Source organism: Leptosomus discolor, chromosome 5 (assembly GCF_034619465.1).
Source record: "Leptosomus discolor isolate bLepDis1 chromosome 5, bLepDis1.hap2, whole genome shotgun sequence".
Taxonomy (NCBI): Eukaryota; Metazoa; Chordata; class Aves; order Leptosomiformes; family Leptosomidae; genus Leptosomus; species Leptosomus discolor.
The window spans coordinates 81,295,609-81,583,966 of NC_141395.1; the positions used below are offsets into that span (position 1 = coordinate 81,295,609).

A 288,358-nucleotide genomic window follows, 5' to 3' on the forward strand; every position below is an offset into this window, starting at 1 on the left:
TACAGCATCCACAGCACTGTTATCCAGAGCATCCTGCTGTCGTTTGCACAGATTTTTTTTTCTTTCGGGTATTCGACATATACTTTTCTCCCTCTTACTTTTTTCACTCCAGCAGATACGTGCATGGCACCCATTTATAGCCCGTTCCAATTTTGCCTGCCGCAGGGGCAAAACTTTTTTCAAAACCTCCAAAAAAATTTAGTAAACTCCCTTATGTGTGTTTATGTAGCCTTTCATCAAAGACTATAGAAAGAGGCCATGTGGTCTTGTGGCTAGATCAAAGCTAGAAAGCTCCTGAGATCTAATCTGGGCCGAGCCAATGACTCACTGGGTGGTTTTGGCAAGTCACATGATCTCAGTTTGCTTAAGTCTAACCAGCTGAAAAAAAGCAGGCGAGAAATACATGCTGAATCCAATCTGAGCTTTCCAGCACAGATGTATTTACAGGAAAGAATCTAAACTGATATACCACACATGCAGGCTAGAGTTAATACTCCGTAACAAAGAAGCCAGGCGTTCAGTGATGCATATTGACTCTGGACCTGCGGCCCTTTCTTTGCATTCGCAGTTCTCAAACAACCTCAACATCTGCAGGATTCCCTGAACAAAAGGTGGTATATACATGCATGGATCCTTGGGATCCTGCGCTGCAGTCATGCTTTTCACTCTATTCTTTAACCCACCTCCAATAGCGGGTATCTTATATTGTCTACTTCCCTGGCAAAGGAGTGTGTTCTTTCTTTTTTCCACTATTTTATTACCATTTTACCAGAGCCTCTCAGGACACAGCGTGTGAGCGCACAGGCAATTACCTTCATGCTTGCATGCAACAGCTTTTTTGCTTTGCACAGGCCTGCAGCCCGCAACACTGCTCCCAGACGACCTCTGAGTGGGAAAAGCCCAGCTTAGCAGCTGCCTGATCCCAATCTGCAGTTAGTATTTATCCAACAATTCCTCTTGGAGAGATTCTCCACTGGCAAATAATTTCCCTCACGTGTTTCCCCCTTGCACCTGTTTTGAGACTGAGAACATTAGGAAGGCAATCCTGATCCTAATCTATATTGTAATCCTTTCAGCCAAGCATGGGATGGAATGAGCAACCTGTTTGCCTGACAGTCGTAATATCTGGAGGACGATTGCATGCCTGGAGTCATGCTGCTGTGCAGCGATAGCGTCGAGTCACTGGCGGGGTGGCGGGGGGGAAAGTAAAAGGCTAAGAGTAAAAAGTTCGTACACGAATCTGAGATTTTCACTGTTACTGAAACCCTTCTGCTCTCTGCTCATGCTCGCAAGCCCAACGAGTGAGTCAAAGGGCACTTCTTGGCTTTCAGCGGGCTGGGTGCAACCTTGGAGTCATCCAAACACGTGCTTCATCACCCCCTTTTCTACCCTCCCCGAGCTAAACAAGCATGGAGGCTGAGCTGCAGCCACTCATTGAGGCAAGGGGCAGCGGGAGCAAAGTGACCAGTGGCCTGGCATCACCCACACAGTTACAAAACACAAGCTGGCAGCCCAGGCAACCCTGGCATCACCTGCAAAATTCCCACCCTGAGTTGCTGTGGTCCCAGATCTCCCCTCCACATCCATGTTCTTCCTCCCCCTGCCACCACAGCTCCCAGTCTCATCCTCATCCTCCCCTGTGCTCCCTGGCAGCCCAGGGCCCAGTGCCATGGGGGGAAAGTGGCTTCATGGGCCAGAAGTTGCCCAGGCCTATGTTAAACGCACAGCCGATGACCCTGCCTGGTGGCCGCTGCAAGGGAGAAGCCACATTCTGACTCGAAGCACCAGTGGCTTCCTGAGCATCCCTCTTTCCACCACACACACCAACACAACGCAACATTTCCAGTGCCAAAACATCTCAGAGAGCTGCGGCAGGGTGTCCTTATACATCTTAAAACTCTGTGGGCTAGTTTTACTGCCAAAAATCACCATTTTTCTCTTATTTTCAAGGTCCTTTGCAAGTGAAGCCACAGCTGAAGAGCCCAGAGGGATGTCTCATAGCTGGAAGCGTTCAAAAACTGGAGCCAACTTTTGAAGGTGTTTTGAGGAGCAAAAAGAAATTCAGACTCTCAGTCTGAATCCCAAAAGCTGTTTGGAAGCACTAAGGAACTACCCAGATTCATCTGCAGTAGAAGGGAAGGGAGTTTCAATCAAAACTAAGCAAAGCACTTAAACACATATTAAAACCCACTCCTAGTTAACACCCTGCAACCAGCCATCCTGCCGATTTCACTCTAAACCCAAAAAGAAATTATGCATAAATTTGCCCCAGGGGAAATAAAACCAGTTTTCACTAAAAATACGTTTAATTTTGCCTAGCGGGCACAACAGGGCTGTGAGTGACTTCTCCATGCGGGGCTGGTCCTTCCCATTGCAGCAGCTGCCTCTGCAGCCAGACACTTGTCCCTGGCAGCTGCTGCCCAGGTCAGATCCGGAGCTGAGGGACTGCCCAGTGCACGGTTAGAAATCAGCATCTGAAGAGGAACAAAACGTCAGCGGGCTCCAATGGTGTTGGCATCCCTTGTGCTCTACTAAATATCCTAACAAGTAGTGGCATAGTAAACTCCAAGATGCAGTGGAGCAATTAAAACAACAAAGTCTTTAAGGCTGAAATGATGTCTTTTGTTGTGGGTGGAAGGCGAGCGGAAAAAAAAGAGCTTTATATCTGCATGAGCTCTTTGAAAAAGATTCCTGACAACCATCTGGGAAGCGGTACCCTTTCCCTGCGTGGAAACAAGAAGGGACAGAGAAGGTGTGAGTCCCCAAGGTAAAGCTCACCCATCTGCAAGGGTGGAAACACATCCTGCTTCTTCCCATCTTCCTATCCCAGCCCTCAGTCCCTCCCAGAGCCTCTCCAATAAACCTTCCATGCTGGGAGTCATCGGATCTGAGCAATGAGCAGTCCTTGCATTTTGCACGTGGCTGAATTTCACTCCAATGAGTAAAAAAAAAAAAAAAAAACCCAATGGTTGAATTTGGTAAAAGGAACTACCGCGCCTGTGTGTCAAATATGGGAAGAGTCACAACTTCTTCCCCAAGCTCGTGCAGGTCTGCCCTGTATGGAGAGCCCAGAACAGCGCTTTACTTTGCACAAACTGCTGATGCCAACAAATACCATAATAGTGGAAGTAACTTGAACAAAACACTGCTGGCTAGCACAGCACTTCTGAATCCCAGCCGCTTTTTTTTTTTTTAAAAAAAAAAAAAAAAAAAGCTGTTTTGAAAGTTAATTGTTGAGCCTCACACAGAAAAAAAAAAATGGAATTGGGCAACTATTTATGCCAAGGTTAAATTGGGTCAAATCCTGAAATCCTGACTTCAGGCCAGACTCTACAGTTCCCATTGATTTACACAGGAATGTTGCACACACTGGAGAATTTCTCCCTGGGTTGCTCCTCAGGCTCCGCTGGGTGAACACTGAGTTAGGATCTCTAGGTTTGACCCAGCACGCAGCAAGCGAGACAGCAATGCAGTAGCCTGCTGGGCAGGCCAAGCCTGACTTCGCTCCAGACTACAGCAGTTGCATTATAATTTATGATAGAGGAAAACTCCTGAGTATACCCTGAATATAGTTGCATTAGAGTTCATGGCGCAGCAAAACCCTTATGCGCCGGCTGGGGATTTTCTGCATGGGGAATCTGTGGGACCAGATACCCCATGCACAGAAACTGGCTCACCCCTGCAGAAGACACGGTGGGGCTGCCAGGGTTTAATTGCAGCTCTGCTTTCTCAGAGGCGTCTGGTTTGTGTGAAGCCTGTCTAACTTGCATCAATGGGGTAGGACCCACAAGGGCTCACAGCAGACAACTCGGTGACATGCTGGTCATTCCCACCCCTGGTTGTCCTTGCCTCTAACTCCCTGGCATTTTTTGGATACTCGCTAGCAAAGGAGGAGCAATGGGGATACGAGATGGCTCCATTGGTATCATGCTGTGTGTCCTTATCACCAGGAGCATCCTCAGCTGGCCCATAAAGGAAAACTCCAGCTCCCTTAGGCTGCCCAGCACAGCAAGCAGATAGGTGATGAGAAGCTGTTCTTGTGTGTTTTCAGAGCATGCATTTTCTATACACACACAGAGTGATTTATTTCTCCTTACTTTGAACTGCTGCAGCAGCCTGGATCATGGCTGTATCATTATCCGCATACTTTTTTTGTTTTGGTTGATTGCTTCCCAGCTTAACTCCTCCCTATTAGGTCTTTAACTGAAGAATTTCTCCCTTTGCTTTTGAGGGCTATATGCATCCTTCGCTGGCTGCAAACATACCTAAGGAAAGTGCATTATCCAGCTCACTGGTGTATTTTCCTGTTGGGTGCTTTATGTGATGGTCACTGGAAGAATCCCAGTGCTGAACTGTACTTTGTCTATGTTTGGCATGTGGTGAGACTAAATAATCCTGTCTGTTACAAAGTCACTCCTGCTAGTTGTTTCCAAATGAATCAATAACCCTTTTAAAGCCACAGCTGCAAGACCGTGATCCATCTACCGCTGGCTTTTGAACTGCCTACAGTCATACCCGGCATTTGTTACTCTATGCAAGTCATCCCATTGACTCCAAGGAGCACTGGGGATGTTCAGGGCTTTGCGTTTAAGTGCCAAACCATGGACACGCTTCCACTCACCCGGTGCTGGGAGTCCATCGCAGCTGGAGTGCTTTCCAAAGTGATTCATCCTGACCTTTGCTTGAGACATGCGACAGCTTCCTAGCAAAGATGAACCAGGTTTCTGGAAGAATCACTCTAAGACCGCAGCGGAAATTTTCCAGAAATAATTAAATGCAATCATTTGCAGGGCTCAAAAGATCGGGACACCTGTTTCTTGGCAAGGCGGCCGGGTGGGGGTGGGTGGGGGGGATGGCTGGCCCGTCGCCCGGGTGGCCCAAGCGAGATTAGCACCTGGGTAAAGAGCAGCTGACGGGTGCTGAAGATAGCAAGACCGAGGTCAAGCCGATGGGAAGAAGAGAGGTAAAGACTGCATTGCTTTTCCAGAGGCCTCTGCTCAGCAGCGAATCATAGAATGTTTTGGGATGGAAGGGACCCTAAAGATCATCTGGTTCAGCCCCCTGCCATGGGCAGGGACATCTTCCACTAGACTGTGTTGCTCCAAGCCCCATCCAACCTGGCCTTGAACACTCCCAGGGAGGGGGCAGCCACAGGTTCCCTGGGCAACCTGTTCCACTGGTTCCTCCCCACCTTTCCTGCAGGCCCCCTTTAAGTACTGGAAGGCCACTATAAGGTTTCCGCGGAGCCTTCTCTTGTCCAGGCTGAACAACCCCAACTCTCTCAGACTGTCCTCATAGGAAAGGTGCTCCAGCCCTCTGATCGTATTTGTGGCCCTCCTCTGGACACACTCCAACAGCTCCGTGCCTTTCTTATGCCGGGGCCCCAGAGCTGAAAGCAGTACTCTGGGTGGGGTCTTACAAAAGCAGAGTAGAGGGGGATGGATGTGGATTTGCTCAGCCTTGCTTTGCCTTCTCACTACGGGAGACGGGCAGCGGCTTCGGATGTGTGTGCTGGGAGCGTCCAGCAAGTCCTTCAGCTCTAAGGTGCACAGATGCCTACAGGCAGGCTCTGAGCTGCCTCTGCAAACCCATTCCATAGCACTTGCATCGAACCTCTGACAACATGGTGGGAGACCTGGTTAGCTCCAGACCCCCTTCCCCCCGCGCTGCAGGTGCAGGCGTTTCACCGAGGGAGGCTGTCAGCAGCAATAAGCAATCATCTCCTCCATCAGCACACAGCCCGAGCTCCCCGCGCCGCTCTGCCTGCCGCTGGGTGAGGCCTCTTCCTCCCGGGCTCTGACTCATGCCCACATGCGTGAGGAGGATGTGCATCATGGGCCAGCCCCGGGTCACCGGCTCGGCCCCCGGCACCCTGCGGGAGCAGCTCTGCCTGCGTCCAGCAGCCAAAGCCCTGCCAGCGACCCCGAGCCATACCCAGCGCCGGGGACTGAAGCTAGATGCCACTCCAGCACCTTCCCTCCAGCACAGAACAACGTCCCAGAATGGACCATCTCCCGGCCATGGCTATTAAAGGCGGTGCTGTCTCCAGCAAGCACGTCTTGCCCAACAAGCCTGCAGGCAGGGGGGTCCCTCATGGCTGGAGTCCAGGTTCCATCCCGACGTGTTGAAAGCACTCTCCCTGCAAAACCACCCTTGCCCCACGCTGGAGAGAGATTTTTTTTAGGGCTTTCGCTGCAGTTGGCACATGCACATGAAGCGCCTGGGCCACAGTACGGCACAAAAAGGTGCTCCCCCTCCAGCCGAACCACAAATCCTGCTTTTCCCCACGCGCTTGGAGAAAAAGAAGAAGAGGAGATTGAGAAAAATGTTACCAAGTCAGGAAATCATTCTGGAGGAGGAGGAGGAGGAGGAGTAGTTCCTCTAACCTCATGCATGGGGAAAGAAAACTATTTGCTGACTTTGACTTATTTTTTAATTTATTGTTTTGCCAGCTGCTCAGATAAAAGGACAAAGCTCTGCCTGCTATAATGAGGAAGCCAGTCAAGCATGCCTTTGCAGCATGGAGCATCTGGCCGGGACACCGGTGAAGAGCAGGGATAGTCCAAAGAGTTCACAGGACACATCCTTTCAAATCCCTCTGTGCAACAGTGAGGACCGGACAATTGCTCGTTCATCCTGACATGAAAGTTTAATATCTCCTGGAGATCATTAACTTCAACAGACAGAGCTCTTACATATTAAGGATCACAAGACCTACGATAAAAACTCCCATGAGTTCGCTGATTAAGCCATTCTGTCCACTGGGCTCAAGTCCTCATTGCCCTGGCGTACCACGGCCACCTCCAAAGGCTGCTGCCCTGCACAGAGCATGGCTGCTCTGTGTCGCCTCCGGTCGCCACGGGGAGCAAGGGCAGCACAAAGTTCCTCCAAAACTGGGCCAGTTGGTCCTCTCCAGTTGTTCCAGTCATATTGTTGTGTTTTGGAGCAAATCCCCTTTCCAAGCACAGTAATTTAACGGAACAGCACCAAGCTCTGCTCTGGAATTCACTGCTGCAAGATTTCAAGACCCCGAAGTACAGACAGGGTCAAAGGCAGCCAAGCAACTGTTTGACAGGAAGGTCCTCAGAGGATGGTTAAACATCAAGGTGGACATCAATGGGCCATGGTGTCATAGAATCACAGAATGGTTTGGGTTGGAAAGGACCTTAAAGACCATCCAGTTCCAACCTCCGGCCATGGGCAGGGACACCTCCCACCAGACCAGGTTGCTCCCAGCCCCATCCAGCCTGGCCTTGAGCCCTGCCAGGGAGGGGGCAGCCACAGCTGCTCTGGGCAGCCTGTGCCAGGGTCTCACTACCCTCACAGTAAAGAACTTCTTCCTAATAATCTAATCTAAATCTACGCTCTTTGAGTTTGAAACCATTAGCCCTTGTCCTGTCACCACACTCCCTGATAGTTGCTCCCCACCTTTCCTGTAGGCCCCCTCTAAGTACTGTGTCCCTGTGCCGCGGTGGGGACATCGCAGGGGGAGCCTGACAGGCGCCTGCCCGGCCCCCATGCACATCTGTAGGCGTCTGCTGGTGCTTCTCCTGGGGCCGGGTGGACCTGTTGGCCCAACAGCATCCTGCCTTCCTCCAGCTCCAGGCAGCTTGGGCACAAGCGTGAGGGTGGGAAGGAGCAGGGCTCGCCACCTTGCCTGTCAGCCAGCGGTCTACCCTTTCGCCTGGGGTTGGAGGGCCACTGCCTCCCGGCTTTGCAACGAAAGCTGCTGGCCGACCTTTGTGAGCCTTGTTCTGTCGCCTTTACTCGCTGGAGGAAGCACTTACACCAGCCATCCCACTGCCCCTTCGCAAAGTCATTGTCACTGGGCATGACAGCCTTTTGCCCCAAGTTATGTTGATACTTTGCCCCCGGTTGCCAGCATGGCAAAGAAAACTCGCAGTATTTGAACCTCAGCGAGACTACGAATCTGACAAGTCGAGACTTGACCGGGATGTTATCACAAGGCCCAACAATGGCTTTACACTCAATTACATTTATGGTTTCTGTGATTCATCTAAATGTTTATGGCTTTGTCACTACCTGGAAGTTAAGAAAAGAAAAGAAAAAAAAAAACCAAAACTAAAAGGAAAAAAAAAAAGCCCAGTAATGAACGATTTGCTGGTGCAAGATGCTGGGTGACACAGGAGAAACTGAGCAACTACCTTAGGTGATGGGGAAGAGTCATTTTCTGTGGTGACCCGAGCTATATTTGATTTCTTAGGCAATGTCAGCTTTTGCATGCTACATTCTTTGGCTAATCGCCAGCGTGATGTGTAATACTTTAGCCACACTGTTGTTACTTAATCCTTTCCTAATCTGCAATTTGCGCAAGAGGGGTAAAATCTAAGCAAAGCCACTGAAAACATCTCCACTAATAATTTATCAAACTCGACTTTTGTTGTTGGCAGGAGAGGGCAGTCGGTGGAGGTGAATGTTTTCCCACAACAGCACCGTGTGGTAAACACGGGGCAGCTGATTCATGCCGCACTTATTTTCTGTCATCCACCCTTCATGTCACCCTGATATTTCTTCGAACGATAAGCCTGCGTGTGTGCTCACAACACACCGCCGAGGTCCCAGTTTCATCCCTTTCTGCAAATTACACATTAATTAACCATTAATAACAGTGGGAGTTGCATGCAGAAATCCACACCCGCTGTGATGAGACCGTGCCCCGGGTGAGCAAGTGCCTTATTAATCACCTGCCTTTCAGCGCCAGAGCTGCCTCCGCAGCCCTGCGAGACCAACGTCCCTTGAGAGGAAAGCGCACGGGCGCTCGCCAGCCCTAAGCCTGCCGTAAAGAAAAGCGTTACCTCTCGCTTTATGAATTTTATTTATTTTGGTCCTCTGGGCAGTGCTTGCTGTTGTTAGAAACATGATTGCTTCACACAGTTATGTTAATGTTTGCATTTGACAGAATGTAATTGATACTTCTGCTGCTCCGGCTTCAAAGCCAAATTAGGAAATGAAGTGCTGCACATTAGCTTGTTTAGCTGGTTAAATACTGTAAATAAATACATACAGGGCAATGAAACTAATGAGTTTTCTTGAAGGCATTTTCTAAATAGCTGGCTTCATAAAAAAAAAAAAAAAAAAAAAAAAAAAAGTTCCTGCTGTGAACTCATATCCTGAAGGATTTGCCGGTTTGCTGCAACAAAAAAATTGATCCTGACTGAAATCTGAACTCTGGATTTCACTGGGAGAACAAGATTTTGCAAGTTATGGAGGAATCATCGTAAGAACTGTTGCAAATTTCACGGTACTTTTACCAACAATAGTTCTGAGAGATGTTGCATTTTACAAAGCCATTTTTCGCAAGGGATTAATTCAGACCGTGGTTACATGTCAAGCTATTCTTCTCATTGCTCGCTAGGAAAACATTGTATTTCTAAGAAGCATTTGCATAGGATGTTTCTTTGTGCTGCTAAATCTGCGCAGTGCCATAATGCTAAACGTTGGGATTTTTCCCTGACAGAATGCAAAAGCATGAAAAAAGTGGGAAAAAAATCTGCTTTTGTACAAAGAGATAATCCAAATAGATGTGCTTGACAGAACGCGCTTAGCGCTGATTAAATAAAATGTGTTTTTCAAGTTGTCTCTCAGGCCTACCCTCGGTGCATTAAAGCAGAGCTGGAGAAGAGCATTGCACCAGCCAAGTGCAATCAATCTTCATCTTGCGTAGCTGTACAAAAAATTGTTCTTTTCCCTCTGCCATAAATAATGCATTGATGCAGAAGTGCCTTTGACTGACTTGAAGGTGTTCTCCTAAAATCAGAGTGCTTTTTAGCATAGGTAGAACTGAACCTCTACCAATCCTTCTTAATTAGCTGCAAATAACCTCAGCAGTATCACCTGCTTGGCAAAGAGATGTTGACCTTAAAGCTGAGCCTGCTGAGCTGGCTGTTTTACCTGGCGCTTTAAGAGGAAGCCGGGTTATAAATTCTGCTGTGCTACTTCAAAAGAAAATTATTGAACTGACGCCTAAAACGCAGCCGAGTTGATAAAAATACATATTTAGGATGTAAGATCTATCCTGACTGGGAGGTGGTTTGAGGCCAGTTTAGGATGGAACCCAGCACGTTGTGAAAAAAAACTCAACTTTTTATGTTTTCAGCAGCAAACAGGGGAGGACCGAAGGCTCCCAGCTCTTTTCAGAGAGGCCAGAAATATCTTGCAACTTCGAGACGAAAACGGTGACCAGGTCTGAGAAATACGTGAGAGTTTCATACAGTCCTCATCCGAAAGGACCATTTAAAAATAGACAAATTATGACTCTCTCAAAAAGAAATGTATGCATTGCATAAATCAAAGTTCTCACACCCACCATCACAGTTTAATCACTTAATATGCTGGTTCTTTCAACACGCTCTGAAACTTTGTATACAATAATACAAACGATGGGGTTACGAAGCAATAGCAATTTATTCTGCTGTACAAACGGATGTTGCATTATAATCCCTAAAGCAACACAGAGGCTGTTTGCAGATGTTACTACAATTTGGCATTTATTTTAATTGCTCTGCAGCGTAGCTCGTGTGAAATAAAGCCATGGGATGACCTACACATTCACCTACTAAGAGTGACTTAACTGCAAGGGGAAAGAAAAAAGTGTTTTGAAAGTTTTCAAGGTTTCACCGAAACACGAACCTCCTGCAGTTGTTTTAAAAGGATGCATCAGGGCTTCTGTCCAAGCCCAAAAGCACGGTAGGGCAGCGGGTAATTCAATCAGCCAGGCTCTGCAGCGCATGTATTTTTACAAGGCTTGTGATAATAACATCAGTAAAGTAACTTGAGATATTTCGGTGTCTGACATTCACTCAGCAAGTGCTGAGAAAATTTGTGCCTACTGCACAGACTGCGGGTTTCTCAGAGTGGGAGTCAAGGTGCCTAATTAAAGTCAGTGCACTTTGCCTCATCACTGACCGGGTCCCTAGTCCCTCCTTTTCCCTTTGCACTCCCCTTCTAACAGAAAAACCCTTGTTGAAGTTGCTCCTGCTCAAAGAGCTGCCTGGAAGCAGTTGCTCTGGTGAACAGATTTCAAGCAAAAGGACAAAGTTAAACATGAGGCAAAGTATAAATAAAAATCAAGACTCTCTTCCTCCTCCTCTCTACTTGCAAGCGATGATCTCACCGCTCGGGGTGGATTACAAGGGTGGCTTGATCTCTTTCAGGAAAGCACATTCTCTAACCTTGATACTGCTGCTATTTATACTCCTCTCTTCTTGCCACAAAGGAAAGCAGCTCTAATCATCTTTCCCTTCGTTTTTAACGGGAGCACTGGGTGGCCTCCGAGCTGCCTGCTGGCAGCGGGCTCAAGCTCCTGCCCACGGCTCCCCGTCAAAGCCAACGCTCTCCACCCCTGCCTCTGCTTCTGGCTGCTCCCCTCTAGCCACCTGAGATCTGATTTTCCACTGGCAGGGCGACAGCCGCGCGGTGCCGTAGCGTTTTCTGCTCACGGGGCGCAGATGGAAGTGAGGGCACGTGCTGAAAGGCAAGAAGGTTTCTGAAGTTCAGAGGCAGAGCTGTAACTCCTCTCACCCTTGTTTGCCAGATGAGCAGGATACCCCGTTTCAGATAGCTCTGGGGACACCTCAGGCCCTTTCCACCCCCTGCCCCCCCGGCATCTCCACAGGGACTCCCCCCAGGCAGAGCTGGGGGAGTCAGGGCTCAGACCCTGGCACCTCAAGCACAACGGGGCAGGTACAGGGATGGCAAACGAGCTGATCCTCTCCTCCGCCAAACCCCATTTTTCTCGGATTAAACTGAACTTGCTCAAGCTGCGCTCCCCTCAAGAGACCATAAGAAATGGGGACAAAAATTATGAAACCAAGTTTATTAAAACTTTCTACAAGTCAGACTTTATCATCCAGGTTTCCACATACATATACATATTTACAAGATGGACATAGTGTTTTTAGCTTTTCTGGCAGAGTTTTCTACCAATATATACAAATGTACTGTTTTTCATAGAAGGGTTAAACTGTATCACAGATACAAATGTCAAGCAATCATGAGAGGTTTAGTGCAACGGAGAGCTGTAGCGCCCTGCTCTTAATGCTCATGATTCTGTCAAGTTAGTATTGCCAACAATAATTCACATTAAATTGCTCTTCGACACCTCTTATTAGGACAAGTACAACAAAACAAGAAAACAAAACCCCAAACAGTAAGGTATGTACAAAGTACACAGTCCATGAGGTATACATGGTATTCTTGCAAGGTGTGGTGGGACTGCAGCTTGCTGGGGGTTAACCCTTAAAATGACTTCACTCGAACTGTGCCGTGTGGGGGCACACGTCACCCACCCCACAGCCATTCCAGAAGCCCCCGCTCTCGCCCAAGGCGAACGGACATCTCTTTGCATAAGCCACTGGACACAAATGTGAAACGAAGCAGAAATTTTAGGCAGGACTAAGCTTTACTTACCCCCAACCCAGGAAGCTAATGATTTAGATATATTCATTATCCACGCACATTGGAAAGACTATGAATAATCATGCAAAAAAAAAATGTTAAAGAAAAACAAAAAACCATAGCCAGAGGCAAACAACATACCTGAATAATCAACTAAGGGCGTATGGAGATTTTACTCTTAAGACTAACTTTCTGGGGGACTGGAGGGGGAAAGAGGAGAGGGGACGTGATGTTTTTAAGAGTTGAACCTGTAGGAAAACACAGCCGTGTTTACATGTACTGTACAAGATACCCCTTATCGTTTTCCAAGGGAAGGTGCCCCAGCCGATAGTGTTACGGTTTGGTAAACGGATATGTTTTGGCACTCAGAGCTAACGAGACCTGCTACTTGACAAGCTCGCTGAGGGCATAAAGTTATGTAGGCTATGCCATGGTAATGTGAGGCTTAAGTCTATTTAAAATGCTTTCCCAGTCAGCAAATGGAATTGGAGGGGATCCGGCTTGGAGATCCACTGGTTTCTGCTTCGGAAAGAGCCACAGCAGTGATTTGTCTTACAGGTGGATCTAGGAGCTTCATGCCTCCGAAAGCAAGCTCAGCTGGAGCAGCAGCCGTGAGCAGGCAGCTGGCTGGCAGGCGCAGACCTCCTTCCCTCATTAAAGTGCGCTTACAGTCAGGAAGCTACTTACGAGCCGGCCAACGTAGCATGCCGCGTCGATTCCCCTCTTTACCCGTTTCTGTCAGATTTGCTCCGTTAGAGGTGCGCCTCATGCCCCCAGCTCCCTGCGCATTGCGGCCAGGGCTCCACAGCCCCGTGGGCACCGCGGGAAAGCAGACAGAGCTTCCTTTCTGTCTCACGCCTCGCCGGCCGTAAGATTCCGCAGCCAAGACGTGGCCGGTTACACCGGCGGAGGACGTGGGAGGCAGAAGAAAAGCCAGGTGGCCTTCACAAAGCTGCTCGGGTCCTCCAGGGCTGGTGGGACAGACCTCCCAGCAGAGCAAGAGGATGAAATTCTGAGTACACTCAGGGAGCGGAGATCTGCAGGTTGGCATTTATTTTGAACAAGGTCACTTTTCTGACCATACTGGCACTTTAAGATGCTGTCGAGTTTGCAAACGTGGAAAAATGAAACGCTACGAGGATGCCGGATGTGAGAACCGCCAAGAGTTTTTGGGGTTAGCAGAAGAAGGAACTAATATCATCACTGTCTCCGTGGTATTCTGGAACAATTTGATCCGAAGTTCCCGTCTCCTGGTCTGTATATCCAGGCTCCAAGACTGCCTCGAACCAAGGATGAAGCAAGATCTCCGGAGCAGTGAGTCTTTCCGAGGGTTCCCGCCGCAGGAGGCTGCGGATGAGGCATCGGGCTTTGGGGGAGACGTGGTCAGGAATGCAGAACTGTCCACGTCGGATTTTGGAAAACAGAGTGCTAGGGTCCGAGTCATGGAAGGGATAGCGTCCCACCAGCAGGGTATAGAGCATCACTCCCAAACTCCACACGTCGGCTGATTTTCCAGAGTAAGTCCCTGTCGTGTTTAGGATCTCAGGGCTGACATACGCCGGGCAGCCGTGCTTGTCTGAGAGCGCATCGTCTTCGCCTTTGATGATGTGTGTGTCTTCCAGGCTCTCCAGCCGCAGCTGAGTCCTAGGGAGAGCACGAGAGGAACCCGCAGGTTAGAAAGAGCAATGCCCAGGCACAGGCGAGCCCGGCGAGCCCCCCCCCCGCCCCCGCAATCCCCACTCCCCTTCTCCTGTCGGCATAAAGAAAACAAGAGGAAACCCTTTTTCATTTGCAGCGGAGAAGTTGCCTGGACTCCTGGAGCCGTGTAATGGAAGCACAGCTACGTGCATCGGGGAGGCGTTCGGCGACACCTGCCTATTTACTGGGGGCTCTAACAACCCAGGGGGCTCTCGTGGAACACCAGCAAGTCACCTTCTCTGCGTGCAGGCTGCTCGGCAGTGGCAGGGGGTTAATCGGCTACAGGGCATCCTACACGCCGCTATTTGCGGCTCAGGCTTTGAGCAGACAGCGTCCAGCCGGGCGATTCTGCAAACCGCAAAGTCCCGCTCCCTTCTGCGCTCGTGGGAACCATCGGCTCTCCTGAGTTTTGCACTTTATGTTTCACTTTTATTTTGTAATTCTTAGTCTTTTCGCCTTTCTAGAGGGTACGGCTGCACCCACCACCTCCCCGGTGGAGACGGATCCCCCCCGGCCTCCCGTCTCGGGGGGGAAAGGGGAGCCTCGCACCAGCAAGGCAGCCATCAGCTCGCCCGGGAAGGGCTCTGCGCCGCCTTGCCGCCCGCTGGGGTGTAGATGCGTTGGCTGCAGCCTGTCCTCGGCGTGACCTCGCCAAATACCCATTGGTTCTGCAAACGGAAAATATGACTCAACGAGAACCGTGGGCCCGGGATTGGCTGTGGGAGCCCTGAAACTGCACCTGTGCCGGGGAGCCCGAGTCTGCCTGCCATTGCTTAACCCTCTTCTTGCCAAATGGGATGCACATGACACTCGCCTGTGCAACGCATTATTTCCAAATGAGCGAGACTGTGTGCAATGTAACATTTCAACAAATGTTTCATCTTCTCATGGGCGGGAAAAGCTGCAATAGTTTCCTTCAAAGGAATTACTTTCTTTGCATGTCAACATATGGTTGTTTCTGTTTAAGGGGGGCAGTGCCGGTTAATTTTCTGATCACATTTACAAACGATATCCCGAAGAAGCATTAGCCCCGTTAAAAACAAAAAACAACAACAAAAAAAACAAAACCAAAAACAACAAAAAAGCATTTTCTTCTGCTTCAGTAATACCACTTCCAGTTTCATCAGATTAAACACAACTCCATTACAGCTTTTACTTATTTTTTTTAGCTTTCCACAGGATAAGCAGCTATTCAGAGTCAGTTTTGCTGATTAAAAATGTATTTCTGGCTCTACCACGTGCAGTGAGGCACTACAAAAGCAGCAAACACGCCAGGGAAATACTGAATTATTTCCCTAATCTAAATTTAACAACTAGATTCCGGGTCTCCTCGCTATAAACCTAGGCTTTAGGCTCAGTTTTACCAAAGTGCTTTTCTCTAGTGCAGATTCCCAAAGCAGTATTTAACCATGTCCCACCTTCCCTCCTGTGCATGCCCGCACCCACGGGCGCCGGGGGCACCGCCACCGGTAGTGGAGGAGGGATAAAAGCCTCAAAGGACACAGCTGGTCTTTTGTTAGCAGCCTAACCCCGCTCGGCAGGGGATTTCAGTGGGGAGACCCCTCCTGAGCACCCCTCTCCCGACCCCAGCGCTGTCACAGGGCAGCTGTCCTGGGCACAAGGAGGGACCAGAGCTCTGGCCCCTCACACCTCCTGCTCCCCCAGCCGGGCCGTTCCCCCTCCCCAGCACAATGCCTCGGCATCTCTCCTCTCCTTCTCTCTGCCTTTTGTTCATTCCGCGCTGAACGAGCGGCACAGATGACATCTTCTGGCACTAACGAGCATCCAAACTATCGCCCCTTCCTCTACCAGCACATTTCACTGAACTGCTGCTGAATGAGAGGAAGCTCCCGGCGAGCTTCCTCCCCTTTCATCAGTCGAGATCTAACTAAGAGTAAGTGCGTACCGGTTAGATCCGTGACCTACTACACACACGTGATGGGACCTACTCGGATCGCCCGCAGCTGACACGGCCATTTCCACTCCCCGGGACGCTTTCTGCGTCTCTGGATGCGGCATTCCTCCCTCCCCACTCACCCCAGGGCTGGCTGGTGACAACCGCTTACCTTTCTTCATTAGAGAAAACAAATTTCCTGAGCTTGAGGTCACCAAGTACGATGGCCGACTGGTGGCAGTGAGCTACAGCGGAGACGATCTGCTTGAACAGCCGGGCAGCCTCCTCTTCCCTCAGCCTCTTGCAGCTCCTCACGTAGGAGTGCATGTCCCCAAAGTCCTTTTCAAAGAACACATAGGCCTTGGTGTCCCCAAGGATGACTTCGACAACCCCGGTGATGTTTCTGTGTGATGGCAGCTGAATGTAAGGGCGGATCTTGTCCTGGTAGTGTTTGAGGGGGAACACCTGTAAAGAGGAAATTAAACCAAAATTCATTCTCAAGGGCGCTGAAAGCAGCCGCTCGCGTAGCGACTCTCCCCAAACAATGACGAGGGAGCTGGAGGGGAGCCAGCGCTCGGCAGGAACGCCGTTCAAAGCGGTTACCGAGACCCTTCCTGTTCATTTTACACCAAAAGGGGAGGGAAAAGGGGGGGGAAAAAAAAAAAAGAAAAAAAAAAGAAAATAAAGCAAACCGCTGTCCCCAAAGCCTTTTGGGGGAGGCACTCCGAGGTCACCCGGAGTTCCTTCCAGCTCCCTCCCAGCGCCTGCAAATCCCCACGGGCGGCGTTTCTCACCGGGAGGATGTTTTGCCAGGCTCTCCCCGCTCCCGCGGCACCGGGAGGCTTCCCCCCCCCCTCCCGCCGCCCCTCCAACGCTGCCCCCCGCTCCGCGCCCGCGGCGCCGGGCGCTCACCTTGCAGCGCAGCTCCCGGCCGGAGCTGACGCTCAGCGCCCTCGACACCTGCTCCCGCTCGGCCAGCGGCAGCAGCAGGTAGGAGGCGATCAGGCTGGGACCCGCCGCTCCCCCGGCGGCGGCGGCGGCGGCGGCGGCGGCGGCGGGAGAAGCGGGGGAACAGGGCGACCCGGGAGCGCTGAGGCAATCCGGGGGTCCGCAGTCGGCGAGGCGGGGGCACTTGGCGGCCGGCGCTTCTTCGGCGGGGCCGTCGTGGAGGGGCGGGAGCCGCTTGGCCGGGGCGCTGCGGCAGCGGGCGGCCGGCAGGAGGGACGCGGGGCGGCTCATGGAGAGGAGCGGGCGCGGAGCTAGAGGCGGGCGGTGGGGGCTTGGCGCATCCCTTCGCTCTCCCCGCCGAAACCTCGGGCCGTGTCCACCATCTGCTGCCGACTCCGCGCTAAAGTAGTTGGAGGCTTTTAAAAAAAAAAAAAAAAAAAAAAAAAAAAAAAAAAAATTAAAAAAAAAAAAAATTAGCGAGTCTCCTCCTCCTGGCCCTGACGCACGGGGAAATGGGAGGAGGGAGGCTCGGACACGCCTGGGTTGCTCCACCCGCTGCTCTCCGCGCCCCCGGGCCCAGCGGGACGCGCAGCCAGGCGGGGCGGCGGGTCCCCCGCCGCCCCGCCTGGCTGCGCGTCCCGCTGGGCCCGGGGGCGCGGCGGGGATCCCCCCCCCACCCCCCCCGCCGTGGTCCGGAGCGAGGACATTTCACGTCCGACTCCGGTTCCTGAGGATGGCAGCGCTCGGGGCTCACCCCTCGCTTTTGGGGTTCGCTCCTGGCGAGCCCAGCGCGCCCGCAAAACCCTCCAGCCTCCACCGCCCGCCCGTAAGCACGAAGGCGAAGAGGGTTTTCTAGCAAAGCGAAGAAGCGATAACGCAAAGTCAGCGGGGACAAAGGACGAGCGCCTCTTCTGCCAAGGCAGCCCTGGAAACGGCAGGAGCGGGTTTATCCACGAGCGGGTGTCAGAAATTCCAGCCGCCGCCGTGGTGCTTTGGAGACGGCGCCGTGCGATGTGTAAACCCCCCCCCCCAAAAAAAAAAAAAAGAAGTTAAGCCAGGCTAATTGTGGAAGGAAGCTGCATTCCCAGGAGCTTCTCCTTGACACATTTGGCCACCGCTTTCCCCCAGTTCTTGCTTTTCACTAATCACTAATTAACCACCGTTCGGCCCAAGGTTTGCATCACGAAGCTGTTGTGCGTTAACCACCGCTTGTTCATGAGCACAGGCTTAACGTGCACCGTCAGAAACACTTCACTTTGGGTGTTTCGTACGTTAAAACCATCTGCTCTCCGAAAAAGGAATAGCACCGAGAGCAAGCAGCTGAAGTGACCTGTGAGGAGCAGAGAGTCGAGCTCAGCAGCCACCATCGGGCTCAGAAGTGTCGGTTTAAAGGAAGAGTAAATAGATTTGCAGCCAGGACTGTTAGTAAACAGAAGACAAATGAGAGAAAACCAGGCAACAAGTCATCCCTGGAAAAAAAAAAAATGCAGACAGCTGTAGTTTTGACAAGAGTGTTTCAGAAGGAAACTCTCCAGCTTTTCTGTTTACATATATGCAAATTTTCTGTAATTCAGTGCTGAGGCTTCCCTAATAACACAGGGAGCCTGCATTTTGTTATTCTGTAGGAGCAGTTCCCATCCCGTTTTGGTTTCCCGAACCTATGTCTGTGTAAGCAGCAGAGAGGGCCCAGGATGCCCCCCTGCCCCGAGCGCTGAAGCCCGTGGTGCCACGCATGCAGGTATTTGCTCAGATTCCTGATAGATAACTGCACAGCAAACCCGTGCATGCCTTCAGCTACTTCTAGTGTATTTTAAGAAACACATGAAACTCTTGTGCAGGATGACTCATAGCATAGCAGTCCCATTAATGCATTTAAACATAAAACGCATATGCCATAAAGGGATATCCCAGGGCCTGCATTTTCCTTTTTTTTTTTTTTTCCCTCAGAAATACAATTCCATTAATGTCTGCAGATTGTTTCTGAGCGATTCACCACAACGCTCAAAGCACGCTGTTTTATTTCGTTCCTCTCATAGGTAAAACACGCGTTGAGTATCCATCAGACCTTTGTTTTACTTTACCCTTCCTGGAAGTTTTATGAGTGGGACGCGCTGCTGGGTGAATTTAGCTGGTAGGATGCTGCATGTGTGGGCTGCTTCCTACATCTGAGGTGGTGCAAGGTATGTGGGGGTGTCAGTGCTTTTGGGGGCAGGGGAAGGGTGTAGACACATCAAAATAGCAATGGACCTACATAAACCTACTCACGGGCATTATTAGCGTATAACAGCATCCCCTGTAGCGCTCTCAGACTGAGATGCGGCGTGAGCAGGAGTGAAGGTGTCAGTGTAAAACCCAAGTGCTGCACCTGGGGTAAGTACGTGCCCTCAAAGATCCCCCTCTCTCAGCTCCTGTGCCAGCTCGCTGTCCCTGTGGAGCAGAAGGGCCGTACTGAGGATCCACTTGCATACGTTGTTGGAAGACGTATTCTGCACCTTCCCAGCCTCCCACCCATTTAAAGCCTCTCAGAATCCACCTAAAGCTGGGCCTATGCCACCAGGACCAGCAGAGGTGCTCGGTTCAGGCTACTGGCAGCCAAATGGGGGATGGCACCCACTGGTCCTTAAGAAGGGCAAAAAGCCCCCCTCGTCATCCTGTCCCCCCAAAAAACTATCGTCTGGGGCGTGAGAGGGGAGCAGAGCAGAGGTACACCCAGCATTGCACCCCAGAGTCCTGCCACAGGCTCCTGGTGTCTGGGCAGCCTCTTCTCACAGGGACTCCCCAGATTTCACGCTCTGTGGGGGTGTCCCTGCTAACTGGAGCAGAAACTGGGCATGCCGTCCCCCAGGGCCAGCAGAAAGATAACCTCTGGGCAACTCATCCCAGAAGTGCGGGTGGGTGCCCTCTCCCAGCTGACTGCATAGACCAAACTTCAGTTGTCTACATGTGGCTGAGATGAACCCAAGCTTAAATCTCCCAGGGGTCAGGTCTTTGCAAAACGGGGGCAGTTCCTGACAGCAGGAAAACTTCATTGCTCATTGCTTTTTTAAAATGCCTGGCATGCTTTCAGGTAACCAAACCATTAATGTCATCGATAAACATATAGTAGCAATTCTTAACCAAATTAACAGTGCTCACTACCCTATTCTCAAGTCTTACGTTTTGGGTATGGATCATAAGAAAAATCCACACCCTGACTCCTCTCCATCCCCACCAGATTCATTCCAACACTCAGAGCACTGAAGTGATTCCCACTTTGGGTTTTCATTTTTTTTCTGATTTTGGCTGATCCCCAAAATGCTGAAAAAGAGGGATGCCAAGGGTTGTGTCTGATGAGCTGCATAGCACGGTGCTTCTCAGAGGATTCAAACTTGTCCTCCTTACCCATCCCCACCAGTGCTTGCATGCAAGCCTGGTTTGGTTATGAACCAGTGCTGAGAACAGGAGGAACTCCAGGGAGAGGTTTGTGAAGAACGGAAGAACTGTTGCAGCATTTCAGTGTTAGAAGATTTTTGCAGAATATGGGACTACCACACTTGCCATAGCGGTCTCCTGTTCATTGCAGGTCACACCACGGGCTTTTAAGCATCCAGGCATACTCCTGCATCAGTGTCCTCCTGAAATCAAAAGCCATTGCGGGTCTTCATTCTATTCCCTGCACAAGCCTTCATCAAAGATTTTTTGGGGGCTACCTGCTCAGCGTGCACGAGGTGAGTACTAGCATGGCAATTCTCAGCTGTGCCTGCGGTGAATGTGAGTCTGAATGGCTTTACGGCCCTTCCAAATGAACCAAGGCTCTGCAACGCATCTCCGGTGGACAGCACTGTGAATCACTGTGGAGCACAGATCAGTGCAGAGTTACCTAACTTCGGGATAAAACATTGACTCTGTGGATGAGTCTTGCTACCCAAGCGCCAGAAAAATGAACCACTGTGAGCCAGCAAACTACAAGGAACTAAACACCCAGACCTGGATGCTCCAACAGGGGCCTGGTACCAGTGGGGTGGGGCAGGGATGGCCTTTAGGAGTACAGATCAGTAGTCTTTGTGCTTGGCAAAGGACAACAGTGTGCAACAGGCACCTTCCAAATGCTAAGGAAGTCTGAGGAGCTCCCGGTCAAAGCACATTACAAAATCATGACCAGATCCTGCCTTGGAAAAGGACGGTCAGAGCAAACAGGAGTGCTCGCTGTCTCCTCTCTTCCTGGAGTCCCAGCTGCTAGGTGAGGAGCTGGGGCTGGAGCAGAAACCAGATCCTGTGGGACGTGTACCACAGATCTGGCACGTCCCAGCAGACAGAAGGGTCTTGCCCAGCACAGATTTGCCAGAGCTATGGCAAGCTGAATGTTGCTCTTCGTGTGTTTTTTCTCTTTCTTAAAACAGACAAGCAGCACTGTCGCATCTGCTAGATGAAGATTTAAGAATCCAGAATTTCTGGTGGTCAGGCACCGACATTCCCTTTTCCTGGCATAATTATGTTATTTAAGTGGATTTTTGTTACATAGTATTCAAGCATCTACCTGTCTCGCCCTCAGCCAGTGCCTACACTCACCTGACCAGCTGCTTTTCCTTAGATGCTCACAAAATTATCTCCTCTGCTCCAGTTCTCTGACCCTTTATCTTTGTAACTAGAACAGCCAGAGGCAATGAGAATTGTGTAACCATCTCCCCGCTTCCCAAGTGCTTGGGACAGGACTGGTAACTTTGATCATACGTCTCACGGGATGCACAAAGTAAATCTCTACTAGATTAGGGCACTTATAAATAAACTGTCTGCTTGCTACGGGAAGAAATTAAAACCATTATCTGAGTTATTGGATGAGAGAGGCGTGACACACAGATACTTCAGCTAATATTAAACTATCAGAAAAATGATGAAAAATAAATATCTTTATTTTACAAGTTATCTCAAACCATGTAATGAAACTTAAAACTACTGCTAGATTGAAAGCCAGCAATTTAAACCCAGCAGGTCATCCATAATCTACTAGTGCACAGAATCAGCCTGCACAGACAGGGCTCAAAAAATAGTTGTGTGGCCAGGTGATAAAGGACTTAAAAGTAAAGTTTTTTTATAGCAGGAATGGCATCTGTGATAAACCCACAACCATCCTTACCCAGGGTAGAACTCAGTGGCAGATTCACTGTTAAGATATAAAACACATGATGAGCACGTAGTGACATCAAAAGAAGTGCAATGTAATGGTGTTCAGATGTCTCTGAAGCTGCTCTGAGAGTTGCTGTTGCTAGGAACTCTAAATAATTCCCTTTTGATAAGCCAGTTGTTATCAAACCCAAGGAGTCTCATGAGCAGCACCTCCTGACTTTGTTCCTTTGCGGACTGAAGAGCATGAAGGCTTCTTCTGTTGCTTGAAAGACGTGTGAAGGTTCAGGTTTTAAACCTCAAATCCTGTTTTTACTGCAGAAGTTGATTGCACAAGCAGACAGTGAATGAGTGTCTCTCCGTTTCCCTTGCGGTCAGAGAAGATCCTATTCATACTGAGTTTACAAGCAAACACTTCCTTTGGTAAGCTTCCCAAGCAATTCAATTGTGCGCGTGCTTTCAAGCTCTGTCTTCAGCTGGACTAACATCAGAATGAGCGGGAGGCGGGCTCTCTCCTCAGCCCACCGCAGCGTTTTCTGCAGCGTTTTGAAATGGTGAAGCACACTGTGTTTTCGGAACGTTGCTGCGGTTCTGTCAAGTCGCTGAAATTACTCGTTAGCATCAAGAGGCTGAGCACATACACGGGTATCTACTGTACGATGTACACGCATCCCAGAATTTTACTTGCTTAACCATCAGCCTAATGTTTTTACTCCTTATAGTTACTGGCTGGCAGCCTAGAATCCGCTGGCACCTACACATAGGATTCTCCTCTGAGCACTGCTGTGACCACGTCGTGTGTTTGAAAAAATACGTATTAACAGTAAGTAATTTATGAGCAGAAAATAAATCAGTGTTTATGGAAGATGTGGAATTTGCAGCCAGTACTAGTCTGTACTTGTACCGAGGAGCCATCAGCTTAAGGCTTTGGCTGTAGCAAGAGAAAGTCCTTGGGATATTCTCACACTTTTCAGTCCAGGAAGCCCCTTCCCTAGGTGTATCGTCACTGTGTAACAGAGCACTACCCATAATGGAAATGTTCGGTTGATGGACTACACAGTACCTCAGGATCCGTACATGGAGGTTTTTAGGGGAAGTGGGGACTAACATTCACTGGAAACAGCAGTGGAAGTCAATCAAGTCGCACAGTGAATTCTAAGCTAGTTTCAGCCACAATGCTAGAGCTATTCTTGAGAAAAACGTCACCAGGTGCTCGTAACCACAGGTAAGTAAGACCTTTGTCATCGGCCACTCATGAGGAAACACGAGTATGTCCAGGAGGACATTGTCTAAAATAAGGCGGTGTGTTGGCCTTGGCTGTTGAGTCACCAGTATCACTTCCTTCAGCCCCTGCTTCTGCTCTGGGTATTTCTCAAGGGAGCACTGACTTAGCCTAGTCTTTCTGACTCTTCTGGAATGAATAAGATCACAGCTCTGGAGCAGTGACGATGAATATGGCCTTGATTCAGAGGAATGTGTGCTCCTTTTAGCACAAGTGTGCTAAATCTTCCATGAGATGCCTGCCTGATTAGTTTTTACCTTTACACGTCATGGCTCCACTGATTTGAAAAATTCAGAGTCTCTAGTTGTAAAATGGAGAATTCTGCTTCACAGGGAGAGTCTGTTCAAGTGAGAGAGCTGCGTTAATGGCTCGTGCCTCGGGGGTACCACCGAAAGCTGGTGCATATGGATCTCTCTTGCCTTTTCTTAATTTTAATATTTGATTAGACATTTCTTTAATCACTCAAAATACTACGTGGAACTTTTGTTCTCTGGCAGAGACAGATTCTCACCAGGTTTCAGTGGCAGACCCTTCTCAGCTACATTGAGGTCTGCTGCATTTGTAAAGCTCGCCCTATGGAACAGAAAAAAAACCCACCTCACCTCTGAGTTTCTTTCCTTAAATATTGTTGCAAAATTTCTGACGTCAAACAATGAGACACAAATTACCCTGTGAACTGTTAACATATGCCTGTTTACATATGATATCTTATAGCCAAAACAGATTAAGATTTGAAGGTCTAACTGCTGTTGAGTTTCCACTTCTGTGAATCATACAGATCAGCTTACTTATCACAGACACTTATTTTTATTCTTTAACTCTTTCAAGCTACTTCTCTCCAGAGCAGAGTTTACGGGGCACATGGCACACATGGGAACAGAGAGGTCACAACTGCGTAACGAACCCCAGACTTGGCAAATGAAAGAGCAAAGAGCTGCCAGTAACTACAGCCGCCCCGGTGCATCGGTAGCGATTTGTAACTTCCACCAGGTCCGTTGACAGGCTCAGAAGCCTTCCCCAGTTGCCAAGGCTAGTCTGTCCTTCCACCCAGTAAGGTGCCAGCTGCGATGCATGCTGATGACCAAGCCTGTAATCTTTCAATTTCAGAAGGAAAATTACTTGTAAGAACCACCAACAAAAGAGAACCAGCCATGAAAAATCAACAGGATGGCTCCAATTCCAGGTTCAGGGAAAAAAAAAAAAATTTCACTCATTGTACCAGGATTCCTTGGATGTTATGATACAGTTTAAATTCAGAAATGCCAAACATTTTGGGGAGACTTCATTGATTTCAGTAAATGCAGGCAGTTTTCTCTAGCAGTTGAATCTATGTGGTGCATCACTGATTTCGATGGGACTCACGTACTCTTGTCAGCAATCCTGACCTAAGTGCATGAGTATTTGTCTTTTTCTGGATAATATGGCTGTGGTTGTACTTGAAAAGAGGTGTCTCTGATGAGAAAATAAATAAACTTACCTCTGTTTAAATGCACGTGCCTCTTCACCTCGTATGTGATTGTTATTAAAGCTAAGCAGGTAAGTGCTGCCAAAAATCACTCCCTTTCAGCTGAAGACTGAGGAGGATTTCAGAATTTAGGCTGCACCTGCACTTGCTGTTCAGGCTGTCCGATTCACTGCTGCTGCCTGGCTCAGGCTAGCAGAGGAGAGAAGGAAGATCATGTATTTTGAGGCAGGAGTGTGAACATTCAAAAATACCTTTCCACTTAGAGTGGCAGTACGTGAGTGCCTGCCTATTTGTTCTCTTCATTTCAAGTGTTGCTTCAGATTTGTTTGTTTTTTTCTCCCAGCTGCATCATCTTGGGCAGGCAGTTCACACTGTGACCTGTGGATTAGCTAACACAGAGGCAGACTGGGTGCAGCTTCCACTAGGGCCACCAGCACTGCTATGGGTCAAGCCTCTCTCTTCAACGTACGACAACAAGGTGTAACCAAGGCAGCAATCTCCCTTACAGCATTACTCACTGGAACATGAGGGTAATGACCATATCAGGAACTGCAGCTACCTAAGGCTATACTGGTACAAACACCACGGGTAGCAAACCAAACCTGCTGCCACCAGTTTGTCGGTAGGAATTAACCTGAGTATAATTTAGCAGTTATAGTGTTATTGGAAGACACACTCAAGCATCCAGGCACCCACAAGAGCTAAATTTGAGGTGTGACGCTGCGGACATGTAAAATGTAGGTACATCTTTGCATCTGAAAACTTGGGAGCCTGATTACCACTTGGGCTTGAATTAGATCCATGAGGACAACGTTAATGCACCTCTGTCAGAAACTGCAGGGACTGTTTAAGCAATGCAAGTTTCTGTTTCTGAGTGTCCTGCCTGTAAATGGTGCTGGAGTAAATTTAACCATAAACTTAAACAAAAAACTATGAACAGTTTAGGACACACACAGCCCCTGTTTGGGTTTTTTTTTTGACAAATGCTATAGTTAGCATGCTCCCTTGTGGTACTTAACTGAGAATCAGTGACCCACCTGAAAAACTACAGGTCTGAGACCTGAGATGTGTGAAAAGGGACTTGATTTTTACACGTAAGAATACAAACAAGCACGTACTGCTAAACGGCCCCCCAGTCTCTTTCAGCTGGGCTTCCACAGACAGAGGCACTCATGGTCACTGCTGACTTTTGAGAAGATGCACCTTTGGGGTTAGACCACATTATGAAAATTACCCCACTCATTCCCATGATGTGTTTCGAACACAAAAGCTCAGTGAGAATAATAACAGTTCAGTTCCCTTTTTTTAGCTATGAAATAGCTTGCAGATTAATATTCTTCAATTACAAAATAACAATTTCAGTTTGAAGAGGTTTGCACTCTTAAGTGCAATTGGAGTTAATAATGGTCTACGAAAGGGAAGTTGTTTCCAAGCAGTAACCCAGAGTGAAAAGCTTGGCATATAGGAGCTTTAGCTGCATTTTACGCTAAATGTGAGATTGTAAATTCAGAAAAATGACCTAGGAAAATACCGCCTAACCCGCTAAAGATCCCAAAACTCAAAGAAACCTGTATTTTCTGCTTCACATATGCAAAGAGATAATTGCCCTCTGACCACGGAGGCAGCTCCTTTTATCTACGGCTATTTCCAATACCTACATGTAGTGTCTTATCTGCTAGATGTGTTCAGATCAGTTCAGGTAATGAGAACAGAGTGTCACAAAGTTTAAATTCTTTTTTGGATCTGTGCCCAAATGCATAGATATCTGAAGCCTATATAAAATGAGATTAACTGCTTTTCAATTCAAGGCATACAGTTACAATATATTTGTATAACCTACAAATTAGTTATTGGAATACATTTGTAAATAATTGTAGTCTTCTAACCTACAGTATTAAGGACTTCCAAACGAAAAAGCCTGAAATAAAAGCTTCTGAATCTAAGAAGAAAAGCCTCAGTTAGGGCAGAGTGTTCAAAAATTGTAAGAACAAGGCCAAGCCCCTCAAAGCTGAGTGGCAATTCTGTGCGTCCACACACAAGGTACAGATGTGCAGCACTTCGGACAAATCAAGCTCTATTAGGGTTTCCTGAGGTTTGTGTTAAAACATGGATGTGCCCTCAAGCAGGGTAAATCCTTGGTTGGAGTGCCCTACTCCAAGTATTCCCATCAGTTACAGAGACAGTGACAGAACTATCCGCAATCTGGAGCAAAGGCACTCTCTATTACATGCCAGCAGAATCTGCATCTCTGATATGCTGAAAAAATTAGCACACCGACAAGGAAGGTTAAATGCTGCAAGACATGTTTTATTTATCAAATGTAAGCTTTTAGACTTTCAGGAAGGTTAAAAAAAAGAACAAGTTAAACTGGAATTCCTCATATTTAAAAAATGCTTTCAGTTACAGCTGAGACCTTCAACTTTGCCTATAAATGAAACACTTTAAATAACAATCAGTTACACAACCTACTTACAATCAGCAGCTTATCTCACAAGACCTCTCACAACAAATTTTCTTTGTGGCAGCATCGTATCCAGCTGACTTCTCCAGTGTTGACCAGCTTTGTTTTTTCTGACTGTCAATCGCTCTTTTAAGTGCTTCATCTGGCACAAGATCTGATCCTTTTACATCAGCGTGGCTACAGCCAATTTTAGGGCATCTGTTAAGAAGAAAAGAGAGACTCCATTAAATCAGAAGAATTGTATTTGTCAGATATAGGCTTTTCATGACATCTGCTAGTTTATTGTATTTATCTGGGATTCCCTGTCTCTGTCAGTTCCTCGTTACCTCTTCTCCGCTTCACCAGTTCTCTGTGGGGAAAAACAAACCCATTTATCTAAACCAGTGGCAATCAACAGCTGAAGGAGGGAACACAGCGACAGACGAAGCCTCTCACCTGTAGATCACTCTCCTGCTTCACGTACACAAGCTGCCTGCATCACTCATCACACTAGCATTGCATGGACATCCTTCTGTGTTGCCTTCTCTCTTTGCAGTCCTCTACAAACTGCAAGTAACTACCTCTTCCCTTATCCTGTGGGATGTGTACCACAGATCTGGCACGTCCCAGCAGACAGAAGGGTCTTGCCCAGCACAGATTTGCCTTAATCTGCAGTGGAAAAGTAGAATCTTCACCGATAAATAGGGAAATTAATTTCTAGGGAAATAGATAAAAGAGAATGAGGCTTCCAAAGGCTGACTGGTGAACCGATGAACTATCTAGTTGGTGTAAAAATTTGCCTGGCCTTTTATGAACTGAGGAAGCACAGACAGGAGAGATGGGGTCAAATTAACAGCCTCTAAATGATAATCAAATACAAAATGTCTTACAACTACTTGAAACAGCCAGATGAAGACAGCAGGCCGAAAGATATTCAGGGACCAAAGGTAATTTTCCTTTGGCAGTGTCCCAAACATGCACAGATGGTACTGGTAGTCAGAAATAACACTTTTCCTGAATTTTTCCTCTGTTAGGAGTAACTTTTGTCTGAGACGCTGAACTTACACTCAGTACTCATAGCTTTTACTCCGGATTTGTCCACAGCTTACTGTGTTTGTCATGGACAAGTCACTTAATTGCTCAGTGCCTCAGTTTTCCCATTTATCACCTTATTAGAGCAACAGCTTGCCAGATTAATGAATAACAAGTGCTCAGACATTTCCTGTAAGCATAAAGTGTTAGTATGTCCTTCCAGGCAGCGGAAAATAGTGAGCAAACCAAGACACGTAAGAGTTGCCTGAAGGAGTCTATGGCGAGTCTACCAGCACAAAGCCGGTGGCGGCGCGTACGTCAGGTGAGGAGCTGACATTCAGCCGGAGCACCGCCAAGTGCACCGAAGGGATCCCGTGGATTCACACTGGAAAGCATGTGTGAGGAAACAGTCGCTTCTGTAACCCCAGAGTGAGCAACAGCTTCGATTTCACCGTCGGGACAGGGAGGTTCCCCCTAACCACGACTCTGCTCTATCACGACACCTGCTTCCACCTGAATATTGCTGGCAGCAGCGCAGTCAGGTAGCAACATCACGACGACGGGGTACTCAAATGGGGAACTTGTTGCACCAACTGGCCTGTTTTCCCACCACAGCAGACTATGTTTTTTTCAAAACTAACTGCATTTTCACGAGAAAGGTTAAAATTACAGCAGGTCAGTGAGACTGGGCAGACAAAACCAAGCAGTCTCTCTTAATTTAGTCACAGAGAAGCAGAGTTATTGCTGTGCTTCTGCCTTTCTAGCATACTGGAACAACTACTGTAAAAGTGGTAAGGTGACAAGCTAAAAGCTCAGAATTCAAAACTTCCAGGATTCAGGCTGCACAAATAACTTCAGTTTGAGTATAAGGTAACTTTTAAAGCTAAATGTTGTACAAATTACATGATTTTTTTTTTTTACTCTATATTTTCTTTAAGTCTTTAATTTCTTAAAAGGTAAAATAAAAATTCAATCATGGGACCCTATTAGCTTTTCAGCAGTGCTGACACTTCTGATTCACCTTAACAGTCTCTACTCCCATGACATTTTCCTGACGGATTTAACAACACACAGAATTATTTAGATAGGAACACCCCAAATTCGGTTCCGTATTGCAGAAGGTATTTTTGTTGTGGTTTTGGGCTGTTAAGCACATGCTTCATAGCCTGTCCCTATCCTCCAGCACACTCACTTTCTTCTTTCCAACTCGTGAGCTATTTCCCAACTCCCGTTCATTTTCCCAGCCAAGTTTCTGTCCATCCATGTCGTGGGTTTTGTTATTCCCAGTACATTGCACCCACTCCACTTTTTCTGCCTAGACTTCATAACACAGGCAAGGTACTTCTGTCTGGCTTTTCAGGCTGTCTTGACACTAAGGTACTGGCTGGACACCCCAACTGATGCTTGATTTCATGGCACTGCCTTCCTGCAGCCAGGAAGGAGCATGGAATAGTAAGTCCCACTCCACCTTTTTATCCCCATGGCAGAGTATGTGGAGTCTAACAGAAATGCTGGAGCAACAGACAGAGGAAGTAAGCTGCCCGCGGCATTATCTTTGGAGAAATCAGGTTGCTAGTCTCTGACAGACCTTGCTGAGCACGTGCAAGCTGCACATTTATTAAAAAGTCCACAACTGGTACGTTTCCATGAGTTCACCAACCCCAAAGCATGAGGCTCTAACGTATAAGGTGTAAAACCCATGTGAAATTAATGATGAAATAGGTCCTCTAAACTTGCTCTAAAAAGTGTTTGAGCCCCTTTTCTGCTCTCTTTTTTTTTTTTTTTTTTTTAAATCAAAATCATCCTAATTTTGAAACTTACCAGGGAGAATTTCAGGTTTAGAAATTCACTTGTTACATCTTGTCATTCAAAAAAATATGTCCTGTGTGGAAAGTGGCAGGCTGCTTTGATGATATACAGTAAGAATTATTTAATTGCATCGTAGTAGGAACTGTATAATCCCGTCTGATCATTCTTAAACTCTACTACCTAAAACGTTATGCTTTAGTATTTCTCACATTAACACTCATTTAAGCGTTTTAGTATTTCTCAGTTTTATTGGAATATAACTGCAAAAGAGGGTGCACAGAGGAGATGTTTATTTTTTTTTTTTTTCATTAACTTCAGGGCTTGCTAAATAAGCAGTGGGAACAAAATAAACAACTAAATTTTAGGAAGCTGAAGCTTCTCTTTATTGTTCACAGCTCTATGAAATCTCTTTGTTTCTGTTGTGCAAGTACACGAGAGGCTGTAACTTCCCCACGCACTTCCTGAACATTTCTTTACACATTGTTTTCATTAAAAAGAAAAGCTCCTTCACGTGTACAGTACTAATGAGGAGACTGTGACTTGGGCAGACACTGAGCTATTACTTCCTGCAGCCTTGCCAATCCAAATACATTTCCTAGAACAAGTGGAGTAAAATTCCACTTACACAGCAAAGCAAATAGCTTTTCCACACATCCTTGTTACCTTACCGGACTTTCTTCTTTTGCTGCTTTCGAGTCTGGATAATTTTTAGAATGGCGTCTTCTTCATAACTATGTCCACAGACCTTGTTTCGAACTGGCCTCTTCATTTCCACCTGTAATCAATAAGGTTTGATTTCAAGGAACCGATAATGCCCATGAAAATGCTTCTCACGAGATTTTGCGTAGAACAGCAGGACGCGCGTTTGCCATTCGTACAGGGCGTTCCACTCAAATTGCAGGGTCAGGTCCTGAGCGGCAAATCGCATTCCCACTTAGGTGGGGTTTTTCCCCAAGCAATGTTGCTCTTCTCTGATAATGCATGTAATTTATACTGCCTGATTTTTAACATGCATTGCAGATTCGCAATAAACAAGCCGATGAAGAATATGAAATAACTAATTCCCAATCCATTATAGCAGCAGTGATAGCATACCTGTGTAATGGGACAAATAAAGTTCATCTGACTCTGAGTCACAGCTATATCTTCATCGATTTGTTCAATGGCCTCATTACCATCTGAATGCTGACAAACTATAATGGGAAACAAAACAATTCTCATTTAATATTTAATAATGATACCCAATACTTAAAATAAGCAAATAAACCCCAGCATTTGCAAAGGATTCTCTCACAGTGATATCTGAGATGCCACAACATATTTCTGTACCGTTCCCTGAACAAGATACTGCAAAAAATACTGTACTACAGCCTCTGTTAGAAAATGTGGATTTTTAAACGGTAACCACTTGTGTGTGTGTCTAGTTATAGCCAACACTAGAAAGGAGGGCTAGGAAGGAAAGCAAGCTGCCTGAATATACGCAAAGCCTTTGCTATTCTCTGTTCAAGTTCACCAAAACCCAGCCGCATGCAGATGAGTCCCCAAAATGTAACAAGGTGGAGCTTTTTCAGATTTGGCAGTCCTACTCTCAAGATCAGTTTGTGTTTGAATGTCATAGATGGGCTTGCTACAGAGCCTGTATACACAATATACACTTTAAAAGGAATTTGCACTATTTATCATAATGCATAATTTGTAAAGTGATGCTGCTGTATTTTCACAAGACTATAATCAGTGAAAAACAAAAGCCAAGAAAGTGTTACTTGAGACGGACAACAGAAATTTTATTGAAGTAACCTTAAGGAGGAGAGGCAGAATGAAATACTGAAACCTCCCAGAAAACACCTGATGGGCCAATGCCATGGAATGAGGGGCAGACAAACAAGACAAACAAATCCACCTGGAGGCAGAGAAGATGCAGGTCCCCACCTTCACCAGAAGAAGAAGGCAAGGTGTAAGCAACTCTGCGTACCCAGGGGCATGCCAGCCCAGGGTTCCATGCAGAAATTAATTAGCCAGAGTCAAAAGCTGAGACACAGGAGCAGCTAAGGAGGATATATCTTGCTAAGTATAACCTTCATAAATCTATATGTGTTGTTTTGTCATTTCCTAACTTTGCTCTGTTACTGTGAATCTAGGCTTCTAGTTGAATGCACTTGTTTATCTTTAAATCTTATCTGGTAATAACATCAAACACCTGCCATAACTTCCCATTCCTTTGGGGTAGTTCTGCAATGTTTTGCAGCAGTGCCCTGGGGTGTAGTCCTCAAGGTGTCCCAAGCTGAACAGCACCTTTATCTCTCCAGCTGCACAAGCCAGTTTGCAATGTAGCAACACAGGGTTCGGAGAGGATTAAACCCTTCAACGGTCTGTGTCGGCTTTGACTGCCAAGGGGACAGTGAGAAACACAAGTGAACACGGAGGGTTTAGGGCTGGTTCATGATTTGCCTTCTGCAAAGTCTCAGCCTTGGTTCCCTTTGCTGCTATCGCCCGCTATCAGCCCATCTTCGCATCTTTGCATCCCTGGCATTCAGTCTTCCACATCTGTTAAGGACCAGTGTTTCCTCACTTATGGTCAGTCCTGCATGCCTGTATAATACCATCACCTTCCGGATGATAACAGCAGACATCACTCCTGGAGCAATCCCGGTCTCTCACACCCAGTCCAGACTAAGCACCCTGCCATGTGAGCCAGCACCTCTCTGGCTGAGGCACTCTTGGCATCGGCAGCCATCACTCCACCACAGCACCTCTCGGTATGCTGGGTTTATTTGCATATTTTTCCTTCCTCCTTAACAGAGCTTGCCCTTCTCTCCATTCCAATACACCAAGAGTTTTCCAAGCATTCAGGAATGTTTCTGTCCCAGGTACTCCTGCAAATATTTATGCAATACTCAGGCGAGCACCAAGGGTATTTCTGTTTCTGTTACTAAGGCCTCATTCAATCAATGGGGTGTGGATGTAGGGGAAAAGGGAGCTCAAACGTCCAATGTCAATAATAATTTTAAGGCTTTCATCTCCAAGAATATTAACTTACTTTTACCCGACAGTGACCCCCTAACAAAATTAAACACTTGCAAACCAGAAGGAAAAAGTGGGCACAATTAACTGCAAATACTGAAATGGCAATGGTAGACGTCAGAAAAAGACTTGCATCAGTTACCAGTTTTCAGAAGAGAAAACCTGTCACATATTATTCTTAGATCCTTCACATATAAGGTTTACTTGATCACAAACACATAGTATTTTAAAGAAAATACAACTTTTGGCGGATAAAAGTGGCAGGTTTTTTAATGAAGCTTTTGAAATGCAAAGCAACGGGTGAAATCCCACTGAGACAGCAAGGCTAAAGAATATTGCAAACATTGGTCCATGCCAGCTTTTGCAGGGGCTGCTTTATTAAATACCATACTGATTTTTTTTCCTATGAGCAATGCCAACAAAGAACAAGAGCTTCAGAATTTCCTTAAATTCATGTGTCTGCGAATTTTGACATACTGCAGCTCTAATCTTTCTTGCTGAAAACATCTGGAAACTCGTATTTTTCTATGTTGTACTTTGTTTCAACTCAAGAACTTGGCATGTAGTTCCAGTGTACCAGCACATCCCGTTGGTCAACGAAGTTAGAATGCAGCACTACTAGCAAGATCTAGGACAGATGATTGTTTATGAAGGATGACTTTTTTGTGTGTCAATATGTAGATGCCAAGGAAGGTGGGTTTTAAAAGTTTTAAAACGTGGGGCTTGTGCCTCTGGTTTTCCTCTTAAAGCTCAGGACTCCAAGTCAGGCATGTAAGTGGCCTCTTCTGGGAGAGTGTTCACCTTGCGCAGCACCTTCTGACTGCTGAGGGGTCACCACTTCACCCATCGCTTCTGTGCGTGCTCACTTAGGTACCGACACAAGAATTGAGGAGACTATGTTGAAGCATCCAAGTTTGAAGGTTATCTGAGCTAAATCACAGGCTGGGTTTACCTCTTTCTTGTACTGGCTTTGGAGGTGATTTAGATGCCTCGTGCTTGTTTCATGGCTGAAATTCCACGAGTTGAGACCCACTCCTTGTAGGTGGGATATATTAGTCTTCCTGGATTCAAACAGTCCTCTTGCTGCAAGCTCATCTTAAACACTTCAGGTTGCACTTCATTGGCAATGATTTTATATACAGTCTACCAGAGTGGGGCCCTGGTTTCAAGAGGTTATCACAGCACAAATGAATAATTATTTAAAATATTTCCTTTTCACAAGCAGCTACTAGTTTTAATAATAAATATGCAAGACTGGGATGATGCAAGTGATACCTCAAACATGTCAATAGCAGATTAGCATAAATCAGATAAACCACCCACAGATTTGTTGTTATTGCTTGATGTTCTAGATTACAGGAGGAGAGCATAAAATAACTTTTTTCAATTACAGTAAATTTTGCAGAGTTACGCAAGACACACGTACATCCCAAACTGGTCAGTAAGATGCTCTGAACCGTAGATCTATACCTGAAAACTCATATTGGAAGACGTTTTAATTAAGGTCAAGGGGATTTTTTACCAAATGAAACGTATAAAAGCTTTGAGGATCTAACTTGCAAGTCTGACTACTCTACAGAAAGAAGAAGTAACACCACCGGGTCATCCAGATTTCAGCTAAGTCAGGTTACATTTTTGTAAAGTTAAGTTTTCCTCGCAAATTAAAACCAGATGCAGAAAACACTAGGTCATTGTTCCTGAAATTCAGATGTTGCCTTAAGTAACAGAAGTACATACATCTATTTTGGTAGTCTGAGAGATTACATTTTAAGAGCCTTAAGAGTTTCTAGTTTTCCATTCCAGCCAATTGAAACCTGTTATGAGTATTAGTAACACATTTTCTATCTGGCTATCTCAGCAGTGATGTTTACAGCTAATTAGTGCCCACTGCTGCAATAAAACTACATTCTCATAAAGGTATCTATTTTTGGTAACACGCCATAATGAATTTTGCAACTGCCAACTGATTTTTACTTATTCAATTTTAATTAAAAGCTGGTAGTACTTTAAATCTCTATCACTTTCATCTCTTGATAAAAATGTGACTAATACGCCTTAGCTCAGTTTTTACCTACTCTGCCGAGAGAGACTGAAAACTTTTAAGCTAACTTTTACAAATAAGAAAACCATAATGAGGAGACATTAACTGCTGTATTGTGAATTATCTTAAGCATGGATAGCATAAATATCAAAAATGCATTAGAGGAAAGATCCTCTCCGTTGTCACTGTCACTTCTACGACAGACAGACTGCTCGCTGCTTCCAGTGCCAACAACATCCTCTACCCAATTTCTGTTTCTCTAACCTGGCCCTGAGTGAGCACATGTTGCAATGCAAACTTAATTGATTTCTTTCCTTTTGTGTTGCACCGTTCTGCCTTCTCACCTGCTACCAGCCAGACACTACTCCCGGAAATCAAAGGGCAACGTTAAGCATGCAGGACTGAGTCTTTGTAAGCCTCAGCCACTAGACAGACAAGGTCTTGGCTCCCAAGAGGGTCTATTGTACTGCTGACTCTATAGAAATAACAGCAACTCATCCAGGCTGGGAAAAATCCTATCTCTGAGAGCTCCAAGAAAAACATGAGGGCAAGTCAAATGCCGAGTGTTCCTGCCAGCAGGACACAGAAAATAATGAATGGTGGGGGAGGTGAAAGGCATCATCGCATCCAAGAGTCGTATTCTGAGAGTCAGAAGGAATCTGGGACACTGCTACCATGGGGTGAGGAAGGTCCAAGGACAAGTCTAAAGGAGGGAAGGAGCCCAAACGCTGCTTTCCATGAAACACACTCCTGAGACCACCATGGGCAATGCTTAAGAGTGGGTCAGCATGCCCATTAGCGCTCTCAATTTGGGTTAAGACTTCAGATGCAGAGAAGCAGACCAGAACAGCTGTCCAGTGTCCTGCCCCTGGGACAGATCCGCAATAACGCTGTAGGAGGAGCGAAAGAAGAAGGGAAGCACAGAGTAATACCTTCCTGGCAAACTCTCCCAGTCTCTAGCAATTTGTGGCCAAGGACTTCCTGAGTCAGAGGTAATATCTTTGTACTTAATAAGCCCTGGAGTTTTCCTCCAATGAATTTGTCTAAACTTGGAGAGGGGAATTTGGGCCTGGACTTTTCAGCTCGATTGGAGACAGTTATCTTTGCTAGAAAGGTTAGCAACAGTTTAATTTTCCTTGAAACTTACCGCAGAGGCTGCAGGTTACACTTTAATTTGATTTTTAAGAGGGAAAATAAGGTGTGCAAGCTACAGCTGCAGTCAAACAGTTCAAAGGCTTTCTGCTTTTGCCAGAGGCATGCGATAGTTCAATTTGCCAACCAAGCCAAACTAGGCTTTGCATTAAAGTACATTACAATTTGATTACTTGCTGGTGTTGCAATACATAAGCTGATCTAAGGAAGGTGGCCTCTAACGTGTTGCTCCAGATTGCAATTGCAAAGTTACTTGCTCCTGCCCAGGCCAAGCAATTTGCTGGTAATTTACTGACAAGTCCCTTGTATGTGCCCTATTTTACACATACTTGTGTAAGAAGTAGATAGACGTGCATTTGATCAGTCCAAAATAAAATGACAATCCTGTAAACATAAGCTATTCTGATTTTCCTGTAGCGTGAATGAAAGACAAATTAGATGAGCAATTTAGCAAATTGTTAGTTCCTTTACACAATAAGAGCGGGGAAGGAAAGGACAGTATCCTGCACTAAGCAACAAGACTCTAAAACCTCCTTTAATGCTATCAAATTCACAGCACTCACAAATTTTACAGTATTTTGTCCCACTAAGCTACAGGCCTTTTAAAATACACTATTCCAAATGGAAATACTATTCCCATTTTATCCTTTCACAACAGGGTAGAGCTGGTTGATGCCAGTTTTCCAGAGTGACCTTAAAATGAAGAGAGACTATGATTTGATGGAAATGTTATGGGACACTTGTTACAGAAATGTAAGTGAAGGAGACAGAAAGAAACTTGAAGCTAGATACAATTTGCTGTTTAATGTATTAGTAAATAAAATGCGACTACAAATTCCACCTAGAAAAAAAAAACAAAAACAAACTCCAGAGGTGTCCTGTGAAACCTTCAACTCATGCACTATTCAAAGTGAGAAGTAAGACATTATCTTTGCCTTTATATTCTGGGAAATTCAGACTGTTGTGCAGTGGGACTGTGTCCCCAGAAATGTGAACAGAAAGGATATCTTTGATTATAAACCACGCAACTCAAACAGTCTGGTAGGCAAACACAGAGAGGCGGCTTTCTTGCTCCCTCTGTTATTGCAAACAAACATGAGAGGTCCACACTTCAAAGTCCGTGGATGACATTTCAAACTGCAGTTTCCTCATCACAGGAGTCTGGACTCGATCTGAAGAAGCTCCTGGGGGAGATGAAGATTACCTAAAAAGATGTCATGAAGGCTCATCACTAAACTCAGAGGAGCCACTATTTCTGGAAAATCTAAGGAGGCCATATTCTTCCATCTTAACTATCATCACCCACAATGGCTTGTAAACTTAATAAGCAAGTTAAACACCAAAGGCTTGCTGAAAATAAACCGAACTGATAAGCAGACTACCGAAATGACCAGGAAACTGTAGGTCTATATGAAAGCGTGCCAGGTGTGTGACAATGAAAGCAAAAGTGTTAGGGATGCCACAGTATGAGCAAAGCAAGAAAAAAACTGGAATATCTTACAAGGAAAAAAATGTATCAGACACTAGCTATTAAATTGCAAATATATGTAAAGAACGTTTTTATTACTCAGGTTTTCTCCTGCTTTTCAGAAGAAAAAAGGCTGAACAATCACTGCTTCGTAGAGTATACTGTGTAAAGGCAATTTCCATGCTTAGAGAGCATCATTTCACGTATCAGAGATTAAAAGAACACCATGCACATGTAAAAAATGAAGAAATTCACTCCAGACACACGAAATAAAAAGTTGCAAAAGATGCAACCAGAAAAAAAAAAGAAAAGGCCTACCATTTCATTAGACGATGAACCACTTTCCATTACTAACATTGTGGTCAGAATCTGGAATGTCACTGATGCAATGCTAACCATCAAATGACATGAACATGCAGGGCTTGCCTACACAGGGAAGCTGTTGCAAAATAAGCGAGGGTGTGAATGCAGAATGCATTAGCTCCTTGGCATTAACTCACTGTGTGGCCGCTCTTATTCTGAACTAGGAGTGCCTTTTGGCTGTTTAGCCTAAGCCACTTCCACGGTGGACCTGAGAAAGGCACAGTTAACGCTGGACAGGAGTGGTGAGAGAAAAGCCGTCAGCATCGAGAGCAGTTTGGAGCCATGTCCATTTCTGCATGAGTCCTTAGCAGTCCTTGGATGGTCTGTTCTGTAAATTTAATTCAAATTTTCTCAGAGCAATCCATGCCAAGTATTCTCTACATATCAACTCACAAGCAGAAACCATGTCTACGGCATCTCTGAACAAAAAGTAACACCACGTATCTTGTAACCTGTATGGTCGGAGGTCGCTTTGCCCATCTCGGCATGTCAGCTGTGCATTCTTGTAGTCACTCACTTCTGAAAAGCTGAACTGCTGACAGATTTTCAGGTGAAACAAGCTTCTGCTAGAAAATGCTCCTGGACAGAACTGTTCCAGGGTAACAGCAGGACAAAACAGAAAACAAAAAGAGCAGGCAAGAGGCAAGCACACCAGGTAGTGTAGCTTCCTAGCAGCCCATCCAACAGGATGCTATGGAACCAGTGAGCAGAAAAGCCCCTAGCTAGCCCAAATGATCACACCCCTGGACCATTATCATTCTGATTATCATTTCAGTCTGTCTCTTCACTTTCCCTCACAAGACTTCTTGACAAAGAATCCACTGTATTTCTTTGCTAAACAGCTCTGTTGAAAAACACCTTTAAAAAGTCACCGAAATAATGCCCCCAGCCCTAGTGTGAGGAGAGTGGTGAGTACAGACGCATGTAGTTCGTCACGTGTTGGGGAACAGGTAGGAATATTTATGAGGTACACGGTGAGAGGGCATGAAGCTATAATCCCTGAACATTAACCTGTTGATTTTGTGACTGGCGAGGATGGCACCGACTCAGGAGCTGTCTGAAACTGCAGAGAGAGCACAGGAAAGAGCAATCTCTAACCTTTGGGCATCAGCAGGTTTCTAGTACAGGCAACCAGCTCCGCTGCCCCTTTCACCCAAAGGAAGCTGGAGGGACAGATCTCCCTCCCTTTACCGGGAAAAGGCAGAGGTACCATATTGCTTTTGAACAAAGACTTGAGTACAAATAAGCAAAAGTGAAACTGAAATGGTGGGGACAAAATACTCTTTTCTCCGCCCCCTAAAGCCCAATGTTGAAACGCTTGAAAGAAACTTTTAGGTGAGATATTTTATTTCAAAATTAATATTAATGAAGAGAGCAACATTTGCAATTCTGTTCTTAGTGATGCTTTTCAATCCTTCAGAATGCTTTCTGAAACTCTACTTCAAAAATGAATTTACTTCACTCAGAAACACGTAACATCAAGTGACTACAATTCAAGGTGCAGTGGAGCACTAGATGTACCAACCTAACTTACTGGAGTTATATTGTTAAGACGTATAAAGAGAGAAGTTGTGTTCGTTTCCCAAGCTTTTTCTATAGAAATTAATTTCTTCTGTATTTTACACACAAACTTTACCACTCCGCAGTTATTCTGAATTCTGCAGCTTTGCACTGCCCGGAATGCCTCTGCTGAAATGGCCTCTGGGATGGTCAAGAATACTCAGCTGCCTGCCACGTCCTGCTCATTACTCCAGCACCATCTCGGAACTCGTCCCTGCTGCGGTCACTGCTCCGGGCACCGGCTGGGTACCCGCCCGGGGCTGCATCTCCCGCGCTGCTCCTGCCTTCGGTCACCAGCCCATGGCCCCAACAACCTCCTCAGAAGAGGGATTTTCCTAATGCAATGAATCATTTTGGGAAGTGATAACACCCAATTCCTTGTTCTCTTGAACACAAAGCACTATAAAAAAGGTCAGTTTTACTACCATGACCGTTCCACTAGTGGAAACCTGAGGCACAGAGCAGGAATACGTCCAAAGCCACTCTCCCAATTGGTGTGTTAGACCGTTGTCTCTCCCATTAGACCACACTGCCTTCCCCCAAGTAACTAAGGCTACAAACAGTTTCCAAACACATTCTTAGTGAATGCATCAGTTACACGCTAAAAGCAGAAAATACAGTACAGAAACCAGTATGTTCTAGTTATTGCACAATATCTGGTGGCTTATTCTGACAAAACTAACACTTGCACTGTTAACACACGATACGCTGATAACACACTGATAACACACGATCATTTTCTGGTAAGTCATACGTATAAAATGATGCTTCTTTGCTAAACTACACGAGAAAAGGAAAAAAATTCAACATTTAATATCATGTTGAAACAAGTAAAGAAATAAAACTCACAGGTTTTTTTTTAAAGAGGAACATACAGATCTTCCATTGCTCAATCGTAAAACTGCAAGGTTTTCATTTAGGTTAAGGCACAGTGACATATTGCACACGTGAGTACCAAGACATGCTGTATAAACTGTGCTGTGCACACAGAGCAGATCCTCACTATAATAATCCTCAGTAAGCTGCTCCCTAAAAGAAATAAAAAATATTGCTAATCCCAATTTATACAGCATCCTCCAAAACAATGTCACGGGGGGCTTGTGCAGCGAAACATAACACTATCACCAGTTCGGAACAGCTGAACGGCTATTTTTCTCAACCTGTCCTGTGATGTAAGATTAGGCTTCTTGAATGGCAGGCAGTAGAAAAAATCTAATGCTAAAGCCCTGAGCTATAAATACTCATGGATTGTAACTGCAGCAGCCTAGTAGCTTCTGATGGCAGTTAGTAGTTAATTTTAAATCTGATCGATATTTGAAATCTCTTTCTGCAGCTTCTCATTTGCCAGGAGTGTAACTGGCAGAGTGCATCTTCATTAATGCTACAGGCATCAGAAAATCATTACCATTCCATAGGTGTAATTTACAGAGCAACACATGCATTTCAGACCTCACCTTGATGTTTTTGCATGGCGCAGGTAACAGACAATCTGGAAACAATTGTGCTTTATGGCAAATGTGCTGGGAAGACTGTGAGGGGCTTAACTAAGGTCAAGCATGAGGCAAAGTCTTTTAAACCCTCAAGGTCTCTCTATGTCTACACTCTCCTCCCCAGATCAGGTTTAATAGGTTAGTGAAGTGGGACAGAGAAAGGACTTGAACACCCTCAGCACAGATGCACACAGCAGCAGAAACAGGAACGACTAAGCAGGACAAGCAGAGCATGGGAAGCTAACGCTGAACTGACGGGACAGCCGTTGTAGTATCACTTGGGCTTCACAATAAGGATAACAAGCATATAGCTAAATCACATGGCATTCTGCACCGTCTTCATCTTTCTAGCAAAGCAGTTAATGTTACACTCGCTATTTCAATCTCATAGTTATTACCAGGATGCGATAACATTATAGTTGTCCTCTTTAGAACTATTAACTTCCCTTGCACTCTTTGGCTGGCACTTCGGCTCCTGCAGAAACACATACAATCCCTACACGTATGCTGAGAAAGAGCAAGATTTTATGTCTCAAAATAAACAGCTTCATGTAAGTGAAACACTCAAACTGCGCTAATTAAGGAAGGAAAACAAAACTGAATACGACAGAGCTACACGAAGGAATCACCATTTCAAAACAACGAAGATAAGGCACAGCCTGTTTTATCAATGCTCCTTTCAAAGCAGAAAACAAGCACAGCCCTGCAGCCCGGAATTTCAGTTAGGTCAGTGCTACTGAGACACTCTGGTTTGTACAGGTAATTAAGATTCCTCCTTTTCTACACATTTGGCTACAGCCACTAAAAATATGTGGGAATTGGGTTCGATGACTGGAAGGAATGGAAAACCTTTAAGGACAGACTCAATATATAAAGGGGGATCAGAAGAAAGATAGAGAAAGACTTTTTACCAGGGCCTGCAGGTGACAGGACAAGGGGAAATGGTTTTAAACCGAAAGAGGGTAGGTTTAGATTCGGTGTGGGGAAGATATTCCTTACTATGAGGGTGGTGAGACACTGGAACAGAGAAGCTGTGGATGCCCCATCCCTGGAAGTGTTGGACAGGGCTTCAAGCAACCTGATCGAGGGTAAGATGTCCCTGCCCGTGGCAGGGGGGTTGGACTAGGTGATCTGTAAAGGTCCCTTGAACCCACACCATTCTATAATATTTCCCTGATTCCAAGCTTTTATTTGCAGGTATCAGCACTGGCAGTTACAGTTCTTTGGGATCAAATACGACCTTGATATGGTGTGCATGCCAACAGCAGAACTTGTAAAACATTTTAGGAAATTATTTGTTAGATTAAGAAGCTGAAAAGCACTTTTACTAAAGACCATAAAGGGTCTATATCCTTTAAAAAATGCAACAATAGAAAAACATAAAGGAAAACGTATAAAATACCAAAAGGGCTCTTCAGAGGGCACATACTTGAATAACAAATAATTCTACCCAGGGAGTACAGGGGAATCTGGAAAACAGCAGCAAGCTGCACACCGATTTTGTAAACATAGGAAATGATCGCTCCAAAACTTTCAGCTGCTTGAGGTGCTGTCCACTCACCTATGACAAACCTAACAGGGAAGAGTCACTGTGTTAGTGACACCCACAGGTATGTGGAAAGGGCAGTCGTTTAGCAGTAAGCAGAGTTCCTTGGGAAGTGACAGTCTTTGCAATCATGCATTCCTGGGTTACTACATTTGGCCTCTGGCTTGTGTAGCACAGAGCTTGAAACCAGGAGCTCGATTATCACTGACAATGCTGATCTGGAATTTCAGGAATGGGTTGTAGTGGGTCCCGGGAAGCAAACAGCATTTATGAAGCGAAGAAGCACTCTATACCTTTGCCAACAGAGAATGTTATGCTGCTCCAAGATGTTGCAAGAGCATGCAAGCAGTGTGGGAAAAGTTCAAACAGAGCTGGTGCAGTAGGAACTCAAAACGGCACCACGTTATTTATCGTGGAGGGAAGGAAGGTGCATGGAATTCCACACCGCTCAGCGCCTGAGAATATTCTTCAGCAAATTATTAAACAATTCGACTGTAAGCAACTAAAGGATAACAAGGGAGTAAGATACGTTTCTCGCCAGATCAAATCATGCCAAACTGATCTAACCTGCTGCTCTAACAGATTAACTGTCCCCACTAGCCGAGAGAAGTCAGCTAACATATATATGCCGATTTTAAATACAGCTTTTGATGTTCTCCAGATGACATTCTCTCAAGCAAACTAAAGACAATAGCATAGATCTTCACCCAGATCCAAGAAACAACACAACAATTAAGCTTTCTTCTGATTACAGTCTCTTTTTTTCTAAAACAGATCACTGGTGTAACAATCATTACAGTAATGCCTAAAAACCATAACAGAGATCAAACAAGATTGTACAAGACACTATACACATTCATGAAAAGACAATTTCTGGCATTGCAGAGCTACAGTCTAAACAATCAGGACATACAAGGAAAATATCTTACCAGCACCGTCAGAGATGGGAAACTGAGGCAGAAAAAGATTAAGAGACCGATTTTCAAATGAGCTCAGCACATTTGTTGCTGAGCTCGCCTGAAATTCTGGCCATAATCAACATCATGGAAATCACTAGATATTGAGCTCCTTTGAAAATCAAACTTCAATATGAAAATTTGGCCCAGAGGTCTTTTGAAAATCTACATCAAGAGGCTTACCCAAGGTCACCCAGGAAGTTGGTGGCAGGGCTGGGAACTGAACTTACATCTTCTGACTCCCACTCTGGTGCATAACTAATGTCTCTCTGCGTTGTGTTTTAATTAGCTCTGGGGAGATCTCAAACCAGAGAATGCTTTTGAAAGGAAAGAAAAGAAAACCCTCGCAAGCGCGTTTGGTTTCCTTTCAGAAGCACCAGCACAATCGCTACTAGCGACTCACGAGCAGTAGGGGTTTCTAGCTTCTTCAGCAAAACTTCTTCTGTTTTCCTTGGAGAAGATAAATTGTTTGTTGTTTACTTCTCATACAGAAAAGGATTCCTTGGAGAACTGTTCATTTTTTCATCTAATAATATTTTTTTTGACTTGCACTATGCCTCTGACCCATACAAATATTTTTCCAGTGACAAATGAGGACAGAAAAAGGAAGCCTGAAGAGTGCAAAGGCTCCTAAGAATTAGTAGACAACCTCTGAGGCAAGGAGTGGAGACTTACACTATTGCTTATTATTACTACATTTTTCCCTAGGTAGAGAGAGTTGTTTGAAGTGGTTTCCTTGCTAATGCAGTGGCAGAGCAAACTATTTACTTTGCATGTATATGTGGTTGCTTCAGTACCTCTCTTGCTGTTCCTGTGGAACACCTAAGATGCACGGTTTTCAGCTGTCCACAAGTTCTTTCTGGTACATCTAGATTCTCCATATTTTCCCTGACTTCAGTGGCATCCATAGGTCTCTAAGCACCTTCCCTGACAAGTCTTTGTTGCAGCCATCTCAAGAACAACATAGAAAATCATAACAAAGGTGGAAAACAAGCCAAAGCGAGAGTAGGTGTCTGTAGCAGCTTCTTTTAGCTCAACGCACTTTGCTAAAACCTAGATGTGGTATTATTTTGTCAAAGGAAGAATAATAAGTTGGTATTTCTATTCATATTTTTGCTATCAAAAGTTTTAGTCCACTTTCCCGTAAAAGACTATGCAGGTTGATATGTCAGGAGAGCTCTTCAAAAGGAGGAACAGGTCATTTCCTTGGCTCTCTGACCCTGATATGCTGTCTGTGATCACAGGGGACTTCTGAATTCGTTTTGTTGTACACTGGGAATCTCACTGATAAAAGCTGATGATAATTTTGCCCAGTTTTCCTCAGACAGAAAGCTGCTTGGTGGATAGAAATGGAAATTTTGGCTCCTGCTGACGGCTGGAGATTTCATAAAAGAGGAGCTGCTGGGTTCATTATTCCCAGATTTCTGTTGAAAGCAGAAAAATGGCTTTACTTTCCTCTTTCCAACTTTCAGTCTTCTTGTACCTCTTTAGGGCTATTTTCAAATATGCTGCCTACTTTGGGTATGTTTCTCTTGGGCTCAGAAGAGTATCTTACTTCTCTCTCAAAAAGCACCTCCCACTTTTCTTCTTCATAATTTTCACTGCTACAAGTTTAGGTGTCCAGCTGCAAAGCTGTGTAAGTTTTAAACCAACTTCATCTAGAAAAGCCAAGAAACACTTCACTAAAGACAAAACATACTAGGTATGTGAAACAAACAGATGGTGGAGTGAGAAAGATAGTGTACAAGCAGCGTGTTTGCTTCTACAGATTAGCTGGGCATACAGTTTCTACTTATAGAGCATTTTTAGTTTCTTTTAATCAGTAAAAAGATATTATTAGCTTTAGTTTAGCACTGGTTAAGGGGTTGTTAGTGTTTCTACAACGGAAGACACTAAAGGGGGGCTTGAGGGAAGGCAAATCTATTTTACAGGGCTCCCTTCCTTCTGAAGAGTGTTTCTCATGGAAGGGACGGCACAAGAAAAAGCAAAGGGTAACTTAGGGGAAAATAAGCGAAGCTGCCAATCAAGGTGGGCGGCACTGCCCAAGCAGAGGGGAAGCGGGTGACCCCACCAAGGCGCAGACTGTGCAGCTGAGTGCCGCAGCAGTCTGAAGGTCCTCACGGGGAAAGCCTGCTCCTGCAAGAGTCCTATCTGTCAGGTTCTTTTATTCCATCTTATCTGTCTCTTGTTTCACTCCACACCCTCCTTTTCTTGTACGGCTCTCTCATTGTCTTGTCTAACTTATCTTGGATCACAAGCATTCTGAGGCAGGGAATGCATCTTTATATAGTAAAGAGGCAGTGCTTTTATGGCACTATACACATCATTAGCAATAATTCATTTGCTATATAAAGTGAAACTTCTCAAATAAGCATTAAAACTCAGTTGTCTAGAAAAGGAGATCTCTTCAACAAATGAAAAACATGACTGAAAATCTTGGGGTTAACCTTAAAGCGTATGCTTAAAAGAGACCATGACCACTGTTAAACACGCAGGTTGCACATGCCCTGGAATGCTGATTGAGCAGGCTTACGTGGGATCATCCAAAACTTTTGCAAGCTGATGAATCTGAATAATTAAGCTCTCCCTCATTACAGGTCTCCAAAGCACATTAATCAGGTCTCCACAAGAGTAAAGTTCACTCCGGAGACAAGACTACATCCTTGACTAACTGGGTGTTTTAATCAGCTGGATTTGGTAAACTGAGGCTGCATTTGAGGTATCAGTCTTGACCATATGCAATATGCTGCCATATAGGTTATGCATTTTGCTGTCTGCACACTGACTCCCTAATAGATCTTACAATGTACATTATTTTACTCCACCTCTGTTCATTTTTGACAAGTGTGAAGTTCTAAGGCCTTATGAAATACTTTCTCCTCTTCCAATAAAATCACAAATGGAGTGGGGTTTGTTTTGATTTGGTTTTTTTATAACTAAGGAATTCGACTCTATATTATGATCCTGACCACAAAATGAGCTCCACAAGGGCAGTACCAGCAGTTTTGTTAATTATATTGAACAGTCATCTCATCCCCAAGCTCACCGAAGGGTGGAAATCTCTCTTTACGTATGTTGCTGTCATGGTTAACATCCTGAGAAGAATTTTGTCTAGTCTGTTGCTCACACAAAATTTAGAATTTAAGTCACACTTAGACAAAGCATATCCATGCATGAAAAGTCAAATACAACTACAAACACCAAATAATACAAAAATACTTTTGAAGATGCAGGGGAAATTTTATTTGGAAGAACATAATTAGAATCCTGCTCACACTGATCAAAAACCCTGAAAAAGGTACAGAAATCAGGCAGCGCTAACATACTAAAACTGGTCTAAACCAGTAGCATTAGCACCACCCCACTGCACTCTTGCTTTAATCCTGCAAACTTGTCTGGCACAGGTAGCCACAGGCATCTTTCTAATAGGCAACATCATACTGATCTAGTTATTGGATGCTTGAACATTTAAAGTGGGTTGAGCATTGTAATATTGTAAAAATAACTTTCTAAGTGAAATCTTAGTTAGCAGTCCAACATCACGCGTATATTTTCAAAAGGAATTACCTATCTTGAGATAACGCACAGCTCTAATGACATATGTAAATCTTTTTGAGATAGAGCATTTAACCAGTATTAGCAACTTATACTCAAATAAGATTTGAAATGACGAAAATTTTCTTATCAGAAGCCAACATCAGATTTAACCCATTGAGCAATACTTGGGATCAGTAGACAGCATAGATGGGTGGAAATGCAGTTATTAACATCTGAGAAATTAGGAAACCTTATAATCAAAACATTATTTTACAAATTGATTTAAATACAGAAGAAGAATATGTTCAGGCAGGTCTTCTATTTCAGACATTTTAATTCCTTTTGAAACTTAAAAAAAGGAAGGAGCAAAAGAAGATGACAGACATGTCAATGGCTGAATGGGTGGGTGGGTCTTCCTGTGAAATGAATCATACTTTTCATTCAGTTTTATGAAAGTCTTGCTTCAAGCATGCCTATAATTACTATTTGTTGCAATGGCACACCAGTCTGCCATGCTGTAGAGTTTACCAGGATTTGCTGCTTTTTTGAGAGTGCGAATCTCTTTTGGGGACACAAATTGCAACGTGGGTCCCTTCCTCAGCATGCACATGTGGGCTGGGAGAGCTGATAAAGAAATTTTGGTTCAGCATGGTCAGGAAGGTTCTTTGTTGTAATAGTCCGAATTTCTAATTGAAGATATATTCATCAGTACAGGCTGAGATAACTAACCAAATCTTGTGGCTGAAGTTAGCTTTGCCTCAGAAGTTGTTACTACAAGGACACAGAAAGCAACCCAGATTACAGCCTGTCTTTGTCAGTCTTGATGTTTTATATAACTTTCTATTAATGCCTTGCTTGGGTACCTGCTATGTAAAATGAAAAGTGATTCTTTTACAAGTGATTCCGCCAAAGGTGCCCAGCCACTGGGCCGAGAGAGCACCAAGTTAGGTGCTGAAGAGACTTATATAGTGCTTCAAGAAAGTCAGCTAACTCGCAAAGGGAGCTGCAACTGCCATCGACCTTGAAACTACTAAAGATATCACAGAGCACATGCTGATGACTGCTCATATTCGGGACTTTGGTGCTTTATTCTGCAAAAGCCTCCTACCACCAGAGCTTTAGAGTTCTAAGGCTCGTCTGGAGTTTAAAGCTCTTTCTTTCAAAACAATAGGACACAATATTGTTTCTTTCAAAATATGTCAGGAAGAGAAAGCAGTAGCACCACCTCCTTTCAATAACTAAGATGACAGAAAAAAAGGTTCAGTTATTCTTGGGTAGCTTGCAGCCCTACTAAGGAAAAAGTAGGGGGTCACTCTGATGTCTTCTGCTGAAGCTGGACCACTGTGCAGAAGGAGCAATGGGTGGAAAACAAGAGCAAAAAATCCAGAGCATGATTTTGCAGTTCCAAGAATAGGGCATTCAGCTGGGAGGGACAAAGTGCTGAGCTTCTCCCGTAGCTCCCTAGGTTATTTCTAGTATCTACTCACATGCTGCCTAATGTAAAATGCAGTCCTCAGTCCCTGGAGAGCAATATCAGTGCCAACACGTAGATGCACGACATGCCCCAACCGCTAAAAAGCAAAAATGTTACCTTTTACTTTGTCTCCTCTTGCCAGCCCTGTTCTTCTTGAGAACAGGAAGAGAGGGGTCAGGGTCTACACTCAAATAAACAAATGCAGTGTCTCAGTTCAGGCTTTTGGATTGCTCACTGGAGACATGGAAGTGTCTCTCACAGGAACAGTATATGGCACAACATACTAGCTGCATCCCTGAACAAGGTACCCGTGTCTAAAGGACAGGCACTGTTTCATCTCCATGTAGCAGTCCAGATCACTTAGGTGTTCTAAGTATTTTGCAGCTTGAACAAGTTACATGTTGTAAATCCTATCCTTAAAGGTCTGTTATCATTCATTTATAGAACATGCAGTCACCTAACTCAGTATTAGGCACTCTCTTACATGACTTGGTCTTCTGATGCTTTTAAGAAACATATATCTAAATCTACAAATGTCTCTGCAATCACTTTCTTTTCAGTCCGAATCCTTCTGGATCTAAATGCTTAATGGTCTTCATGGAGTCTATGGCATATCTCTCTTAGCACAGACTGGTGTATTCCATAGCAATCTCACTCGAAGTGCAGATTTTGTGTGCTCATTACAATGAAAAAAAAGAACGAGGGAAAAATAATAACACAAAAAGCTTATAATCCAAAACTACACTTGCTTAGAAACTAATTGTGGAAAATATTGAACAGCTGAGCTACAGTGAACATTTTTAATCACATTGACAGATTCATTCAATTATCCTTTTTTCCTTTCTGCAACTACAAATACTGCAACATGCTTCTTAAAAAAGATTTTTCCCTTTTTCAGATTATCTGTGTTTTATAAATTCAAAATAGATAAGCCATTCGATGTAAAACTTTAATCACTGTCTCCTTTTAGGCTGCTTTGTTACTATACAAACAATGGCAGGTCCTTTAGAGATAGCCTGAAAAAAGACCCCAAACCTTTCACAGACCATATTTACAGAACCCTGCTAATTTAACATTTCTGTATCATAGAAACAATTTCTATCTTTTATTTTGTCACTACACTGTTATCGGTGAGTGACCTCAACCACTCACAAAGCTTCAGCTACTATCTGCAGTTCATACATGTCTCTCTCCTCTTCTAACCTCCCTCTTTTCATTTGGTCCTGTATCGCAACCCATCTCTCACCCTTTCACATACCTCAACACTGAGATCAACATAGAAAGGCCTGAAATACAATTTTTAGGCCAGAATCTACTGTTCAGACAGATATGCACAGCAGCCTAGGAAATGAGGAATAAGCAAGTAAAAAAATATTTAAGCTCTCTAGAGTCCAATACCAAACACAAATCAGAGAAATTCTTCACATTGTCTGCCAGATCTTGAAGAGGGCCACTAACGATACCAAGGGGCTGTTCTGGAGCCCGGCGACAGCAGGAAGACGGGGGTGCCTTTCCAGGGGTGGCCCCTTCTAAGACAGTGACAGAAGCATCTGTTATGTCCCTTAGAACTGGGAGTCCAGTGAGCGAATACTAGTTTTACACCACTGGAGAGAGAGCACCCCTCACATTTCCTCTCAAACCCCTACGCTTCTTCCACTACCTGCCTCTAGTCAAGCCTACCTCAGCGTTGTCTGCGATAACTTATTCTTCCCTGGGTACATTAGCCTGGGCTGGGGTAAAAATCCTGTTATCACTATTTGCACTACGCAGTTTAACAAACTGCTTCTGCCCCTTTTGTGATCACAGCACAGACGTGCACACTTTGACAAAGCCAACATCGGTCTCTTTCAACTTCTTCTCTCAACTGGTGACAAAACTAACAGGAAAGGGAAACAAAGATGAGAGATACTATTCAACAAGCAAATAAGGAACATAAACTCATTTGAGTCAGATGACAAAATGTATAAATAGAAAACCTGTAAGAAAAAGAAAAGCATCTGTATAAACAGAAAACCTATAGAAGAAAGACCAACACTTTGAAATCTAACATATTATTTGCAAACTGATCTTTAGGCACCTGAACAAAAATGTCCTGATTCTCGAGGTGCTCATTATGCGTAATTCCTTTCACGTGGGCCTCAGTGTTTCTAAGAAATCAGGACACCTACTCACATGGCTAAACCCTGGGTCAGTTTATGCCAGTAAATGCCATAACAGCGAATAGGTATCTCTTCTAAGAAACAGTATTGCTAGTTACCTCATACGCTGAATGAAACCTTATGTTAAAACTGGCCTTCAGATTAGAACATTAGATATCTACAAGCTCAAAAGTATCTATCCATACATTATTTTCCTGCCTTCATGCAAAATGTTCCAACAAATGTAATTCTTTATCCACATACAAATGCAATTATTTACACAGCCTCCTTCTGCAGACTTGTGTTACTAAGAAAGAAACAAAATCTTAAAAAAAGTAAACACTTACAGTTACCTAAGTATTTTTGCAGTGCAAGAGCGGATTAACAGAAAATACTGATCTCAGAGGGCTCAAGATCATCCCTAAAGTCCAAGAGAAAACTGCAAAGAAAGTTAAGTATTCCTGCCACATTTCTAAAAGCACAGTTACAAATGTTTGAACTTCTTCCTAGCTTTTAAATACTTCTGTTCTCAACACAAATTAGCATTATTTGCTCTTAATGATTTTTACTTGGAGGATCTGCTCTTTGCATCCTGCCAATTGTTTCCGGCAAAGCTCAGCAAGGCCACAGAGCAAGCTTTCTTTGCTATTTGTGGAGGCCTGCCAGAAGAGGCCAAACAGGAGTTAAGACTTGATTTAAACAAGTCTCAGTTTCCATACAGCTCCCTGATTAGCTCCTTTGGCTGGTTACCACCATAAATTGTATCAGAGAATTCTGCTCTGGGGTGGGCAAAGTGAGAGAACTGGAGGGGGGAAGGTTAACTATGTAGTTTACTTGGTAGATATATGAAGAAGGATTTTAAGTGCAGGAGTAAAAGTGAATTAATCTGTCCTGCTCAGATTGTAAAAGGTCACTTTTCTACAATTCCAGCAAATACAAAGACCCTCTAAACTCTCTGCCCTTCTAAAACTATACAAGTAATACAGGACTTCGTAATGATTCCTGGATCTCCCTTAGACCAGAATAATTTTCAAGAACAATGCTTCATCTGAATTCAGTAAACCTCACACTATCACTGCAAATTAGCTACCTTGCTTTCCAAATTATGTTTTCAAAATTTCATACCTTTCATCACTTGCAATGCTTCCCAGCAGACTCACAATGTGAACTTACTAACAGAAATTACGGGCAGAATGACAGCAATTTTCAGCAACTATAATACTGCTAAATGGTAAGAGTTCAGACAGAAATTTTCTAAGTCAGCTGCCTGACTCTGGCTAATATATATGTTTTGATACCAAATCCAGCAAACACGGTACAAGTCTGTTCTGAGATTAAGTTAGGCCAAAACACACAGTAAGAATTACAAAGATTAGCAAAATTGTGTTGTAAATGATGATTTCAAGAATCCCCACCATCAGATATTTGGCAATGAAAGGGACACCGTCATGTCATGGATTTGACACTTGGTATCCCCACCCAAAACTGAGCATGTTAAAAATTAGGGGGGGGAAATAAATAAATAATTGTTTATATGTTACTAGATTTCCTCACAAGCAGGAGCTGAGACGTAGAAGGTTCCACTTTAAAGATTATTAAAGAAATTATGTTTCTGCAGGACTAAGGAATGATGTTTCTACACACTGAAAACCGGAGAAGAGTCAGCAGTAGGATCGGTGATCCCTTCTAGGGATCCCTGCTGGAACCAATTTTATTCAACATTTTCACTAACAACCCAGAGAAATGAGAAGGTGGTGAAGTCTCCACGCGTGAGGATGCTATTAAATTCTTTCAGGTAGTCAAGTGCTGCCCTGATAATGAGGAACTACATTAAGACGTTACAGAAGTAAGTGGCCGAAAAGGTGACAGAAGAGCTTCAAGGCAGACAAATGTAAGGAGATTAATCTAGGGAAAACAATCTAAACCATGCATGCACAGTGCTGAACCCAGACCTTGCAGTTACAAATCAGGAAAGAGATCTTGGACTTGCCACTACCCGTGCTGAAGCAGCTCAATGCACAGGACAAGTCAAGGAAGCCAAGAGGCTGCTGGGCATCCCCAGGAAGGGCATTAGGAACACAACACCGAGCGCCTTCCTGGCTCTACATACAACGCTGGGGCACCCGCATTTAGGGTACTATGGGCTGGTTTTTGCAACTCAAGGACAAAGTGGAGTTACAAAAGGTACAGGAAAGGGCAACTAGAATGAACGAGGGACAGGCTCTCTTTTGGAGAGACTAAAAATACTGAAACTCTTCTGTAGCCTAGAATCTGAGTCTGCAGAGACCCTAAGTGAGTGAAAACAGGAAACCAGGAATAGGAGAAGGAAGGGGAAGGGAGGCAGATTAGAATACCAACTAAGATAAGTGGCAGGAATGCAACAGGTGGGTGAATTGGACAAGAATCAGGATGGTAAGATAAAAAATACAGTAGCAGTTGCGTTGAAGAAGGGATGGGAGTGACCGGCACAAGCAGGGGCTGGGCTGAAGAATGTCAGGAAAATCTGGAAAGGGCAGCAGGGAGAAATACCTAAGGCTGCAATAGGAGAGTTTCTACAAATACAACATTTTTTTCCTTATGTCTGAAACTACACTTGAAATTCCAGAACCTCAAAACTGGGAAAATCTCTCACTAGCGGCTGGTCAGAAAACAGAACCATAAACTGTTGCTCCTGCTGGTATTTCTCAGCCCTAGTGACAGGGCACACCATATATCCAGAAGTTCCAAATCAGCTGTTAACATGTAGGCTCTATACAATTTTATCTTCTCAATCTTTTCTGGATGGTTCCATGTGATTTAAATCACCCACAGTAGCACATAGAAAGGGAATTTCTTTGACAATTCTTGATCCCCCACTCAGCGGGTTTGGGGGTATCTTCTCAAGAAGTGAGGATAAGCCAGCTGCACCATTCTTCTTTATTGCTTAGAACGGAATACAATTATTCAAACATTTCTGGCACTTATTTTCATCCCCCATGTGAAAACAAGTCAGATTTGTTAAGTTTTCATTCCGAGTAGGAATAAAAATTTGGATTTTTTTTCTCAACCAATTCTAACCCTAAGATATCTGACATGAGATCAAAACCAACACAAACACACCCCCCCCCCCGACCAAAACCAAATTAAAAATAATGCCCATTCTTGTATTTCCTAAGTTTAAGTGCTAAAATTTTCATCTTGCAAGTCTTCTAAGAGTTTTGCAGTGTTCTGGCATGACAATACATATGAAGTGGGGTAGTGGGCTAGCAGAAGGTTGGTAGGTGGAAAAGAAGGGAGGAGTAAGGCATAACAATGAGACATATTTCTGAAGTTTTATAAGGCTGTTTCTGTGACATTTCAATGAATCATTTTCCAACATCAATAAAACTTACAAAATACTCAAGCCTGTTTATAAGCTGTTGCAATAATGGATAATAAACCAACAAGGGATTCCTTACATCCCTAAGAGGGAGTTGTCTAACTCCACATATGCTACTCAGTATACTGTCTTCATGGAAATACAATAGCTTTTGTTCCATTTTAAAAAAATCAAACATTAAGACTTAAAAAACCCAAACCCTCTTTTTGAAAGTATCTCCTTTTTCCAGTTGAAATACTGGTACCATTTGTGGTAAGCTCCCCTTAACCTCTGTAGAATAGTGGGAAGCTCTGTATAATTCTGATAAGATCAGTTTTACAAAAGGGTATGTCTAAACACTGCTTACATGAAAGATTTCAGTTTACAGGAAAGAAAGGGAAATCCCCGCTGAAGGAATTACACAAGATGTACCAATTACAAGGTAGAACGTTATGACATAAGGATATGTTTTTATTTTGGTTTCTGATGACCATATGAACCGTAAAGACAAGACTTCAACAGGTTGCACTCTGCACATGTAACTGGTGTCAGAGGGCAAAAGACTCACTACAGTCATCTTACATGGACAGATATTTTAGCATTGGTCTGGAAAGAAATGCGTACTGAAAAAGAGAAAAACCACTTGTAAATATAAAATACAAAACACCAGGCATAACGTTAGAGAATCGATCACTTTTTTTCTCATCCGAAAAACAGAAAAGAGATTTAGTCTGGTGAAAACTGTGACAAATGTAGTTCTACAAGACGCTTGTGCACTCTTTAATAAAAAATATTCCTAAATAGAAAATAACACTTTTACTATAACATATATGGCTGAGAATTTTACTGAAAGCAAAATCAAAAAAGCATGGAAATTAAAAATGCTGAGCTATGTAAAGATACTTGTGGGCTATGCATTTAGTTTTTACCCTTTTGACCTCATGTCTCAGTAAATAAACGTCTTTATTCATGACATTATCAAACCAAAAATCTTCTAACTTGACTAGCCAGATCCAAATATAATTCCATTCATATTTATTCATATCTATAGTTTTGACTTGAATAATAAAATATTTCATAAGAGCAAGTGTGATTAAGTACTTCCACCTTGAAGTGCTGGAATTGTGCAATAGTCTTCTGAAACATTTTGCTAGAATACTCCTTGACACTGCTTGTGTCTTGTCCTTCATTTTAAAAACATGCAATTAAAAAAGTATTCATATAAATCTTCTTCCAGTCTTAAGTGTCACTGTATGTTCATTTAGAAAGATATTATCCACCCCAAGTAGCCAACATAAACTACTTTCTGTACATATTTCTTCCCAAATTATGACTCATTATACTGCCTATCTTTATATTTTATGTTACACATTCATAAGTCTTGGAATCCAAAGAAGAGAGGAGGAGATACCGTATCAAGAAGATTTTTTAACAGGGTAACTGTCTAAAGTACTTCATTTCTTTGTTAGCAGTACTTCCACATATCATAAAACTCTCAGGCAGCAAGAGAAATCTATTCTGTTGCTACAAAGAGAACTACAAACTCAATTAACAACTTCTTCCTGTGATTTTAATGAACACTTATCTAAAATTCAGTGATGTAAAACATCAAATAAATCTTAATAATAACTGCACTGTATTCACTACATGAGAGCCCTCCAGTCCTCTGTTCCCATTACTGTCCAAGTATTTCACAATCATTTTGAATAGACAAATGGGAAGAGCTGTCTAACTTTGACAAGGCTCTCATCTCCTGCAAGGCTAGCCTAAGACCTGCTTAATAGATTTGATGTTCTAAATGCCTTAGACGTAACTTCACGCATCAGTTGTTTCACAACTGTTCTCTCAGGTTTGGTTTTGGTTTGGCTTTTTCATGTTAAAAGCTTCCATGTAAGCTTATATTTCTTTTTAAGTCAGTAATTTAAATTTTAGCCTTATTTTCTGCCTTATTTTAGCTTATTCTGCTTATTTTAGCCTTATTTCACATTTCTTATTTATCTTTTCAGGAAAAAAAAAATTTGGGGTTGTTCGTTGCTCTTCCTGTAATGTGTATTTTTTGTCTCTCTCTTTCCTGCACTAAGATTAAAAAAAAAAAAAAAAAAGGCACAAAAACATTAGACTACTTTAACACGATGAAAAAAGGAACTCACTAATGTTACCATTTTATTTGCAGAATCTAAATTTGGGAGATTAGTACTTTTCCACAAATTCTCCAGGAAGTTACGAAAGAGAGAAAGCTAAAGAACCTCTAATACACATAATTTATGGTTTTACTTTTAAAAACCAAGTGCATTTGGCCTTCGAACTTGAAGCTAAATGAATTTTTTATATTTGTTTCACAAATTTTGAATTGGTTTACTTGCATCTTCTGGAGGATCACAGTGGAGAACATCAAGAATTACACATCCACTTTTAAAAAATGTTTTAAAACCATCACTCTTTCCTGAAGATAAGCTGTCCCATGCATTACAGAACAGTCCTTTAATTATACAGCTTCATACTTTAAAAAAATGATACATGAGGTCTGTGTCATTGACAGCACAAGATAGCTGCAGAGCAATAAATAGATCAGTCTTTAACATTTCATTCTATCACCATGACTCAGTGTGTGGTTCAATGTCTCGTTCACCAGAGCCATCAAAACCAGGATTACAGAAAGATCCATTTCCTCCGAGGCTTTTCCACGCCATCGGGCTGCGCTCCTGACGCTGCACTGACTGGGGGGGCGGGGGGGGTGACCTTCAGAAAATCACTTTCCCTTCCAGTGTCTGAATTTCCTCATTTGAGATGCCTTTGCTGGTAAAACACATGAAGACCTCCTCATTAAAAACAAGGTACAGCTGCAGCAGTAATTAAGTAAAAGCCAGTTATCTTGTACTTAGGGCACACAGGCCCGTAAAGCCATCAGCAGACCCACCAGCCCTGGCACAATGGTACCCCTGGTGATGACTATTGTTATTATTAATACATGAATATCAAAGAAGCTATTATCTGTATAAAGGATGACAAATACCAGATGAGAGTGAAGAAATTCAACACCAGCTAAAGAAAGGATACTAAGAGCAATGGACTTCCGCAAGTTCATTCATCATCTGTTACATGCTCTCAGTGAATCTGCTGACAAGGAACTAATTTTACTCATTTTTCTCCAGTTTCCAGCCTTTTAAAGAAACTCCAAAATATATTCAATACATTTAATGGAGTTGTATGTACAATCACAAGAAAAAAATACAAGCAGTGGCAGTGAAAGAAAATAACCAAGTAATGGGGTTTATTGCTGGTTCTTATCCTAAAAAGTGCATGGAATCTCACAGTGGCAATAGTGATGGACAAGAGAGAACAGAAGAGACAAGGTGCAAGAGAGAATAGAAGAGCAGTAACTTGCCCTGCTGCCACACAGGGAAGATTTTACAGATGCCCTCCATTACACCCCTATAGAAGATGATCTTTTTGCATTAAAATATATTCTGTGGTGCTAATACTGTCTGTACCGTAAAATGACAAAACTGCTGCTAGAAAAAGGGCCTGCTGCATATTTAAGCATATCAAAGAGAGCTCATATCACAAAAGACTCAGAAAGGATGTGAAACCTCACTTCCAAGTACCTGTGAAATAAAGCATGCTTAATGAAACTTCTGCTGAAAATGAGTAAATAGCACATGATTACGATTTGCTTCTCTATTTTAATATAAACTCTTCAGTCTAATGAGTTGACAAATTATTTCTGTGACCCTCGGTGTTCTGTCTCACAACTTCTTACAGGATACTTTTACTTGGTTAATTTAGATTTGGACCTTCTATTCACCATTTCCCACCCTTTTTTTTTTTTTTTTACTTCAAAATAGGACTCAAAGTGTGTAATACTAACTAATTACAAAATCAAACAAAACCCCTTTTCATTGCTCTCTCCTCCTGCAACCATTACAAAGTACTAATAATGAAAAAAAAAACCCTAACAAAAAATTAGTAGAGGCCTTCGATATTTCTCCCAAGCAGTGCCCAAAGCAGACCTTAGTCTTGTTGAGAAGAAGCAGTTCAGAACTAAGAAGATCTGGGCGTTATAACACATAATCTTTGTGATTTTCCTTTAGAGAAATTAGGAGTAGTACTGAGTTGCTCACTGCCTGATCTGCATCTAGACTATAATCTATTCTGAGCAGGGATTACTTCTTATTATATGTGTAGCACCCAGTCGGATGGGATATGCATCTTAATTGAGATGAACAGAATTTATTTCTGTGAAAATTATGAATGCATACATAAATATGAATAATACAGCCACGAGAACAGATTGGTAGGTGGGGAGGAACTTGAAAATAGATGCAATAGGAAAAACAAAGCAATCACTCAAGAAAACCCTCCAAACAGTACTGAAGATCTGCCTAATAACTATGCAGATTGCAAAACACAGGTAGGTGGCCTTAGCTTCTACAAAGTGGCAGTACAACTACGCACATGCACACGGTGCTGTTGACACTGCTGGCAGGACTTCTACAGCACACACATATGCAGCATTTGCAGATGTCACAGCAGAAAGAAGACACTGAATTATTTTCCCTTGCTCTTAATTTGTAAGTTACATCCAATTTTTTAAAAAGTACACTGTGGTTGTTCTCTCACTGCAGCAGACAACTACAAACGTCAGTTAAAGGTTCATTTATCTCCTTGCTGATTTCCTGTAAAACTTGTGACTCAGCACATCATCTGAACCTGTTACTCCGCGTACTGAGAGGACACAGAACACTTTTGCAACCGCACTCCAGCTGCACACTCACTACCTCCTTTTCTGTGAGCAACGTAGAAGTCATCACTGAACTCGGGGTGATCAATACCCTGTTACTAAATTCAGCCCTGCATATATGAATGCATGCACACACGCCCTGCTAACTGTGCCACGACTATCGGTCATCTTTATTCACTAGAGACAAAAATACTTTTTTCTCTATTCACTATAGAAGAATGCTTTTTTTTCTCTCACCAGTTCTGATGTTAACTACAGTTTGAGTAATTCCCTTGCATCACCGTCCTCCAATAATTCTTTTTGAATGAGACCTACTTCTAAAAATGTAGCTGTCTTTTCAAATGCAACCCAGAATCACTGATGTGTTGTTTTTTGAGTATTTACTAGAAATATTTATAAGATTCTCCTTTTCACATATTTATGATGAACTCTTTCAGTCTGAATAGCTGGCTACTTAGCAGAATAGACTTCAGACTAAAATCATTACACCCTTAAAAAAGCCCTTCTCACATGACTTCTTCCTGTCTGGTCTTTGAATTTCTGTAAAGGTTTGGCTTCTGCATTTTCAGGATATCTTTTGTTTCCTAATGTAACTACATTGGTTTCTGGAAGCTACTTATAGAGTTTTTTAGTTTTATTTTAGGAGGTATTCAAAATATATACATTAATTTTTGTTTTTAATATTTAAGCTTCTGCATTTAAATTGAAGAGAGTGCTTCACTCTGCAGGTTTACACAGAACCTACTTGAATACTGTAGAGCATATCTCTACTTGAAATAAGGAGTAAATCGTACTCTCTAGTTTGTTTTCTTGGCATGATTCATCACTTTACGGTCCTCTCTTCTGTCATTTCATTTCCAGTCCAGAAAGTTTTTTTGTGCCTTTAATAGTTTTTCCTGCCTCTCTCTGAACTTTAATGGCTTTCTCTTTGAAGATAAGATCCCTGCAGATGAATACAGCATTCACGGTGAGGACACATAATTTGTATATAATCTCTCAGCTTTCTCTATTCATTTTTAGTACGATCCTTTTCCTCTTACTGTACTGCGATGGGCCTGATTTTGGGGACTCAGAAAAGAAAGCACACATTGTTTTGGGCCCTTCTTGTCCATTTGTTAGTAATAAAACAAGGCAACATCTAGCAGGAGAGGTTTAGGCTGAAATTGTTCCTGCTTCTAAAGAGCTTGGGAGGAAAGCCTGTGATCAGGAAAGCTTTATACAAGGAAACCAGTGTGTTGCTGGGATCAGTTCTTGGGAAAGTCAGAGCTCTCCTCCACAGAGTTCTTCCACGGAACACAAGTGCAGAACAACAAAGCCATCTGACCGACTGCAACTTCTACTTGACCTCATGAGCTGAGTCTGTGTTTTGAAGTGTATTTTATACAGATCTAAATAAGAAAATCTCTTCAGAAAAGAACTTAATTTCTCCTTCTGAAATGCCTTGGGCTTTTGTACCGAGTCCTGTGAAAGAGGAGACTGCTGGCTGCCAAGCAGAAGCACCTCGTTCCACTCCTTGTGCTCGTGCCAGGCTGTGAGACCCGGACCGACCCTTCCCAGCTGTCCTTTGGGCGGACAGAAGGGTTTGAGTCTAATCACACGTCTGCAGACTTGAAGTTCTCTTTTCTGCAGGCATTACTCCCAAACTTATCTGTGCTAGCTTGAATTAATCTAAGGTAATAAGGTAATGTTTACTACAGTTCACAAAGTCTTTCTACTCTGGTCTAAGTTTGTTTGTTTGTTTGTTTGTTTTAAATTTACTCAATAAAATAAGTTATGGCATTACGACCTTTTTTCTGAATGGACCCCTAAGTCACCTCAGATTTACTGTCCTTCATGACAAAATGTGTTACTTGTTCCTGTTCTTTATTTTACCCTCTCCTGGTCCATATTTAATTGCTTTCTGAAATAAAAGGCTTCTCATGTGCTACAGAAAGGGACTTAATTTTTCCAAATCTGATAAAGACTTTATTATCCACAACAATTTCAGATTTTGTGCCATGGGTCAGGAGACCAGACTAATTCCATAGTTCAATAGTACTCTATTGAAATTATTCTCATGCTTAGAAAAATTCAACAATGTTAATTTGTTCACTACCTGAACAGAAATACTTTAAAGGCTTTCTGAAAGCTTTATGTGTTCTGGCACTCTAATTCTGAAAATTATGTCTCTGTTCATTAGGGATAAGTTTCATTTGCACAGCTTTACTCCTGGTGAGCAGGCATTTTACTAGGGCTCCTTGCAGCAAAAGATACCGTGCAGCAAGTGCTCTCCAGGTATATATTCCGCTTTAATGTCTGTATAGACACAGACTGACAGGGAAAATAAGGAAAGATATGGTTGAAAAAGGATGGTTTGGAAGAAAAAGTATCAGCCTGTGACAGAAGAGATGTGGATTCAATTCTCTGCTCTGACACACTTTCTGAAAGCTCCTGTACAAATCACTTCAACCCAGAACCACAAAGAGAATGATATGCCTAACTTCCACTGAAACCCCTGAGAGTTAAGACCCCAAAATTATTCTTGTGGAAGTAATGCTTGTTTTTCTGAGTCTCTAGTATCTATCCACAAAATAGGTATTACTGCAAAACAGCATTTCTTCCAAAGCAGCTCACATATTAGTATCCACAGTATAGAAGAATTTAAATCCAATACTGGCTGTGTGGGACATTACACAAATCGGAAGGAGAAAAAGAGATACAGAAAAATACATTTCAGTCTCAAAGCTGTACTTGTCTTTAAAATAAATAGTCCCAGTGTCTCAGCAGTCACAGTTTCTCTGGCACACACTGCTGCACGAGGAAGATTCCAGAAGAGCAAAAACTTTAGTTGCTCTGCTGGCATGGGAAAAAGAAAGATAACCAGCAAGGGTACAGCAACCTACCCTTCCTTTCAAAAATTACTAGGAAGAGGAGACACTTCTACATTTGAAACAGAATCAAAGATTTTCTGCCAAAATATTGTTGTCATTAAGTTTCATGCATTTGATTTATTGCCACTTCCTGCTGCTCCTATTTAAACTCTCCTTTCCAGCAGGCATGTAATCAAAATCATATTAAGTGTTCCAACAGCTTGCTTGTCATGGCTATTTATAGCAAATAATTACTGATAGATACTTTAAGAGAAAAATCAAGTCCTACACATGACAATTATTTGGAAAATACTGATCAAATTCAGTTGGATCAACACTTCAGCATAGGATCTGAGGTTCAAGGCAGAATTAAAGCAAGTCACGTTTTGCTTATTTTTAGCACCTATTTCATATTCCTCACTATGAATCTACAGTGCAGTTTCATCCTAGCATGTCACAGAGATGTGAAGCTAAGAGAGAGACATTTTTACTGCACGGAGTTATCTCATCAGGTATGAAAACAGTTTTCTCTATATGAACTCTCACATTGGTGAAAGCAGCTGTCATTTGCTCAACTTACTTAAATCTATTCTGATAGACAGTATAAAATGGGTCTTAGGTTCAGTGACAGCCAAAGTTTTTGAAAAGCCATACTTTGGAGTCTGGTGAGTTTGGAAATTCCACGTCCTGCTAGAAAATAAAATGTGTGTGTTAAAAAGTTCAGTTACATACAACGGCAATCACCATGTATGGCGCCCAATAGTCTGCTGAACAGCTGGAATTTTAAGGGTGCAAGATTGTAAATTAAAGAGCACCCAAGCAATTTTTCAAAGAAACACATTAATACAGCAAGCTTGTGACAGTGCCAAAGCCCCTTATTTTAGGGCTTTTCATTTTAGGCCCCCTCATTTCATGATTAAATTGTCAACTGAATTTCTTTCATGCTAACTGTCTCAATACACTAAAATTGTGATCAAGCTTATGCTTTAAGAAGACATCACAACAGAGTGCCCAAGTGGCAGGCAGCATGAGTACCTATGCCTCCACAGATGAAGCTAACGAAGGGTTTCATGTATTAGATACACTAACGTGAGAGTATTGGATATCAGTGTAAAGAGCTCAAAAGAAACAGATACACTGCCAGAATCCACTTGATCAAGAAGAAATGGTACAACTCTATGGTGAACCTGTTATTCTGGTAACAGTTAGCAGAAAGAATCCAAAAATGAGTCATACATGTAAAGGTGCATGCAAACTGGTGAGCAGCTGTGGTGCTGAATCAACAAATTATGGGCACCGGGAAAGCCCACCGGTAAGCACTGATACACACGGTATATGCTGCTATTCTGATATAACTACAAGCAAAATAAACCACAGACAGCACAAACTGGGTAGTGAGAAAAAACACATCCCAACAATTCAACACAGAAGAACTTCTGTGAAGAGGGCACGGTCCCAAGAGATTCTGAGATCTTTAACTTGGCTTTGTTACTTGTGAACACATGGCCTGGATAAACAGGGAGACAAAGGCAGAATAAACCTCCTTATATCAATGACCTTTACTCAGCAGCATCACTTCAGTTTTCCCAGGGTTGAAAATAAGGCAGCTTTAACACAGCCAGCTGGCAATATCATCCAAGCGTTACTTCACGGGAGATGCTGAACTTTCAGGTTCTTCTGAGTAGAGAGAGACATGTCTGTATTTCACCAGCATACTGATGAGCCTCCTTTCCAAATTCTGAAGTGGTGGTTCTACAAGGCATCATATTAAACTACCTGGGAGGCAGAATATGGCCTTAAGGGCAGCTGTGTTTCAAAACAGTTGATGATGACATACAACTGTCTGCCAGTACCTGTTAAGCCCTTTCTCAGAAGTGCAGTGAAGAGCAAGAAGAATAGCCTGCAACCTATCAGCAATGTGCCTCATTCACCAGAGAAATAAACCACAATCAAACATTGTTTTAGACATTCAGCAGAAATGTGACGATGAGGCAACCTAGATCTGAGAGTGAAGAAATCAATGCACAACCAACGCACCTAGTACAAAACTCAGAGGAAAGCCAAACTCGGCCTAGAACCTTTCCAAATGCCATTGACAGGCAAATTCACACTGGTCTGGCAAATTCAAACTATTCTCTACTCTTTTTTTCCAAATGGATGAAATCTTGGTTTTATTGAAGTCAAAAGCACAACTCTCCATTTAACAGTGCCTGTAATTCATCTGCAGGAAATGAACCGTCAGGCTTTCAAGAATTTTTCCTCTTGGATAATACTTGAAACATTCATCAACTGTGTAGCAGCATCCCAGCATCTCTGTTTAGTTTTCCTCTTGTTAGATAAAGATTGCAGCAGCTTCCATGTTGCTCATTTATCTACATTTTGTATAACAGAGTAATAATCTTTCTACTTCCCCTATCACGATGTCCTTTTTGTAGTTTGAGCTCTTCATCTGCAGCTGTTAGTAAGCGAGAAGCTGCTTTGGATCATTTCAGTATTCTACCACTTTCTGCTTAAGAAACATGATTCTAGGAACAGACAAGTCAGCTGTCAAGAGATTATTTCACAGATGCACTTGGCATCATGTGAAGCCATTTTCAGCTGGCAATAGCTTGGATAAACATGTAATTCCACCACAAAAAAAAAAAAGCAGGCTTAGGAAAAAGCGATGATGAAATCAAGAGTAAGCAGTGTGCACTGCCGAACTGTTTTTGGATGTTCAGCATGCCCTTCCAGAACACAGTGCGTATCTCACTGCTGTTTAGCCCTACAAGTCTGCACTCCCTTTCACGAGGCACTAAGCACAGAAGCAGAAACAGACTTAACAGACCAAGGCAGGGAATTACGTAAAGGTATCACAGCCCAGGCAGGTGGCACAGTGAGCACTACGTAGCTTTAGTGCCTTGTTTCACCTAGCAAACTCCGTATTTTATAGGGCAATGAAAATATTTCCTTGATTACACAATAGATGGACATTCAGTTTTGCTGCTTAGGTCAGGAATGTGCTTATGCTCTGATTTCTGTTAACAACTATGAGACTCACAAGCCTACCAAGGGTAGAGAACACAGAGCAGCTGATATCGAACGGTGTATTATCTTGCCAACCACAGTCTACGCTACATATTGAGTCTGATTACAGACAGGTAACATTTCTCATAAGGATGTTTCTGGAGCTGAAATACTTTCTGATCACTGTGTGGCTGGAAGAGAATAAGGGAGTTTATGATTTGTTACTTTCCAGGTTTATTTGTATGCAAGTAGCTCCTAAACTGTGCAAGGTGTTTTACCTGGAATTTTTGCTCATGTTCTCCCAGAACAGTTCCCAATCAAAGGAGACACAACAGAAGAAAGATCCAGCTTATAAAAAATTAAATTAAGCGCTTTTGTTGCAGATAAGAGGCTTATTCACAGTGCTGTAGGAAGAGACTGAAAATGCACACTACACTGTGTGGATAACGAATTATAGCTAATCCTATATAAATGCACCAAAGTGAATATTCCTGAATTAACAAACAATGTGCATTTTCTTTCGCACATCACATACCATAAAGTATTTGTACTGTAAGCTACTTGGAGCAGAGATCTGCCACTGTTAATTAGATCATAAGAACTATGTACATTAGGGACCACACTTAAGACTCTTTCTTCTTTTGGAAGTTCCAAAGAGCAGATTTGATTTTACTGTTCTCCTATGAATTAGAGGCTAAGGAAAAGAAAGCAAAATCGCATTCTTAATAACATAAATGATTACTTGGATTTTGATTAAAAAAAAATATATTTCTTTGTGATTCACATTAATGTAAATGATAGGACAGTAGTTTTTGGTGTTCGGGTTTAATTTTAAAAAGGTGTTCATATTAAAAAATCTCCAGTCTCCTCCAGCCAGACTACCTGCATAATACCTGGAAGAACTTTCAGAATCATATGTTCAGGACACATCCTGAGCTATATCTTACCCTTACAATTTCTATAGACATTAAGGGGTAAAAACATCTCTTAGACAAAAAGATTTTGTTAAATCAAATAACTTGGTTGGGGACTACAGAAACAATAATTACTGGAAGGCTGCATTTTGCTGAACTTTGGGCTAATTTTTCTTTCTTAGAAAGAGAAGACAACATAAGTACAAACTTCCTTAAAACTTAAGAAGAGGAAGTTAAAATCTTCCAGATGCCCAAATTCATAACTAACTTGAAAACTCATCTTTGAGAACAAATAATAAAAAGTCATTAAAACACCCACAAATTCTTTTATGCCCTTACTGTTCCTCCTGTACTGCTGACCACACTGACTCTTTCAATATGCAACTCTGAAGGAGCCAGTTCAAAAGGAAAATATTTCTGAAATGCAATTTAAAAAAAGAAAAGAGAAACCAGACTGGGCATACACATTTCAAAAAAATCTGACCTTGCATGTAAGTTTTTGAACCAAAATCTGTTGTTGCTTAATAGCTTTCATGTGAGTTAATTCCATAACCAGAGCAGAAAACGAACTGAAATGATCAAACGATGATGTGCTTTTGCCCAGATATTTTCTTCTGAGATTGCTAAGAGGATAAAAGAGCATGTACCGAATGCAAAGTTCTTTCACGTACACGTAAATCCACGATTGCTTATCTTGTGAAATCAGCCTTTTGTGCAAATGTGGGTCTCTATATGGACATAGCTGCAGCAAATCAGACTCTGTTCTAATTATGCAAAGAAAGGTTTCCCACTCCTGCAGCTTTAACTTCCAATCCATTCCTTCTCGAGCAATTCCAGCATTCAACTCTCCCGTGATACCGTTTGTTTGCCAGAATTACAGCATCTAAGTTAAAATTCAAACCCAAACACTCCCCAAGGGAGCTGAATACCCTTAATTCCTATACATATATATAGTTACAAATCCTTTACCTGAAAGACCTTGGGCCAATATTATCATGAACAAAAACATTCTTTAAAAAAGAGCTCAAATTTGAGTGTCTTTTGCTACAGCTAGAGCTATTGCAAAAGCAAGTATTTTGAACAGTAAGTGTCTGCACACCTGGGAAGCTGACATAGCATGTAACTTTCCTGTAAAAATCCCAAAATACTAATTTGGACAATTAACTTTAAATATAATGGTCTTTTTAATCTATATTTGGTTATGCTGTGTAAAGCACTTGTGAATTTTTAAATTCTGAAAGGTCCCTCTGTCGTTTAGTAGCATTTATAATACAAGTCCTGAAATGCTATTTACTACTGTGGTGCTTTGTGCATCCATGCCTTTTAAAAATATCTTAAAATTAACATTTCTGTCTTCAAGGATTTGCAAGGTAAGGTCCCATTCATTAATGGGCTGTAGGTCCATGGTTTTCAGTCAGAGGTCTGTGAGACAGTAGGGTTTAAGAGAAGCAAACCAATCTTCATGAGACTTAGGCTTGTTTTCCAAGGGCCAACACCTTCATCGCATGAAGCCTGCATTTGAAATTGGTAACTACTGCATTAGCAACAGACAAATCACAGCGATATTAGCAGGACCTACAGACCAGCCCTTCTGCAAACGAGAAGCTGTTTATGAGAGCCCAAGTGTCCTGGATTTCCTCTAATACTGTCTTCATTATTTAGCCCACACTATCTACTGGATTTACTGTCCCATCAGGCTGTCTTTGGGCATGGGTCTAGACTTCTGCTTGTCAAAAAATTTCACTACCTTCTCTTTTTCTGCCTCCAAAAATGGAAAAAAATCTTGGTTCTTACAGCTATCAGTTGCTACTCTGAAGTTGCCTCAAACCCCCATGTGCATCTCTTTTCAGTTTGGCTTCAGCTAGAAAAGTGGAAAACCATTTTCCTAATAAACCCTGCTAATCTCATCATGCTTCTCATCCAGCACAAACAAACCCATAATAGCAATTCAGCCCACAAATTCAGAAGCTACTGAACAGCTAACATGATAAGATTTCTGTTTACAGTACTTTCAGATAAACAAACCATTTGTTACAGATGCAACTTGCTTTCTCTCTGTCCTCACCAGACCTGATGCCCAAGAAGCATGTCATTTCTGCCACTCAGAACACATTCTGTTAAGGTATGAGGGCATCATGCAGAAGTCTCCAGTATTTCTGCTTTCCTGCCAATACTGTTAGTGCTAATATCTGGATGGAATAGTTGCCCATATGAACAAATTGTCTGAGACAGGACTAAATATAACATTCTTTAGCGTTAAAACGTAGATAAACTGACCTGTAATCTTTCCAAAGTTTGCTGCTAGACTCTTGCAAGTGCTACAAGAGGATTAACCCTAGAAGACGCCATCACAGAAGATAACTCTATTCTCTATCAGCCTCAAGACTTTACTTCTCCTGTGGATACTCAGGTTTTTCTGCCAGCTTTCTACTGTATCTGTGAAGAAGAAGCTAAAACACTATTGTGTATAGTGCAATAACAGAGCAGCAATTTAATCAAAGAAAGAGAGCTTTATAAATTTCTTTCATATCCCAATGTAAAGCCATCTGACAGAGCTTGTATCAAATAAGTTGATGATATTTTGCTCTCACACACAAACAGATCACATTCCGCAGTTTTATTACAAACAGCAGAGTTAGCAATACAGCAGTATAGGGTTTATAATTTTGCTAAATGGCGCCCACTTGGAGTGAAACTGACTGACTGAATTTCAGTCAAAAAAGTGCATCCAGAGCACCAAAATCACAAAGCTAAGGAAAAATACGCGGTTTTGCCTTTGATTTGACAATTTGTTCTTTGGACAGCTTCAACGTGCCTTTGTGCTGAAGCAGGGACCTGAAGTTAAGCTCAAGTCATCTCTGTGTTGGGAATAAATTTTTGTCTTTCCTGTAAGAATCTGTCCATTTTATCCAACAATAACTTTCTGAAAAGCTGAAATCTTCACATTCTCTTCTAGGCTTCTGGGCTTAGTAATATTGAGATTTCATCTAGACTGGACATGAGTTCAGAAAGAAGAAAGGATGATCATTGCCCTGCCTAAACTAAGTGGACTAAGTGGAGAAAGAGACTTTCTGATCAAAATGGGATATGGTGCAAGCCTTGGGGAGGAAAGAGGAAGATCGGGGAAAGCAGCCTGAGAGGGATGGAATGAATAGAAGATTGCTAGGGAAAGGAAAGAGGAGGTTAGGAAGGGAGTTTCCTTATTCCAAATTTAGAAAAGGAGTGATTGGAGATGACCTATGAAACCTGACAGAAGATTGCAGTTTGCTTTGCATAAATGCTGAAGTCAGTGGGAACTGCGTGCCATATAACATCAACAACTCTGATAAACCAAGTCCTAGGCTTCTCAAAAGCTACCAAAAACATCTATGTTAATCTCTCCGAATTTCAGTTTCCCATCTGTCAAGTGGGAATAATAATAATCCTCTCATATGGGTAATGTAAAAACAAATTCATTAATGCTTGCAGATACTGTACTAATGAGTATCATTAAAAAAGCACAACAGAAGTACTAACTCTGCATTAAGAGCAGGGTTTGATTAGTCTGCCGTAAACAACGAACTGGCCTTTTGTTCTGTGTCTGCATTTATATCTTAACACAATGACGTCTTGGTACTTAGTAGCTCCTAGGCTGTAAGCAATACCTGCAAGAGCAGTAAGAAAAAGGCATTGACCACATAGCCAGCAAGGTAGAGGATACAAAATACTGAATCAGAATTGAGAAGAAGTAAACTGTGACTGAGTAACTTAAAGGCTATCTGATTGCTCACGTGTCGGGGAAGGAGAGGCGATAAAATAATAATTTTCATTCACACACCTAGTTTGTGAGGTTGCCCTTGCAGCCTTCATAATTCCCTTTTAACTCCGCGTGATGTGTGTGCACATATTGATCTTCATGCAGGCACTCGCAAATCTTCCACACTGACACCGTGTGTACACCTATATCAAGTAATTTTCAGCTAAACCAATAAAATACATCTCGAACTAATGTATTCAGACTTACTGCATAATGAGGTTAACAAATTTACTTATAGCATAAATTATTCATGTACAACAGCAGCTTGAAAATATATTTTTCAATTCTTTTGAACTTCAACTAATCTTAAAACAACAAATGATGAAAGTTCAAACAAAAGCTAATTTTGTTTAATGAACTAACCAAGGAGGTATTGTGAAAGTATTGTGCAACCAAATGCTAAGCTAATTATTGTGAGATCAAATAACTGTTGCCATAGTTACTGGACAGTGTTTTCCATAACCACTTTTATCTCTTCAATAAATCTTTGTGACGCAACAAATATAAAAAGTTGCCTGTAAAATGACTATTATGTTCTGAACAGCATTTAGTTATGACTGACCTGTCATCGTGCTTGTGTTCCCGTGTTTGTCAGAGGATAATAAAAGACAAGTACCTGATCACGTTAACAGAGAAACAGCTCTAGCTGTAGCTTGGCTTGGGGACTGCAGACCAGGCTGTTAATTTTAGCATAAGACATTTTCTTTTGTGCACCAAACACATTTGTGTTGACTTGTTTGTCCTTAGACTGTAAAGTATCAAGAAGGCCAGCTTGGTGTCTTTTTTCCCCCGACTAGTATATTACTCTTTTATGTTAGTTCACATTAGATGATGCAGTGAACTCTACAATATCCAAAATTTGGGTCATAAACAACCGAATATGAAATTCAACATCAAAAGCATATACCACTGCAGAATGAAACAAACCCTGCTGCTCTGACTAAATGCCCCTGCAAGGCAGTCTAGTCTGTATCGAGTCACAGACTCAACAGATGGCTTCTGCAAAAATTGTCCTGAACTAATAAATATTCTACATTATCTACATTTTTATGTACACAGTTATACCACGGGATTCATGACTAAATCTAATGCTTAGAGTTAATCTAAATTTGAAGGGTCTTGAGATTTTTGCTGGTTGTGAATGGTGAACTCCAGAAAATAAAGACAAAGATGAATATTAGAGAATAGGCTATCTCAGCCTCTCAGTGGAATTTTCTAAATTCATCGTTTGGGTATAGATGTTGAAATGAAACCCCCAATAGCAGAAATTAAATGTTTCCTAGACATTCGTGCTAAATGACAGTTCTCTGCTTTTCTGATATCCTGGAATGCCATGTAACTCCTGCCAGCTTACACAGGACACTGCAGAAAGTCCCACAAACCGGATCTGGCTCTGAATATGCTTCTGTCTTAAGTTCATGAGCAACAGATGACCAGCTAAAGCTCACCACAAATTATACAATGAAGAACATAAAGTTGGCTAATTTCATACATTTCAAGAAAACACTGTGGATTTATACCCTTTTTTCATGTCACCAGAATGTTTCTGATTTTCTGACGAGTTGCTGGGGGAAAAGGAACTTGCCAAACACAAAACAGTCTCATTGTACTAGATGTCCCAAATTTCCTGCTGCAGACTCAGGAATCTGGCCATTACAAGGCCCACAAGGTCCTACTCTTGCCAGACTTTGCAGCAGTAAGAGGCAAGGAAGCCCAAAGGTCTAATTCAAAGCCATGTTGCTTGGGAGAGGCTCCATTGCCATCGTAGTTTCTCTGACTGCCCTAACAAGGGGACTGTAGGTGTTCAAGACTTGGAATATGGCAGGCCAGAGAAGCAGGAGGTAGGTGTTGCAAGGAGAGGTTGTGTTAGAGCAGTGTTAGGGTTCCTGAAGCTGGAAGTGCCATTCCTGCCAGTTCCAGAGCGGTTACACAAACAAGAACACCACAGTTCAAGTCAACTCTGGGATGTTGTGTATCGTTTCAGAGCAACAACTTGCCCATTTTTTCCCAGCAAGTATTTTCACAATGTTCAATACATAGGAAATTTTCTATTTTAATCAGTTCAGCAAATCCTATTTTTGCCTTATCTGTCAAGCACAAGGACAAAAGAAATTAGACAGAATTTACAACCCAAAGAAACTCTGGTTCTAAAATAAGCTCTAAATAAAAAAAAGTTACAGAGATTTCTATCAAGCTTAGATCTGCGCAGGCTCCAGAATGGTTTTTAAGCTTTGCAGCTCTGCTAATAAAGCTCAAAATACCACCATTCCTCTCTGAGGCACTTGCATGGCTCAGAAGAGATGAGTGACACAGGCCATCTTTGCATTCCACTCGGTTTTGCCCCTCCTATGGCCCCCAACAGCTTCACGGCATCTGGGCAGTTCAGATCTGAGCCTGGAACTGGGAATCAAAACCCTGTGTCATTTATCTTCCTGCTTCTCAGCTCAATCAGAATCTAACGCATTGTGTTAAATAAGACAAGAAAATAGATGCACATAAAAGCATCTGATCGGATGGTTAACAGAGGAATGAGGTAACTGAGAAGGCGCAGCACAGAAGATAATAGCTTATAAAATAAGATTTGGAAACCACAAAGGACAAAGAGAAAACCAGTTTACAGAACTACAGAAGAGAAGATTTTCATAGTGCTACAAGGGATTCTAATGCTGAACTTGGATCACAAGTCAATGATTCATGCATTGCTGGGTATTTTTTTCCTCCTTTCTCATTTTCCCAGCCTAGTAAGAAGTTTCATTATTAATTTACCTAAGTGTGAACGCTCAGCTCAAGCTAACCTTTAGCATGCTTTTCACTGTTTCTGTAACAAAGCTGCCATCTCAGTATCACATGCCTGCAATATAAACTGTCACTTGTTGAAACATTTCTTTCAGGTAGAAAATAAAACACTACATGTGTTCCAAGGACAACTATTTAAAGAGAGAGACTAATTGGTTAGTTACATTCGTGCCACCTTGAAACAATAAAATTAGAAAGCTAAAAAACCTCGAGCAAATAAACAATAATACACCCTGTCAGCAGCCTAAATCCGCCTAGTCCTGACCCAGGGTAAATGTATGTTTTGTTAGAGAAAGCATAAGGTTGCAAGAATTGTATTCATAGGAATTTCGATATCAGCTAATTCTGCAGCAGCTCACTATATAGTCGTTGATAATATGCTGGAGAAGGAGATACTTATTACAGCCAAGAAAACTTTTTTTTTTTTTTTAAATATATTCTTCAACTGTTCACTTGACTAGAAGACTGTGCAGATGTAGTGCTGCGATGCATTTCAGCTTTGCTGACGTTAAATTGCAAAATATTCAGTGTATTACACAGAAATTTCACAAGGTGAAAAAATTGAGTCTGCGATCTCTGTTCACGGGAGCACATTCTGCATCGTGAGCCGTGCCGCGGTTCTGAAGATATTTCTATGCGTTTTGCTTCTTACAACACTCAAAAGCACTAAGTTACACAGGCTTACCCGTGCATCTCGGAGACAGCTTCTCTTTCTCTGTGCATCACAAAAACCTTGATTAAACTTTGAGCGCCAGCCTGTAGGGTATTTTGGAACTTATTTCTCAAAAACCCAGATGAACCCTGATGGTAAGACTGTACAACCTCTGACAAGAGAAGCCATTCCGTGATGCCAGACAGCCCTAGAAAGCAGACAGCCTGTTTCAGTGAGCAAAAGAGTGATGTGAGGAAGAGAAGTTGAGCAGTAGTTGAAAGAAGGAATTCAGACTTTGGTGGTTGGGGAGATTAGTAGACAGCCCCACTGCAGTGATTCCTAAGCTTTTCTTTCATACCTCCACTTCTAGGATTACAACTCTATTTTCACAGCAACTTTTGTTAGTGTCTATACTTGTGAATCACTGCTCTTAATAGTAATTCTGAAGTTTTTATAAAATTACACGAAATTATTACAAAGCATTGCACGCAAGAGAAACAAAACACACAACTCCTAACTCTGCACACATTTGCATCACTTGTTTAGTAGAGTTTCCCTTGAATTCTAGCAGTGTAAATGAAGGGGGCGACACGAGACTCTGCATCTCTTACATAAACAGAAAACGTTCTTTGTACCATTACATAAAACTCATTTGGCAAAAGACTTTTTCTAAAGCTTTTATACTATTTTACTTATTTCCTCGCCTGATTAGCTTTTATTCAAATGTAGATGTTTTTCCTGACCTATTTTCAAAGCTAACTAATCCTTAAATCCCCCAGTTATGCAATCTTGAAGGATTAAACGTTTGTCATGAAAGAGTCTGGATTTGTTTAGACTGAATAAATTTCAGTGGTTTAAATACAGTTCATTGATTAAATTACATTCATAGAACGCTGGCTCTTGTCACAGGGAGTCTGCCAAAGCAGCTCTATTTAGATGTATATGATATAAGCTTCTGCTCATAGTTAAGCCCACAAAATATTTGCATGTGGTGCATCTTGGAAGAGAATTTGTTCCACTTCTTCCATCTCTGCAGGAGTATTAAAATGATATAATATCTATATTGCGGTAGCACCTGAACGCCAGCCTGGTCAGAGCAGCATTATACTCAGTAAAATGACAATCCCTGCTCCGAAGCATGCAACCTAAAAGGCAGGACAAACCAGGTGGAGGAGACAAACAAGTGGGTTGGTCTGGGGGTGGCAGCAAAGGTGGCGTAACAAATAATAGGATACACAGGATTTGCAGCCAACGAGGAAGAACAATCACAACATGCCATCTGCCCACCCGTAATTAGATTAGAGCTCTCTCTACACAGTACAGTAGAGCAGTTTTGAAGAGATACTTGGAGGAGGACGGGACTTTGTCTTGGAGATTCTCCTATGCTTAGTAAGATGTCATGAGAGAAAGGATAAAGATGCCCAAGAAGAAGTGGAAGATTCAGAGCAGCAACAAAGCCAGGTGTCAAAAACATAGTGAGTTAACAAGTTACACATGGAAAGGGCTAAATGGTCAGAAAGCTTTATTCTGCTTGCTTAGGTTTTGCTCACACAGTCAGAACATTCTTTAAAAGTCACCTTCACGGTGGTTTAAGCTAACTGGTGTTACTTCTCAATTACAATGGACTGGAAACTGCTATTTCCAGTTACACTATCTTAGTTGAAAGGGTATAACCTCAAGTTGTTGGCATTGAACAGTTGCTTTATACTTCTTAGAATGCACTGAGATCATTTGCAGTGAAATGAAGACATCTTTATTGGATGTGTGAACACCAAGAGAGTGATTTAAAAGAACTGAAAACGTGTTTCTTCAGAGTTATACATGAACCTCTCTAAATGAGGAAGTCAAGAATATTTTTTTGCCTTAGACATAATGATCCTTGCTTGGGTTTCTATCCTTCCAAAACAGTATGTCTGTTTCTCTCAGGACAAGAAACTAGAATACATGAACTGCTTTCATGAACTGCTGCTTTCACCTACTCCAGCAATTGCTATTTTAAACAGCTGAACTAGAATGGTCATTCACAATTCACCTTCAAACCTTCTAAATCCATAGAATCAGAACTTACTCAATATATCTAGATTTGTGCCCTTCAATTCTGAAGTGAAGAACTTGAGATTTCACTTTCAATTAATTCTGATAAATCACTCCATTACGTGAGCAGGTACTAGGGATTAAATAGTTGTGAAATTCAGGTTTAGCAAAAAGTTATTATAGCATTGCAACATATCTACTGAATATAAAGATGCAAAAATAGTACTTTCCACGTTCCATGACATTTTCTGTAAATACAGTCTTTCACACAATTACATGGTCCCTTCTTTCTGGAAATGTAAGTAATTTTCAGTTTCTACTAGGACAGGAAAAACAGCTCATTGAACTTGAGACCTCAGTATTGCAAAATTCTGTACAGATAAGCCAGCTCTTAAAAAGAAAGTCTGACTACTTGTTCACATTATGGGTGGATACCCTGAGCAGCTGCAAAATACGACTACAATCATTGCCCTGTAGCAAGCGACAGATAACCACAGCTTTACAATAGGTACTGACAGCAGCAGATTTGCTGTGTTTAAGACAAAATCTGGGGGAAATTCACAGCACTCACAGCTGTGTGTCTGCGTTTGTAGCATCCCCAAACAAAAACACTGGTCGAGGATGAAAAATAACTGAGTAAAACAATGTAAAGAAATAAGGCTCCTCTTGAAAATTATGGAAATTACGGAAAGGGAAATGAAGGGGAACTTAGAGTGAAGCACTGGCAAGGACATCTAAGGCCTTGAGAAAGAAAAGGAACTACGCTGGTACACGTGTCTCATGCTGGGCAGCCTCATCATGCAATCTCTGAACAGCTAATACTCATCAGAATATGGCTTAATCAAAACAAGTTAAAAAAATTGTAAGTGGTGGTGAGCAAGAAGATTCAACCGAAAATCTGTTTCCAGGAAGATTAGTTCACAGAAGTAAATCAAGTATACAAGACTAATAAAAATAGCAGCAAATGCATTTCTTTGTCTTTTATTTCCCTAACTTTTAAACCAGGTATTTTGAATTCACTGTGGATTTTTTTTCCTAAACCAAGGCAGTCACAATACACTGTCAAAGCAGTTTGAATCACTTACTATTACACAAGCTAGACTGGACATTAAACAGCTTTTACTGTAGGCTTCACACGGAAGAGTTAAAAAGCCTTGCTGGATTATCAGCTGAATTAGCAGAAAGCACCCGGAGTGCACCTCCTGTTGTTCTTCCTTCACTAGCAGGCAGGATTTAAGAGGAAGGCTACAGGACTTGTCATTAGAGATCTCTCAGCGTAACTCAGCGCTGAGGCATGGCCCTCCACATACCTGGTGACACACCACACGGGCAGTGGATATCTAGATCCTCAGCGAGGCCAAACCAGACTGAACACCTAGTGAGGGCCCTGGTGCCAGGCTGTTGCTCAAAGAAAGAATCTAGGAAGACCTTCTCAGGCTGGGACCTAGCTAGGGCGCTGCCGCTATGAGACCAAAACTTCAGAACACATCTGTCAGCCACTGACCAGAAAAGGAAAGGCTGGCGGGTAGCAAAGCAAAGAAGTGAGATACAGGCACTGCAAGGAAGGAGCACGAGGTAGGGCTCAAATCAGTGAATCCCCACGGCTGGCACACCGCTTGACAGGAGCAGGTAGTGGGCACAGTCAGAAGCGAATGTATACACAGCATGTGACACACACGGCACCTTAAAAACATTAGTAAAAAGGGGAAATTCCTGCTTAAATTGACCACACTGATAACTATAAAAGACCACAAACACAAGTTTTATAAGTAACGGTGCTGGGTCAAGCCCTGCAGTGGCCACTGGTACAGGCCTAGCTCATATATTTTGCATTCTTCAAGAGTTTCTGGACAGACTTGAATTAGCTGATAGTATGTTCAAACTTAACACATACGCTTCTAACAGCACTTCAAGTACGTTGGTATTTCCTTTGATGTGTGCTTAAAATACTTATTTCTGAATGTAAAATCAATGGATCTCATCCAGGAACACCAAACCATTTGTTTATTTACTCTTAAACCTCAGCAGAATACTGTTCTTTTGCTAGATTTTGGAGAAAGAGCAGTCAAATAGCTTCCAGAAGAAAAGCTGACAAGTAAAAAGACCGTCAATGTCAATGGTTACCACAGGATCTGGGGAAATGACACTGTCAGTGGTTACAAAAGGGGTCCTGCACACAATGTCTACCCACTTAGAAGATGCAAAGTCTCTAAAAAGAAGTGCACTGAGATCTCTTTGCCGTGTTTACAGTCAGAAGGTTTCACTTAAATACTGATTTTCACCTGAAATAGTGTTGAAACCAAACATTAAACCAAATGCATATGGAACTTTTGGAAAAAGTTCACTATAGGGCAGGGATGACATCTGCTTCACTGCTGCTGACCTCCATAAAATCTAAGCATATTTTATGATTGTGTGAAGTGCTTGCTGTGGCACATATTTCCTGTAGCGTCTCATAAGACTCAGTCCATGCAATATGCAAGGTTTTCCAAATTAAACTCTAGTGCTACATATATGAAACATCCCTTATTATTTAATTATTGTTTATGAATTAGTTTCTATAAGGGAATTACATTTTGGTGTTACAACACTACCATCAATTTAAAAGAGAACTGCCTAGACAAAGAGCAGAACAGAATGCACTATTCAAGCTAAAACTTTGATTCAAGTCTTTGGTTGTTTATTTTAAAGACAGTATCTTAAAACAATTTTTTGCCTAAAGACTGCTTTTCTATTTTAAGTCTTAAACAATCTGTTCCATGAACCACCTGGAAAGAATGTGTTGGAAAAATAGTTGAAAAACATCCTTTCATTATAATTCCTGGAAAAAAGGTTTCAGTCATTGCTTATGATGAGACTTTTGTATTTACGAAGAGTTAATTTAAATATCGTGTTGATCTCTCCTTCCCCTTCCAAGCAATATTGAATAATCAGAATTCATTACAGTGCCTATTACAGATCAAATGCCATTATTTCTTTTTATAATGGAGACAGCACAAAAAACACACCGGGGTAGAAAATATCGCCTGGTAAAACTGAAATGACATTTTACATAAAAAACTCTTTTCTATTCTTTATGCTTGTATCAGACCTGCACTGCAGAGCACTGGCTAAACACTGCACCGCAGTTTTCATGATCCACTCTCAAAGCTGGACTGACCCAAAGAGATAATATCAGGGGTTACATTACTCAGCCACACATCCTAATGAGAAACTTTCCCATTCCTGTACCCGCAACCACTGACGGGTTGGCTCACAGACACACCTTTCTATGCATCATCCAGGCAGGTCAGTGGATTGTACAGATGGTTTGAGAATACCAAAGCAGAGAAGTCAGGGAATGCTGCAGTGCCTTACGTTTCAACACGGAGATGTTCTGTGCTTTTATGCAACTGCTTCTAAGGAGGTGAAGGAGCTGTAATTAGCATACATCACCTCTCTGTCAGTGGAGCTAATCAGGCTGAACAATCCCAAGTGTCTCCACTCCTAGGCAGTCCTGCTTCTTGCAATGGAACTTTCAAGCTCTTTCTCACTAATTGCTTACACTGCTTTCAGACTCGCTGGCACCACGGAAAGTTTCCTTCTGGTGTGGAAATCGGGGGCGGGGGGGAGGAAGACTTTTGCTGTGGAAGTGACCTTTTCTCTCTGCTAGGAATCTCATTACAGCTACGGATTCTTCTGAAGACATCTATTGGTCCTAACAACACAGACCACTTTCAAGCTGCTGCTACACATTCAATTTAATTCTCACTGAATTTCAGAGGTAACTCCTGGCCTCTGTCTAAACTGTAAAGTCAAGAGATGTTTGAAAGAAAAGTGCTCTCGGTGTGGTGGCTGGGGCCACGCTGCCAGCTGCCAGCACAGCTGTAGCTCCGGCTCAAAGCATCCCAGGCGTGATCACAAACAGCAGAGGTTATGGGATCTGCTGGTGAGCTGCGGTTGTTAGGTGCTCAAATCTACTTGCACCTGATCAGATCAGACCACATGACTGACAGCTTGGGGTCAGGCTAGCAGCCTCAAGCTTTCCTCATTGAGAGCATCTCCCAGAGTCAGACCTAAGTCCGCACCTGAGCACACACCCCACATAAACCATGCGGGTGATGGGCAAGTCTGTAGCTGAGAATGGGCTTCGTAGTCACCATTCAGCTGTCTTGAATAGGCATCTACTCAAACTTCAGAATCCATATACGACTGGCTTAATGCCTGCTCAGGTCTGCATGTGATGTTCACACGCCGCAGACACGCTAAGACCCAGCTGTTGTAAGAAACAATCTAACTAGCTGCTCCTTCCCGCTTATGCAGAGTGTCGATTTGGCTTCTCCCTATCTCGCCTTCCCAGAACTAATAGTGAAATATTTTTCATTGCAGGTCTGGCCTTTTCAGCTTGCTCTCTCAGGTTGTTGGATATTGTCTTCTTTTATCAGCTTCAGAGTCATTTTTCACTGAAGTTGCTCTGAAGATTACATACCTGCTTCACACTATGAACTAAGCGTACTTGTAGCGCAGAGTGCTTCATGTTACTAAAATTCAAACTCCAAAATAAGTCGCTATGTAGGGAATGTCATGAGCACAAAATAAACCGTAACACGCAAGAACTAAATAATATTAAGATGACTTTTTATATCCTTCTTATATCATATCATGTTAATATGATTTTATTTTTGCTTTGTAGCTATTTTTTCAACCAAATAGTTTCTAGAGATCAGGGCTTTATGAGTTCACCTTGGAAAAAAACCCACATTGAACTAAACAATAAATAATTTTGTTGTGTTGATACATCAAAAGGATGATATATAAGTTGCTATACCAGGAAAATACACTTTTAATGACAGTCTCTCAGTATGAGAATTACTCTTTTTTTTTACAAGTAACTGAATCGCCAACCTAAATGCAAACCTTAAGTAGATCGATACATTATAAGATTAATAAAAAGGTAGAAAACACAGAAGCTTCTGAATATTTTACTAGAGGACATAGTTTTAAAATGTCAAGGACAAAATTTGCTATGTATAAGTAGGGCACTGCACTATATCCTCATTCAGTTTTTAAGTTGAAAAACAAAAAAACAAACCAGCAATCTCCCTCCTTTATTGAAAGGTCACTGTAATGCAATAGGACACAGTAAGCAGTTGTGAAATTAAGCCCTCCAGAACCTGGTTGCAGCTTTGGAATGTGACCATTGTTGTGCAATGGAGTTTGTCACCATCATATGAAAAACCCATTGGGAAATAAATCTTTTGTTTACCTGCTCATCACAGATAACCATCGACTGATTCACATTCTGTAGTATTTTACTAAGGTCTAAAACAATACCTGAACTGCAAACACCATCTTTTTCTTTAAACAACTCTGTTCAAGGCATTTTGGCATAAGCTTCATGCAACCTACATCGAGAATGTTTTCTTTGTTCCTCTTTAAAGAGAAGGTATGTCAACAGGTTCACAGCCTATTAAAAGCTTCTCAGCTCTGGCTACCTATTTTTACCTGCTTTAAAAAATACAGTAATGATGCTGTGCTAGATAACCAGTGTGATATTAATCATGATGATGTCTCAGGCAGAGGCTTGACCTCTGCTCAGGAGGAACAAGCAGTAAAAGCAAATTAACCCACATGTAGAGACATCTAAGATATAAGCAGAAGTATGAGCACGGTGTTCTAATTACAATCTTCATTCTCTGGAATTTTGGAGAATCTGAGGGCACGCCTACATAGGTAGGTGTAAAGAGAGCTCCTTCGCCCATTCCCTTGGGTGAACTGATGGAGACCAGTGCTGATTCAGACTTTGTATCGCCACCTTTGCATGGCACTGAACTGGCTAGATGTAGAGACAACGCAGTCAGAGGAAATCAGTACGTCTGCGCATGTCTGTAAACACCCATCCTGAGCTGCAGACTTTCTCCAATATACAAAGGGCAACATAACAATGAAGATAATCAAACTTCTCAGTCAGGGAGCTAAAGAGATACTCCAAGTTTATACATAAACTAAAAATACGGCTCCAGATTTAGATTCATAAATGTGGATTTAGGAAACTAACTTGGTTAATTTTGTGCAATGTTGATGCAGAAAGTTAACTTTCAGTATCTTAAATTTCTCAGTTGGCACAGCTGATCTGAAATACACAAGCTAGCTGTGCCTTAAAGTAGGAGTTTCTAGCCTGCTTAGCGAAAAGCTTGTCTCTTCACTCCCATCGTCTTCAGTGACTTGACTCCCCCAAGACTAAGGACTCTCATGACTTGGAAGTTCTCAGTTGCAAACATCTGTTTGCAGTTTCTGGTCTGTAGTTAATCTCAAGGCAAATCTGCCCACTAATACCTCACAAACCCACCTGCCACCGTAGGTATAAAAGTCTTGCCATAGATTTTAAGTGTGGAAAAACCCAAAAAACAGAAGCAGTGAAATCTGCTAGACTAATGGCTTTTGAAAAATAAAAGAATTTGGCAGCTGTTTAGAAATGAGCAATTTAACATTCAGTCTCTTCTTCTCAAAAGGTGACAGTGATTAACAGTCAGTCCAACGATGCTACTGGATCTTGTATGACTATGCTTGTGAATCAGCCTCAGACAAACTGCAGCAGAAAGGGCTATTTTTAAGATTAAAGGCTCACAGGACAACCTTAGTCAGTAAGGTTGGTTCTATAAGGGCACAGTCACATAAAAAATGGTGCAACAGACAAAGAACAGTTTTTTTCTGGCCACCTGTAGCTCATGCTATGCAAATACTACATTTAATGACAAATTTGCTTAGTAATAACTATATTACTCACAACTCATGGGGAGTAAGGAATTACTTCCTAAGCATCTGATCCATTATATATGAAAAAGAGTTCCTCAGGTTAGATGTACCTGATAAAATAAATTTGAAGGGTGGGGAAAAAAAGCCTCCATTCTGCTGCTGAAAGCAGTGCTGAAACTGGATATACCCACAGAATACAATTTGTTAGTCCAAAACTCCTACCACTTACCTATTGACAACTCACAGACATATTGGTTCCTATACTGTACCTCGAACACACTCCAAGGGCCAGGAGAAGAATGCAAGATGGACAGCCTCACAGCCTGTAGTGGTTAAGAGGATATGAATTCTTTCAGCACTGTGCATGATTTACAGCTTTGCATCATGTCTGCTGTTGGTTCTATCATATGAAAATATTAAAGAACATCATCTTGGATTCATAACTGGAACAGAAAGTGATTTGAGAACTGAGAGTTTTCATCTGTCATTTTAGGATGCACATGTAACAGGATGTTGGTTTCAGTTCAACAGTACGTATTCTTAAGTATTTATGGAAAACAGCTGATGCTTTGTAATGCAGTTCACGTTCAGTGCTAGACTATCCCACTCCTGTGTGCTTACCTAGAGCTCAGCACACGGACTTCTGATACGTCCTAAAGAGAAAGTCCATGTCAATGCCCTGCCCATACTCTCGGTGTCATATGTGTGAATGTGTACCCAGAAACACATGCCTATGTGAGGGGAACAATTTGCTAGAGCTTAACAGAGGCATTACTTACACGACATGTATAGAGATGCCCAAGAGATAACATGCCTCAGGCAGCTCCAATCTTTCTGATGATCCCCAGAGAAGAAAAACCTCCTACACAGAGCTGTCTTTTAAAAGGCACAGTCTTACTCCTAACATAAATTCTCATGTCTATATTCTGCATAACTTATCTGGAGGTGTGGCTGAGGTACAGCCTATTCAGTAGCTATGAAGAGCATACACCATAAGTAACTACTGAAACCATTCCAACAACAGTGATTTGGGGGTCACTGTCAAAGAGGTAATGCAGAAAAAAATCAAACCCCTGTCCCACGTTACACTGTCTGATATAACACAATCATCTTTTTATTCTAGGTTTAGGAAAATAACATGGTATCATTCTTTTAGTATGATTGTTAGGAAAACTTCAAGAAAAATGACTTTAACCTTAGTTAAGCTTACTGAACAATTTTCAGTTTTAAACAGAAGTTCTCTTCAGTGCAGTTATGTCTGTACTTTTATTCACAAATCTGTGTTAAAATAATGTAGAATAGTGCATATCAGGACAAGGCATAGGATGCCCCTGTTAGGCTTAATTAATCATTCTTATTTATCTCTTGAGTCATCATAATGAGATTTTTCTATAGGGAAACCACTTCAGGAGAAATTTTTGAAGTTGGTGTCCTAACAGACTAGAGAGAAAATATGCTTTAGCTTAAAAAGATCCTGCAACAGCCTCCATTATGAAATGTACAGATGGATGTACCATACAGTCTGCATTTCTATCATCTGTAGTTAATGGAAGAGCTGCACAGCAAGGTTTTTAACCATAGCCAGGTATGTGGGGTTTTATTTTTGTAGATGTTTTAAACTTACATTATTAGTATTTTAATTTGATTTACGGCACCTCCTTTAAACACGTGCAGAAGGATGTGCAATGTGCTCCAGGTGAATCTGCTTTAGCAGAGAGGCTGGACTAGATGACCTCCAGAGGTCCCTTCCAACACCCACTGTTCTGTGATTCTGTGAGTCTGTATGCTGAGAGCATAAGATTTTTCTTCAATTCTCCTAGTAATCACTTAAAAAGTAGAAAAAACATGGAAAATATTAAAGGATTTCATTATCTATTGTTCTAAGAAGTGGCTTTTAGTTAGAAATGACATTTAGCTGGAACCAAAATTTTAGCATGCTGAACAGTGATATTTGGCCCTGCCAGTGCATTTCAGGATATCATTACATGGTTGCCTCAGCAAGTTGCTTTTGGTTTCAGCCCTCTCTCATTACCTCTTCCCATCTGACTGAAATCAGCTGATCTTTTATAGGCATTCCCACAGTCAGCCAGCAAGCTACTCCCTGTCAGACACCAAGCACCATATTTAGGGTGTGCCTTTTAAATACAGAGGCCAATAGGAATACAGTTGCCTCGTTTTGTCTGCCCATGAAGCACTGACTGCCTTCCCATCACAAAACCTTTGCCAACAAAGAGAAAAAGTTCTCAACATACAGGCTTAGCTTTCTGATTCTACTTATGTCTTTGCCAAAAATGCAAATAAATTAAAAAATATATATTTTAAAATGCTTAAAGTATATCTTACACAATCTGGATAAAATGTAATCAACTTTTAACATCCATGCAATCATTTTGTTATTGCAGATAAAAATTAATTCTCAGAATCCAGCTCTTCCAGAATCTCCAAGAAAAATACTCTTTGTTTCACCATTTTCTGATTCATTCGACTTTGGAAGCAAAATAAACACATTGCTGTGTTTAATATTGTTGCACAAGAGAATTCACAAGAATGAAATGTGTTCGAAGTTCCTAGAAAAAAATGTAGCAATGCAGGCTGCCAACTTGTTCAATGTCAAGCTCTAGGCAGTATAGCAGGACTAGCAGTAAATGACTCATAGTGAGTCACGCTTTAGCTATTTTTGCTTTTAAAGTAATGCCAGGCACTGTGTTAATATTCAACCCAGAGTAAATTTAGCAATGCAAGAAAACAAGTGTTTCCATGGTTGCTCCTTCACAATGTTTATGGTATATACACAGCCATTAGGCACAGGAATTAAGCCAAATTAAGAATATGGAAATGTTCCTCTTTCATTTACAACTGAATTTTGCTACATTGGTTTTCATGACTCACTCAGCTACTAGTTTTTCCAACTCTAACAAAAATGTAAAGCCATAGCTAGCACACCACCAACCGGACTGTTAGTGGTCAACAGCCACTACTTTCCTCTGAATTGTGGCTTGTGCTGTGTACACCACCGAGCTGGAAGCATGTCGGCATATCAGTAACTGTGCAGCCAAAAGCAAGTGTAAATGAACCAAACGGTTTATCATGGAAATGAAGTTACGCATATTTTTTTCAGGACAAAACAAGATTGACGTGAAGGCCTTGCTAGTGAAAATAAGTACATCAAACACGGGTAACACGTTCTGCGACACTTCTAAGGAGGAGCTGGCAGGGAGGAAAGCTGAAGAGAGCACTGAAGGGAGGAAGGAGGTTGTGGCATCGTGTGAAAAGGGAAAGCAGCTGCAGAAAAACAAGGAAGGACGCTGATTCAGGCTGGGGAGCAGTTGGGTAAAATGAGAGAAGTGGTAAAGGGAATACAACAGAGCTGGAAAATATCCTTCCATGACATGGCTGTGATGTGACAAAACCCATACGCAGGCATGACTTCAATGGAGCTATCCGCACAGCCGTGTTCTCTTCGGTGAGCAGGTATTTGTGGAATTGTGGAATATAAGCCCAACTAATGTAGACTTCTGATATGGCATAACAAAACACTGCTGGAGAACAGGAAGGGAGAATTTAATCTGGGTTGTAGGGGGAAAAAAAAACAACAAAACAAACCAAAACCAAACCAAAAAACCCAAAGCAGTGGATGCTGCAGCAAACGTTAGGTGAATAGCTTGCTTTGCCCACACTCACAACGGAGATGCCAAATGATTACATAGATTTGCTTGGTAACTTTTTCTGTTCACATTTTAGTACAGTGATTTATTCATTAATTTTAAATTGCAGTAATTACTATTTTTACTGTAGAGGCTGATAAAGCAATCAGGAAGAAAACTCAAAGAAAACTCTAGCTTCTCTGCATGAAGTCTTCTTCCACGTTGTGATAAGCAGGGCTTTTTTTCTCCTGGTTCTCTATTTGATTATAAACTGGCCCCTTAGTTTATACTGTAAGCTTATAGAAATATCCTGATGAACAGCCTTCCTGGAAAGACTTCTTTTGATTTCATTAAGTCCTGGATTGACCCATAAACTTTCAAATAGCGAGGGACAATACTTAAGTCAGGGTCAGATCCAAAGAACTGAGGCAAACCACAGACACTAAAGTCCAAAATGATGCAAAATCCTGTTCAGTGGCCTCCTAACCCTGAAGGCATCTAACTCTGGTAAGCCCCTCCCAGGTTCTCCAGGGATCTGAAGTTCTGACTTCTGTTCTTGCCCAGAGCTGCCCCAGCCTGAGTAACAAGGAATATGTTCTTTGTCCTGCGACCTCTTTGGCTCTTGAAAGTAGCCACAGCTCCATCCAAGTGGGATACTGAGATGTAGAGAACCCAGTTTCCCATTCCTTGCTGGGTGAGTTAACTACTGAGGTACACAGTCGTGCACCCTCTTCGCATCTTTCCTTGCCCCCTTCCATTTCCAGCCACACATGGTGCAGATTTTGCTTCAACTGAAGGGCTGAAGGGTGCCCTCTACAGACTAGCCTACAGCCGAGGGCTTGCTTAAAAGCCTCCAGTGAGCAACTGCGTGAAGTCAGACGTAAGGTCATCCCATCCAGCAGTCTTGCTCCAATGATGAATAAGAGCAACTCCCTACAGAGGGCACGAGGCAGGGAAAGCCTACAGTGATGTTTTGCATGTATTCTTGTCCAGCCTCCAGTAATCTGGCCAGGGGCATTTGGAGGAAACACAGAGGAGCCAAAAGTGACATCTGCCCTGTAAGGGATTTTTCTCAGATACTTATTCGTGAATTTATTTGCATCACTTCCTGGGCAACTGCTGTAGACACGATGCTATGGTACAAAACATAAGCACTCTCACCATCGCTCCACTAACTGCTTCTCTCCCTCATGAGGTATTTTTGGTGCCTGATAGAACACCTGTTAAGCAATTCACACTTGATCCTGAGATCATTCACTGCAAGTCTGGTAACACAACAAATCTACATCCATATTTGAGACGATAAGGCATGATAAACCTATCCACACTTGTAAAGTCAGATGCTGTGTCTCAAATGAGAGCTAATAACAGCTGAACGATGACAACTTAAACCACTCCTCAGTTGTGACAGAACATCTGAATGCTCCAAGCCTGTTTTAGAGTAAGTGGAAATGCCAACGGAGGTGTTTGACATCTTTGACTTTGTGCTAACAGTGACTAAAAGCAACATACCTTCGGTTACACCTGAGAGACAGTGCACACAAATACTACTTCAGCTCCCTGATAACATCAGCAATCATTTGAGTGCCTGAAATTCCCAAATCCACAGATTAGAGCCATGGTCCCTTTCCTCTCCGGCTACATAATACAAGCATGCCTGCTCTGTCTCACAGCAAAACCCCTGATTCATTCCCTTTGCTTTATAGTTGGCACATTTTTACTTATCTTATGCAATACGGTGACTGACGTACGGATGTAAAGCACGCTATGCTGACAGAACAGATCCGTCACTGAAAAAAGTTGTTCATGCAGATGTGCCATAACCCTCCTTGTGAGAGCCCAGACATTTAACTCTGGGCTTTAACATCCAGTCTGAGGTCCACAAACCTAAAAGACGGGTGTTGCAGTCTTTTAGTGCTTCTCTAGCTTTCTTCATCCATTTCAGCTCAACTTATTTAACAGGCTCGGGGTAGTGCGAAGAAGATCTCCAGCACATTTAGCGGCATAAAATTCGAGCTGGAAAGAAATCACATGCAGTTATTGGTGCCTACAGCTTTCAAGAGGGAAATGAAACAATATGGATATCAAAAGTTACGGTAAGCAGTGCATGCATGTGACCTTCTGATAAGGAATTAGAGGATGCTTATTAATCTTGCTGTACATTACTAGTTCGCCTATTACTGTATGTTGAAGTATAGATCAGGGAAATTCCATTGCTTTCAGAAGCTACACTGACACTCACCAAAGCAAAATCTAGCTCAACCAGCAGCTCTCCTGAAGGACACACCAAAGAGCTATATGGCAAATAGTTTCAGGAACCATAAAAACACCAGGTGTTTTCCTTTCTCTGCACTGGAGTACGCTGAAGTTACTATGCCGTGTGACAGGCACTGACGGATTACTATGTCAGATCTACTTCCCTGTTCTTCCTCAAACGCTTTTTGTGCTGGAACTCAATCCAAATGCATTATTTGGAGCAGAGTTCTACCTGAAGTAGTAATTCCTTTGATCCCTGTGCATACTGGTGGCACAAAGTCTCACACACAAACGATTAAAATGAACATACAGGAAGGGTAAAAAAACCCTACTGTCCCTCCAGGAGCAAGATAAATACTCAAGTAACAGAAAAAATGAGTAAATAAAACAAAGTTCCCTAAGTTTAAAACTCCACTGGGCTTTATTTTCCTCCTCCCTCCTCAATATCCTAACTTCAACATATGAACATCTCAACTGAAAAATTGCAACACTGAGATGCCCTCCCTTTCCTATTTGTTTTCTTCTCCTTGACCTGCTCTTCACCTGTTTCCCTGTGATCACACTTGAAGTTTAAGCTGTAAGCTCATGGCACAAGAATGGAATTCCTTTATCCTCTATGTTTTAAATTTGTTTGTACAGCATGCAAAGGACGTAACGGCAAGGAAAATTGTACTAAGCTGGCAGAGGCAGTCCTTGCATTTTCACTGCTCAGATTTTTACAAGCAAAATAGTTTGTATTATTACACCACGAAAGAAGTGAATGAAAACTCTTGATGATATTGCTCATGTTTTATTACCAGAAAGCAAATTTTCCATAGGGTATAATCCATCTATTGAAGTTTTCAGAATTTCAGACACAGGCAAGCTTTAGCATCTATCTCTGTGCTGCTTACTCATCCGAAATTTATAAAACGTTCCTGATGAGTTCAAATATGGTCACAAGACATGAGATTTTATAAGTTTGCATGTTGTGCAACTGGATTACTATAGAGTCCAGAAATATGGGAACTGATTGAATGGGACTAAAAACCATTGAACCACCTATATAAGCTAGGGTGCAATGCTGGCACAAGAATAAATGAGCAAAAACTCCATCACAGACTTGATTTGCCTGAAATTTCTCACCATCTGAGCAAGGTTCTAAGGTTTTTCATCACTCTTTCAACAGAAGTAAAGGGGAAAAAATCAATATATTCTAAGATGGCATTTTATTAGATAATGTGATTGAATGCAACATCAAGGGAATGGAATCAGCATCAAGAAGCTCCCTTCCTGACCTATATGTTCTTACAAACAGTAAAAATGCCACGCTGGTAGCCATCAACATGCTCACTTAAGAGAGATTTATCCCATGACAGTAACAATAAATTACCCAAAGTATTATCTATACAACATTCCATTTCCTTTCTAGAGTTTATATACTCAGTGCTGGTCTGAAAGCCAGGCTGATAAAAAAGCAAGAATTATATTTTGCAATGGAATAAAATACAGACCTTTTAAAAACACAGGTATAGATCAGATTACAGACAAAGAAAGAGATAAAAAGATTTTACACTCAAGTATTCACTGATTGGAAGGGCAGGTATTTATAACAGGAAAGACCTACATCTGATGTTCTTTCTGATTCAGACACCCCCCTCAGCTGGGTGCCTTTAGCACAGGGTAAAGGGTCAGTGTCTCTCAGCATTTCCTCCTGCAGCCGTTTCCATTTTTATATATAGTTAAACACACAGAAGGAGACTGATTCCAGAGCCACAGGTCAATCACCTAGTAGGCCAAGAGTCAGCCAAGTTTTGATTTTAAATCACTGGGACTGAAACCCAGGTCTCCAAAACTCCAGGTTACTCACAAGGGAGAAGGGCTGTTTGAGGGGGTGGGTTGATTCCTCTTTCATTTTAACTATGAATTCCACATCAGAACTCCTAAATGCCAAAGCAAGAAACTTATTTTCATCAGTTACAGTAGGAAGGCAATCATCTCATCAAAGTAACCCTCACCAGATCCATTGGCAACTGATGTTCTTTGTTAATCCACTGAAAGAATTATTATTAATGCAAGATTCTGCCTTTTGACCAGGAAAAATTGTCCCAGATTGCAACAGAAAAGTTCGGACTGTTTCATTCATTTTCAAGTTGGTCCTCCTTTCCAAACTAGCAAAGACACTAGCTTTCCAAACTAGCTCTGATGGTAATTTTGTGATTTGGATATTCAATTGTAGGTACTGTATAGCTCCCATCACTATAGTATTTGAGCATCCCGTTTATCCAGTTTGTTTCTCTAGCTTGTTTCTCTTCCCAATAACTCTGTGAAACAGAGGGTTTGTATGCCAGACATAATCATCATCTCATTTCATTTCATTCCCAGGTCCTGATCTCCAAATCCTTCAAAACTACAAGTGGGCTAGCTCACTCCTGAGCAAGCCACCTAGTTCCTTCCAGAAAATAACCAGACAGGACAGTCCCAAAAGGACAAAACCATGCCAAGTTTCTCTCTCAGGGTAGTCCTTTAACCCTACCCAAAAGTCAGATCTCATTCACACAAACGCCTCTAAACATATTCATGTCACTCCTCGGGGGGGGAAATTTGCTCTCTCAGCATCGTTTGATGAAAACATTACTCTGGCAGACTAAAACACAGTTATTATTTCCATCTTTTTGAACTGAAAAAAAAAATCACAAAAAGTAATAATGATTTTAGTGCCACGAGAGAAGCAGGGCACTTGAGTGTTTTGCAGTGGAGTGGACATGGCTACATTGCTCCACAGGGTACTAGCCCGGAGCAGCATGGACATGAGCCAGTCCACGTTAATTAGTTTCTCCTTGCACAGTCCACAAACTTGTGTTTGATATACAGAGCTGAATTTCAGACATAGGTATAAGGTTCAGACCCACAAAGATTCTAGGCACCTAACTGCCAGTGAGCTGCTCTGAACCTAAATGACTCGATCTAATACAAGAAGACTGTAACAAAGCAAAGAACTAAACCGAGGTCTCTTAAACCTCAAGCAGCCTTCCTAAGTGCTAGATCATCTTTCACTTCTTTACTAGTCAAAGGGCTGCCTTTAAGGAATTTTACATAACTGAAAAGTGCATACCACACACACACCACTGAATGGTCATAACACCAATCCCACTTTCAGTCATAATTTTCAACTTTTACGCTGAAGTTGTTTTGCCATTAATTAGTCAGTAAAGGGATTTTAAATTATTATTTTATATTAAAAATACAAAGAAAAATACACTAACATTTTTCAGCTGATCCTCTGCTAACACAGCTAAGTACAAAGATGAAAACAGACCGACTAAGAAGTTACGTACAACTGAAGAGAAACCCAGACGTGCAAATCAGTTATGCTGATATATACTCCACACAAGTAACTTTAACTATTTACTCAAGTTTCACCTCTGTTATATGGTGAGGAATAAAATTAACTTGCATACCCCAGTGTGATGTTGTGAGGATTAACTGGATGAAACTTGTCATGCATTATACTACACAGTGTCTTGTTGCAGCTTGTTTTCTTATCCGACTAAAAGCAAATCAAAGACTTTAGCCTTTCCTCCAGATAGACTGTTTTAAGAATTTAAAGGTTTCATGGTTTAACCCCAGCTAGCAACTAAGCATCACACAGCCACTCACTCACTCCCTCCACGGCGGGATGGGGGAGAGAGTCGGAAGAGTAAAAGTGAGAAAACTCGTGGGCTGAAATAAGGACAGTTTAACAGGTAAAGCAAAAGCCATGACACAAGCAAAGCAAGACAAGGAATTCATTCCCCACTTCCCATAGCAGGCAGGGGTTCAGCCATCTCCAGGACAGCAGGGCTCTCTCACATTGAACGGTTACTGGGGAAGATAAAACGCCATAATTCCAAAGTCCTCCTCTTCCTTCTTCTTCTCCCAGCTTTATAGGCTTAGCATGACATCATATGGCATGGGATATCCCTTTATCCCTTTGGTCAGCTGGGGTCAGCTTCTTGGGCACCCCCAGTCTCCTCGCTGGTGGGGTGGGGTGAGAGGCAGAAAAGGCCTTGGCTCTGTGTAAGCACTGCTCAGCAGTAACAAAAACATCTCTGCATTATCAAGGCTGTTTTCCGCACAAACCCAAAACATAGCCCCATGTTAGCTACTATGAAGAAAATTAACTCTCTCCCAGCCAAAACCAGCACGTTCTCCACCCCTTATTCCATACCATTTACAGTCATGCTCAGGTGTCACACTATCCAGTACATTCTCATCACCCACCATCAACATTCCCATCCTCTGACATAATGCACAGATATCATTCCCTTAGTCTATGGACCACGTCTGTGAAATCTCTGTAAAATGTCCATACATGTCCACAAATGTCCGCAAAATATTCATTGAGTCCATTTAGTCCATGACGTTGGGCTCCATCTGTTATGGTGACCACTCAGGACAGGAGAGGTGTTGAACTGTGTGGAGTTACTGGGCACCAAAGCCAGCTCAGGTTGGATCACTACTGCACTTGCACTGCTTCTTGTAAGACTTGTTCTCCATTGGTTCAGGTGGTTCCTGCTGCAATAATTCCTATAACATGCAACTCAAATCATGGGTTACAACAATTTAAAGGTGTATCCATTACAGTCGCCATCCCTGGTCCCTTTGGACCAGATCATAGGGTTTAACATTGCAATGAACTCCTCCACTTGCCACTGCTCTGGCTCGGACTTATCCACAGACTGCAGTCCCTTAGGGATGTACCTGCTCCAAGTGGAGCCAAATCTATGAGCCACAGTCTCTCCAGGGGTACCTGCTGTGTCATAGACCTATCCACAGCCACAGTCGCTTTGAGGTGCACCTTTTCCAGCGTGGCCTTCTCCACGGGTCACAATGCCTTCAGAGATATATCTGCTCCAGCATGACCTTACCCACGGCTGCAGTCCCTCCAGGGGTTTACCTGCTCTGTCATGGGCTTATCCAGGGCCACAGCCTTGAGGTGCTCCAGCATGACTTCGTGCACAGCCACTAATGCTGCCAGGTGTACCTGCTGCAGCATGGATTCATCCATAGCCACAGATGCTTCGAGGTGTACCTTCTCCAGTGTGGACTTATCCTTGGGCCACAATCCCTTCAGAGGTGTACCTGCTGCAGTACAGACATAACCACGGCCACAGACGCTTTGGGTTGTCCTGCTCCCACGTGGACTCATCCACAGGTCACAGTCCCTTCGACGGAAGTTTACACTGGAGTTCCAGCCTGTCCAGTCGAGACCGGGTGCAGTCACGGAGCCACATCCCATCCAGCAGCCCATGCACAGCTAAAGCTGGCCTCCGCCTGGCCAGCAGAGCAGCACAGAAAGAGCAGCGATGCCCTGGCCATCGGCCAGCCCAGGCGCATGGCCACTGCTGTTATCAAAATGTTCCTGGGCACAGCAGAGTAAGACGATAGGCAGTACAGCAAGTGCAGCAAGCAGCGATAGCAAAAAGTAGCCACTAACGAGCATTAGACCCTAAAATACAGTGAGGCAATCAAGCCCCATGGCAAGCACAGAAGCCTGCTGATTAATAGTTAAACAGCAATAACAGCTATAAATTCAACCTAGCACATTCCAATCCAATCTGTTGCTATCTTGAACCGTTCGTGCCCCACGTTGGGCACCAAAAAGGACTGTCGTGGTTTAACCCCAGCCAGCAGCTAAGCACCACTCAGCCACTTGCTCACTTACCCCCAGTGGGATGAGGGAGAGAATCAGAAGAGTAAAAGTGAGAAAACTTGAGGGTTGAGGTAAAGACAGTTTAACAGATAAAGCAAAAGCCATGACACAAGCAAAGCAAGACAAGGAATTCATTCCCCACTTCCCATCAGCAGGCAGGGGTTCAGCCATCTCCAGGACAGCAGGGCTCCATCACGAGGAACAGTTACTTGGGAAGACAAACACCATCACTCCGAATGTCCCACCCTTCCTTCTTCTTTCCCCAGGTTTATATGCTGAGCATGACATCATACGGTGTGGGACACCCCTTCGGTCAGTTGGGGTCAGCTGTCCCAGCTGTGGCCCCTCACAACTTCTTGGGCACCCCCAGTCTCCTCGCTGGTGGGGTGGGGTGAGAGGCAGAAAAGGCCTTGGCTCTGTGTCAGCGCTGCTCAGCAGTAACGAAAACATCCCTGTGTTATCAATGCTGTTTTCAGCACAAACCCAAAAACGTAGCCCCACACTAGCTACTATGAAGAAAACAAACTCTATCCCAGCCAAACCAGCACAAAAGAGTATTCCTTTCACAGTGTCATTCTTCCTACCCCCAACTGTATCTAAAGTTAACATTTTTGTACATAATTTCTCAGCATATGCATGGCTTAAAATACATGTATCAATGTATTAAAGGCATAATGGCATCTACTTGAACATTAAGTAGTAAATTTTAAATCTTCCCCTTTCAAAATATTTGCTTATTGATAACAACTACAAATCTGTTTTAGCAGAATGTTAAATCATGATACATACTTTTGCTTTCAAAACCTCTAAGACTTTTTTTCTTCTGTGGAGAGGGCAAGGAAGAGCTTTACCATTGCAGTGTTGCTACTTTCCAAACTACACTATAATGACTAATTTCCTATTACAAAAAGTTGCCTAAACTACTATTGCACCTCAAAATGATTTGTTCCCTATCAAAAAAATATTCTCTTTCCTACATTTGCCAAACGGACTCCTTAAATCGTTCAACATAACCAGCAACATTGTCACTCACTCAAACCTTAACACTTCTTGCGAAACGACTACTGAAGCAGGGGCCTGTTGGGTGTTCATACAGACCGTAGTTATCAAGGGTTCCAAAGTGCATTTATCAGCCGCTATAAAAGGGCTTTGAACACCATCATCCTTTGTGCACCGAATGTGAAACTAAATAATCTTCAGCAAATACAGCAGTGGCAGCTAGGGTTACAGGAGCAGAGAAGATACAGACTTTCTGATTAGCTCTTTTCACAGAGTATCAGAAATTTAAACTGATACATAGAGATTAAAGATAGATCTTACTTTCATTTTGTGAAGGCAAAATTCTCATACTCCGTGCCAGAAGATGCCTTTGATATATAAATACTGGCATGAAATAAAAAGACTCGGTAATACAACTTTAAACAGAAGGTGGGATTTTAACTTTACAGAAGATACAAAATGCAAAGTTACAGTCCCTGCCAGTAATCATGACTTAGTTCCTATGGGCTCAGTCCTGCAAGGTTCTGTACTGTGGTTACACTCCAATAAGGAAGTGAACCATGCCAGCAATCTCACTCATTTCAAAGGATATACTCATGCAATTTAATTTAAGCAACTTGCCTAAGCATTTCACTTAATCAAAAGGAGATCACTAAGCACCTTGCAGATCCAGGACCCTTATGTGTAAGGAGAGCACCACTCATGTAGGGTTACGGTCACAAAAAAATTTTCTTTACAGACCACACATGTCATCATTTAGAACTTCGTGACATCACCAGATTTAGTGAACATCCCTCCAAGTGGTCAATTATTTGGAAAAGAAAATGTAGCCATTTGGGGGTACAAGAAATGGTTAAAAAAATATTTTTTTTAAAATCAAGAAGTTAATCAACACTTCTTTTCTACTGCTTACATTCTAAGCAGGTTTGAGTAGAAAAATGAAAATGTTTTCCACTAAAAATAAGAAGTGGGAATTTAGGAATGTAAGATAGTTCTGAAAACAGACTTCAGAAAAATCACTTGCTGTTCACATAAAACCTGTCTGACAGTGTTTTGACACATATCATCAGAGGTGGAGATTTTGCACCATTTTGCACAAATCCCAGATGAAGTAGCTGCACAATAAAGGCTCGCAGACAGAGGGAAAATGCCTGCAAACTGTCTGAAAGATGAAGAGAAGAGAAACTGCGCTGAGGCACGATATCATCCTTACTGCCACAGAGACGCGCTTTCCCAATTTCGTTTCCGCACCTTAGCTGCTGCTAAAGTTCAAAGTCGAGAAGGTCTCCTTCCTGCAGAACTGCCTAGAGAAGAGGACAGTCTGAAGGTGACACAGCGCCATGCTCCTCCCCGAGTATTACAGCGACCTACTGCACTGCACGTCACCTCTCAGGCGGCAGGGAACAACCCTGCAGCTCCCTTTCACCACTGTGACAGCAAGGATCGAGAAAGAAAATGTATCAGCTTTCTTACTTTTCTGTTAAAATAAGGTTATATTTAACTGCTTCTCACTCTGCACGGTACCTAAAAACTATGTCGAGAAAGTTTTTCTCCTTCAAATCCTAGTTAATTTCTAAGTAGCAAGACAACGTGAGAATACAACATTTCCTTGTTCAGCTATCCTAGAATACAAATGTCAAACTCTGCATAAAAGATACATAATGATTAATGGTAACTCATTGTGGAATGCAAATCATTTTACCGTATACCTCAACTGCTCCTTTGAGACAGAAAAGGCTTTCACGAAAGAAAACTCCAGGAGACCCCCTCTGAGAAAACTTGGCTGGAGGTTTTGGATTTTATCTGGTTTAGCAATAAAATCAAATCCCAGGAAAGAGCTAAAAATCGGACCACACTGTACACGTGTGCTTGAAACAAGCTAGGAGTTATGCACTGAGTTGTGCCCAAACCTGGCAAGACCAATAGTTGAAAATAAAATACTAACTACATAGCTGTTGATGAAGTTATCGATACATGTAACTCGCATCAAGTAGTTTTAAAAGTTTGTTCTACAATTTGCAGACACGTTATACTCTGCTGTATTATGGGACCGGTATTGTAGGATTCATGCTTTTGAAATCACAACTCACACAGGAGAAGCTTAAGAACACGCAGATGATTTAACATAAGCATGGCTGCTGAATATTTAACAGGGCGACCTTAATGTTCTCCTAACAAAAGGGAAAAAACCACATAACGTACACACGGTGTGCTGTAGACTAAATCACCAGTTTATCAAAACCAGTAGATGTCTTTTACAGATTTTATGAATCTTCAGCTCAGCTGGTATTGCAACGCAGAAATTCCTGCCTCTGAGCCCACTCTTTCTTTACAGTGACACTACTTGCTATACGGCATAGGTGGTATCTTAGATAACATTGACAGTGCTCAATTACACATCTCAGCATAGTAATTTACTATGTAGAGCCCTATTTGAACCAGAGGGAGTACACATCTCAGTTTAGCCTCTCACGAAGACGTTTAAGACCAGAGGCCCTGATCCCATAAGAATGTGGGTATCCGTCATTTTTAAACTTCTGAATAAATGTGTGATATTCAATTCTATAGGTCTTTTTAAAGGCTAGGTATGAGTGAGAAAAAAACACAAAAGGAGAGAGGGAGGATAAGGGTAAAGGCAAGAAGATCCCATAATTACCATTAATAGAGGAACTGGACAGTCTTACTGTTTCCAGGTCACTCTATCATATAGAAGCAAATTAACATATGGGAACATAAATAGACTCCACTGATCTTCAGTCACCCATTATTATTCAAGAATTTCTGGGAGCCTTCCTGGTAAAAGAGCCTTTAGAAGAGGAAAGTAAAGTAGGTAAGTGACTTTATGGTGAATTCACAGGTTATTGTTTAAGGCAGCAGAACTGTGCTTTCTTTCAAAAACTTCACTTTGAATTTTCCACCTGTTTTCTATCTGCAGACCTGAGGTGGCATTTAGTTACCCGTTTCAAAAGAAGGTGGGCTGTACCAGGCTGTTTATTTGAATACATGTTCAGTATATCGCATCCAACACTGTTTGTGAAAGCTAACTAACGATTTTCCATTCAACCTTTTGAATTGCATTAAATGATGCAATAGGAGCAAATGTGGTGGATTTACCTCATCAAAAACATCATGAATTCTATAAAACCCAAGCTGACCCAGCTGATCAATAGTCCATGTACTGAACGCAGCAATCCATCCAACATCATCATGCGTTTCATTTTCGGCACAGTCTGACCTCTATGCACAATACAAAAGTCCAAGTAGCAAATAAGACAAATATGGATTGCAGGCAGTAGTAGCAGAACGATGTTCTCATTTTTTGGTTTGTTTTGTGTTGTTTTTTTTTTAAAGAATAACTCTTATTGTGCTTATTTAATTTGTTTTTTTCTCAGTAGGTCTGCCAGTTAGAACTCAGTCCCATAGCCTGAGCTGAGTGTATTAGCAGGGCATACACCCCTTCCTCAGGCAACTACAGGGTGGAAAGTAAATCCAAAGTCAGTTATCAAGATTTTATCTTTTCAGTTACAAACACGTGGAAATTAGGAATTACAACATAACGGTGGGGCCGTAATAATTTCATGGTTATGTAGAGAGTGAAAATTACACTGCTTTGTGGTCTGCAACTTGGTATGTTCATTCTCAGAGTAGTGCCAAGAGCTCGATTAAACTCAGAGATCAGTGCTAATACTCAAATCCAAAATCTTAAGAACCATAAAGATGGGAAATAAATATATTAAGCCCTCAAGCTCTAATCCTAGGAGTATTGAGATATCAGATCTAAAATTCACCTTGTCAAGCATGTCCTCACACTTCATAAATCTACACAGGGAAGTAATCCAAAGTCCAGTGAAGTCAGCAGGAAAATTCTTTCCGCTAGTTTCAGTGGGTTTTGGACAGGGCTCCAAAAAAACAAAACTCAAGGAGAGCTACAGAAGAGCATCCAGAATATCATTTTCCAGTGGTATAAATCATTAATCTATGACTCCTGAAGTTCCTGAGATACCAGTTTATGTTGAAATCAAAAGTAGGGTGGGAGGGAATAGGTACAGGGGTCATGGGACAACAAGCAAAATAATATGATTTCAAAATATAATCATGATTGGGGAAGAACAGCACAAATAGTGTTATAGCCCATGAACTTTCCTGACAACAGTAATCAGAGTGGTATTTTAATGGCTGCTATATGTGCAGGGCAATAAAAGCTCACAATTTTGTTGTGTTGCATAAATACTAGAACTGTTCACTCTCCAACTTTTCTGGTAATTCAAGCACAAATAACTTAAAATTGTAACACTTGATAAATCACGTGAATTAAGAAAAACAGATTTTAATAATTTGCAGTGTTACATGGTGCGTGCATAGAAGCTGTAAACCTGAGAACACACACAGTAAGCATTTTCCAACAATATAGCTCTACGATTAAAGCAAAGGTCTTCTTACAGTTGCAACACATCCTAAGTTGTGAAACAGGAGCAATTTGTTTAAGTGACAAATGAAAACAGCTTACCTAATCCTTCTAGAAGATCCTATCAATTAAGAAAAAAAATGAAAAAGTCTTCACATGAAAAAGTCCACCTTACAAAAAAAAAGATGCGAAGCAACATTTTCATGATACTTGTATTCGAAGACAGCAGGAACTGCAGGAGTCCGAACAAAACTACCAAAGTAGTTATACTGGCTTTTTTCTCCACAGATATCAATTTAAATAAGTTTTTAAATACGAACACTCACCTCAGTTTGAGCCATAACTGGCAGTTCTATATTTTAGGGCAGTTAGTCACATCTTACCATTTAGCATTCAAAGAATCTGGTTTTTTTTTTTTAAATATGACTTACATTGTTTTCTCATCTCTTTAAGTTGATCCTTAAAATATATATATTTTTCATTCCTTTGCAAATCTGAGTCACTGTTCTTGCTCTCCAGCGCAGTAAATTTTTCTTTTACTAAATATTTTAAATCTGGTATATTTTCTGGTTTTTCTCGTTTTATCTGTAAGGAATAAGAAATAAAATGTTATTCATTACGACATATTTCAATACAAAGCAAAAGATGTCAAGCAAAAATTCATTAACATAATCTCTGTTTCTTTTGACTACGGTTAGGTTTCCTGTTCTGAAACCATAACCTCCAGGTAATTATTTATTTCAGCAAAAGTAACTATGAAATGTAGAGATTAACTTCTCAGTGTCATTTAACTCAGTTGCTGTATAGTGGGTTCTTCTCACACTAACAACAGGGAAAACGGAACCTTGCAGTCAAATTTATTTCCGTGAGCTGTAATGGTCAACATCTTCACAACAACCAGCATAAACACTGAACGTCAATAAAACCAAAGAATACAACCCTGTCCAAAAAGTTGAAAAGATGACCGAAAAACAGAAATAACTTTTCTTTAAAGAGTTTTCTAAAAACCTCCACTTTTTCACCATTTTTGAATCAGATTTACAGACACTGATCATCTACATGCATGCTTAGTGTGGTAACATCCGCAAAATACAGTCCTCATCCTATGAAACTTGACAAAAGGAGCAAAGGAAAACAGAACACGCTGTGCCCAGGGCAATGGGGGCAATCACACGCACTCCAACGATCTGCCTGTATCAGCATCACAGCAAACTGCCGCCAAAGAAGGCCCATCACAACCAAACCCAACATTGTTCAGTACTCAGCTGGAGAAGAAACTTGGCTATCAGGTGTATGCACGCACAAGCAAAAGCAGTACAGATAGCTAACGTAAAAGGAATCCACCTCAATTTATTTGCACTGTGTGAACAAGAACCATACAGGCAGGCAAAAACAGTTTCTTCAAAAGCACTTGCTTACAGTAATTGCATCTGAATCATCTTACGAATAAATGGCTAGAAATAAAACAGAAGTCATCACATAGACAGTATTTATTCCAAGAATGCAAAAAGCACTTTGGGAACCCCCATAAAAACAGTAAATTAGTTTTCCCTTCTGTTTCTCAAGCAAATATTAAATTCTAGGAAACCGTACCTTTGACAGGTCTTCCTAAGAACTAGCTTACAGGTGGGGGGGGCTGTGCTATGCAATGAACAGCAACAGCACAAACTCTGAAAGAAGGTGGACATCTGTTAAATAGTTAATGCTAAGCATTTTCTGCACCAGACAAAGGCTATTTCTATCCCTAACATATGGCAAAACATGCCAATCTGAAACAAAAGGAGGTAAGCACCATTTCTGCAGAGCCACTCTTCCCCTACCACACACGTTAAATCCTGCCCCTCACCAGACCATGGTACTATGCTTGTGAAAGACAGGAAAAGAGCCTACTGAGAAAAAAAAAAGATCCACTTCATCAAATCGTTTACAGGTTCCAGAGTCTACAGAGACATTGGAAATCATACCGTATATATTTTATTTCAGAAGCCAAAGAAATTATAAATGTTCATGTAAAAATGGAATTTGCAGATATATAAAATGCTACATAGCCAAGAAAACTCTCCTTTCAATCAAAGCAAAGCAATCCATAGAACTATTATTTCTTCCAAGAGTAAAGCCAGTTTGGCACATTTACTTTAGGCAGATGCAAGCTGTGGCAAGAATACAAAGAACACCATGCACTGCCAGGTGATAGCATGCCATTTTCAAAAGCACCTGGAGATAAACTATCACCTACCACAACATCCAACTGGGGATGGGAAAGACTCAGGAATACCTTGGTGCCAAAGAAGCATGGTCGCTATGAAAGACCAACAGCATGTCATCACAGATGCTCAGACCGGCACATAGAGCCAAGCAGCAGCAGACAATCCTTATCCTATGAAACTTGACAAAAGGAGCAAAGGAAAACAGAACACGCTGTGCCCAGGGCAATGGGGGCAATCACACGCACTCCAACGATTTGCCTCTGTCAGCATCACAGCAAACTGCCGCCAAAGAAGGCCCATCACAACCAAACCCAACATTGTTCAGTACTCAGCTGGAGAAGAAACTTGGCTATCAGGTGTATGCAAGCACAACAAAGCAGTTACTAAATCAAAATACATTTAAAATCCAACACATTATAACATAATGATTTGATTTGGACATGAAGTGCAAACATACTCCTTTCTGCAACAACTCCACCAGGCTGTTTTTACTGACATTCTCTCTTCAACATAAAAATAACATATAAACACAGGACCACGCTCACAAGCACAGCCCAAATAACAACCTGTCACTAAGACCTGCCCTCATCACAAATGAGAGCACTACGGCCAGACACCATACAAAAGATCCAGCTATGTATACTAAAAAAAAGAAGACATGCTTCTAAGTTGCTGATACACAAAGAGTAAAAGAAATTACGTGGACATTCATTACAGACACCCATCTGTAGCAAAGACAACGTCAATAATCTCTCCTCTCCACAGGGACTTTGTTACACATCGATATAATTACACCAGGCCCTTTTTATCTTCTTCTTGACTCATGCAAAATTTGAGTACAGAAATTCACCAACATAGCACCTTCAACCATGCCCTCACAGTGAGAGGTGAAGAGAAGGGCACAGCCAATGTTAGTTCAAACAATGGTTCTCTCAGCTCCAACTTCCAGAATTAAAGGACTTTACAAATACGAGCAAAAAAGAGCAGGAACTGAACTTATCCTGTTACGCTAGCAAAAAGGACGGATGTTTGAGGAGCTGCATTATATACACACGAATAAGCTTTGCCCCTTCCACCGTGGAGTTTAGACATCTCTACTAACCTCAGAGAACAACTATGCAGAATCCTCCCTTGGCTACGTAACTATAATCACACGGCTTGCTGCCATAGCTCTAACAAAGAGCGAGCTAGCATGTTATTTGCTAAAGGCAACATGAACAATTCCACCAGTTACCAGGAAAAAAAAAAAGTCTTTCACACCAGCTATATACCCAATAGCAATACATCACGTTGTGAGGACAGTCCAGCAATGCAGCACATATGACATGGGCTCAGACAACCATCTAACACAGAAACCTAAAGAGTCAGATGAGAGAGATGCTCAAAGAATGCTCTTTCCTGTAGTTTAACTTCTTTCACATTTACAATTTAAATGCAGTTTCTGTTTGCCTCCAGATGATTGCTTTCATTAAAACGATCAGCAGAGACACCATTCCTGACCACACTCAATACTGTGCCATCACGTACGCTACTACTGAAACGCCAGGTGGACCTTCTGGAAGGTCAACACGTCACAGCTGAATAAGGCATGTCCACCCACTATAATAACAAGTAAATACACTTGCTATGCACAAGCAATTTCTCTTTGGTGCTACATATCCTGTTCCATGAAGAGGGTTGAGAATGGTCTAACCCAACAACATAAATGAAAAGGAATGAAAACGTGACATCAGTTCTAGTCCACTCATGGTGGGACAGAACTGCAACATTTTATAGACTGCATCAGCACAACACCCACAACATTACAGTTTTCTTTAGTTCTCACCACCCACTCCTACTCTACAGATGTACGATGGATGTAGTGATGATGAGATCAGCATAACAACATGTACGACAATACGAACATAGGATATGGCTAAGGGACAGGGCAAAACCATCAACATTTAGGGTAACAAGCTGGGGTCATACTTCTTTTTGGTCTCAGCAGCATGTCGGACAAATGCTTACTAGCAAACCTGGAGCCACTGGCACGTTCAGTTTCTCAGTAGAAGTTACTTCACATGGGAACCATGAAAGACATGTTAAGCAAACTACTGTTCATTTAGAGGCACTGTCAGCCAAAACCAGCGAGCTAAGTAACACCTTGCAGTCATTAGTCAATCCATTGAGAGTTACATTGATTTTGAAATGGGGTGGAGGCATACACACCCTACAAAGCATCCTGGAAATGACACGTAACTATAAACTGGGAGTGTTCAGGACATACGGTGAAAAGAAGTATCAGTCACAACAGCTTGTTTACAGCAACAGAAAAAGCAAGAGCATCTGCTGTGACAGCCCCATCGCAGCAAAGAACCACACGGGTATTTACATGGGAGCTCAGCAATAAGAAGGAGAACAGACATGTTTTACATCACAACTAATGATACTCCATACATGATCTACCAGCACTGCTGATAGGAAAACACATTTAGAAACATTAAAAAAAATGTTTAGAAAAACTAGCCGTGGTTTACCTATCGAAAGATGCATCTGCTCACGGCCACACACCACACCACCCGGTCACAGCTGATATGTGCAAAGAGGTTCATAAGCATTTGATGGGCAACGCTTATGAAATGAGCCAGTTCTTGGCAGGTCTTTAATTTCTGCCATTATCTGTTTGCAAGGATGAGCCTTCCTTTTGCAGATTCTTTCACCAGTAGGTGTCTATTCCATGCACAAACTGTTAGCCTATGCCTCCAAGAACGAGGCTTTTTGAAAGGCCAGCTTGCACGGCCTAAGGTAATGGTAAATTCAGGGTATTCTAAGGGGCAGTCTGGGGAATTTTTATTTCATCAGTTACCCTAACCACCAAATGGGGAACAGATTATTCTGGTCCAGACCAACCCCGGAACCAGTGAGGTCAAAGGCCATAAACTAAAACTGGACCGGCTTGCAGTATTAGCCTACGTACAGTAACAGATCAGTGTCTACAAAGGCACTAACTAGCATAAGTCTGCATGCAGCATTACAGCATTTAGCAATTTGTCCTTCCTAGTATTATGTCCCAAAACACTTCACAAACATTAAAGAATTTAGCCTCAAACGCCCATTGTGACATGTGTACCATCAACTGTATTTTACAAACAGGGAAACTGCGGCATGAAGAGATGAATAACTTGGCCTAAGGTTGCACAAGGAGACTGTGGCAGAACCAAGAATAAATAAATCCCGGTTCCGTGCTTTGAGCACAAAGCCATCCTTTTACCTTCTCCTTTAGCTGAGGGAAAGTTCAAATTAACATGTGCATTTGGTTCACTCTCTACAAAGAGGCCTCAAACAACTTGTGGCTGCTTGGCAAACTTTGTGATAGAAAAGCGGCCTTCTGCGTACCACAAAAATGCTCCACTGGACTTTGCATTGCAGTGGTTCAGCATGTGACACTCCACAGTTGTTTTTTAGCCTTTTCTTTCTCCTCCCTCCAGCACAGAAGTCCTTTAGCTGCATATTTTCAATCATGTTGCTGTTCCTAGGTACCCTTTCTCAGGGCTATCGTTTATCCCCTTGGTTTTGAGGAGTCTGTCAGTGCCATCCATTTTCTCAGAAATTTCTTGCCATACCTGAACCATGTTGAGGTTTCCCCAAACCAGTGACGCAATCTATGAAAGAACTACCTTTTCAAAGAATTCAGAATTCTCACCTCAATCTTTCAAACCACACATTATTTGCTCCCTGTAATTTAATCCCTACAAAATACGGACTTTAAAAGTGTAATTTATGGATATTATTGACATTCGGTATTTGTGAGGTAAAGAAACATTCCTGCTTGCTAATGACCTTTCTAATGACCAAGTCAGCTGACATGGCAGAATTCCTTCACTTTCCAGATTCCTTGCTGTTTCATTTATGAAAGGGAAGGTAATTAGTTACTCAGTGCTAAGAATCTCAGAGGTTTGTAGTTACCCAGATATTGATATTCTTTCAGGACAACCCAAAAAAGGATAAGCTGATGTCTCCAGCTAACCCCAGCTAACTCACAGTAATTTAGACTGTATTTACACAGCAGCCACGTGCCTGTGCAGAGGCTTATGGAACACTGATAGCAGTCGCATCTTTTGAAGAAAAACTTAGTATCTTAACGGCTGCTGTTGGGACAGAATTTATTGTCTCCGTGAATTTGATATTGTAAAGGAACCCAGTCAAGATTTTCCAGACAGCGTCGGGTACTTCAGGACTCGGGGTGACTAGCCTAAGACAGCCTACAAAGATCCGGTTTTCAGAACCTAGGTATGTCACACTTTCTGAATTGACATCACTTTCAAATGTCTGACCCAGACACGGACATATCTAAACCTACTTATTTCAGAGAACAAATGCCAAGAATTCTCTGGCTACAGCAATAAGTACGGACACTGTCAAAACAGCCTCTCTGAGTGGCTCCATCAGATAAAAAATAACTATTCTTCCTTTATTTAGATCTCCTATGCAACAAAATCAACCAAAAAATGCATGCCACATTTCTTTCTTGTTTAATGATTCCTATGTCCTATTATTTCATCCTTACCTCACTAAATAATTTATTATTACACACAGCCTTTCAACGCGTGCATTTATTTTACCTCAGGGTAAGTCAAAGTTTGCTGCGATTATTTATTATAACCGATTTTTTTCATTGAGAGGGAAAATAACATGGGAGCTAAGTAAATTTGTGGGTTGAGTCACCCATACACTTTGTGAATCATGTGAGAACCAACTCTAAGTGAGTCACCACTGTAACTGAATCAGGCTGCAAAATTTCAGCTCAACCTAAACAGTCATTTATTATTCTTCAATGGCTGGATTCAAACCCTTAGCAAATATCAGATCATTTGCTGATGCACAAATAAAACACAGCTCTCGGAAACATCTGCAAGGGCAGCCGAGAAGGATATCATCATTCAGCAGCAGGAGCTGCACTAGTTTGAACACAGTCTGAATTGCCTAAGGGCCCACATCTGATTCAGGAGGTTCAACACCTCTATACACCATGGCTGCAGGGCTGGGACTCCGGTTGAGCAACACCTTCGCAGACAATTGTGAAATGCCAGAAGAGGCCTATTTATAAGGGCTGACCCATACTTATGACACATACTGCCTATTAAACTGGGCCAGCACAACAGAAAATGACTGTCAGCACATTTCAAATATCCCAAAGCTCCGCCAGAGTAACAGTCTGAAGGTGAGGCAGGGTTGCCATGGTTCAAAAGCAGCACGTCAATGCGGCGGTTGTAGCTAAGCTGTCCCCCACAACGAAACGGCTAGTACCTTCCACAGTTTCTTTCCCCTACTTTGAATGCAGCTGGAGACGTTTAACCTTTACAAAGAAAGCAAGCACAGCGGAGCACACGCTGCTTCCATATATATACTGGGGTATATCCAAACAAACTCCTCACAAGCCACGGCACATTAGAGTCCTTTTGGTAAGGCTAGAAATGGACTTAGGCCCACCCCGTTTGCTTTCTTTCTCCTGTTTAAAAAGGAACCATATATACCAAGGGGGATTAAAGTAAATGAGCACCAGGTGAAGAAACAAGATTACCTGGGCACAAATGCAAAGTTTACAGCCTGAACCGCATTTCTCGGGGTTCCCATCTGTTAGAAGTTTCACCTCAAGCAAAATGCTTTACTTTGCACATGTTTTCACAGAAAAAAAGCCACCATTCTCTGTATTTTCCTCAGTTACCCACTTTGGTAAACACAAGACTCTGAACATCTTTTTGTTTCTCTCCAAGACCCCTTGTGTGCTGCTTTGCAAAGTGCAAAGGGGTAAAAAGAAGCAATGAAAGGGGATCTTATGGAAATACCGGTATTGAAACTACTTGCTACCAAAACTGGCTCATAAAGACAGCAACAAATGTGAGCATTAGAGGTGAGGGTTTTCCCAAGGTACCAAAGTAAGGAAAGTTAATGGATATTTAGCACCTTAATCCCTTCAGCATTTCTGAAAGCCTAACTGCCTGTGGTTTGCCGTGAAGGTTGGACTAAATTTTCTTAATTATTTCAACCAAAACAGAAGTCTGTACTCATCTTGTTTCTCTGTAGTTTTCCAATAAATGAAGTAGAATACAACAAAGCAAAAAATTCTACAGTATTTGGGAGACATTTATGAAAACACCTAAAAAATATGGTTCAAGGAACATTAGAAGAGCAAATACATAAATTTACTAATCCCTTCTCTATGTACTTCAAAATTCTGCCACAAACATAATTTATATGCAAGCTAATTTTGGTGCACAAGAGATACACAGCCATCTTGCTCTTTTTTGCCTGAACACAGATTAAGGCTATAACGGCAAAAGTAAGTATTCTTATAAAAATGTTGCTTTGTTCTAACAGTGAGGCAGATGGTGCATCTGTTTTAGTAAGGTTGATTCAGCAAATGCATCAGGCTGTTGAACCAGTTTACCAAGCTGCTGATTAATTCACATATTTAGAAAATACATTAACATGGATATTAGAACATTTTTTTTTAATATGCCACTCAAACTGATGGGAATTTAGACATTGATTTCAGTGGGAGCAAAAGAGGGCCCTACGGTGATTTCGGATTAACAACCTGTTTACTCTTGTACGGCTCTGCTTGGCTGACTGAGATCACTAAAACTCATGTTTTCCGTAGTGTGGAAATAAAGGGCTAAATCCTTAAACACATGCAATGCAGTGTTATCTGCACCAGCTCCTAAAAAACACTGTTGATTTATGCCAGCTGTGAAGCGGATCCCTGTTTAAATACCAAGTGTGACTTATCCTTTGGAGACCTGTATACAGCACGTATTGTTAAAATCGGCTGATTTTCCAGAGGGATGTTTTCCATATTCCTTGGGTGTACCTTCAGTGGAAGTCATGCAGACTTTTTCAATTTTTATTCCTCATTTTTTTTTCATTCATCTGACGAAATTCTTGTCCTCAAAAAGTTCTTCAGTACCGACAGCATTTCTTCTTCACAGTCTCCAAAACAGCAATGTGAGTCATATTGTCATTTTTTTATTAAGACTAAATGTAACCTTCACACTTTTGGGAAACAGCATTAAGATTTCTTAAGTACAGACTCATGCTTTATTTGAATTGACAGCTGAAAAACATATATCCTGGCCGACACTTAGAGACTAGGCTCATCAAATTAAAACATCTATATTAATATATGGATCAAAATGGCAATAGTCCCATCAGCATCAGCTCCCCCTTTAACACAGAACACTGAATTCAGTGGTGGTGCGGAGCTGCACTAAGCAGAAACAAAAAAAAAGTGCAACGGCAGTATGCCCCCTCAGTGTCCTCCTAAACTGGGAGTACCTACCTTCCTTACTCTGCAGCGGGAACACCTCACCTCGCTGTACAACAGCCGCAGCCTGTGCCCTGGGGCAGAATTACCTTCTATTTTGCATTTACTGCGAATGCCTTAGAGACAACTGTCTCCCTTGAGCCTTTCCACGTATCGCATTCTTCAGTCATTATTAGTGACGCTTCCTTCTCCAGCTTCCTATTGGGACAGCGCTCAACAGAGCTATTACCCCCTAAATCCCAGGTCTTACTTTCATTCTTATCCTTCTTGATTTACCAGTCCTGGCTGACAGCTTGCACCTCTTCCCTTGTCTTGGCAAGCACTATGTGCCTTTCTAGTAGATGCACAAGTGATTCTTTTCTGTCACACCGGACACTTTGGAATGCTAACATACCTTTTCTGCTCCATAGGCGTCCCAGGACATCTCAGTTCCCTAGTTTTTATTGGCTCCCTGCAGGCAGTGTATCACCTGACAGAGAAGGGTATTTTCAACTGCAATTCTCTTCCTCCTCTTTGCTTATAGGCCCCATCTTTGTTATTAATGCAGTTTCAGCAAAGCCTCAGAAACAGATCTATTTCAGAAAATTAGCATTCAAAGGGCCTTTGCTCACAGTGTGCTACATTAAGCTGCTTATACGTTCCTCTATAGTCACCGGTTTTTGCAAAGCCAACATGTGCTCTGTAACAGCCTGGATTAATCTTGTCCACAGTACCACCCCACACATCCTTCCCACTGACTTTCCAAAATCCTTGGGAGCCTATCCACACCTTTCTTGTCATCTATCAGAGCACAAGAGGCTGGTTCTTGCCAGTAGATAACCGATGATGCCAGTCCCTGCCACTCTACCTGTTCAATTTTCAAAACAAACGCATTCACACTTTCTCTTTCCTGGTCCTCCTGCAGCGGGAGAGCTCTTCATAAATATTTGGGAATACATCTTTAAATCCTTCTTCAAAATCCTTGTTTAAAAATATCTTCCTTTATTACAATGCCCACAAACCCCTTCACAACTGTCTGTCCGTTTCTGTACTATGACAGCTGTGTGTCCTGCACGACTGAGCCCAACTTCCTGACTCCAGAGCAACCCTTTTTACACAGAGCCTCGCAAAACTGGGTCCTGAGAAGTTCGATAAAACCTGAACAGCTTTTTTATTATAGGCCATTACATTAATTTCCACATCTTAGCTCAAAACAGGTTTGCTTCATCTCTCCACATTAAAGGAAACCTGGAAAACTGGGAACAATGTAATAAGCCATAATTAAACGCAATACTAGCAACAGCGATACCTAACTGTAAGATGGATACTGGATGCAATCTGACAGCTGACGGTAGAATTGAAAGCATACAAGAAGAGTTTTTAAGAATTCAGAGACATTTGTTTTGCAACTCTCTTGCAAATTATATGCAATGCCTTTTTAAAAATCTAAACATAAATTATCAATCCAGTTTTAAAATTATGACCAAAAATTAACTCATATTCCAACTCTCCAGCTTGTATAGACACCCCCTTTACACAAGCCCTTGATTTTTACATGTTCTTGGGAGTAATTAAAATCCAACTATAATTTAAAACCCTTTTTAAATAGTTTGTATTTAAAATAACAATTTCTGTAAATGAGATTGGTGTGTGACAGCAGTCTCAGTTTACTCATGCCTGCAAAATGTGACAGCAGGTGAGAAGAAACAGGAAAAAAACGAGAATCCTCAACAGCAGTAACAAGGCTAAAGGAGATGGTTCTACCTGAGAGTCTGTCTGCATGGCAATACCAAAAGAAGGACCACAAACCAGAAGAATTCCTAAATGGAGTACTCTTCACATACACTGTTGAAATACTGTTTGTGAAAGCCACGTAAATTAAAAAGCCTAGCCTCAAATTTAAATACACTTTTCTTAATACTGCCTTGGCCAACAAGAAAAGGTTATGGAGTAGAAATCTTGTTTATCTTCATAAGAACTTGCTCACACAGGAAGTCAAACCAGTATGAGTTCGGCTGTAATACTGAAAAAACTCCGTACTTCTTTGCCTATCAAAACCATTCCCATTATGCTGTCTGACAACCCCAGAAATTTGATGTTGTCCATGACTAGAAACTGTCACTTACCGTAAGATTTAAAAGCATAAAAAATAAGTCATTTTCTCCTTTACTTATCACGCTATGCATGCAAGTATTTCCTTTCTGTTATTTTCAAACTCAATAGATACATTTTTTTCTTGTTCCTCAGTTTCTGTAACGCTATCAAATTTATCTCCCCAAATTATTTCAGGCTGCTAGCACAAACCCTATGCCAGCCAACTCTCTTGATCACACCTCCCCTGCCATTCGAACTTCTCCCTACATCTTCCTGAATGTTCAGTCCTAGCTCTTATATTTAGTACTGGTTTTGAACTCGTCCTTCCTCTTTCTCATATTTCTTTGCTTTCCCTTTTTTTAGCTTCTTTTGAAGCTCATCTCATCACCATTCATTGCAATTTTTCAGTACCACACTTTCCTTCTTATAACTATCAAACTCACTTTTCCTTCCTTCCTCTGACTCATTCACCGTATATCACATGCTAAACTGATTCCTCTCTTATTACCAGCCCTAATTATGGGATGCCTCCATTCTTCCTTTTATATATTACATTCTCACCAAACACCAGCTCCTGAGTCACTGGCAAAGGATTCAGGGAGCAGACGGAGTGAATGACTGCCTCCCCTCCACACACAGGTCAGCAGTCTCACAGGAACGGTAGGTTATGCTGACTTCTTCACAGGCTATTGTAGTACATGCTCTCCCAAGGGCACCCACCGGTACCCAGGAATATTTTGTCCTGAGAGTGCCACTGCTGCACGCTTTCCTCAGCTGTCAGTGACCTCCTTAAGTCACCTCATTATAAAGTGAAAATGCGCCATCCAAAGTGGAACAGTGTAACTCCCCATAAGTAACTAAACCTTGTAAGTGCATCTCCCGCTTCAACAGGGATCTGAGTACACGTCACAGTAAAATATTTAAATTTGACTTGACACTACTCTGTAGTTATTCACAAAGAGATGGAATTTCAGCTACTTCTCAGCCAATCGCTTGCTATTTTGGCCAGTTCCTCTAGGTTAACTATTATCGATCCCCATCATTATCTCTCCCCTCTGTTTTTGTCTTCTGCCATGCAAGATACAGTCACACGATAATATTTCTTGCTTCATGAGTTTCTCTTCTCCACCGACCTCACCAGCACATTCTCTTGTCCAAGGAACGTAAGTTTTGACAGCAGACGCAGCTCATCTCTTCAAAATGTAGAGCAGTTGATATCTGCCCTTGTTTCTCAAGTTCATGACAGACTCCTGTGATGAACAATGAGGAATCTCATCTTGTTACATAAAATACTACATGCAAAAGAACCCAACAGGACAAACAACTCCCTGAGGAAGTTATGGATTACAATCAGTAAGCAGATGGATCATTAACGGGTCAACCGTTTCATTGTTTGCATGACAGAGAGAATGAGACATGCCTACTGCAAAGCTGGGTAACAAAACCGAAAAAAAAGAACACCCAACTCACTGGCAGAAGAAAAAAACTCTTTTGCAGAGTCACTAACTCAAAACGGAATAATTAAAACTCCCACTTCAGAAGCTGCCGCTTTGAAGTGGAATTGCAGATCTCTATTTGCATATTAGGAACGCTTGTGTCGATTTCCATGCTCCATCTGGGCAAGAGATTGCAGATGTGGATGACAAGGCTCTGAATTAGGACAAATCAAATGGAGGCGGGCTCATGAAATCGTTTAGAGATAATTATGAGTCTCTCAAGACGATGTAATTAGTATATTAGCATGGTTTCCTCCTGCACAAGTAAATACATTTTAACAATATGTAATGTCCTTATGTCTGCTGTTTAATATTGTCAGCCCTGCTAAAACTCCTTCGTACCCTTCTGTTTGGTCTGTCAGCGCTACTGTAAGTCCCTGCTTTGTGGCAGACAACTAGATGCAGAAACAGACTAAGTTGCAGCAAAGACACAAATTGTAGCACTTCAGCTTTAGCGATCCTGCTACCTAACGCTATCCTCTCCCTACATTAGACGGTCAGACTTTTTAGAAAACGGATGGAGAAAGCCAATGTCAAAAACCAGGAATCACCAAAGCCAGCTATCTAAGCAAAGATTGTCTAAGAGCCAGGGAGTCCTATTCCTCTAATGGCAATGGGCGCCTCCACCACAAACCCTTTCCTTGAGTCAGTTGCTTAAGCCAGGCAAATCCTTCCTCATAAACAACGATGAGCGAAATCCACATACTATCAGATTTAATATCTCAGTGGTTAAAACAGTCATCAGTAAGGTGAGTGACCCGTTTTCAAATCTCTGCTCATCCCACACTAGTTGTCCTAGCCCATAGGCTATTGGGTATTCAGGGGTAAGACATCTCCATCTCTCCTGTTTGAAGTTGTTCCACTTTGTATAACTAATTAAAAGATAATTGGAGCAAGTACTTGAACCTGACTCTCCCACATCCCAGGTTATTGCCTAACCATTCAGCTGTGGATCCAGTCTCTCATTTGTTTCTGCAAGGTTCTTAAATCATGTAGGCACTTTTGAAAATCCTATTCTCTGTATTTTACATACCAATACTCACAGAGCAGAAAGCCATTCATTTCAGAATTACCACTACAAATATATCCCATTCTCCTATACAGTACCAGCTGTCTTGCTCAATGGTGAAAAACAGGTGGTTTGGTGGTTTGTTTGTGGGGAGGGGGGTTCTTTTTTAAACCCTTTGCCACAATACAACTCATTTGTGCAAGTACAAAACCAACTTTTTCTGTGGTTCTTAGTTTTGATTCCTTGCTTGGAGAAGGCAATGAGAAGCCTCAGTATTCATAGATAGCAGAATAAAAGGATATTGGTTTTTCACAATGATTGATGATTGTTCTTTGATTCTAAGAATATGGTGCGAGCTTCAGAAAGCACATGATGTGATGAAGAGCTCTCCACCCTAAAGAGCTCGCAAAGTAAATGATGAACCTGGCACACAAGCAAAGACGCAACATAAACCACACATCGGGAGAAACACAGATTACAAATCCAGGATAATGAAGCACAAGTGAAAGCTTGTAAGGTATTTCAAAATACGGACAGCCTGACAAGAGGCACTTGTTCAAGGACTATACGGGCATCATGAGCTGATAAGGGAAAGGTAGCAGACTAGGGAAGAAGTAGTACACATGACAAAGTAATCCAAGGAAGGTTGTTCACTGGTCTACACAAGCAATACATGTTTACATTTATTTTATAGTTATCCCTGTATAAAACTTGCAAATCCTTTTGCCTTAGTTTCAAAATGTAAAATAACTACAGTCTGAGAAGAGATGAGGGAAAATTTTAGAAATGTTGGGTGAATGGTGGCTTAGGAAAAATCAAGAGTCCAGTAACAGTATTGTGAAATGTTAAATGCAACAACATTACACATCAAGCAGGGGAAGATCTGATTAAGAAAACCTAAATTTTGGCTGTGCAAAACCACACTGGCTCATTTATGGTTTCCAGACATGTTTTTGCGACACTGCATTCTGTTAGTCTTCAGTTTACAGGAGTTCTTCCCTATAGCAGAGGTTTGTAGTGATATAATACGGGCACAAACCAACCCCCAGAACAAAAGGTTAAAGTCTTTTACAATATTTAATTTCTGTAGAGATTTAAACATTTAAATATGTCATTACAAAACAAAATGACTCAGTATAGATGTAATTCAGATGTACCAAAATGCATTAGTCACTCAATAAAACAGGCACTGAGGATTTACTAAAAATACTTTACAGAAAAAATAACAACATATATTTACTTTACTTAAGAGTGATTGTTGTGGAAAACACATAAAACCAAATCCTGTATAAGTCACCCTAATTTGCCTACCCCAAAACGAGGACTGCTAATCCTAGTCCTAAAGCAGCATGGCTAACTCACAACCAGTTTCCAACCCTTGCTTTGAACAGCAGTGCAAGAGGAAGCAATGTGTGATATGATCACAAGGCAAACAAACAGGGCAGGGAACTAACTAACCAACTAACTAACCAGCAGCATGAGTAGCTCCTTGCCAGATGGGAGTCTCACTTAGGGGCAGAGTTAACTTTCATCAGCTTCCTACTCATCTTGAGATGAGATGGTGTTCCTCAGGGAACCCCAGCAACAAGGAGCCCTGCAATCAGGACACAAAACCAGAAGGCAGTTGGATTGCAGGGATCGCAAAGAAATCCCAGAGACGTCACCAACAGAACCTGCTCCCAAACGGTGATAACACAGCACGGGTCACCAGCGCAGCCTTTCTGGTAGTTTAGCAACCTCAGCCTCCATGGAAGCGCTGAGGGAACATTCTGCCATCCAGCCCTCGGACTGCGCAGACACCCAGGGCTCCTCCCCGGGGCAGGGAGCTGGGGAGGCGCGTTCTGATCAAGTCACTGCTATGCTCGGTGAGGAGTTGCCAAGAGAGGTCAGCGGGCTTCACTGCATCAGCGGTGCTGCACAGGAGACCAGTAGGATCTTTGAAGAAATTTCTCCAAGACTCAAGCTTAATCCCCATTGGGGTAAGAATTACCAGATGTCTGCTGGAAATGCAATACAGCAGAGAGGAAACAGTCCAGGAGGTTCCTGGAGGGTGTGGAAGAGAACTGCCTGACACAGCTGGTGAGGGAAACAACTAGGGAAGGAGACCCACTGGACCTGTGGTTTGTGAACAGAGAAGGACTTGCGGGTGATGTGATGGCTGGAGGCCATCTTGGGCATGGTGATCATGAAATGATTTTTTCATTCTCGGAAAATTAAGCAGGGGGGGGTCAGCAGAACAGCCACCATGGACTTCCAGAGGGCAGACTTTGGCCGGTTCAGGAGCCTGGTTGACAGAGTCCCCTGGGAGGCAGTCCTGAAGGGCAAAGGAGTCCAGGAAGGCTGGGCATGCTTCAAGAAGGAAAACTCAAAGGTGCAGAAGCAGGCTGTCCCCATGTGCCGAAAGACAAGCCAGTGGGGAAGAAGACTGGCCTGGCTGAACAGAGAGCTTTGGCTGGAACTCCAGAAAAACAACAGAGTTTATGATCTTTGGAAGAAGCGACAGGCAACTCAGGAGGACTACAAAGATGTCATGAGGTTATGCAGGGAGAAAACTAGAAGGGCCAAAGTCCAACTAGAACTTAATCTGGTTACTGCCATAAAAAATGTTTCTATAAATTAACATTAACAACAAAAGGAGAGCTAAGGAGACTCTCCCTCCTTTATTGAATGCTGTCCTGGTTTGGCTGGGATAGAATCCCAGCCCAGCCATACCAGGCAGGCTGTTGGCAGTTTTGAGTCAGCCAGGGCAGCTGATCTGAGTTAGCTACAGGGGTAGCCCATCCCATCATGTCATGGTCATTATAAAGGGGGGAGGTCGTTTGAGAGAGAGGCGTTCCTCCTGGAGTTCTAGCTAGAGTTCTTCCTTCTCCCAAGGACCGTGAGGGCCAGACATTCTAGGCTGACTATAACTTCTTATGCTTTACTTGTTTTGTTGTTTCATTAAATCTGTCCTTGCTTCAACCTTCAGATCTCTCCTTTTCCCTGATTCCCCTTCTCAACTGGGGAGGGGTCATCAGGTGATAGAATAACTGCTATAGTTTAGCCTCTGATACGGGCTAAATGTAGACAGATGTGGGGGGAAACATAGAGCACCCAAGATGAGGTAAAGGCTGAGGTACTTAATGCCTTCTTTGCCTCAGTCTTTAATGGTAAGACCAGTTGTCCTCTGGGTACCCAGCCCCCTGAGCCGGAAGACAGGGACCAGAACGAAGCCTCCATAATCCAAGGGCAAATGGTTAGTGACCTGCTACACTACTCAGACACACACAAGTCTATGGGGCCAGATGGGATCCACCCAAGGGTACTGAAGGAGCTGACAGAAGTGCTCACCAAGCCACTTCCCACCTTTTATCAGCAGTCCTGGCTAACTGGGGAGCTCCCAGTTGACTGGAGGTTAGCAAATGTGATGCCCATCTACAAGAAGGGTTGGAAGGAGGATCTGTGGAACTACAGCCCTGTCAGTCTGACCCTGTGCTGGGAAAGACTATGAGACAGATCATCTTGAGTGCCATCACACAGCATGTACAGGACAACCAGGTGCTCAGGCCCAGTCAGCATGGCATTATGAAAGGCAGGTCCTGCCTGACTAACTTGATCTCCTTCCATGACAAGGTGACACACTTAGTCGATGGGGGAAGGGCTGTGGATGTTGTCTGCCTAGGCTTTAGTAGAGTTTTGACACCACTTCCCCCAGCATTCTCCTGGAGAAAGTGGCTGCTCATGGATTGGATGGGTGTACTCTTCAATGGGTAAAAAAAACTGGCTGGATGGCTGGACCCAAAGAGTGGTGGTGAATGGAGTGAAATCCAGTCAGTGGCTGGTCACAAGCGGTGTTCCCCAGGACTCAGTACTGGGGCCAGTTCTGTCTAATATCTTTATCAATGATCTGGACAAAGGGATAGAGTCCACCCTCAGTAAAGTTTGCAGTTGACACGAAGTTGGGCAGTAGTGTTGATCTGCTTGAGGGCAGGAAGGCTCTGCAGACGGATCTAGACAGGCTGGATTGATGGGGCAAGGCCAATTGTATGAGGTTCAACCAGGCCAAGTGCCGGGTCCTGCCCTTGGGCCACAACAACCCCACGCAGCGCTACAGGCTGGGGGTGAGTGGCTGGAAAGGTGCCCGGCAGAAAAGGCCCTGGGGGTGCTGGTCGACAGGCGGCTGGACATGAGCCAGCAGTGTGCCCAGGTGGCCAAGAAGGCCAACAGCCTCCTGGCCTGGATCAGAAACAGTGTGGCCAGCAGGAGCAGGGAGGGGATCGTGCCCCTGGACTGGGCACTGGTGAGGCCGCCCCTCGAATCCTGTGTGCCCCTCACTGCCAGAAGGACATGGAGGGGCTGGAGCGTGTCCAGAGAAGGGCAACGGAGCTGGTGAGGGGTCTGGAGAACAGGTCTGGTGAGGAGCGGCTGAGGGAACTGGGGGTGTTCAGTCTGGAGAAGAGGAGGCTGAGGGGAGACCTTATGGCTCTCTACAGCTACCTGAGAGGAGGTTGTAGCAAGTTGGGGGTTGGTCTCTTCTCCCACGTAACAGGTGATAGAACATGAAATGGCCTCACATTGCACCAGGGGAGGTTTAGATTGGACATTAGAAACAATTTCTTCACGGAAAGCGTTACCAAGCATTGGAACAGGCTGCCCAGGGAAGTGGTGGAGTCACCATCCCTGGAGGTATTTAAAAGATGTGTAGGTGTGGTGCTTAGGGACATGGCTTAGTGGTGGAGTTGGCTGTGTCAAGTTAATGGTTGGACTCGATGATTTTCAAGGTCTTTTCCAACCTAAACAATTCTATAATTCTGTTCCATGATTCTAAGAACGCGTGACTGATGGACCAGGAAGACGATACATACCTGCAGAGGGTGGAAGCTGGAAGCCTGTGACTTCAGGTGACAGGAATAAAGCTCTGTTTCCTCCTCTAGTTGTGCCTAGCTAACAGTTTCAGGAACAGTAGGGTGTCTTGGGGGAGAAAACAGAAGAATCCATCCCTATTATCCAGGCAACTCTGCTTGCCTAGAACCTAGATCACTGATGTTGCAGAGAAATTGCCAACACCCACCCATCCTTCCAAATTCCACCTCTTGCTGCTAATCCTTGCGGGACAGAACTAACATAGCCAAGGGAAACCTTGAGCAGCAAAAACGGAATAGAGGTTAGAGCAAACATGAGGATGCAGAAATCCCAGCGGCGCCCTCTTCAATCCTTCTAGTCAATGGAGAGGCCTGGCCAGCAGATGTAACCAGCAGACTAATACCTGGTTGTAACCAGCAAGACTTTAGTTTCTGCAATTACAATGTCTCATTCAATGAAGACAGACTGCTACAAAAATATAGAAGCCACCTGACAAAGAGAAAAACATCTCTGCAAAGAGACTCGCTATTCCAGTGATGATGACTTTAAACCAGATTCACTAAGGAATGGGTACTTGGCCCAGAGTTAAAGGAAAGGAGGAGAAAATATGTATGAGAGCAGGCCACGAGGGAAAGTTACACATTTCTACATGGAGGGAGGGCATGTAGAGGCTTACCTCAGCTGTCTGGATGTTAATGTACAGAGCTTGGCCAACAAACAAGAAGAACTGGAAGTCTACGCACAGTCAGAGAGTTCTGGTGTGATCAGGATCACAAAGATTAAACAGGATAGCATCCATGACTGGAACAGTGTTGTGGCAGCTGTTCAGGGAGAATAAGCAATGGAGAAGGGCAGTTGCACTTTCTCACAAAGCACCTCCTTGTCTATGCAGAGGTCCAGTGTGAAACCAGAGACCTATCTGTCAGGAATCTTCTGCTCAAAAGCAAAGGCCACGCAGCAATGGGGGCCTGTCACACACCACCTGCCCAAGGGGACGAAGTGGGTAAGGGTGTCCATAAACATCTACCCAAAGCAATCCCAGCCTTGGCCCTCATTACAGATCTCAACCATGTGGGCACCATGGCATTTTACAAGCAATCCAGGATATTCCTAGACTGCAGTGGTGATAACTCTTTAATGCAAATGCTAGGGAGACCAAACAAAGGTAATACTCTATGTGAGCTTTGTGCACAAACAAGGAAGAACAAGTGGCAAATGTGGTCACAGACAGTAGCCTGGGAGCAGTGACCACAAGCTGATTGCATTCAGGATCCAGAAGAAGATTGGGAAGGTAAGCAGAAGAATTAGGACTCAGGATTTTATGTAAGTGGGCTTTGGCTTATTCAGGAGATGGCTCAGCAGAATCTCCTGGGAAGTTGATGCAAAAGGTACCTGCTGGTAAATTTTTAAAGAAAATGTATTGAGAGCTCAGGAACAAATAATCCTGTTGTACAAGAAGACCGGAAATTTCAGTAGAAGACCCACTTGATGCAGCAAGGAACTTCTTAATGAACTGTAATGCAAAAAGACAGCATACAGCAAACAAGAACAGGCAACAAAAAGAGTACAAAAGCACTACTTTGGCACTTGGGAACAAAACTGGGAAAACCAAAGCGCATTTAGAATTAAAATAAGTGAGGGATACAAAGAGCAGCAAGAGGAAATTGTGTAAGTTCAGAGGAAATGTGGGATGTTACCAAATGGGTGAGACAACCTAGTGGCTGTGCAGAGGGAAAAGGCTGAAGTACTCAATGCATTTTTGCCTCAGTCTTCACAGGCAAAGATTACTCCTAGATTTCCATGTGTACCGGAGCGGTTTGTGAAGGAATGGGCTAGGGACAAGAAGTTAAGAATGAGTTAGAGCAATGGATATATTCAGATCTACAAGGACAGACAAGATTAATCTGAACGTGCTGAAAGAGTTTGCTGATGTGACTCAAAGAGCGCTGCCTGTCATCTCCAAGAAAAGCATGATAATTGGGGCAGGCCCCTGAAAGCTGCAAACAGGTTAGCACTATGCCTGTCTTTAAAAAAGGCATGAGAAAAGGAACTCTGGCAGTTACAGGCCAGTTAGCCTCACCTCAGCCCCTGGAAAGATTACATACCACATCCTTTTGGAATCCACCTCCAAATACGCAGAGAGCAAAAAGGTAATCAGCAACAATCAACATGGGCTTACAAAGGGCAGTACATGCTTGATCAAACTGATTGCCTTATGTGATGAACGGATCTGAAATCCAGATGTGGGGAGAGTGGTGGATGTAATCAAATGGTCTGGTAGGTAGACTGAAAATTACTGGGACAACTGGGCTCAGAGGGTAACACTCACAGTAAATATTAGTTTGAAATCTAATTGGTAGCCAGTACCAAGCACAGTATTATACTGGTGAGCAGTAGGGCTGAAAATGTACAATACCCTCACCAACGACCTGGATGACGAAACATAATGCACGCTCAGCAATCTTCTCCACCACACTAACCCAGCAGCATTTGACACATCAAGCAGTAGAGCTTTAATCAAGAAGGACCTTGAGGAAATTCTGGACTGGAAATGTCAAGTTCAACAAGAAAAGTTCTGCAGTTTTTCTAGGGGCAGGGTAACCCCACACATCAGTGGATGCTAGGAACTGGCTGGCTCTGTAGCAGCTCTGCTGAAAAGGACAGGGAGGTCATGGTAGATGCCAAGTGAAATACGAGGAAACGTTCTCACTGCTAATGAGGCAAATTGGACACTGGCTGCGTTAGGAGCAGTGTGGTCAGCAGGACAAAGGAAGTTACTCTCCCCCTGTATGAAGCATTGATTAGGCGACACCTTAAATACTGCATCCAGTGCCAGACTCCCCAGTTCAAGAGGTATGATCTACTAAAATAAGTAAAAAACCCTATATTCTATGGTACCCAACCATCCAAGAAACCATTTCATCCCATTTGGTATGGCTGGGATCAAAGCAAGTACTTAAGTTGGGATTTCATCAAATTTTTAAGAAGGGATCCCAGTAGATACTCACCCAGAGCTGTAACTCACCTCATCCTGTCAATATTACAAGCAAGATTTGTTATTTCGAACAAGCTATTAAGTTTTTCTTGGGCATTAAGGGAGAAAACTGGCTGCAAGACAAGGATCTAGCTGAAGATTCCTCCCTTCTTTGGTCCAAATGGGTGTAGCTCTGCTAACTTCAAGCCGGATTTTATCTCCTAGTACCTAATTATTAAATGGTTTGTGTGGTTTTATATGACACAGATTTGAAGTGAGCTTTGAGATTAAGAATTTTTGAATTATGTAATGATGCCCAGAGCAGGAGCTGTTCGTTTACTTACTTTCCAAATCATCAAATATATGAGTAAGAACACAGAGATAAATTAATAGATACCCTGAAGACTTTCCAAATATTAAAATTATGGAGGTGAAAGGTAGTTTTCAGATAAAACTATGTTCCAAAATAAGTTTGAAACTAAGTATAAACATTACCTGTCTAAAGCTATGTGGCCAGTCAACATAAATTTCAGGACGCAGTAGTGCTTATGGACTCTGTATTTTCTATGTACTTTGTTTTCTGCGGCATGAAGATGTGAGTGCTGCACCAAACCAAAGATCCATCCAGCATATTCTCTTGTCTTTGGCAGTAGCAGAAGCAAAAAGCTGGAGCAGGAGTATAACAAGAGCGCCAAACCGAAAGATCGTCCCCTGTTTCTCACCATATACTCACCCTTACTTCTAGTAACTTGCAGTTCAGGGATTTCCCAAGACAGTGTCTGTATCCGAATCTTTGCATCTAATGGCTGTCAATGAGGTTTTTCTCCATGAATTTGTCTGGTAGCTTTTTGAACCCATTAATGCTTCTGGTCTCCGTAACATCCTGTGGCAATTAATTCCACAATGTAATTATTCACTATGTAAAAAGTTACTTCCTTTTGTTGGTTTAAAACCTGCTGGTGGATACTTTCATTAAATGGGTCTTGTTTTTATGTGACACACTGTGAACAATCACTCCTGTTCCATCCATGACTGCACACACTGCGATCATAGTCACATCTTCCCTGAATTAACTGGCAGTTTCTCCTTGAACAGAAGCCACATCTGTGATCCTCTACAGGTGTTTTTTTGCCTTAGCTGGACTTTCTCCTTACCATAAAACACTGTCCCTTCTATTAAAAATTTAACAGACAAGTATGTACTGAAAAGAACTAGTGCGAGGGACTAATATAAGGAGTTTGGGGTCGAGTTTTGTAATGGCTGAGTGTAAACCCACTTTGAGCTGTAATACACGCTACAACTATAGTGACCTATGCTGTGCACATGAAACTGGCCGATGGGATTTGTCTGACACATGTTTATAAGCCTGACTGATGAAGGAGGCCAGGCACATGCAAACCTAACTGGTAGATTAAGGAGGATGACTAGCTATACTCAGGTTTAATTAGCTCATGGAGTGTTAGCAGAGACAAACATCGATATAATTGCTGGGGCAGCTCTGTGCAAATCCGACTGACGGGCCAGATTCTCTTAAGACACTGTTCAACAGGATCTCCATCTTCTGTCAGGTTTTGTCTCTCTCTGCCCAGAGACATAATGCACTGCTGTGGATGGGAGAAGAGGCAATGCTTCTGTAAGTCTTCTCCACGTGCATGCCACCAACTAACAACAGGTAACTCTGGTTTTGGTCAAAAGAAGATGAGAAAGGGATTCTAAAGCCTACGCAGGCTGTAAGAGGGGAAGCAAGGGGAGAGGAAGAGGAGCTGTGCACCAAAGTGAACATAATTAATGTGACTCTGGGAAGAAGAGGTGGTGACGAGGGCTGTGGCTCCAGTAGTTTGTGGAATCCAACAGACAGCAGTGGGAGAAGGTGGGGTTGTTTTGCAGGGAGCAAGGGCATACAGTGGGGTTGTTAACAGCCAAGTCTGGAAAGGCCCTGTTTCAACAGACAGTTTTACTGAACTGGACCGAACTGCCTCTGGCGCAGCCCAGCCTTTACCTGTATCCCTTGATCATGTCCAACTAAGTATAAAAATACCCATGGAGAAACATTTCATCTACAGCCCACACTTCATCATTACAACAATTATCACACCACACAACCACACCCTGTAAGATTTTCCTACTAGAGTTGCCATCTTCCCAGCAACCCCTGTGAACTCACCCTCGCATACAAGCCCTTACTATCCTATCCTCTCCCCACACAACACACTGCTGGGGGGAAAAATAGCATCATCACAGCTCTGAACAGAGGATGAGTATCTAGCTGAGTAAACACTGTGAATTCTTCACACAGAAGCAGCAGCAATGCAGCAAGGCACCAACATTTGAAAAGACGCAGAAGAGTTAACAGTAGGAACATCACTGAGCTCTTCCTTTCTCTGTTTTTGTGGAATTTATCAGGTGTAGTACGTGTGGGTACATGTTAACGTGGGAACCTTACACTTTCAAGGAAGTTTTGAGTGTATCTGATGTACATACTTATTTTCTTAGGGTTTTTTTACATATTTTTCATTCACTGCAGTGTTAACACAGAAGCCTAAGGATAAAAGAATTACTTCAGCTGGTTAAATCAGCTTACTCAGGCTACGCACTTAGCTCAGTTAAATAAGATGAGAGCCCAGAAATTAGTCCAACTCACCAACCCTTATTATCAAGCACAGTGTTTGTAACTCACAGTAGGTTATCAACAACGGGGCCACATTTGGGAGATACTGTGACATCTGGTATTGATTTCTGGCAGGATTTAGGTCTTTTTTTGAAACCTCTGCCTCAAGTTGGAAAGATAATAAAATGCATACATACTATTAAGCAGATTGGTTTTTTATGTTAGTAGGCATTAAAATAGGCATAGTTACATCTGGCAGCAAATCACAAACATAAAGAAGTCATGCTTCTTTTAAATCAAAGCACTACCTCCCATCAACAGGAGCAACGTGAAAGGTGAGAAAGACAGACAATTCGACATTTGCAGAACAGACTGAGGACATGTGTTAAAAATCATGAGAAACCCATTGTATAATTTAATGAAATAAATGTCAAAAATGCTGCTCTTAACTCCCAACATCAAAAAGTAAAACAAAGAAATGCTCTACAAACCTTCAGTTCTTTCCAGTTTAACAAAGACCCTAAACATGCAGTTCTGTAAAAGTTAAAACATTCAGAACAATCCATATTATGAAGTCACAAGAATTTGGTATATTCTAAGCTACATGTAACAGGTTGCATGCACACTCCTGCTTGCACCCAGTATTGTACAGCTCAACGAGAAAAGGTCCCAAATAATATACTTCACGAGGAAGCTAGGAATGACAGTGGTGACTTCTACTAACCCCTCCTTAATAGAAATTCTTTAATAAAAACATATTCGTGGTAGTAGTAGCCACAAAAGTGGGATCTATAATGCTGCAAGCAACATTTTATCTGTGATTCATTTTAAAGGTGCTGAGAATTTTGCAGAGGGAAAATCTGTGTGACTGAGTATTTTTATTGTTAAGGTCAGTCAAAAAACGTATTAGGAGAAAGCGTAAATGTTTTTAAATGAGTGACCTAACATTTAAACTTTCAGGGGAGGAATATTAAAATACGCAACATACACACATAATTTCTGGAAACAATTACAGTGATTAAAACAACACTGAACATTTGGAGAGAGACTTTTTACAGAAGGCATTCCAAAACTGCCTCCCCAAAGACACTGATCAACTTGGGTGTGTTCAATTAACAGGAGAAATTAATTTCAAGTCAAAGCCCCTGCTGCTGAGAATCATCCAGCCTTTAGCGCTCCCCCCACCCCCTGGCCCCAGCATTTAAATCCTTGGACTATCAGCAGGAGCTTTCTAGAGGAGATGGTTAATCTGAAAGACTATTTTCACTACTGATCAACTGAAACTACAACTCCAGTGTTCCCAGTAGTAAGTTCTATCAACAAAAAAATAGTAATCCATGATTTGAGATGAAGATGGCCTTTTAATTTGCACTGGTTATCTACCTCATCACCTACCAATTTTCATTACATTTCATAATTCTATCTTCTTCCTCTAGGCTAAGTTAAGCCAGACAGTTAACTCATGTTGACTCTGAAATGCAGATGTTGCCCGGAAAAGCACGGATCCAAACCACAGAGACTTTCAGTTGCTCTCTTGTGACCTTCTGGAATTCCAGAAACAGTTCAGACTGCCAATTACAATCCTTAGTATTAAAATAAAATAACTAAAAAACTGAATTGAAATTGCTTTGAACTCTTCAGGTAGAAAAAAAAAAAAAATCTCTTTACAGACAGAGATATGGGATGCTGTCCACATGACTGCGATCGTGGTTAGGGTAGGTGATAGTAAATGCAGTTTCAGTATGTCTAGTACAAGATCAAAACCACCACAGCTGCGTGACGCACCCATTAAGCGCAACTCGCTCCGCCAATTCTAATTCCGCACAGTTACGCTCCACCAGGTAGCGTCTGTCCTTCTGCAACCGGCACACAGCCAGCATAAACGTGGCATCATGTGATCCGGCTTATTCGATGAGAATGCGCTCCCAGGTGATGCCGTACTGCACAAAAGCGGCATTAATGAACACGGGACCAAGGCACAGAGCGAAACAATTTGTCGAGGTCAACCACACAGGCGGCGAGCAGACCTGAAAATAGTATCCAGTCCTCCCTAATCCCAGGCTAGTTTGCTACCTGCTGGGCAACACTGCTGCCCAACATAACCAACACAGTTTTCAAATTACGATAGGGTTCTGAGGATTTCTTTGGCACGCTTGTTTTAAATACTACCCCTGCTGCCACCCTGCCTACAGAGCTCCCAGTCCTATGTGACGGTCCCAGGTCCAGAACGTTTCTTTTCACCCAAATCCTCACCCTGCTAACCTGCTGAGGCCCCTGCTGCCCACTCCTACCCACACAAGCCAAGGGCCATTTCAGCAACTACAGTGTTGACACTGCAAATATTTAGCAAAATGTTTAGCTTGACAAATGTAAATAACCGCAGTGAAGTCAAATAAACCTATGTTTGTGTGCAAGGGTTTCCAGGATTTAGTCTCCAAAAAAGCAGGACGCATTTTTATGCATACTATGAGACAGACACACTACTGAGGACGTGTGCTATATAACACACATGAAATAAAACGCTACTCCTACTTCTTTATATACTGCTCACTAAAAACATATTTTTATTGCAGCTCATCGAATGCAGACTCTAGCATATTATTGTAGTGAACTACACACATAGCTTACTAATTCTGGGAAAATAAAAAAGCGGCTTCCATCAAATGCTTAGCCTAACACATACAGACACAAAAAAGTAAAGTAAATATTATAAAGTAAATATTAGAAATGTGTTGAAACACATCCTTGCCCCAGTTTCTGCAGGAAACAGAGCACACGCCTACAACAGTACAATATTTTTTGAATTACTGTTTGGAGAGGGCAGTAGGACAGAGCAAGCATTACACTATTGATTATAAATTATATCAAAGAAATTTCACTGAAGAACTCCATAGCTAGCAAATGTCAGAATTGAGTTTGACTGTAAAAGTTTTAATAAGCCCTATGGCATTATACATATATGCAGAGGCATAACTATAGAGTCACATATTATTTTCTTCTACTATCCTGCCTGAGTCAGGATAAGGATTTGATCCAACGCCTGTATCTTGCTTATTCGGTAAGATGAATTATCAGTCTGAAGTGGCTTCATTAGTAGATAGCAAGTAAACAAGCAGCAAAGAACAATTCCAGCTAGCATTCGAGGTACCAAAATAGTGGCCAAGGAGACATCCATTGTTAACAAAAACTTTATAAAGATGAAGCAAGTTCTCCAGAAATCTATTTACTATTTGATGGGAGAGAAGACACTGCACAGGTACAACGTCTTTCACCAGGGGATTCACTTGCTGCTGATGGTGCACTCTAGTACACTGTAAGTGAACTTCAAGACAGACTCACTAGCTTCTACAATTATAAAAATCAGAATAAATGCAGTGGAAGACTACAAAAGCTCTCTTATTTTTCCTGCCAGCCCAAGAAAAGATATATCCATTTCACTAAACCCATTTTCACGGTAGCAGACTTCACAGACATCTTCCTGAGTCATTTCTGTGTAGCAGAGGACTTTTCTGATGGAAAGAAGGTCTTGAAACTTTTATGGCTAGCATGCAAGATTTCAGAATCAAGAAACACTGATGCACTGCACATATCAGAGAAAATGCTCCGAGCTCAGCTGGAACAGTAAAGGTCACAGTTGCAGATATGGATACCATCAGTGGATTTTGTCCTAAAACATGCTGTCGTGACAGTGCAGCAAGAAGAAAAAAAAAGGAGAGCAAAATGCTCCTTAAGAAAGCATCCGCACCGAAGTTGTTTGTTCCCTGAAACTAGCAAGCTCCACATCAAAAACTGTCTCACTGACAACACTGTAATGAGTATCACAGGGCCAGTCACCGGCAGAGAGTCATGAATCAACTAAAACACATGAATCCCATGGGATTCACAGTCTTCCTGTTACTTAGCCCTAGAGAAGACTACGTGACAAGATGATTTTGAAGCACAGCCTGTCTCTAACAGGCCGCAGAGGTCACTGATGACACTGTCAGTGCCTGCCACACAGACTGGACTTGGTCATCACGCTAGTTCTGACGCCACAGCCGTGCCACCAAGGGATGGGAGGATGGGAGTTAGGTGGAATCACAGCCGCTGGTTGACCTTGATATTCCTTCAAATCCCACACTGCAGGTGGGGCTACCACTACAGAAAGTGTTCTGTTGGTTTAGTTTGCTTTGTCAAAAGAGATGACTTGGCAGAATCTTCTCCAGCAGGAGCCATGGCCAACCAGCTATGCTGGCAGAGCTTGGGTAACAAAGATGTTATCTTTAAGTGCCTTTCATTGTCCTGAGACCAAGGAAGACTGTCCAAGTCACTAGAGCATTATATTACGAGTTTTAAATGAAGAAACTGGAATTCTTCTACATAGTTTGCAAGTCCAACATAGCCCATGGACTGTCCTGTACAGCAGCTTTAAATAGGATCCTTTCCTTTTCTGCAGATGCTCCTTAAGATCACTCACAAGCTGCACACGTGAAATAAGCGTGACCCACATCACTGAAGGGAATCATTCCTCTACAGGACTAAAACCTACACACTTGGACATGAAGATAACAGACCCCAATACTAAGTAATCTGCTCTAAATTACTGACAAAGTGCACAAACACCCCCTCCTATCCCCTGCCCAATGAACTTTCTAGTCTAAAGGGAATACTATCAAAACCACAAAACAAATATAACAGTAATTCCTGTTTACTCTGTAGAGACAAAACCGCTCTTGTATGAAGAACATGGTGCACTCCTCATCTTTGCCAAATGAAGACCGAACGTTTGACCAGGTGTGAAGTCACACAGGCACGAATGACCAACGCGTCCAGACTTCAAGTGCTACGCAAGACACACACCTACGTTAGTTGTATGTAGTTTTACAGATAAAACCCAACAAAGAACATGTTTAATTTCACTTCCTGAGTTCAAACTAGAATTACCTTTGATCTAATTTACAGTTATAATTGCTCAAATCAGTTTCCATGCAGGACAATCAGAAAACAAAGATGTCAGCAGCCAGTGACACGCTGATAGAAATGACTCACCTAGAACAAGATGGGAAAGCTGCAGCAGAAGTAGGGATAAAAACCAAGCACCAATGCAACTTCTAATATGTCCACCTTTTTCTTCCAGCTCAACACCACCTCCTTTATAGCACTCTTTCAACCGCTCTCTTCCCCATCCCTCTACATGACCTCATGACTTCCCAAGCCCATGTCCTTTACCCTTCCATCTGTCTCTTCCCACTCTCAGTCCTTCCATAACATAAGGAGGCTCTTGAAATTTTTCTGAAACTCGTCTCCTATGTTTTTCTTCCACCTCACTCAGGTTTAGACTTTATCCTCCCCCACAGTGCTCAGGCTCAGTAAAAGGCAGGCACAATTCAAGCCAGATAAATTGCTGTTTGGCACAGCAGTAAATTACAAGAGGAAGCACCAAGCAACCCTTGCCAGAGGTACCACTACCACCTTCGATACTTCGCTCTCATCTGCAAAAGAAAGAAAATAGCCCAGGCTCTCTTTCCCTGTGGGAAAGTTAGTTATGTCTTCCTTGTTCTCTAGATGGATCTACAATACATTGTGATCATTTTATTTAGAGAACTCTGGGGGCTTCAGAAAATTTACCCCAGCTTTTACAGTTCCAAGCAAGCCAAATGCTTGAAAAGCTGAGATAGCGATCAGAGCCCACCACCAACACCCCTGCTAACCTAGAGAGCAGAGTGGGAGGGAGAAAGCAGGCACAACACGCTGGCACCCTGGCCACTTGAGAGCGCTCTCAGAGTAGGGGACACTTGAACTGGCTATGTTAGCCTGTGTCCCAACCACTTGGGTCCAATTCAAGAGTATAAAGAAGTCTGCAAGAGAGACTCCAGCTCCATCAGTCTTCTGCTGTTACACTAAAAATAAGTGTGCTGCCCAGACTTTGCATGGAAAGGACCCAAATATTGGCTACTTTATTCCAGAAATACCCGTTAAAAATGAAAAAAGAAGCAGCAGTAGGAGTCCAGTCATTACACAGGTACAAGAAACTCCTGTGGCACAGGGAGTTTCCACAGACAAAGGATTTCCCACAGCCTATTGTTGGAAACACCGTGATTCAACTGCTCATTCATTGCTCAACAGGCTGCTGATTCACCAGAAGAGGATGCTGGTATGTTTTACCTTCTGCACTCCACCTACTGCAGCCTAAATCAACAAAAAACCTGGCTTTTAAAAACACGTGACTACATCTCATAGGAGTTTCTAGGTATTTACATTACATACCTTTGTGGTACAATATCATCTTTTTGTCAATGTCATTTAAAGGTACACATTATAAAATAATAAATGGGGAATTTTAACTGCTGCCTCCTTATCTTGCTAAATTCCAGCTGAGCATTTCATTACAAGCAGGTGCTTAGAAGGCGAAACACAGAATATAACATTCTTTGAGATCCACTGCTGTATGACGAAACTACAAACGAGAAAAAATGACAACATATAAACTCACAAAATATCAGATAAAATGCGTTTTGCAGCTTGAGACAAATACTTTTACCACTGTATATGAAAGACAGTTTGCTTGTGAAAACGAATGACGTGCTGCAACTCCCCAGAGAAAGCCCTCAGGTAAGGAATTCAGATGGAACCAGAGAGCAAGCCAGTGGAGGCTATTTTAAACCTGAGCCTCTCCACAGCTACCCTGGAGGTGCAGTCCTAAATTCAGCAACAGTATCTGTTTCCTAGAAGCGGATTTTAAGCTGTCTCTTGACAGGTAACTGGAGATAGGCTGCGCAGTTCTAGAGGCATGGCATGTAGCTATCCTCCAAAACAAAGCACTAGCTGTTATTTTTTAGAGAACAGACTGTATCTCTGTTCTACTACAGAAGCTTATGCACATTTCTTTCTCTTACTCAGAAAGGCTTCTTCAGGATGCTGGCAGAGGAAAGTACAGAAATTCCCTAGAGCAAGGCAGGAAACAGAGCCAGCAGAAGCGTGGCTAGGGGCGAACAGATTAGCCATTCCTGACTTTATAATCCACGTAGACTCTTAATAGGTTAAATGTCTTGGAGCTGCACTTTTAAAATCCTAGAAATGAATGAAGGGAAGGAGCCTGTTTTAGCAAAGCAAGAAGGAGTCTCTGACATAAGTGATCTACATCAGGGGAAAAACAGGGAAAAAATTAAAAACAACCCTACCTTTATTTTATTTGCACACAAGCATAGCTATGCACACAACAGATGCTGCCGAACCTAGTCCTAAAAATCACAAACGTATCATTGCCCTACCTAAACCCACAACAATATCTTCGCTTCAGTCAAGCAGTTAAACCTGTGCTTAACCAAAAAGATCATGAGGGAATGCATCTGAAGTACACAGGACTTGAGTGCTTCGTTGGTGAAGGCACGGGCTTACTCGCTATATTCCTCAGGATGAAGAAAGTGTTTTGCCAATACATAGGAATAATGAAAGACGTTACGTTTTCAAAAACGACTTCAAATTCCCCTTATAACAGTAACACATCAACTAGTTAATAGCTTACAATCAAAACATAAACCTACTATGTTTCGCTCAAGGCTGGATGTACAGCATTAATCTCTAATGATGGGAGGATGACATTATATTTTACTAAGAAAGCTTTAAAAAATATAAATATTCCAAAAAAACCTCTGATCCATCCAGTTTCTGACAAATCTAAACTAGGAGGTCTGCAATTATGGTGACATCTGAGTTAAAATGTATATTTAAAGACTGCACGGGGAACAATGACTATTTAACACTGTCCAACATGCTGATGTAGACATAGTTTTCAACTCTCCTTTTAAACATGTGATACTTAATTACTTAAACGATGATTTTTCAGTTAAGCATCTGACTCAGGGTGATTTTAAAAATCTATTAAAGGAAAACCTTTCTACAAAATAAAAACCATGCAGGCATTTCTCGGAGCAGAGCTAGTGGGAAATGCATTGCTTTGCTCTCCTGTTTCTGTTTTAAAAACAGCAAAAAGCAACAGCAAGGCAGCTCTAACTGAAGAGCTCGACTACCTTCACGCTCGGAACCACAGATGTCACATCCTGAAGCGCCATCAGGGGCGCGCTTGTGCCTTTTCTAGAGAAATCCACACAAAACGGACACCTCAAGGTCTATTTGCAGACACCGAGATAGGTTACTCAGAAAGTGGAGTTCTCCAAGCACGAAGCGGCCCAAACACGAAGCGATCAGGTCCCACTGCGCTGAAACTGACTGGACGCGCGGACCGGCCGCGCAGCCTACACCTGCCAGCGGCCAGGCGGCCACCACCAGAGAACGGAGACCGGGGGAGCCCGAGGGGGCGCAGCAGCGCCCCGGAGCCGGGGAGACACGGCCGCGGAGCCGAGCGGACCCCGCGGCGCCCGAGCGCCAGCGCAGGGCCCGGGCGGGCGGGCGGGCGGGCGGCTCCGCGCTGCGCGGCGACATCATGGCGGGCGGACGGGGGGGGGGGGGGCGCTGCGCAGGCGGGGCCCCGCCGCAGCCCCGCCCCGCCCCGCCCCGCGCGGCCCGCGGGGGAACGCAACCGCGGCGCCCCCTGGCGGCCAGCGCCGGCGCGCCCCGGCCCCGCCCGTTCCCGCCGCGCCGCGCTCCGGCCGGACGAGGGGCCCTGGGCGACGTCGCCTTCTGTCCGCCGAGGCAGCGAGGGAGGCGCCCTCCGCCCGCCGGTGTCGAGCCGCCAAAGCCGCGGCGCGCCCCGTGCAGCCCGGCTGGCGGAGGAGCGGGCGCTCCGGCCGCGTGGCCTCCTTGTGCCCCGCCGCGGCAGGCAGAGAGCCCCCGGGCCGGCCGCGGTGCGGCGACGGCTCTTGCGAAAACGCGCGGGCAGGCCGCGACGAGGCCCTGCATGACTGAGGGAACAATTAACCCGCTCGGCCTTGGCCAAGCGCCGGCAGATTCCTGCGGCAGGCGGGCGCGGGAAACCAGGCCGCACCAGCGCCCGCTCTCCCAACCGCTCGCGTACTCCTGAAATTGGCGGCCTCGTTCGTGGCGCAGCTTCCGCCCTCCGCAACAGGCGAAGCAAGGTGCCACCTGCGACCACGGCGTCCCAACGACACGGCCCTCAGCCACCCCAAAGCGCCCGCCAGCCCCTGTCCCAGCTGGTGCAAGAGTTGGGTGGGGAGGAATGACAAACTACCACGCTGCGTGCGAGCTAGGAAGAAAAATCCATGGTTGTACTGGCAACCCCGGTATTTTATACCTGTCAAAAGATCTGTGTTTCCAACTATGTGTTGCTTTTAGGTAACATTTGTATCTATTGAAAGATAATATTTAAATAAGGATATATTTTCATAAACTTTAACAGAAATGACAGTTTACCTGAGCCACCGTTTCTTCAATTGCTGCCATGTAATGATTGAGCTCTCTGTCCATGGCAGCATATTCTAACATGACATTTTCCATACTGTTAACATCCTCTTCATCATCTGCAAGACACAATATTTTGTACATGGGCGATCAGTTGTATTATTTTATTTTCAGGCAGCATTTTTTCTTTACAGATACGAAGACGAGCATTAATGCTGTGAATTTCTAAAGCATCCGTAAGGCACAGCAGGTGTTTTCAAGCTCCTCAAACATATACTTTTTTCCTATTTTGCAACTGTAAACCTTGACATTTCTTGGGTAACTTGAACAAACAGCTTACTCAGAAAGACACTTCCCCGGTTTCATGTGAACAAGGGAGAGTGTGTGTAATTTCAGCTACCAACACCTAGTCATTAGGCAATCAGGATATTTTCTGCAAAAGTTATATTTCATGACTCATCACATTGCCTCAGAAATAGTCAGAAGAAACTTAAATGCCCTCTCAGCACAGTACAGTTCACAGCTATAATTAGCCCCCTTATCCCCAATAAACAGAGCTACTGCAAAACCAAAACACAGCCAGCATCTTGTAACACGGGACACGATGGAAGACTGAATAGCACTGGTAAATCCAGCAGTAAAATTTTAATTGCCACTGAAAATCAATGAATACAGGACATGTGCTTAGTAATTCGCATCCACTTCTCTTCTGCATTCCTCCTAATTTCACTCCTTGCATCTCCAACGACACCTCTGCTTTCCCGCTCTAACGTTGCTGTGCATCTCTCAGCTGGATAAGGGCTCTGCGTAGACGCGACAGGGCTCAACAGCCACCGCTGCATCTCCTGACACAGGTGCGTGCACCACACCGAGCACTGCCAGCTGCGGGAGGACAGCCAGCCACGCGCCCCTAAACCGCTTAGGAAACTCAAAAATCAGGAAACATAAGTTTCCACTTCTCCTACTCCCATTTATTCCTACCCTGCCGTTTCCAGGTATAAAGAAAACAGCTGGAAGCAACTGGAAGCCGTGAAAGAGCCCCAAGGTCTGCCATGCAGCATCAGGGGTTGTCATTCAATGGAGTACTCTTCTTTACAGGCAGCTGAAGTAGCCAATCTGTGCTGTTATTTTGAGGAAGAAAATGTGGCATAGCTTTTTTTATTACTTTTGTGTAAAGAAAGGAAAATGTCTTCTGTCCTGGCAAGCTCACACACTTCCTTAAGTTGCTAGCTGTATTAGTACGCTAGAGCACAAAACCCGTCTCTGCAGAAAGCTCACATGAAGCATTGTGTGCGGCCGTCAGCTGGAGAGCAAAACCTGAAACTGCAGCTGAAACACATCACTTAGGGATAGGAGCTTCGGACCATATGAAACAGCGATGGACCCAGGAGACCGAAGGAAAAGCACTAAGATATATTTACACAAAAAAGTTACATAATAAGCCGTAATATTTTGCGAACATGGCGATTACAGTCATGATGTTTCCCTTAATTATATATAGGCTTGGTATGTATCCATTTTTCATTAAGTAGATGAATGGATATTGCAGACAGAATCCTGGCATTCCTGCAACTTTCTTCTGAACGACCAGCATTTCCCTCTCCCCCTTCCCTTCCCTTCCCTCCCACCCAATTTCCATATCCTATCTGGTAACTATGATCATGCTCTTTTTCCTTCCTGCTGGGAAGCATATGAAATGCCTCCTTCAAGGCTGACACGAATGGCACTCCATGAATCACAGGAAAGGTTTGTATAGCAAGTAACTGTCATTCTCCTCCCATGGCCAAAATGAATCATATCCACGACATAAAGAAACTACAGTGGCCTAAATCTTTTTTTTTTTTTTTTTTTTTTTTTTTAAGGGGAAGAGAAGTGCATTGTTAAACACCAAGAGAGCTGTATTAACGCCGTCTTTCCTAAAAGTTAAAAAAAAAGCTTTAGGTAAAAAATAATAAATGTTGCAACTTGAGAGATGCATTAAAATAAAGCTTAAACAAGGTGGAACACAGGTCAGGCAAGGGGGACGTTATCTGTAACCATGTCCCGCCCTACATGCTTCACGTACGGACCGTTCCACCCATCCACGGGCCTGGTTTAAGTCTCAGTGATGGTCGCTGCTGTTTCCCTGTGGCTGTTCTCTCACGCACATGAAGTACGTTATACACACCGGGAAATGACCAAATGCTTCACAAATGCAGGATCACAGCCTGCCCTGGAAGGCGTTACGGACACAAGGATAGGTCTGAAGGACTGTACACAGGCCAGTTGTTGGCCATCCCCTATTTCTGCTCTTTGACAGATCACTAGACTCCACACTCTCTCCGCAGTTCAATCCATGAGAGCTAAAAGGAAATCTCCTATGTTGTTCCCAGCCACTCATCTCCCCATCTCCTAAACAAGGTTTAAAAGAAAACTTACATCACAGCTATTCTGTTTGCCTTTAAGAAACTCTTGTTGTCCCACGTTACACACTGCAATAACCCACCGTGCCTGGCTCCTCCGCTCCCACCATACTCTCCCTTCCCGGTGAGTTACGAGCACTTCTGCCCCCTCTCTGGCGAGGAGCAGGTGCAGAGCAGAGCTTGGGTGCACATGATGACAAGCTGTGGGTGACTATATGAGGATGTAAAGTTTTACAGCTCAGCAAGGCAGGGATCCCAGCACCTCCAATGTTTCCTCACAACAGACTCCACCATAGACTAATCAGAACAAGAAATTAGAAAAGGAAGACTTCTCGCTCCTCACCACCATCCCACAACTCACTCTCCCAAATCCCACCAACCCATCGATTTAACAGCACTGTAATATCAAGACGGATCAAAATTTAATAATTCTGTCAGGCTTGCATTGTCCGTTATCTACTCTGCAAGCCCCACTGCTACTTTTATTTCAGTTGTAAGGAAGGCAGTGGAGATCCGTGGTAACGAGATTCAAGGCACTGCCTCTCTTCCAGCAGACTGTGACCACATTATCTGCTGAACACCCTCCAGCCAGACTCCAGCTACAAAGCCAGCTAACTCTCCAAAGTACTCAAACCTTGCACTCTGCAGGCCAACAACCTAGCTCAATACCAAATTCAAACGCTTTGCAAGTGCTGGATCAGTGCCTTTCTGTTATCTAATCAAAATTTATCCTAATCTTGTTTCTAATTCATATCTAAGGAATGCATTCCAAACTCTCTGCCTATGCTTTTAGCTACTGCCACAAAATACCATCGAAGTTGCATACTGTAGTTAAGTGTCCTTGTTATCTAGGCTAAATATGTTGAGTTTAGTAAGCATTTCTCCACAAGTCCTTACCCTCACCACCCAGAGATTATATATTTTGCAATATTACATCTTTTACTCACAGGAAGCCCAGTTCAAGGCCATAATTTTCATTTTCAAAGGCCCATGTGCATCATGTTAAAATTAGCTGTCTCAATGTGCACACTTCACGATTATGAATTCCAGCTCACATGACTTTATGGTATTTTTTTATAATGGAAACAGGGATATTATTCTGAAAAGTCCCCCTAAATATTAAAGAACAAAATTACATAAAAAGACTAACGAGTTCAATTTCTCGTTTCTAATAAGAGACCAAACTGATCGTGCTCAGGTGCCTTACTGCTGATTCAAACTGTAATCAATCAGGGCTGGGTTATGCATCATGAACCCCACACTGTTAAAAGAGAAGTTGCAGTAACAGGATAGAGTCAAGTCAGTGCTGGTTTAATACTTTCTATATTAAAGCTCATCTAAAATGCCACTCATTTATCCAAAACTTGCATTTCCTTCTAACATCTGAGTTCGTATTTACTTTAGTTCCCTGTATACATCCACAAGTTAGCAAAATTTCTAAACATTTTTCACAACTACCTCTTTTTCTGTGCAGAAGTTACAACATCGGTATCTGCTTATTTAGGGTATTACAGCTGTCCTGCAGCCAATTCACGCCAATTCCAATAAGCATTCGCTTCCACCGCAGACTATCTCAGATACAAAATAGTCTGGAATACCATGAAATTACAGGAAGGCTCTAAACCTAGAAATGTAACAGTACTTAAAATGAATGCTTAGGCACAGGCAGCGTGGATTACCATAAATACGTATATACTGTCATACCTTTGTAGTATTGGCTAACAAATGTCAAATTCCCAATTTAAAGAAAACAGGGCATTGTCAGCTCTACCTCTTGCACTATGTATTAGGTTGCTTTGAATTTCAAGGCTACACACTGGTTTTTCTATCAGGCTCTCCCATCATTCGAGGCAGAAGAGGAATGGTATACCATTGCCCACAGATTTTGACAGTAGATTTCAGACTTTTAAAGCACGTGTAACACAAACATCTGTCACTTAAGCCAATAGCAACAAGCAGTAGTAGGCAGTTGTCTTCATACACGCCAGCGGCAGATAAAACACGCACTTTGCCAGCAGGTTTCACACTACTGCTGACAGCAGAGGAACACAAGCTCCCCGACTCCTCGATTCAGTTCCATCTTGTGGAGGAGAATGTACATTCTCAATTCAGGATACAGCTAAGCGGTTTTGTCGTTGTTTTTAGCAAATACTTAATTTTCAAAACCAAAAGTGCTAAGACACCGCCCTGCACCCCCAATTTTGGTCTACTCAAAACTGTTGGTGATTAAAGTTGGACAATACATCCTGAAAAAAACCTACCAACCAACCCACAGTCTTTAAGAACAGACTCACAAAACGCTTGGAGAAGATAGCGGCAAGATGTCCCTCTACTGTTCAGATATTCAGTAGCGAGAGGATACAAACCTACGTAGGGGACCACTGTCTTATTTCCCTCCTCTGTCCAGATATACTTGAACCCTGCCACGGTACTCCAGACTATGCAGACCAAGAGACACTTAAACAGGACACTGGTTGCTTCTGCAGCACTGGGGGTACATCTTCACTTTTCCTCCTGCAGATACATGGGCAGCTCCTCAGAAAACTCTCACTGAAGGAGGCTTCTTTTGAAATCTCATCTCCCTGACCTGCAACATATTTTATCTGTTAGGCTGCAAAACAAGCAGAATGCTAGTAGAGAAAATTATATTAAAAAAAAAAAAAAGAAATTAGAAGCCACACAAAGGAACAGCAACAGACTGGAGAAAACCAATTTCATCTCCTGAATGCAGGTGTTCTCACATCAAAACCAGAGAAATGGTTGAAACTAGAATGCCCAAAAATCTCCGTGGAGCCCTTTGGATACAGAACTAAGCACTGCAATTTGCAAAAGAAGAAAAATTATTGCTGATTAGAGGGCAAACAACCATAGAGGGAATGGCAACTGGTTGAGTAAAGGGGAACTCAGAGCAGTAATTGCAAAATTTCCCTCCATGTAACAGTCAGGAGCTATTACTGGTGAAGTTAAGGCCTAAAGAAACCTCCAGCTTCTCAGGAAATGCTGTAACTGGGCTGTAGAGTATTCTGAGCTGGATTTCCCTCACTGTCCCCTAGTGAAGCCATTCTGCTTGCATAGAAAGCTTTCATATACACGGACTTAGAGAAGGAGCGTGCATGAGTGATTTTACAGACCAATACCTTCACCTAGATACCACAGCACTCCAGTATGTCTTACAAAATGAAACTGCACCAATGAGAGAAAAAGAAACCTGCTCTAGGTGGCCTTGCTTGAGCAGGGAGGTTGGACAAGATGACCTCCAGAGGTCCCTTCCAACCTCAACCATTCTGCGATTCCGTGATATTCCCCAGTATCCAACAACCTCGTCTCTAAACCATTCTTCTGGAAGATGGTTGAAAGCGAGTTCAAGTTCAAGTCCTCTCAAGCAATGAAGGAAGCTGAATCTGAGTTTCCTATATTCTATCAAAGAAAAAGCTGAGTAGATGGAATAAAAGTGACAGGAGTGTGGGAGACAGGACTACTAGAACTTGTAAAGAAAAGACCACCACAGCACACCACCATTAGCTGACTGTGCCCCCAGTTGCACCAGAACCACTGCCTGTGAATGACTTCTGAAGTTCCATATTATTTTCTACTCAGCTTCTGTTAAGAAATTGCAAATCAAACTACAATACTTGGATTCAGGTCAAGCATTTTGCTGTACCTGAGTAAAGTCTTCTGAGGTTTTATTTTGGAAAGGAAAGGGCAGTGCTTTTCAGTCTAGATTTAAACGTTTATTTTATTCAGCAAGTAACTGAAAAAAAATCTTCAATTATCCATTTCTTCCTGCTTAATTTTTTTAAAAGTAACAGGAGCCAAGAGTGTCTGTAGATTACAGACTACTCCTGACAAAAAAACCCTCATCTTGTGTTACAAGCCATTTCCCTGTAGGCTATGACAGTCTGAAATGGGAAGAGACAAGATTCAGTGACCCAGGAGGCTCCTGCCAATCCCATGGAAATGAAACCCAAGTACGTTATATTGTAGAGAGAGTCAGAATTTCAACAGAAACAAGACCAGGCAGTGTCTGAATGCCCACTTTGAAACATTTCAATTGATGAATGCCCGGTTTGAAACATCTCAAGGGGCCAGCATTTCCAGCGAGTGGGTGTTGCACACATTCTGAAAACAGTCATCTCAGAGTGGGCACCGAGAAGTTAAGGCACCCAGTATTACTAACCACTTTTGAAAATAACTTACTGTATTATTCTATAATAAAGTAATCATGAAACTTTTGCTCAACATGAAACTCCCTTAAACTCTGTTGCCAGCAGAACTAGGCCAACAGTGCTTTTGAAAGCATCTTCCTTACAGTATTTTTTTTTTTTTATTGAAGACTACCAGGGGAAGGCTAAAAAGTCATGATTCTAGTTTAGACTTGAGAGCAGTAACAAAGACTGTCTTACCAGGTATTTCTGCCACAGCATCCAAACAGACTGCAACGTAAAGAAGGGCAATACCTCCAAACACCTATTGACACTGTGGTAATACTTAGTGAAATAAAGAGGGTTCTCACAGAGAGCTGGATTTAGCAAAACACTTCAACATGTGCTGATGTGCTTTGCTGTATAAAATCCAAAGTAAAATATTATTCAACACAAATAGACATGGTTTAACTGAGGCTGAGGCACACAACTAACAAAAAGACATCAACTGATCTCTCATACAAGTAAACTGTTTGCTATAGAACAGAAAGACCAAAAAGTCTTTATATCGTATTTTTTGCTACAGTAACCTCTATATTTGATGCCACACATACAGCACCAAGACATGAAGATGGGTAGTATGTGCACACTTCCCCAAATAAAAATGGATATTTGCTTGACTAAGTATTAAAGCCCATACAATTCCCAGGCTACTTCCCTCCCTTCAGATTAAAGAGACCAACACCTCTTTTCTCCTTACTAAATTCCAAGGGCACAGTGAGGCTAATCTTTCTTTTACCAATTAACACCTACTTAATTTTGCAGAAAGACCAATTTAAAATTAACAAAGACAGTGTAACTACAAAGCAGCACAGAAAGGAGGATAAAGCGTTTACAAGATGCAATGGTTTTGAGGAGCAACTCAAACTCTCCTCTGTCATAATTCTGAATCACTTTCCTGGCATTACAGTGATATCCATCCAGAACTACTGCGCTGTGATCAGCAAATGAGTAAATCAGCATTCCTCAACACTATCTACATGCACAGGCCCAAGAAGAACAACGAAGCACACGTTATGTTGACAGACAAGCAGCAAGAAAACACCGAGGCTGAGGTTCATGGACCTTTTCTTTGGCAAGGAAGGGAATTTCACAGGTCATTTCCCCAGGCGCTCATCCTTGCTGTTCCTCTGTGTTCCTCCGCTGCTGCCTCTCAGCTAGGATAATGTGACTTTTCACAGGGTTATACTATAAATTGGATTAATGAAACAATCCAAGCTAAAAATAGCATTCCCTCCTCCAAAACCAATCCAAACCAAAAAAAAAAAACCGAAACCATGGTATTCCAGTAATTGAATCTAAAGTGCAGACACACAGACAGTTGTACCACTACAATTGAGGGGGTGGCAAACTGTAACAGGGTGGATTTGGGTGGGCAATAACTTCCTAAGCCAACTTGTTTGCCAAGAAAAAGGTAGAGGAACCACACGTATTTTCTAAGCAAGTACAAGGCATATGTGACCTTTACACAGAAATCTGACCAATCTCTCACAAAATAAATAAAAGCCCCCCTCTATTTTCCTAACTGTATATGTGCCTCCTTCCCTTCTCAGTGGATTTCAGTCTATGATGAAATTAAGGCTGAAAACAACATTCACTAATAATTTCAATGGGAAAGGACTTTACTGTGACTAACAAGCTTCTTGCCTGTGGAGGCGTGGGCATGTCTACACCACACAATGGAGCACGGTTCAAAGCCCCGAGCTGCTGCTGACCTTGGCTTCCTCAGAACAAGAGATGGGAGGGTGGGGAATATGTAAAAACAAGGAGTCTGCTGCTGTCCTCCTTCTACCCACTTTCTCCTCTCAGAACCTGATATGGTAACGTTAGAATTTGGGTAAAAATTTTCTTGAAATAATTTCCCTCACAAGGAACAGCGAAGTACTTGTTAAGGTGTTGTAATTGCTACTCTTTGATCCCTCAGAACACTTTCTAAAACTGCTATTCCAAACAAAGTATTTGATTTCAAGACTTTTAATAGGCATTCACAATTTCCATAAAAGGTTCACAGGTTGTTTTGTCTGTGATTTCCACTGGAAAAGAATACCATCAAAATAATTTTTTTAATGATTTTTTTATGATTCCAACAAGTTCATCTCCAACTTGTTAGAATTTTTTTTTAAGCAGCACAATTTCTTCTGTATTAGACAAGATCTTTACTTGCACATTATGATTTCTACAGCGATAATCCACCCCTTTTTCGTTTACAAGTCAACCATGTTAATGCTTTCTCTTGTCAATAACCAATGCTTCTTGTATTTTAAATTGCATTGACAGGTAGAAAATAAATATTTTAGTGTGAAGTGCAAGTCTGTCTAATAAAAGGCATGATTGTAATTATCCAGCAGTAAACAATGCTGTTAGCTTTTTCACAAAAAACTTTACTTGTGCTAATGAACCTATTATATTTTTCATCTCAGAGAAGCTCATTCAAAGTGCACCTTCATTAAACTAAAAGCAGTAGTTACTTAAAATTTCCTCCATTTGGGGGAAACACAAAATAGATTGGAAAGACATTTCAGTAAAAAAAAAAAAAAAATCAGTCAAGATAGGAAAATAAACCCGTTTCACCCAAGCCCTTCAAGATTCTGAGAAACATTACTTCTCTGTCCAGAACTGGAGACAGCCTAGCTCGGAGACCAAGCTAACAAGCCCTTATTTAATCAGATAGAATGTTTCAGTAAATGGAACTGTCTTGGTTCTGAGCTCAACCTGCCATAGGATCCGAGTCTGGTGCAGATATGTGCGACTGGAAATCTAATTGCGCAGACCAGACACGCTGCATGCGGCACCACGAGAAACAGGGGTCTCACGGGGCATCGTCAATGGCCTGGCCAGAAAACAGGGCCGTGACACAGAGGCACAGGAGAGCCGCCTACACAAAGCGACTGAGAGTGCAGTTTCAGGACAGAGACGTCTCCCTTTCGGTCCCTCACTGCACGCTCCCTTCGGGCTTCACGGGTGTCGGCGCTGGCGCTTGTGCATGAACTGCCCAACAAACTGGTCCCACTAAAACTGAGTGAGCTGCTCTTTCTCATGCAGGCAAAGCCCGCTTAGCGGACTGCAGTGTGCTCCAGTACAAGTTAAAGCAGTAGAACGTGTATCATACAGGAAGGTAAGACCAAGACAACCCTTCAAGACAATCCAGCACCAACTTATTTTGGCTCAGTTCAGTGGTCATCGTTATATACCCACACAAAAACCCCACAGAATTCAAATCAAGTTTCCACAACCAACAGCAACAGCTTCATGCAGACACAAATAAACACTCTTCTTGCACTCAAATTTTAACATTATTGACCTAAAATGAAACAGCTGGGGGAGGAAAAATGCCAAAATATGTCTGGTTTTTGAATGTCAAATTTTTTGATTAGATGCTTCCAAACATAACTTTTTGTTTCTCTCTGAACCCACACAGTCTCCCATTACAAGTTTTTATATTTCTGCTTCCACAGCCCTCAGCACTACTGACTTCAGAATTTAGTGAAGCTAATCAGTAGCCCCAGACAGTGCAAGGCTGGACTTCAGCTAACTAGCCAGGCACTAGCCATACTGCAGCTGCAGCAACAAGCAGCTCAGGGTGGAAAAACAATCCCATTTTATAATCAGCTTTTCAGACAATCTGGCTGGCAGGCAAATCCACATTCTGTGGACAGAGGAGTGATGTATCTTACAACAGAGCTGACGCTGGTCCACATACATAAAGGAATAAACAAAAGATAAATCAGATTCATAATATACAGCTAACAACGTAAAGTTTTGGGGTTTTAAATCTGAAACACTGATCTATTACATTATCAGAAATGGGAAGGCTAGTAGAAATAGATATGAGTATCATCTCCAAAGTTAATTGTTGAAAAGGTAAATACTTCCATATGCTTTGGATATTTTCCAGTTTCCGTTGAAGAAAGCTAACAGACAGAACACAACCAAGGTTAAACTAAAGGAGTCTAGAAAACCAGTCACATGCAAGCAAAGGTCAGGTGATGCTCCCCACACAAAACATCCAATGCAGCATGAATCACATATTGATATGGCACTTGAAGTGCTAACCATGAAGCAGTACTACACCTAGGACTTTCAGAGCCCATAATTCCTCAATATGACCAAAAAAAAAAAAAAACCCCAAACACGCAAAAAATACTAACCCACAACCTAATCCTCTTCCACAGACAAGGCAAAGGCAAAGACTGCACACAAGCTGCAAGCGTAATGAAAACCAGCAATCCGTCCTCCCTCTAGCAGGCCTCCTTTGCGTAAAACCTCTTCCGTGGCAGATCTCCCCTTTTTGGCATGAATCGCTGGTGTGTGGCTTTCATTCTGTTGCTTCCATACTGTTAAGTGACAGAGCTAAATCTTTCCATTGCTGGAATTTCATTGCCCAAAAACTTCATACAAAAATTTCTCCTACTATGAGGAGCTGCTATTTAATTATCATGGGGAAAACACACGCATCTGTGCAAAAAAAAAGGGCAATGCAATTCTGTATTGCCTGAGTCTCTCACATATACACAAATATTTATGATTTTGAGAGGAAACAGGAATTTGTTTGATGGCTTACAGTACACCACAGATGATGGTCTCTCAGCATGTTTTTTAGATAACGCTGTTATCTTTGTCCATAATAGGAAAGAAGTAGCTTTGTGGGGGCCTGGTGGCATTTAAAGGGGCAGTTTTGAAAAAACCAGGAATATAAATTGAAACCAAGTGTGGAAATGCTCTGTAACTAGACCAGAAGAAGTAGAAGGCTCCCTCTGTTCAGTACTTAAACAGACCTGGTAAACTATGACACAGCTATCAGACATTGTGTTATTAAAATAAATTAAATTTGGAACCATATGACTGTGCTTGAGATTTTTGTAGCTGACACGTACTAGTTGAGAGAATTTTCTCCCCTTTACACTGATATGCTTCTGAGTTTTGTCAATTTAAAATCTGGTTTTCTATAAAAGTGACTGGGCCAAATCTGTGCACTAAAGTAAGTATGTTCAGCAGAGAAGTCTTGATTACCTTGAGACATCAGAACAGACTACACACCTCCAACAAAGCATGGATAAAAATTAATACAGAATTTGAATGATGGCATACCTAATTCACTCAAAAAACAGCTGTGAATTAGATCCACACCCACAAGTTATACACTTTAAAAAAAAAAAAAAAAGTCTTGTGAAAATGTCACATTAATCTACCCATACGGTAAGAAGTCTACTCACCCACTGCTTACTAAGATGATTAGTAAGGAAATCACAAGTTAAACTTTATTCATCTGCTTAAGAAAAATAGGAAAGAGTTTGCAAGGTTGATTTAACTCAGAAGATATTATTGTCACTTGACATTTACATGCAATGTATAATTCCATTCCCACTTACAGTCTGGGGAAAGCCTGTTAAAATACTTCCTTAATGTGTGAACACTTCTTTGAATTGTGTTCTTTTCATCTGCCACCTTCTCCTTAAGCCAGCTGGCTCCTTTTGTTAAGTCTTTTTTAATAAGAAAGTTCATTATATGTAATTTATGGAGCAGTTTGAGATTGTCACCTTTTATTGAGTGCGACAGCACATGCATATTTCAGAGCACTCTACAGCATTTGTTGATAATGTCAGAAAAGTAGGGAGGTTCACACACACCTGTATCCTGAACAACTCCAGCATGAGACTAATCAGAAAGACCACATCTCTCATTTTCGGCCGCATGAACCAGTCCTCTTTTGATTTATATGCCAGACTGCCCTTACAATTTGCAAAAGCTAACACCTTTGTGGAAACTACAGAGGTTGCTCACATGGGAAACACCAGTAGGAAGGTATTTAAATATCTTTCATCATCTAGAGCACAATCAGTGAACTGTCCTGCTTAAACCTTCTGCTGTAGCTTTCTTATTTCTTATCATTCCTTCTCCGTCATTACACATTTCTTTACCCCTTACTCCTCTCCCCTTCTCTTCCTCCTCAACCAGTTTCCCCATTCCTGCTCTTTTTCACCCAGAGCACTTGCTAGCCTGCTTTTTGATTCCTTCTCTGTTAGCAAGTGCTATCTTCCTGATGATCACAATCTGTGAGGGTCACCTCCTACTTTCTGACATCCTTTTATATACTAGCAGCTCTAGCAGACTCATGGCTGTTGATTTTCTTTTATTGGCACAAAGGTCCATTAACACACAAAAAAAAACCCAAACTGAAACAATAACAAAAAAAGAGAAGCTCACCAGTCATTAACAGTAACTGCTCCATAGTGCACAGTCTGGGAACTAACCTAACGCAAACAAAGCCTGAAAGGGTGGCTGGGGCAGCAGTGTGAGAGATGGAAGGTCACCTGGCTGTTAGAGTGTGCCCTGCACAGAAGGTTGTGCTGTATGATGCTCATGATGAATGCCAGACTCTCGTTCGATGTCTAAAGAAGGGCACAGGGATTGTTCTAATTTATTTCCTTTTTAAAAGGGGCTGATTGTATGCTGACAATTTGGCAGATGCATCACCCATCCGGTGAATGGAGTTCAATCCAGCTGGCAGCTGGTCACAAGCGGTGTTCCCCAGGGCTTAGCGTTGGGGCCAGTCTTGTTTGATGTCTTCACTGATGAACTGGATGAGGGGACTGAGTGCTCCCTCAGTGAGTCTGCAGATGGATCGATGGGCTGAGGCCAATTGTATGAGGTTCAACCAGGCCAAGTGCCGGGTCCTGCCCTTGGGCCACACCAACCCCACGCAGCGCTACAGGCTGGGGGTGAGTGGCTGGAAAGGTGCCCGGCGGAAAAGTCCCTGGGGGTGCTGGTCGACAGCCGGCTGGACATGAGCCAGCAGTGTGCCCAGGTGGCCAAGAAGGCCAACAGCCTCCTGGCCTGGATCAGAAACGGTGTGGCCAGCAGGAGCAGGGAGGGGATCGTGCCCCTGGACTGGGCACTGGTGAGGCCGCCCCTCGAATCCTGTGTGCAGTGTTGGGCCCCTCACTGCCAGAAGGACATGGAGGGGCAGGAGCGTGTCCAGAGAAGGGCCACGAAGCTGGTGAGGGGTCTGGAGAGCAGGTCTGGTGAGGAGCGGCTGAGGGAACTGGGGTTGTTCAGTCTGTTCAGGCTGAGGGGAGACCTTATGGCTCTCTACAACCACCTGAAAGGAGGTTGTAGCGAGGTGGGGGTCAGCCTCTTCTCCCAAGTTCTTGATAGAACAAGAGGAAATGGGCTCAAGTTGTTCCAGGGGAGGTTTAGATTGGACGTTAGGAAAAATTTCTTCACTGAAAGGGTTGTCAAGCATTGGAACAGGCTGGAACAGGCTGCCCAGGGAAGTGGTGGAGTCACCATCCCTGGAGGTGTTCAAAAAGGTGTTGATGTAGCACTTCAGGACATAGTTTAGTGGGCATGGTGGTGTTGGGTTGATGGTTGGACTTGATGATCTTAAAGGTCTCTTCCAACCTAATGATTCTATAAATCTCTCTTTATGTGGCACATCGTATATAATTCCAGCAAAGGCTCTTTCTACACAAACAAGCATGAGACTAAATCCTGCCAACTGCATTTTCCTTCAATAAGCTCTTTCAGTATTTCAAAGAAAGAGCAATATAAATTACTCAATGCCTGCAAAGTATGACTTACATCAAGATTGACTAAAGCAGTTCAACTTGCGAAGTTTAAGTAAGAGTTGCTAAACGTGACTTGCTCATGATTTACCAACTACCATCCTGAAGATTTCTGAACATATTGGGCTTTCTGATTATCAGACAGAAACATAAGATCCAGTGTCTGAAAACTGAAACTGAAGAAAGAAAATACAAGGCTGTACCATTTATCCAGAGATGGGATGGATTCTCTGTTACTTCAGTTGACTTTTTGATGGAGTCTGGGTTTCACTGTAAATTTTCTTTCCATAAGCAGTTTTAGTAGCACATTTTTTGAATCAGTGTAATATTTTCTCTCTTCACATAGTTTTATTTATTGACCCACTAATAAATGTCAGACTATCCTCCTGTAGACAGGGCCGCAGGATCTATTCATGAATTTAAACTAATTGCAAATCGTCACTTAGTGCCCTGTGTTCATTTTAATACTTCAAACCATTTCCTATCACCTATAGTGGTTCTTTGAGATGTGATACTTCCTATTCATTAATTCACAAAAGGTAAAGATGACATCTTAGCTAGGCTGTTGTTTTCTGCTGCCTTTTATTCCCCTGCATACATATTTTTCGTGGCTACCTATCTCCTACCTTTTCCAATCACCTACCACCATTACAGACAACACACATTATTTCTAGACTTTTGCAGTGTAATTTCCACAAACACAAAAGACACAAGCAACAACAGAACTGAATATCTACACAGGAGTCTGAGATAGTCAGATGTTCACACATCCTCTCAAAACACTCCTGACACCTCTTTTTATAGAATCACAGAACGCTAGGGGGTTGGAAGGGACCTCGAAAGATCATCTAGTCCAACCCCCCTGCCAGAGCAGGACCACCCAGAGTAGATCACCCAGGAACACATCCAGGCGGGTTTTGAGTGTCTCCAGAGAAGGAGACTCCACAACCTCTCTGGGCAGCCTGTGCCAGGGCTCTGTCACCCTCACAGTGAAGTTTTTCCTTACGTTTATGTGGAATCTAATGTGGAAGGGAAACTGATGCCTGGTGAACTTCAGTGACTTGCCCAAGGCCACCCAGTGCAACGCCAGTTTGAAAGCACAGCTGTTGCTAGCCTCAAGCCCTTGGCAAAATCAGACTTGGAGCACCTCAGTTGTTTTATCTCTTTCATGCTGTTGACTTCCTTGTTCTTCTTGAGAAAAAATGGGAAAGAAAATGAGAAGGGAAGCAAAAAAATCTATGAAAATTATAATAAAAATTATTCTAAATCTGCAATTCCAACAACCAACCTTTGCCTGTCCTCCAAAGGATGAAATTTTTCATAGGTCTCAGTGTCAGCAATCATAAGGAATGCACAAGTCTTACTTGTGATTCTGACTGACAAAGCAAACATTCCCATTAAATTCTTGGAATTTATTGAGTCATTATTATAATCTTCATTCTTCACTACAGCATCAGTGAGCTATATAATATTGGTGTAAATGGAAGCATGTAATAAAATCGGGACGAATCAGTGCTTTTTTTTTTTTTCATTTTTTTAATCTGAAAGTACTGAAAAACTTCTCAAATAATTCTACATGCACTGATAAAGTTATTTGAGTATCAAAAATAAGGTAAAAAACAGTCACAAGTTCTTGAATTCTTGAAGAGAAGAACAAAGAAAAACGAGAAGAAAGGAAAAAAAAAAAGATTAGTGTCTTGTGTCTATTGGTAGGGGATCAGAATGGAGGTTTCAGAATGATCATGTGTACGTAAGGGCTTCTTTTATGTTTTGACCAAACGTTGGCACAATGCTTACTTTTAACCCAGATAAATCTTTCCCTAATGGAAAGAATCAAGAAAAGAAATACAATTGCTTTATATTCTTAATCTTTCTGAATGCTGCCAACCCCAGATTTTTTTCTACTTTTGTGGGTTCCTCCTTCCTCCCTAGTTATTTAGGCACACAGTTAGATCACTGAAAGCTAAATACTGATCTACTTAAATCAATAAAACTTAAAGCCTTCAGAGGGGGTTCTTTAAAGCCCACACTACTTTCTATATATGCTGTATGCCTCTACATTTAAAGAGGATTTAGCGGTATTTTCTTATTGCTACACTTCTGTGGCAGAAATATGACGATAAGAAAATGACAGATTAATATACTACAGAGAATATTTTGATACAGTAAATTACTCAGATAAAATATTCCTCTCTGGCTTTTGTTCAAAGAGGTTGATTTATCTTTGTGCTAAAGAGCCCACACAAGACCTCTGCAGTACTTCACAGTATTTTGAAGCTGGAACAGACCATTAGGATCATCTGTTCTGATCTCATGCATTGTAGAGGCCGAAGAACATCACCCAGCAATTTCAAGCCTATAACTTAGAGCTGTAAGCTCACTCATTCTCTCAAGGTTAACATCACCAGTGCACAGAGGGTCTGCAAAAAGGTCTAGACAGCATTTAAATCACACTTACGATCTATTTCGAAGACTGCTGAAAATTTACGAGGTCTAGGACACAGAGAAATTTATAGTGGCTATGGGTACATGAGGTAACCCACCAGGTGACTGCAAACCTCCCTAACTCATAATGACCTTTAGAGGAGAAAATTACCCGCTTCCTTAGGAAAATGCATAAGAAAAACGTATAAATATGCACACATACATCCATATGTATCTATTTGAAATCAGACACTATGTGAGTACCACCTACCGAAACCTGAGAAATAAAAATTGTGCAGTTTTCATCTGAGCACTCACAGGAGTTCTGACAAAAACTGAGACCGTCCAGAGTATGACCTTCAGTTCAGGTGCAAGCTGTCAGTACACTTCCATGAGAATGCACTAAAGACAGTTATTCTGCAAGCTAGTTTTAAATCAAGACCGGATTTCACTCTGAATGATACTCTCTAGTTCCACCAAAACATACCAGCTTCATGCAAGAATAATTGTACAAAATGCAATGACCTGTCTTATGCAGGAAGTCAAACCACTAGATCCGGCTGGTCCCAAACAGCCTTAAAAATCTATGATCTGATAATAGGAATTCTCTTTCTCCACTATTAATCTTAATCCTCCATTTATATTTCAGTGTTACAAAATGCAAGAGTACAGTGATACGGCCCCAACCCCTCTAAATCCATTCTAGGAGTGAGTTACTGTAGTGCCACAGCAGCTGACCACGCAGGTGAAGGAGTAGGCACAAGCTGCAGGAAAGCCTTTGCTGCCACCTCATGGGTTCGTCTTTCCTTGAGAACTGCAGAAGGTGAGGAACAAAGACACTTGGATGCACTCAGCTTACTGAGTGCCCAAAACGAAAAGGAGCCAGCAGAACAAAAGCATGCTGCCTAATATAGCTGCTTTTCCCTTGCTGCACTGTGTTCTTTTGACAGTCAGAATTCCAGCTAGGAAACAGAAACAACCCCACGTACTTGTTTCGTCCCACTTTGTAAGATTACAGACTATGGTCAGGGTGGGGTTTAGACAAATATAAAAACACAAATCTTTCATTACAAGTTTTATTTTTCCAGATTTTGAAACAAGGCACATTTCCAAATTCTCCTTTTTTCAGACAGCTTCTTTGAAGAACAGCCTACAAAACCAACCAGAGTATTCCAGCTCATCAGTGCCGGCTAAACATGTTGTAAGTAATTTTTACACTGTAATTACTGACGCACAAAGGTAGGACAAAAAAATTAATCCAACCCTCTCTTCTCAAAATTTTGGTATTGAAGAGCAGCATAATGCACAAAATGTAATTTTTTTTTTTGTCTTCAGAAAAGCATTTCACCAGAACGCAACCAGTCCTTTTGGTTTCAGAAAATGAGGTTACTTGAAGAAGAAATACTTAGTGTGACACCATTTACCCACCTACTTCAAGAAAACATACATACCTTCCTGTTAGTTGAAAGGTTAAATACCTATAAAACAACCCAAGAAGCACAACATAATAGAGGACAAGCGTAAGTTAAGATAAAAAAGAACATCTTTCCTAAGCGGATGAACCTTAAGCGAGGGATTTGAAGGAAAGCAAAATTAGTAATTTTGAGAAAAGGAATCTGTAACATTTTATCTCACATACCCCAAAATAGAAGTTTACTTTAAACAACAGGAAAAGAGCCTTCCCAAGAAGAAAGATGTAATTTTGGTGCCCACACTGAGTTTGTGCATGCCACCAATTAGTACCACAGACACTGGTGTAGCAACAAAGCAGACCAGTTAACAAACAGCTGCTGGCAGATAAATGCCTGGGGTTAGAAAGAAACTTCCTCTGTGAACAGTTTTGTGTCAGGAGGGAATTCTTGCAGCTTCACAGGAAGCATCTGGTAGAGGCTAACACAGAAGGGTTACTGAACTTCATGGATCACTGGTCTCTCTTCGTTTTCTGCAGTACCTTCTCTCATAGCTAGAAAACATTTTTGTATAGCATCAGTGAAAAGCCATTTATCTCCAGGAGGGACTTTGACATTCTACACATACATTCTCCAACAAGAAAAAAGAAAAAAAAAATAATCCTGCAACCCTTACTTGGCATTTACTCTAACCTAAAGACAAAGTAAATTCTGAGACTGAGCCACGCTCTTGGGGATTTCAAATCTAGGTAAGATTGTTCCCTTGTGTCCTCAAAGAAATAATGGATTGCTCAATTCTAATGCTATTCCTACACTGCACAGAAAACTGCAATTTGCTTCCCATGAGCACCTTTACAGATACATGGGCTTGTAAGGGAAAAACAAGGTCTGATTCTCCATGAAGGGTCCCTACAACACAGGCCACAGCTTTGTCTATTATGAGGCCACTATGAGGTGGACAGTGACCTAACAAAACCACAATTCACATGGGAAGCAAGGTAGGATGTGCAAGAAAACCTCTTGACACAGCTCTTCCCTGGACAAGACCAGGACAGCAAGGCAAAGTTCAGTCCTGCTCATTTCCTCAGTCAGCAGACCTTACTCAAGCAGGTTGCAAAGTGTCATTCTAGCCTATACACTAGAGCCTGTTCTCAGGGCAAGTACCTTATGTTTTGATTATTTTTATGAAGCACAATGATCTCTAACACCATGGAAACTAACAGAGCATGAGAATTTTAGAAGCACAGGTGTCAGCAGGTTTATTTCTGGATGCCAAAACAATCACATCATGGTCATTTGGTGTACAAGAGCTTTGCCAGTGTTCAGGTTCGTGTTATTTTATGGTACTGCAGGAATCCCGCATTTGAATTTTCAATGAAAAATAAACTACAGGAAAAAAAAGGAAACAAATCAAGCAAACCATTTTATATTCAATCACAGCTACAGGGTCCATCCTTATACTGGAGTTTGCACCATTCCAGATAGAAGAAGTTTTAGGTCAATGCCAGAGAAACTTCCATGGAAAGGTCCCTTGCACACAGTGATGAACGAACTAACGATGTTCAAGTCTTACTGTTTGTTACGGGTTGCTGCAATGTGTTTAGAAATCCACTGCATGTAAGAATAGTGGATATTCAATAGAAACACATGAACCAATTGTCTATTAAAAGGCTGCCAATAATTTCATAAAACAAGGCTAACCGCCGTGTCTATGTTCTCCACACTCCTTCCTATGTCAACAAGGGTCGGCGACGTTTAGAGTGATTCCTGTTTAACACCATTTTAAGAGAGCAGCGAGAGAAATCAATGTGATGCAGGTCATCTCAGAGAGCTAAATCCACATTGAAAAAAGATCCTACATTACCAACTGCTGTTTAGCTCGTATTTAACAGGCATCATGACATGTGGATCCCCAGCAATCTGGAGAAGAGAAAGCAGTCAGTAAAGGGAGGACATTCCCCATGCGAGATGCAGTGCAGCACACAAGAAGGAAAGCACAGAGACAGCTCTGGGGTAAGGGGAACAGACAAATGGGATAAGCAGCCAGAATTGAGGTAAACTCTGCTGGCAGAGAGCAGGTTACGCAATAGGAAACGAGCAGACAAGCAGGAAAAGCCACAGTTGTAAAGGGCTCACTTAATCTGGGGCACATGCCAAAGAATCCTGCACTAACACTCTGTAAGACCCATGTACATACCGATGAGCAGAAAAATCCTTCAAAGTGTGGAGAAAGAGAGGAGAATTGTCATGCAGGCCTCACTATTGCTACAGGAAGATCCCTGCTATGTAATACAGATGGCAAGCGGCCACAGGTAGCAGCTGACCATGACATGTTAGGGCAAGCTCTTGAAAAAGAAAAGCAGCTCATTTTTTTTTCCCCCCAAACAAGATTACAGTTCAGGTGCAGTAACTCCTTCCCGCCCAGCTATTCTACACTCCAGGGCCTCTACACTTCACCGCGGGAAGGCGATGTCTGAAAAAATCCCAGACATCAAGGAAGCATCGTGCCCTCTACTAGAAAACCTGTTCAGCTAATTAGATAAAACTACCTGTTAATGCTTTAACATGCTTTTTAGAAGTTTTATGCTAAGAAATTCTTATCTTGTCTGTAGTTAGCATACTCTCCAGCCCTCCCAATTAGTTCCCATTTGCCCTGGACATTCCTCCCAGTCTCACACAGCTCTGGCTCCAGCCCAGACAAAAGGCAACGTCCCCTCTAAAGAGCTAACCACTGGGCTGGAAGCCTGGAGATGACCATGACTTAGTCTTCTTCATTCCCGTACCAACAGCTCTCCGTACTTCACAGTCCCCTATTCTTGAGAAAGTTCTGCTGATTTCTCCCGAGGAGTCAGATTAAACTGCCACCCTCAGCAAGCTGACAGAATTCACATCCAATAACTCTGAGCAGAGCCAGGAACAGATGCCTGTCTTGGAGATGGCAGACCTGTCCTGGGCCAGCACACTCCTGTCATTATCAGCACATCAGTCACACACATAGCAGGTTACGCTAATTCCAAAAACAGAGAGTAAGACTTATCCTTCAAGTATTCCTCATGGACGCCCAGCAGTGCGTTCTAACTCCATGGAACTACTTTGAGTCGTTTAAGAAAAGCCTAAGAGCAGTTAAATCAGCGGTGCAAACAGGTGTGTTCAGTGTGCAGAGGTGTCAATACAGGGCTTAAAGAGTTCAATACTAGGAGCATTACAATTGAGTGACTTTGCCAAACAAGTACTGACTTCGTGAGTCCTTTTTTCGATCACAGAATCATTTTGGTTGGAAAAGACCTTTAAGACACACTACTAAAGCTCAAAAACAGACTAAGGCTAAATTTAGGAAGATGCAAATTATAGAAGAAGTTAAATGATTTCTCTTGCATTATAACTGATTTGAATAGCGTCACCTTCAAATTCACACATCTGTTAGGATTCCAGTCCAGCAAAGGATATAAGCATGTGCTTCAGCTTTAATTCCACAGTCCACTCTGAAAGTTGGTGGACCACTCAAGAATTTCAATCTTTTCCTTCAGTATTTTGCTAGATTGGGCCACAGAACATCCAAGAGTGTTTTGAGCACAGGGAGAACATACTGAAACCAACTGTGCACAGTCTGGTTTTCTGCTTACATTTTTTTTTAATATAGTAACATTTTAAAACGTTTCTATACCACAATGCTATTCTTGAAACAAGAGAAAAATACGACCTTTAGACAATGTCAGTATCTAAAAATAATCAGCAGAAAAACTGAGATGGACTTAATACTTATCTTTAACTTATTAAATAAAATGAGCTTTTAAATTGGCTGTTTCCCTTTGACACGGAGTTTGGTGAAACCAGTTTTCACCTCTACATACAGATCCCCAGGCCCTTTCAGGTTCTTTTTAAATTCTGTCTCTTTGCACTTGCTCACAACGCAACAGCATGAAGATGATCAGTGCTAAAAGTCTGCAGATTCTCAATGGACAGGGAGGTCTTAATCGACAATTTAACTTCATGGTCATCAACAAAGTTATCTGAAAAACAAAAGCTTTTCAGAATGCACTAAAATAATTCTTCACCGAAATTAACAGCAGTTAACAGAAACCCTGCCTTGTTTTGCTAGAGATTGTGTATGTCCATAAACGAGCAATGCCTGACCTGAAAATTCACCATTTCTTTCCATAAATCTATACAGGCCCAGAACAAAATGGACATAAATGTGTTAGTGGACTAAGCAATAGAATCACTGATGAAATTAAGACTTGGTTAAGTGAAGTTTTGGCAATGAACCTCACAGTAGTCCACGTACCTCATCCTTACGGCACTCTGTGAGCAGTAGATTCCTTAGAGGAAAGAGGCTTGGGAATCGCTGTGGTTAGAGCTAACTTTAAGATCTGTCTCCAGAGTGCAGCAACAGTGAACAAGATGCTAGAAGGCACAAAAGAAAGGGGAGGTGGTACAAAGCTGGGAACAGATTCTGAGTGTTTATGTCATTAGAGGCCTCACGGACATTTCAGACTGTTTTAATTCTACTGTGAAATATTTTCCTTTTGACTTCTTCATGTGAGGTCTGTTATTATTTACAATTCCAAGTAAAAAATCCATACTTCCATATTATCTCTCACTAGGATTCCCAAAACATCTCACAGCATTAAATAAAGCTTAAATGGACAGGAATAATTTTAAATTTACTACTGTGGACTGCAAACAGATGTCAAGAGAACTACATGCATAAGTAGAGATGAATGTGAATCTGCCTAGAAATATTGGATACTAAATCTTTCCATTATTCATATGAAATAGGAAAGCATTGTTTTTAGTAGTAGTATTATTTTGCAGAAAGCCATGAAATGAACTCGTTCAAGGTCATGGAGAATTAGATTAATTGGTACATTCTGTCCTACATTTCAAAATGTGGGACCATGTGATGAGAAGCTCTGAATCTTTAGCTCTTCAAAGTCATCTGAATTGCAATTTATATTTGTGAAACTGATACTCTCACTTTTCTAGATTTTTCTGATCGCTATTTATTGCAGAGCTACAATGTTTAATTATTTAATTGAACCCTTCCTCCCCCATCGATTTCTCTAACAGTCATTTATACTTCTCAGAATAGCTGTGTCCAGTGAGATTACTTTATGTTTCCAGAACAGAAAGTCAAAAGCTATAGGCGAAAACACCAGAGCACAATTAAGGCGTAGGAGAAAAAAAAAAAAAAAAAAAAAGTAAAGCAAAGAACCCCAAACCTGAGAACTGTATCCAAACCAAAAGGCTGTTGGTTTTGCCAGAAGGTAATGGCCTCATGAAGTTAACTACGAGGAGCAAAAGCGTTCATTTTGCGGAATATAATGAATAGATGTACATAGGGCTCTTCAGACAGAATAAATTTAGCTACGGCAGCACAGCAGTGAACAGCAGGCCCAGTAGTCAATGGAAGCATTAGGACATGCACTGGCTTGCAGCCATGCCGCCGTTACCCAGAAGCAGGTAAACTCCATTTAAGCAGAGCTGAAGTGAGTCAGTATGTAGGCAGCGGCTTCCTAAAAGGAATTACGGTGTGGAGAGCAAGGATAGTCTCAGTTCAACAGCTGGCATTCTCCAGATGAAATTACTGTTGAAATGAAAACCCAGACTTCGATTTAGTTCTGAAACTTTCAAATTATGTCAAAATAAAGGTGTGAAAAATCTATTGTGATATTTATTCATGAGTAAGCAATTTAATCTGATGTCCAACTCAAAACCCTCTATCTTTCGGTCTTATCTATCTTCTCTAATAAAGTATTCTCAGTTGTTTCAGCCTGAGGAAATTTTATTTTTCCCTTCTGGATTATGATACAGTTACAATGTTTCTATACAGCAACCATTATTCATCCAAAATAGTTTCATTTCAGTGGTGGTGGAGTAAATAATCTCTGTAACCACTGTTTACCTCCCAGAGATCTGGGAGGCTTAGCCAGTGTTTGCAAAGCACCTCAGATGTCTGAAGAAAGGTTCCTATAGGTTAGGAGGTTACTATAAATTATGGAATGTCCTGGGCCAGCTCCTGCCCACAAGTCTGGCACCTCTCCTATCAGCAGCCCTCTGGTTTCACGAGCAAACAAGTGGTTTATTCCCTCTTTATTCTATGTAACACTACCACCATCTGTTTACAAAGCTTAAATTCAAAATCATTCTGAGAGGATTTTATAGCTTCCAGAAGTGTAGCAGTTCTTTATTCTCTGGATGGTTTAACTGGAGAGGACTTTAGGCTACTCAAGGATCACGGACAGATCAACAGACAGGTCAAGAGGCCAGTTTCTTTTCAATGCTCTTTTGTAACTGAAAAATTAAGTGCTGCTTACTTCCTATCTTCTTCCGCCCCCTAGTGAGCTTTGATTTTCACTCCACCTGAATAATCATGTGGCTGCTTTACAACTTACGTGCATTCAGAAGAGCTGAAACACCAAATTGTTTTCTTTTTACATGTTTTAGAAGCATTCTTCATATTGTTCTCCACTAAACCCAACAGAAAGTGAAGAGCTTTTTCTAGCCTTACAGTGCTAATATGCAGGAAGTGATTTTTACTGAACCGGGATAACACCCACAAAATTGGCATACCATGAAATCCCGTCACACATGTCAAAGAAAACTTAAATTTGTCTATTTATATTTCTCTGCTCTACTAGAGCTCTGAAGTTCGAAAAATTACACACACATTCTTTCACAAATCACTATTTAATTGTTAAAAACAAAACAAAACAACACAACCCAGAACTATGGTGTTTGCTGCCTAGAAAGCATCTCAAATACAACACTAAAGCAAACCCACTACCATACCTAAGAAAGTCGGGAAAAGTGATCCAGTAAGATCTTTTGATCTAACTTAGCATCAGGAATGCATATAGGAAGTCCCTCCATGATACTGCATTAAGCAGTAGCTAGTCCAGCAAACACTACTGTGTACTATTTCATAAATATGCTTACCAATAAATGTTTGCAGGCTTGGGCTTGTGGAGGAGAGCAGTTAAGAGAGGAAACAGACATCACTTACTGCACTGACTTTGCCTGCCTTTTCAGTTACTTATCTTCAGAGGTAAACGTACCTTCTCTCATGTACTTGCTATGAAAATTTTTGGTACTATCCCCAAAAAGCACCCCTGTCCAATATGAAAGTCCAAAGGAACAAAATACCTTCACAGAAATAGTGCTTGTAAAATAAACCAGTCACAACAGAATTCTTTGCTTCTACAAAGCCTGTCAGTGAAACCTGTCAGAAGCTGGACGGTTAGATTTTGTAAAGGAAATTAAAACAAACTGCAAACGGGACAGGAACAAGAATGCAGAAACATATTACCTAATGCTGGCCTAAAATTAAATTAATATTTTTGCCCCAGAACATGAAGGCAAAGTAGGATAGGTGAGTAACAATTCTAAAAATAGAAATCCCCACGTATGAGTTGGAGGTAAGAGCTGAACAGTCAAGTAGAGCAGATCAGATGCTGCCAATTCTAAAACACCAAAAGTATTTCTTTACTAAAAGTATGTCATGCCACAGAAACCCTGTATCTTTCCTGATGGCATTGTGTAAGGACCATGGGAACCTGAAGTCCAAGTGGAGTAGTCCGGGGAGTGAAAACCAAACCTTATAAAAGTGAGGAGCTTCACTCATTTGTTTGCTCCATGTACAGACGTCCACACATCTGCAAGCAAAAGTGTAGGAGTGAAGAAGAAAACTATTATAAGTAAAAGGCTAACGCAGTGTAACAGCAGACCAAAAAGGTATAAAACAGTCTGGAACGCTTTTTCTGTAAAGCCATGAGATGGAGTATATTAAAAGGTCGTGCCCGATAATTCTGTAACTATGATTCTACAGGAAAGTTGCCCCTGCTAAAATAAAAGGAGTGTTACGGTCTAGGAGCTGTTTTCTAGTCATATAACTTAACTGTAAGAACGACGTAGCTATTTCATCAAGAGTAACCTCCTCCTCTCAGGATAGAATGCTAAACATGGTCCTTTTGGTTACTGAATGAAATGGACAAAATAATTCCAAGGTTGTAATTAAAGATTAACGTGTCAGCAGCAGCTAAGTGAGGAAGGTAGCATTTCCTAGGAGTATAATGCAGACTTCCAGCTGCAGACCTGCATAGTGGAGCCTAAGTTGCCTTTCACCCCTCCAAATGGGAATTGCAACAGGGGTTTCTACTGAAAGGTGAAATTAACCAAAGCTTTTAGCTTTTGTACAAATACCTAATTTCTGTGGATCAATTCAGTACATGTATTTCCACGTATCGCTTATGGCAAAGTAGGAGAGATGGTGACTGCAAAAGCAGAGAGGAAACAGACCTGGTTATACCACTATTACCTCAAAGGGAATCCTCAGGTGACTGTTCAGACAAGCTTTCCATTTCCTCTACCCTGCTAAAAATGACATGTCAGTTGTCTCTAACAGCAGTATGGATCAGAAGGTCAGTGAACCATCACACTAGACAAAGAAAAAAGCATTCATCTTGATTGTACGTAAACCTTGGCTTGGTTGAGTGCAAGATTTATAATGAACAGCAAAACTTTAGTTTCAGAGGAATCTTGTTCTCCACTTAATTAAAACTACTAGGGTTTTGGAGCTTTAAAGTTTTTATTTTGTCCTAGTGAAAACACGACCACAGATCTAAGAAGATCGAGAAATGGGATGCCTAATGTTTGTCTTTGAAAAGCAGCTTTACAGCTGTTACTGTGGAATAGCAATGATGAGACTGTCAGAAGTGATTACAGATTTAAGGTACCCCACTTTGCAAACGTCCAAATTCAAGCACACTAAAAGAGCCTTATTTTCAGAAGAAAAAAAAAAAAAAAAAAAGAGACTACATTTTAAAAAGTTGCATCCCCTAACAGGTGTCTCAAGCTTTGCACTTAAAATCATTAGCATTGTTTTAACATAGCTTGCCCTAAACCTCAAATAACACACACACAAAGAAGCAGTATTAGACTGAAAACTCATTTTATTCATCCACTTAAGAGGCTTCTCCATCTCGTTCAGCAATGTTAAAGTTTTTAGAAAGCTGTAGGGCTAACAGCCACCGGAACACAATTAGTCTTGGGTGTTACAAAAGCTGGGACGATGTTTGCTTGGTATTTACATCTTCACTGAATTTATCACTTAAGACAATGAAGTGACTGGAATGAACACACCCCTGTCTAGCCCAAGAAGCTACAGTTCCTATAATGAAGACAGATTTTGACAGTAACTAAGTCAAAATACGTAGGCCTAGGACTCATCTGTCAGATTCAGGATGCAATATAGGAGAGAACATACTTACTGAAACTTTCCACAAGGTCAAGGGCAACGTGAGTAGCAATATCCATTCCAGTATTTATGTAAGACTGGCAGTTTTTCAAAGATGAAAGAGAGGACTCCACAGAGTTGAATGAGATTCTTGCATCGCCTGGCATCTTGAAATTGTTACTCTAGAAATAACAGATACAACATTCTGAATGCAGCTTACACACAAAGAATTTGGGACAGAAAACAGAAGTACAGGTAGCTACCGTAAAGCAGTGTCAACAGTACCACTCTGAAACACCAGAGAGCAGGGATGAAATCTTAGCTCCCAAGACATCAGTAATTTCAGTGGAATTCCAATTCACCAGAGGTTTTCAATGCACCTCCTATCCAATATTAAGCAAAACTACACCACAAAAAGCAACTTGCAGTTTTCATCTGCTCATTCCTGTTGCTAAACCACAATGAGGTTCAAACTTGATGATTACGTTTGCTTGAAAATTACTGCACTATTTCCAAAGAAGCCCGCATGCCCAAAAACTTGTCTGTGTTTTCTAGACATATTTTCACTTAGGCTAGAAGAAATAGGACTTCTTGCATGCAATTCAGCCTCACCAACTACAAGCCTGTTTCAACAGTTGGCCCTTGGAAAAAATAATCTAAAAAAGGATAACTCTTCTAAGAATGTACTTGACAATAAAACTAGCACCATTTTTAAATGAAAGCCCACCTTACAAATGCTTCCTACTTCCCCCAGAGATCCTACAAACTTTTAGTATCAATGTTCCATTAGCACAGAATAGTGTCGCACAGAAATCATGTTTATCTTCTTTACCACCATCTTCCTTTCCAAAACAGAGCCACAACCTACAGCCTTGCAGGGATCAACTGCTTCTCCTCTGTCACCAACACAACCTTATGCTGTGCCTATCCACACTCTTCACATCAGTTGGTGTCTTCTTAAAAATTCCAACTTCTGCTCTTCCTCCTCCATGCTTTTCCATAACTTGCTCAGACAACATGTAGCTATTACAAGAAACATGAACCTGGTGTGCAGAATTTTATACTTTAAGTTGCAGGAAATAAGAAAAATTCTGCTCAGCTTTAGATACACAGTTGTTCACAAAAGAAAAGCCCCAAAGCTTGGACAGACAGAAATAGTGCATTAGTCCGTGTAAAGAATAACTGGTATGTTCAAGGACTCTACTGAGAACATATTGGGGGAGATAGAGAACAGAATCCATAACCAAATTTGGAGAATACCAGAAGTTTTGGCTAAATCATACACAAACTAACAAGAGGACGAGTTGTTCTATCAAGGGTAGCCTTTGATGGGCTATAATCCAACAGGAATCTGGAAAATAGCTAAACAGAAAAGCACAAAGCTTTGCCCAAGCGTTGCATACCTAGGGCTGTATGCCCCTCTACTGCTCTCCCTGGGATTCCAGAATATCACATCAACTGAACATTGCCACATTCCTCATAGATATCATGCAGACTATGAGACTTGAATACCAGCTGTCATGCTGTCTTCTCCTCTAATGTTTTCTTTCCTATCTTTTTGGGTTTTTTTCCATTTAAAAAACGTGCTTGGCCAGTCAAGGTTATCTTTTATGACACCATTTTTAGGCCATGTGCTTCCAACAACACTTTAACAACAGTTCAAGATCACCACAACTTGAACTTCTGAATTACACACAAATTGCCTTCCTCTCTATCCTCTTCCAAAGGTGCATCTTGTCACAGAGGAGCAGCAGCCTTCAACAACGGCTCCAGTTATGTCAGTTCATGCTCTCCCCAACAAAAGTCAGTGACTGCTGTCTTTAGAGATCTTCAGAGGCTGTCAAGCTGACAACAGAAGACAAGGACAAAAGTTCCTTACAGAACTCTGTGAAAGTAAAGGAAGAGGATGCTCTTAAAGATGTAATAGCAAATGCTTTCATCTGTTACATTATTTAACTTTTTTTTAAAGCACCTGTTTGCCATTTTAGCAAGACTTTGTGTAGAACCTCTGTGATCCAAATATACACTATTAAATAGTCACATAAAATCACGTTAGCAGCTGTATCTTTCTGGGCCCATTTAGCGTATAAGTGTTAACAGTGAGAACCTAATTCTCCCTTGAACTTGGTGAATCTCACTCACTGAGAAAGCCTGCTGTTCTTTTGGAAATTTCACAGATACCCACTATGAAAGGCAGGAATCTGAAAAAAAACAACAGTGAAAAGTTAAAAAGGCTTCTTCATTCTCTTGATATTTGTGGAAGCATCAAGCAAACTACACAGGAACAGAAGCTGCTGTTTTCAATATTAAATCATACCATTGCATTGGTAGTTTCATCTCAGTTTTTCTTTTGGAAAGTAATTTAAGGGTTTTTGGACAAATTTTCCTTTTTTTTTTTTTTTAAATAAAAGATGAATTTTCTTGGAAACTGTTCATGATCCCAAGCAAAGATTTCACTCTTGAATTTTCTAAATGAATTCTTCAACTTCAGCTTGCAGCTGTCCATTCTGCCTTCAGAGGAAAAGCCACATTCCTCACTGGAATTGTTTTCACAGCAGTGTTTTCAAGGCACTCTTTTTTTTTTTTTTTCCCCAGGAAGGTCTTCAACGGGTGCATCAATGAAGCACTTAAAATTTGCAACTCCCGCCCCCCAAGCCCCTCACTCCTGTAAATTACAGCCAGCAAAATCAGAGCTGAAAAGGGGACCAAGTGAGACCACCGAGGCAGGGTTTTTTCTTTCAACAATACGTGCTCAAGCGGCCCAGACAGGACTACCAAGCCGCAAACTTACCTCACACTTTCTGTCCTGCCGCTTAAAGATCTGAGCAAATGACCTTCTGCTCTATGCTTCAACACCCCCAGGATGAAGCAGGGGATAAGCACAAACACTTGTGTACTTGTGCAACACCGGACCTACAGGTGACAAGCGCTCACTGACCGCCAGCGCCAGCGCCTGCCCCTAAACACACTCGGTGACCATCCCTCACAGCGAGACGCCACTTCCCTGCCACGAAGGCCGGGAGAGGCGCCCCCCAGGCGGGAAGCTCCGCTCTCCCGGCCCCGCACCTTACGCCCCTGCCCCGTCCACGACAAGCCAGGGCAGCCGGCCCGGCCCACCCCGCCCCTCGCCAGCCACGCACGGAGGGCAGCGGCCCCACGTCCCCTCCCCAGCCGCCTCTCCCCGCTCCCTCAGCCGGGAGCGCCCTGCCCTCACCCCGCCGCCCTCACCAGCGCCTGCTGCTCACCTCGCCCCAGCCGCCGAGGCCCGAAGGGGCTCCTGGCCCGGAGGCGGCCCCGACACCGACCCCCTGAGCAGCGGGGGAAGGCGGTGCGGGCGGGCGCCGGAACCTCCTCATCAGCCGGCGCCTCTCCACGTGACGGCGCCGTCACGTGACGGGCGGGCTCGGCCGCGCCGCACGGAGGGTCCCGCCTCCCGCGTCGCGCTGCCGCAGCTCCGCTCGGGCGGCCGCCGGCCCTGAGCCGCCTCCTCGCTGCCGCCGCGCACCGCACCAGCGGCGGGGCAGGGTGAGCGCCGCCGAGCGGGGGTGGCACTGGCGGGCACGCCGCTGGGCGAGGGGAGGCGGCGGGAGCGGAGCGGGGCGGGGCGGGGCGGGGCGGGGTCCGCCGCTGCCGCTCCGCGGCGGTTGCCCTCAGGCGGGGTTGGAACGGGGAGGGAGAGCGCTGGGGGAGGGAGGCGGGATGGGGCTGGAAACCCGGCCCGGCCGCTGCGGGGTGGGGGGCCGCTGCGGGGTGGGGGGCCGCTGCGGGGTGGGGGGCCGCTGCGGGCCGTGGGGGGCCGCTGCGGGGTGGGGGGCCGCTGCGGGCCGTGCGGAGGGGCGCGCTGGAGCCCCAGTGCCCTGCTGCCGGCCGGGCGGGCAGGCGGGGCTGCCGGTTCGCAGCTGGGGGCAGCAGGGACACTGTGGTCCTCAGTTCATCTCGCTGGTTTGGAAGGTTATCGGTGAAAAGTCAGCTCGTAACTTCCCTGAAGTGTTCCTACACGTAAAGGCTTATTTTTCGCAGTGCTGCGTTTCGTATTTTGCGGGCAGCACGTCAGTAAACAAGACTGTGACTGGGGAGTGCAGCCTCAGCAGGGGAGCTGACCCTGCAGCAGTCAGTAAAGGAATGGAGCTGGATCGCGTAGGCCCGTTACAGTCACTTTGGTTACATTTTTAAAGTGGTTCTTACATCTTGTAACATGCTTTTACTCTCCTTGCCGCCGTCTCCTTGTGTGGCCTCAGTTCCTTCAGTATTTGTGATCGTTTCAGTCTGCAGTAGTTCTCCTCAGCTTTTCTGGTACAGAAGGCTGTGCTTTCCTTGCCTGGTCACACAGGTGACTGCGTCCAACACAGTGTATGTGCTGAAGATTAATTCAGTGCACTTTTTTAATTTTACAAAGCTGTGAGTAATTTAGATGCCATAAATTGAAATATTTGAGAGTATACGTAAAAATCAACATGGATTAAACTATCAAAAACATGAATAAACTGCTCTGAATGTGTGTGGTTTTGTTTTTACAGGTTGTTAATGGCGCAGCTAGTTTTCTCATCAGACTTCGTTCTTCGAATAACCTAAAGACTAGCGATCAGAATCTGACTGCAGGACTTCTGCTACTCTGTCACGTCCAGCTCCACAATGGTTGATTTTCTAGCTGAAAACAATCTCTGTGGTCAGGCAATTCTTCGGATTGTCTCCTGTGGAAATGCTATCATTGCAGAACTTCTGAGACTTTCGGAATTTATTCCTGGTGTTTTCAGGCTAAAGGACAAGGCCGATCAACAGAAGTATGGGGATATCATATTTGATTTCAGTTATTTTAAGGTAAATCCTTTTCTTTCATCGATGAACTTCTTAAAGCATTGCTGTCCTACATGAGGGTGCTTCAGGTTATGAAACAGCCATGGCTGACTATTGTGTTTATTAGTAGCGTTCTTCAGAATTGACAATCATGACTTCTTACTTGCTTAGTTTTTCCCGAAAATTCACCAAACTGTGGTAGCAATTGGGATATGCGTGCATGCAAACGTTCCACTTCTGGGCTGTCTTGTATTTTATATAGGTCTGGTCATACTCAGCTTCATCTTGCACATTTCAGTGAGCAGAAACAGTCTAGGGAAGGTTCTGTGCTTAGACCCCTAGGAAGAATGTAAGTATAACCGTTTCCTGCACTGAGAGTGTCAGGGCAAGAAGGGGGTGGCAGTTTGAAGTGCATTCAAGAGCAGTCCCAGCTATACCTTTCAAAATGTTTGATGAGTTATCTGGCCTGTGAACTTTGATGGATACTGGTTATATAAAACTTGAGTAGTGGATTCTGGGGTTGATGATGATGATGATGATTGTTGTTGTTATTGTTTCCTGCGGGAACATTAAATCATACTTTCACCAGCAGGTTCTGAGCCTGTGGGGTTGGTTGTTTTCCTTTGGAGCAGTACTGTGGGCGGTGTGCCCATCTTCCTTTGGTTATCTGTAGCTTATTCTTCGCAGCCATTAAAACTGCTTTCTGGTTTCCTGTTTGACAGTACTGGGATTGTTCGTTCACTGCACATGTCACATGCGCTGCATAAAAAAGTAAACCAAAGAGCAGTGTCCATGAAAAGCCCTTATTTTTCCATTACAAAATTAAGCTTCTTGCAGTAACTATTTCCCGCTGTAATTCTCCAGCGTAATTAAGAAGGAACTACAGAGAGTGCCTAATCTGACTTTATCTGGATTGTACAACACAAGAAGTGCTCACAGCAAAGCAAGGGGGGTGGAATATTTTTTTCTTTTTAGTGAGAGTTGTAAGTTTCAGGCAATAACTGTGAGCCTTGACCACTGAAAACCCTGAGCACGCGTGGTTTTCCAGACACCTTTAGATCTAAGTGCTTTTAAGAAGTCTTTTTGGTTTTTTACACAAATTACTTGAAAATTTAAAAGCAGATAGGTGTAATTGGTGAGAAATACAATTCTCCTTGAAATTGTGAGATTTTTGAATGTTAAGGACACACAGCAGTGCTGCTGCTTTTAAGAGTAATCACCCTAAAAAACATAAAGTGCATACTTATAAAGCAGAGATTAGTGAATTTAAGGTGTTTTCACTGTGAATGCGCCATTTCTGTATTCATGGTTCTTAGTGTTACCTAATGAGAAGAGATTGGAGATTTTGAAAGTTCAGGCTGTTTATTTGAACTTCCTTGGCAGCTTGGGGCCTGCTTGTATCCTTTGTTTTATGTAGGTATTTTGCACATGAAAGAGAAGCAAAAGAGCAATTTTAAAACCACACAAAAATTGTCAGCTGGGTATTAAGCTTGGTGTTTTATTTTAACTCTATTTTAAGCTATTTTTGTGGAGTTTGTGTTGACTAAATGCTTTTAAGCCATGACCTCATGCTGTCGTAAGTGCACTGTGGAATGATGTTGGCAGTATTTTCAATTAGAATGGCAGTGACAGTATTTTCAATTAAATGTTAATAATGTCTTTAATTAAACATTAACAGTATTTTCATTTAGATGGTCGTGGTAAGACCAAATGGTGGTTATGAGAAATGTTGACACTGGTAAATGGTTAGAAAAGTTTGTACCATTGCTTTAAGGAAGTCAGGCTTCATCCCAACCCTTTTTCCCCTGTGGCTGTTAATGACACAGTTTCTGCATTAATTTGGGGGACTAGTGCTGAGCTAGGTGCAGAGCCTGTGGAAAAAAACCCCACCAAACAAACAAACAAAAAAACCCCAAAACCAAAACAGGTCTAGTACTTTCAAGCAGTTTAAATGTATGAGAAGGTACTAAGCTTTGTGAGGCTCAATGTTATGATTTCTATCTGAGAAATCAGTCAGATCAAATGTGTAAAAGAAAAAATTCCAGCAGGGAGACAATAGCACTACAAAAAGCACACGGTGGCTTCAGGTGCATTGGGGCTTTACCCAAAGCATTGACTATTCTTTTCCATTGGTTACATACATTGATAACTCATTTAAAATCATTGCAGATTGTAACAAAGTGTAAAACTCATCTTTATGGAGTCAATGGTCAGTCATAAAGTAGCCTGGAAAACTACAGAACCTTGTTTTAGTAAGAAATGTTAATTCTGGCGGTGTGTGTACAATGGTGGTTGTCCGTGTTCAGTGTCCTACTGAAGAGAAGTAAAACAGAGGTCGAAGTCAAATACTGTCTCTAAAGATGGATTTCTTTTCTTAGGGGCCTGAGATGTGTGAAGGCAAACTGGAAGCCAAACCTGAGTTACTGGATTTAGATGAAGAATTTCGTGAAAACAACATTGAAATTTTGACGAGATTTTATCTAGCTTTTCAGAGTGTACATAAATACATTGTAGATTTAAACAGGTATGGTACTTTAAATACACGTGCGTTTTCTTAAAGACTAGAGTACTGTTTAGTCTTAATAATGAGAAGTTTTTCCCTTAGAGACCCAATACGCTCGCTGTTGAAGCCTATTCCTGTGCACCTGGGAACCTGGATTGCTGGAGTGAACACTGACTTATTCCTGCTGTTGCTTACCAGCTTAATATGTGACTTGAAAACATTTAAGCTCTCTACCTCATTTCCTCAGTTGTAAGCTAGAGCTAGTTTTTCTTCTTTATCTTGGAGGTTGTCTTGAAGATTTTTTTAATAAAGGGAGACCTCATATTATTTGCCTCAGTTTTTTGTGGTCTTTCAAAACAGAGTATCAGATACAGTTTTTTCTTTAACTTTCATTGGCATCATTTTCCTGACCTTAATTTTTCAGTGGAGTTGCCATATTCTCAAGTTTGCTACTCTTACTTGAAAAAAACAGTATGAAATGTTCATGCAATACTCTGAGGAAAAGTTCCAGAGAATCTTAAGCGTAAGAAACGGTTTTGTTATTGATCTTACATTAAAAATTGTGTGTAACATTACTTATTAGTAAGTAGGGCTACTGGAAAATCTTTTAATAGGAAGAAATCTTCTGTTAATCAAGATGAATATACTCTATTTCTAGCTCTACCTTCCAAATTTCAGTTGAGATAAATTTATGGTATTTCCAGGAGATGTTTTTGAGGTAACTTGCAAATGACAGTTTTACTAAATTTTGGAGTAGAAGGCTTCTCGGTACTCTCTTCTCAGGCTGTTACCTATCCACAAGAAGATTAAGAGGATGTTAGCTGTAAGTTCCAGAGTATCGTGTAGAGTCTTTCACGTTACACCATCAGGATATGGCAGGAGGCTTTTGGCAACTGGTTGGCTCTAGCTAGGAGTTCCACCCTCTCATTTCATAGTAAAGCATCTCTTCTTATTAATCTGAAAAACTCCATGCTGCTTGTACTAGGGAAGTGTTCTGATGTGTCCGTTGACTTTCAGAGAAAACTGGCCAATTGAATTCTGAGGATGCGTTATTTGAGAGCAAAATAGTCAATGACCAGCTCTTTGTTATGATCCCTAGATACTTAGATGACCTCAATGAAGGCATTTACATTCAGCAAACATTAGAAACGGTCCTCCTCAATGAAGATGGAAAACAGCTTCTAGTAAGTATTGAACAGTTCTGTAATACTAGAACATGAATCAACTAGGTTAGTGCCAAACTAGACAAAGATTTAAATTTACTGAATGCATGGAAATGCTGTGATGTTGGGTTAGTTTGCCAGTACATGTTTGCCTTTACATGTTACTACAAAATTGTATTTATGTGGTTTCTTCCCTTCGTTCTTCCTTTTTCCAAACAGTGTGAAGCACTGTATTTATATGGAGTTATGCTGCTGGTCATTGACCAGAAGATTGAAGGAGAAGTCAGAGAAAGAATGTTGGTTTCCTACTACAGATACAGGTAATGTATATTGGTTTTCAGAAGCACTCGAGGCTGAAAGGTTGTAACATGCAGTATATTCAGTTAACTAGACTATTGAATTAAGATAAATGGACATATCAGCAACTTTTTGACTGTCTGACCATACAGATAGACTCTGATAATTCTGCAGAGCTCTCTGCATGTTAATAGAACTCCAAGCATTAGCTAGTTTTCCAGGTCTAGCTGCAAAACTGGAGCAACAGATATTTCACGCTGTCACGATAGAAGTTTGAAGTCCACTGACAAATAAACTTTCAGCTACAGCTTTAACATTGCTATAAAAGTATAAGTATCACAGGTTCTCAACCGTGTGAGCGAATCTTGGTGAAAAGTCCAGAGTATCTAGATGACAGACGTATTGCTGCTTGTAGTTACATGTAGTGCTTCATTAGTCAAATCAATAATGAGTTTCCAGGGTAGGTTGACAGCACTTTTGTAACAGTTAGGGTCTCAAAGGGTGTCAGTGCAAATGCTTTCACACATACAGGAAAGGAGGTATCCTGTTTCTGTGCTTCTTTGGCTATGTTTATACCTCTCAGTATATAATGAGAGGATTCTTTAACTCTGGAATGCATAGGTGGATCAACAAGGGGAATTCAGAAATAGGGAAGAAAAAAGAAAAAAACCAAACCCTACAAACCAAAAACAAACAACAGAACAAAACTCCTCCTCTGATTATAAAGCTGCTTGTTTCTGTTCTTGAATGAAGTTCGTTTTTGTGTTTGTGCTTTGTGTGCTTATCTGGGATTCCAGTATGGACAGGTATCGGTATCCTCCTGTAATAGGGTGAACATTACGTTCACGGAGTAAACAACCAAAAATTTTCCAGACCTTAGTACCTGATCATTTTCTTGGAGGAGAGGCATGGTTAGAAGGGGAGGGAGAAGAGGAAATGGTTAGGTCATACAGCTCAATTTTTGTTCCTTTCTTTTGTAAAACAGTGCAGCTCGATCCTCTGCTGATTCCAATTTAGATGATATCTGTAAATTGCTTCGAAGCACAGGATACTCGAGCCAACCTGGAGCTAAAAGACCTCCAAACTACCCCGAGAGTTACTTCAGCAGGGTACCCATAAGTGAAACATTCATTAGCATGGTTATTGGCCGCTTACGGTCAGATGACATTTATAACCAGGTAAGTTACTGTGAGATAAGAGGGATCTAAAACTGAATATAAAATGGTTTCCCAGTTACTCAATCATGAAGCCCAGAAAAAAATAAATCACAGAATCACAGAGGTCAGAAAGGACCTCTTGAGATCACCTAGTCCAACCCCCTGGCTCAAGCAGGGTCAGCTAGAGCAGATGCCCAGGACTGCATCCAGTTGGGTTTTGAGTATCTCCAGAGGTGCAGGCTGCAGAACCTCTCTGGGCAGCCTGCTCCAGTGTTTCACCAATCCAACAGTAGAAAAAACGTTTTTCTTTGATGTCTTTAAATCGTGAATTATGGGCCACTCTTGATAACTCTTAATTCCTTCAGAAATTTTCATTCTTTTAGTTACTGCGAAGAGATTCATCATCCCTTAGTAGACAGTGTGTTTAAAAGGCAACACTAATACTGCAGTTCTCAACTGTGACCGTTGTGTTAATAAAATAAGACAGAAATGGATGCAAAGTATGAGTAATGGCTACTGTATTTACAGTTGCTTCTATCGTGACTCCTTTGAGAGATCTTGAACAAAGCATTTGCTTTTAAGCAGGTTTCAGTCTTTAGCACGGACAAGCGGTCTTATTTCTGTAATTATTGGCACACTTTTAGTGAATCCTGGAAAACCAAAGCAGTTTATAGATGCAAGAAAATGAGCATTTGAAGATCAGTGAATGGTTCTAAGAAATAAACAAAGGCTTAAGTCTTTAGGCAGGAGTAATGTCAAAGTAGGGACCTTATCAAAAGCACTTTCGTACTATTGACAGACATGTTAACCTTCAAAGGGGACAAATGCCTTTTCAGGTACTGTACAGTAAGATTTTTTTGAAGATGCGCAGAGTTCTAGAAACAAGAAAAGAGAACTTTGCAAGTTGTAAAGAGAGCCCAATATATGACATAGCTGTGTCTGATAGGAAAGTGTGAAGTGTTTGTGAGACTGTGCTCTTGTAAAGTACTCAGCCTAGAAATCTTGCTTGAATCAGCTGATACTTTGTATCAAAATTACTTTTCCTCTTTTTTATATAATATTGTTGGTTTATTGCCTTTGTGTTAAAATAACATTACAATTTGTGATTTCTATTTTGTAGTGCTTACCGCTGGTAATGAAAACCATTAATGTTTCTATACATAGCATGATTTTAACCTATATACCTTTTCCAAATGTAGCACAAAGAGTAGGGTAGAAATCTTCAGCTCAACCCGAACTAAATACAGCCTGTTTTAGTAAATTCTGTTATGTCTGAGGTGTTACCTGCTTTGATGTGTACAGCTTGTTCTTGATGGCAGTGGGCAGAAGTTTTTTGGTTTTTCTTACTAGTCTGAACACTTAACCTAAGAAAATAACCAAAGAAAATTGAAGAAAAATAGAATGTTAGTAAATAAAAGCAGAGAAGTGTTTTCTTGATGTCACATCATTATATATGGTTGATTTTGGTGCCACCTTGTTTTGTTAGCCTGAAGGTCTTTTAATATATTATCCTATGTATTTTTTAAATGAAAATTCAGTTGATAGTTTGAATCTTTTTGATCTTGCTGGTACACGGAATTGGTGAATAATTAAATTATCTGCATCCTGGTTGCCTTTTACTTCAGTTAAATGCATACTTGTTTCTATGAGAGATGAACAAACATGACCAGTTGTTATGAAATACTTATTTCTGACTCTGTTCCTTTCAACTCATCTTAAGCTCTTTGGTACGTCCCTCCTTTGATTAATTTACAGCATAGTAGTATCTTGCTACATCCTGCTAAAGTTAGCAAGCATCTAGACAGTCAACTTTTATGTTCCGTAAAATGTATCTGGTAAATATGCTTCATGTATAAGCGTGTCCAGCTTACCCACATATCCTCCCTGCCTCCTAGTATCTATATACAGTACTCTTTAATGTGCCCCATAATGTCTGCAAGTGGTTTATGTTGCATTATTTACGTTCAGCTTTGTTTCGCTCCCTTTTCCTAGGTTTCGGCATATCCGTTACCAGAACACCGCAGCACTGCCCTGGCTACTCAGGCTGCTATGCTCTATGTGATACTGTATTTTGACCCTTCTATTCTTCACACTCAGCAAGCGAAGATGAGAGAGATAGTGGATAAGTACTTTCCAGATAATTGGGTAAAAAATAATTTTGTTTTAAAACTGTTTCCTGGATTTAATGTTACAGGAACAATTTACCTTCTTTTTACAGCTTGCATTATAGAATAATAATGTCCTAAAATTAGAATAGATTCTTCTCTGGGGAATTTTTACGTTGTTCAGAATGGTCTGAGTCAAACCTTCTGGATAAGTGGTGAAAGCTATCCTTTGAAAACGTCAGTTATTCTCTAAAATGCTTGAATCAACCACTCTGATACCATTGTGGTAAAATGAATCATAGAAAAACGTAGGCTGGAAGGTCATACAGGCATGGGCTGGAAGGTCATACAGGCATCTTCTAATCCAGCCTTTTCTTCAAAGCAGGGCTAGCTTCAGAGTTAAATAAGGTTGCTTGGGCCTTGTCCAGTTGTTTTGAAAATACCTAAAATTAAGATCTACAGCCTCTGTAGGCACATGTGCATGTGCTTAATCACACTCATCATGAAGAATTTCTTCCTTCTGTACAGCTGGGATTTCCCTTGTTGTAGCTTGTGACTGTTGTCTCTTGTCTCCTCACTGTGCTCCTCTGAGATGGGTCTGGCTCTGCCTTATTCATAACTTCCCTTTTGGTAGTGGAAGACCACAGTCAGATCCCTTAGTCTTCTTTCCTCCAGCTTGGGCAAACCCAACTCCTCCAGCCTCTGCTTTCACGGTGGGTCCTCATAAGTGTCTCAGTGGCCTTCTATTCAATTCATTCCAGTTTGTCCGTTTCTGTCCCATACTGACGAGCCCAAATCTGGACACATCAGCTCTAAATGGGACCTCATGAGGGCTGACTAGATGGAAATAATCACTTCCCTCAATCTGCTGGTACGGTCTGGCTGATATAGCCCAGTGTATGGTCAGTCTTTGTTGTCATAAGGCTGCATGTCCAATTCACATTCAGTTTGTCAACCAGGACACTTAGGTCCTTTTCTGCAGGATTGTTACGTAGGCAGTCAGTTCCCAGATTGTGCTGTCACGAGGGTTTGCTTTTGTCCCAAGTGCAGGACTTTGTATTTATTGTTGTTGAACTTCACGTGGTTTCTGCTGGTGAGTTCTACCTGCTTGCCAAGGAAACTCTGGATGACAGGTTTGCTCTCCAGCAAATCCCCGCACGCTGATGTTATTTGAAAACTTGGTTACGGATTCGTTCCATGCCATTGTCCAAATAACTTAGAAGCAAAACCTGTCACTGTGCAATTCTATAGACCTTTTCAGATGCAGTGGTTAAAATGGAATTACTACGTGTCTCAGTACTGAGAATTACGATTTACATCCAGAAGCCCTAGTCTGCAAAAATTGTACTGAAATAGGCTGGCATGTAACAATGGAGTCCCCGGGTAGTCGATAGGAAAGGGAAACAGATGTCACAAAGAAACTAGAAATGAATTTGTATGTCTCTATTGGTTTCAAATTGTATTATTCTGTACCGTTCTGGAACAGTGAAGAAAGGAGGGAAGAAACTGTACTAGTTGGCTATTTTAATAGACATTAGAACCCGTCGGTTTCTGAAAAACTGGAAGCATGTTTTAGAAATGAGAACTTGACATTGTGAAGTTTTGGTTATGCCAGCATTTGTATTCACTTGACTTCCTAGTGCAAACACCTGCCTGCTCGTGATCGGGTGCGGAGGAGTTAGCTGCGTCGTACAGAACACTTGACTCTTGGGCTGGTTTCAAGTGATCGCTGGCAGTTGAAGTGCAGCTGTTTGAGGCACTGTCACCTACTGGAAGTAATGAGCTTTGCTTCAACAATATGAGAGGGATCCTCTGTCAGCAGAGCAGTGTCCCGTTTGCCTTTACTGGCTTCCTCTGTGACACTGTCAGAAGAGCTCAAAGGCTGACAGTGTCCTAGGTGTGATAACTGCTGGATGGAGGAATATTGGAGCAATAGTGTGACAAAGCTCATGATGCTACAGCTCTGCATATCCTTCATCTGTCAGTAACCTGAGGCTTCCATTTTTAATCAAGTATCTCACAAATACTTGTAAGTCAATCACAATTCTGTATTTTTAATCACACTTAAACTTGGGCTTGGGGTCTGAAATCAGTTCCTCTTTGCTCCTTAAAAATCACAGCGTGGAATCGTAATTTCCTTCGGTTTGTGTTCACCATAGAACATGCATTACATTTCATTGTGGTCCTTTGGGCATTATCAGTGTAGGGTTCACTCAGATAATTTTTCCCCCCTGTCATAGTCATTTCCCCAGTTGCTTTCATTAATTGTCTGGAAATGAAAAAAAAGTCGTAAGCTCATGGGAGAAAAAATATAGAGGCCAAGGATCGTGCATAGTGACTGCAGGAACTGTCAGCTTGTTTTCAGAACTAAGCTTCTAGTTAACTGTGTGCCTTTTATTGCAGTCTTCTTACTCCTTGAATTCCAAAGGTGGTGGAGCAAAAAAGTACAGCTACAAAAAAACTGTAGTTATATTTATACTCACAGCATGTTCACTTTCTACTCATATTGCTAAATGAAAAGTATGTCTTTTTCTTAATAAAAATATAAATGCAACTTCTTGTTTTCTGCTTCCAATCTTAGGTTATTAGCATTTACATGGGGATCACTGTAAACCTAGCAGAAGCCTGGGAACCCTACAAAGCTGCTAAAACTGCCCTCAACTACACGCTGGATCTTCCAAATGTCAAAGAGCAGGTACATGATCCAGAGTTAGGTATTTTTAGCAAGATTTAAGCTGTGTGGGCATCTCGTGTGTGTTAACATTACATCAGTAATGCATGGGTCTTTTTCTTGCATACAAGTATTTGCATTACATTCAAGTACAGTACTTTGAGTACATAACTTTAGCTAAAGCTACTTCAAAGCTTCAAAATCTGGTCTTCACAGCACTGCTTGTTTCACTTCCTCTTGCAGTGCTTGTTTCCCCTAAAAGTTTCGGGGTTGTGACGTGACTGAATAGATGCTAGTGCTCATCACCGCGTTGTTCAGTACTGGGATGCCTTGAGCTGACGAGTCTTTGGTCTTTCACAGATAGCGGTTTTAGAAGTTTCACATTTATGCTGACAGAGTGTGGCACTCAGTTTTAAATGGGGCCTTCCAAATTAAATAAACAATAATCTGGAAAAAGCATCTGATTTAAAAGAATGATGCTGGAATGTCATATGATACAACGCAGTTAGTTCTTTTTATGTGAAATCACCTTTTTCGTGCCTAAAAACCAGTGATTAATACTGGATTGGTTGATCATTTGCCCAATCAACACATGAGTTGACTGCTCATAGTTAAAGACCTCCTTAGAATCTGACCCCGGTACAAAGGAAAGAACACACGGAAGTGTCCAACTAGGAGAACCGTACTATATATTGCCTAGTAAACTTGGGGAATATGAGCAGGCATTTTTCCTTACACTTTAGGGAAGAAGTTTGCCAAGTAGAGCTGACGTTTAATTCCTAACAAGTATTTCCATTCTGGAATAGATTTTTGTTGTAGTTCCTTCTCATTAGGCAACAAAATGTTAGTACCATGTTTTAGGAATGGTTTCTAGAGAGTACATAGTGAATATAGGAAGGTTACAAGTCTGTATGTTTGAAACATCCTTCCTGTGTAGGCCCTTTGCTTTAAAATTCAGCTTGCGCCCTTTGTCATGCAGTTGCAGCGTATGATTTTGCCCACTAGTAATGATAATTCTTTGATCTCTGAGCCCTTTAAGTTCGTGGGAAGACATAGTCACATTGTACATGATGTATTCCATTTGAGGCAAGGATTCCGTTGATGCAAGCTTTGTATATTCTAAGGCAAGCAGATACGCTGCCGTCACGGAGCGAGTGCACACTCAGGTGCAGCAGTTTCTCAAAGAGGGCTGTTTGCGGGAAGAGCTGGTGCTGGACAACATTCCCAAGCTGCTGAACTGCCTGCGAGACTGCAATGTAGCAATCCGCTGGCTAATGCTGCACACTGCAGACACGGGTAAGGCTTCAGGCTGGGCTTGTATTGCAGAGCTGCCAGTGCTGCTGGACTGCTGCTTCGTGCTGGGTCCCGAGGGAAGTTCAGTGTGCGCTGCTGTTGAACTCAGCAGAGTTTCATCTACTGTGTTGGACAGATTGTTGAGTTGTTCTTCTGCTGACAGCCTCCTAAAGTCTTTGGCTAAAACCGCACACGTGCATCTCCTTAAACCTTGCCAGCCAGACACAGATATAAAAAGCAGTGTGAGAAGTCATGACCCTGTTGGATAATACTCTGCAGAAAAGATCTGGGAATTACATCTTTTTCTGCCTTACCGCTTAAAGCATCGTTCTGAAAGTTCTACCTAGCACCAGGAAAGCAGTAGCCAAATTTTTGATATCTGAGTAATTCATAGTTTAATACCAAGGGACTTATTCTGTTGAACTGAAATTCAACTGAAACTTAATGAATAATGTCTCTGACATGAGTTTAAGCCTGTAAACTTACCTATTTAGACATTCTCTTGGTTGAATGTGCTGTCTTTGGGGCTTCTTGGTATCTGAGAGGGCTTCTGTTACGCCTCCATGTGTTTTCTGTAACGCTTTTAGAAAAGTTGATTGCTGGGCTTCTCAGTCAGGTGTACTGAATTCACATTTAATTTGCAGAAGCCAGCAGAAGAGTTTTAAGAAGGCTGAAGCACCACAGAAACCTTAATTATTTCCTGTTCTAAAGAAGGGTTGTACAAGAGTGGTGAGACCATGCAAAGGGAGAATAAGTGGGGACTTAGATATCAGAGCAGAATGGTTTTGTTTTCAAGCTATTAAGAGTCTGTTTACAAAGATTGAAAAGCTTGGCCAAATTCCTAACAGTGGAGAAATGTTTTCTTTCCGTTTTCAGCTTGTGATCCAAATAACAAACGTCTCCGCCAGATAAAGGATCAGATTCTGACAGACTCAAGGTACAATCCCAGGATCCTTTTCCAGCTTCTTCTGGATACAGCTCAATTTGAGTTCATTTTGAAAGAGGTAATGTGCTGCTGCCGCCTTCCGCGTTTTCCCCCGAGCGGCAGAACAGAGCTGAAGACTTGAGTAGTAGTAGTACCTTTACTGCACAGTCCCCTCACATAAAGAACGATTATGTTGACTCGTTAATTGTGAGTTTTCTCTGGAAGATTTACAAACTACTGTTGCTTGGAAGTTACTTTTGCAGTCTTTCAATAATTGGCAGTTTTCTTTCTTAGCCAATGTGTTCATATTTACACAGAATTTTACATGAAGATTCTGAAAACAGGCTTAATAAAATCTTTTGAGGAAGCTGTGTAAGTTTTTATCCTGCCATACTTCTCTTTCTCAGGCTTTCTTGTATGTTGAGGATAAGCTGCCAAGAAAACTCTTACAGTTAGTGTATGTAGTTCTGCCATGTCTGAAAGTTTCTCCATTGATGCTCTGGTACTAACCTGGTAGAATATTCAAAAGAGTGTGCTTAACTTCACGTACGTGCTCTTTTGAATTGGATTTCTCTGCGCAAGCTGAGATGACTGTGTGAAGTATAAATCAGCCTTAGACCAGTCTTCTAGGATCTCTTAAGCTAAAAAAGTTTCTGGATATTTTTATAAGTGACTAAAAATCAAGAGTATCTGCGTCATACTGTTTTTTAAAATTCAGTTAATTTCTATCACTGTATGTCCCTCACACTTGGCTGTATTTGTTAATGTTTTTAATTTTTATTTAATATTCTGGCAAGATCTTGAAGTTATGTAGTAATCCCTGTAAGTCAGTTCCATCTGTTTTCAATATTTTATTTCCTCTATTGTAGGATGCCTTCTTGCTAGTTTTGTAAACGAAATGCTTTGTTTTTCAATAGATGTTCAAGCAGATGCTGTCAGAAAAACAAACAAAATGGGAGAACTATAAAAAAGAGGGATCTGAAAGGATGACTGAGCTTGCTGATGTCTTCTCAGGAGTTAAACCTCTTACTAGAGTGGAGAAAAATGGTAATTATTAAAAACTAAACTGTGGCGAAAAAAGTAATTTTGTTTTTTTATTTCTAATCTGATACCAAAAGAAAATACATGAGGCTAATACTGTTAATAAGAAAGATTTTCATGTCCCTCAGCTGCCGCAGAGGTCTCTTACATGCTGTCTTGTTTAGGTTTTCTGCATATGTTCCATATGTCAGCCATATTTAGGTGCCTAATATTTACCAGGCCATATTTTTAAAATATTTTTGTCACTTTATTTAGATATGCCAGGTAAGACTATGAAGTGCCTGTTCACTTTTCTGTGTATAATGGAGTTCTTGTTACTGTGTTCTGCGTACGAAGGAGTGCAAAGATCGTGCCCGTTAAATATGGGGATGGTTTAACCTCTCCCCTCATTCTTTCCCTAGTTGTAACCTGGATTTGGGTTGTATTTTTTTTCAAACCTTCTTTTACCTCTCTTCTGCACTGAGTGGTATTCTCCAACTTCTCCAAGGACCTAAAAATGTTGAATCTGTATTTCTTTCCAAATTTCTTGCTCTGTTTTTTGAAACATACTTTTTATTCTTGAACTAGTGTAAGAATAAGAACTGTAAATCACTCTTATTTGATCAGGAACACTGCGTAAAGTGTCGATGTAAGGGCAACGTTTGTGATCAATCGAAGCCAGTGAAACTTAGAATACAGGCAATTTTCTTTTTTGCTTCCACTTAAAAGCAGAATTACCTTACTGAAATACTTCCCTTTATCATTTGGCTGTCAGCAGAGTTATAGCTAAAGTAGAGAAATTGCAACTGCCAAGGCAATTAACATTGTAAAACAGTTTATAAAACACAAATTTATGATTTAAAATGCTTTATCATCTTTGTGTACATTTTATAATGCCCACTTGTGTTGGTAGTTGGTTTTTTTTAATGTTGCATGTGACACTTACCTGAGTGTTTGCCACTTTACAAATCTACATGTTGTAAGACTAGAAATGTAAGAGTAAGATGGAAGCACGTAAATAATCTCCTACACGTATAGCTTGTTTGTTTGTTTGTTTTAACTAGCAAGTTCCCTGTGTCTTTGTTGCTTATGATACATGGAAAGTTTTGATTAAATTTTTCTTGTTCTTACATAGAAAATCTTCAGGCTTGGTTCAGAGAGATCTCCAAGCAAATAATGTCTCTAAACTACGATGATTCTACTGCAGCAGGCAGAAAAACTGTGCAGCTAATACAGGCATTGGAGGAGGTATGGCAAAGAAATTTTGAGATAAATGGCATTGTCCTTTTGAAAAACAGCATTTGATACACGTGCACTGGCTTCCAGCAGATGAGTTACAAAACAGATCTGCGTTTTAGCAATTGTTTAAGTCTTTACTTCTTTGCAATTTTAAATACACACTAAGCAGGACTTGCTTATAGACCTTGTGATTGTAAAATAAGGAGTATAGCATGAAAAATCGTGCCACCTGTAGCTGAGGGTTAGTAGGGCTTTTCGAAGAAATTACTTTAGTATTAAACATTATTTGGCAACATTACTCATTTTATTAGAAAGTAAAATCATTTGAAGCTAGAGAGGGTAATTTGAAAGACAAAATAAAAATATGCATATTTGCTTTCTGTACACTCCTACTTCCAGGAGATAGAAGAATACTCAGTATGGTGTTTCACAGTGCACCTCTGCAAGTAACTTTGTGAAATTTATTATTTAATGCAGTCAACAGTAGGCCAGGATTTGTGAAGCATCTTACTATAATAACATCCTGAAGAAATATGTCAGTTCACTGGTTGTGTTTCTATTGCTGTCCTTAAAGATGAACAGAAAATAAAGGAGTTGTTTTATGGGGTTTGTTTTTTTTAAATATAGGTCCAAGAGTTTCACCAGCTGGAAACTAACCTGCAAGTTTGCCAGTTTCTGGCTGACACCCGCAAATTTCTCCATCAGATGATCCGAACTATCAACATCAAAGAGGAGGTCTTGATCACCATGCAGATAGTTGGTGATCTTTCATATGCTTGGCAGTTAATTGACAGGTATCTTAGCAGGAGCTGCTTCTTCCAAGTCAGTCACTATTTGCGAAACGTGTGGGAAATAACATGCATAAATATTGTTAATACTATAAACTTTCCAATGTAAAACCAGTCTCGAAGCCTTGTTCTATGAGTTGTTGAGTATATTTAACTCTCATCAACTTGAATAAGAATTATCAGCCGTCCTTGTCATGTTGTTAGCTGCAGATTAAGTGATACTGCAACTTTTTACTGTTAAGGTGCTCTGTCTAGCCTTTAGTCTAGTTAAGTGTTCTCCAAAAGACTGGAGGTCCTATTTCAACCAAAATGAAACATGGGAAGACAAATGTTAGAGAACTCCTTTTCCATGGTGTGATTTTGCTGAGCTGCTGCTTCACTACCTTGGCTACTAACGCTCCCTGATACCCTCTTCTTTCACCCCACCTACTCCTTTATCATACAGGTTTTTTCTAACCAATATGTCTTCAGACCAAAATCCTCCTTTAGTGAAGTTCTTTAGTCATCTCCTGTGCCATTTCTAGATTACACTGGTGCTGGTGACATATGATTTAACAGTTGAAAAAAGAGTTTCAGAGGAAGAAGCTGATTTGTGTTGTTTATTTCCTACCCCAGCTTTACATCTATTATGCAGGAAAGCATAAGAGTCAGTCCATCTATGGTGACTAAACTGAGAGCCACTTTCCTAAAGGTGAGTATGAACAACAGTGAACGTACTTCAACACGGCAGGTCAACCAAAGCATTTGTTAAACAGGCCTTAAGGCTATGAAGTCACAAAAGAGTCAAAACTTGCTTTTACCAACATTTTATGGGTCCAGGTTTTTTAGACTGTATTAAATTAACTCAAGGTTAGTTTTAAGGAAAATAAAACCAAGTTGTGCATGTTTTCCGTGCAACAAGTTATAATGCTTCTGTTAGGCAAGTCTCCTCATCCAGCCTTTTAATAACAGTTATTTGCTGGAGACATTGGTGCATAGATGGGATCCTGTGCATCTGTATCAGAGGAGGCTGAAGGAATTACGAAAGTTATGTTGACTATGCCTTTTGTCTGTCACGAAGATCTGGCATCAGATGAAAATATTTTCTGTAGAAATGAGAGTGGGAAATAGCTTGGGGGGGACTGTAAAATTACAACGAAAAATAACTCATGCAACTGGTAAGATTTAAAAAAATAATAAGGGGAATGTCACATTATAGACTGTTGGACTTTTTTGACTTTTAACAATTATTTTTTTTTTAATTCTTTTGGCAAACCTAATGTTGTAACACCACTCTTTAGGAAGAATCTAGTGCTTTGAGTTACAGGTTAAGAGCCTGAGCAGGAGAGATTAAGCATGTCATTTATATCAGAAAAACAGACGTGTGAAATTAACGTTTTGACCTCATTTCTAGCTTGCTTCTGCACTTGACTTGCCACTTCTCCGCATCAATCAAGCAAACAGTCCTGATCTTCTCAGTGTATCACAGTATTATTCTGGCGAGCTGGTTTCCTATGTGAGAAAGGTAGGCATTTGAAGAGGCATAATTGTCTTGTTCTCTAATCACCTTTTCTTAATGGAAGATTTTTTTTCTTTTAACGAGACTATACTGACTGTGTTTGTTTCTTCTCTCGTTTACAAAGGTCCTACAGATAATTCCAGAAAGCATGTTTACATCTCTTCTCAAAATTATAAAGCTTCAGACTCACGCTATTATTGAAGTGCCTACTCGCCTTGATAAGGACAAGCTACGGGATTATGCTCAGCTTGGACCACGATACGAGGTGCAGTTGAAACAGGGAGTTCTGGGAAAGCGTACCTTATAGGTGGCCAAGTCCAACCTGAGTTTAAATGGGTACAGCTCCATAGAGTTACACTTCAACAGTGAAGTTGGATTTGTTGCCTGAGTAAGAATTAAAATTGACTAGTGTTACCATGAGTGTGCCTTTGGTTTCCTGAGGACAGATGAGTAACTTTCGGTCTTCTGTTTGTAAAAGATTAAACTTTTGATCTTGTAGAAAAGCGGAGGAGAACTAAATATGTTTATAAATAAGGGTAAAGATTTTTTGGATTTATTTGAGTGGGGGGTGGGGGCGTTGGTTGGGGAATGTGGAACCTAAAAATCAGAGTCTGAAATGAAGGTCTCCGCATTTGAAATGCGTGTTCCAGGAGAAGAAGGTTGAAGACTGAATAAGCCAGCAGGGTTAAGCTTTTTGCTGCCCTCAGGTGTGAAGACAGGATGGAGGCAGGTTGATTTGATCAGTTAAAACTGCTGTTGCTCATTGGCTTTTTGTAGGGTTTTTTTTCTGCACTGTTACCAGTCTGGAAGAGTGAGCAAACATTAAAATTATTTGGTTTTATTTTTAGTGGAGGAAGATGAGGAGCAAAATCCTAAGTAGACCAGTAGCTCTTTCCCTCAAAGAATGTGTCTTTTAGCTCTCCAGTTGCCAGCTTTTTGCAGCTTGTTTTGCCAAAGTGCTCAGTTCTTAGGAGTTTTGTACAAACAGGCTGTGGTCTCAGATTAAGATGATGTTCAGACCTAAACAGCAGGTTTAAGCTCTGCTGTTAAACGTTGTAGAAATAGTTTATTGGGGGGGGGGGGGGCAGGGATGGAGGAGGAGGCAGTATTCAGTAATTTATTTTGAGGAGGTAGAGGGGAAACAAATCATGTCACACACAACCTTTTCCCTTCTGATTTCTATAGAATTGTACGTCTGAACGATGTTACCTCTGTTCTATGTTGTCAATGTCTTAAAGACAAAACACTGGCTTGTCTGAACTCTGAGCTTAATGATGCTCACCTAATAATTTAAAACTAAGTGAATGTGCTGCTCTGTTAAAGTGGAAACGTTGAAGTGGACTCATTACTGGCAGCAGGCTTTATTATGGAATAACTGCTTTAAGCTGTGTCCCTAGCCTGCTCAAAGGTATCAGCCTAGAGTTTTGTCCGTGATGTTTTGTACTCACATGATGGAGACAACTGTGTCTTTTCTCCCATAATCTCTGTAAAGCCTCTGAGAGTTACCTGTTCTTTCCTACTGGTAATGCACATATATTGATCTAATTAAAAGAAAGATTGTTATTGTACTATAGGTAAGTCTAGAACAAGATGTAAAATTGAAAGTATGTCAATGTAAATTACTTTAATCTAAAGTAGGAAGCTATCACTGAAAGATGTGTATCTTTTTAGTGTAATTATTGAATCTATTGAATCACTTCAATAAACCGTATTTTCTCTTTCTATTAAAGGTTGCCAAGCTAACCCACGCAATTTCAATCTTCACTGAAGGTATCCTCATGATGAAAACTACTTTAGTTGGTATCATCAAGGTAATGTCCTGTTATTGCAGTAGGAAAACGTCATTCAGTGGCAATTAGCTCTTTAGCACAGATACTTCAGCACGTTAAGAAAGACCTTGAGGAAAGATAAAAAGAAAAAATAAGTTTGCATACAGATTTTCAAACAGTGATGCCTAACTTGGCATTCAGATGAGAACTGTAGTGTTTAAGGTTGTTAAAAACACACTGCTCATTGTAAGCAAATTCTTCAGCCTTAATTGGTGCTCTGTTTTTTCCCCTACTGAAAAAGTGACTGCAGGCTTTTCTGAAGAGCTGTTTCTGCCATCGGCAAAGACTGCTCTTCCTACGTTAAGATACCTCTTTCAGGAGCAGGAGCAAGTATTCTTGAAGAAATATACACTTCTTAATGCATACTGGCTTCTTATAATTGTATGATGTTCTCAGTGGATCCTTGACAAAGGTTGATTATGGGAACTACAAACATTTGCATTTGACTTAAAGTAATCATTTATTACGTAGTAGAAGTATTCAAATATTTGTTCTTTGGACAAGCCCTGGTGGGAAAGTGTATCTGTTAGCAGTGCTTTTGAATTCGTCATAAGTACGTAGTATCTTTCTTGGTACAAATGAAGTGCTTTATTTATACCTTCCTGACTTTAAGGAAGAAAAAAAAATATTTCTTCTACTTAGGTGGACCCAAAACAGTTACTGGAGGATGGAATAAGGAAGGAGCTAGTAAAACGGGTAGCTCTGGCTCTTCACAGGGGACTCATCTTTAATCCTAGAGCCAAGGTGTGTAACAGACTGATTTTGTTTTAGTTTTTGGTTTTGCTGGGACCTCTTTTATTATACTACCTTCTGGAAAATAATTCCTACTTTTCTGTGAAGATTGCCTTTTTGTAAAAAAAAAAAAAAAAAAAAAAAGAGAAAGTACCCTTTTTGAACTCAAAGGTTATTTAGAAGGCCTTATTTGATGTTAAAATGAGTTTATAAACTGCTAAGAGTACATAGAATTCAAAACCATATTTTTATTCCATTGCCAAGTCTCCTGTCAATTCTGAGTTCACAGTTCTGTCTCTGTGGCGACTGATGACAAGACATGATATGTATAAGCCGGGTAAACATAGAAGGGCAATGATAGAGGGAGGAGTGTGACTCCTTGTTTTGATCCTGTCCAGATTCTTGAGTCTGTCTCCCAGATCAATCAGTAGTACCACTGGAGTCTAAAATGAACATAAAAAAGCATGAGTAAGAAGAATTACTTCAGATACCAAACAACCTTTAATAAGTTTCCCAGTGCTTTTCAGTTCTGGCTGGAGCACAGCGAGATCCTCTGGAGGTTGTTATGTAAAGGCTTTTAGAAGCCTTACACGTTTTCTCTGTATTCTACCTGTTCACAGTTTTCTTTTTATCTTCTTTTTTTTTTTTTTTATCTGTAGCCAAGCGAACTGATGCCCAAACTGAAAGAAATGGCAGCTACAATGGATGGGTTTCATCGATCATTTGAATATATCCAGGATTATGTCAACATATATGGTTTAAAAATTTGGCAAGAGGAAGTGTCTCGTATCATTAACTACAATGTGGAACAGGAGTGCAATAACTTCTTAAGAACAAAGGTGCTAGTCAAAACCAAGAATGACTAAAAAGTTGATAAATATCTTTATATTTGGATGTTAAAGTTTGTGACTGATGGAGCAAGTGTACCCCATTGTGCATAGTCCATACTGTTGTGACTTCCACTAAATGTGCCGACTACTGTGTAAAACATCTGCTCCCAGCTTTTTCTGAATTATTTCAGCACCCCCACTGCGTTAGCTGGACATAAGAAAAGCAAAGTACTCCAAACAGAATATTTTAATATCTCTTGCCAGTGAACAGTGTCCTTCCTCTGTTTCTCGAAGAAAACAGAAAATAGCTCCTGAATCACGGTAGTCCTCTCTGTATCTATTATTAGCCATCAGAGTGCAGGCTTAGAAAGATTGCAGTCATTTCCAGCTCTTTTTGTGATATTTCACAAGTGGTGGAGTGAATAGATCTTAAGTTTAACTAACAAAGTGGTGGCCAGTCTTACTGCAGAAAGGAGCAGATGGAATTCTCACCAGAAACAGTAGCAGTTCTCTCAACCTCCACACTTGCCTTCTGCTTGCTCTTTGACATTTTCCTGCATTTATAGCGCTCTGCGATGTGTAATTTACAATATTGTTTTAGTGTACTGCTTTTAAATTGAAAGGAATAAAATTTTGAAGCAAATTAAAACCAGGCAATGGTAACACTGCAAATTACTCTGAAACTTATTTTTCAGATTCAAGACTGGCAAAGCATGTACCAGTCTACTCATATTCCTATACCAAAATTCACACCTGTGGATGAGTCTGTAACATTTATTGGTCGGCTTTGTAGAGAAATCCTGAGGATCACAGACCCAAAGTAAGTACTGTGTGTCACCAGCTGCGCTATAGCACCATCCGTTGGATTGCTCCATGATCCACCATATACGAACAAAATGCACAAGAAATAATTTTTCCTTAGCTGTCATATCATCATCTTTATCTAAAAACAAATTCACCCAATCCTTCCTGTACATGTTAAAAACTAGTCTAGAAAAGGTGTGATTTTACTCTAAAAAGGAGAGAGAAACCAGGAAAGGGTGACAGGACCCTTGCGGAGAGAGGATTACCTAAACATCACCTGAGATACTTAGAGTCTTCCTAATCTCTGCCTGAATAAGGTAACTCATCACTCGGGTTATCTCAGGAACTGTCTGCAGCCTCTTCTGAAGTATTTGTTTATTTAATTTTTCCTCAGAATCACGTGTTACATCGACCAAATGAACACCTGGTATGATGTCAAAACTCATCAGGAAGTAACCAATAGTCGTCTCTTCTCGGAGATCCAAGATACTTTAGGTACCTTTGGTCTCAATGGTTTAGACAGGCTGCTGTGCTTCATGATTGTAAAGGAACTGCAGGTAAATTTTGAACTTTGGGTTCTCAGGGTCACGATGCTTTTATTGTTTAATTGCTTCCAGTAAAATAAAAAAATTGTTAATTTTTAAAATCGTAAATTGAACTCAAAAGCATTTGAAAAACCCAAAAAAACTCAAAAGTAAGAATTTCAGTTACAGATGTAATTGTGGAAGTTGGGACTCTTGAATAACTGGTGCTGTGTCACACAAGCTTGTGAGTTATGTTAAACGGTGCTTTGCAAGGAATGCCTTTTGAAGGTGTACACCTTGTGTGTACTTAAATGTTGATCTCAGGTCAACTTTGATTTTTCTGCCTAGATATGGACAAAGAATTAGGTTGTACCATGATAGGAATAAGGTGTCAGTTCTATGTGATGCCTTTTTCCCTAATACCTCTATGTGAAACCAAGTTTTTTGTTTCCTGAGAAGAATCCAGTCCTAGCCTGGTTAAAGATTTTAAGGAAAATAAGTATTGATGGTCAGCCCTTCATCAAAAATTTAATTAATAGTTGTCTACAGTGGGTATTACATATTGATGAGGAGGAGCTGCTAATTGTTCTAATACTGATTAGCATAACTTAGAAAAGCAGAAAGTCTAACTACAGAATTCCTCAGCTCTTCGTCTGTGAAAATATTCTCTCACTGCTGTTAAATTGTGGCTCTTGTACCACCAAAATTAAGCATATAGTACGTGTGTGAGGATTTTACTTATTTCTTTCTTTCTTTTACTTAGAATTTCCTCAGTATGTTTCAGAAAACTATACTGCGTGACAGGACAGTACAGGATACCTTAAAAGCACTTATGAATGCTGTCAGTCCTCTCAAAGGAATTATACGTAAGTGCTTAGTGGTTAAGAGGGAGGAAAGCCATTGTCTTTGTACACTTGCATTTATTTCCCTTCTTACTTGTTCTTTTTTTGATTCCTTCCCCTTCTTTTCTCAGCGAACTCAAACAAGGTTTATTCCGCAGCAATTGCAAAAACTCAGAAGATCTGGACAGCGTATTTAGACTCCATAATGAAGGTCGGTTTCTGTGACAGTGATACACAGAGTTCACTCTAGGCTCTTTGGTTTATATACTTTAACTTGCTTATTTTACAGTGTTGTATTATGTTGACTGGAATTCTGTGATATCACAAGCGAAGAGAGCTCCTGAGCTTCGTTTGTGTGAACAGCTCACACTCCACAAAGTGCTCAGCACTGAGATTCATATGTAATTGTTTGCCAAAAACGGTCTGGCACTAGAGTTCTGCTCTGGGAGGACTGAGTTAGCGCGCAGTATCAGGAGATCTGAAGCTGCTCCCCGCAGTGCCTTGTGACCGTAGCGCACCCAAGGCTAAAGTCTGGAGCAGCAGTGTCTCCTGAACTTGCCTCGTTCACGCAGAAGGCAGTCTGCCCTGCCACGGTTTACACAAGCTGTCCCAGTGACAGGTCTCTCTGTCTTGTCTTTGTGACGGTATTTTGCGACCAGTGTTTTTCAGAGTGCTGTGAATCTTTGTTTATGTGACTGAAGAGAAGAGAAAAGGTCAGGGAAGGAAGGGGAAGTTTGGCTGCCACAAGCCTCTCTGAGGGTTTTTATCCCTGCCGTTGCTGACCCTAAGGTCTAGGGAGAGGTGGGGAAAAGGGTACAGGCATTTTCACCGACCAGCGAAAAGAAGCAAGTGACTGGGCTGTTATACCTGTTACCTTTTGAGCGCGCTTTTCGCGCTGCCGGCAGCTGGTACCACGAGCTGTGGGTAAGTCTCGAGCAGCGCCACTGCTCCTCTGCGTTGGCCGCGCTGCGCGGTTGGGGTCTGTCAGTTCCGGCCGCGGGCGGGCGGCGCCGGTGCCCTGGTACCGGCGTGAGGAAGCAGCTCCAGCCGCTGGGTACGTCCCTGCCGCCTGCAGACCTGCAGGGGCCGTTAGGTGTAATGAGGACTTTGTGTCATTTATTTAACTGTAAGTTGTTACTCGTTACGTTTTTCCTTAGTTTGACTTTTCCTTCATTGCATCGAGTATAAAAGCCCGACCTGCTGTGTGTGTGTTTGTTTCGACAGGTTGGTCAGATGCAGATTTTAAGGCGACAGATTACCAATGAATTAAACTATTCCTGCAGGTTTGACTCCAAGCATTTGGCTGCTGCTTTGGAAAATCTCAATAAGTAAGAAGCAACACGTGCTGAAGAGCTGCGTGTGTCACTGTGATGTAATTGTTATCAACTAGGCAATCCTTAAAATCTGAATTACAGCAAAATGTGGAATCTGATTGTATTTGGCTTTTTGTTCATGACTGTTTGAATTTGAACCCAACAAAAACATTGAAAATAAATAATTTGGCAAGTAATTTGTATGAGCATGCTAGTGGACAGCACAGCTTGTAACTACGTTTGGTTATACCTGGATTTGAGGTTATATACAGATAAGAAGTAAGAACAGTGAAAATGTGTGGTGCTGATTTTGAAACAAATACAATGTTTGTAAAAAGATACTCCAAAAAAGGTGATTTACTCTTGCTTGTAACTAGTTACAGGTTTTGTGTCTGAAGTTTTTACATTAATGTGGCATCATGTAAAGTTTATTTGGGGATAATTTAAATAAGTATTTAGTATAAAGAATTTATTTTCCTTTTAGAGCAATACTGGCTGACATTGAAGCACATTATCAGAACCCATCACTACCTTACCCTAAAGAAGACAACACCCTTTTGTATGAAATCACAGCTTACCTGGAAGCAGCTGGCATTCACAATCCATTAAATAAGGTCAGGCTTACGTTGCGGTGCTTGGTACAGTTTGCTTTTTCTATTTTATTGATTATTAACTGAAAAAAAAAAGAATATGTGGAAGAACTGTGTTCTTTTGCTCCCCCTCAGATCTACATAACAACGAAACGCCTGCCGTATTTTCCCACTGTCAACTTCCTGTTTCTCATTTCCCAGTTTCCAAAACTTCAGTACAACAGAAATTTAGGTATTGTATCCATTGTTGTTTGTCTAAATAGGATGAAAACCTGTGTGAAATTATTTGTAGAGACTATAGTAAAATTATCTGCACAGAAAATACCCAGTTTCTGATTTTAGTTCATCACGTCCAGGCGGGTTTGTTGTAATATTGAAGCCAAGAACAATGGAGTAGGGAACTGAATCCAAACTCCTGACTTTCTCGTTCCATCCAATGCCTTGGTTAATATCATTAAGCCGTTTGCTACGGAAGGAATTTGTACGTGTGGGCAAGCAGAAGGGGAGGCACAGCAAAAAAACTCATGAGAGTATGTTAGTCCGTTTGCCTCTGCTAGAAAGAGTACATTCTGTTTTACAAACGTGTGTTGTTCCGGGGGTTTTTTCCTGTGCAGGAGTGGTGTGCAAGAGGCCAGCTGATCAAATTGACTGGCTTCCCTTAGTTCTGGGACTCCTGACCCTGTTGAAACAGTTTCACTCAAGATACACAGAACAATTTCTGGCTCTGATTGGTCAGTTTATTCGTTCAACGATGGAACAGTGCACAAGGTATCCGTGTTTTCCTTTTTCCTAAGTATCACTTCTGTGAGGAGGGCTTCAGTAGTGTTCTCACTGCTTTTGCAGTATGTTTCTCTAGCAGAGTATATTTGACATAACAATAACAATATAATTGACTAAATAAAAGACTAAAATACTATTTCTTTTCGTAATGGAATGGCATGGTACCTAGTGGAAACGGTGTTTCTCAAAGGATGGTGGTATTTCCATGTAGTTTCATCCACATAACTGATTGCTAGTAGGACTGTGATCTTTGTGGTGGTTTAATTTTAGCCAGAAGATACCAGAAATGCCTGCTGATGTAGTGGGTGCCCTCATGTTCCTGGAAGACTACATTCGCTACACAAAATTACCAAGAAAGGTGAGAGAGAATTCCATGTCTCCTGTCCGTAGCACTGGGCAGGGGTCCTGTTTGGATGAGCTAAATCTCGGTTTATGCTGTGGTTAGTTACTGGCAGTTTGATCATGCTTGTCTGCTCTGGAACATGGCATCATCTATAAACCAGTTTCCAAAATAATGCACTTGTTTGCCTTCTCCAAAAAGCAGTATTGACCCTTTTCAGATGGTCTGTTAAAGATTGCCAGAAAGGAAATACAGATGAAAAATCTGTTACCTGATAGGAATGGGTCGTAATGGATTCTTTTACCCTGTACAAACTACAAATGTGTTCCTTGCATACCTTGTGTAACTATTCCTATACTAGTCGTAGTATCCTTACAGAAAAAATATTTTCTAGGAAGTACAGAGGGGCTACAAATTATAGAAAGGATTTCAACTTTGTGTGGATTTAAGAAAAGTCTGTTCCATTTAGTTTTCAGAGAGTGTGTACCTTGCTGGGGTGCTTTTGGGAAGGGAAGAAATAAAATAGAAGTTCTGAGATGTTGCAGAATTAAGTAATAATAAACTTAGCAGTATTCTAAATGCGGGGCAAAAAGCTCATTATCAAGTCTAAATTTTGGTGAACCGCCATCTCCAGTCCTTGATTTCCTTCCCTTCCTGCCAAACCATGGCTTCCCAGGCAGCTTCTTTATTTCACGTGCAAGGGAAGTTCTGAAAGTCTGTGCCTGTAGAGCGACTTGGTTTTAGAGTTAAATGCAACTTAACTGCATTTGAAGACGATAGGTTATTTATACATGGTATGAAAAATAAGTCATAATCCCATTTGCCGTAGGCTGTACTTCAACAATTCTGGAATGAGCCACTTTGCAGCTAATACAACTGAAAGTGGGAAAGAATCTTCCAGTTCCTCTCTCCTTCCCGGCTCACAGTGCAATGTAGTAGAAGGTCCCAGTGTCGGTCTTGCAGCTGATGTGTCTGGTACCTGTGCCAGCTTCCACTTAGCCTGGTGCTGTGTGGAGGAGCAGCGGGGAGCGTGTCAGTGTTCCTCCCTTCTGACACGGTACCAGGGGCCGGGCACTTCCTCAAGCCAGGGCTTGCCTTGCCTGCCTGCCGTGGTGTTCCTCCCTTCCTTTGTGCGGCAAGCAAGAAGGCAGCCAGGAGCCACATCCTAAAGCCGGGGCGTCGTGTGCTTGAGTCATGGATTAGCTGTGCTTGTTACTGGATAAATAGAGCATTCACACGAATAATGAAGCAAATACCTAACTGTGCCTTCCTGTTTCCCTCAGGTTGTTGAAGCACACGTGCCTAGCTTCATTTTCGATGAATTCAGAACTGTTCTATGAATCCCTGGAGAAGGACCAAGTGTCTCTCAAGCTCAAGGAGTTGGGGGCTGAGGATGAGACAAGTACAGCTTCCCAGAACTGTGTCTTCTCTGTGCTTTAAGGCAGTACCTGCAACTGTTTCTGTGCAGTGTAGCCGTCAGCACTACTCTGTGTAATTAACACTTGCTTAAGTCCTGGCACAATACGCAATTTGTCTCATCCAAACAGTGTACATTTTGTACTGCACATTATAAATGCTGTATGTAATTGTTTATGTGTAAATCCTTTGGGGTTTTGTTCTGAAGAACTATTTGTGGAAATTTGACTTTTGTATCTCAAATGAACAATAAAATTGGAAATAAAGGTGGGGGATAGTTTGCCAGGACTTCCTGGTGCTAGGAAGTGTCGATTTTCCTGTTAAAAAAAACACTCGTGGGAATGAATATACAGTGAAAGAGGTGTCTGCCTCTGTCCTACAAAAAGTTAATTTTCCTTTATTAGAGGACAGAAAAATAATCAAATATCCATAGCTGGAAAGTCCTGTCATGCTCTTTGAAGGCACAAATATTTCTTCCAGTGCAGCTGTAATGTGACTAATGTTGGGGCCAAGGTGTTTAATTCGTGCAACTTTCCCTTGGTAGGGAGACTTTTACACCTGGCCTCATTTTCTTGCTGGGGCCTGCTGTGGGAAAGCCAGTGGGGCGTGTTATTCTGTCTGTGGGACAGCTTGGTGATTATCGGACTGGAAAAGTCAGATATGCCACAGCTGAAGGGAAAGCTTACTTGGGCAGAGGCGTTCGTGGCTCTGAGACGGGCTGGAGGGGTTAGATGGCAGATCACCTCCGTGTTTAAGAAAGGAAGAGCAAGGGAGAAGGGGCAAAGGGGAGCGTGGAGCCCCAGGACACTGGTCCTGTCCGTGTCCCTCTCTCCAGTGAAGATGTGTCTTCTTCACCTGCCCCTGAATGCTCCAACCTTTTTCCCTGGAAACAAGAACAGGGAACGTGGGGTCCCCCTCCGCTGCGGCTGATGCTCATGTCACCAGGGGGGTTAGGGAAGAGAGCAGCACCATGCTACAGCTGATGGATCCGGCCAAATTCATGGTGCTGCTTCCTGACACCCCATCACCTGATGCTCTGCTGCCCAATGGTGAAGCTCTCACTAAGTGGGCACATGAAAAATTTGGGCAGCTAAGTGTTGATAGCATCTACAGCTGGACTCGGAAGCAAGGACCTAGCGCGAGAGGGTGCCATCTGTAAGCTGCTGAAAGCTAAACAGTTGCTTAACAAACAGCCTCATGGGCAGCTCCAACACAGCCAGACAAGCAGCAGGAGGCTGGATGGCTTCGTGCAATGGTCATTCAAGGATGGACAACACTGGTCTCATGCTCAGCTTGATTTTGGTCCCAGGAATTAAGTTTTTATTGGCTTTTTATTACATTTGTAAATTAAATTCTAGAATAATGTGAGCAGACTGGCACAGCCAGCATTCCTCCTATTTCTCAGTGCTTTTACATGAAAGAGAGTGAAAGCCTTGGGAGAAAAACTGCTAGAAAAAGAAACAGGACTGAACTGTCTTGTGGTTCCTGTGTAGCTGATCCCCATCTGTTCTTTACAGTGCTGGGCTGTACCCTTTTTGTCTCCATTGCTTTGCAATTAAGTCAGAAGTCCCGTGTCGGGACTGTCCAGCCCACCCTCCTGCTCAGAGCAGGCCGGCCAGCACAGGGTGCTCAGGGTCATGTCCAGTCGCGTTTTGAGTATCTCCAGGGATGGAGATGCACAGCCTCTGGGGGGGCCTGCCCAGGTGTTTGACCACCTCTACAGTGAAAAAAGTTTTTTCTTACATTTAAATGGAATTTCCTATGTCTTAGTTCATGCCTGTTGCCTCTTGTCCTGTCACTGGGCACCACTTACCGTCACTGGGCTCTGTCATCTTTACTCCCTCCATCCATCAGGTGTTTATCCACTCGAATAAGATCCTCCTGAGCCTTCTCTTCTCCAGGCTGAGCAGTCCCCGCTCTCTCAGCCTCTCCTCACATGACAGGTGCTCCCAACTATTGATTGTCCTCGTGGCCGTCAGTACATCCATGTCTCTCTTGTGCTGGGGAGCGCAGCACTGGATGCAGCACCCAGACGTGCCTCACCAGGGCTGAGCAGAGGGGAAGGATCACGCCCCCCCACCTGCTGGCAGCGCTCTGCCCAGGAGGCTGGTGGCCACCACTGCGGGAGTGAACTGGTGCCCCTCAGGATCCCAGGGCCTTTTCTGCCAAGTTGTTTTCCAGCAGCTGTCCCATTGCCTGGGGTCATCCCTCCCCAGCCGCTGGACTTCACTCTTCCCTTGGCTGAACTTCATGAGCTTTCTGTCGGCCCGTTTCTCCAGCCTGCCCAGGTCCCCCTGAACGGCAGCACGTCCCTTTGCTCTGTCACCAGTCCCACCTGGTTTTGTGTCACCTGCAAACATGTTGAGGGTCCATTGCCCAGCGCATTAATGAAGACATTAAACAGTACTGGCCCCAGTATCAACCCCCGGGGTACACTACGAGTGACTGGCCTCCGGCTGGACATTGTGCTGCTGATCACAACCTCCTGGGCCCAGGCATTGAGCCAGCTGGTTAAGCCTGATTTTCCCTTCCTAAATCCATGCTGACTACGCACCGTCACGTTCTTCTCCTTTGTGAGTTTGGGAATGGTTTCCAGGTCTATTTGCTCCATCGCCTTACCAGGGACCGCGGTGAGGCTGGGCATCCTGCAGCTTCCCTCATCCTCCTCCTTACTGTTCCTGAAGACAGGAGTGATGTTTGCTGTTGTCCAGGCGCCAGGATCATTTGATTTTCATTCAGTCATCAATTAATTACCATTTGGCATCGTTTGATCATTAATAAAACCCTTTTAGTTAACCCCATAATGATGACTTCTCTTAATAACTCACCTGTGACACCAGATAAGCAAATGGAGACGTACAGCAGGAGAAAGAGGGAACACAACGGTAAGACTGCAGAAAAAAGAAAGAAGACATAGGGTGAAATGAGGGAGGAGGGGGGTAGGCATCACCCAGCATTAATAGCCCAAAGCCTTTCATGTCTAACCCGTGCTAGAAACACGTACTCCTGCTTTAACACATAGGAAAGCAAAGAGAAGCTGAGGAAGAATACAAAATGGTGTCAAAGTATTTTTTCCCTGTTTGAACTTATTTTAAAGATTTCCCTTCAGAAAGCTTTAAACTTCCCACAAATATCCTGTCCCCAGCACAGAAGTGCAGTTTCCTAAAGTTGGTTAAGAGAAGTTAAAGCACACAGAAAACTCTTAACATTAGGGCTTTTATTATTAATGCAATTATTTATGATGAAGTTCAAGTTATATGTCCTGTTCAAGAGTTAGGCTGGAGCCTGGGGTGTCCACAGCAGATTAGAAAGGGCAGTTCAAGGGCAGTGGAAATTACTGCTGTGACTCAGCGAGCAGAAAAGTCAAGAATGATTTTATTGTTAAGGAAAACTAGTGGTCACAGACAAATTAGAAAAAAACTCTGGAAAAATACTAGTAATTAGTTTCTGCAGCTGAAGCAGCCCCTAACATCAGCAGGCATCTTTCCTGTGCTCCAGTTCATCACAGTATTCCTCAGCAGGGAACACATCCCCGCATTTCTTCTCTAAATGTCTCGGTTTATGAAGACCTGACTCTGAACTAAGCTGCTTTGGGATGCAGCCGCGATGCCAGGGTTGACTGGCATTCCTCCCTGGACGTTACCATCTCATGCTTTGTCCAGATTCCCTTTCACTTCAAGCAGGTACAAACTGACCAGAACGTAGTGTGCCACAGAGGTTAAAATGTAATTTATGCCATTTCTAATTATGATGCTTAATTTTAACTCCTGTGGCTCTTCAGACAAAAACAGAAAAATGAATACTTAGAATACTTACAGAGGTATAATTCTAGCAGACAGCTATTGGTTATACCCATGATACTTTCTCATCCTTCCATATAATAAAAATAAGTAGAAATCCACAGAAAACAAGCTTACAGCTCTCACAGTCTGTATTTTAAAAAAAAAGCAACAACAAAAAAAGACATTAATGAAAATCCAGTTATATACAAATGAAGCAACACCAAATGATGTCCTCCAGCTTCAAATTCTCCATCCACAAATCTTCATAATGCAAAAATTAGGTATCATAGAATCATTTAGGTTGGAAAAGGCCTTTAAGGTCATTGAGTCCAACCATTAACGTGGCACTGCCAAGGCCACCACTAAGCCGTGTCCCTAAGTGCCACATCTACACGACTTTTAAATACCTCCAGGGATGGCGGCTCCACCACATCCCTGGGCAGCCTGTTCCAGCCTGTTCCAATGCTTGACAACCCTTTCAGGGAAGAAATTTTTCCTAATGTCCAATCTAAACCTCCCCTGGCACAACTTGAGGCCATGTCCTCTTGTTCTATCACTTGTTACTTGGGAGAAGAAACCAGCCCCCACCTCACTCCAGCCTCCTCTCAGGTGGCTGTAGAGAGCCATAAGGTCTCCCCTCAGCCTCCTCTTCCCCAGACTGAACAACCCCAGTTCGCTTCTCGTAAGACCTGTTCTCCAGACCCTTCACCAGCTTAGCTTTTGTTTCATGTTCCAGCACGAAATAAAAGACCCAGTGTATTGCTTTTACCTTTGACAGTGACAGTGCTGTCTCCCAGCAGCATTATCGTTTGCATAACCAGGCCAAAGCAGCTCATTAACTGGCATTAGGTTACAAAAGCGTACAAAGTCACGCCCAGAACAGCCCAGGGCATGCTTATTTAGCCTGCACGCTAACAGGGGCGTTTGAAACGCCTTCCTGGGGAGAGAAGGCGCCTGTGACTTGTGACAACAATCTCCATCGAGGCTCTTCCACCACTGAAAAATGAAGACGCCCTGGTGCTGACTCCCTCCCAGCCACACTCTCCACCGCTGCAATGGCTGTACCAGGATAAAAGATTTTGAAGCCTCGGGCATCTTACTGGCTGAATCACACAGGGCTTTTAAAGCTGATATTATGCACTAGGCTAATGCAGATTCAATCTCATTTCTGCATGCTTGTGTCTTTTAAAGCTTTGAATGCCATGTTTGTCTCTGTTTTGCATTTGGCAAATAAGCACCTTCATTTACTTGTCCAAATATAAGTGAATAAAATCAAGATAATCCTTGTTACAGTGTGCCAGTCCTCAAAAGCAGGTTATAAGGGTATTTTTAAGGTGTGCAGCTCCCCAGAGTATTGTTTCAGAGCATCGAAAGAGTTTCCTTAGCAGCATCAGGCAGTGATGACTGGCAATGCAGAAGTCTGAGAGGAGAAATGCCTTCTCGTTACAGGCTTTAATTTATCTGATTGTAAGACGATATGTGACAAACACAGTAGCTGACAGGTACGGTGTTAGGCACTATGTGGAGCAGAATGATGCCAGGTAATGCTGATGTGATCAGACACATGAAAACAAGAGACCTCTGATTTAAATGCCCCAAGCTGGGCTTGCAAACACCACCGATGGGCACTGTCTGTTTCCAGATGTCGTTTGCAGGAGAAAACTCTGGACAACACAGACAGCAAATACATTACTGAAAGACAGAGCAGCTCCGTGTGTGCTCTATAGCGACTAGCACGCGTACTCTGTGTACAGAGGAAGCCACAGTAAGTCAACATCTGGTTTCCACCACCGTGTAATTAGCTGTGGCCAAAGAGCTGAACCATAGCAGTGCCACTTTACAGCTCGTGTTTGGCAGAGATAAAGGCCACTGGAGTTGAAAACTTGGGTACAGGATCTGATTCCTGCCTGGTGATGGCAAGAGAGATGGAGACCTTGGAGAAAAATGCAATATAGACAGCAATCACTAGTCAGAAAAAGCTTTCTGGCACGGGGCAAGGTGCCAGGGAGCACAAGTGACCCCCAGGATTCCAAGGCAGCCTGTGGCAGAAGCTTCTCCCACCTCATGTTGATTAAGCAGTTGAAAGAGAAAACACACCTGGAAAAAAGCAGTGTAAGGCTCAAGGTTAATGGAATCGCTCCCGACCACTGGAGGTGGTAACAAGGACTCAAGACAAGATGGAAGCAGGGACACACAAGAGGGTTTCCTGCTCATGAGAGTGATCATCGTCGCCAAAATGCACGGCAATCCCCATTTCAAAAAGCAAAGCAAAAATTAGCCGAGGTCAAAGCACATCCACCACATTCTCAAAATATCAACCAATTTCTTGTTACCAGAGTCCTCCTCCGCAAGACTTTCCTCCAGCAGATAGGAAGACTTGATAAACCAACAACTGTCCTGGCATGAAAAATGCAGAGGCAGCAAATATATCCAGTCATAAGGAAGGCAAGTTCTCATAACCTGAAACCTTAACAGCAGGGTTTTATTTATGTTGAAATATATGTCTATGCCGCACTTCCCACACGAAAGGTATATGAACCAGTTGTTACTGGGCTCAGTGCCGTGCCCAGGAAGCCCCACATGGACACCTGGGTCCAGGATCTCAGCATTCGCACCTTCATAAAACCTGTTGGGACCCATCCTGCGGTGCAGGAACCACCTGGCACAGCATGACTCACCCCCAAAGCAAGGCAGCCTGATCCACCCCCTGTTGGCAATGATCCCTGCTCCACGCTGTTCCCCTTCCCCTCCAGATCACACCCAGGAGGTGCCTGGGAGAGGACAAGCTGGCCCGTGCCAAGACCATTATGGACAGAGCGCCACCAGTGAAGGGGGACAGCCAGCCGCCGTCCTGGCGTGGCTCCCAGTATACCCAGAGCCACTCATGCCACCAAGCCACAGCTGGGACTACAGACTCTTACCCCTCCAGTGCAAGCTTCCCCTTCCCGTCCTGCCCCTAGAGAATCCAGCCTCGTAGCCTAGAAGAACCCACAAAGTCAAACCCACACCAACAATACCGCCCTAAGTGTATAGGCAGCGCTTAGAAGTTGTTATTTGTATCTAAAATCCTGTGTACTTTTACTAGGCAACGTGGATTTTCAGCAGCATGTATGCATCAACCCCTACATTAGGGCTACCAAAACCCAGACCTGGGAAGACCGCGTTAAGATGCCGTTGCCTGGAGAACGTGAACCTGCATCTGAAAGCAACTAGCTGCAGCGCAGAAACCTCAAAGGGCAGCAGTCGCCTGAGAGCGACCCCCCAAGGCGCTGAGCTGAAGAACACCCAAATGTTCCCATGGAAAAATAAATCAGACGCTGTAATAGCACAGACGGAACCATTTAAAATTGTAAATGAGAAGGCAACACGCTCCGCTCCGGTTGTCTGGGTGCTTCTCCAGCATTGCCCACTGCGCGTGTGCCTATTGCCTTAACATCTGCGAGCATTTCAGTGCCTGCCCATGGTTCTGCTGTTTGTGTGGCTGGCCTGGTAACCCCGGCTTGAAGACCAGCTCTAAAACCCGGCTGCGATATCAGAAGCCTCTTCCATGGCTCCTCACCCTCTCCACCCTCTGAGAAGGATACTGGCAAAGGCCCAACGCTTCACTCTGCAGCCTCTCCCGGCTGCCCGTGCAGACTCAGCGGGTGCAAAGGCTCGTTTCATGTAGAGTCATGGTTTTTTGCTTTAGCCCCTCGCTAACAACTTCCCAAATCCTGTTTACCTTTTTGACTTCTGCTGCAAAGCGAGTGGAAGCTTGGAGAGGACCCATCATGGTGATTCCAGGACACTCACAGCTGGGTTTCACCATCAGGATTGTTTTTCCTATTTATGTTACTTTGCTTATTTAACAGCGGATTTCAGTTACCATTTAAAATACCTTGTCAGCTTTTTATTTTCAACACCTTCAACAACTTTCTCTCAGCAAACTCTGCCATGCTGCTGTTTACTATGCACAACACAGGAGCCTGCGCAGCTCTTTGGAGCTCCACAGGGAACAATTTAGGAACTGCTGACACTATTTTCCATGTAGTAATGTCATGCTGAGCAAGACAGAATTTCAGAATGCATAATTTATCAACTGCTCATATTTATTCTGAGTGGATTTTGCTTTTGTCCAGAACACACAAGATGGTTCCAGAGAGCAATATGTGCGAGCACTGTGAGCCAACCACAAATTACTGCCCTACTGACACAAACCCACCCGTGTGCATCAACACTGTCACCGTAAATACCAACATGTAGGTCTTAGGAGATGCGAGCAGCCTTTGAAGCAGCACAGGTCACAGCTTCCACATGGGAAACCAGTACAGGAAACACACCCAACACACCGTTCCTATCCAACCTTTCTGCGGTGCAGCAGCTCAGTCCTATATTGCCGCTTGCTTCTGGCTGCGACTGCAGAGCAAGGACCAGAAACCCGAGTGGCAGAAGGCAGGGACCAGGCGTACGACATGGGCACGAGGGAGAAAGACAACACAGAAGCTGGCATTACCAGGGTGGGAGCCATCCCTTTTAATCATCCCCTTTTTTTCAGATTTCCACAGATGTTTGGAAACGCTAGTAACAGTGTTGACACTGCACGTGCTTTGGAACAGCGTGATTACAACCAGACTCAAGTGTGGTTCTTAACCAAATTGTTGTTCAACTGGAGCAGAGCCGGGGCAATACAGATGAAAAATAGCGTGTGCTCCTTGTTACTGGTGGTTGTTTTTTCTCTGAGCGTGCTGCAGATATCAATGTGATAGTTTTAAGTGTGAAGTCTTCCAAGTGCTATTCAGACACCATTAACAAATCCATTACATCTACAGAACAGACAATTTAAGCCTCTATTCATACAGTTCCCCAGACAAGCACTGTAATTATGCTTGAGATTTCTATCACATTATACTACCACTGTCTCAGAAACACAATCAAGTAATAAATGACAAAATCCAGCAGCTGATCCAGGACTAATCAAGTGCTTTCTCTTTGTTCCAGGATTAAAGTGCCTGCCTTTTACTTGCTTGCACTGGAGCTAGAGGAGGCACTGAACGCACGCACAGCCCAAACAGGTATCACTCCTCACCTGAAATCCAATACTGCGTGCCTGCACTAGCAGGCATTTTAAACCTCCAATAAAAACACCCTCTCATTGCCCCATATATTTTCCACGAAAGGGCTTGTTCAAAACAAACCAAACTCCTGAAAAACAGACCAAGAACACTTAACCTACATGATAGAAACTTCTCAAACAAGCTCCAACAATCGTGACACTTGCATGCATGAACCAACGTCCGCCTATGAACAAGCCTCCAGACCACCAGGCTAGCAGAGAAGGCAAACAGTTCCCTCTTTCCTCCCCACCACTAGCCAGTTCTCATACTCCTGCACCATGTCACGAGCTACAATCTCATCAGTACGCATTGCTGCTCCTTGAGTTCCTTCCTCTCCCGGTAAGCTGCAGGGGTCACAGGTCCTGGAACACAGGGGTAACCACGCAGGCACGGTGCAAGCCTCAGGGGCCCACCCCCACTGACCAAAGCACCCTGCTAAGGGTACAGCCTGGCACTACGCTTTGCAGCGTGAAAATCCTTAGCACCAACCCCTTTGGTTTGCAGGTAGAGGTACGTGATGCACCTGGGGAGCTGTCTGTGTGGGCATGCTGTTCCCCTCGGGTTCTGAATCACACCCGTGACACATCTTCGCCAGCGCATCCCTTCCCTTTGCTGCACGCAGATGTAGAAAACGAAATCCAGGGCCCCTACATCCCGTCCGGCTGGCAGGGTTAGACTCCATTGGACCTGGGGGCGCTGCCCACTCTCTGCCAGCTTTACCCTTCTCACTCTCACCTGGCTCAAGAACTGCTTCTTTCATGACTTCCCCCCCATCCCCCAGCCTCCCTTTGTGTCCCCCAGAAAAACAGGGCAGCCAGGGACCAGGCCACACAGCTGGAGATCCTGCCCTCCGACTCCCCTTCCCCGGGGCAAGGCGCTGCCGCATGCCGCCAACCAGTGGGGCGGGAGCCCGGCCGGCGCTGGCAACCACCACGCGAGACACGACCTCACCGGCAGTTCCAGAGAGAAGCCCACACCCTGTGCTGCCCTGTGTCCAAGTGATCCCCATTGGCTGATGCTCCAAAGTAAATCCTTCATCTTGTCCTGAGGACACGGCACGTAACCATTTCATGAGTCCTGTTTTCAGGTTGCTCTTCCTTACACAATGCGCGCAAGGTTTTTCTCTCCCCAGTGGCAATTTCCAACAGGGGATTGTTATCCCATCATCAAGACACTTAACCAGGCACTGGGTTCAAGAAAAGAAGAGCTTAAATGTCTATGTAAATGTAGGCACACTGGTATTTCCTGATAAATCCGACAAAACAAAACTCATTAACCAGAGATACACAACGAAAAAACCCTGCAGGTATCATAACTTTTTATTTACGTTAGCTGAGGACGCGTATTGGGCTCAGGCCTGTTTATCCTACTTTAAAGACAGTGACTGCAAATAATATAAAAAAAAGATAGAAAATGTAAAATTAATCAGTATTTTCAAAACGGTCACAAATTTTGAAAAGAGTTGTATAAATTCCGCAAACTTTGTATACCCTCAAAGGGGCATCATTTAATTACCATATATAATGATATCTGAAAATATTAGTACTTTACCCTAAAGTTTAAACATATTCATGATGCGTGTCACTTCAAAAGGATATCAAAAGTGGTTAGAAAAATATATGTACTTTTGCTTCTGGAAAAGAACAGGTCCTTTGAAAGATCCACCAAATAAAATACTAAAAAAGCCTCCCCGCTGATTTTTTTTTTCACAGTCCGGCATTGAACGTACGCCCACGTACAGCTGATGCAACCCGTCATTTTCAAGATATAGTCAAAGTTTTGCCAGCACAGAAAACCGTAACCCCGCACCGCTCTCTAACGGCTGGCTGCGCTGACCCAGGAGAGCCCCGCAGCGCTACGCGGCGCGATCGTGAGCAGGTGAGGGAAGCAACGAAAATGCACAAGAACAAAGGAGAGCGTGTTGAGAAAGACAACGTTGAGAGGAACAGCGACCCACAGCGAAAGACGTGAACCCTTCACTATCATGCAGCAGTTTCTAGAGGAAAACCCCGTCCTCCGAGCACGAAGAGGACGCTTCCGCGGTACTTGCCATGAATTCCAAGCGGCAGCAGTGAAGGTCACTGTCTGCTGGCAACAGCCCGGACTGAATCTGACCCGGTGGATGCGGTCTGCTGCTGTGCTTCGGTCAGCGGTGGTGCTAAACTTCAATTGCACACGCACCAAGCAAACCAACCCAACCCCCAGAGTGTTTAAAGGGAAGTGAGATAGGGAGGAAGTTTCCAACCCACGTGCTTTCAGTACCCGAGCGCAACGCAGTGGCCAACACAACTACGGTTTGATTAGTACTTGTGCAAACGGGTTCTGCCTAAAGAATGATTTCAGGGGAGCAACATGGCACTTCCAACAGTGACTGAAGTTAACGATACGGTGACACTTCAAGGTCTGAAATCCTTTACAGTGTCCTTTTAAGTGTCAGTAGACCAGAATCTTACCTGCAACTGAAAAAGAACAGAGGCAAATCCTAACGAAATAACCCAAGTCGGGAATGTTACAGTATTTCACAGTAAGAAACAGTCTATGGCACTACTGAACAGAAAAAAGCATGAAGGGTAATAGCAGGGTATGGTTCACAGCTTTCACTTTTCACTTTATTAATATTAGTGGTGCACTCAGCAATGGATAAAGCAAGGAATGAAGTTCTGACAAAACTGGCGATTATCTACCACATGTCAACACTTAATTATGGTCCTTGTAAACAGCTAACTCCTTTTTGAACTTTAATTGCAAAGAGAAGAATATTTACATATAATATATATGTATATAACCCCAAAACCAAAATTAAGTCAAATCCTTATCAAGGAAATTGCATTTTGAAGAGAAGAAAACATAACACAATATTAAGTAGTACATGTCCAAAGATTTTGAAGGCATCGTGATTTTTCATGTTTTCTTCCTCCAGTCATTTCCCCCTGGGTTTTAATAGACTAAATACTTCATTTCAGAGTAAATAAGTGGAAATATTATAGAACAACTCCGGTAGAGAACAGCTCCACTACTGAAGAATGCTCGAGGCATGGTGATCCAGGACTCTGACTTAAAGCAAAAATAAACAGCGTACAATGCCACAGCAAAGAAGTGGCCGATCAGCACCATCGGTTTAGGAGATAACCTGTATTAAAAACAAATAGAACGAACACATAAGTAAATAGAATCAGAAAGCACTGCTGAATTTTCACTTTACAAATAGAGATCTCCGCTCAAGACTGCACACAGCCTTCCAAGTCAGGCAGCTCCGATCCCACCATCCCAACTGAAAAAGCAAACTTGGTTGTGTTGGAGCCGCCACGCACCTGGTGCTCCTTTCTACAGCACAGCCAACACACGTGGCTGCCTCCTCTCCCTTTCCAGCAGCCCGTGGCTGCCTCTACCAGCCCCCAGGGCATTATTCTCAACGGGCTCTATCAGTTTTGGCTCTCGCTCCACAAGGGGAGAAATACAAAAGCGCACGTTCTCACGTGTTCAAAGCAGTGTGATTTATTGTGCAATCACTGGTTTCTGAGGGGCCATTCAAAACACCTTGGCAATCATCAGTTTCCCTGTTCCTTATGGTCTTTCATGGGAGACTTCATCCTTCACTATTCCCAACTTGTCAAGCACGAAACATCTCCACCAGTGCCTCTGCTAGTCTGGAACCCTCTTCCTCAAACTCCCAAGCCACCTACATTAGCTTCTCTCCAGCTTTTAGTGCCATTCTTTACACAGAAAAAAAAAAAAAAAAAAAAAAGGCGCCAGCATTTAAAGACATAACTTCTACTAAAGCTCCAACCTTTAGTATAATCCTAACAGTGCAGGCTCCCTGTGCAGAGCCGACGGATGGGGAGCAAAGCCGACCCGCACAACGCTCAGCCCAGCTCCCACTCACCGTTACCAGCGCACTGAACTTACACAGACAGCAACCCAACAGGCCCCGAGACGCACTCCCCACCAAGTCTGAAGTAGTGGAAACAGGCCTGCTTCAGCTGATGCAAGCAATCTACAAAACGAATAAAAATGACCCAGTGAATACATTCAACACAGACCGAAAACTTTTCAGCTTGTGCAACAGTGATACCAGATCCAGGACTTCAGCAGCTGTTGTTCTGTTCAATTCAGCTGCATCTTGAGCTAGTTCTATTTAAGTAAAGAATAGTCTTATAGAACATCTACATATCCTTCAATTAACTGACACAAGAACAAATGTTTTCTGGTTTTTTCTTTGTTTGTTGGGTTTTTCTTTGCTTGTTTGTTTGGGGGTTTTTTAACACTAACTCCAGGCTTGCCTTCACATTGCTAAAACTCAGTTTACATAACACTAGAACTAAGCCAGGCAGAGCACACAAGCTAACTCACTAAAATCTTTTGACTGACGTATTTTTAATATATAGCAACATACATATAGCCACGCACATATATACACACACAAACACATGGACGCACACATCCCCTCCCCAGGCATATTTATTTATCAAGTTGTAATTAGTCAGAAGTTATCTTTAAAATAGATTTACCATCTGTGGCAGCAAAGAGTTCATAAAGTGCCTGGGCAAGAACATTCACTACAAAAGAATGAGATTTTTTTCTTGACCAGTAAAATGTTCTTTTCGCCTGAAAAAGGAAAAAAAAAAAATAATGTATTTCGTCAGTACATACAAAAGAGCATTCAAAAGATTCCCAAAGAGGCGGCAAGAGTCATACTGGTGAAAATGTAGAGTGGATTTAGTGCTACACTACATTGGTTTGGTTCCCAGCTAGGTCATTAAGCAATTTTGGAAATGTGTCAAACCAGTTATCTAGGCTGCTCTTACACTAAATATGGGGCGGGGAAAAAAGTTCCAGAGTGTGCTTCATCTTGTCCCATAGTAGGTGGCTGAAAGATAAGGCTCATCTAGTTCTCTCCGTTGGCTTAGAGTAAGTAGGAAATAACCGAAAGCCTGAGGTGACTAGCTGAGATGTAAGCAGCTGCATTTGGTCAGGCAAGTCCTGTAGGGGCCTGACCTTCAGGATCCCTCTAAGCGCGCCTCAATTTTCAAATACACTTTTTGAATCATTTCCTTGTAGTCTATAATTATTCTGTCTGTAATTTACCAAGGCAATATGCCTTACCCGATTAAAAGTGGCAAAGACATAAATAAGAAATCTTATGATCTGCTCATCAGAGTTTTGAGTCTAAACCTCACTGAAATAGTAAAGCCAGCATCAACACTGACGGTGCTGATTCCTGGGAAAGAAGGACGCCTTCTGACTTACCACGGTGAGATGAATGCAGCAGCCAAGAGGCTGGCGGAGCACCGAGGTGCACCTTGAAAAACTCGGTACACACGCTCATTATTCTTTAAGTGCCGCTTACACAAGTGTGATGGGCCAGCCTCACCCCATTTAAGATCAATCTGTGTCACAAATACTCTACTAATATGGGAATATCAGGTTATACTGGCAAAGCACGCTGACTAGGCGCAGCACGGCAGCCTCCTTAAGCAAAACACGACAGGTCAGCAAGCACAGTTTCGAACCTGCCTGTTGTCACACAGCCATAGCACTCACACATCCCAGCTCCCTGCACTGGCGAATGCCTAATGCACGATTTGTCTACCCAAAGCTCTGAAAACTGCCGTGCCTCGCCAATAACTTACATGTCCCCCAGTTGCATAAAACTTAAGTGTCATTAAAGTGCAACAAAAGCTGCCTAAGATAAGTTCACAGTAAAGCTTCACCTTAAGAATATCAGAATCTTCATAAAGGTCTGGAATATCCTGGAGCAAACTTCTCCATATTTTAACATCATTTAAAACAACACTCATTCCTCCACCAGTTAGAGGGTGTCTTATATTATACGCATCTCCTAAAAGGAGAACACCTAGACAGAAGAGAAAAATGAATGGCATACTGCATGACCATTACATAATCTTAGAACTCAAACCCTCCATTTTTTTAAAAAATCAAATTTACTAAGAATTAACTCCCACCAGAAAATACAATGAATAAAAATGAAAATTAAAAAAAAACCCAACCAAAAAAAAAGCCAAACCAAAAAACGGGAGAAAAAAGAAGGTTATCTTTAAATTAACTGCCATAAAAAGGCTCTAAGATTGATCAAGGTCAAAGTATTTTTTCCTGTAGTTATGCCTGTGTGGGTGTCAAAGAACGCAAATACACTTTTTAAGATCATTTCTTTCCTTTTTTAATCAACTTTTCCTTAAAAAGACCACACTTGAAGCTCGAGCAATTGAGTGATTTACACTTAAAGCAGGCACTGATTTGAAGTCTGGTGTCAATAGAAACATTCCAGTTAAACTATGCCCAAGGTACACATTTTCAAAATCTTATATTTCATAGAAGAATTACGAGACAGTTGTATTGAACAACAAATGTACGTCTATGACAACAAAGCCCAAAGTCCCCAAAGAATTTGATAATCACTTTTTCCACCCTTTTATTTCACAATACACACCTTTTTTGTTTACAGCTGAAGGAGGCAAGAAGCTGGCTGGCATAGTCCTTAAACGATCATTCTGAACAGCTATTAAGAATTGTTCCTTTAAGTGATCTGCAATAACCAAATATTTCAGTTACGCTACTTAGAGTCTAAAATAATTTGCACAGAACCCATTTCAATCCTTCTGAATTGCTGACTTCACAGATGGGAGCGGAACAAACTGCTAAGGGACGTGGAACTGAAGAAGGGCGAAAGGTTACTGAAACAGTAACCTTGCACATGGGAAAAGCCTACACTGTTTCAACAGATTCAATGAAACGTGCCTTTTTTGGCACATTTAATTGTGACAATTATGGATGGAAAACTTTCTCGACTTACCAGGTAGTTGTGGATAAACATTCTTAATCATGTATTCTCTTAAATTTTTTGGCATATCCCCTTGAATATCAACAAGGACCCGAGTCTCAGTTGAAGAAATCTGGTAGATCAGCACTGGACCAGTTTTAGCTAAAACAAGTTCAGCATAATTATCTTTAAACTGTGGTGCACCCTTAAAAAGAAAAGAAGGGGGAGAAAGATTGGGACTGATTAACAAAAGGATAGTAAACTTCAGATACCCAAATTGTGTTCGGAATACTTTGAAATAAAATCCCATACCATATTAAGTTTGTGTTATTCTTCTCTTTCAATGAACAAGAGAAGTGGTTTAAAAATGAAGTTATGAACTTTGGTGTAGTTGCAATTCTTTTGGCAATACACTTTAATATTTACTAAAATATATGTAAAGTTACACATTTCATTCGAATCCTTCACTAATATTTAATACATGCCACGGAAAACCTGTAATGTAATCAATGTAGCAGTTTTCGGTAAGATCATTTTGTTTTCTTTTCATAAAGAAAATGGTGGGAGGGAAAGAAATATCTACCTAGGTCTCAAACAAGTTTCCAAAAGTAGAGAAACAGGAGGCACTTGGGCAGTGGTAACTTGGTTAGGGATCCGAGAAGTGCTGAAGTTCCTTCACGTCAGTCCAGTGAAAATCTTGTAGTTTTAGTTCCTTCTCCCTTAAAATGCAATAGTTAATGCAGCCGCCACAGAGGGCAAGACCAATTTTACAAACTGGGTTCCAGCTGCACAACGGTGCCCACTTCTAATCCAGAGGTTAGTGCTAGATGAGGCACAGCACTAGCAGGGCACACAGCACTCCCTTATATGAAATGCTGAAACTTATTTTTCTTTAAAAAAAAAAATTAAAAAGTAGTATTTTCTATGAACTGGTCTAGTGAGACCAGTGCTCACTTTGGACTAGCTTTGTTGAATCCTAACTCAGGTTTTTTTAAACCCTGCCTTGCTCAACTATAAGCTGAAGATTAACACTATACTCCACTCTTAAAACCAGAAATCTAACTTTTAATGACAATATCCACTTAAAAAACCCCTAGAAACATAAACCAAAACAAAACCTGCTTCACAGTTACTTAAGAGTGTTTTAAGAGTTGAAAATCCAAACTGTAACTGTGCCAAATACGTTAAGTCTGACACAGCAAGTTCAGCTATGCTAGAGCCGGGACTGAGTATGCACCAGTCCAAAAACACAGACCAAAATTTCCAAGCACTCCTCAAAGGGACACAGAAACTGTTATAACACTTGGAGAAGTATCTAAAAGCATAGTTCTAACAGATTCTGTTGGAAAAGATAACAAACACCACCACATTCAGTGAAATTCAGACGGCTTATGTAGCATTGCACATTAAAGTTACCTTCAAAATGCAACCAACGAAATGGGACGAAACAGTAACCTGGTTGGGGACCAAGTTTTTTCTAAACTTGGAGAAAAGTCCATCAGCTACAACAGTAAGTGGTGCATGAAGTTCCTGCAGCATAAAGAAAACATAAGAAAAGATCAGACATTTTCAGGTTTGCTTCAGAACAGTGGGAAACAACTCCCAAGGTCTCATTTGCAGTTGTACACTAGATGTCCTACAAAATAATAAACATATAAGAGGATCGCAGACCATACTTGTAATATATATTAAGAAACACAGTATTTTTGCCTTCCTCATATTCATATTTAACTCTGTTTCCTCTAAAAGTTGAGCTAACAATATACTCCAGCTTTTTTAGACATGCATTCAGGTAACATAGCTATGGGGACTGTGTAGCAACTGGGATAAGAAAAAGACAAGAAAGCAGAGTAAAATTGCTCCTTTCAGCCTATACTGCTCTGCAGGAGAAAAAAGAAAACAAAGCAGAAATTTTACATTAAAGAACTATGCATAAGCAACTAGACAAAAACAAACCAAAGTGTAACAAACTGAAATGCAGCAAGCATACCAAGACCTTTAAACGACCAAGCAGTGAACTCTGAGCAGTTCCTAGTATATACTTAGGAACTGTAAGAACATGCAGCATATATAGACAAAATACAAAATAAAATCTGAGTAAACTCGCTAGGTTCAGCCTGAATGTATGCACAAATTCCTAGAGTCTAAGACATATATTGTTCTCTAACATTATTCTGCCTTCTAAAATATATTTTTAATCATTTTACTGTTATGGTAATATAACAACACTATTACACTAGAAAGCATTTAGAGGTAGATGTTTCCTTCTACCTACAGCTTTCTCAATGTCAGTATATTCAGCGACTTAATTGCAAATGACTGTAGATTTTTATTGAGCACTAGTCCTTGGCCGTCAATAATCTCATACATTTGACACGAGCAGAAAAAAGCAGTTTTCCTTTTAAGCTTTCGGGATGTAACTAGGCAAAAAAGCACGCTGCGTTTCATTAGCACTCCTGGAAAATATTTTACTATTGGATGGAAGCATGTGGTGAGCCAGTGTGTGAATGGTTCCTCTACGAGCAGTTCTCTTCTGCATCGGCACGGACTCAGTCAGCGTGTCACACAATCCTTAACACCTTTTGCTGGGTAAACGGGAGTCGGACAAAATCAGACAGAGTAGAGTTGAGTAAAACAATGTGTGTTTATGGTCTCTGAGCTTACAGAAGTGAGCTCCTGCGTAGAGCTAAAGAAACCTCTTTCCTGTGGGTTCCTGTCTCAGATGACTGCAAGATCTAATTATTCCTGCAAGTAGAGCAAAGTCACCTGCCCATATGGGTTTGCCGGTGTCTAATGAGCCAAACATTCATGCTACAATTTTTCCCACAGCCACCAGACTGAGATCTTTATTCAGTTGTGATAAATTTTGTAAGTTGACTTTTAGCATAACGGCTAATTTGAACCTCATCTAAGAGAGCAAAAATCTCAACGGTAACGTGGTGGACAACAGGGATGGCGAGAACAGAAAACACGGACACATGACGTAGATCAGCTCCCTTTCTTTACAAAAGCAGGCTAAGGAATGTAAACAGGGTTTGTTTCTGGTTTGGGGGTTGGGGTTTTTCCCCCCCCAAGTAGCTTCCCAGCTATAAAAAGTCACAGGTAGGGAAACACAGTTAAGAAGTCATGTTTTGTGGAAATTTCTTACACTAGCTTTCTCCAGTCAAAGGAGATCTGGGCCAGTAAGTGAAGCAGCTCTTTCCAGCCGCAGACCTTCAGCATTCAGAGCAAAACATGGATTTGCTTATCCCCATTATACAGACAGGAAACTCAAAGGCTTAAGAACAATGCCCATGCTCTCAGGAAAGATGCAGGCTAAAACACTGCTCACCCGACTGCTGCTCAAATAAGTCACACTTAAAATTACAACGGCAACATCCACAAATGTGCTTTTAAACAAATCTCAAAGCAAAATAGGCACTATCTCCCTCCACATCCCAAACAAAATAAAAGAAAAAAACACTTTCCACATTGCTGGATGATAAAGCCAATCGGATTTGGGAAAAAAAACCCAAGCAAACAACAAAAACCCAAACCACCTCACCCCCACAAAAACCTCCTACTCTCCAACTCCCCATCTTTCCAGCACCCGTGGGTGATCCAATGGCTTAGTTTCCTAGAGGGAATTTCCTAACATGGTTTTATTCATTTTACACGACATGTAAGGCAGACCAAGGAACAGGACTTGGAACGCCACCTTCCCCCAGCTACCTCGAGAGGGGTCAGAGATGTTGTTTCCACTCAGCTCTCTCACAGCTTCCTACTTACAGCACTTTGCCATCCGTTGGGCTGAAACGCCATTTGCCTGAGGAGGGTCTAAAGCCAGCCAGCTCTCCTACAGCTTGGGCCAGTACTTTTAAAAGACACTCTTACATACGGTTTTATCCCACCATTTCCATTTCTAAACGACCTGAAGATGACAGATTTTGTTAGTAATGCTCAGAGCAGGCTCTTCCAACTACTCAGGAACTTTCTAAATCTTGTATGGAGGGCAGCAGCAGAGCATTGGCAGGAGATTCCCGTCTTCCCCATCAGAGCACATCTGAACACACCAGCTACACAACTTCAGGCAGCAAAGGAATTTTAAAGCCAACAAAGAAGATTACAAATTTGGCTTTTCTATAGAACAGGCAGTATACCCAGAACTTCAGCACACAGGTTCTACCTGGACTGGTCTTTCCTAAATTTTTTATTGTAAGTTCTCACCGTTTCATAGCATTTAACAGCAGTTTAGCATTAGTTGAGGCAAAGAACATTCATCAAATCAGTGATACAATCAAAATAGGCCAGAACTCTCTTTCTGTGATTCAAGAAATGACTGGACAGAGCTATCTCTATGAATAGGCACCTATGTTCTTATTTTCAGACACCTCAGTTGATGGTGGAAGTACACGTGGAAATGTAAACCATTACACACAGGCAAGGCACAAATCTTAATATATTGGTTTTTTCACCAGTAACTCTCAAAAGATTTTAAACTCTAGACATAGGAATATTGAAATAAATAATGAACTGAATTCTCAAGAGACACTGAAAGCAGAAGCTGCACAAGAAGTCATAACAAGAATTCCCATACACTGGGATTGTATCCACTAGAAAATCACCTCTCTCTATTAAAGCCTTCACTTTCTTGATAATGGCATTATTTCTGTACCAGTGCTCCAAAATAGAGGTTTTAAATTTTTTTATATATATATATAAACCAATGCTCGATTTTCTCAATAGTTTAAAAAAGATTGTAACAGAAAGCTGTCTTACCTTAGTGTCTCCAGTTTCTTTGTCCCTGTACTGAACGCCCATGACACAGTCATCTTCCTCAAGCAATTGCAACACAGTCCCCTCAATGAATTTTGCACTGAAATACAACAAAGGGGTTAGAACAGAATGGAAGGGGATTAATGATGCCAACATTTCAAGGCACTAGACACAGAAGGAAAACTAGGTTTTCACTAATCTTGCCTCTGGCAACGCAAACAGTTTGTTTAAATTTTATGAAGATGTGTCCTTGACCACTTTCAGAAGCCACATCAAATGTCACAACGTGCTTGTCATTACCTTCAGTTCAACACTACCATTTGGTTGATACCTGAGAATATTCTAAAACTGCTTATCTTAAACACCCTACCACCTAGCAGAATCCCCAGCTGTGCTTCAGGTGCTCCACGGCCATGTGAGAGATGCAAAGCGGAGTTTGACACTAATAATGGTCAGAAATGAGGCAGCTGACTGAGTCATCCCCGCCAAATGGTGGGAAACACGGACAGTGAGCGTGAGACCTAACTCCACGCAGAATTCAGGAGCAAGATCCAAAGTAGTATTTCAACACTTAACATGTACAACAGGTAAAAGTGACCTACCTAATTCTCAGGGTAGTGCAAAATAATCTAACCTGTTTAGGACGGAGACATTTAGCTTTTCACCTCAGGAATTCAGGATACAGTTGGTTTTGGTTTTTGCTATTTATGCTTTTAAAGCTCTACTAATGCTTACGTTTGGAGTTTGAACTGAGCATCCCTTACTTCTACCTCCCAATCAGAGCTATTTGGCGTTCACAAATTAAAAGTGAAACTTTATATCCCATGTTGAGGCTGAGCTGTCAGACCTCCTCCCGGCAGTTCAGACTTAGCAGCTCGAAACAGACACTCTCTCTCCCTCACAAGTATTTTCGTATCCGGATGGAATTCCACAACTTGGAGAAAGGAGCTAAACGTCCATACGAGAACACAAGAGTTCGGTATTTTAGGCTCTCAGAGGGAACATGAGCAATGGAATTCATGTCTTTTCTACATGTCAGTCAGCACAGAAATTTCAGAGCAGATCGTGACTGGCTTAATTCGCCAGGCAACAGGCAGGTTGGCTCGATCAAAACATGAATGGTTGTGCATAAGCATGCTAACAGAAACTTCAAGAGCAAGGGAGTGTAGCAATGTGTCAGGCTGAGAGCAGGTGAGGCAGAGTTCTGCGGATCCTATTGGCTTTAAATTTCTTTTGTAGCTGTCATTTCAGTTAAGTAAGTGCGTGCTCCCTTCTCTTTCTGGTTCTCGCCCACAATAAAAATAATTAACTAATGATGCCCCACCTCTTTTCTCTGTAAAATTAATTTTAATCATCTGAAATAAAGTCACATTGCCTAGCACTTATAAAGAGGATACATTCATCAGCAATAATTATCCCCCATATTTTCACAAGCTTTGAGATGAAAAACAAAGCCTCATGGCACTATTAAGAGTTCTTGATCTCTCACGCACCTGAATTTAATGTGGAGTTTTCTATGCCACAGTTAAAATGGAAAGCAAACACACACAAAATTAAAGACAGTGCGGAAAAGGGGGAAAGAATTGAATTCAAGTCACAAACACCAGCTTTTGCATATTTCTGCTCCAAACACTGTGTACAGCTACTGGAGTTTCCCCCATAAGCTGAGCAAAGAGGTGCCCAAATTACACTGAACTTGAAGCCTCCACAAGAAGCCTTGAGCGTTCATAGCTGGTGAATGCGGTCATCATTAAGTGTAACTGTACTACGGAGCTGCTACCTTTTGGCACTGCTTTTATAATTCACATGATGTAACACACATGACAGGAGAAAGCAATTTTCCAGTTCAGAACAAAGACATGTAAGGTAAAAAGATGATAACGCCATGCTTCCCTTGTAAGCATTATTTAGTGGGGGAAAAAAAGACAAAACAAAACACCCCACAGAAAACAGTGCCTAGAATCTATTCTATTTCAATAAAAGTTTCCTTCTTGTCTCTTGTATAAAAGAAAGAAATCAGTTAAAGAGGAAATAACAAACAGTAACTTTTATTTCATTAGGAAGAGGTGCCTTCAAGATTCTGAAAAACAGAATGACTGGAAAGAGCTACTTCCATCTAGTGCTCCTCTCTACTTATTTTGCTTGGCTTCTTGCTATCAGAAAAAGCAGAACAACACACAAACGCAAAAGCAGCTTGATTTCTGGCATCACAGAGGACATCAGGGGAAGAACTACGTGTCCCTGCTCACTGCAGGGGGGTTGGACTAGATGACCTTTAAAGGTCCAACCCAAACTGTTCTACGATTCTAAGAAATGACGCCAGATTTGCCACTCGTTTCTTGACAAAGAAGTTCTACGCATTGCCCACTGAGAAGAGGTCGCTGCTTCTGATAAAACGTCAAACCCAAGAATCAGTAGAAGAGAAATCAACCCTTTACCCTTGAAGTGTTCTCTCACACGGATGGGCCAGGACCTTGCCTAGCACCTAAAGCCTATATTCCTGTGGTTTAAAGATGAACTTGTCCGAGTAACTATTGCTGTTACTTTCTCTCAGTCTTGTTCATTGCAGCCCATTGTGTTGGGGCAGAGTGAAATGGTTACGGAACCTCACGGACGCTGGGAACAGCGCTTCTGAATCTCTGGATCCCAACTGTGCCGTTAACAAGGCAACTCACTTGGGCTCTGCCATAGCTGCCCTTCGGAGACCCATGATGAACTGGCCATGATGAAAAGCTCTTCCACTCGCCACGCGGCCATCCTCAGATCTTGGATAAGGAATTTCAACCTCCAAGTTGCTCTCTCTGTCATGAACTATGTAACCATTTACTATTTGTGAATCAATACCTTCTACTGCATCTGCAAAATATAAGCCAATAGATGAGTTAAAAAAAAGTCTTTAAGAAAGCTTAATTATGTATGAAAAGTATAGAGTCCAATTTTGTTAATCGAAACACACGTGTTGAAGGATGAGTATTTTCAAAATGGCAGACTGGAAATATGCAAGGAATTTTAATTAAAATATTAAGTGTAGATAATGTATTTCTTCATTTTCCTTGTAGGCATGCTTTAATGGAGTGTAGTAACTGCTCTGTTATAGATGTATGTACATTTTGAAATGCACTCACCTTCAAGACCCAAGTCTCTAAGTGCATTAAAACCTCCAGGTTGCAACAATTCTCCAACTATCCTGTCAGGTTCTTTCAGATCCCTCTCTATCACAGTCACCTTTCTTCCATCCCTTGAGAGCACTGTGGCCAAGGAAGAACCAAGGACGCCTGATCCCACAATGATAATTTCTGGATCATATTGGGGCGATGATATTCCATTTGGAGCAGTTTCGTTCAGATAAACATCTGAGAAATTTACTTCTCTTTTATCCTTCAGAAAAGAAAGCCAACAAAGTTACACGGGCCGATGTATCTGTACCAGAACATTGTCAGAGGGCTGACTTTGGACTACTTTGACCCAGGGGACTGAGAGCACATCGGTAGCTGGGGAGCATCTTCCAGTTTAGTGTTGTCGACAATGAACGCAATTGTACTCTACAACGCAACAAAAGTACAACAAGCAGACAAAAGAAAAAACCAACATCCCCTCAAACAAAATCAAGTTACTTGCTTCAAACTGGCCTTCTGATCAAAGACAAACCACTAACACGGTCTCAGAGAGACTGAAAGTCAAGTTCCTAGCAAAGGCAGTAAGCCAAGGCTGTCCCCTATTCTTGTCTATAAAGTAAGAGACCAACACCTTCGTATCAGTGAGCCACTACCACACAGAGGCCTTCGCACTTTGCAACGAAAAAGTTATCAGATTCACTGGAAAATGTATTTCTCTTTAATTTTACTGTGAGTGCACCTACCTACCAAAATAACAGCTGATGGTAACACTCAGCATGAAAAAGTGGCAGAAGCAGCTACCTGGGCAATGTAACAAAGAAGTAAATGAAATGACAACTCACCAAACAGTTAAAAGTAGAGGCAAAATTACCACTCACCCACATTTACATCAAATTATCTATCAGTTAACATACAAACTGGTATCTGAAGACCCACTATGTCATAGTACCTTCCCAACAGCATCGAATCACAGACACTTCAAAGTGAAAAGAAGTTGTAAGGGCAATTTCAGTGCAAACCTGCAAGTCATTTCTCCAGCTCGTAGAATGAAGAATAGAGTCCAATTCACTCTTTCACAAATGCCTCAGCATTGCAGTGCTGACAGTGGTAAAAATATTACTGCATCAGTGAAACAAATGCCCAGAACAACACTGACATCAGAATTTCTAGTGGCACAGTGTCGTGTTTATATCTACAAGGCAGCAAGGGAGTGCAAAGCTAACTCTCTGAATTCAGATAATACAAGAAATCAGGGTAAAAGCAGGCTTTACCAGAAAAAAAAAATTACCAAAAAATCAGAACCTTTGACTTGCAGCCAAAAACAGTTTCAAGTTCTTTTGTGCAAGGGGTCAGCGCTCAGCTGAAAAAGCCCAGAAGCACATAGGAAAGTTGCCAAACAGTGCCGACCCACGGCTGCACTGAGTAGGCATGTCCAGTTGGTAGAATTAGATGGCAGGACTCCAGCTAAGCTCCAGCCACGAACTACAGCCGTCTCCACAGTCTCACAGCAAGTCTCATGCTGGGCTCAGTGGAACAGACTCTGACCTTAGGTCCTGTAGCTATTCTACAAGCAATAGTTTAGCAATAATTTCCAAATAACTCTATCTGCAGTTGGCTAGACAAATGTCTTTTATCCATAAATACTAGGAAGCTGATCACAGAGCCACAGGATCACTGAGGTTGGAAAGGACCCTGGGAGGACATGTGGTCCAAAGTCCCCTGCTCAGGCAAGGTCAGAGCACACTGGCCTGGACCGTCTCCAGCTGAGTTTTGAACACCTCCAAGGATGGAGACTCCACCTGAGCACCACCTCTCTGGGCAATGCGTTCCAGTGCTTGGTCACCCTCACAGTAAAAGTGTTTCCTGAGGTTCAGAGGAAAGTTGTGTTTGAGTTTGTGCCCACTGCCTCTTGTCCCATCACTGGGCATCACTGAAAAGATCGTGGCTCTGTCCTCTCTGCACCCTCCCTTCAGGCATTTATATACATCGATGAGATCCTCCTGAGCCTCCTCTTCTCGAGGCTGAACAGTCCCAGCTCTCTCAGCCTTTCCTCACAGGAGAGATGCTCCAGTCCTTCATCCCCACAACAGACGGACAACTGAAGATATTTTTCTGCTAGCATAATAATCCTTTACTACAAATCTTTCTTCAAACACATTTGATTTGACTTTACAAAACCCCTGGTTTATCACTTAAATAAGGTTCACCATCCAAAACTAACACAAAATACAAGTCAGACACGCAGCATCTAAAGACAAATCCTCTCCCACCCTTTCTTAGCTCAAGGCAGAGGGTCAGTGGCCAGAGGGTACAGCAGGAGGACATTGCACCCTCCCTGCCACATCTTAACTGAACTTACCTTTCTGGATTTGGGTTGTTTGACTTGTTGAGATCCTGGGGTGGGTTTGGCCCAGAAGAAGCCAACAAGTGGTAAAGCTGAGAGGACATCGGAGAGCATCCCCAAGTGGGTTTTCCGCTGCTGCTGCTGCTGCTGCTTGGGCCCTCTGAAGTGGTACCTGTATGATAGCAGCAAGCCCAGGGAGAAAAACACTAACACGGAGAGTAGCACCTCCTTGTTAGCGTAAGTCATGAGGTCTCCACACTTTTTATACACGTAGATGAAGGAGGCGATACCCAGAAAGGTCCACATCGTGAAGGGACTGGTCACTGTTCCTGGTTGCTTCCTCCAAAGCTTTCCTGTCGACGGATGCTGCCCAAAACGGGGTTTTGTGCAAGGTATGAAAAAAATGTATGTAAAGAAACGCAAGGGCTTCCTTTGCGATGGAAAGGAGGGAGACCTCAACGAAAAACCAAGGAGCTCCACAAACCCCGTAGAGGAACAAGCCCCACCTCGCTCGGCTGCCACAGGAGCCCACGGAGAGGTTCCCAAAAGGCCCAAAATCCCCAGTATAAAACGTCTCCTTAAAAAGCACCGAGCTCCGCACAGCACCTCGGGGAAACGCACGACACCGCCCCCAGACGAGACGCTCGCGGCCCGGGGCTTCCCTCCCCGCCGCCTCCCGGGGTCACCCCTCCGCCGGGCCCAGCCCCGCCGCGGCTGCCGGGACGGACGCGCCTCCGTTGGCGGCGATGCAGCCGGCGCCTGCACCCCCCGTGCGTAGGCGACGGCGTGCCGAGGGGCCGCCCCGGCCGCCCGTGACGCACCCGGGCGGCGGCTCGGGCGGAGGAACGCTCACGCCCCGAGGGGCGCGGCTGATGCTCTACCTGCTCCCCTCAGGGCCGCCCGCAGCCGCCTCACGGAGGGAGGATGCGGCGCTGCCGCCTCCTGCCCGTTCTCCCGCCCGGTTCCCCGCCGCGCAAACCCCCGCCCGCCGCCCCGGGCCCCGGCGGCGCCCCACAGCCAGCACCCCGCGAGCGACCGGCCGGGGGGCGGGGGGGGCGCCGGCCGCCGAGGGCGGGGCTATGCTAACGAGCTGGGTACCTCGCGCCCCGTGCCTCAGCGGCATCTGGCCAATCGGCGGTGCTATGCCGAGATGGCGCTATGGCCAGGCGTCCAATCCGAGCGGGAGGCAGGCGGGGCTTGCGCCCGCCGGCTCCTAGGGCGATGTGACGACGGGGAGGGCGGGGCGCGAGCGCTGCCGTTGCCATGGTCACGGGATGAGGGGTTGCTGCTTGGCGCCATCCCACTCCCGCGCGGCTGCCTACCGGGGGCCGCGCATGCGCACTGCGAGGGGCGCGGGTACCTGAGGGGGTCGGCGGGAAGGCTGAGGGCAGCGGGCGGGAGCCGGCGGGCGGCCCGGGGGGCGGCGGCCCCGGCCCCGGCCCCGGCCCCGGCCCCGGCCCCGGCCCCGGCCCCGCGGCCTCCCGTCCTCGGTCCGGCGGGTGCCCGTCGCGGGGGGCAGGAGGCTGAGGACAAACAGCTCAAAGAGGGGGGGCGGGGGCGGCAGCGTTTGTCCCGGCGCTGGTCAGTCCTGAGTGACGGCACCGTCCTGCAGCCTGAGGAGATTTTTAAACTATTTTCCGAGGGAAAAGCCTAAGGATGCGGCTGCAGGATAGCCAGAGGGTGAGGGGCAGGTTGGCAGCCCCTCAGCTGCAAACTGGACCCAGAAATGCAAAACCCATGGGAGAAATGAGGGTGAGGGAGATAAGAAAGAGCCTGCAGTGCCCCAGCCTTACCAACGGGAAGGGGAGTTTGGAGATTTGCGCCTGGGATGATTTGTACGGCTGGTCAAAACTAACAAAACGGACATGATCCTCTGTTTTTAGCACTGAGCTCCTCAGGGGCACACACCTGTGGTCCTCCCTTTTCTCTGAGGGAGGGACCTTTCTTGGGCTACGTACTTTTCACAGCACAACAATATTGAATGTGCCTGTCGCAATACAATAATAGTTGAAAGTGATGACGCTATGAAACACGTCAGGACCCTGGTATAAGAATGAGCAAAACCAACCACATGCAAATGGAGCAAAAGAAGATGAGGTCCTTGCAATGGTTAAATGGAGTGGCTTTTGAAGCAGGGAAAAATGTTTAGTAGTTTCTCGTGCAGTAAAAAGGAGACCAAAAACAATTTGGTAGACTTCAGCGAATACAGGCAAAAATGGGAGCTGGTAAGAGATGGGGCTTTTGTTCGTTCATCAGATCAGCCAGTTCAGGTTAAAATAAAGATACTGTGAGCTAAAGAGGTCAAGCACAGGTTTTTCTATATTGTAAAGGAACGGGTCTCATTCACTGATGATGGTTATTCCTTCGGTGATGAAATGAACTCCGGAGCAGCAGAGGCATCCGTGATCATAGGCATCTACCTGTAAAAACATGTTCACAGCAGGAACTGCTTTTCCCCAGTTTGAGCGAGGGTTATTACAGCTGTCAGCAAGTTTTCTATTTAAACCGTTGTCTTGATTTGAAAAGACAGGTGTCGGTGGAGGAAGGCAGGAGCCTCCCTTGAAATGGAAAGTGCAACCCCCTTCCCTCCAAATTATTATAATTTTGAAATTAACGGGCCTTCAGGCAAAGATATGGGGAATAGGAATAACAGTTCTTTACTAATATATATATATATATAACACAAGGCAGGGAAAAACAAACAACCCACTGGTTTACACTGACAGAGTCAGGAATACAACCTGACACCCTGTTAGGGTGGCAGTAGCAGTCCGATAAGATGCTGGCTGCAGTCCTCCTGAAGTGATGGGTGTAGTTCTGTGGAAGCAGCAATCAGGTAAAAGAGTCTGGTCTTCCTCCGAAGGTCCAGTGGTCGGCAGGTAGCTCTTGTCCTCTGGAACTCCCGTGGGGGGGAAAAAGCTCCTCTGGGAATCCAGTGGAAGAAAGGCTGCTAGGGTGTTCAAAATCTCCGTTTTTATTTGGCATGGACTGCTTGGCTCCTTCCTCCCCTTCCCCGGGCGGAGCATCTCACCATGGGATGGGGAGTCGTGAGGCAGTTCCTTGATGGGCCATGAACAGGAGATAGCCCAGGAGCGAGTTATCGATGGGTCAGGCGATAAGGCATTGTTGTGCCCATGAACAGGAGATAGTCCAGAGGGGGGAGGCAGGGAGCACCGCCCCACCTGGTCTCAACAGCTCCTGAAGATGGTAATAATTTTTTTTTTTTTTCCTTTTGGCACATTTTACACTGTAACCCAGGACAACCGTTCGGGACTGAACCTCTTAAATACATCTGCACTTGATTTCCTATGTTCAGTTTACTAATGTTCCTTGTGCCTGCTGCAAATGCCCTTTTTTAAGGTCTGAACTCCACAGAGTCATTCAGTACGTTGTATGACCAAATGAAACCGTGTTTAACCCTTCTGGGCATTTCATGCTAGAGACCAAACATGAGAAGAACCATAGTCTTTAAGTTACTGGAACCAACACAAACTTTCTGAAGATTAAGAAATGTCAGTTGGTGTACATGAACCAACAACTATTGAAAATAATTCCAGAGTACTGCAAGTGCATTGTCAGAACTGTACCAAGGACCAGAACAAGCTGAAGTGGCTAATAGAAAGAAAGATGGTGTGTAAGAAAACAGACTGAAGCAGACTTATTTGAATGAAGATAATGGTATGATGACTTTAAAGTAAAATTTCATCTTCTGCTTTACTGCAAACTAGCCAAAACTCCTCTTCATCCCCTGTGGATCCTGCTTTATGCAGCCGGAAGATTGTGTTGAAGAAGTTTCTTCACTGTAGGTTTTCCCTAGCAGAGTCTCAGGCATCAAATCTTATAAAAATAATTTGTTCAGATGGTACGGTGGAAAAACAGCTCAAGCTGGGTGCCTCCTGAGAGGGACCCCGAACAAAGAAATCCCTCGGCAATTATACCCTTACAATCGAAGTTGCCCTCGTGTGACGGTTTGGTCTGATAGTAATATTTGGGTCTGGGGTCTTCTTGTTCCTCATTGGATCCTTTCTCTGTCTCCAGGTGGGCTGTTCCTTTTCTTACCTCGAGGACGCAGCTTTTCGTGACGAATGTGACTACCTTATTTTTCTGGCTTGCACCAGTTTCGGGGCCTTCTTTCACATAACTTAAGTAAAAGTTCAGCGTAAGTTCGGCATATCTAGCTGAAAGTTCACGGCTTGCAGCCTAAGGCTTCAGTAAATCCAGCTGCTCATGCTAAGTTAGTTACGCTAATCAAACAGTATACCGAATTGCACGGAGCGATTTATTCTATTTAAAATTTACTTATTTCAGCTAAGTGACTGGTATCCCTTAAGAGTTACTGGTGTCAACTCGGTGACAACTTATAAGTGTAACCCACTACAGAACATCAGCTTTCTGTCTCGTCCAAGTATCCCTGTAGCCATTGCTCCTGAGCCAGAGGAGAGTGCGGTGAGACATGACTGGTACAGGAAGGAGCGAGTGTGGGCATCCCTTTGGCTGCAGGCTGTAATTAGATCTTATTAGGTGACCCAACAAAACTGCACCCCAAGAAATCACCTGCTGTTGAAGAAATACTCATGTAAAATGGCTTTCAGGATTATGTAATTTGTGAGTCATTTTTTCTTCATACTGACATTCGGAGTGGTTAGTGCTGGGAATTGCAGCAATTACGGAATTCTGGTTTTGAATGTAGCACTCGCAGATGCATCTGTTTGAGGCTCAGATGTTATCAGAACATTTCTGTATTTCCAGGCAGGATATCAAAAGTGGGTGGCTCCCACTAGCTCTCACTGTCCTGGCTGTGGTGAAGAGCTTGACATATTTGCATTTCTTTGTAAGAGCTCTCTTGTTGCTTACATTATTGCATTATTGCTAGGTACAGCTACTGATTTTTTGCTATGGCCTTATTTTCCAACTTTACAAAACAACTTGTTTCTTCTCTTTTGTATTTATGTGCATTTTTGACCTTTGTTAATAATTTTCTTTCTAGAATAAGAGACTTCTTGCTTCACTTGTGAAGCACTGTCAGGATGACTGCTATGAAACATGGTTTCACAGAGTCACAAAATCACAGAATCAATCACAGAATGGCAGGGGGTTGGAAGGGACCCCTGGAGATCATCTAGTCCAACACCCCCTGCTAAAGCAGGTTCACCTACAGCAGGTCACACGGGACCGCATCCAGGTGGGTTTTTAATACCTCCAGGGAAGGAGACTCCACAACTTCCCTGGGCAGCCTGTTCCAGTGCTCTGTCACCCTTAATGTAAAGAAGTTTTTCCTCACGTTGAGGCAGAACTTCCTGTGCTCCAATTTATGCCCGTTGCCCCTTGTCCTGTCCCTGGGCATCACTGAAAAGAGCCTGGCCCCATCCTCTTGACACCCACCCTTTAGGTATTTACAAGTGTTGATAAGGTTCCCTCTCAGTCTCCTCCAGGCTAAAGAGCCCCAGGTCTCTCAGCCTTTCCTCATAGGCGAGATGCTCCAGTCCCCTCATCATCTCAGCAGCCCTTCGCTGGACTCTCTCCAGTAGTTCCCTGTCCCTCTTGAGCTGGGGAGCCCAGAACTGGACACAGCACTCCAGATGTGGCCTCACCAGGGCAGAGTAGAGAAGGAGAAGAACCTCCCTCGGCCTGCTGGCCACACTGTTCTTAATGCACCCCAGGACGCCATTGGCCTTCTTGGCCACAAGGGCACACGGCTGGCTCATGGTTCACTTTCTGTCCACCAGGACTCCCAGGTCCTTCTCCGCAGAGCTGCTCTCCAGCAGGTTGACCCCCCAGCCTGTACTGGTGCAGGGGGTTATTCCTCCCTGAGTGCAGGACCCTACACTTGCCCTTGTTGAACCTCATCAGGTTCCTCTCTGCCCAGCTCTCCAGCCTGTCCAGGTCTTGCTGAATGTCAACACAACCCTCTGGTGTGTCAGCCACTCCTCCCAGTTTTGTGTCATCAGCAAACTTGCTGACAGTGCACTCCGTCCCTTTATCCAGGCCATTGATGAATGTATCGAATAAGGCTGAGATTTAATGATTTAAATCTCACAGTGGCAAATATGAACAGGCTGAAACGAGAATTTCTAAAATTCCATAACAACTTCACAACCAGGAAATAAAGGCTCATGAGAAGGGGTTGGAGTTGAGCAGACTTTCCTCTCAGCCCTTCTCCAGAAGCAGCTTCACTCAGGAAAATGCTGTTTTCAGCCCTGGACAACCAGCAGTTGGCAGGGCAGCGATGTGATGTTGGAATAACCAGAAATGATTGGCTGAACTCCAGGATATACAAAAATACATCACTTGGTGCAGACTGCTGGTTTTGCAGAAGCAGGTGCCATATCTATGCCCATAAAACACAAGGCATGCCCCTAGGTCATGGTGACAGCTACCCTGGCAGCACACACATCAGGACCAATACCTGAGGTATCAGACCTATTGCTTATATGCTGCCCAACCGACCGGCATGTGCTGCACGAGACTGAGCCTCGCCGTCCATGGACATGCTACACGCGAGGAGAGCCTGGTCTCACTGCGCATCCAAGTAATGGCCATCTACCCACACGGGTAGATCAGTGGGGATAGTCTGGCATGCAGACTAAAAGATGGAAGAAAAATATCCTTATGTGTCACCAGTCATCATGAGAAGAAGCAGAGCCTGGTAAATGTTTAGAAGAGAAAGGTGGTAAGGCTCCTGAAAAATGGGAAGGATGATTCTACAAAACTGTGTTCATTCAGAACTGGAGAAGCTTTGAAGCGAGAGGCCACTTGCATAAACCGCTGTAATCGTTGCATATTCATCAGTGGATGTGTGAAGGAATACAAAACTGTTATCCTCCGTGTGGGGATTCTATTACATTGGGAAGCTGGGTGGTTTAATTCACTTTTCTAACAAACTATTGCGGTGCAGGTGGATAATTTCAAGACTGGTCACAATGAAGAATGCTGCAGATGTTTTCAGAATGTTTTTAATAAATGCCAAAAAACCAGCTGTCTGAGCAACAGCAAAAACATTATCAAATATATATGTAACGCATAAATTTGAATTCCACTATGAAGTTTGAAATATTATGCAGCACGTCATGAAAGTTCATGCTGATGACATACTGTATTTATAAAGTGTTCAAAGGGATGTTTAGCAGTGTTTTCTCTCTGTCCCAGCAGGAAGATTGTAAAATAATTTGTCTCTTATTAATGCATAATTAGGGAATTAATGCCAGTAGCTATTATGTTCTTTGCAGTCTGAATAGTACAGAATATTTAAGAGGGCACCTCTTTGGGGGCAGAGCTGTAATGCCTGGGGAGTCCAGGCTGTAATTTAAAGTTATTTGGGCTTGAGGAATACAAGCAACATAGAGGCTGTGGTACAGTCAGTGGCCGCATGCCCTGTGTCAGCCCCAGCGGCTGCACCTATAAGCACTTGTCCCCTTCTTGGTTCTGTTTTCCCTACAAGGTTGGAATTATGCTGTCCTTGTTTCTATCATTTTATCTCTTAGATTGCAGGCTGTGATCTTTTTGTATATTATCAATGTGTTTACCTCTTTTTCTTACTATATAGAGTAGTTCAGCCAATGATATCCGTTATGGCAAGGCAGCTGACTGGGATGGAAGGAAGGAAAGGCTAACTCATGATTTTAAAAATTGCGCTACTCACACCAGCAGTGGCAGAGTTTTGTGTTTCCCTCTGGTTTTGAAGTTCCCTTGCACAGACATTTCCTAGTTGTGCCTTGCTGAAGGCAGCAAGATGACTTCACAAGGCACTACAGGCATGTACAGTCCTCAGGCTTGTGGTGTGAAGGTGGTGATGTAGGAATGGGGTTAATAGGTAGCAGACAGACTACAGATACTGAGAAGGGAAGAAGTGGTTAAAGAACCAGAAGACAGGTAGGGGAGAGAAGCGTGTCAGTGTTGCAGTGGCATTTATTAATCGAGTCTTTCCTTTTGTGCAGTTATGCAGCATTGAACAGAAACGCAGCCTCTCCACATGCAATCCAAGTGGTTCCTTCTCTTCACGGCAGACCTGTCATGGATCCCAGAGGCCACGTCTCTCCATCGTTTGCTCAGTGAGCAGTTTGTTTCTAAATAGCTGGAGCTCAGATTCACCCAGAAGACAATCAAGTCTTCAAGTTCAGTACGGAGCAATGCTGAAGCAAGAGGTGTGCCAGCTCTATAAACACAAAAGCAGCTCATGTTTGTCAATACCCATAAGGTGGAATTGCAAACTACACCTCAACAATAATCCACCCATGCATAAGAATTTCCGAACAGGTGAGCTCTTGAGGGCAGACAGAAAGGACAAGCCAGACAGCCAGAAGGGAACAGCAGAGCGAGCTTAGCAAATACAAAAATATCTTCTGAGACAGGAATTAATCCACATCAGCTTTGCTGTGAGTGAGCTTTTCCTGCTGCGGAGCAAACTTACATCCCAGAGGGTTAATTGCCACATATTAAATGACACATGACTTCATAAAAAAAAAATTTGCTTGCCAATAAAAGTGTTTTACATATAAATCATTTGACAACTATAAATATCAAAGATGGGTAAAGTTTATGACTGAAAATTATGGGTTGGAAATGTCAGTAAAAATGGGCACAGCCTGTAATTACAGGCTCTGGAGGGGTACGTTACAGCAAGATGCCTGATCTACAAAACTTGGGGGAGGGTATCAACACAGCTGGAAAGTTCCATTTAGCAGGTTTTTCAGTTGTCTGGTTGATTGTTTTGTAAACCAGAAATTGCCTGGTAGGAACATGTGATAATAACTTCTGAAAATTCATCGTCTCAAGGTGCAGATAAGGTCTTCCACTCAGTTCTGCATATTTTCCCTGCCATCCGTCTTCCCTGTTTCTTTTCAGTCTTTTCTGCATCTACTCTAATTTTTCGTTAAGTGATGCAATTGCTTCTTAATCTTTAAAAACTGGAAATAGTACTCCTAGGCAAAATACTCTTTTGGATTGGAGAACTGAGTATTTTTCTCTGAAGTCCAAGCTTAATTTTGTGGCACCTCTCATTTCTTATTTCACTTCCTTGAGGATACTGGTCTTTACAGCAATTCACCTTGACCAGATGAGTGTGTCAGAGGCCACTTTGATCAGATAACATTTACTGTCTAAGCAGAAACCCTTCAGGCAGGATAAACACAACTGAAGAGCAGAACCCAAAAATTTGTTGGCCAAAATACGTAACAAATACAGAGCTAGAACTAATGAGCTACTGGGCTAAGCATAGCTCACTGCACTAGGTAAGATGCCCTGTGGCTCTGCTTTTCAGAACGTCGGTCAGGTGGGGAGAGGCTGACCTCCGTTCCTCTGTGGAGCAGAGACGTCCTCAGTGTTGCTGTCTTCTGATCTCCCCATTTGTTTTTTTGGGGTTTATACCTTTTGTGTCAAAATTCTCCTCTAATCCTTATGCTGCTGTTACAGTTTCAACAGCTTCACTTCTGTTTTTTGTTTTTCTTACCTGGCAAGGCTTTAGTTGATTTTTTTTTCACATCTTAACAATTTTCTCGATAAAAGTAACAGAATTTCACACAGCTGTGCTACATCAAACTTGGCCTTGGATGAGAGACATAGGAACCCCTAGAGGAAAGGTTGCACTGCTTTCGAACGAATGGTTCCTCCGCCAGACGGGTGTTACCGTACCTCCAAGGGAGCTCACTAAGTAGTCTCTCTATGATGGGACCCACGACCATGGCTCAAGCCTGCCTCACTGCCACAATAACCAACGGACAGCTGCCGAAACTGCTGCCCACCCCCACCCTTTTTGTCTGCCTCACCATCTCTAAACGGTGGCTGCTGAATGTCCTGCTCTAGCTCTACTTCTGCTCTAGCTTCCTCCTCATGTTTTTGTCAATGCCAAGTCCATGTCCCATGAATGCTGTCTCCCCTATCTTAGGACAGCTCCCAGATTTGTTCTGCATATGTGACCAGGCTGGTTTTCAAGAATGCCGGCCTCTTTCCGCTCAATCAGGGCTCACTGATAGTCCTTCCTGGCCTGCCTGTTCCTCTAGGGAGGGGTTGGGTCCCTCACAAACGCTGTGCGGGGCAGGCGGTGGACATCCATACAGCCGTTGAGGGGGTCAGGCTTTGTAGAGCTGCTGACTATATCCCAGCTGTCCACTGCAACCAGCCACAAACACAGGCACTGGGGACTGGTGCAAGGCCAAGAGGACTCACAGTCTAGTTGGGTAATCTCCCTTCCCTGACCCAGTCATTGAGGGTGAGGACACAAACATGGTGGTTAGCAGGTACACAGCAAGGACTGGTGGGGTGAGCAGTTTCTTCAAGAATGCTCTACCCATGATAGTCTGTGGTCACTCTAGCTGCTCTAAGAGCCCCGCTGTCAGAGTGTAGATGAATATTCCTGCATGAAACCCTTGTAGGAAGCACTTTGACAGCATTTGGGGCTCCTACAGGACTCTACTGGTATGTAATGATCTGGTAGTCACCTCTAGTGGGACAGGAGCCCAGGTCCCCTTTCTCCAGGCCAGGATTTTAGGCCACAGTTACTGCATTTCCCACTGCAATCTCTTGTAATAGGTCCGAGTTACAACAGCTGCCATTTGGCTTAATCCCCAGGACAGCAGCAGAGGTAACCATCAGTCGTCTGCCTTTTGAGAGGAGAAAGACCTGCATAAAGTGTACAAATGTGTTGCAGGGGAAACATGAACATCAAGAAAAATAAACACACTGAATTTGCCTGAAATTATACACATTTCCCTAAAGGTACAATGTGAAGTTTGTTTTTCTCAGCTAAAACTGGGATCATTTTCAAGAATGCTGGTTGCTTTCAGCCTCCATCAGCATTGGAAAAATTGATACATGCTAGATTGTCCATAGATGAGCCCAACAGGATGCTAAGGTTGAGGTTTTTAGTCCACAGATACACACCTATCACGGTGTTCTGATTACAGAAATAGTACTTCTCTACTAAGCATTCAGCACTGAGAAAAAGAGAATGGAGCTGCGTTGAAAATCAACGTGTAAAACAGATTTTACAAGACTCAAGCTTTAGACTTTCTTGTTTCAAACTCTCAAGTTTGAAAAAAAAAACCCCACACGAAGTATCTAGGGCCAAAAGGTAAGAAAAGGGGTTAAATATGGATTTAATTACTGCTCTGTATGGTGTAGTCATTTGTGAACAGGGCTGGCTTGAATGAGTTCTGCAGTTTTGACTCAGTAACGTTCCATGTAAAAAACGGATGTCTGGGTTTTTTCTTTCTTATAAAGGCATGGGAGCAAATTCTAGCTAGATGCTGCTGTATTTCTTTCTAGAGTCAGACTTTATTTCCTATTATCTTAAAAACTGTAGTGATTGATGGGATATTTTCAGTCAACATTTACTTCATTACATGTAATTATCAACTGTTTTATACAGAAAGTATGTAGAATCCTAAAAACAACTGAGGTAGGGCTGTCTAAGCAGCAACGACACTACGGCTGGATCTCCATCTGCATCTCCAGAGAGACTCCAGAAGCGCTGCCAGGTAAGCGAAGCCTCTGCAAAGCCCTCTGCAGACCAACCCGCTCAGGTCACGTTTACGTTTCTCGAGCAGGTTTTGCGTGTGGCTAGTAGCCCCCTCTCGTGGAGCTTTGCTAAATTACATGCCCAAACTCACATTTGTCTCAAAAATCAGATTCACGTTCTCGCTGCTGCCTGCGTGCGCTACTTTGCAACACAAATGGGTCAAAGCTAGACGGGAGATGATTTCTGTACAGAAATTTAACTTATTTTCAATTTAATCACTAATTTCTGTTTTGTGGGACCTTTGTGTTTAGCTTTTTCTGCTTTTTATTTTTCTTTTAACTGCTCAATGCAGATTTTTTTAAAAAAATTAATGGGTACTTGAAGCTCATCTCATGCTTTATGTATTTTTAGGGTCACAGATCTTCGAAGCTCTCTTGACACTTCAGTCAATATGCAATGAGGGACTGTGTGGTGGAAAGAAGCAACTGTGAAAATCACTGAACATGCATATCCGTGACAGTGCTGTAGCAAAAGGTAGTAAAGGAGTAATCTTTGGGTGTATAAATGAGCACTGTGAGTTGGGAAAGTAAATGATTCTGCTCTGGTATATGGAATTGCTGACAATGATACCAGAATGGCCTGTGGGAATTTGTGTTCTGAAGGGCAAAAATTAACCTTAAAAACTGAAAAAAAAAAAGATAAGCGAAAGAACACTACACCTGATTTTTTTAGACTGGAGAAAAAGCATTTCACTAGGCTATTTCAGAAATTAATTGAGTTGAATTTGTCAAACAAATGACTGAATAGTGACTGGATTATAGCAGAGAAACACCTTTGGGTAAAAACAATCCTGTGTGCCAATGGGTTCTTTAATCAAGCAGCAGTGGCACAAAAGCAGTGGCTGCCAACTGATCCAGAGTCATTCAAACGAGGAATAAGGCCCAAGTGTTTAATGCTGAGTGTGATTAATGGCTGGCACTGACTCTCAGGAGAGATGATAGAGCCATCTCTTTATGTCTGTAAATCAGGCGTCACGTTGTACATATTTTAGCCAACCACAAGCTATGCTATTATTCAACACAAGTAATTGGGTTAAATACAGAGGTAACTGGTTGACACAAGATGGTTTGTATTACATGTGACAGCTTAAATGACTGTGTCCCCTCCTGGCACGTAATTCCATGAATTTGTATTCTCTCGTGGTTTCAAAACCAGCTGATTACCAGTGTGAGAGGGAAGTAGGGTTAATGAAAGAGGGAGTTCTCCTCATGCTCCTGAGATACCCTGTGAGCAGCTATAAAATGCCGAGGGATGCTAATCAAATGAAATACTAGGAAAAATCCCAAATACAAACCCTAAGTACTTGACTGTAGCAGAGACACCTGTAAATGTCAGATTTGATGGTACAAGCAGAGTAGCAGGTGAGTATTACCACATCCTGTTTGAAAATGCTAGCTGGCCACCTTAAAGCAAAATGCATTTGTTACTTCTTGATAGCTGATATAATGAAATGAAGATGAGTAGGACTCTACCAGTGGAATGATTGGGAGAGGGGAGGGACTGCTTTCTCCATGAGCAAGTACCTGAGCTAAGCTTATAAAGACAACTCCAAAACATACAGTAACTGCAAGCAGACGAAAAAAACAAAGGCAAGTCTGGAGCAAATGCATCAGAGGGACAAAGAAGAGCCTAGGAAAAGGGGACCTCTTCCATTTTGTGGTCTACAGCAGTTCTGTTTTAACAACATCTGTTTTCCATCTACTTGCATCTTACATACTTAACAACATCTATTGCTACAGTCTGGGCTTGGATGTGAAGAATCATAGAATGGTTTGGGTTGGAAGGGACCTTTAAAGGTCATCTAGTCCGCCCTGCCCTGCTGTGGACAGGGACATCTTTCACTGGATCAGGTTGATCAAAGCCCCATCCAACATGACTTTGAACATTCCCAATGATGAGGCATCCACAAATTCTCTGGACAAGCTGTTTCAGCATCTCATCACCCTCATTGTAAAAAATTTCTTCAAATTTACCCTCTTTTGTTTTAAAACTGTTGCCCCTTGTCCTGTCACTACAGCCCTAGTAAAAAGCCTTTCTCCAACTTTCTTATAAGCTCGCTATAAGTGTTGAAGGGCCACAATCAGGTCTCCCCAGAGCCTTCTCCAGGCTGAGCAACCCCAACTCTTTTAGCCTTTCCTCATAGGAGAGACGTTCCTTTCCTTGGGTCATTTTTGTGGCCCTCCTCTGGACCTGCTCCGACAGGTCCATGTCTTTCCTGTACTGAGGACTCCAGAGCTGGACACAGCACTGCAGGTGAAGTCTCACCAGAGCAGAGTAGACGGGCAGAATCACCTCCCTGAACCTGCTGGCCACGCTTCTTTTGATGCAGCCCAGGATATAGTTGGCTTTCTGGGCTGCAAATGTACATTGTCGACTCATGTCCAATTTTTCATCCACTGGTGTCCCCAAGTCCTTCTCGGCAGGGCTGCTCTCAATCCCTTCATCCCCCAGTCTGTGTTGATACCAGGGATTACCCTGACCCATGTGCAGGACCTTGCACTTGGCCTTGTTGAACTTCATGAGTTTCGCATGGGCCCACTCCTCAAGCCCGCCAAAGTCAAGAAGATACTCAGACTCAGTTGGACTAGGTGATCGTTGTAGGTCTCTTCCAACTGAAATACACTTTTTTTTTGGGGGGGGGGGGGGGGATATTTTGTTACCTATGCTGCCTCTAGTCCTGGTGGCTGGTGGCTGGGATGCTTCAAGAGTGAAAGCAAGCATGTTGTTAGACAACAGCTTCTGTGCCAAAGCTGAAGTGCTTCTACTAAAAGTGGGTATCAATGACATGAGCCCCATCCTTCGCTGTTTACCAAAGGGTCAAACACAGGCATCAGGATGGACTGAGAGAGGGGCTCAGGGTGCTCTGACAGGAGAGCCAGCAGTAGTAGGACTGGACAAGTAGGGGTCACAGAGCCTGCTGCTCAGGGAAGTGGACACAGGATGCTCCCTGCTGCCCAAGCAGCCCATCCTCTTACGCGGAGTGCCTATTCCCTACGGTCTTGTTGTTCCTCAGTCTTGCCAGGCCTTGATAAGCTGATTTGCTCACAGCCTGAGCACAGACCATGTTCTGGCATTTGCAGAATCCTGGTCTATAATTGCCTAATGGGCTGTAGCAATGCCAAGATTCCTGGAAGATCTGGTCTGAGAAAACAGTGCTGTGACTTTATTGAGGGAGTAACAAAGATAAAACATGATCATTAAAGTTAAATCAAGTGAGGTCTGTCCACTAACTTCCCTTGTGTGGGACACTAGCAGGCATTCTTGTTATTTAGAGCCACAGCCAAAGAGAAGGTCCCAGAGAAGTCCTGATTTCACATTCAAAACCGTGCAAGGGATTGTAATTACAAGCAGGCTGTGCAAGGAGTGTCTGAATTAGTGGGCAGTTCTGTTGTGAAAGAGTTCATTAGCTAAGGTTGAAATGGTTTTGGCTACATTCATGCTACCGTGCTATAAGGAAAAAGAGTTAGCTACATGAATAAGGGTATTTCTTGGCTCCTCTACATCCTGTTCCCAAATACAGATGATGGGCCAAATAGTTAAAGATAAATTAATGTGTTTTACAGAACTGATATCACCCACGAACTTCAGCTTCTCTGGCTCGTGTTTTCAGAATGTTTTTCCTCACAGATCAGACTGAACATTTTTTCTCAAGTTTGTCTTGTCCAATGACATTTTTTGGCTGAAGTTTCCTTTTCTCTGGCAGCAGCAGAACTGTACCTAATGCTTGAACACAATGTGTTGGCAGATTAAAATTGATGGCAGATTCAGCCCACCCCACATATGTGCCTCATCCTGCCATGGGATAAGCAAATGGCAAGTGAAGCAGCTTTTGGACTGCCGCGGTTTCCAGGCTCCTGTGACAAGGCAAGTTGTGTTTAGTGTTAGTTTGCTTCCGGATTTTAGATTTAAAACACTGTGGCATTAGCTCTGCCTTAAAGGTTTGGCAGACACCCAGAGACAGAAAAATTTCAGCCAACCAGATTTAATCTGTCACTGCGTGTGTGTCAGAGCCCTAAAGGTGAATCTGCAGCTGCAAGAAGATCCTGTTTTGATCTGATTTATTGTCATCTACAAAAACTTTGTATCAGTTCTTTTTTTCTGAAGGAAATGGATGTTTCATTTTATTAGCTTCACACAATTTGAGATTTTCTATCTATAAATAAACCATATGTGTATACACACCAGTATATAGTTGCCTTAAAAAAATTTCTCTCAGTATCTCGCAAGTGTCAAGTATTCATAAATGTCAAGAATTCAGAATTTTTTTTTTCTTAAAATTTTATTTTGCATTTCAGTTAGCTCTGCAGAAGTTCCCATTATGTAAAGTCCTGATTTTGCTGTGGCGGTACCAAACATGTTTGAGATTTCTAGTCCATTTTCAGACTTTCTGCTGATTCTCATTCATTTCTTTCCCAAACCTTTTCGGTTTCTTTGCTTGTTTGCTGTGTCCGGATTTGCCTGCTGTGAAGATCAGTTTGAGCAATTGTCCTTTCAGTCTAGTGTTATTGTGCATAATCACACACATTGTTCTTCACTATTTGAGAAAAAACAGAAGTGTAATTTGATGGTTTAGTTTACTTTGTGACCATCAGAGAGCAAAATGCTAACTAAAAGTCAACTCTTCAAAGCATTTTGAGGGCTATTGAAGAGTTTTGCATTTGAGATGTTATTAACTAGTGTTGCCTTTTTTGCTCAAGTGGATCGTCAAATTGCAAGGCAGCTTCTTCTCAAGATCGCGCCCATAAGTTTTTCCTCTGTCTCTCTGTTGTTAATGTTCATAGCTTACAGACCATACCCCATCCGCTTTTTTCAATCGCTAAAACCTTCCCGAATTTATCTGCCTTAGCTCTGGCTATGCACGTTCCTGTGCAATTGAAAACAGATCTGGACCGAAGGGCTATTAAAGCTGATCTTCTCAGGGAGGTAGTCTGGAACTTCTGATGCTTTAAATTCAAAACAACATGGAGAAGACACTAATTGAGATTAATTTAGTAATTTTATGATTGCAAGTTAATATTATTCAGAATCTTCCATTTGTACCCACAGTAGTCTTTTGATAAAACTTGTGTTGAAGAGGTCATGCTACAAAAATAATTGTTGTGTATTTTGGTGAACATTTCAGAAAGGACAAAAAATTCAGCCCATGGCTCTTACATAAATCCAACAGCTACCACTGGAAAGACTGCCTTTGAATCAGACACGATTACCCACCTTTCTGACTGGCAGTCTTTTTAATCCATCATTGCAAAATTAAAGTGTTACAGCACTTCATGAGACAATAGAGTAGCTGGCAGATTCCAAAAATTTCATCACCACTACACCAGGCCTGAATAATGAAACATGCACCGTCAGTAAGGCCGTGCAGGCGTGGGTAGTTCAAAACAGAAAGCAAACAATGGGGCGAAAAATAAGAAGCAAATGTAAGGAGAAATTAGGCGTTCACAAAGTCTCATGTAAGTTAGTAAGTTTCCCGATCTTCTCATTTTGGGGCTTTCAAAAAATTGTAGATGATACAGGGAAAAAAATCCAACTTGTTCCATAAGAACCTTTATCAGTTTTTTTCCTAGCTGTCAAATTAGCCCAGTCTCAGCTGCAAAAATGGCAACATTCTCAGTGTGGAAATAGTAGAAACCAAAATCCAATTTTTAAAGTTCCTGGAAAATATTGAGTACCTTTTTTGCATCATAACCACCGAGTGAGTCGGCCTTTTCTTGCTGTATAGAAGCAACCTGAAAATTGTCTGAAGGTGGCAGAGCCCTGCTGAACAACGTCAGCTCCCCCAAGCACTCCACTTGCCTTTGCTTCTCACCCTTAACGTGAGTCAGCTGAACGGCAGTGGGCAGAGCTGTAACAAGGTTGAATGCTTCCTGGATAAAATCTCAAGGTGGTGACCCTTCCCTGGAGTGGGAATAAAGCAATACTCTCTGGCCTTAATATCTGTGATGGCGAGTGGTGTAACTCTGCGCCAGGAGGCGGGCGCGTGAGCGGGATGCGCTTCATTTCATGGTGAAGTTTGCGCTTGTAGGGCTGCTGCTCGTCACACGCTGGGTCTCAGTAAGACAGTGGTACAGCTCGGCCACTCTCCCCACGCACGTGTGCTGTGAAGCTCGCTTCTCATCCCCGGAGACCCGAGGCAGGTGGCTGCTGTGAGCCACTTCTGCAGTGGTCCTTCAGTAAGTGATCCAGAGTTTTGAGGGATGATGACTGTTCAATTAAATTGTTAGGTAGGGCCCTGCTTACCAGGTTTAAGTCTGTCCTGAATCACTGGCATTTCTCTAGGAAGTCCGAGGTTTATTTTAGCAAATATTGGGAGACCTTCCCTTATGGTTGGAATTAAAGCACTCATTGTAGATAAGCCTTTTATCTCGCTTTTAACACTGCCTGGCCAAACAGGACAGCTTGATAACTTCAAAACCATTTTTCCCTGGATGAAACTCCAAAGAACCACCCTGAAGTATGCCTTTTATGCCTAATTATATCTACCTCCTTTGCTCAAGCAGTTCCTGTTTCATGTTTCATTAACACTACAGTGTCCCCTGCCGGCCCTGAGGAATGTAACTTTGAATTTGGCCCAGCTTTGATGGGGAGTTGGACCAACCTACCTCCAGAGGTCCTTCCAGACTCAATTATCGTACGACTCCATGCTTCTTACCTGCTGAAAAAAGTCACTCAGTTGCATTTCTATTACTTTTACTTCAGCAGTAATTATCTCACCAATGTGATTATCCTCTTATTCCATCTTAACCTTGCACTTGCTCATGACACAAATGTTAGTCAACAAGGTGAAAAACATCATGTCAGTGTTTTCTTTGCTAATCAGCAAATAAGATCACTATGACTTTCCCAGATAATTGGGTCTCATGAATATTAATATGTGTTCAATAATTAATTTATGTCAAGCAGTCTTCTCAGACTGAAACGTTCCTGCTTGTATTTCTGCAGAGCTTTTAAAGCACTATGAGAAAAACTCTCCAGTTGAGCAACAGAAGCATCAACAGAGTTCCCACTAAATTTAACAGGATTTGGATTATATTGTGAACAAAAATGGTGTAAGAAAAGGATACAATACAGAGCACATTATAGGTAACTTCACAGCAAAATGCTATTCTTGAGCTGTTGCTGGAAGAACCAATGAATATTTATATCTGCCAAATTTACTACATAAAATTAATGTAACTTGCATTTTTAACTGTCCCCTGCTGAAGTTCTTGCTGCACAGTTTTAAGGAGCTGAAAAGTCTTTGATACAGCTTAATAATAAGGCTTTCATGAACAAAAAAGGGATAGAGGGCAAGAGAAAAGGGAGACCTTTTTTTGCAGTCATTCATAATAGATTAATGATCCAGTTACAAGATTTTATCAATGGGAGCTCTACTGTACCTCCTGTTTTCTAACCATTTGCACTTGGGCTTCTGATTCTGCACCATGCTGAGGTGTAATTCTCCTCTTGGGAGAATTCTACACTCCTGTGAGATAAAATGAAGGTCATCAGCCCTTTCAAAGCCTAGCCAGGAATAGACCATTTACCTGAATGCTCAGGGTAATTATCCACCTGCCTGGGTAAGGCACCCAGATGTGGGACACCAAAGCCCAGGTGCCATTGTTCTGGAGAAGGTTTAAATCCTGAGCTGCCTCCTCTTTGCTGTCACTCTACCCATCTGCTGCAGGATATTCTCGTCCCCTGTGGAAGCTGGGCTTTGTATGGCATACCTGCATATTCAGCAGGACAAGGAAAGCATGTGAGTATGTTATTACAGTATGGTCATTAGAGTATTCAAAAAGTGGGTGTTGTGCCCATCTCTTATTAGTATTTAAGTATTTTATGGAAAACAGAGTTTAGAACTTCTTCCCTGAACAGCTGGGTGATTATAGCACTTACCTAGCCACTTCCAGTGTCCTGGGATAAAAACTGGAGAAGAATTAGGTCTAGGTGAATGCCTCACTTCTGAGCTATTATGGAAAAAAGGCAGACTCTTTTAGCCCTGGCTGTATGAAATTTAATGTCAGCATATACGTCGTATCAAATCCTGCAGGCGAAATAGAAGGGGCAAAAAATTTTTCCACTGAATCTCAGTGGGGTTTCTGTCTAAATTTGAAGCGTCTGGGTGTGGTAATGACATTGATGTTGCTATCAAGGCATGATAAATGTCTTCAGGTTTTGGCGACATCTAAGTAATCGTCACTAATTTTCTCTTTTTGAAAAATGTATTTATTTATTACAACAAATAGCACCTATATTTTGGTCAAAACCATCTAAAACTACGTAGAATCACTTGAATTCCAGTTGTGCAACTTTAACATTCTGTATGTCTTAAGAATTTACAGAATTGAGTCCTAGTAAACTGAGAGTAACAATTTCTCAGATCTTTCTCGAAAGAGAAATTAGGTACCTCAGTGAAAAATAAGTTAAGAAATAGGTGAAGGTAATACTTGCACAACTCTGAAGTGCTGAAGTTTCCTAAGAAAACCCCAAACCGTAAAATAATTGAAAGAATCTTATCGAGTCCAGCTGTCAGGTCACTTAAGTTTTTTCTCTTCTTAAACGAAGACATTCACATGTGAAAAGCTTTAGTCCAATCTGCAGTACCTCGCACAACTAGTGTTAAATCTGGGACCTAGATGTACAACATTCTCAGGCTGATCATATATCTGCCTCTGATAGCATATTTCAGCGTTGTGGCTGTATAGTAATACTGTCCTGTTACTAAAATGCTTTTTTTTTCTTCCTTTCCTTATAATTTTACAAAAGAGTCACACAAACATGCATTAATTTTCCAGGAAACCTAAAGATATGTCATGAACAATTAAAGACACTCGTTGGCTAGAAGGGAAGATTTGATACGGCATGCAAAAATATAAAAAGCAGAAAGAAGAGAGGGAAAACAAGAAAATCATCCATTTAGCCAATTAGGATAGCACTGGTAATTTGCTCATTCCTACCTTTTTTATTCACAGAAGTGGATTCCCGGGAAGGTTTGACTTAGCAAAGAGATGCCTGGTGAATAGCTTTGGGAATAATATTGTAAGTACACCTTCTGCCAAATGGTATCAGCAGTAAGAGAGAGCTAAATTTAAATATCAAAGACATTAAAATTGACACACAGACTGGCTGCTGGCCAGATAGCTAGGGAAAGCTGTGTTGTTGGGTTTGTTTTTTAATGAGCTCCTTTTTTGGATCTCGGCAAGCTTGATAGCAAGCTGTCTGTCAGGATGCAGCACTAGGGAGGCAGTGAGATGTGAAACCTATGTGCGGAAGAACAGCAGCAGATAAGTATTTTAAAGGTAGTTGGCATAATTACATCCACATGAGCAGAAGAGGTCACCCGAGGACAGAGAACTGAGGGTGGAGGGGAAGGAGCACTAGGAGGTTTTGAGGGGGCCACACTTTGACGTGGGAGGAAAAGTTCTGGGGAGAGATGCTTGAGCGAAAGTCTAGACTGAGAGGAAAAAAGCATAGAAAAGTCACGATGTCCAATGTGACAAGATATCAAAGGACAAGCATTTAATAGTAGTGTCAAGGACAACAGATACGTCACAGAGGATGAGGACGATGTGCAGGCTTGAACCTGGGTTAGGAAGTAGACTTTCAGTGATATTCTAGGAGGATCTGCAGAGGGGAGCTGGCAGAAAGAGACTGAAACTGGTCTGAGACCCCAGATTGCAGACATCTTTTTTATTTCCTTGTTGCCACCACAGTCAGTTTGTTCATCCACTTCTTTTTTTGTAACAGTTTTAGACAGCGAGAGCTCTAGGAGAAGGTGCTTCTGTTTCGTTCATTTGGAGAGAACCAAAGGCCAGAGAAGGGACACGTAATGGGTCAGGAAGACATTTTTTTCCTAGGGAAAATTAAATAAATGGGGTAACTGAAGGGTTAATGCACCGAGTAGGGGAATAGGGAAGAAACGGCACAGTCAGCAACACAGGAAGGGAAAAAACAAAGTATGTTGATTACTGTGTTATATTGAGGTTAGTAGGCCCAATTATAATTTGTTACCTTTGCTGGGTTGGTTTATGAAACACTTAACACTACTACAGCAAGTTGCATGTTAATTTAAAAGAACTCAAGAAGCACAGATAGTACCCTTTATCGCTCAAATCAAAGCAGTCACTTGCTGCCTTGTCTTGATAAGGCCTTGCTGAAGCAGGATGGTATCTTATCCACAGACAGCAAGCTGAAGAAACCTCTCAGGAACCACTCCTTTAATCATGCCTTCCTATGCCGTATTTTATTTAGCTTGCATATCATTTTCTAAGCACTTCTTAATTGATTAAAATACATTACGATATAGCTGATACTGGCTATGCAAATTCATTTGATCACAGTGCGACCTGCAGCTCATCTACAATACACAGAATTTATGTCAGGTTTCTTAGGCTTGCCTTTCCCTGCTTGTCCTAAATTCAGCAGTAGGAGAGGACAGATGGTGAAATGATTTCTAGGGACTCCTCATATACTTCCTAACAGGGTGCTGCACATCTTGTCTCCCAGCTTCTCCTTCCTTGGGGCCAGCATCTCAAGAAGCACCAGCAAGTACCAAACTGTGTAGGCAAGAATGGTCAGACAAGAGCCCATACCAATAATGCTGCTGAGATACCTTGAGCCTTCACCTGACTGACTTCTCAGTAGTCTCTGCTGCAAAATGGGCATAATTAGACCAATCTGCTTTGCAAAACTGCAGTGTTTTTATTAGCTAATACATACTAAGTGTCTGGGAGTTGCTCTTGGCTTGTATAAAAGGGAAGGAATGTGTGTAAAAAGAGAGAGAACACAAAGGCAATAAAGAACTCAAGATATCTGTTCGGAACGAGAACTTGCTGTCAGATTAAATCGGTGAAGTTTGTTTAAAAAGACATCGGTGGTACGGCAGGCTGACACCCCATCTGCTCGCTGTGCCTCGCAGGAGCTAGTGCAGATCCTTCAGGACGCAGGAAGAAGCCAGCAGGTGGCTGCAGATGCCAGCAGCTGCTCCAGAGCGGGCAGGCTCCCGGGGTGTCGTGCCAGAGGAAAGCCGGAGCGGGCTCACTGACCTGGGGAACACCAGGTACTTGACAAGCAGCTCCATGACAGAGTCCGGTCCTTAGTTATCTGCGTCTCCGACAGGCTCAGCCCAAATGAGTTTCCCCTGTTACAGCTCCGTGCAGCGTTTCGAACTCCAAACCACTGACACCATTTCTACTTAGAACTGCCGACTACCGAGTAAATAGTTGCTTTGCACCAAGTAAAAGGCTGTGGCAAATGAAACATAGGTTTGTGAAGGCCTTTCCTGACTCAACAAGCCAGTATGCACCAATCCTTAACTAACCTGAACTCATTCACTTGCACCATGCTTTAATACTCTTGACCTTGACAGGCTCTGGATCAGAAACTTGGATCCTGCAGCCTACTGACCACACAGGTGCCTTATGGCGAGTGAGATTTCAAGGAGAAGGGAAATGGCTTGCAGAGCATTTTCTCCAGTCTCACCAAGTGGGTATCATGAGGCAGGTTTTCTTTAGAAAGTGATTGGCCAGCTTTTTTTTTTCCCTGCCTTCCCCAACGCTAGCCGTCCTGTTGGACTCCCATGCACTGGGGTTTCACTAGAAAGTAGTGCTTTTGGGAGTCTGCTTGTCAGAACACTCCCATGTCAAAGGATGAAGAATTCACCAGGACCAGTGGAGGCATTAGAGAAGGGAACAGACTGGAGCTTCCATAGCTGCACAAACCAGCACTGAAACAAGAGAATTACACAAGCATTGCACAAGGGAGGCTTCACTGGAAGTGTTGCCTCTGGCTTACATTCCTTTTAAGCTGTTATAAAACTTTAAATATAATTAATAAATAACCAGGCCTCTCAAGCAGAGATGAGTCCAAAGCTCTGCCCCCTGCATGAACCGCGTTTGTTATTTCAGCTCTTGATATAAAAGTACAGCATATCACCACGAGCTATAATGAGACTCTCAGCTGTGGGCTGGCCGGTTGAGGTCAGCCAAACTGGGCAGGCTGCATTACTGCTGCAAAGGAAACGTAAACCCAGGCGGCTTCAATAGGTGGGGTAGGCTAAATCAGAGACCTAATTCCAAGGCGGGGTGAAGGTACCTCCTGACAGCTGCTCTTTGAATACAGGATGAAGATGACTGTGTCTTCCCCTTGCTACTACCCCACCTGACTTCAGGGTGCTTTCCTCCTCTTGCCCTCCCTTCCCCTTGCAACACCAACAGTGGCTGGGAGTTCTGTGCTCACAGGGCTGGGAGATCAGCGTGGTACTTGCAGCCTTCATCTCGGTGTCCTGCGGTAACAGGAAGGAGGGCCAGGGTGACAGGAAAGGCCGAGGAGTCACTGCAGTGAAGGAAGAAACCTCCACCTCTTAGCTGTGTGGGGAAGGACTCTTCACCTCTCAAATCGTGTCCTCCAGGCAATTCTCTAAGGGCAAACTGCTTGACGATAGTCTTTCTCCTCTTTCTTTTGTTCATCAGCCTTTACAAAGCTATTGGTTGGCTCTGGAATGAAAACTGTTCTCAAATTCTTTAAGTATGTAACGAAAATTTTTTAGAGCTGTGTCACAGTTTGGTATTTTTATCCACTCACATTCATTTCTAGACTATTAGACATCTGTTCTCTGAGATTTGGTTGCAATTCATTTATTGGTATGACCTGGATTATGGTGTCCATTTGGCCACTGCTGTGAAATATTAATCCCAAGATTAAGAACCACTTTTCTGATGTAACAGGCTGTTTAATGGGCCAAACAGCTTCTGGTGAAGGAGGTATGACTAGACATAAATACATGAGAGTACATATAGACTATCATTTCTTTTATAATTAGGAATGCTAATAATTACTCTTAGTTGATTTTAATTGGGAGTTTATTGGGTTTTTTATGTTTCTAAAAAATCACATTACTTTTATCTAAGGGTGTAAAAATTGATTTAAGAGTGCAGCTTCTCACAGCTTTGAAAACATTAGCCATAGTTGCTGCTCTGTAGCTGAGACAACACTGACTCAACAGCTCCCAGAGCTGGGAAAGTCTCTGTGGGTGTCAAATACCACACAGAAGGTTAAAGAATGAATATCAGAATTCCATGCTTTATATTGCAGTGTTTTTCCTAGTGAGTACAGACTAACGAATTCAAAATATGATAAGAAATAAGCACTGAGTACCAAATATTCAGCAACCAGATGATTACAAGTAGAGATGAAGAACAGGAATATCACTCTGGCTTTGTAAAATGTTTAGCTGTTGTGAAGTAATGATTAATATCAGGTCTTGTTTAGACTTGTAAATTAATGATGCATGACAAATTGCTGCTCAAAATTGACGCAAAGAGTGCATTAAAATTAACTGTAAAACATTTTCCGGGATTATCACAGAAGATAAAACCCACAGAGTACATTTGATGGCTAATTTGTGACCTCTGGTTGATGATCCATGATTTCAACTCTTGTAGCAATATATTCTTATAATAAATGAATTTAATATTTTGCCACGTGTAAAATGGTAAAGGCGTCTTATAATCTACAAAGAACCTACTTGCACTTTGGCTTTGAATTTGGAGACATGAGTATCCTAAAAGGATCCATTAAATTTCAGATTTTACCTAAGAATAAGATACAGTAAAAGTCAGGAAGATTAGAGAGAGAAGAGCCAGGAACAGGAGGCTGGGTTTATACCAAGGCTGATGGTGTAGTTACTCAGCTAACGCATTTACGTGTCATGAGACAATAGACTTGTTGGTTATTGCAGTTTTTCCCTGTCTTAATACAGATGTGATTTAAGTGTCATTGTTGACTCACATCCTGGGGCGGAAGGAAGAAGAACTGAGACTGAGGTTGGAATAGGAATGAAGAGAGGACATTTGGCTTAAGAGGTTTTTGCATTTCTCAAAACAACACTCTCTCAAAATTTGCCTATGCCTGTGGCATCCAGTATAAAGCACTTTTCAAAAAAAATTTTGCTGCAGAGCTATATCCTATGGATGGTATGAAATTGCCTTCTCTGCTACTCTCTCCGTTTAATAAGAAGCTCTGTGAAGCTTGGATGACCACAGAGAACATTTCAGAAATGCTCTATGCAGGGTTTGTAACATCACTGATGTTCCCTATTGTGTCCAGGAACGATGAACAAATTTCAAATAGAAATATTGCTCTGCTCTTTCTAAAAAGAAACAAATAAATTACTAATATTGCAACCAAGCTAAAAAAAATTTTAAATAGAGAACTTTGAGGCCATATGCATTTTTTATCAACAATACTCTTTGTGGGAATACCCCAATATACTTTTGAGGAGACAGGGAAAGTTTGCCCCTTTCTTCCACATGTCTGCTAGCAACCCTTTGTTGCCCTTCCCTTGAGAGCATCTAAACTCCAAGACAAGTTGTGTAAGCTCTGGAAGGATTCTGCTGGCTGTGTTTCCAAACAAAAGTGGCAGTTGTTGTAAGAGAAAAAGGATGTTATAGTGTTCATGTAGGTGTTCATTAAGTGAGCACAGCAACTGGATCAGGACCTTCAGGGGATGTGAGTAGGGGGAGGCCCTGACTGTGGAGCTTTACTGATGTTTCTGAACAGGCCCAGAAGCAGAACTTTAAATTGCTGGGAAAATTTCTGAGTGAAAGTTTAGATGCCTACAGACTTCATATGTCTGTAGTGCTAAGTGAAGTTTTTGAGATTTGCATATTTTGAAGTTAGTACTTAAATGCCCCCTAAGTCTAACTTGAGGTATTCACGGCCCTTCACAGATCCAACCCAATGGGCTCAAACAGGGAGATTTGGAGGGAAGATCACAAACCAGGTAAACTCCAACAGCTGTAATACCCAGATATTGTAAGTGTCAAAAATATTTGAGAAGCTCAGTCTTTCCAGTTCCAGATCAGTTGCCCTCACATCTTCACAACTGATTTTGTTGTGGCCTGCCTGAAAAAGGCAAGAGACTGAACACATTTCTATGGGCTTTGTACCATTTTCATCCACTAGACTATCAGCTTCTGAATAAATGATCCATTGTGGAGAAAGGAAGAGGAGGCAGTAAACGATTATGTTCCGTTGCCCAGAGAGACAGAAAAGAAATGAAAACACAGTTGCCATGTTCTGCCAGCATTTCTTAAAAATTACTTGTTTAGAAGAAGGCAATATATACCCTTTTCAAAAATACCAGAACATAATCCTGGTAATTCCTTCTGAAGGTGGTTATATGTTGAAGAGCGGCTATAAAAACCTTTACAGTATACATTTTCTTTCACACATTATTTGAACATCATAAACCAGTTCTCCCATGTGTTCCTGGAAGTCTGATCTGGTAATGTGGAGGATGTTGGGTTTCAGGGGACAAACTTCCATTATGGTGGTGTGATAATTTGAAAGGATGGTCAACAAGGATTATTTTTCCTTGGTCTTTTTGCACTTGTATCTTAAGAAAACAGCATTAAATGACAGTAGTCTGCAGCAGTGCAATGGACAGAAAACTTACCAGGGAATTCAGAGACATGGTTTTAATTCACACTGACCTCTTGGCTGGCAGAGTATGTCCTTCACTTCTCCTCTACCAGCTTCACAATTGTTTTCCTGTACTATTGATTTCCATCTAAGTGTGCTTTATATGAGCATACCAGTGAAAAACACTTTATAAGAGCAAGATCTTATCGTTTGATGACTCATGGTATCATTCATGTGTTTTAACTTTGGTGTCTATCCAAGCAGGTGGTTCATCATTCTTATGAACAACCTTCATGATTGGAATTCATTCACTATTTGCATGTCACTAATAACACAAAAGCCCCTTCTTCTACTTAATAACTGGCTTCTGTTTGCTACATAGTAAAGACTCTTATAGATAGTGCTACCGAATCAAGGAAGTATTTTTTTTTCCTTTAAATCATCACACAAACATCAAGACTGAGTTGTACTACAGAGGTACAGGTATTCTGGCTGCTCAGACATAGAAACGTATTGAATGACAGAGACCTTCCCCCCGCCACTTACAAAGAAGAAATAATATAAAAAAAAGGGGAAGACAAGAGGTTTATCCACTTTATATTATACCTGGTACCAAAAAAGGAGATGATGTAACCTCAGGCACTTTCACCCACACCTCAGCTGTCGATCGCTACCAAGCACAGAAGACTGACTTTGATACACTGAGAAGCTGGGCCGACCCTGCAGTCTTTTATGAGAGCGCCTGATCGCACTGGCTAATTAGAGACACTTGAAATGGATTGTGTAAAGACCAGCAGCAGCTGGTATATTCAAACCTGCATGAAGGAACCCTGGTATATTCAAACCTGCATGAAGCAGCCCTAGTGTACAGAATTGCCACAACTTGAACCGAGAAACCCCCTAAGAAAATGAGTCTGTAAGGCACCAGGGCTGTCTGAGCTGGTGCAGTAATGTGCTGGTTTAGCAGAGACTCTAGGTGTTACTGCGAACAATAAGAGTGAGTTATGCAGAAAAAAGTACAGCTGCTGTGATGAGGCTTCGCTGTCTAGAAGAGCATATTTTTCTCTGTGGCTACGCAGCAAAACTATTTCTCTTCTGTACTGCCTTGCACCTTTTAGGTTGGGGCAAATTGTCGGCCTGTCTTTGGTCTAAGAATGGCTATAAGAAAAACAAAGAAAAGCTTTTTTATTCCTTTTCCTCCACACTCCTTCAGTGTCTGTACTGCCTGTGCTGTGTTACTACATAATCTTGACTATTGCTAGTTATTCAGATAATGTAGATATTTACGTGTCATTTATCATTACAGAGGTATGAGATTAGATATTGTAAAGACTTAACTCTTCTTGTATTATCAAACACTGATTTATAGCAGCCTTATTTTTTTCTGCTGCTGATTAGCCTTTGATGAGGTCTGGTAGCAGCGTTGGCTTACATAACTACTTGAACCCTCTTGCCTTTGCTTTGAGGTTTGCCTGCTTTGCTGACAGCAGAATTAGCCTGGTTTAGTTGTCTAAGTAGAGTATAACTTCTCATGTCTTAGAACTGAAAGAAACCACACAAGAAAATGTGAGATTTCTACATCATTAGAGTTTGCGCAAAGGCAAATGAATTCCTTTTAGTTTTGGTTTGGATTATTACTTGCTTTTGTTGTTTGTATCATCCCAAAACACTGACTGCTCCTGTGGTACCATATCTCTCTAAATGAACAGGCTAAAAATTCACTAGTGCTTGTAGTTAAGGACATGTATAAAGTAATTTACCTCAAAATATCTTCAGACACTTCTTTATATTTATCTTAAAATGCAGCTGTTGTAACTATTAAGATATATGTATGAGTTCATAGTGATGATCTGTGTGAAGAGTATAATTACGTGTTCATCGCTAACCCAGATCTTAACTCAAGGAAAAAAAGATTCCTTATATAAGAAATAAAGGAACAAAAAAGACTATTGGGTCTATTCTATTAAAGCTCAATCCATTCAGAAAACATTTCCCTGCGGTCAGAATCTAATTGCTTTCTGAATAACCATTATGTATTCGCCTTTGCCCACTGGGCCATTCCAAACATGACATTCCTTAGAGGGGAAAAAAATTACATCCAGCTGTCTGGTTTGAATTTCTTTTTTGCTGGCATATACCGATACTCCATCCAAGAAGCTGTAGTGCAAGAAACTTGAGGTACAAATACAGTAACTCTGAAGATTAATGTTAGAATTAATATTTGCCATGTTTCCTTAGTTCATGTGCTGTCTGTATGCTATGATACAGGTTTTTATTGCATGGTTACATGCTGCATTTTCCATGTGATGTGTGCTTTGTTCAGCGCAAAAAAGGGATGATGTCTGCTGAATGATCAGCTTTAACAGTTTCACTGTGCAGCTTTGGACCATGTTCCAGGGAGTTCTGTTTGATGCTGCGCCAAAGTCACAAATGTTAATTTCCTAACGGGCTCCTCTGTGGTTCTCAGAACTATCATTAATATTATTGAAATAATTTTCGTATCTTTCTGGAGATGAGTATAGTTCCTTGTTTTGCTAAGGCAGAGCTGAAGCCCAGATAAGCAAATATCAAAGATATACAGTTGTTTTGGATTTCCATTTCAAGGCCACAGGAAGATGAAGTTTCTTTGGATTACTTTACATGTGCTGTAGGTAAAAACATATTACCACGGAGAAAACCTGGAGATGAGCTGAAAAGTAGTAAATTGTCTTTCCGGTACAGTCTCATGACAACTGCTTTTCTTTGTGTTGTCCCGTTCTCTCTGGACCCTTCCATCTGCTGTCCTAGACACCTAAATACTATTTTCCTTGACTGTCAAGGTCAAGTCATCCCACTGGTGTCCTAGTCTTCCTTCTGCTCAGTCTCCTCTAATTCAACATGACAGGCTACATCCAAAGCAATTGCCAGGAAAAGGTGTGCTGGTACCAGTGTGGGGAGGGGAAGGCAAGTATCCCAGTATCAAGACTGCAGTTGTGGCAGACTTTGAAGATCCCCATGTTTTGATGGCAGCTGGTATCATTTGTATGGGAGGCATGAGACAGACATGAAGCAACAGCAGAAACAGCAAAAATAAAGTGAAGAGGTGGCTGGTGGATGAGTCAGACCAGGAGCGGTGCTGGAAGAAAGCAAAGAACTGCAATGTTTGGGTTTATTTGGTTTTGTACTAGTAGTCTGAGCCTTATTGAAACAGCAGCAACAGAGGAGAGCAGGTAGGCAGGGGGTCACAGCAGCAATCCCAATGGGAAGCACCTATGGCTAAGCCAGCAGGAATGGTGTGGTGGCCTTTGAGCCGCACATGGCTTTCCAGCCATTCCTGCATAACTCCTGTAACGCCATGGTGTCTAGGGCCAGCACAACCTCACTGCTGATCATAGACCTCATCTGTGGGAGGAAGCAAGACTTCAGCTGCTGAGGCTGGCATCGTCAGATCATCCAGAGGCCAGCTGGGTACCTGGGACAGGTTTGTCCAGCAAGGAAGGGGTGAGGTCCTTGTAAACAGTATTCTTCTCCAGGCAAAGTCTGTTGGAGTTCCCCATCCTTCATCTCTCTGCAGTGTCCTCATACAGCTGATGGCGACAATTTCTCAACACATACCCAGGTAAGGTCATGAAGTTTGGATTCCCTGGAACTGGAAGTCAGGTGGTGGTGGAGGTAGCTGGAGTTCTTTCAAAGGAGGCTAATCTGTGCATCAAACTCGATTGCTGTCTTCCAGTGAATCCTGCAATCTGAGATGGGACACAACTGTGAGATGACGGACTCTGTTTTAACATTTTTACTCCTGAACATCCCACCGTTGTAACCATTCTGATAGCTGCTGGGGTCATTTTGTTTTCATCTCCATGTGTCTTCTAAGGCTGTGGGTCCCCACTTGCCAGTAGAACCTGTGGCCTGTTGGATGGGACTAATGTGTGGACTCTGAGCATGTTTTTCTTCAACTCACAAAGTCTCTCAAGAAGAGATTTATGGTGGGTTTGGCCAGCTACAGGAGAACAGATGGCATGCCATGCAACATACTGATTACCCCTGCCCCGTTAATCTACAAAAATTTTTTTGATAAGAAGAAAGAACTACCAAGTTGAGTGGGTTTTATTGAACCAGTGCTTGTCATGATGTGTGCATGATATTTGAGATGCAGTACTAGGACCTCAAACACAGGCTTTAACATCTCATCAAATTGTAGTCTGGGTCGTACTAAATCAGTCCTACTGAGCTTAGCCTGAGAAGTATAGGTAAACAAATAAAAGTCTGCCATTTTATTATAGAATTTAGTGACCTCTTTTTCTTTCTCTTGAAACAGATGATACATTTCTTTATAACACGCATTTTTTTTCATCTGAAATACAAGCAGCTACAAAAATAAGGTATGTAAAAATGTCAGCAGGAGATTGACCTTTTTGAAACTTCTAAATAACAATTCTAACTTTAAATCTATTTTTCTGAAAATGTAGGTCTAAGTTTAAATGCTGGCTGCAGGCAAACTGTTTGAATTGTTCAACTGTCTAAAAATATACTTAAAAGCTGCATATGAAGAGACAAGAAGCTGATGTAGAAGCAAAGGAAGAGACAGAATGTCAGGGCCTTCGGGAAGCTGGAGCACAAAGACTTCACAGATGTTCCTTTCAAAGAATCCCTCATCTCCCTGCTCTTAGTGCAGATATTCGTGTGGAAGGAGCATGCCGAATTCTTCCATGGAAGTTACATAAAGAGAAGTAAGCTAAAAATAAAACTTTCAGACCAGGAGACCTAGAGGCAATGAAGACCAGAAAGATAAAAATATTAGAATTAGAGAAGGTATTTTGCTTCAGACAATCTTTCTAGTAAGCAACTAGGGGCAAAAAACCAGTGCTGTTTCACATCGCCCCTAAACACAGAAGACCTTGCAAGCTCCTTAGATTTTTTTTCCTTGCAAACGTGAGATAGCAGACAGTGGCAAGACTCATTTTCTTGGGTGCTGGGTCTGCCAGATCAGGAACTGAGGAAGATAAGAGCAGAAGATTGCAGCAGTGACCGAAGGGGCAAGGCTGATGAAATGGGCTCTTGGATTTTGTTCTCTGAGGCGAAGAAGATTTTGCAAGGCAGATCACCTGATTCCTTGCTCTGTGCAATCTCTTTTCATTCAGTCACAGGAGGATGGAGATAGTTTTATGTTCCTTTATAAACGGCTTTGAAAGATTTCTGATCTGCCTTTAATTGGGTTATCATCCTGTCTTTCCCTGCTGTTCTGCGTGAAATGTTGCTTTGTGACATACATTTCCTCTTCCTTTCTGTACAAAAGCAAAAGATGAAGATCAAGTTATTTCTGAATAACAATGTCTAGACTCTATCACTGGACTCCATCCAAAAATGTTTAAACAGGTCATAGCTTAAGCTGGTGTAAACTGGCACAGCTGCATTGGCTTTGTTCTACTTATTCTGACTAAGGCAGGTGAGGATGTAGCACATGTTAACCTATGCTGTTCTTGGTCCCTGTGCTCTGACAAAGACTTTTCTGAGCTTGACTTGGGATTATTCATTTTGGGGTATACCGAGTGATGGTTCAATCTGAGAAGTTATGAATGGGCTTCAAGTGCATGACCCAGTGTCCGGACTATTGCTTGCACTCAATCTTCTGCCTAACATGTAGGCACTGTTTTTGTGCTTTTTAAATGTTTTACTGCTGTTCCTACCTGTGTGCTGGACTGCGTGCTCATTTGTATGTGCAACTTCAGCAACGCACGTCAGGGTGTCTCAGGATTGGAGAGAGATTGCTGCAAGTGCACTGTGTTACTTCATCTTCGTGCCTTCTCTTTTCTTCCTTCCTCCTCTCACCATCCTGAACAACCTTTGGTTTGGAGACAACAGCATCAACAGGGAGTTATGAATCATCCAATCTGGGAAGAAATACTTCAATTGCTTTTCATAATCACCTGTTCTGTCATCACTAACTACAGAACAAACAACACACTGTCAAGATTTACCTCCACACTCTTGTAAACAATCTGGTCTTGTTGTTTGTCTGCTGTTGAAATAATGAGGTATACATCAGGCTGTAGAGAGATGGGCCCAACCCCTTTGCCCAGAGTTTTACAATGACTCCTCTCACCTTAATACGTGTTCATAGCTGGCATTGTGCAGGTCTCAGCATGCAACGCTTCATCACAGCCTTGCTAACTGCGCTTCAATCAGAGGAAGAAATCCTTTCCTTGTTAGCTTTGGAAAGATTTGGGTTCTGTTTGAATGCATTTCATATTAAAAGAAAAATAAGATGGAGGGGGGTGAGACAAAATTGTTGCTGACACAGAACTGAAATGACTGTGTTATCTGCAGATACCTGAAGGCACTTTGTTCAGAAAGACACAAAATGCAGATTTCTTAATCTTGATTGTGTTCCAGATGATGGCCCTGGTTAAGCAATTTTTTTTTAACTCTGCAAACTGCTGAAAACGCAGGAAATATAAAGAAAAACCAGCACAGGCCAGCAGTTGCCTTGTTGCATGGGATATGAAGTGGGAAAGACCCACCTGTGGCCTTACTGCTTGGGAACTAAAAGCATTAACGCTGCAGGGTGGCATGTGCGTACTGCGAGGGGGCTGCAGAAGTGGGCCGTGTTGTCCGTTTGGCAGGGGTGTGCTGCTGCTGGTCAGCACAGACGTGAGGCAGAGAGAGAGAGATGACCAGGTTACTCTTGCCTGGGCGGCTTTAGTTATGCAGGTTTCTCTCTCTAATGCCTAATTTAGCAAAACAGCTTCTGAGGGCCAAGGCGAGCCCAGAAAACTTGCCTCTACATCAATGCCATTTGACTACTTCACTCATTTAATGGAAGGAGAAATGTTTGGAGATCATTTAGGCGGTTTGAGTTAATACTCCTGATCACAGATGAGCCTTGTGCGGGCAGGGTGGATCCCCCTCTCTGTGCCTCCTTACAGCCTAGTAGATAATTTGATGGAACTTGAGGGTATTTTTTTAAAATGTCTATAAATGATAATGCCTGGAAAGAGAATCTGAGACATGATCTGTAGTCTAACTGCTGACACTTTTATAGCAAGGTATAAAAAAAGATTTTGAGTCCACTTTGTTCCCTATCAACCACGACCATTGCCAAATCACCCTCCTATTGTCAAAGCGCTAAAGTTTAGAAAGTATTTGCTCACAGGCCATGTTCCTGACTTGGCTTTTCTCTCTTTGCTGTGTCTCAGGAGGCCTTACTCTTCTCTGGTGCCGTCACACAGTGTGTATAGGACGCCACAACCTGCACCTCGCTGTCCTTCACCCAGTGTGAACTCCATACCCTTGCTGCAGCTGGGCCTGCCCAGTCTTGCTGCTGACAGCCTACTTACCTTCCCGCTTCCCAGTCCTCTCCTCCCCTGTCTCTGAGCTGCCCTCTCCGGTCACGCATACACCTACTCAGGCATGCTGCCTGTCTCAGTCTGCGTTTTATAGTCAGGAGGTTGAGACTTGGGTTTCTTCAGGACTTTCCTGCCTCAAAAGGGGACAGAGAAAAAGGATTGTGCCAGACTTCCCAGTAACAGAGGAGAAGCAGGAAGAAGTGTCTGGACCTTCTCCAGAAGGCAGAAGCCCTCCGCATCCTGGCTTTCAGGGGAGGGCAACTCATGTGGCTCTGGTTCAGTGGCTGCAGCGCGTTCCTTTGAGCCCACCAGCCTGCAGATGGACAGGAAAAAGAAAAAAAAAGAAACCCTTTGAATTGCTCTGCTTGCCCCTGCAGGCTATAATTTTTCATGACGGTACAGCTCACTTCTATCCACAGAGCAACCCCTTGTCTTCTGGGATTAAAGGACCAGGGAGCATTTTGCTCTAGCTGGGAAAAAAATTGAGCATTTGAGGACATTTGTGTCATAATTCAAGCTATGGCTCCTGTCAATTTTTTTACAAGAATAACTTTATTACTTGTGAGTTGTTAATGAGTAGATTACATTTTTCTGCCCTTTGTTTTTTGGTTGGGTTTTTGGTTTATTTTTTTTTTTACATTTTGATTAAATATTTTCTGCCAGTTCTCTCCTTGATATTTGTGAAAAATTGTATACAAGCATTTAGCAATCAACATTTGAACTGCTCCTATTGAATATATAGACCTACACGAGACTTAAATTCCACCTAGTCATGGCTTAACACCCTTAATTTGAGTCTTTATTCAGGCTGTTCATGTGCCCTTGAAAGTTAAGTGAACCTTAAAATCAAGTGATGTTTAAAAATGGAGGCATTAAGTTGCCTGGGAGCCCTGTGATCTGGGGAAGAGGAGGAAGACTCTACCCTTTAGCCTAATGGCAACCTGAGAGGGTACGAGTCCGGAGCTCCCACTTTCTTGAAGAGTGTCTTAACTATGCCCGTGTGTACACCGAGAACACAATTTTTCAGGTGTTTTCTTTGGCAGGATGCTGGCCTCTGGTTTTGTAATACTCTGCAATATATGACAGACAAATCCATGCACCAGAATATCCTTAGCAAGTAGAAACATCTTCTGGTGGGGAGACAGGGTGTTAAAAATGTGGTCAGAAACGCCAGCATTTATGCTGAGAGGGTTTCAAATAAGCTTATATATGGTCTGTACCACAGGTCAAGCAATGAGCTTCAAAGTGGTATAATAAATTATCGGACCATGTTTGTAGTTGAAGACCAGCTGCTGGATTTACTTTGGAAAACAGAGCTCTTTCTCCTGTCTTTTTAGTATTTGCCTGTTACCTATGCAGGCATTCCCTCACAGTATTTTGTTCCTACTTTAGGATTGTGTTTGTAACCAGGAATTAGCGTGAATGCTCTAACTGGTCACACACTGAAAGACCGAGGAGGACACCTGATTTGCATACCTGATAAGTGTTTATGTGCTTACACAGGCTTATGGAAATGTGCTTATCTTGGAAAAGCTGTCTTTAGAGAAGGACAATTACCACTGAGTAGTCGGTATTGCGGAGAGCAGATGTGAAGCAGGTCTCACAACTGCCTTTTTTTTTTTCTTCTCCCAGGACTGGAAAGAGATCGTAAAAGCACTATGAGCTCTGGTTCCCTCCCTGCTCTTGCAAGGGCCCTCCCTCGTTGCTCTCCAGTTCTTTCTGCTCGTTGTGCAGCTCCTGGCACAACGTGATGTGGGTCTGTAGTCAATACTCCAGGTCAATGTGACACTATGTATACACCAAAGGTGTATCTTCTCATCATCCTGCAGCGGGAATACTTGTTACTGTACTGGCACACTGTGTGTGTGTTGAGGAAATAGAGAGCTGGGAAATAATTCTGTTGGGTGTTAGATGAAATTGTACAGGAGTTTTATAGCGAAGTCTATAAAAGTATAGCAAAAAAAAAATGCTAGTTTCCTGAACTGACCACTATATTCTCAGTATTTTTATATGTTTTATATAGAATTCTACATGGCAGGTTCAAAGTGTACTTCGGTTTCTTAAGCTTCATTTCTCCCTGTAGTATCTCAGCAAAATAATTGCCTCAACCCTCTTCACACACAGAGAAAATGTGGTTTTATAGGCACTGTCCATCGCTACCTAAAAGCCAGGATATGAAGGAGCTGTGCTTAGTGGGATTTTTGAAAGGTGACAAACACCTACTTGCCATGGAAATTGATGGGATTTAAACAACTGAAAAATCTGTCCCCAGGATCTATCTACCTTTGCAAGTAAGCTCAATGCTTCTTAAAACCTGGCCCATCACCTCTTTGCAGTGCCATCAATTCTGCCATAAGGGTATTGCCAGCTGTGGCACAAGGAGGGTTTCTGGCCTCATCAGAAGAGCACTGCAGTAAAAGGGAGCTCTAACATCTGCATGGGACTGTGTTATTCCCAAGCTTCCAGTTTGGAGACACCGGCAGGATGAAAGACACGGAACCCTCTCCTGGCATGGACTCCCTGATTGCAATGATAAGGCTTCAGATTGCGAGGGAAGCGGGATGGTTTCTTGGGGGGAAATTGCAGTGTTTAAGTTGCCTCCCACCCCTCTGCTCTCTGCAAGTTTGGGACTTCTACAGTAGGAAGAGGCTGATCACATTCCCACCAAGATAAGCCATCACGGTGGGCAGCACGTAGGAGTAGGAGGTGCAGGGGAAGGTGCAGTTTTGGCTGGTGTCCTTTAGCAAGCCCCTCTAGGAGACCTCCCACTGCAGCAGGCAAAGGCTGGAAACAACCCATTAGCCCCTTGCTTGTGTTTCCACTCCCGCTGGAGTGCAAACTCCTTTTGCCCTGACCCAGGGTAAACACACCTGCGTTCTCATCTTGTCTTCGCATTTTATTTTGCCCCAGTGAATAACAGCAAAACAGAAGAGAGAGCTTTGTGGTTCAGGAAGCTGACAGTTATTAAAAGTAAATTTTACAAGAAAGCAGGATGGAGGAAGGGGGATTCTGACGAAACCCTGATATGTATGGAATGTTTTTTTATATGGGAATAAAGGAGAGCTCAGAGTTTCTTCAATTACATTTTAGGAGTTTTGTTATTTGAAAATAATTGTTTGTAGTTGCTTTTTTTCCTGAGCCAGGGCAATTTTGATTGATGTAACTGGAACAAACAGGATTGCATAAGTCTGCGGAGGTTTCCTGGTATGCTGGCCAGCTACAGGCTTTGTACTGATTTTTATCGTAACTGTGAAATTCTCACCTGACATCTGTACTAGCACATCATGTCATTTGCAGTAATGCTAACATAAGGCATTCCCACAGAATGATCTGCAGCCCATCACTGTGGGAGGACAGCGTGCAGCCGCCCTGAGCCTCTGCTGGCCCATGGACACAGCAACAAGAAAAAGAACAGCTCTGATTTAACAAAAAACCCCACAAAGGCCAGGTGTGGTGGGTTGACCCTGAATGGATGCGAGGTGCCCACCAAAGCCGCTCTATCACTCTTCCCCTCCTCAGCTGGACAGGGGAGAGAAAAATACAACAACAGGCTTGTGGGGTCGAGATAAGGACAGGGAGATCACTCGGCATTTACCCTCACAGGCAAAACAGACTCGACTTGGGGAAAAATGTAATTTATTACCAATTAACTGAGAAAGGACTACTGAGAAATAAAACCAAATCTTAAAACACCTTCCCCCCACCCCTCCCTTCTTCCCGGGCTTAACTTTGTTCCCAATTTCTCTCCCTCCTCCCCCCAAGTGGTGCAGGGGGTTGCAGTCAGTCCGTCACTGCTGTTTCTGCTGATCCTCCCTCCTCACACTCTTCCCCTGCTCCAGCATGGGGTCCCTCTCACAGCAGACAGTCCTCCATGACTTCTCCAGCGTGAGCCCTTCCCACAGGTTCAGTTCTCCATGAACTGCTCCAACGTGGATCTCCTCCATGGGGTGCCGTCCTTCAGGAACCGACTGCTCCAGCGTGAGCCCCCTCACGGGGTCACCAGCAGCAAACCTGCTCCAGCGGGGGCTGCTCTCTCTCCACGGACCACAGGTCCTGCCAGGAGCCTGCTCCGGTGCAGGCTTCCCACGGGGTCACAGCTCTTTCAGGGATCCACCTACTCTGGTGTGGGGTCCTCCATGGGGTGTAGGCAGTCATCTGCTCCACCGCCCACGGGCTGCAGGGGCACAGCCTGCCTCACCGTGGTCTTCACCACAGGCCACAGGGGAATCTCTGCTCCAGTGCCTGGAGCATCTCCTGCTCCTCCTCCTTCACTGACCTTGGTCTCTGCAGAAATGTTCCTCTCACACATTCTCACTCCTCTCTGGCGGCAATTGCTCCTGCACAGTAACTTTTTGCCCTTTCTTAAACACGTTACCCCAGAGGCGCTGCCGCCGTCGTTGATGGGCTCGGCCTTGGCCAGCGGCGGGTCCGTCTTAAAGCCAGCTGGAACTGGCTGTATCCAACATGGGGGAAGCTTCTAGCAGCTTCTCACAGAAGCCACCCCTGTAACCCCCCCACTACGAAAACCTTGCGACGCAAACCCATTACACCAGGTTAACTTCAGGTCTACTACAAATGGTTCAACTTAGATGAAATTTTTTTTACATTACTTTTGAATTTAATTCTGCAGTCTTGTCATTTTTGTATGGAAGCAGTGTGGGCAGATACGAGTGAATAAAAATAACAGCTCCATGGGGTTTTTTTCTAATTTTTTTTTAATATTACCTCTCGTTTGTATTTATTACTAAGTAAAAAACTTCTGTTCTTACATTCACTGCTTTTAGATGACTCTAGGGTTTCATACCAGAAGAACTCTTTGGAGGACAAAATGCAATATTCTACTGGAGACAAATTCAATACTTGAAATGTTTGTTTGTATGTGAGAGAAAGGCCTTTCTCCAAACCAGGTTTACAGAGACACGTGATAAACTGACATCCTGGATGTTTGCAGTAAGAATAGAGAGGACATCTGCGCTTAAGATGTTCTGTGACTGTGCTGGCAATAATTAATTACAAATGATTGAGAGCTGCAGAAGGTCTTATAAAGAGGACCGTTTGTGGTGACGGAAATCTCCTGACATTGGCCCTGGAGTGGTCCCCTTGCAGGTAACATAAAAGCCCTTTGGAATGCCAACTTGCATTTACAAGATGGATTTACAAGAGCCTAGAAGGTTGTTTCTCAGTCCCCATCTGACACTCTCTCATTTCTGCCTGGAACGATATGTAATGCTGGTCACATAGTAATGGAGAGGGGAGAGACCGCAGGGTTATGCAGGACTGCCCTCCTAGCAAAGCGCCATTTTGGCCTGATGGAGGCATCCAGCCGCCCTGTGTGTTGGTATCAAGATGGTTTGCAGAGTGTAGCTGACGGCAGGTCTTTCTCAAGAATGGTTGGGCTTTTGGACAGACAGACGAGTAGCTATAAATTTGGGGTAAATTTTTCAAAACCAGCAAAGACCGGACACAAAAAAAAGCTATGTAATTACAAGGGACACTTTGGTCCCACTGGTGTGTTTCCCAGTGCCACCTTAGGACAGCTAAGTACTCTAAAAACCTGGTACTTTGCTGTCCCTGTTCCATTGCTTATGGGTGAAATGTAAGGTCTTGGCCCAGATTCTCAAAAGTGTTTGGGCATGTTGGATCCTACGGATCCCTGTGATCAGGTAACTCATCTGCAGCTGCGTTGGAGACTTGAGCTCAAGGGCTTCCTGTCACTATTGAGAAAGAAGATTCGCACTTTTAAGAATTTTACCCGTTATTTATGGAAACAAAGAACCCTTTCAAAAGAGAAGCCTCTAATTCCTTAGCACAAGGCCAGCTGTGGCATCGTTCCCTGGGGTGAGGGCTGCTCTTGTTGCGCTGGGAGCAGCACCGAGCTCTGCTCAGGAGAACGCTGGTGCTGAGGGCTCCTTCCATGTCTGACCTGCAGCAACCCTGAATTGAGGTTGGGCTTTGGCACTAGAGTTGCCTTTTTGAAGGAGATACCCGCCCGAGGGAACAACTGATGTTTTTGTTCCTCATTCCTGCTTATTTAGAAAGCAGGCAAATAGTGATAAGCTTTAAAACAATTCCAAAAAGTTTGTATTTACAAACAAGCTGTGGGAACACTGTTTTAAATCCAGGGGTCTTTTTCACAGAACATATGGCTGTTTACACCAGGAAACTAATAGACATATCGTCAACAACAGCCATCAGAATAATTCTTCAGGATTCGAAGGGCAGTTTGTAACTTCCTCCAGTGACTGGATTCATTCCCTCTCCCTCCTGTGTAAATCTGAGAGATGAGGGGCTCTGAAACAGCAAGTGGGAGCTGTGTCTTTTTTACGTTGGAGTCTTAGGGCTTTTCATTTCATTCTTCTTGATAAGCTTGGTATAAGTGTGTCACTGGCCTTCAGTAACAAACAAACAAGCAATAATTGTGTGGTGCTAAAACTATAAAAACGACTGACATTAGTAGGAACTTTCAGTGCTCATGAGATACCTAGAAATGGGAGCCCCAATGTGTATGACTCAACGAATGATATTTCATATTTTCTCTGGTAGTACAAAATCCTTTAGGCCATACATTACTTTTAAGGGGCTGTAGCTCAGTTAAAATTCTTGTGTAAAGTGCAGGCAATGATAGGACTGCATAACACCTTCGTAATCTGGACTCCTGCTGTGTAAGGAACATCACACCTTTTTTTCTTCAGTTTCCTTGGGATGTCCTACGATGTAGCGGTTCCTTTCTTCTGAGAATAACATTCACATTTTTACTATTTTAGAAGGTCCAAAGCCTCACAATGCTTCTATAAAAAACACGGAACTGCTTTGTACACAGTAGAAATAATGTAGTCTGACATTCCCCTTTATTTGAGTCCCCATTTATTTGGGTCCTATAACTAGATTTCCAGTCTAAGAAGGGTTGTGTAGCTCCTACATCCCATGCTATTGTGTGTCCGTCCATTCACCCCTCTCCCCCAAATATGGAGACATGTTTCCATGAAAAATGTAGTAGAAATTTTACATGCTTGAGATAGATATTTCTCTGAAATCAACTAGAAGATTCAGAAGTTATGATGGTGTGAGAGCTTGTAATGGGTTTGCGTGGCAAGGTTTTGGGGGGGGGGGGGTGTGTGGGGGGTGTTACAGGGGTGGCTTCTGTGAGAAGCTGCTAGAAGCTTCCCCCATGTTGGATACAGCCAGTTCCAGCTGGCTCTAAGACGGACCCGCCACTGGCCAAGGCCAAGCCCATCAACGACGGTGGCAGCGCCTCTGGGGTAACGTGTTTAAGAAAGGGGGAAAGGTTACTGTGCAGGAGCAATTGCAGCCAGAGAGGAGTGAGAATGTGTGAGAGGAACATTTCTGCAGAGACCAAGGTCAGTGAAGGAGGAGGAGCAGGAGATGCTCCAGGCACTGGAGCAGAGATTCCCCTGCAGCCTGTGGTGAAGACCACGGTGAGGCAGGCTGTCCCCCTGCAGCCCATGGGCGGTGGAGCAGATGACTGCCTACACCCCGGGGAGGACCCCACGCCGGAGGAGGTGGGTGCCTGAAGGAGGCTGTGACCCCATGGGAAGCCTGCACCGGAGCAGGCTCCTGGCAGGACCTGTGGTCCCGTGGGGAGAGAGCAGCCCCCGCTGGAGCAGGTTTGCTGCTGGTGACCCCGTGAGGGGGCTCACGCTGGAGCAGTTGATTCCTGAAGGACGGCACCCCATGGAGGAGACCCACATTGGAGCAGTTCATGGAGAACTGCAGCCCCTGGGAAGGACTCACACTGGAGAAGTCATGGAGGACTGTCTGTCATGAGAGGGGACCCCACACTGGAGCAGGGGAAGCGTGTGAGGAGTCCTCCCCCTGAGGAGGGAGGAGAGGCAGAAACAGCAGTGACGGACTGACCGCAACCCCCTGCACCACTCGGGGGGAGGAGGGAGAGAAATTGGGAACAAAGTTGAGCCTGAGAAGAAGGGAGGGGTGGGGGGAAGGTGTTTTAAGATTTGAGGTTTTTTATTAGTCCCCTCTGATTTGATTGGTAATATATTACTTTTTTTCCCCAAGTCGAGTCTGTTTTGCCTGTGAGGGTAAATGCTGAGTGATCTCCCTGTCCTTATCTCAACCCACAAGTCTGTTGTTATATTTTTTCTCCCCTGTCCAGCTGAGGAGGGGGAGTGATAGACCGGCTTTGGTGGGTACCTGGTGTCCATCCAGGGTCAACCCACCACACAGCTTCATGTGAAAGAGCAGTGGGAGTGCATGTAGCTTTGCCTAGGAAGAGGTGATGAGCCAGCTGAGAGCTTGTGGGTCAGAATTAAAGGGCAGACCAACGTAAGCAGCTGTGATGTGTGTCTTCGACACACCACCTGATTGGGAAGAAGCAACAGACTACTGGAAGAAGCCTCCTACTTGCAAGTCCTGGTTCTTGAACCATCCTGAAGTCTGCTGGAAGGACAACACAGCAGGGCACAAGAAATCAAGGTGGTTCCTGGGGCGCATTGATGGTGACCCACCTCCTCACACAGGTGATGGAGGAGTCAGCAAAAGGAAGTGCTCTGCTCTACCCGACACTTAACAACATGGAAGAACTGGTCAGCAGTGTGAAGGTCAGGGGTTGCCTTGGTTGCAGTGATGATGAGATGAGAATGGGGCAGGAAAACCGGTGGCAAAGGGCACGGAAAAGGTCAAAGTACTCAGTGCTTGCTTTCCTTTCTGTTTTACTGGTAACATTTGCCCACAGGAATCACAGGTTCCTGAAACCAATGGGAAAGTCTGGAGCAAGGAAGACTTGCCCTTCATGGATGAGTATTAATTTAAGGAACATTTAGCCAGACTAGACATATCCAAGTTCATGGAACCTGATGGGATGCACCCATGAGGGCTGAAGGAGCTGGCCGATGTCATTGTGAGGCCACGCTTGATTATCTTTGAAAGGTTATGGTAACTGGGGGCAATTCCTGATTTCCCTGGGGGGAAATTCCTGGGTGAATTTCCTGGTAGAAAGTAAATGTTACTCCATGTCTTCAACATGGGCAAGAAGGAAAATCTGAGGAACTACAGGCTGGTTAGCCTCACCATGATCCCCAGGAGCTTTTCTACAATGAGATGGCTGGCTCAGCAGATCAAGGGAGAGCAGGGGATGTTGTTTATCTTGACTTTAGCAAGGCTGTCAACGTTGTCTCCCATAACATCCTCAAGACAAAATGTTGAAGTACAGACTAGATATGTGGACTGTCAGGTGGACTGAAAACTGACTGAACTCCTGGGCTCAGAGGGTTGTGATCAGTAGCTCAAAGTCCAGCTGGAGGCCAGTCATCATTGAGGTACCCCGGAGGGTTGATGCTGGGGCCAGTACTGTTTAACCTCTTCATTAGGGAGGGCCAAATGTGCCCTCAGCATATTCACAGATGACAAAAAAAACTGGGAGGAGTGACACATGAGGCAGCAATGTGTCCTTGTGGCAAAGGTGGCCAACAGCCTCCTGGGCTGCGTTAGGCAAAGCATTGCCAGCAGGTTGAGGAAGGTGATCCTTCCCCTCTGCTCAGACCTGCTGAGACAGATCTGGAGTGCTGTGTCCAGTGCTGGGCTCCCCAGTACAAGGGAGACATGGACATGCTGGAATGAGTCCAGGAAAAGGCCACAAAGATGCTTACAGGTCATACAAGCAGAGGCTGAGAACTGGCATTATTCAGCCTGGAGAAGAGAAGGCTGGAGGGGACCTTATCAATGCACATCAATACCTGCTTGGAGGGGAGGGGGGGAGTAGGGAAGGTTGGCCAGATGCTTCTCAGTGGTGGTGGCCAGTGACATCACAGGAAAGGCGGTGGGCATAAATAGAAATGCAGGAAATTCTGTGCATAAGAAATAACTTCTTTACTGTTCAGTGGTCAAGCACTGGAGCAGGTTGCCAAGAGAGCTTGTGGAGTTTCCATCCTTGGAGATGTTAAAAACCTGCCTGGATGCAGCCCTAAGCACGCTGTTCTAACTGTCCCTGCTTTGACCAGCGGCTGGACCAGATGGTCCCCACAGGTGCCTTCTAAGCTCAGCTGTTCTGTGATTCTGCGGGGCGGGCACATCTGTACATACACACACGTGTGAACACGCAGATAGCATGACTGCATAAAATCTTCAGAAATTCAGGCTTACAGAGGTAAGAGAAATCCTGTGATCCTTGTTTCAGGGGGAGTTAAAAAGTTTGGTGCTCATGTGCAGAGCATTTTTTTGATCAGTCTATGTTTAGGTTTGGGTCTTCTGTGCAATACTGGCCACAGACCTCTTAGTATATAATACCTAGAAGTATATTCAACATGATTTGGTGCAAATCCTTCAAAACTAGTAGAAAATGAATGTTAAATGCAACACCTTGTATGTCAGGTAAGCAAGCCGGACCAGGTTTTGTTTGCCTTACAGTGTCCCTCACCAAGATGTGGTGTTCTAGCTCTGTGGGATATTGGGCCACCCATTCTGCCTAGCCCGTGTTTATTCAGTATAGGGAACTGTACTTCCATTTGGGACCACTCAAAACTGGCAGAGAAATATTGGGAAGAACTTTCCTGCTTAATGTCTATCCAGTGCTATACTTTAAAAAAACCCAGCAACTTCCACTTCTTGTTCCTTCCTCTGGTGACAAGGCACCAGCATCTTGCTTGCTTCCATTGCTTCTTCTCTCCTCTGACAGTGTTTAAGCCCTTTTGAACAGCAGCCCATGGAAGGGGATGGGTGGACAGATTGTCTACTAAAACAGGTAAGTTATTATTTATTGTGCAATAAATAATTCAGCACAAATCATAAAGTCTAGCTAGTCTGTTACTTTGAATGTCTTTAAACCTACACATCCTATATTTTATTTTTCAATCAGCTCAGTGATGATGCAGAACACAAGCAGAACAAGATCAAAGGCTGTGCATTATTTCACTGTGGAAGTCTATAACAGAGATACAAAGGAAACCAATTTCTCCTCTTCAGTCTGTCATGTCATTTTATGTCAACGATAGTAAATGAAGGCTTCTCCCCGTTGCTGAGTAAAAGATTTAACAGGAAACCCTTGAGCTGAGGACAAGGCAGAACTGGCACTGAGATTGCCTGTTCTGAGGAAGTGCTCTTGGTCTCCATCACCTGCCAGGGTCTGCTGTCAATCTCCAGGAGGAGCTTGGGGTTTGAATCCAGTCTTGTTTCGGGCCAGTTAGTGCAGATGAGCCACATAAGCTTGGACAGTCAGGGGAAACGTGGATGTTATAATTACTTTCTTGAGGAGTTCTTATGACTCACTCAGTTTTTATCATCTGTATTATGCTGGTTGGGTTCTGAGTCAAGGAAACATTTGACCCTGAGCTTTGTTCACTCCTATTCAGAATGGCATTTTAGAGCTTTGTGCACTTAAGCATTTTCCTGGAGCATGATGGTTTTCTGAGGTAATGTCTGTAGCTGTCCCACTGGGTTTAATGGAGAAAGATCCTGTTGACTCTTGGAGGCTTGGATTCAACTTTCTCTTTAGTAATGTTGTCAGTGCTGAAAAAAAATCAGTGATCCTCTAACAGGCATCCCCTATAGTATGTAGCCCTGGAAGGGAACAGGGTGAGTTAAGGCACCTCTGTTATTTTTACTTGGACTGTCCTGGACCGGCAGAGATTGAGACCATTTGAATGTTTTGGGAGACCAATACCAAAGAATCGATGAAGTTCAGACAGTTGTGGAGGAGGTAACATTTTCTTCCTCTCTGCTCTCTAGCTGAGAGCAAGCGAATAGTGCAGCAGGTGCAGTGACTTTATGCCATGATGGAGTCTGAAAAGGTAAGACTGGAAGAGGTGAGATCCCTCAATATGCAAATAATTTCTTGACCCCTTCTGTTTTCCTCTACCTCGTACCTGCCGGTGTGTAACAGAGCAAGCACTTTGAGGGGGAAAGGGAGGACACCCTGGGCTGGAGGGAAAGGACCACTGCCGTGGTAGGAGCCCACGCAGGCAGTGTTGTCCCAGCTCTGGACAGGAGCACAGAGGGGACAGAGAGGCTGAATAAGGCCAGGCAACGCAGACCTGCAGTACTGTCGCTGCATCTAGAGTATGGTGTTACCAGCAGAGCTCCCCACCAGCTCCCGGTGTCACTTCTGCAGTCCTAGGACCTGCCTAAGGGGTGGCAGTGCCAGCCACCATGCTCCTTGCAGAAACACCGTCCCTGCCACCAGGATGCCCCATTTCTCAGAAAGCAGCTTTATAGACGGTGCCCAGCAGTCCTGCCCTACCTAGGAACAAGGATTTTAAACACCTCAAACACCACTCTCGCCTTCCTACACCATATGAAGTTGTGGAGCTGGTTCACCATCTCGCCTGTGCACGTATTGCTGCTCAAACCAAGAAACCCAGTTAGTAACACACAGCCAGGACCAGCCCTGGTAACAGTGGATATACAATGACCTACTTTTAACACAGCTTATGTAGCCTTTCTTGCTGCTTTATGCTTGAATGGCAGAATTTGCAACAAAAGGTCAATTTATGGCAGCCTTTTATTGCAAGGTTCTTTTGCTGTAGTCCAAAGTTATAATGACAAAATGCTCCACCGAGTACAATGAGGACTGCAAAAATCAGCCCCACTGTTTATGTAAGGCTTTAAACTTTGTCTGTTTTAAACAGCTTTTGGTGCTAAGCTAATTTTTGTTTGCTTGTGAAGAGACCTTTATTACTTGCACGGAGAGCAATAGAGGAACACGTCTGAATATGAATAGAAAGGCTTGGCGATGGGGGGTTTAAGTAAAATCATAAAAAATACTTCTAAAGCTCAGTCAACCACCCCCCCCTGTCTGGAGGGAGAAGAGTCTAAACCACAGCAGCCCAGAAAAGTAAAAACTGTGTAGCAAAAATTAAATGGGAACTTGGCCCCTGCTAAGAGAAGGCACAAAGTACATATGATGTGACCCAACCATGCAGGGTCATAAACAAGCCGAGACAAATGCAGGAGGAAGGACACTGTGACAATAGTTAGCCCAGAGGGCTGAGACACATGGCTGGGTTCTTACATGTCAGCTGTGCTGCAATAGCTGACTGATTCACACACTTTGCCTACGGCAGCCATGAGGTAAAACACATTATGCTAAGCCTCAGTGGAGGACGGTTAGATGAACGTGCTTTCCTTGCCACTTGCAAAGGGGTGAGAGCGCGTACGTGAACAGTTACCACAGCTCAGCTAACGCGTGGGCATCCACCACCTCTCCAAGCATCCCCCGGGCTCCCATTCTGAAATGACCCCAGCCCCTCGCTCGCGAGGGTTAGCCTGTTGCAAATAGGAGCTGTGGAGGGTGTCAGCGTACAGCTTATTTGCCACTAGCTCAGGGTAAGCTCATGATGAAGCAGAGGGTCCCGATGCCGTGCAGTGCCTCCTGAGGCTTCAGTATCTCCCTTGCATGTCTGAACCTTCAGCGGGGCCACGCTGTTGTGAAACGCTGCGCGTGGGGCGATGCCCTAAGCCTGTGCAGAGCCGTGCTGAGCTGAAAGAGTGGCTTGTCATAAATCCTGGGTGATGGCAGCCTGTGTCAAGCTCTCCTAGCAGGATGCCAAGGACCATGTCCCCAGTATGGGCAGAGCCTTATTTTCCTCTCTACTCAGCTTTCTGAGTTAGCAAAAGCGGCCTTGCCAAGGTTGCTCTGCAGCTTCTACCACTGCCAGTAATCTGGGTAATCTCTTATCTCGCCTTATTTCACTGTTTATAGCCATGACAGCCGAACCCTAGACAATGTGTAATGGGTGAGTTATGTCAGAAGTTGTCAAGCCAATGATTCTGGACCAAGGGCATCGCTAGCTGCGTACCGGCACTCAAAGCACCAGGGGTGGAAATCAGCAATGGCAAATGATTTGAGAAATCACTGTGTCCTGGCTTCAGTTTACTCATTCGCTGCACTGTCTGCTCTTCGGGACTGATGGAGGATTTTGCCTAGAGGCAGTTGAGTGTTACTGGTTATGAGACACTCACCCACAAGTTCAAGTGAAAGCCTTCTTAATCATCTTCCCTTCTATCTCATGTATCATCATGGCTAATAAACCTCTTGCAGCTGTCTTCCAGAATGCTGGGATGTTAGACTTTCTTCAGTTTCAGCCTTCTGCATCTGTGTGTGTTCCCAGTGCCTTGTCTGGGTTTGCGCTGGTTAGGACTCTGGCTGAAGTGAGTCTCCAACAGCAGTTGGAAAAGATACAAAGAAATCATATCTTTCTTAGCTGGACCGACTCCTGAGTTTTGGCAGGACTAAGAAACTTTTCAGCCAGAATTGAAGTTGCTAATATAATCAGGGACTCCGTGCAGAGCATCACCTTTTGCATGCAAACATATTTGTCCGGTCCCTTTCTGAGTCTTAATTACTGGGTGGGTTAAAGATAAAGGTGATTAAAAAAACTCATCAGTCATAAACTAACATCATTGTTTGCACCGAGGAAGTAGGGCCACACTTCTGTAACGCCATGAAATCTTAACACAATCCATCACTGTAGAACTGGCAATGCTGATGATGACAGTCTTTTTTATAATAAACAGGGGCACAAAGTTTCTTTTAAAGACCTGATCTTAAGTTGGGCTGAACATCTCACAAGTCCTTTCCTGGAAAGTGCTCAGTACATTTTGAATCAGACTGGTTGAAAGAACAATAAACTATGAAGAGAAATGCCTGGATGTATGAGTTTTCTCAGATATAGTCATAACCACATCCTGAGTTAGGGCACCACGCTTGCAATCATCTTATCAAACATCACTTGCTGTTACCAGGCTGTCAGTGACAACAAGGCACGAGTGTTGAAGCAGAGCGAGAGATAAGGGAAAGGGAAAATTCTCTGAGCACCCAGCTGGGAAGACAAGCAATGGGGCCCCCCAGCTGGGTGTCCTCTCCAGTGTAGCAGGGTCCCCCCATTATAATGTTCCATAATAACAACACAGTTTTCATCAGGAACTGTTTGGGGATATTTGTGCTTTATTCCTGCTCGCTATGCCGTCGGGAGCACACTTTGATCAGGGTGGGTGTTGCAAGCTGGCTGGTTGTTAATCTTTGTGTATTGCTAGGTCCCCTCATTGAAAGCTACCACCAAGGGAAAGGGAAAGGGTAGGTATGAGTCTCACCTCAGTGGCAACTGCTCCCCTTGAGAACTCACCTTAACAACAGTATCACATTTTGCAGGTTCAAGGCCATGAGAATAAGACCATGAAAACAACAGTGTGAGAACAAGCGGGGAAAACGCCTGACAGCAGAGGAAAACAACTGCCACAGAAGCTCTGGAAAACACTCCTGTGGCAGCTTGGGAGAAAGGGTACAAAGCTGCAAGTGAAAGGCTGGCCACAGAATGGCACCTAGAAGGCCCTTAGCATTACATGGGCTAAGGCACCTACAGCATTGCCACAATGAGGAGAGCTGGCATCCCAGAATGGTCCCATTGAGGGATGGGACAACCTACAACATTGAGGGTGCTGACCAGGTCATTGCTAAGGAAGTCAGTCTTGAAAATGCCACCTTTCTCTTGCACTTAGGTATTTACCTGAGAGCCCAAATTAGGTGTCAGCTTGTACCTTGGGACATCCAGCTGTCTGGCTGCAGAATACTGATGACCTGCAGTTCACCTTATAGTCCTCCACATAGCCAAGCCAGGACATGGCTGGGAAGGGTCATGGCTTCCAACCTGTGCACCCACATCTTCTTCCGTGGAAGCCGGAGAGTGGGAGAGAGCAGAAGGTTACTGCACACCTTGGTGTCCCCCTGGGCACGCAGTCAGGAAGGGCAAGCATCCAGACTGGGGACTTGCAGAGCACTCCCGTACATAACCGTAATCCTCACCTTGGGTAGAGGTTACCAGCTCGCTTTTTTTTCCTTCCTCAATGTAACTGTAACAGGTAATTCCTTCTTTTTGTATAAAAACTTGGTAGTTCAAGCACTTGCCCAGAAACAGCAGAACCTGGGTTTCACACACTCAGCCTGAGAGTTTTCAAAGCCACTGCTTCCCTTTCCACATGAGCACCTTCACAGGTTTGCTGGAGGTCAGTGAGAGAAGGAGATGTTCCCCACACTTCACATCCCTAATTGTAGCTGGGCTATTGTGCAAAAAGGAGTGGAGGCTTTGCATCTGCAAGAGAAGGCAATCAAAAGAGATCCTGCCTCTGCGGCATGTTGTTTGGGCTCTTCTGGGGTGGAGAATGAGGAGTGATGGTTGATCCTTGTGCCAGGGACTTCTCTGGTTCTGCTTCATGGCATGAAATGTATAAACAGATGTAAACTTTCCTAGACAAAGCTCAGATTTTTGTGATGTGTCTATACACTAGCTAGAATAACAGTGCCAAGCACCTTGCTATTATCTTGCTACTGTCGTTAATTACTCAATTAAAGCTGGCCATGATAAGTTAATGATAAACCTTAGCCTGATTTCTGAGGAGAATGGAAAATCAGCTTAGTTTTCCTAGCTCTGGTCTCATTAAAGCACCATGTCATTCTCATTAGAATGTGATTTTCATGACTTAATCCATTATTTACTGCAGGGGAAATCTGAAATGCACGGAATATATTTACAACGTGAAAAGGCTACTTGGATACCAGCCTTTGAACCAGTGGCTTTTTACAAGGAATTGCTTTACAAGTCTGTCTTGTGGCTACTTTAAAAAATAATATTATTTAAAATAGACATTTAAGGGATGAGTAACAAGTCTTGGCTTTGCAAATCCAGACATTAGATCACAGTGACCCTCTGCCTCCTGGGGACGACAACTTCCCTCTCGCTTCCAAGCCATCAGATAATGTGTGCTGAGTAAAGGAAACTTGGGTCAGAGAGCTGTTCACATACACTGCTAATTGGTGAACTCCTCATTTAGTGTTTTAAGGGATCTGACATCAGGTAGTGTGTCAGTCTTACTCCCTACAGGACTTCTTGATTGAGCAGAGCTTTCTTTTATTATTTTTTATTTTAAATAGCAATGTTTTCTCCCCAAAAGTTTTAATATCTGTGAATCCAAGGCATTTTTTTCTGTTTTATTCAGAACATGGTACATTGATAAGCACTGTATTTCCCCATCTCTGTTGATGGGTTCAGCAGTGACTCAGAGTGAGACATGCTGAACAGTCAGCGCCGTTCCCCACAGCGTCTGGCCATTCAGAGAACTCCCTCACCGCCCATACATCTTTGTGGTTTGAGAAGTCTGACAAGATTGCCATCAAAAGTGGAAAATTCGGGAAAGCCCAGCTCTGTTTCGACATCAGCTGTTGGTTCAAAATGCCAAAGCACAGAGAAAGCAAAACCACAAAGATATGGGAACTGCAACGCAACTGTTGTCAAGGTAAATGCAAACAACATACAGCTGTGAAATATGGTCTTTGTAAGCTAAGGCTACAATTAGAAATATCTCGGGTTTTCCTTCCAGTCTATCAGGACCTATATCCATGAGGAGGCTGGAGGGGAAATGCCATAGGAGTTCCCTTCCTTGTGTGTGCTCAGTGGACGGCCCACAAAGAGCTACCTTCCTTGCATTCAGAGGAGGTGTGCCTGTCATGCCCAAGGAAGACGGAAGATGCATGAAGGTCAACCTCTCCATGGAACAGGTTCTCGGTGGACAAACAAGCAGGCTTGAAGGCTTTCAGCAGTGTTAATGAACATGCTTTTTCATTATACTCTCCTGCTACTTGGCATCTACGGTTAAATTTGTGGATGTTTGATATGCTCAGGAAGATTTAAACAGTCTCATTTCTCCAAAGAAAAAAACAGTCCCTTGTCTTCAAGGTGTCACGTATTTTCAAGTGTCTCCACACTTGAATATCCACCTGGAAGCCTTTTGGGTCTGGTGCTTAGTGCCCCTGAAATTCAGCTCTAAAAAGTGTTATGAAGCACTGTGGCTACTCAGTGTTTTGGAAGGAGCAGATGTCTGGAATTGAAGCAGCCCTTTGAAACACAGTGGAAAGGCAGTCAGCTGTTGTCCTTAAATGAAAGGAATAGGAGAGAGCAGACTAAATCCTATCTGGTCTTTGCCTTCAAATTCAGCCATTCGTGATGCCTTCTTTTTACTCAAAAAGCAGCATGCCTTGAGATTTTGCCATCTGCTCTCTTTCCTCTGAGGAAAAGTCTGCTTCATTTTACCTCCCTTGCAAAAATTAACATCATAATGAGGAAAGCACTTTGCTGGTTTGCAGTACACCATGAGGCAAAATGACCCGCAAGTCCACATCCTTGACCAAATTTGCTGGTGTCCTGGCATCTATGTATTTATAGCCTTTAAAAGGTATCCACACCAAGCGATACATGAGCTGGAGCAGCAGTGCTGGAAAGCCACCTCTCTGTGCTGAAGGGTCATCTTTCTGGAGGGCGTCAGTACCACAGGCTTTTTAGCGTGGGAACACTAATAACTGCACGTTGTTATATCTCGAGTCATTGCCTGTACGCCAGGATCATGTTGGTTTAGCTTCCTGGAGGAGATGGGTGTTGTACGCCTCTGTACCCCGGCCAGCTCCAGCACAGGCATTGCTATTCCAACCACTGAGCAATCTCTGCCATTGCAGCAAAAGATGCTCTTCGTGGGCTCTGTTAACCTGCTCCCCTGCTGAAGAAAAGCCTCTGGGATCGCAGGCCCTCTTGTCTTACTAATCCACAGCACTCGCTATCCGCAGAGGCTGTTACTCCAGAGAAAGGTTCCTTCTTCCTGTGAGCAGCCACGGAAGGTGATAGTCATATTGGGTAGCCTAAAGCTGTTTCATCTCTGGAGGAAGAGGGGTGACATCTCTCTATCCACGGAAATCCCACTCATGGAATAACACCAGGAACAGTCCCAGGTTATGGGCTGAATGCCTGGATGGCCCCACCTAGCCCACAGGTCTGCCAAGGGTTTTAAAGAGGCTGTAGCATAGCGGTGTTTGGGATGGGGCCCACAGCTTGGTTAGGCTAGCAAGGTTACAACTGCACCCATTTGGCTGAGGATGCCGTGAAATGAAGCACGGCAGCCAAGCTAAAGAGGAAAGCAAATGCTGATGCAAAGACAACCCTTCACCACCTCCTTCCTCACCCAAAATACAACAGCAAGGTGATTTCTGGTAGTACTCATACCGTAGGAGTACTCACAGCTAGTTGTTCTCCAACAGCTGAAGACAAACCACCTGCATGTAAGTTGTAGCAGGGGTAGATGAGGAAAACCAGGATGGCACAGTCGTGGTCAGACACAGCCCAGAATGCAGAGGTGGCTCTCAAACTGCTGCCCAGGCAGGACACAGTGGTCAGCAAATTTCTCAGGAACACCAGGACGGGGCTGTGTTCTCAGGAAGAATTTGAGTCTCAGACGAGTCATGGAGGTAGAGATCCTGGAGACATCACTTCATGTTCCAAGTGAACTAGAGAGAACTTACTGAGATATTTGTATGGGATCATGCCAAATGTCCTGTACAGGACAACATCAACCTCACTGTCAGAAGGATGAAGAAATCCAGCCTTTGTGAAAGTGAACTGATAGCAGGTGCAGTAAAAGGTGGTCAAATATTAGTCCAAATGGAACTTGGGCTTCTTTTTGTAGGGCCCAATCTCGTTCAGCTTTGATATAAAAAAGGGAGGGAAAGAAAAAAAAGAAGAAAAATAGTGTTTGATTTCCTGACTAAAACTAGGCTCTGTTTGGTTTAGATGAAAATATTCTCCATACAACAATGACTCACAAGCTGCAAGTCAAAGAAGAAAAGAAGAAACAGTCACTAGGGAAGGGAAACACAAAACCAAAAAAATCAGAAGTGCTTCAGCTCTATGGGGCTGAAAGAATGAGTGTGTATCCTGCGATGCACTTGGCTGTATGACAGTGGTTTTCCTCCTGCGTTTCCATCGCAGTAAAACTAGAGGTTGGAGCTCGGGGGATGTGAGTTCAGCTTCTGATTCTGCAGAGCTTCCTGTGACGCATGGGACAAATCCTCAAACCTCTCTGGGTCTCACCTGTAAAACAGAAATAACATTCTTTGTCTATTTATATTACTGCTTCTTCCTATGAGTTTCTACGAGACCTAGAGTAACAGGGCCCTAATGTACCATTAGGCTCTCTAGCTGCCACTGTGCTATGAATAATAACGTTTATTAATCATAATAAACATGTCAGCACTGTCAGAGAGTGTGCATGGAGCAAGTAGAGCAGTGTCTGACAATCACATCCTGCCATGTAAAGCTTGAGGTGGAAAATGAAACTCATTCTGCAGATAATATAAAACCCAGGGATGGCCAAAGTCTTCCTGCAGGCAATAGTGGAGGAAAAGAGAAAAGGTCAGTTTTGCTCTAAAAAATAATGCAGCAATATCCCGTGTGGTGCATCACCCTCAAGACAACTCCTGACATTTACAGACTGCAGCCGTGAGGGATCAGAGCAGTTTACATCCAGTCCAATATATATATATACATATTAATAGTAGTAAACCCTAACTTATATACTGAAATTACCCAAATTTACTCATTAAGTCTTCTCCTCAGTTTCTCTTCTCTTCTTGCTCCTTCATCCAAGTCACCATTTTGGTTAAGAGGTGATGAAGGGCAGAATTCAGGCCATTCAATCCAATGATCCCAGTTACTGATTCCTCCACCTGCATGCCAGCAAGGGATGGACCAGGTCCTATTTATGAATCACCACACTGAGAGAAAGGTGAGATGGCAGCCCACCTAGGAGAACGTCATACTTTGAATGCTCAAGAATGCTGATCTTATGGTAAGGCACAACTCAAAGTGGGCCAGATCACCCCAAATTGGACCTCATTTGCCAGAGTGGTGTAAAAACCAGGAGATCATTCCAAAACCAGCTGTGCTAGTATCCACCCTTGCCATGTAAAATAATTGCTGCTGCATGCAGCAGGGAGGTCAGTTCAGATTTTGGACTATTTATATTAAAATGAGACAGATAAATCCTTTGAAGCTCCTGGAGTTACTTGGGACTTCAGCTGGTGTAAAGGAGGTCAGAGCCTGCTTCGGTTGAATCTTCTTGCTTGATCTATGCTGGAGATACTTGCTGCAGAGTTAGTCATCCTTGTGTCCTGAAGAGACCTCATGGCACTTTCTATAAATCTGAATTACCTGCTGGGAGGAATCGTCTGGTGAACTAAGGGGCTGGATCTGGGAAAATATAAGAAGGAGGTTCTGTACGTTAAGAAAGGAGCTGATCAAACCAAAAATCTGAAAAAATAAATGGTTTGCTGGGGAATCAGGAAACCGTTTCCCTCATTGCCTCATTGCCTATAGGTAATTACAGGTGGCTGATTTATTCTCCTCTGGAGCAAGCCTGATCCTTTGTTCTAGTGTAATCCACCCCTGGCCACTCCTGCCAGCCCCACCGGCCTGGGAGCCAGTCTGGAGCAGGACCTTTGGCTGCTGCCACACTGCAGCTACCAACACCAACCTCTGACTTTCTGTGACAACACCCCCTTGACTCTGCAGCCCAAGCCAGGAATCATTGGCCTGAACTGACGAAAGTGCATTAATGCCCATTTTTCTTTTCAATTCCTAACAAGTTTTTGTTACTGTAAATGCTGAAAGGAGTTGGGCACTCAAACCCCACTGAGTATCTGTGGGATCTGAAGACCCAGTTCTCTTCTGTTCTTTTGCAAATCCGAGCTTCAGAGGTGTCCCGGTGCGTGAACTCAGTCGACAAGTCACACCTGAGTGCCTTTATAATGTTCTCGTTGTGGCACTGCCAAAACCTTTGTGCGTTTCAATCAGCCCCTGTTTGTTTCGAAACAAAACAATCGTTATTTGCAGAGCGTGTCTGCTCGAAGCAGTTCTCCAAACTGCTCACATTGTGCGCATCACCCACGCCAGGAAAACGTGTACATCTCCATATAAAAACCATTTGTGCACCCTACCTTCATAAATCTCCCACGCTCAACCTGTGGCCAGCTCCTCCATTATGTCAGAGGACGGTGGTGATGCATTCACTGCTGTGTTCCCACTGCTGCTGACAGACAGCAACAGCCACGGTGAAAAAAAAGCACAATTACTTAACACATGCCCTTGCAGCAAACAGTCCCTGGAATCTCCAGCTGCGGCCACACCGTGCCAAGCTCTCGTTACACCTTGCTAATCTCCCAGCAATTCTGTGAGGTGGGAAATACTGCTTAGTTCAGGCAGGAGAACAGCGAGGCAGAAAAACAAAGCCTTGCGCTAAGCCACCATTTCAAACCCATAGTGGAGCCTGTAACAAACGCCAGGAGATTCCCAGTCCCTTGTTTCAGCCACGAGGCAAGCCCTATTTTTGCAGTGACTTCAGCAGCTCGCTAACACCGATTGACTGTAGCATCCAATTTGCCTTTGCAAGCTTGTGGCGCTATGGTTTGCTGAGGATCCCGGAGTGAACCATAATTTTCATTTTAACCATTTTTTGGCTGTGGATGTTAAAGACATAGGTGGATTGAAATAACCCCACATGGCACATCTGTCATTTTTCCGCCTTTTTCATTGTTTTTGATGCAGGAGCTGGACCACTGTGTCCTCCATGTCTAATACATCGTTTAAAGAATTGCTGTAATGTCAATACGAAGGAGTGAAAACATGTCAGCTTGTGTTTTATCTAGACGGAGAGCACAAACGCTTACCCTGCACTGCCTTGGGGAGAAGCGGCCGTGCCCAAGAACAAAGCTGTGGTGCCAGCCAAACCACGTCTGATCCTGAGATGTCATCCCTGACATACAGGTTCGGAGATGCGATCTCCCAAATGCAAATGTCAAAATGGTGGCACTTGTTCAAAAATCAGCCCCTGCTTTTGTTAAAGGTATGAAATACCCATGAATATCTGTAGAAGCAGACCAGGTCCTCCACAGTGGGCTTTAAAACAGAAAATCTGGGGTAGGGAGGAAACAAAGAGGCAAAGAGGGATGAGAGGGGGAGAAACCACCCCGCCGGCTGTGCCTGTGGTCATGTGTTAATATGGTATCACCACGAGACGAGCTGTCTTCCGAAAACAGCCGTGTTTGGGGATTAGCACTGAAACAATGTCACCTGCTCTCGATCCTCTCCAGCCTCGCCTGGCTGCCGTTTGGCTCCCACTCCCTACACGGTGAGGGCCTCTGAGAGCTACGCGGACGGAGTGGGAGCATTGACACTGGCACCTCGTTATGGACCACGTTACCAGGGACAATTAATGCCTGACAGCACTTCTAAGCAGCCTTTCATCAACATGGGCCCTCTTCCTTTCAGTTCTTCACCACAGCATACAACAAGAAAACACCAGACATCCCTGACATCCTTCTAAACATCACAGAGGGAGGGTCTGTTCCTAAAGCTGTTCAGATCCCAGCTTCCCACCCAGGTGAATAACAAGCACGAAGCACTGGGTTAGCTCCCCTCCTCTTGGAAGCATCACCCCCCTTGGCCAGCAGAATGAAAGGACCTAATAAGATCTATTTTGGATAATCTGTGTGACAATATGGAGCATTTCCTTGGGTTTTTTGTGGTTTGGTTTTTGTTGTTGCTTTTTTTTTTAATTTGCTGCTGAATGAGATTGCTTCTGGATGCTTCTGTAGCTTTTGGCTGTGGCTAAATAGCAGGAGAACTCCCAATAGCAGGAATCAAAGGATCTTCCATATGACCATGCTCTTGTGCACTTGTGAATGGAAAATTATGTGTCTTCATAAATCACAGGCATATAAAGACCGTATGTGGTGTGCAGAGCTCCCACATAGCCACGAGTGGGTCAATACTAGCCAAGAAATCTGAAACCAGAATTATCTGCATTGTATGTTTTACTTTGCTCTAATACTGAACATAAGTGGAGAGGGGAAAAGAAAAAGACACAAATAAAAGAGAATGTCAAGAATAATGAAAAAAAAGTATGTTCCAGGCTCAGAGAAATTATTTTGACACCAGCTTTCACATTTTTTTATTATCACCCCTTTGGGCAAAGTCATTCAAAAGGACAAATAGAAAATCATACCACAGACTAAGATACAGAACCTGCCTCTTTTAGCAGACTGGATGTGACAGCTAAAATAAGACCCCAGGATCTAAGCATGGTAGAAAAAAAAAAAAAAAGCTTGTTCTAAGATATTGCTGTTTTAGTAAGTAGGGAGATTATTATCTTTGTGTTATTAAGAAAGTGATTTCCTGACCTTAATTTTTCCCCAGTGTCAAAACAGGGGGACTGAACAACCATATCCTGAATGTGGTAAGCACCTGCCAGGGTCTGCTCCAGGATCCACCAGAGCTGTCCCTAATGAGACCTGCTTTGCCCTTGAGTGTGTCTGTCCCCCACGGATGCTGGAGAGCAGCCCACAGGCTGTGCAAAAGGGGCTCTTGTGTTTGCAAGGGCTACGTGTGCTGCTTCTCATCTTCACATGGAGTACCTACCAAGCAAGAGTCAGATAAGATTAGGGGGACTTCTCTTTGCAGCAGCTCTCCATGGACAACATGCTGCATATCTGGCCTTCCTTGCTCTTTTCCATTGCTCTTCCCATGCTGCTGGTGCACTGCCCTCCCAGTCGTCTCTCGAGCAGGAATCCTCTGCAAGTCCTCCTGCCCCCTGCTTGGTGCCAGGGGCCTTCTTTTCCCTATCACCCCCTCTTTAACAAGGTGTTAGTTTGAGCTTGCCATGGACAACAGACAAAGCCCCATTTTCTTCAACTCCTCTGTGTTTTATTCACCCTTTCTGTTTTCCAGGATCAATATTTTTTCAGCCTTCTCAGCTGTATCACTGTCATGGAAGTTGTTTTACTCACCTTTGAGTTGTAGTATATGAGCACACATACAATTAAGGCCTTTGGACCACTGAATTAGCATTCCTCTGTCCTATGAGGCTCCTTCTTTTCCCTTGAGACTTCCTTTCTGACTATTTTGGAAGCTATGACACTGGCCTATATGATCTGAGATTGGTCCTGTGTGTTATCACAGAGTGAAGAAAATTTAAAGGACATAAAAGCCCCATCACCTATTAAATTTGAGAAAAATGTGCTCCAAGGGTTGTTGTGCGAGCTTGTGACTTGGAAGAGCTGTTACCACATCCTGTTCAGACTTTCCTCATGACCTTTAGTGAGCTATTTAGGACCTGATCCTCCAGGCTCTTCAAACATTGGAAGGCCTGGGGCATAGGACGTGTCTACCTTGCAGAAATACCAGCTGGCTGTGCAGCCTGGGATTCGGCAGGGGTTGGTTTATTTTGCTGTGAATAAGTAAGTGCTGAATTATGCCTTATGATTACTTTAAACTGGAGATTTCTGTTATATCTCTACAAGACTGCTGCCATTCTTTAACTGTAGTGAAGACATGCACATAGTGTCTCTACAGATCTACCAAGGGGACACGTGCACTGAAAATTGGGAGACGATGAGGGGATTCACAGAAATTAGCACCAACCGAGCAGGAAAAAAAATCCTTGGTATTTGGAAAGAAGATACTGCTAAACCACAAAGCAAGTCGGCATCTGTTTGGCATGAACAACACTAGAGACCAGGCTCAGACATTGGAACGTCAACACTGTGAAGCTGTTGCAGTGGTCTCAGGCATGATTATGGGCAGGGCAAGCAGTGCTCCCTAAACAAAGGTTCAGGAGTTAGCCTGGGCATGGGAATACCAACAGTAGGAAGTCTGCAAACTTGTTTTGGACGCTAAGAGAAGCTAAAAGTAGCTCACGGCCAGACTATGCCAGCTGGCCTCAGGACCAAAGGGCGAGCACTGGCACCAGTTCCCTAGTACAGGTGCAGCCAGAGGAGTCTCCAAGGGGCCTGAGAGTCATCAGCGACTTGGCACCAGCAGCTGCTGTTCATCAGCAACTTGGCCCCGTTCTGGGCCATAGTTTTTTTATGCCCTAAAGAGCAGCTGGCACCTCCACAGAGCCAAGAGGTTCTCTGCTCCAAAGAGTCTCTGTTCAGGTGTAAAGGAGGTGTAGCTGGGCCGAAGATGGGGGAATGAGACACGGAAGGATATCATGAACCTCTGAACACTCAGTCTAAGTGTAGGCATATTTCTGGTGAAGAAAAAGTGGTGATGCATATGCTGTGGACGAAGACATGTAAACAGCCCAGTGAACACAAAGAGGAAGAATCCACTAATTTAAAGAATCTCAGTGAGTCTTTCTGACAAGTCCATCATGGTTTCAATGTGACTGCTGCACAAATAGACTGAAGGAGCAGAAGGATAAGAAGGTTTCTAATGCAGCTCATTACATGAGCCGTGAGAAGACCAACCAGGACAAGATCTGCACATGAGTAGAAGAAAACCTTTGTGGAACCTGACAAGGTTTAGACATGAAGTTGATGTCCATAGAGATATTTCTGATCTCACCCTCAAGTCATACGTTGTGGTGCCCTAAAGAACTGTGATGCTAGCTCCTCTCCCCACCCTTTACCCCACTTACCATCTAAAATCCCCATGTCCCCATTTTATCACTATTTTATACTCCCTCACCCAGAAGGTGACTAAGATAACAAGATGCACTTGAATTCCTAGAGCCAAGGCCTACTATTTTGGCTTGGATCCAAACATGCTTCATAAATAAAGCTGATTTTTGTCTTATTTTCTAGGGGAAATCTCACTGAGGTGTGTCTTTTAGGCTTTATCTGGATCCGAAGGGAGTGCATCGATGTAATATAGGAGTCCTGAACTTACAGCGCTGCCCAAGCCTGGCCAGCCCTCTTCAGAATGAGGCCTCTGATCTGCACGTTGATGATTGCTCAAGGAAAACAAAATAGACTTTGAAACTTCTGTCAAGGCCCATATTAAATATTCAAGGAAAAGGATGAATCACAGCAAGAAGAAAATTTTCAGAGTAAATCCACTTTTTGGGAGAATGTGGGCTTGAAGTTTAAAGAAAATATCTTGTGAAAAATGGTTATGAGAGGACGCATCTAAAGTTTGAAATATCTGGCCTTGCTGCGCCTTCGCCAACTGTCGTGCTGTACCAGGTGCAGGTAGATGGCTTTGCTTGGTTAATTCAACGTGACCATCCTGGTAACACTGGCCTGACTGTACAGAACGAAACTGTAAACCGGTGCAGATCACAGCCGAGCTTTTGTGACCAGCAGCGAAGTGGCACTCAGAGCTGAAGTGTGACAGGGAAATGGAAAAAATCTGAATTTGGGGATAAAGAAGTCATTACAAGCTCATATGGCTGCATCAACCAGCTTGATTCCTGTTTGGGCTTTGTCATTTTTAACTAAGTCCCGATTTCTCTGAGTGAAGACATGATCCAGAAGAGAAGTTCTGTTTCTGAAGTGCATTTCCATGAGCAATACACGAACTTTCCAACTTAGTACTGGTTTTCAAACACTAACTGCAAGTTTGCAGTTTTTCATCAGAACCGAAGGTAAACAACAAAACAGCATTTGCACAAAAAATGTATTCAGGTTGTCACTGTAGAGAAGGACTAGGACGGAGCTCCTGAGTCCCTCACGCTGATATTCTTGTTACATTAATGGTGAAGCGAAATTAAGAAATAGGGAAAAAAATAATCTCTGCCTCAGTGTGTAACTGTGCTATATTTTATAGGTGAATGATAATGCTTAATGGCTTCAGAATAAAGCAAGAAGCTCAGGGTCTCCATTGAATGTCACCATTGAGCACTGCAGTGCTATATTTTTGATATAATTCGAATCTGTGAAGGTCTAATTCACTCATGCTTCAGCCTCTGAAGTGAGGAGGAGCGTGAGTGGGGTCACAGACAAAGAGCAAGTCAGTGAATTTAAAAGAGAAATAACATCAGTAGATCTGAACATGGTGTCAGTTTAAGACCCTCAAGGATGGCTCCTGTCTCTGCTGCACTGGGTCTGAGAATGGCTTAGTGAATTCGTAGATGTAAACTGCTTCGAGATTTCTATGGGAGAGGAAAGCAGGTGTCAAACATTATTATTTACACTATGTAATTGCATAAAGAAAATCCCAGAATCAGATCTTTGTTCTACATTCACAAATGTATTCCCTTAATGATCTCTTTTCAAGCCTTTGGAGCTATAAATAGGTTTGTAAGTTTAAGAGCTGGAAGTAAGCCATCAGCACTGTGACTGACTACTGTGAGAAGGCTTTATTAATATGGGGTTGGGGGAAGGGGCTAGGTTAAATCGGAGTGGGCAGACATGCTGAAACCAGCCTGTGCCTGTTTGGGAGGAGACCATGGGCTGGGATCCACCGAGGAGGGGAGGCAAGGAATGAAGAGAATAGAGAAGAAAAGCAACACAAAATCAGTGGGACTAATATGATACATCCCAAATGTTAAGGTTTTTGAAAATAAGCAGAGACAACTATAAAAGCTCTGTGCCTAGCTAGAGAAAAATAGTTACAGGTTATGTACACTGAGGAAAAGCGCAAGCAAATAGACTTTTGCTGTAGGAATTTCTTTACGCAAGTGGCAAGGGCCGGTGTTTCTCGCAGCAGAAAGTTACACCACCAGTCTCCGTCTTTGCAATAAAAGGCAAGCATGGCCAAGCAGCAAGAGAACGTGAGAAGTGAGTAGCTGTGAGGGAAATCAGCAAGTCCATAGTAAAAGCCTTGACATCAGCTGGAAATGAGGCAGGACACAGTTATGGTTGTCTGCCCTCCTTTTAGCTGCCGTCAGCAAGCTCTGAGAGACCATAGAACGATGCTGAGGTGAGGCGGGACTGCTGAATTAGGATCTCTTCCCTCCGCAGCAATCTGGAAATGCTCTGCTTACCTTGTGAACTATACAGACTCCAGGTACTGAACTGAGGACATCACCTGCTTGGAGCAAGGCAGCACCTGGAAGGAACACAGCAGAGTGCTAAACCTTAGAGCATCCCATCAGTGCTTCTTCCAGGAGTGGAGCCCAGTCTTTACGCTTTAGACCCTTTTAGCCCTCTTTGACAAAACCTTTGTAGCTTCTTGAGGCCACGGATTTGGTGCTACTCTTTGGGGTTTTAGCAGAGACTAACCAGCCTTTCTCTATTTGCAGAGCAATATTTATTTTCACATTATAACTTGCAGAACAAAGAACTGAGCAACTGGATCACTAAGGACATTTCTTAATAAACTGTGCTAGCAAAAGTAATTCTAATCATCTGTAGTATCTCGGCTGCATACATTTCTGTGGCCAAAAACTCTCTGAAAGGGACTTTAAACCCATCTTCCTCCAGGGCTGCTCACAAGAGTAGAAGACTGAGGTCTACAAAATGGCCCAGACTCCACACCCGGTCTGACTCCTGCTGAAGACACTAAAGCAGCTCTAGTGACTTCTGCAGGATACACTCTGTGCTAGGTTTATCATGCACTTCCTCCATCTTTCATCAATATTTCCAATGAAATTTGCTCTTAACAAGAGCTACCTGATAAGGTTCCCTGTGCATTGCACCAGGATTCTGTCTCTCGGTGGGACAACCAAGCTTTTTCCTTGTGCTAATTGAGATACAAGGGCCCAGGGAGGCAGGTAGAGGTTATGGGAATTAGATGGCCACACAACTGCTGACTTCTATGTACTCAAGTGACATTTTTATCAAATGTCATTTTTACAGACAGAACAAGGCAAGTGAAAGACTTTTTTTCCAGATTATTTTTCCCTTCGTTTTTTCTGGCAATGATCAGTTAATAAAACACTGCCCAGGCTCTTAAGTTATTTTAATCTTGGTAGGTCAGAGTTGCTTTTTCAGTCTTTAAATACAGAGAACAGAGAAGTTACCTGCCCTTATAGGCTCATGCAGTGAGTCCATGGCAGAAGTGGGAACATCTCTGAGCATCCTGCTCCTGTGCAGCTGTCCTGTTCCCAGTCCTGCTGCTGTCTTGTCCCAAAGGACACAGCCAAACCAGCCTGAGGCAGGGTTTGGGGGTGACGAAGCAGTGCAGAGGGAAATGTCACATCATCACATCATCTGAGTGTATAAAAGTACGCAGTGTACAAAAGACTACAGTCCCATTTTCTGTCAGGGGGTTCCCAAAGCGCTGATCCCCCCTGCTAGCAGCAGAGGTCTGCAGGAAGACATAGGCAGCAGTACGGGGAAAAATCAGGTGAGGGATCCTTTGTTGCCAGCTGGAAAAGGATCGCAAGGGGACATCCACTCTGGGTGCCTGGCTGCTGAGAAGATGGTGCTACATGGGCACCCGTGAGAGACTGACAGCGGAGGCAGGTGCTGCACGAGGACCGTCTGCCATTCCACCACACTGAGCCAGCGTGGCTGCACGCACACGCTGATTACTTCCTGCTCAGAGTCGCTGTGGGAGGCAGGTTTGTAACTGAAAATCGCTCCTCACTGCTGAGTCACCCCTTGGTGCTGATGTACTCCTGATCCCAGGCTCCTTTGAAGACGGTGAAGTAATAGCTCCAGAGGTGTTTTTGAAAGATAGAGTGTAAATGAAGAAATGAGGCTGAATTCTTCCAGGAATGGGAAAAGACAGTCAGAGCGAGGAAAAAGGTAAATTCATTGGATTCACAAGTTTGGCTGGCTCATTCTTTGGATCTAACTTTTGACTTTCCAGTGCCTGGTCTCATCTGCTGAGAAGTTAAACACCATCAGCTTGGGATCCTCAGATGTTCGAGTACCTTGGGAAATCAGACCAATCATGTCAAAATCACTGTGCATTTAAGAGAACATAGGCTGTCCGCATTGCATTAGAAGTCTGTTGACAATAGCCCCAGAGTTACACTTACCAAACAGAAAATGCTTGTGGTTTTTCAGTCATCAGAACGGTATCATAGATTCAGGGCTTGGCTGCCGTTGGAAAGACCATAGAGAGTGAAATGCAGTGTAGATCCTACTGGGTAACACATTCCTTAATGGCATTTTTAAAGCACTCCACATTGGCAATAAAATATAGAAAGAGGAAGAAGAAAGAGGGAGAAAAGAGCACAGCCTTCACTGAAAATGGGAGAGGAAAAAAATAATCACGAGAGCTTTTCACTGATGTGGGCTGTGGCATTGCTCTATCTGCTTCTCAGAGCAGTCATTGTTTCCAAAATATACATAGCACAAATCCAGCAGAACAAAACTTGAATAACTAGTCATGGTCCCCTGGATTTAAATAGGTTACCAACTCCCTATGGAAAGGGACACCAAAAATAACTAAATCTGGATCACTGGAATATTCCAGTTGGCCCTCAAATAAACAACCTCTGCAGAAACATTCAGTTTTCAGCAGTTTCCCACTGAAACTGCAAAGGTCTGGTCATGGTGCCCAGTGATACATGAAACTGTTGATCCCACTCTCAGGATGATTAAGGGGTATTTACTTGTCATTACCCCTCAAGAGAAGGATATGATTTATCACAAAAGAATGGTGAATTTCACAGGACAGTATCAGGCCCCATACGGTTGTGATGATACAAAGGTCAGCATCGAGGAGGCAATGTTTTGTACGGTCCTGGAAACATTTTAGGACAGCATTGCAGCAAGGTGAAATTCAGGCTCCATTGCAGTTGATTCCAAAACTCCTGTTGACTTCATCAGAGCCAAGTTTTCCCCCAAAGAATCCCTACGTATATTTTAGCTCCCTGGAGCTTTGCTTTAATAGCAATGTTTTCCCCATGGGAACAGAAATAGAGAGGAAAAGAAAGGGAATTGAAGGCGCACAGGAGAAAGAGGAATCAAAGCTTCCCTCCCCCATCTGTTTCATGGGAAGGAGCTCCTGGTTACACCCTCAGGCATCCACATCTCCCTGTTCTTCTCTAACTTTCACTCTTACAGGTCTCACCCCTTCAAAGCAAAGGAGCCCACAGGCAGCCCACTGCCTCAGCCTGGCAATGTTCCACCGCTGGCACTTCTTACTCAGCAGGATCAGCCAAGTGCCTCAACAGCATCCTGCTTCCTTATTCACATTTATGCTTAATCTTAAAATGTTGACGAGACTGACACGTGGTGGTTTCACTGCTTTGCACCCACAAGCGAAGATGATGACTTCTTCCAAGTAAGTCCTGCTGAAAGTCCAGCTTACAAATGGGCTTAAGCAGGGCTTTAGCTGAGGCATCCTACCAAGATCCATCACCAAGTCCTTCAGCACGTCACAGGCAGTCGGTGCTGAAGAGGAAGAGGGAAGAAACATGACAAGGTGTATGCATGACAATCTGTTTCTCATGGATGTCTTGCCTTTAATCACAAGCAATCAGAGCCTGACGTAGTCCCCAAACAGGAAACTTCTTTCTCTTTTCCAAAATGTTTTTGATTATAAACTGTCATTAGACAGTCTTGCTACCTATAGGATTGGCCAGGTCTTTTTGATTTGATACCAATGACAACCTACAGCCAGGCTGTCCACAGCCAAACTGTATGCGAAATAAAAGCAATTTTCTTACTTTGGTGAAAGATGTTTGCTATTTCAGTTACATGTGAGAGGTAGTGCTTTGGGAGGATGTGGTGCCTGGAGATTCAGAAGATGTTTTCCCAAGAAATCACTGCTTGAAGAAAAGCTGCTTGCAGCACTACGGCTTTCAGTCCTCTCCTTTTTTTTTTTTTTCTTTTTTTTTTTTTTTTTTTTCCTCAGGAATGCATCATTCCCACAGCCTGGAAAAGAAGGGAGAGCTGCATTTGTAAGACCTGCGAGGAGAGCCACTGATCCCAGCGAGGTACTGCAAACACATCGCAGCAGGCGAGGAGCAGCACTGTCTGTCACTGAGTCCGGAGCCCACCAGCCAGCGGATGGTGGTTTCCTGCTTCTGGGACAGGCTGGAGCAATCGGTTTGTAATCCGATTGACTTCTGGCCAGAATACAGGCCGGGAGACTCACTGCTGAACCGTTTCACTTTGACAGCTGGCAACAATTCGTGGACGGCAGGAACGCCTGCTGAGCTTTCTGCTCAGAGGTGGACACAGGCTTTCGCAGGGCTTGCCAACGTGAGAGACACCTGCTCCTGCCTCCCAGCTCCCACCTGGAAATAAAAGCCTCGGTGTCTCTTGGGACAGAAATTTTCCTACCACTTGTGAAATGCAGGACCCCCCAAGCACATAAATCATCCCTCTTTCTTTTTTCCTTCTCTATTTTCAACCATTGCAAGAAACAATTTGATAAAAGTCTGGTTTAGTTTCAAGGACTAAGTTTAGATGGGAGGGTCTTGCTCCAGATCAAGGCATGGAAAAGACCTTAAATCAATTAAATCAATGCGGTGCCACATCTACAAAATCCTTATTATCAGATTTCACATACAATATGTTGTTATCACAACAGACATTTCCTCCTCCCAGCATTGTAAGTGGGAGACTTGCCGCTAGCATCAATAGAAAGTGCACTGAATCCTGAAGAAATAAAATAGCAACCTGGCAGAACAAGGCTCATCCATTACATAGACTGCAATGGTATAAATAACCACCCACATCTTGAAAAATTAATGCTCCAAAAGCTCTGTTTTACTGGGAGACCAGAGAGACGAGCTGACACGGTGTTCCGTGTACAGCTTACGCTGCAGCAGCCATGCATGTGATGTGCCCTCTGCGTACGGCCCGTGTGGGAGCAGGAGGACCAGCTTTCACACCGCGGCGTGGCACAGATGCATCGCAACCACCGCTCCTCCTTGGCACGCTCAGCTTCTTGCCTGCGACGGAGGGATGGGGTGGAGAAGGAAAGCAAGCCCACCGAGTGATCACAGTGGGAGAGAAATAACAAAACCTGGAAGCGTATTTCCTATTTGTTCTTCGGTACCACTATCTCAGATTGCATTGGCAATCAATGCGTGATTAATGCGAGGGAATAATATTATGCTCCTTGTAAAATTACATCATCTAGCTGCATTTAAGTAAATTCATAAATAGAAATGGGGGAATGGAATATATTTATTGCACTAGCCCTGATAAATATTTTAAATGCACTGCTTGCCATCCTTGCATTTACTTTATTACTTGGAAAGCTCAGTACTTTTAAGAGCAAAGTTGCTGCATTCAACTGAAAGTTAAATTCTTGGCAGGTGACAGACAAACCAGCTCTCTGGCTTCTCATATCACCTTACTTTTAATCCACTGGTGCCACTGCAGCATTCTGCAGTGTATTTTGTATTTTTGGTAGAAAAAATAAAACCTCTACATTTTTCAGTGAGATATTCTAATTCAACAATTTGAATACAAAATCTTCTAATAACAGGCTCTCCTTCAAAAAAAAAAAAAAAACCAACCCCAAATACTGTCTATACTGTCAAACCATACATGCCTGCTTAAAACATCCCACAGCCTCCAGACCTCTGTCTCTGATCACATCATGCTGCCCCCCCTTGCAGCCTGGGGAAGACGGGCTTTGCAATGTGCACTGAGAGGTGGGGAAAGCCAGCCAGTTCTCAGCTTCAGGAGCCCTTTGTGGGAAAGATGGAAACAAAAGATCCAACTGGTTTATCCCGGGGCAAGCTCCACCTCAGTTTGGTTCTGCTCAGCTGAAATGCAGCCATGCAGCATGGGGGTGGCAAAGCCTTCCCCCAGACTACTGGGACACCAAACTTTCAGGGCATTTTGTCCATTCTCACGTGAAAATCTCAGCAAAAGTCAGCCGGGCCCTAGCTTTCAAGGCTGCTAGTCTTCTTCTGATGAAGATCAGCCCCTGTCCCTAACACAGAAATGTTCTGAAGTCTTCAAGGAGTGGGAAAATATCCCAAACACACTTGTTCCTCGAGGAACTCTTCTCAAAACCCGGTCCTGCTGCCACCCAGCTTTCCCATCACTCCCCCCTCCCACCCAGCTTCATCGCTCAGACTTCACTGTGGAGTTGAGCAGTTGGCTCTGGCGAGACCACGGATGTAAAAGAAAGATCCCTTTAATCAGAGGTTGGTGAGAGAGGAAAAAGAAATGTCATGAGGTGAAAATGGGGCTGACATCTCCCCAGACCAGCCCTTGTCACCGTCACACCATCAACAAAAGCACTTCTGAAAACACTGATATTGTTGTGTGCTGATTTTGGCTGGGAAAGAGTTAATTTTCTTCATAGTAGCTAGTGTGGGGCTACATTTTTGGGTTTGTGCTGAAAACAGCATTGATAACACAGGGATGTTTTCGTTACTGCTGAGCAGCGCTGACACAGAGCCAAGGCCTTTTCTGCCTCTCACCCCACCCCACCAGCGAGGAGACTGGGGGTGCCCAAGAAGTTGTGAGGGGCCACAGCTGGGACAGCTGACCCCAACTGACCGAAGGGGTGTCCCACACCGTATGATGTCATGCTCAGCATATAAACCTGGGGAAAGAAGAAGGAAGGGTGGGACGTTCGGAATGATGGTGTTTGTCTTCCCAAGTAACTGTTCCTCGTGATGGAGCCCTGCTGTCCTGGAGATGGCTGAACCCCTGCCTGCTGATGGGAAGTGGGGAATGAATTCCTTGTCTTGCTTTGCTTGTGTGCACAGCTTTTGCTTTACCTGTTAAACTTTCTTTATCTCAACCCACGAGTTTTCTCATTTTTACTCCTCTGATTCTCTCCCCCATCCCGCCGGGATGGAGTGAGCAAGTGGCTGGGTGGTGCTTAGCTGCTGGCTGGGGTTCAACCACAACATTTTATTATCTCAAGAAGACAAGCATCAGCCAAAGAGCACAGGGCAGGGCTGTCAGACCTCACCTCGTTTTTTGCTTCCCCTTTCTTTAGGAATAGATGTCTCCTGAATTCAAGGAATCCCTTGCTTCCCTCAAGACGCTGGTCTTTACAGTAGGGGTTTTTTAATTCTAAGAAATGGATGGGGCCAGTCTCTTTTCAGTGGTGCCCAGGGACAGCACAAGGGGCAACGGGCACAAACTGGAGCACAGGAAGTTCTGCCTCAACGTGAGGAAAACTAACTCCTTTACATTAAGGGTGGCAGAGCACTGGAACAGGCTGCCTAGGGAGGTTGTGGAGTCTCCCTCCCTGGAGATATTTAAAACCCACCTGGATGCAGTCCTGTGTGACCTGCTGTAGGTGAACCTGCTTTAGGAGCGGGGTTGGACTAGATGATCTCCAGAGCTCCCTTCCAACCCCTGCCATTCTGTGTTTCTGTGAAATTATCAGGCTTCAATGTTGTATTTTTATATATCTTGGAATAAAGTCACGGTTTCCCCTTGTTTCTGCATTATTCACCTTGCCCTGCAAATCCTGCTGAGTAAATCACAATGTTTATTGCTCTGCCTTGCAGTATTTTCTTTCCACTTATCCGAACATTCTGGAAGAAAACCTGTGTTAATAGTCTCTCCTCCTGTCATTCGTGGCTGAATGACCAGTGGGACTGCTCACTTCATCTCACTAACTGCCAAGTTGAAACCACATCCTCCATCCAGCCAGACAGATGCCACCATAGCTCTGGTGCAGTGCACAGGGTGGCCCATCCCTCTGAGGCTGCCGTAGCCTTGTAACAAAGTTAGGAAGCCAAGGCACTGAGTTCGAGCATTTTAGTCCGACTGATTCACTTCAGGCCACATGAAAGCAACGTGGAGGTGCAGAGAACTGAGCCTGTGGCTCCACATGGCTCAGAGCAGAAAGGAGGGCACGGATTTGATTCAGAGCAGTCTGTAGTGCACAAGGTTCAGCCAAGGGGTCTCCAGGTCCAGGCAGCTTTTCTCCTTGATCTACCAAGAGAGGAAAGGCAGGGCGGTACTGTGCTTCATCGTGCTGCAGGATGCTGCGTCTTCTCAAGGCCTAACCTGTCCCATGAAGGAAATGAGGAGGAGAAAGTTTGCCTTTTGGGATGCTCTGCTGATGTTGCCCCTGTAGCCCTCTACAGCAAGACTGCAAAGACGAACATTCCTCTTTACTGGTAATCCCAGATGTACCTTTACAGTTGTTAATTTTTTTTAGAGGAAAAATTAGATTTGCCAATCTAATTTGATTCTAGAGAAATTTGAGATGCAATTAAGGGTTTGGTTTTTGGCTTTTTTTTTAAATTTATTACCTAGTACAGGTCAGCAGCTACAAAGACACTTTCATATTATCAGCTGTACACCTCAAGCTGGACTGGGTGCCCGGTACACACCAGAGTGCAATGTGGACATCTCAGATGGCTGCTGTCAGAGGTCCAGGCTTACCCTTGCTCTGCAGCCCCCTTTTTACCTCATAAATTGCCTTCCCACTCTCAGTTGACACACTATAGAGCACATGGTGGAGATGCAAGGAAAGGACGGAATGGAGGCGACAAGCTTCTCCTTTCTTGAGGACAGCATGTGTTTGAAATGTGGCAGGATTTCTGAGATAAAGCAACATAATGAGATGGCAGGGAAGGAGAGCAGTAAGGGAAGATTAAAGCAACAGATTTCCCTGGGAAACTCTGTTTTCCAGAAAAATCATCAGAGGAAACGCTATTCTGATTAACAGTAATTTG

The 288,358-nt window shown here is 43.0% G+C and overlaps 4 protein-coding genes across 4 annotated transcripts; 1 reads left to right on the forward strand and 3 right to left on the reverse strand.

The window, feature by feature from the left end:
- Window positions 1-11,821: 11,821 nt before the first annotated feature.
- Window positions 11,822-17,248, reverse strand: TRIB1 (tribbles pseudokinase 1). Its single transcript, XM_086465369.1, has 3 exons — window positions 16,922-17,248; window positions 16,182-16,474; window positions 11,822-14,061 (listed from the first exon to the last, which is right to left on the reverse strand). The coding sequence occupies exons 1-3, from the start codon at window positions 17,246-17,248 to the stop codon at window positions 13,593-13,595; spliced, it is 1,089 nt and encodes a 362-aa protein (XP_086321495.1). The 3' UTR covers window positions 11,822-13,592.
- Window positions 17,249-27,090: 9,842 nt separating this feature from the next.
- On the reverse strand, window positions 27,091-163,014 carry NSMCE2 (NSE2 SUMO ligase component of SMC5/6 complex). Its single transcript, XM_086466141.1, has 7 exons — window positions 162,961-163,014; window positions 159,750-159,897; window positions 132,491-132,597; window positions 99,101-99,254; window positions 31,181-31,278; window positions 30,754-30,860; window positions 27,091-27,463 (listed from the first exon to the last, which is right to left on the reverse strand). Exons 2-7 carry the CDS (start codon window positions 159,880-159,882, stop codon window positions 27,280-27,282), a joined length of 783 nt encoding a protein of 260 aa, XP_086322267.1. The 5' UTR covers window positions 159,883-159,897; window positions 162,961-163,014; the 3' UTR covers window positions 27,091-27,279.
- Window positions 163,015-163,214: 200 nt separating this feature from the next.
- On the forward strand, window positions 163,215-191,438 carry WASHC5 (WASH complex subunit 5). Its single transcript, XM_086465104.1, has 29 exons — window positions 163,215-163,240; window positions 164,233-164,533; window positions 166,888-167,033; window positions 168,112-168,196; window positions 168,395-168,495; window positions 169,458-169,650; window positions 171,622-171,774; window positions 174,316-174,429; window positions 175,530-175,701; window positions 176,575-176,702; window positions 177,541-177,670; window positions 178,779-178,891; window positions 179,510-179,676; window positions 180,286-180,361; window positions 181,064-181,174; window positions 181,293-181,433; window positions 182,899-182,979; window positions 183,640-183,741; window positions 184,389-184,568; window positions 185,255-185,379; window positions 185,758-185,920; window positions 186,651-186,753; window positions 186,861-186,940; window positions 187,954-188,057; window positions 188,527-188,656; window positions 188,768-188,864; window positions 189,247-189,400; window positions 189,683-189,770; window positions 191,036-191,438. Exons 2-29 carry the CDS (start codon window positions 164,348-164,350, stop codon window positions 191,090-191,092), a joined length of 3,480 nt encoding a protein of 1,159 aa, XP_086321230.1. The 5' UTR covers window positions 163,215-163,240; window positions 164,233-164,347; the 3' UTR covers window positions 191,093-191,438.
- Window positions 191,439-202,980: 11,542 nt separating this feature from the next.
- SQLE (squalene epoxidase) lies at window positions 202,981-217,342 on the reverse strand. Its single transcript, XM_009946335.2, has 11 exons — window positions 217,052-217,342; window positions 214,702-214,954; window positions 214,252-214,432; window positions 211,580-211,676; window positions 208,238-208,351; window positions 206,855-207,026; window positions 206,492-206,587; window positions 205,755-205,897; window positions 204,552-204,648; window positions 203,950-204,037; window positions 202,981-203,173 (listed from the first exon to the last, which is right to left on the reverse strand). Exons 1-11 carry the CDS (start codon window positions 217,340-217,342, stop codon window positions 202,981-202,983), a joined length of 1,725 nt encoding a protein of 574 aa, XP_009944637.1.
- Window positions 217,343-288,358: the final 71,016 nt, after the last annotated feature.

Excerpts from the sequence above, each read along its gene's own strand:
- TRIB1 (XM_086465369.1), bottom strand. The coding sequence starts at position 17,248 with ATGAGCCGCCCCGCGTCCCTCCTGCCGGCCGCCCGCTGCCGCAGCGCC. Across the intron at positions 16,475-16,921 it reads GCCGGGAGCTGCGCTGCAAG|GTGTTCCCCCTCAAACACTA; the intron begins GTGAGCGCCCGG and ends TCCTCTTTACAG. Across the intron at positions 14,062-16,181 it reads GTTTTCTCTAATGAAGAAAG|GACTCAGCTGCGGCTGGAGA; the intron begins GTAAGCGGTTGT and ends TGCTCTCCCTAG.
- NSMCE2 (XM_086466141.1), bottom strand. The coding sequence starts at position 159,882 with ATGCCAGGCGATGCAAGAATCTCATTCAACTCTGTGGAGTCCTCTCTT. Across the intron at positions 31,279-99,100 it reads TAAAGAGATGAGAAAACAAT|TTTGTCAGCATTCAGATGGT; the intron begins GTAAGTCATATT and ends TTCCCATTATAG. Across the intron at positions 27,464-30,753 it reads CAGCAAAAGAAGAAAGTCCG|ATGCCCTAAAATTGGCTGTA; the intron begins GTAAGGTAACAA and ends TCTTCTTAACAG.
- WASHC5 (XM_086465104.1), top strand. The coding sequence starts at position 164,348 with ATGGTTGATTTTCTAGCTGAAAACAATCTCTGTGGTCAGGCAATTCTT. Across the intron at positions 174,430-175,529 it reads TTCCAAATGTCAAAGAGCAG|GCAAGCAGATACGCTGCCGT; the intron begins GTACATGATCCA and ends GTATATTCTAAG. Across the intron at positions 188,657-188,767 it reads TTCACAATCCATTAAATAAG|ATCTACATAACAACGAAACG; the intron begins GTCAGGCTTACG and ends GCTCCCCCTCAG.
- SQLE (XM_009946335.2), bottom strand. The coding sequence starts at position 217,342 with ATGTGGACCTTTCTGGGTATCGCCTCCTTCATCTACGTGTATAAAAAG. Across the intron at positions 207,027-208,237 it reads TCGTTGGTTGCATTTTGAAG|GGTGCACCACAGTTTAAAGA; the intron begins GTAACTTTAATG and ends TTTCTTTTTAAG. Across the intron at positions 203,174-203,949 it reads CCTGTTGGGTTGCTGTCTGT|GTTATCTCCTAAACCGATGG; the intron begins GTAAGTTCAGTG and ends TTTTTAATACAG.